This window comes from Spermophilus citellus (assembly GCF_964194105.1).
Source record: "Spermophilus citellus genome assembly, chromosome: 10".
In the NCBI taxonomy this organism is placed as follows: Eukaryota; Metazoa; Chordata; class Mammalia; order Rodentia; family Sciuridae; genus Spermophilus; species Spermophilus citellus.
In genome coordinates this window covers 129,502,823-129,760,349 of record NC_138197.1, presented here as the reverse complement: position 1 = coordinate 129,760,349, position 257,527 = coordinate 129,502,823, and the positions used below count along the sequence as shown (strand labels likewise).

General features: G+C 39.2%; 5 protein-coding genes and 2 pseudogenes across 15 annotated transcripts; 4 read left to right on the top strand and 3 right to left on the bottom strand.

Annotated features, from left to right (window-relative positions):
- Nucleotides 1-54,280: 54,280 nt before the first annotated feature.
- Nucleotides 54,281-71,692, bottom strand: RBX1 (ring-box 1; the record flags this gene model as incomplete). 5 transcript variants are annotated; one of them, XM_081310762.1, is made up of 5 exons in its annotated part: nt 71,560-71,692; nt 69,593-69,671; nt 62,541-62,611; nt 59,244-59,329; nt 54,281-54,469 (listed from the first exon to the last, which is right to left on the bottom strand). In XM_081310762.1, exons 1-5 carry the CDS (start codon nt 71,635-71,637, stop codon nt 54,457-54,459), a joined length of 327 nt encoding a protein of 108 aa, XP_081166888.1. In that variant the 5' UTR covers nt 71,638-71,692. The 5 variants fall into 5 exon arrangements, with proteins under 5 accessions (XP_081166888.1, XP_081166887.1, XP_081166891.1 ...); XM_081310761.1 differs by lacking the exon at nt 71,560-71,692 and adding an exon at nt 71,131-71,268; XM_081310765.1 differs by lacking the exon at nt 62,541-62,611.
- Nucleotides 71,693-99,456: 27,764 nt separating this feature from the next.
- XPNPEP3 (X-prolyl aminopeptidase 3) lies at nt 99,457-160,901 on the bottom strand. Of its 3 annotated transcripts, XM_081310515.1 has the most exons (11): nt 160,680-160,706; nt 148,169-148,285; nt 146,935-147,078; nt 137,519-137,926; nt 133,794-133,996; nt 121,292-121,354; nt 120,302-120,415; nt 118,551-118,636; nt 105,575-105,752; nt 103,825-103,945; nt 99,457-101,956 (listed from the first exon to the last, which is right to left on the bottom strand). In XM_081310515.1, exons 4-11 carry the CDS (start codon nt 137,868-137,870, stop codon nt 101,790-101,792), a joined length of 1,284 nt encoding a protein of 427 aa, XP_081166641.1. In that variant the 5' UTR covers nt 137,871-137,926; nt 146,935-147,078; nt 148,169-148,285; nt 160,680-160,706; the 3' UTR covers nt 99,457-101,789. The 3 variants fall into 3 exon arrangements, with proteins under 3 accessions (XP_081166641.1, XP_081166640.1, XP_081166642.1); XM_081310514.1 differs by lacking the exon at nt 146,935-147,078 and having other exon boundaries at nt 160,680-160,901; XM_081310516.1 differs by lacking the exons at nt 146,935-147,078; nt 160,680-160,706 and adding an exon at nt 148,924-149,011.
- Nucleotides 109,294-110,833, top strand: LOC308659046 (large ribosomal subunit protein eL42-like; annotated as a pseudogene). The gene is made up of 2 exons: nt 109,294-109,394; nt 110,506-110,833. The product of its transcript is annotated as a large ribosomal subunit protein eL42-like (transcript).
- DNAJB7 (DnaJ heat shock protein family (Hsp40) member B7) lies at nt 154,674-155,672 on the top strand (the record flags this gene model as incomplete). Its single annotated transcript, XM_081311926.1, has 1 exon — nt 154,674-155,672. The coding sequence occupies exon 1, from the start codon at nt 154,743-154,745 to the stop codon at nt 155,670-155,672; it is 930 nt and encodes a 309-aa protein (XP_081168052.1). The 5' UTR covers nt 154,674-154,742.
- A 23-nt stretch (nt 160,902-160,924) lies between the features above and the next one.
- Nucleotides 160,925-193,234, top strand: ST13 (ST13 Hsp70 interacting protein). The gene is made up of 12 exons (XM_081310517.1): nt 160,925-161,458; nt 167,717-167,774; nt 170,475-170,550; nt 174,079-174,149; nt 179,737-179,803; nt 182,355-182,439; nt 182,620-182,730; nt 184,371-184,473; nt 186,066-186,182; nt 190,157-190,205; nt 191,604-191,737; nt 192,196-193,234. Exons 1-12 carry the CDS (start codon nt 161,349-161,351, stop codon nt 192,322-192,324), a joined length of 1,110 nt encoding a protein of 369 aa, XP_081166643.1. The 5' UTR covers nt 160,925-161,348; the 3' UTR covers nt 192,325-193,234.
- LOC308658061 (E3 ubiquitin-protein ligase RNF138-like) lies at nt 188,108-190,144 on the bottom strand (annotated as a pseudogene). The gene is made up of 2 exons: nt 189,025-190,144; nt 188,108-188,658 (listed from the first exon to the last, which is right to left on the bottom strand). The product of its transcript is annotated as an E3 ubiquitin-protein ligase RNF138-like (transcript).
- A 4,973-nt stretch (nt 193,235-198,207) lies between the features above and the next one.
- Nucleotides 198,208-252,831, top strand: SLC25A17 (solute carrier family 25 member 17). 3 transcript variants are annotated; one of them, XM_081310523.1, is made up of 10 exons: nt 198,613-198,760; nt 202,364-202,452; nt 226,308-226,368; nt 228,700-228,766; nt 231,380-231,531; nt 243,432-243,548; nt 245,283-245,428; nt 245,512-245,607; nt 248,347-248,429; nt 252,207-252,831. In XM_081310523.1, the coding sequence occupies exons 3-10, from the start codon at nt 226,323-226,325 to the stop codon at nt 252,352-252,354; spliced, it is 855 nt and encodes a 284-aa protein (XP_081166649.1). In that variant the 5' UTR covers nt 198,613-198,760; nt 202,364-202,452; nt 226,308-226,322; the 3' UTR covers nt 252,355-252,831. The 3 variants fall into 3 exon arrangements, with proteins under 3 accessions (XP_081166650.1, XP_081166648.1, XP_081166649.1); XM_081310522.1 differs by lacking the exon at nt 202,364-202,452 and having other exon boundaries at nt 198,316-198,760; XM_081310524.1 differs by lacking the exons at nt 202,364-202,452; nt 243,432-243,548 and having other exon boundaries at nt 198,208-198,760.
- The last annotated feature ends 4,696 nt before the right edge of the window (nt 252,832-257,527 follow it).

Genomic DNA, 257,527 nt, shown 5'->3' with positions numbered 1-257,527 from the left:
CACCACATACAAACAAAGATGTTGTGTCCTCCGAAAACTAAAGATAAATAGTAAAAAAAAAATTACCTTTACCATATACTACCTTTGAAAGTGTGATAGTAAAATTGCAGAGGGCACTATTATGTATTTTTATGTATGTAGAAGCTTGCAATTTTGTTTTTTCTTAAAAGTTTGTTTTATAAAAATGTTATTTTCATATGCTTTTCTAAGTAATTTGTGTGTGTGTGTGTGTGTGTTTACTAGGGATTAAACCCAGTGCTTTGCATGTGCCAGACAAGTGCCCTACCTCTGAGCTACATCCCCATTTCAAGACAGGGCCTCTCTAAGTTGCAAAGTCTGGCCTCAAATTTGCCATCTTTCTGTCTCTGTTGTGCACTATCACACTTGCTTTAAAATTCTTTTACACAATGCCAGGTGAGAAAGAGAAAAACATAAACATAAAGTTATGCACTAAATATGACTTCAATTATACTAAAAACTAAAATAAGGCTGGGGATATGGCTCAATGATAAAGAGCTTGCCTAGCAATATACACAAGGCCCTGGGTTCAATCCTTAGTACCACACAAAAAAATAAATAAATAAATAAAAATAAAAAGACAGTTTTAAACATAGAAAAGTGGATTAAAAAAACAAAACTTGAGAAATGAATTACAGTAGATGGGGTAGAGAGAGAAGATGGGAGGGGAGGGGAGGGGGAATAGTAGGGGATAGGAGAGGTAGCAGAATACAACAATTACTAATAGGGCATTATGTAAAATTGTGGATGTGTAACCGACGTGATTCTGCAATCTGCATTTGGGGTAAAATTGGGGGTTCATAACCCACTTCAATAATAGTTTTTAAGGAAGGAAATCACAACAGCTACTACATGCTCTGATTTGAGGCCAAAATATTTAGGGAAAATTTTCTGGGTCTGAGCACACACCCATAATTCCAGAGACTTGGGAGGCTGAGGTTGGAGGATTGCAAGTTCGAAGCCAGCTTCAGTAATTTAGCAAGCCCCTCAGAAGCTTAGTGAGACCCTGTCTCAAAGTAAAAAGGGCTGGGGATATAGCTCAGTGGCAAAATGCCCCAGGGTTCAATCTCCAGTACTCCTTCCGCAAAAAAAAAAAAAAAAAGAAAGAAAGAAAGAAAAACTTCTGGAATCCACTGTGTATACTGACTTGTCCTTGTTTCAAAGTACATCCCTCTGGGAATAGTCAGTAGGACTTTAATTGATGCCCTTCGCACATTTGCAGCCAATGTCAGATTGTCTACCTTATAGAACAGAGCAGAATGAATGTCAGGTGTGGCAAGGACAGACTGATAGAAGCATCCCATGTTAGAAGTTCAGGTTCATTGGATCCATAAACAGACCTCAAAATTATAATTGTGGGACAACATAAACCAGCAGCACACACACACAAAAAAAATCATGTTACTGATTATGATTACAGGTGATTCCCTACTCCCTTGTTGTAGAGGCTTTTCTTGTAGAGTGTACAGATGCGAAGAGCTATGGAAGAGATGAAATGTCCCACAGTACAAAGGAAACAAGGACTAGGTTTATAGCTCAATGGTTAAGCATTTGCTTATCGTGTGTGAAGCACTGGGTTCTATCCCCAGAACTGCAAACAAAACCAGAGGGAAGATGGAAAGACAAAGACCTTCCATGTTCTTGACTAGGCAGCATTAATGTAGTTAAAATGACCATGCTACCAAAAGCAATATACACATTCAGTGCAATACCCATCAAAATACCAATAACATTCTTCACAGAACTAGAAAAAAATAGTCCTAAAATTCATTTGGAGTAAAAGACCCAAGTAGCCAAAGCAATTCTAAATAAGAAAAGTGATGCAGGAGGCATCCTATTACCTGATTTCAAATTATACTACAGAGCTATAGTAGCAAAAACAGGCAGGACGACCAAAGGAATAGAATAGAAGACACAGAGACAAACCCACATACTTAGAGCCATCTGATGCTTGATAAACTTGCCAAAAATATGTGTTGGAGAAAAGATAGTCTTTAACAAATGGTGCTGGGAAAACTGGTTATCCATATGTAGAAGAATGAAACTAGACTCCTATCTCTCACCCAGCACGAAAGTCATGTCAAAATGGATCAAAGATAGGAATTAGACTAGAAACCTTGCAACTGCTAGAAGAAAAAAATAGGGTCAACACTCCATCATATAGGTGCAGGCACCAACTTCCTTAACAAGACCCCTGATGCTCAAGAAATAAAACCAAAAATCAATAAGTGGGATGCCATCAAACTAAAAATTTCTGCACAGAAAAGGAAATGATTAAGAGAGTAAAGAAAATGCCTACAGAATGGGGAAAAAAATTTTTTTCAGCTACTTCTCTGACAGGGGATTGATATCCAGAATATATAAATAACTCAAAAAACTCAATGTCAGAAAACAAAAATACAAACAGCCCAATCAATAAATAGGCAAAAGAATTAGACATTTCTCAAAATAAGAAATACTAATGGCCAAAAAATACATGAAAAAAGGTTCAGGGGCTGGGTTTGTGGCTCAGTGGTAGAGCACTCACCTAGCATGCACGAGGCACTGGGTTCGATCCTCAGTACCACATAAGTGTAAAATAAAGATATTGTGTCCACCTAAAGCTAAAAAATAAACATTAAAAAAAAAAGTTCAGCCTCTTGAGCAATCAGGGAAATGCAAATCAAAACTACCCTAAGATCTCATTTCACTCCAGTAAGAATGGCAATTCTCAAGAACACAAATAATAATAAATGCTGGTGAGAATGTGGGAAAAGGGTATATTCCTACATTGTTGGTAGGACTACAAATTAGTACAATCACTCTGGAAAACAGAGTGAAGAGTCCTCAAAAAACTAGGAATGGAACCACCATATGACCCAGCTATTCCAGTACTTGGTGTTTATCCAAAAGAACTAAAATCATCATGTCACAGTGATATAGTCGCTTCAGTGTGTATAGCAGTACAATTCACAATAGCCAAATTATGGAATCAGTCCAGATGCCCATCAAGAGATAAATGGATCAAGAAATGTGGTATATATACAAAATGGAGTTTTACTCAGCCATAAAGAAGAATGAAATAAGGGCATTTACTAGTAAATAGATAGAAATGGAGAAAATCATGCTAAATAAAATTAGCCAGACAGAAAATTAAGGGTTAAATGTTTCCTCTCATACGTGGAAGTGAGAACAAAACAAAGAAAAGAAGATGGTTGAGGGGCTGGGGTTGTAGTTCAGTTGGTAGAGCTTGCCTAGCACATGTGAGGCACTGGGTTCAATCCTCAGCACCACATAAAATAAAATAAAGATATTGTGTCCATCTACTATGAAAATATATTTTAAAAAAGAAGGTGGTTGGGGAGGGGATCTGATATTGTAAAGATACAGGATATCATAAAGATACAGGAGAGATCAGTGGAGTAGAAGAAGATTGAGAGGGAGAGAGGAAGGAAGAGAAAGGGGAAGATAAATGGAATGAATTTAACATAATCATGTTATACTCACATATTAAGGTACCAAAGGGAATTTCACCTTTGTGTATATGTAGAACGAAGAAAGTCTAATAAAAGTAGAGGAGGGAGAATAGGGGGAGGGAGAAGGGAGGAAAAGTGGGGAGGGATGGGGCTTGAAAGCAAATTCCATGCATGATTCCATGTGTGAATTTTTTTCAAAAGGAACCCAATTACAATGTATAATTATGACATTCTAATAAAAAATTAAAAACAGAGGGAATAAGAATTCTGAGATGAAGGCCACACCCAGTGGGTGGGGCACGCCTGTGATCCCAGTGTCCCAGGAGGCTGAGGCAGGAGGATCACAAATTCAAGGTCAGTCTCTGCAACTTAAAATTAAAAATAGAAAGGGTTGGGGGTATAGCTCAGTGCTAGAGCAACCCTGGATTCAGTTCCCAAGATTCGGGGAAAAAAGAGAGAGAAAGAGAGAGTGGGAATTCACCTAGTCATTGTGACACAGCAAGCCCACAGGGGCATATGTTCTTTTTTAAAACCAAGGGTGCTTAGCCACTGAGTTACATCCCCAGCCCTTTTTTTTAATTTATTTTTATTTTTTTTAGTTATTGATGGACCTTTATTCATTTATTTGTTTACATGTGGTGCTGAGAATTGAACCCAGTGCCTCACATGCTAGGCAAGCGTGCTACCACTGAGCCATAACCCAAGCCCTTATTTTTTATTTTTAGACAGAGGCTCACTAAGTTGCTGAGGGCCTTGCTATGTTGCTGAGGCTGGCCTTAAATTTGCAATCCTCCTGCCTCACTCTTCCAAATTGCTAGGATTACAGGTGTGCATCACTGCACCCAGCAGGGCATACGTTCTTGATCCTAGTGTAGGAAGGGTCCAGCCCAGGGTTGGGGATGTGGCTCAATGACAGAGAGCTTGCCTAGCATGTCCGAGGCCATGGGTTCAATTCCCAGTAGTGCAAAATTAATAGAGAAAGAAGAAGGTCCCAGCTCTTGCCTACACTCTTTGATGGGCTCCGCACACTCTTGAGTTGACCCACCCAGGTAGCAGGAATCCTTCCAGTAACAAGGTGTGACTTCTTTGCTGCCTTGGCAAATGGATGCCCAGAACCCCACTTCCTCTTTTTTTTAATTAATTTTTTTTTAAAGAGAGAGATTGAGTGAGAGAGAGAGAGAGAGAGAGAGAGAGAGAGAGAGAGAGTTTTAATATTTATTCTTTTTAGTTCTCGGCGGACACAACATCTTTGCCTATATGTGGTGCTGAGGATCGAACCCGGGCCGCACGAATGCCAGGCGAGCGTGCTACCGCTTGAGCCACATCCCCAGCCCCTAATTAATTAATTTTTTTTAAAATTTATTTTTAAAAAAAATTTAGATGTTGATGGACCTTTATTTTGTTCATTTATTGATATGAAGTGCGGAGAACCAAACCCAGGGCCTTACACATGTTAGGCAAGTGCTCTACCCTTGAGCCACAACCCCAGCCCCACTTCCTCATTTTGAGGACCACCTAGCTCCATCTCATGAGCTCTCCTTAAACACCCAGGGCTTCTCTCTACTAGAGAAACCCTGAACAGGTTGTAGGTTTCAGCTTTCTCTCTGTTGTGGTTCTGAGGTTTTATCACTAACAAATTTGGTTTCCAAGGCAACTGTGCAGCAGTTTAGTCTCATGATACCCATCCACCTAGGCTGGCTTCAATGGCAGGAGTTTGGGGGATGTATTTAGTGTCTCTGTAAATCCTATACCATTGAAGCTCCTCCCCCTAAAAAAGCACATAGAAATAGCCATTCGGTGGCTGTGTAGACTTGTGCTTTCTTTCTCTTCTTTGCTGCCTATCAGACAAATGTAGACCATCAGAGGAAAGACCCAGAGCAGGAGGAGTGGTGGGTATGGTGTATCTTCAGAGTCAGCAGTGACAGTGCTGTGGAGTGATCTCTCTTAGCTTTCTGTCTAAACCCATCCCTTGCCAATGCCATTGGCCCAGGTCCACAACTCGGGTGAAAGAGCTAGACACAAGGCTGTGCTTGTAGGAACAGGTCAACATAGCCTCTCACTTCAACATTTTTGGTGGTGGTCAAATCACTTCTCTTCAGAGACCTCTAGGGATAGAGAGCTCATTCCCTTCCCGCAGGCCATCTATCTCATTGGTAAACACGCTTCCTTCTAATAAATTCAGCTCTGACTGCAAAGCCCCAGCTCTACCCTTTAGACCCTACCTAACCTGTTCGCTAAATCCACAACACGGTCCTTCACTTGCCTGAGGCCTGGGTTCCCCCAAGGCCTTGCTGTGAAAGACGGACTTATAAGCATGGCTCTTCACCGCCCTTGGGATGGGTTATTTTATTTTATTTTAGGTGTCAACTTGATGAATTAAGGAACACCTGGGGGGCTGGGGATGTGGCTCAAGCGGTAGCCTGACATGCGTGCGGCCCGGGTTCGATCTTCAGCACCACATACCAACAAAGATGTTGTGTCCACTGAAAACTAAAAAATAAATATTAACAACAACAAAAAAGGCAGAAGTGGTAAAGTTTAAAAAAAAAAAAAGGAACACCTAGGGAAATGACAAAGCATTATCACTGGGTGTGTCTTGGAGAGTGTTTTGGAGAGTGGCCTGGAAGTTGGAGGACTAAGTGGGACGATCTGCCCTTTGTGTGGGCAGAGGCCATCCAATCAGCTGGGGGCCACATAGAACCAAAAAAGCAGAGAAAAGGCAAATTTCCTCTCTCTCCTGGAGCTGGAGCAAGGTCCCTCCCCTTCCTGCCTTTGGACGTCAGAACTCCAGGCTCTGTGGCCTTGGCTCCAGGACTTCCAATGCACCCCCCTCACACTGGCTTCTCAAGGGCCTGGCCTCAGACTGGGAATCGTACAATTGGCTTCCTGGTTCTGAGGCCTTTGGACTTGGACTGAGCCATACAAGTGGCATCCCAGGATCTCCAGCTTACAGACAGCCCATTGGGGGACTTCTTGGCCTCCGTAATCGCTGAAGTCAGTTTCCCTAATAAATCTCCTCTCAAATATCCATATCTAATATCCTATTGGGTCTGTCTCTCTGAAGAACCCTAATTTAGCTCCCAAGATGCTGACAGACTAGAGGGGGAGCCAGCTGACAGATATGTATAGAAACCTACAAGTCAATGAGGGAAGATCAGAGGTCAGAGAGACACTGAGACTTGTGGACACACAATGGCATCTGACAAGCACTGTGTACCAGGAGCTGTGCTTGGTACTGGGAAGGCACTGAAGAAAGAAGGTGTTGTTAGCAGTGTTGGGCGGGAGAAAGACCAGAACCTGAAAACCCCTGGCTTTGCAAAACTAATATAGTTTTGTTGTTGTTGTTGTTGTTTTTGCTATGCTGGGGATTAAACTCAGGTTCACTTTACCACTAAACTACATCCCCAGTCCTGTTTATTTATTTATTTTTATTTTTTAGTTGTAGATGAACATAATATCTTTATCTTATTTATTTTTTTGTGGTAGTGAGGATCAAACCCAGTGCTAGGCAAGTGCTCTACCACAGAGCCACAACCCCATCTCATCAGATCTTTTTATATTTTGTTTTGAGAAAGGGTCTCACTGGGTTACTAAGACTAGCTTCAAACTTGGGATCCTCCTGAGTAGAGCTGGCATTGTGAGCATGAGCCACCATGCCTGGCTTGGTCTACTTTTCAACACTGAAAACTTAGGAGATTTCACATTAAAACTTGGACTTGTGGGCTGGGGTTGTGGCTCAGTGGTAGAGCATATGTGAGGCACTGGGTTCAATTCTCAGCACCACATATAAATAAATAAATGTCTAACAACAACTAATAAAATATTAAAAACAAACAAACAAACAAAAACCCTGAACTACTGAAAAATTGGAAGATCATGAAACACTGGGCCTACAACTCCTCCAGGTGACCTTGTCTTTGTGCTGAGTAGCAGTAGTTCCCTCCAGACAGCCACATTCTCCTCTTTTAGCATCAGCCTCTTACATGTTTTGTGCCTGGCCTTTACAGGCACCTAGGTAAACACTTAAGTTGAACCTGTTCCTTCAGTACTCATTACACTTATTTAGAAAGCTTTTAACTTAGTGATTCTCAACTTAAAGGATTATATTAGGGAGTTTTCAATAAAGATATTGTCTTAGGGAGTTTTCAAACTGCTCATCAAGGCTAGGGATGTAGCTTAGTGGTAGACACTTGCCTCTCATGCTCAAGGCTCTGGGTTTGGTTCCTAGAACCACAGAAGCAAACAAACTCATCCTGTGCATTGGAAGAATTCTTAAACAAATCCATTTTTCTGTCCTTTCTCCCCATCCTCTATCCACTAACAATGAAAAATCCTTGCCAGAAGCCCAAACCTCACCCCTGTCACTTTGTTAGCACTGAAGTGTGAAACTTCCGCCCACAAAGTTTCCCTGATCTTGCAGGGAAACCTGTAGACACTTACTCTCATCTCACACAACAGCAGTCTCGCCCCCTCTTCTCTAATCATCACTAGAGTTTGTAACTAAGCAACCCAGCATCCATGGGGTAGCAACCTCTCACCAATTCATTCATCCCTGGAATAGACATTGACTGAGCTGCTCCCACGCCTGGGACAAGCAAGCACTCAAAAAAGATTTGTTGAATGAATGAAGGAAAGACAGGAGGAAGGAAGATACAAGGATGAATGAGGCCCTTAAGGAGGACAGGGGAAAAACAGACTTACAAAAAAAAAAAAAAAAAAAAAAAAAAAAGTTGTGGTGGTGCATGCTTTTAGTCCCAGCAGTTCAGAAGTCTGAGGCAGGAAGATTGCAAATTCAAGGTCAGTTTGGCAATTTAGCAAGGTCCTAAGCAACTTAGTGAGATCCTTTCCAAAATAAAAACTAAAAAGAACTGGGGATGTAGCTCAGGGTCCCTACTCCTAGATTCAATCCCTAGTACCAAAGTAAATTTTTAAAAAAGGAGAGGGGTGTTGTAACACAGGCCACAGAGATGTACATTTGCATATGTAAATTCTTTTTTTTTTGCATATGTAAATTCTAAAATGAAAGTTCTTTAGTTTATGAAACCCAATCAGGCAAAGGAGAGGGGATTAGATCAGTTAGATCTTGAGGTGGGGAGCAAGAGTGTGTTACCCCATGAAGAAGGAACAGGAGACCAAGCAACATCACAGGAAAAGGCCCTGAGATATGGAAATGCAAGGTAGGTCTGAGCAACGGGGAAGTTCAATATCAACAGAGCAGAGGCAAATACCTAGATTTCTAAAATCTATATCCATGAGATCCAAGCCAGTCCCAGTGAGGTCAGCAAGATCAGAGTTCTCTTGAGATGGCAGGCAGTCCACCTCCCTCTGAGGCCTCCTTTGAGCACAGAGCCTGACTGCCCTGGTCAATTGAATGTTTGCTGAATAAAGCAGAAGATGCGACAGTGACAGGAGGGAAAGGAAACTGTTGTTAACAGGAGCTGTCCACATGCCAGGCATGTCCAAGAGACAGGAAGTGCCTCTAGGATGGGAGAATAAAGGCCACCAGCCCTAGGATGGAAGAATAAAGGCAAGAGGCTGGGGTGACAGGACCTAGGAGCCTGGAGGAATGGCCCCATGGACTTCCTCAGAGGTAGGGTGCTGGAGAATGTTCTACCTCTCTCTTGCCCTTGCAGCTCTCCCTACCCCAGGGCTTCCTACTGCACACAGCAGACTCGTCCTGACGGGCTTTCTCTGGCCACAGGAACATGCTCAGCCTGGATGTGGCTATAAGAAAGTCCCAGGCTACGGGCTGGGGATGTGGCTCAAGCAGTAGCGCGCTCGCCTGGCATGCGTGCAGCCCGGGTTCGATCCTCAGGCCCGGGTTCGATCAAGGTTCGATCCTCAGTACCACATACAAGCAAAGATGTTGTGTCTGCCGAAAAATAAATATTAAAAAAGAAAGTCCCAGGAGGTTAACGATCCCCAGGAACAGACTTCAAATAATGAGAGGTTAGTGGATCAATTTCAAGTTTCCTTATTCCTAGAGTAGAGCAAGTCTGAAGATGGCTGGACACAGCCCGCTAGGTAGAGGCTGAGCTGGGGTCCTAGCTGCCCACAATGGGAACCCCTGGTAAATGGGTCCATCTATCAACCATGCCCTGCGCAGCAGCTTCCTGACCTTTCCTGTCCCTCTGTGCCACTCCTCCACTCCTCTATCAGTGCTTCTTGCAATCATCTTCTAAATAAGCCACCTACTCTCAAACCTTGCCTGAAGAGCTGCACTTAATGGGACTTCAGACAGGGTGTCACCGGAGTGGTTCCATCATTGCCAGCCAGATGGCAAGAAGGACCCTGTTACTGATGACCCTGTGACTAGGGCAGGTGCAACCCCCAGCAGGTTGAACCAGCACAGTTACTGAGACTTTCACCTATGGGAGACTGGGATGTAAAGATGCGGGCAGAATTCAGGTAGAAGGTGCACTGGGATGGGCAGCAACGCTCGCACTTGACACATCTAAGGATAATGTTAAGACCTGGGGAGCTGTTTGGCTGTTGTTATTTTTCATTTATTTAACTGCCATAAAACCAGGGGCCAGGTTGGGGATATAGCAGAGTTGGTAGAGTGCTTGCCTCACATGCACAAGACCCTGGTTTAATCCCCAGCACCAAAAAAAAAAAAAAAAAAAAAAAAAAGATCACAGGCCTAACTGGGCAGGAGCATGCCTATAATCCCAGCAACTTGAGGTTGGCAAGTTTGAAGCCAACCTCAGCAATTTAGCAAGACCTTCTCTCAAAATAAAAAATAAAAAATAAACTGGGGAGGCGGGCGCTGGGGTTGTGGCTCAGTGGTAGAGCCCTGGCCTAACACGTGCAAGGCACTGGGTTCAATCTTCAGCACCACATAAAAAGTAAATAAATAAAATAAAGTTATTGTGTCCAACCACAACTAAAAAAAAAAAAAAAAAAAAAAGGCAGGGTCAAACATGGTGGCACATGCCTATAATCCCAGTGACTTGGAAGGCTGAGGCAGGAGAATCAGGAGTTCCAAGCCAGCCTCAGCAATGGTGAGGCACTAAGCAACTCAGTAAGACCCTGTCTCTAAGTAAAATACAAAATAGGCTGGGGATGTGGCTCAGCGGTTCAGTGTCCTTGAGTTCAATCCCTGGTACAAAAAAAAAAAAAAATGCTGAATTTTCATGTCTCCTCTGCTAGGGACTAAAGAGGGAAGGATTGAGGTCCTGGGACTTGGCTATGATATTTGAATAGTTGCAGCTAAGAACCTAGATGCCCAGACCCACTTTAATCAGATGGGACATCAGAACTGGTCTCTCCTCTTCACTAGGAGAAAGCCCGCCCCCATCACCTGGAAATGTCATACTTGCCCTCCTAGAGATCTGTTCTTTCCTGTCCTCAAGACCAAAAATGAGGGTCAGCGCTTAGCAAAAGAGTCTCAGAACTTGGCTAGCATGTTCCAGCAGGAATAAAGAGAACATACCTTAATCTTGAGAGGAACAGACCAGGGAGAATGAATTAGAGGGCTGGAAAGGAGAAATTTATTGATCTGGAGGAACCCTCTCATGATTCAGGATCTGATATCCTGGAAAGGACTCTTGGAGTCAGGTCTTCTAGTACTATCTGGAATGGGCCTTTCGAGCTTGGAAACAATGCTATCCTATAGCAAATAAGGCAGAGAAGTGGCACTTGCCTTGATAGTACAGTGAAAGGGGTCAAAGAGCTGAGAGAGGTGAGTATGTTAGAATGGGTTGATTATGTCAAACCAGAGGACTTGCCAGTTGAGCACAACCTCTGAAGATACTGTCTACCACAGCAACGCATAATACAGCAGTGAAGTTCAACATTGTTGAGAAATTCAATTTAGTGGCAGTCTGCTTGGGGCAAGGGGATACATAAAAGAGGTAGGGATGGGGGTATAGCTCAGTAGTAGAGTGTTTGTTCAGCAGGTGCAAGGCCTTGGAATCCATCCCCAGTACAGAGGGAGAGGAAAGAGATGCAGCTACACACCTAGGCTACCTTGTACAAATGAGGATAAGACTGAAATAGCTGAGGCCAGGTGCTAGCACTTAATCCTCAGAGGCAATGTGGACACAATTACTAAAAAGGGGAACAAAACTGGAATAGCAATCAAGTGGCCTTTAACAGAGATCTGTGACAACAGCCTCAACAGATGGTTGATGTCAGCCATTAATTAGTAAATCTCAATCTCTCACCTCTTTGGCAGACATGGCTGGTTCTTATACGTAAAGCCTACCAAATGAAGGGGAGACCAGGTGACCTTGAAGAACCTGCAATATTATAGCCAGTACATGCAATAGAGGTTGCATAACTTCTCCAAAGGGACATTTAGTCATTTACCAAAGTAACTGGACACTACTAGCTGGGTGTGGCGGTACATGCCTATAATCCCAGTGACTTGGGAGGCTAAGGCAGGAGGATCACAACTTTGAGGCCAGCCTCAGCAAGATAGCAAGACCCTATCTCAAAAAAAAAAAAAAAATATATATATATATATATATATATATATAAAGAACTGAGAATATGGCTCAGAATCAGGGTAGAGCACCCCTGGATTCTATCACCAGTACCAGTCTCCCACAAAAAAACCAAAACAACAACAACAAAAACCCACAGACTGAGTAACTGACACTTTAGATAGAGGAATACCCAGTTCTTTTGAGGGCTCTTTAATGCAGGTCTGAGTGACACCAAGACAACAACAACCAAATGCCATACAGACCCCTTGTTGGAATGGGACACATGAAAGCTGGTGATCAATGAAAATGAACCATGGTCCTCTGGTCATTCTCTCTCTCTCTCTCTTAAAAAAAAGAATTATTGTGGTTATCTGTCAAAATACATTCTGCTGTCATGTATGACTAAAAAAAAAAAAAATAAATCATATGGTAAAAAAAAAAAAAAGAATTATTGAGGTTAGAAAGGCCAAGTAGAAGTAGAAGTCTCTGAAACTGTTTGAGCCCGTTGTTTGTCTAACATGGTTAATCAGAAGAAATCATGCACCAGATGGAATGGTAGAGAATAGGACTCTATTCGGTATGCTGGCATACCTCTAGCAAAAGTTGATTGGATTACAGTAGATGACAGTGGGCTGTCCAGTTTAACCAAGTGGTAGCCCTAATCACAGATGGAGTATCTTTACCATGACAGAACCCAACCTCTGCCAATGCAGTTTTTTCAGTGACTACCAGGAAGGAGGATTGAAGTCTGTGATGGACAGCAGACTGTGCTCATAGTCCTACCCCAGTGATAATTCTCCTGCTTTCTATACCAATATAGTCCTAAGGTCAGGAGCAGTGATCCTGAGGCAAGAGGATCACTTGGGCCCAGGAGTTTGAGACCAGCCTGGGCAACAAATGAGACCCTCAACTAAAAGGAGAAAAGAAAAGAAAAAGAAAGACAATAATGTAGTAGTCCTCAAGAACCTTGATTATGGCTGGGGATATGGCTCAGTGATAGAATACTTGCCAGGTGGGCAGAAGGCCCTGTATTCAAATTCCCAGCACAAAACAACAAAACTTTAATCAGCTTGACACACTGATCCTACCATAAAGCATATCACTTTGAAGCTACTAGTCTAACAGAATGTTAAAATTATCCTCTAGAGCCTGGTGCAGTGGCACACATCTGTAATCCCAGCGGCTTGGGAGGTGGAAGCATGAGGATCACGAGTTCAAAACTAACCTCAGCAATTTGGTGAAGCGCTAAGTAACTCAGTGAGACCCTATCTCTAATAAAATACAAAATAGGGCTGGGGATGTGGCTCAGTGGTTGAGGGTCCCCGAGTTCAATCCCTGGTACCAAAAAAAAAAAAAAAAAAAAAAAAAAAAGAAAGAAAGAAAGAAAAGAAAAAGAAAAAAATCTCTAGAATTCACAGAGGAGCCTGGCATGGTGGCACATGTCTATAATCCCAGCTACTTGGGAGGCTGAGGCAGGACGATTACAAGTTTGAGGCCAGCCTCAGCAATTTAGCAAGACCTGGTCTCAAAAAATAAATAAATAAATAAAATAACAAGGGCTGGCTGGGGATCAGGGGTTAAGTATTCTCAGTACCAAAAAAGTCAGAAATCAATTTGTTTTTAGATGCAGTGACAGTAGGTATAGTAAAAAAAAAAAAACTATCTAAAAAAGTTCTTAAGGCTTAAAAAGACTGAATCCTAATCTCATTTAAAAAAAAATACTACTGACTTAAATAGAAGGAATTCTGCCAGTCTCTGTGGCTTATGACAGTAATCCCATCAATTCAGGAGACAAAGGCAGGAGGATCACAAGTTTGAAGACAGCTTCAGCAATTTATTTTTTAATAAATATTATTGCATATTTTTATATCTTTATTTTATTTATTTATTTTTATGTGGCGATTGCTAGTCAAACACTCTACCTCTGAGCCACAACCATACTCCCAAGCTTAGCAATTTAGCAAAACCCTGTCTCAAAAAAAAAAAAAAAAAAAAGGAAAGTGGCTTAATGGTAAAGCACCCCTGGGTTGAATTCCTAGTACCAAAAGGAAAAAAAATTGACTTAAATAGATTGAATTCTGAATTTATTAAAAAAAAAAAAAAAAAAAAACAGGCACACTGGACATGGTGGTGCACTCCTATAATCCCAGCAATTTGGGAGACTAAGGCAGAAGGATCATAAATTCAAGACCAGCCTCAGCAACTTAGTGAGGCCCTGTCTGAAAAATAAAAAATAAAAAGTACTGGGGAGGTAGCTCAATAGTAATGCACTAAATACATAAATACTCAAGACAGGCAAAGATAAAACAAGATGGGTTGTATGATTGATCCCCAGCAAGTTGATTCCCCCGCCCCTCCCCACCCCCAGTACTGAGGATTGAACCCAGCTCTAACATTGAGCCACATTCCCAGAACTTTTTGGTTACTTATTTATTTATTTTTCCTGGGATTTAACCCAGAGGTGCTCAATTACTGAGCTATATACCTAGCCTTTTTATTTTTATTTTGAGACAGGGTCTTGCAAAGTTGCTTAGGGCCTTGCTAAATTGCTGAGGCTGGTCTTGAACTTGCGATCCTCCTGCCGCAGGGTCCAGAGTTGCTGGGATTGCAGGCAAGTGCCACCATGCCCACTTTTTACTTTGAGACAGGGTCTCACTTAGTTACCCAGGCTGGCCTCAAACTTGCTATCCTCCTCATTATAAGTGTGTGCCACTGAGCCCACCTTGTTTCTGTTCTGTTTTTTGAGGGTATATTGACCTCATGCTCTCTTCACCCTTATTTCTCTTTCTCGTCATATCAAAATTTCTTCAAAAATGGATCACTCCTTCACCCCTACTCTCAGCTCTGTTTTTGTTTTCAGCTGTTACCCCTTTGAAATTGCTTTTTCCAGGGTTACCCAAGGGTGTCCACGTTACTAAATCCAATGATCACTATTTTGTCCTCCTCCTCCTTGACCTCTCAAGGGCATACAAGGTCAGTCCTTTCTTTCTTGGAACACTTTCTTCCCTTGGCTTCTGGGACACCACAATAGCCTAGTTTCCCTTTAATTCCAGTGGCTACCTACCACCTATACCAATTCCAGTCCCAAAATATTAGATACACTACATCTTTCAGCTCCTGGATTTGTATCTTGTATCTCTAGCACTGCTGTCTTCTGAGTACTAAGTAAACAAAGTAACAAAGCCAAAAGAAGAAAGAATCAAGGTTCTTGACTATTAATAAGACTGAATTTTAATCTCTTAGAGATACATGCTGAGTGAGGTCCACAATTGAACTTGAATGAATTCTGAAATTTGCTTTAAAAATACCAGGCCCCAAAGGAAAAACGAAGGTGGTCGGAGAAAGACAAAATGAAATAAAATAACCAGCAAGGCAAAGATGAGACAAGATTGGCTATAGGCTGATAATGACCAAAGGTGGGTCATGAGTGTGGGCTCCTCATCTGACTAGTTGCCCACCTGAGTGGCACCTGACGTGGCACTAGTGCCCACTCAGCTGTAACCTGGCCAAAACCTATTTTGATTCTCCCGTTCTTTCTGCGTTCCCCATCCCACCTCCTACTAATGAATCAACTAGTGTCACCAACACCTCTGTGCTCATCCTGCTCAAGCACTTACATGGCCACCTGATGTCCCGTAAAGCATTGCGTGGCAAACAGAGATCACTTAAGTCTTTCTCCACTCCTTCCTCTGATTTTTATGTACTTTTTCTCCTCCCCCACTCTTACCGTGTCTTTATCTCCGCTCCTTAACATTTTTATCTACCAAGCTTTAAAAAAAAAAGTTTTGTAAACAATGAGTCTTTCATCAAAACAGCGATTGTTGGGGGCATAAGCTGAAATATGACATGAAGTCAGGGATTTGTTTCACAATAATAGGGAGGGGCAGGGGGAGGGGAAGGGACAAAACCAGATTGTCTGGAGTTGTTCGTTTTAGTGATGCACAGCTGGGGGCTCATTTTGGGCATCGTGACTTTTCGCTCATGTTCAAAATTCCCCATAACAAAATTCAACAGAAAGCCCGAGGTTGATAACTCTTGTGTAACTGGCTTCATGGACAGGAATTCTTTATATCGGGCTCTAAGGGTGCTCTGCGGTCTGCAACAGTGACAATGTAGTGAGGGCTTACTGTTCTTAACAAATGCAAGTTCAGCCCTGACGTCTTAAAATTCCTGAGCCCCGCAGGGCAGGGACCGAGTGCCTCTCCGGCTGCGCACACGTCGGCAGCTAGCGCGCGCGCAGCGGGGACCCGCCCAAGGCCTGCGCCCAGGACACCTTTGTGGATGCGGCGAGAACGCAGCTCGGGGAGCCCGGCTCCGCCCCTCGCCCGCCCTGCACGTGCAGCCCCGGGGCTCCGCGGCGTGTCCTCCCCGCCCCCACCGCGGGCACGTGACCCGCCGCCCTGGGGCCCCAGCTAGACTGTGGCCGCGGAGTACGCGGCGATCCAGGAAGATTCTGGGGCGACGTCCACACTGAGCCCTCGGGCTGGGCTGGGCTGAACTGGGTGGGCCGCTGGGCAGGGGGCATCTGGACTTAAGACTGTAACAAAGGTTCAGAGCCGAGCACGGAGAGACTAGGCTCTCCCGGACCCCTGGGCTGGCCCCTATTCGGCGACCCGGGAGCGCCCAAGGCTGGCTGGAGAGGGCCGGGTCCCAGGTACCTGGGTGTGGCCGGGCCAAGCCAGCCCTGGCCGTCCGATTTTTCTCCTGTGCGGAAGTGGCCGGGCGCGCGAGCTGTGGGGTCTGCAATCCCGGAGCCCTGCGCCACCGCGCCCCGCACGCGGCTTCCTTTGTGTCTGCCACTTTGGGGTGAACGAAACCCGCTTGGGTTTGATTTTCCCCTTCCAGTCCACTTTTCGTGTTCAGGCTCCCTCCCCTGCCACTCCCGCCCCTGTGGATGTCTGTTCCCTTCCGACCCAGGCACAAGCAATGCAGGCGCCCATAAAGTCCCAAGAAAAGACTTTTTTATTTCAAAACCAACGCGTCCCAAGCCGGGCTGCGGCAGCGTCCCTTTTACGCGCCGCCTCCAGAAATGGCGCCGGTGTCCCGACTCCGGCCAGGGCAGGATCCGGAGACAGGTGTGACTGTCGGGGTCGGGTAGAACGCAAAGGGGGCAGAGGTGTGTGCAGGCTGAGTGGGGACGCCCGAGGATGCCGATACACCCCCTGCTGTCGGCATTTCAGAGCTGGATACTGAGAGAGAGGGCAGGGGCTCGGGCAGAGCCGTGGAGCGCGGTGTGCGGGGGATGATTGCTGCTCCCGAGCCCCTCAGGAGGCCCGCGGGATGGGGTAGGACGATTGAGTCATTCCTTGCAGCCAACCTCAGACTGATGAACTTCCCCCACTGCCACCCTCATCCCTAGCCCCGTTGTACTGGACATAGGGGCACAGGGACAGAGTATACACAACAGCGCTAACGCACGATCTGTGTGACCTCAGCAAGTCGCTTCTCTAAGCCTGGGTTTGCTGGTCTGTTTGATAGGAGTGGCAGTTTTAAATAAAGCCTGTTGTTTGGCACCTGCCAGGCTCAGCAAGGAAGACCCGGGTCCCCGGGGCCTGCTTGTTCCTGAGAGGAGTGCATACACAAACCTAGCAAATATGCCAAACTACACATCCACTCGGGACAAACCCAGTCACCCCGTTTTTATTCCAAATATTCTGAGGCTGCTGGCACCAGGCCTGCGCTGGGCGGAGGCTGCCGAGATGAAGGCAACAAGCTTGGCCTGGAGAAGCCAATAAAAGAGCTGACTCTTTCCCTGGAGCACGTCAGCCAGTGGGTCCTGGAACATGCCAGAAGCCAATCTGCCCAGGGCCCTGTTGGATCCCAGGCCCTTCCTGTGTCAGGGTCCATGATCTTTGAGCACTGCTTTGTACTTGAAGAATTTGCTCTTTTTTGGGTGGTGGTGGTGGTGGTGGTGGTGGTAGTGTGTGTGGTTCTGGAGATGGAACTCAGGGTCCTGCACCTGCTAGGCAAGAGCTCTACCACTGAAGTACATCCTCAGCCCTCAAACTTCTTTTTTCTTGATGGTACTGGAGATGGAACCCAGGAGTGCTCTACCACTGAGCTACAACCCCAGCTTTTTTTTTTTTTTAATATTTTTTAGTTGTAGGTGGACACAATATCTTTATTTTATTTATTTATTTTTATGTGGTGCTGAGGATTGAGCCAGTGCCTCACGTGTGGGAGACAAGTGCCCTACCACTGCCCTAACTCCAGTACCCCACCCTGCTCTTTTTTTATTTTTTATATTTTTTTAATATTTATTTATTCTTTTAGTTTTCGGCGGACACAACATCTTTGTTGGCATGTGGTGCTGAGGATCGAACCCGGGCCGCACGCATGCCAGGCGAGCGCGCTACCGCTTGAGCCACATCCCCAGTCCTCTTTTTTATTTTTTAATTTCACGACAGGGTTTAGCTACAAACTTGTGATCTTCCTGCCTCAGCCTCTCTGGTAGCTGGGATTACAGACATGTGCTCCTGTGCCCAGCCCCTAATGTGTCTTTAAAAGGCCTGGTCATTCAGTGCTCCTCCCAATTGATGGTGAGATCTTCAGCATGGACTGTAGGAAACCAGAACAGACCCTTCAGAAGATCCTCTCTTCTTAGCACATCTGGGTTATAGGAGCTCCCAATTTTCTAAATTTCTGCAGTGCTCTGTACTGGTACCCTCAGCAGCCCTCGTCAGTTTTGACACTATGTAAGGCTTCAAGAGTCCCATCCAAAGGTTGTCCCAGCTGCATGGAAGGCACAGGATGTTTGGTAAAGTGAATACTGAGTGAAGGAAGGGTGCTTACTTGTCTCTTCCTCAGCACTCCCTCAGAGCCATGAGAGTTAGCCTGTCCCATACCACTTAGCAGCTGTGCTCCACCAGCTACTATGCCAGGGGCTTGATCCATGCTCTTAGGAAGCCAGGTAAGAGGGCAGAGACTGGTTACTAGAGAAGTTAAGCCAAGCTCAAGTTGACCCTGGCACTGATACATCCACAGACAATGGGCTTCCCACTCTGCCCAGCTGGTTATACAAAACCCCAATGGTAGCTAGGTGGCCTGGTATCCCCAGTGCTTCCACACAGGGGCAAGGGCTGTCATTCTAGATTCTTAAAGGACCATTAGCTCAGCCAGAGTCTAGTTTCTACAGATTCCATTCCTAAAAGTCCCTCAGATCCCTCTAGGTCTCTCTATTGGTCCCCAGATCACCATATAGAGTCCCTTGCTGACAGCTACTTCTCTCTCTTTAATCCATCCCTCCCCTGATTCTTCCCACAAACACCAATTCCATTCTTAAAACTCTGGCAGAGGGCTGGGGTTGTGGTTCAGCTCTAGAGCACTTGCCTAGCACGTCCAAAGCCCTGGATTCAATCCTCAGCACCACATAAAAATAAATAAAGGTATTGTGTCCAACTACAACTAAAAAACAATATTATAAAAAAAAAAAGTCTGGCAGAGGGACTTGGGGCCTGGCTCAGTGCAGAATGTTTGCATGGCATGCTTGAAGCCCTGAGTTTGATCCCCAGCATCACAAAACAAAAACAAATTCTGGCAAGGATTGGTGCAGGTCTATAATCTCAATGACTAAGGAGGATCAAAAGATCGAAGCTAGCCTCAGCAACTTAGTAAGACCCTGTCTCAAAATTTAAAAAAGTAAAAAGAACTGGAGATGTAGCTGTGGTAAAGTGCCTCTGGATTCAATCCCTGGTACTACCCCATCCCCCCCAAAACCCACCACCATCTAAGTCCTACCTCCAATCCCCTCCCACTGGGCTTGTTCTTCTCTCCCACTCACCACACCCTGACTAGCCCAGACCTACTTTAATTTTCACCTGAACACTTTAATAACTTCCCCACTATTCTCACACTGTGTTCATTTGCTCAGCAAGTATTTCTTCAATCTGTGGCTATTAGCTGGAGGCCATGCCAGGACCTGGGAATCAGCATGGAACCAAACAGAGCCCACTTCTGCCTCTTGCTTCCCTTGGTCTAGCAGGAAGTGCACAATGAATGGGCAATTGGCAAAACCCAGGAATGCCAGGTATAAAGATATGGGAAGTCTAGGGGTCTTCTGAAAAGCCAAGAAGGGAGCCTGGCACTGTGGAGCATTCCTGTGATCCCAGTGACTCTGAAACCTAAGGCAGAGGATCACAATTTTGAGGCCAGCTTCAACAACTTAGTGAGACCTTGTCTCGAAATAAAAAATAAAAAGGGCTAGGGATGCAGCTCAGTGGGAAAGCACCCCTGGGTTCAATCCCTAGTATCAAAAAGAAAACAAATACCCAGAAGGGTGAAAGTGAGCTGGGGGAGGGAGACATGGGAAGGACAGGTGTGAGAAAATGGAGGAGGGCTGGGTGGTGTACCACAGGAGCCCTGAGGCAGTGAGTGAAGGACTCCTGCAGTCAACAGAGAATTTGTCCAAGTTCTAACCTGGCTCTGCCACCCTGGGGCTGGCCACAAAAGCCCTGTGACCCCACAGCACACTCTGGCCTTGGTCTCTTTGTAAAAAGGGAGAATGGGATGAAATAGTGTTTTAAGCTTGTGAACAATTTTATTTTATTTTATTTTTTAAAGAGAGAGTGAGAGAGGAGAGAGAATTTTCAATATTTATTTTTTAGTTCTCGGCAGACACAACATCTTTGTTGGTATGTGGTGCTGAGGATCGAACCTGGGTCGCACGCATACCAGGCGAGCGTGCTACCGCTTGAGCCACATCCCCAGCCCCTTGTGAACAATTTTAAACCTGAGAGAAAGGAAGGTCAGATTCACATTGCAGAGAGTGTTCTCAGGCTGGAGAAAGCCGGCCCTGGGCCTTCCTCACTTCCTTGCCCAGTCCTTCTCAGGGCACCTGAGGCTACCGTACAGGTCCCCACTCCTCCCTCATTGACTCAAAAAGTAAACTGGAAGTTTTTTTGTTTTTTAATTGGTGGCATTTGGGATTGAGCCCAGGACCTCACACATATTAAGCAAGTATTCTACCACTGAACCACATCCCCACCCCTCCCCAGTCTTTTTTTTTTTTAATGTTATTTATTTGTTATACTTTTATTTTATTTATTTTTAATTTATTTTTTATTTGTAGATGGACATAATATCTTTATTTTATTTATTTATTTTCATGTGGTGCTGAGGATCAAACCCAGAGCGCTCTACTGCTGAGCCACAACCCCAGTCCCTACACCTTTATTTTATTATTTTATTTTTATGTGGTGCTGAAGATTGAACCCAGTGCCTTACACATGCTGGGAAAGTGCTCTACCACTGAGCTACAACCGCAGCCCCACTCCCCAGTCTTTTGTAAATTTTTATTTTGAGACAAGGTCTTGCTGGGTCACCCAGGCTGGCCTTGAACTTGCCATGTTCCTGCCTCAGTCTCCCAGATAGCTGAGATTACACATGTGCACCACAGTGCCTGTCTGGAAATTATATTTGTTTGTTTTTTTAAATATTTTTAGTTACAGATGGACATGATATCTTTATTTTACTTGTTTACTTTTTATATGGTGCTGAGGCTTGAACTCAGTGCTTCACACGAACTAGGCAAGTGCTCTACCACTGAGCCCCAGCCCTAGCCCCTGGAAGATTATTATATATTGGAGGACTGGGGGTATAGCTCAGTGGTAGAGTACTTGCCTAGCATGTACTCTGGATTCAACTCCCAGGGGGGAATATGCATATATACATATATCACACATGTACATATGTATGAGTAATTTTAAAATGTCAAGTCAATAAAACAACTAAGGATGATTTTAACATATTAGGGAATTGATCAAAAAAAATCCTGTTCCTATATCCTGTTCCGAATATTTTATAACCATGGTGAAAATTGATGAAGTACATCTATATATAGCAACCAGAAGTGATCTCAAAACATAACATTAGAAGATGGTTTCAAGCTGGCCTGTGGAGCATGAACCTATACTTTAAAGGCCTCAATTGTTGTTACTGTTGTTGTGTTGGTACTGGGGATTGTACCCAGGGGTATTTAACTACTGAGACACATCCCAAGCCCTTTTTTATATTTTATTTAGAGACAGGGTCTCACTGAGTTGCTAAATGCCTCACCAAGCTGGCTTTGAACTCACAAGATCCTCCTGCCTCAGCCTCTCGAGTTGCTGGGATTACAGGTGTGCACCACCTTGCCTGGCACAGGTAGTTGTGAGGATTAAATGAGGTGGCTTCCCCACCTCCCAGATACTGGGGATTAAATACAGGGTACTTTACCACTGAGCTACATCTCCAGAACTTTTTATTATTATTATTATTTGAGACAGGGTCTCTCTAAGTTGCTGAGGCTAACCTTGAATTTGGGATCCTCCTGCCTCAGTCTCCCAAATCACTGGGATTTACATGCATATCCCTCTATGCCTGGCCTGGTTAAATAAACCTTAAGGATTAAATTAAAATCCTTAAATCGTTCAGAACAAAGGCCATCACATACTAGTTAGACTTGATTAAGTGTTAGGCATTAGTACCGTTATTTATTTATATATATGTTGTAGTTAGACACAATACTTTTATTTTATTTATTTATTAATATATTTATTTTTTTAGATCTAGGTGGACACTTTATATTTTATTTTATTTTACTTTATATGGTACTGAGGATCGAACCCAGTGCCTCACACATGCTAGGCAAGTGTTCTACCGCTGAGCCACAACCCCAGCCCCAATTAGTACTGTTCTTACACCAAGTAATTTTATTATGATTCACACTCTTAACAGTGTGTTAAGATATTGTAAACAAGATATTATTGCAAGAAGCTATAATTATAAATTCATGATAAATGCAAAAAAAGAAAAATTTACCTGAAGGACCCAGTTGGGAATCAGTAAGCAAAAAGTGGGTTTTGAACTCTAGTGGCCTCCCACCCAGGCCACCGTCACTCAGTAAGCAGCAACTAGGGAACTCAGGACTCAGTGCTGGAGGAAGAAAGGTTATTAAAGAAATTGATGTTGGGTGGAATCTCAGCTTCTCCAGAAAGAGTTGATTGAATCTTCTTCCATATCTCATTATATCTAGGTTCTTAACAACCTTCAGTGGCAAAATCTCCAGTGGTTCCTTGACCTGGACTTGAGGACCAAATTTGATCCCATCATTTCCAGCAAAATCTGGCCCCACATCCCTCCCAGGGCTCCCTTTTCTGGCCTTTGGTTTCCTTTTCCTACTTGAGGCTGGCACAGGAATATACCGTTAGTAGCCAAGTGTGGTAGTGTACAACTATAATCCCAGGGACTCAGGAGGAACTTGGCAAGAGCTGCCCCCCTCTCCAAAAAAAAAATGGAATATCCCAATATGCCTTTATCCCTGAAAGCCTGTCCTCAGCCATGCTGCCTCCTCCCACCTCCTTACAGCTAACCTCCTTCTCTTGAAGCACCTCTCCTGTTCCCTCCTAGCACTCACCCTGTGTGCAATGAGACATTCTCCCTGCATCCCTGGTGACTGCAAAGTGGTTGATTTTGTTTGTCACTCCCTTGCACCTTTGGAACCTGGCACCCAGGGAGATACTGGACAGATATTGGTTAAAGGCCCAAGGCGTTTCCATGTCCCCAGCCATGCATGGCCACCCATAGTCCCCTGGGAGTGACTTGTTTCCTAAAGGATTTCATCTCATCCTGACACCTACCCCCAATTCACCTCACTAACACACAAATAACCTTCACTCTGAGTCTAGAAGTCACCTCTTCTAAGAAGACTTCCTGAACACAGGTCTAGGTTTTCACACCATAATTATCCCTCTCCAGTTGTTATACTTGCTTCTCTTGGAGTTTAGACTCCAATGGAAGGAGATAGAAAATTAAAAACAAATAGGTTAAAAAAAAAAAAGTATAGTGCAGTAGAGGGAAAAGGTGGCAGGTTTTTTGGTTTTTTTTTTTTTTTTTTTTAATGGTGCAAGGGATTGAAACCAGGGCCTTGTGCATGCAAGGCAAGCACTCTACCAACTGAGCTATGTCCCCGGCCTAAGGTGGCAGTTTTTAGATGACATTTAACACATGAGGGAGGAGAGGACCATCTGGGGGACAAGCAGACTAGGGCCAACATGAATGGAACTGGTGACTTAGGGTCAGGGAGGGAGGAGGAGGTTTCAGGATGTGTTGGTCCTAAAGTCATCCTGAGGATTTATGCTTTTACTCTAAGTGAAGGTGGGAGACTGTAGGTTTTAGGCTTGGGAAGGACAGGAGCTGATGTAAAGAAGACAGCTGGGCATGGTGGCATATGCCTATAAACCCTGTGGCTCTGGAAGCTGAGGCAGGAGGATCGCAAGTTCAGGCCAGCCTCAGCAATTTAGCGAGGCTCTAAGCAACTAAGACTCTGTCTCAAAATAAAAAACAAAAACAAAACATAAAAAGGACTGGGGGTGTAGCACAGTGTCAAAATGCCCCTGGTTTCAATCCCCAGTACCAAAAAGAAAAAGAAAAAAAAAAAAGAAGTGAGCTAGCCAGTATTCAGTGGCTCTGCAATGGGGTGGCACTCAGGGCTCCAGGGCACCCCTGATGGAAACAGATTTGCATTGTAGAAAGGTCCTTCCCACCAGCACATGGATGGACCGAAATGCTTTTTGTCTGACCTATTTAATGTGTTCTGGCCAAGATTTAATAAATAGCTAGGCATAGTGGCATATGCCTGTAATTCCAGCTACTCCAGGGGCTGAGGCAGAAGGATAGCAAATTCAAAGCCAGTTTCAGCAACCTGGTGAGATCCTGTCTCAATATAAAACAATAAAAATGGCTGTGGCTAGGAGCTGGGATGTAGCTCAGTGGTAGAACTTGCCTAGCATGCCATCAGGCCTGGGTTCAACCCCTGGTACCGCAGAAGAAGAAGAAGAAAAAAAAGATTCATTAAATTTAAATGAACAACAGCAACAAGTTCCACTTCTACTTTCTTCTTCTGTTTCACTTTCCCTGCTTATCTTCCTTTTTTTTTTTTTCATTTATTTGTTAGTTTTCGGCGGACACAACATCTTTGTATGTAGTGCTAAGGATCAAACCTGGGCCGCACCCATGCCAGGTGAGCGCGCTACTGCTTGAGCCACATCCCCAGCCCCCCCCCCTTTTTTAAAGAAATATTTATCAAAAGCCTATAAATCTAGCAGTGATACTAGATTATAACCCATAGAATAAAATTTCTACAAATCTGTAGTGATATGAATGAATAACTGAATAAATAAATGGGGGGGGGATACCTCTTTCTTACAGAAGAATTCCAATTAACAAATGCAAAAGGAATGAGGGAATAGCAACTTACCATTAGATCATCACAATAATTGTGGGCAAAGCGAGGTGTGGTGTTACCTGCTAATCATCCCAACTAGCTGGGAGGCTGAGACAGGAGGATCACAAGTTCAACACCAACCTCAGCAACTTGGTGAGACCCTGTCTCAAAATAAAAAAATACAAAAGGGCTGAGGAAAGAAGATCAGTGGTAGAGCACCCCTGGGTTTAATCTTCGGTACTGAAAAGAAAAAAAAAATAAAAGAAGTGAAACTTTAGATCACCAGAAGAAGACAGACATCGGTGTCCAATAGTCCTGATACAATGAGAAGAGAGGGCTATGCTTTTTCCTCTTCTAAAGGCATAACCTTGATCTAATCACAAGAAAACAGGAGACAAACCCAAAGTGAAGGACATTCTACAAAATGCCTGGCCAGTATCTTTCAAAAATGTCAAGGTCATGAAAGATAAAGAAAGACCAAGAACTGTTACAGTGTGGGCTCCTGGACTGGGTCCTAGAACAGGGGGGGAAAAATAGTCGGGGACATAAAGGGAGCAATTGGTGGTACTGGAAAAAGCCTAGAGTTTAGTTAATAGAATTGTGTCAATGTGAGTTTCTTGGTTTAATAACTGTAATTGGGTTATGTAAGATATTAACCTTAGAGGAAGCTGAGCAAGAAGCTATCCGGGAACTTTCAGTGCTATTTTTGCAACTTTTCTGTAATTCTAAAATTATTTCAAAATAAAAAGTGAAACAATTTTAAAAGCCAATTATACCCCAAGCACCCAGCTGTGATCTCTACATACCATCTCCCTCTGCAAAGAACTAGGCTTCTTTGTAGCTCAGTGGTAGAGCTACAAGGTAGGTTCCAGATCTGGGGAAAAACACAAGTCTGGAACCATTGGAAAAATCAAATTCTAAAGAAGCTGTCAAAGACACATAGGGCAAGCCAGGTGTGGGAACACACCTGTAATCCAAGCTTAAAGGAGACTGCGGCAGATCAAAGCCAATCTCAGCAATTTAGGGAGGCTAAGCAATTTAGCAAGATCCTGTCTCAAAATAAAAAAAATAAGGGCTGGGGATGTGGCTCAAGCGGCAGCGCGCTCGCCTCGAATGCGTGCGGCCCGGGTTCGATTCTCAGCACCACATACCAACAAAAAGATGTTGTGTCCGCCGAGAACTAAAAAATAAATATTAAGAAAAAAAAATTCTCTCTCTCTCTTTCTCTCTCTCCCTCTCACTCTCTCTTTAAAAAAAAAAAAAAATAAAAAATAAAAATGTGGGGGGTGGGGTGCTGGGTTTGTGGCTCAGTGGTAGAGCCTTGCCTAGCACGTGCAAGGCCCTGGGTTTGAACCTCACAATCAAAATCCTCACATAAAAATAAATTTAAAAAAATAAAGGTATTGTGTCCAACTACAACTAAAAAATAAATATTTTTTAAAAATGTGGCTCAGTGGATAAGTGCCTCTGCGTTCAATTCCTGGTACAAAAAAAAAAAAAAAAAAAAAGACACATAGGTGTATCCAAAGGATTACTAGCCACATTGATGATGATTTTCTTTCTTTTTTTTTTTTTTTTTAAAGAGAGAGTGAGAGAGGAGAGAGAGAGAGAGAATTTTTTTAATATTTATTTTTTAGTTCTCGGCAGACACAACATCTTCGTTGGTATGTGGTGCTGAGGATCGAACCCGGGCCGCACGCATGCCAGGCGAGCGCGCTACCGCTTGAGCCACATCCCCAGCCCCTGATGATGATTTTCACAGGCCAGAAGGAAGATTATTTGAACAATAGCAGGAATAAGAGCTGTAGTAAACAAAAGTACCTCAAATATTTAAATCCTCGAGTTTACCTTCATACTAAAAATGATGATGATGATGATGATGATGATGATGATGATAATAAAAAGATTACCATTGGTGGGTGCTGGGAAGCCAACTCATTCTTCTGAAGACTAGTAAATACTGGGAAGAAGTGAAGCATTTACCATGCCTGTCCTTCCTTTATGATTTGTCCCTCAGAAGAATCAAATAGGGGATGAGGGGAATTTTCTCTTCATGAAACTATTCCAGCTCCTCATAGAAGAGTCATGAGGAGAAGCCTAACTCCTCAGCACTGGGACCTAAGCACTGAACACACATGGCTGCCAACTTCACACCAAGGACAACAACTGGGTGTTTCTTGCCCCCTAATTGAAAACACACATCTCCTGTCAATTAGTCTTATCAAACACTGTCGTGTGATCAAGATTTTGATTAAGCTATCAGTTTACAGGAAATTCAAAGGACAGAGAGCTTGTTAAATTATACTGTAGGAATGCAGTCATCAAAACGCTGTGGGATGGGATAAAACAAAACATGTGTTGAGATGGAGGGGGAAAATAGAGATAAAAGAGAACTAAATGGCACCTCAGTTAATTGCACAGTGCACTCTTATTTTTTTATTTGTGCTGGGGGCTGAACTTAGGGCCACAGGCATACTAAGCAGGCACTCTGCCACTGATTACACCCCCAAACCAATGTGGTCCTGTTTTTTATCAAGCTTAAAAAAAAATTAGACTGGGGATCTCAGTGGTAAAAGCCCAGGTCTTGGGTTCCATTCTCATTCTAGGTGGGATGGAGATGGGGGTCTGCAACAGGGAAACCTGTAATATCATTTATGAGACCTTGGGAATTTGAATAGTGCTGGGCCATTTGGTTGTTACAATAGTATGTGGTGGAGTTCGTTCTTTCGTTCTCTTTCTCTCCTCTCTCTCTCTCTCTCTCTCTCTTTCGGTTATGTAGTTTTCTTTTGTACTGAGTTACATCCTCTGCCTTTTAATTTTTTTAAATTTTTTTTTTATTTTTCAGTTTTTGGCGGATACAACATCTTTGTTTGTATGTGGTGCTGAGGATCGAACCCGGGCCGCATGCATGCCAGGCAGGCGAGCACGCTACCACTTGAGCCACATCCCCAGCCCCATCCTCTGCCTTTTTGTTTTTTTCTTTCTTTCCCCAGCCCTTTTTATTTTATTTTTTAAATTTATTGTTATTTGCTTGTTTGTGGTACTGGGAAGTGAATCCAGGGGCGTTTTACCACTGAGCCACATCTGCAGCCCTTTTTAATTTTTATTTAGAGACAGGGTCTCACTAAGTTGCTAAGGCTGCCCTCGAACTGCTATCCTTCTGCCTCAGCCTCCGGAGTCACTGGGCTTGTAGGCCAGTGCCATGTGCCCAGCTGCACAATTTTTAATCTTACTTAATTTTGGTGTTTTATTGAAATGCTGGGGAATGAACCCAGGCCTTTGGTCATGCTGGGCAAGGGCTCTGACACTGAGCTACATCCCCACTCCTGGGTGCACCCCTCAACACCCCGCCCCTGCCACTGCGCTGGGGATCACGTCTGAACTTCGACTTGCCCAAAGCCACACCAGCTAGTACATGGCAGAGAAAGGATTTGAACCCTGGTCTATGTGCTTGACCCAGGAACTCCAGCTCTTTCCTCTGCGCTCCGTGGCCCCGGGAGCTGTATTTAACGTGGTGCGCTCCTCCATTCTTTTCTTCATTCAGAAAATAGCTCCCAATCCTCCGCCACCCTCCCCCTGGACACGCCAAGCCCAGTTCTGCTTACATTACTGCCTACAGAACAGCGCTGGGTGGTTAACAAAAAATAGGAGCTCCCAGGCAGCTCCCAGCGGTTGGCTTCGGGAGGCGTGGAAGACGGGGTGAAGGGAGGTGAAAGGCTCGGGGCAGCGCGGAGCAGGCCGAGTCGGCCGGGGCGGCAGGAGGGCCGGCGGCCGGAGGACCCAGGGGGACCTTGGGCGGCCCCGCGGCGGCGCTGCGCTCAGCCCCAGGAGGGCGCCCGGGCCGGCGTCTCCCCCGTTTGGCAGCGGGGATTGCTGCAGCGCCCCTCGCCCACACTTCCTCCTGACCTTCCCGGCCCTGGCCTCGCCGGGGTGGTTGGCCGGCTTGGCCGCGCTGCGCCCAACCCGCGGCTTCCTTCCTCCAGGCCGGTTTACCTGGTGCGCAGGATGGTGCAGGGTGTGCACCTGCCGCCTCCCTCCCTCCCTCTCTCCGCCGGGAAGTCAGGGGTTACCTTGGGGGGCTGGGTCTGCCGTGATCGGGGAGCAGCGGGTCAGAGCACAGGGACTCGGGCCTGCGGGTGTTCCGGAGGAGCTGGCGGCAAGGAGCCGCCCCCTCCCCCGTGTTGACTTTGCAAAGCCCCCAGAGGCCCCTGTTGCCCAGGCCGCCATACCTGAGCTCTTCCAGGGCAAGGCCCGTGATCCCTTCATTTGTGGGTCACCAGTAAGCAGTGCAGGGCTTCGCATTTTGAGGGGGAGGGGTTAGGTACAGGATGGTGAAAGATTTTTCTGCATGAAGAAATGAAAGAGCCGGGCACTGTGGGGCACGACTGTAATTCCAGCGCCTCAGGAGGCTGAGGCAGGAGGATCGCGAGTTCGGAGCCAGCCTCAGCAAAAGCGAGGTACTAAGTAACTCAGTGAGACCCTGTCTCTAAATAAAATAGAAAATAGAGCTGGGAATGTGGCTCAGTGGTCGAGCGCCCCTGAATTCAATATCCATATCCGGTACCCCCCACCAAAAAAAAAAAAAAAAAAAAGAAAGAAATTATGAGTGCACCATGTTAAATACAGTACCAGTGGTCACCGAACAAAGGAGAAAGGAGCTGGAGTTCCAAAGTCAAGCAGATAGACCTGGGTTCAAATCCTTTCCTGCCATTTACTAGCTGTGTGTCTTTGGGCAAGTCATCTAAGACTCAGGTTCCTCAACTGTAAAAAATGAAAGCAGTCCAGCTGGGTGCCCCCCACCCCCTGCCTGTAATCCCAGCGTTTTAGGAGGCCAAGGCAGGAGGTTCCCAAGTCTGAGTCTAGTTTGGGCAATTTAGGGAAACACTGTCTCAAAATAAAAATAAAAAGAGCTGGGGGTGGTAGAGCGTTTGGGGGTTCAAACCCCAGTACTGAAAAAAATATTATCTACCTTGTTTATAAGGAATGTTTGTAGAATATGTGGCAGGCACATATTAAGCTTAATAAATGGTCACTATTATTATTATTAATATTACTAATTTAACAAATATGTGTCAAGCATCTGCTTAAGTGCAGGGTACTTTTCCAGGCACTGGGGCCAGATCAGTGAACCAAACACTAAGATCCCTTCCTCTTGGGGTTACATTCAGTCAGGAGAGAGGGACAATAAACACTGCCAAAGAGCAAATGGAGTATTATGTTGGGAGGTGACAAATGCCTTGGGGGAAAAAAGGTAGAGTGGGGGAGGGTGAGAAATGAAGGGGGATGGTCATTTAATTCTTTTTAGTTTATTTTGTGGTACTGGGGAATGAACCTAGGGTGCTCTTCCATTGAGCTACACCCCCAGCCTTTTTGCTTTTTATCTGGAGACAAGGTCTGGCTGAATTGCCAAGACTGGCTTCTGGTTTGAGATCCTCTTGCCTCCAGGATTACAGCCTTTTGCCACTGTGCCCAGCTCTGATTTACCAGCTGCCAGTTTGAGCCTAGACTGTTCCCGGGAGGAGAGAGGCAGGGAGAAACCAGTGTTGTGGCAGTGGCGGAGGCAGGTCATTGTTCCAGAGAGAAGGTAAGGGTAGAGCCAGCCTTTCTCCTGAGGGGTTGGATATAGAGTGTGAGAGAACCTGCCAAGGCCAGCTGCAGGGCTTGCCACCCACTGAGATGGGCCAGGCTGCAAATGAAACAGGTCTGGGAGCAGAAAGGGAGAATCAGGAGCTCAATTTTGAATGTACTAAGTTTTGTTTGTTTGTTGTTGTTGTTCTGTGCTAGGGATTGGGATCCAGGGCCTCAAGCGTGCAGAGTACAAGCTGTACTACTGAGCTGCACCCCCAGCCAGATGTCTTAAGATTTTAGGTATCAGGGGCTGGAGATGTGGCTCAAGCGGTAGCGGGCTCGCCTGGCATGTGTGCGGCCCGGGTTCGATCCTCAGCACCACATACCAACAAAGATGTTGTGTCCACCGAGAACTAAAATAAATAAATAAATATTAAAAATTCTCTCTCTCTCCCTCCCTCCCTTCCCCCTCCCCTCTCACTCTTTCTTAAAAAAAAAAAAAAAGATTTTAGGTATCAGACATGCTTGTGAAGATATCTGACAGGCAGTAGTAGTTTGGGAATCAGGCTGTGGATGTACATTTGGGATTTGGGATTAGCACTGTTACAACTATTTTTCCTCCACTCTTGCACTTGATTCTCACACCAGCTAATAAGTAAGGCAGGGCAAGGATCAATCCCTAGCTTGGTGGAATCTATGCAGGTGTATACCCAAAAGAATTGAAAAGAGGTATTCACAAAAATACTTGCACATGAATGCTCACAGCAGCACTGTTCACAGCGGCCAGAGATGGAAACAACCCAAATGCCCATCACCCAAAGAATGGATATATGATCTAGTCAAAAAATGATGTATTATTCAACCATAAAGAACAATGAAAGACTGATGCATGCTACAAGATGGACCAACTTCAGAAACATGTTAAATGAAGAAAAGGAGTCACGAAAGATCACATATTGTATGATCTCATTTCTTTCTTTGTTTTTATTATTTTCTTCTGTAGGATTCCATTCATGTAAAATGTCTAGAATAAGTAAGTCCATAGAAGCAAAAGCAGGGGTTTCAGGGAAGAAAAATGGAGAATAATTGCCAAATGGGTCAGGGTAGGCTGTGAATATATAAATGGTGCAGAACTGCATTGGGGGTGCTTTACCACTGAGCTATACCCCTATCCCCCCCCCTCTTTTTTTTAAAGAGAGAGAGAGAATGAACCTTTTTTTTTTTTTTTGTAGATGGACACAACACAATGCCTTTAGTTTTATGTGGTGCTGAGAATCGAACCAGGGTCCTGCCCGTCCTAGGCGAGTGCTCTACTGCTGAGCCACAATTCCAGCTCCCTCCAATCCCTTTTTATATTTTGAGAGAAAGTCTTGAAAAGTTGCTGAGGCTGGGCTTGAACTTGGAATCCTCCTGCCTCGGCTTTCCAAGTCTCTCGGATTACAGGCATGTGCCACAGCACCTGGGTGAATCGTAGACTTTAAAATAGTTAACTTTATGTTGTATGAATTTTACCTCAATTTGAAAGAAAGGAAGGAACGGAGGGAGGAAGGAAGGAAGGGAAGGGGAAGCAAAAAGGAAGAAGAAATGGAGGAAGGAAGGAAGAAAAAGAAAGAAGACAACCTCTAGAAAGAAACTTGCCAGGCTCCTAGGTCCCAGCACTGTGCAGCTCCTGCTGCTGTTCTCCAAGAACCCATCAGTCTGGGGACTGTGACCACAATTGAGAGGTTCTTCAGCTATGGGAGAAGAGTAGCCCAGGGAAGCAGAGGGACCTGTCCCCTGTGATGTCAGTGTAGGGCAACTGGATTTCTCAAACCCAAAACCAGGAAATCTGGTCCGACAAGGATGGGATTCACAGCCGAAATCAGCCCTGTGACTGGGGGTTGCTGGCGTCAGAGAACCTGCACTTCCTGGTCTGTTCTGGTTGGGAAGGAAGGAGCCCCAGAGCTTCCACATTTAACTCTTCAGGGCCCAGGGTTCCAAGATCAGGGAGTTTTAGTCACCACCTAGGAGGAAATGGAAGCTCCAAGAAGATAGAGATCTTCTCCCAAGTCACAGAGGCAGTCAGTGGCTGAGCTGGGATTAGAAGGGAACTGACCTTTACACAGCACCAACTTCATATCCAGGGGCCTCGTCCTGCAAACAGTGAGTCAGAAGCTCCGTTCTACAACTGAGATTCAGAGAGGTTTTGTGACTGGCCAACTCTGCACAGCTCTGAAAGGCAGGGCAGGTGGCTGACCGAGATCCACCTGACCCCCAAGTCTGCAGTTCCTCCCGGCCCGTCTCTCCAGCGCTTGGTACTGTGGAGTGTTCAAAAGTCATTCCATGAAAGAATGAATGGCTGAGTCACACGCTCCTCTTTTCCTTCTGCCACACCTCTATCCTGATACACCCGCTTCAAGGTCAGCAAACATTCTGGGGCTCCCATGCGGAGCCCCAGACAAAAACAGTGGACTCTTCTTTTGCTACTAGTGAAGACTCTTCTGTCCAAGTTGGCAAGAGTTAACACAAAGCCCCGAAGAGCACTGACCCCCTTTGTTTGCCGCACCCTGTCACCTTCACCACAGATCTAGGTTTTTACAAAGGTTTTTTTTTTTTTTTTTTTTTTTAATTTTGAGACAGGGTCTCACTAAGTTGCAGAGGTTGGTCTGGAATTTGGCAATCTCCCTGCTTCAGCCTTGCTGGGATTACAGCGTGCTCCACCCTACCGGGCTCAGATCCATGTTTTTTTTTTTTTTTTTTTTTTTTTTTTTTTTAAGAGAGAGAGAGAGTGTGTGTTTTAATATTTATTTTTCAGTTTTTGGCAGACACAACATCTTTGTTTGTATGTGATGCTGAGGATGGAACCTGGGCGGCACGCTTGCCAGGCGAGCCCGCTACCCCTTGAGCCACATCCCCAGCCCTCAGATCCATGCTTTTAAAAACCAATGTCTTACAGCTAGGTGTGGTGGCACATGTCTGTAATCCGGGCTACTTGGGAGTCTGAGGCAGAAGCATCTCAAGTTTGAGACCAGCCTGAGCAAGACCCTGTCTCAAAATAAAAATAAAAAGGGCTGGGGGGATGTGGATCAGTGGTAGAACATCCCTGGGTTCAGTCCCCAGTGCCAAACAAATAAACAAACAAAACTCAGCATTCTTCTGGGGGTCACCACTTTCCAGCCACTCCTTGTTCCTTGGACCCCTGCAGCCAACACCGCACCCCCCCTTCTTCCGAGTTATTCTCTCCCTTCTCTCCTTCCTTCCTTCCTTCCTTTCTTTCCTTTCCTTTTTTTTTTTTTTTTTTTCTTTTTTGGTCCTGGAAACTGAATCCAGGGTTACTCTACCACTGAGCCACATCCCCAGCCTTTTTTATTTTTTGAGACAGGACCTCCCGATGTTGCATAGGGTCTCACTAAGTTGCTGAGGCTGGCCTCAAACTTATGATCCTCCTGCTTCAGCCTCCTGAGTTACTGGAATTGCAAGAATACACCCCAATGCCCCACTCAGATCATTCTCTTTCACTATCATTAAAAGATCTGTCCCTTTGAAGTTTTTACCTCCCAGCTACACTTATTCACTGACAACCTTAGACAAGCCTCCCTTTCTATTTCCCTCTCCTTCCCCAGTTCCTACCTGTGTTCTGTGTCTTTGCTGTCCATGTGAGGCCCATACTACAACCCCCCTGTCTGCTCAGCTCCCCGACATCCTTCTCCCTCCATCCCCACCATCCTTGCAGGGCCAACTCTTGGACTTTAGCATCTTATGCCCAAGTTAGAGGACTCTGGCCTGTCAGACCTTGGGTAGCCTTTCCTCTCACTGTGGCCTTCTCCTTTATCAATGTGTTGTTCACACTTCCTGCTTCCTATTTCTCTCTCTCTCTCTCTCTCTCTCTCTCTCTCTCTCTCTCCCCGTTAGGTTCTGAGCCCAGAGGCACATCCCAGCCCTTTTTATTCTTTCTTTATTTTTTAGCTGTAGATGGACATAATACCTTTATTTATTCGTTTTTATGTGGTGCTGAGGACCAAACCCAGTGCCTCACGCTGAGCTACAACCCCAGTCCCTTATTCTTTATTTTGAGACAGGGCTTTGTTAAATTGCCTAAGCTGGCCTTCAACTTGCAATCCTCCTATCTCAGCCTCCAGAGGTGCTGGGGAAATAGCTCAGTTGTTAGAGTGCTTGCCTTGCATGCACAAGGCCCTGGGTTCAAGCTGCAGGAAAAAAAAAAAAAGAAAAAAGAAAAAAGAAAACTTCAGAGGACTTGGGATTACAGGTGTGCACCACCAAGCCCCTCTGAGTATTGCTTTGCACTGTTACAAAGTCAAAATTTGTAATTTGAACCAGGGTAAGTGGAGAACTGTACTTGACACTCCTCATCTTCCCAGACTCAGGGGGCAAGAGTTCTTATGGGGAGGAGAGGAAGCATTCATCAGCGAGGGCGTGGTCACCTGTGATCCTCCACAATGATGGCTCCCTGATCCTCTGACATCTCCTTTTACACCCAGAAGCTGGAAGCTTTTGGAGAGCAGCTCTATGTCATCTGCCCCAGGTACCTCCCTGATGGCACCCACCTGTCAGGCGAGAGGCTTCCATTTTCCATCTGGGCCCAGTTCTCCCCCTGCACACCCACCCACCCCCTCACCCCACCCTCTGCCCTTGATCCTATATCCTAAATTCCTCCATTGACTCCTGGGTGTTTCTCAGGCTTCTTCTTCTTCTTTTTTTTTTTTAAGAGAGAGTGAGAGAGGGGAGAGAGAGAGAGAGAGAGAGAGAGAGAGAGAGAGAGAGAGAGAGAGAGAGAGAGAGAGAGAGAGAGAATTTTTAATATTTATTTTTTAGTTCTCGGCAGACACAACATCTTTGTTGGTATGTGGTACTGAGGATCGAACCCAGGCTGCACGCATGCGCATGCGAGGAGAGAGCGCTACCGCTTGAGCCACATCCCCAGCCCTCTCAGGCTTCTTTAGTCTCTTGTCTTTCCTGATTTCTTGCTAAGAATAAAACAAGAATCCTCATATCTACCTCCCTCCTTCAAACTGATAATCTTTTCTAACAAATAGTCTAGTTCCCCACCCTCCCAAGCCAAAGCACTTCCCCCATTTTTTTTTTTTTTTTTTTTTTGGCAGTGCTGGGGATGGAACCCAGGGCCTCCCACATGCTAGGCAAGTGTTCTACCACTCTACCACTGAACTACACTTTTTTTTTTTTTGTACTGGGGATTGAAACCCAGGGCAACTTAACCACTGAGCTGTATCCCCAGCCCTTTTTCTCTCTTAGAGACAGGGTTTTGCTAAACTGCTTAGGGCCTTGCTAGGTTGCTGATGCTTGTTTTGAATTTGCAATCCTGTTGTCTCAGCCCTCTGAGCCTCTGTGATCACAGGCGTGCAGCCCCACACATGGCTTGAACTACACTTCTAGCCCACAACAATCTTATTGCTGAAGTCATTGGTTTATTCCACTTTTCTGCAGCAGATGACTTCCTGTAAACTTGCCCTGTGGAAGGCGACATGATGGAGGGGTCTGTAGGAACTCATGGCATCCAGTTTGGGGAGAGCCAGAGGGGGCTCCTTGAAGGAGGTGACACTGGGGCAGAATCTGAATGCATAAGTAGAACTTGGTCACGCAGAGAAGGGGATCAAGGACATTTTTTAAAAGTGGAAGGAGCTTGGTTGGCATGGTGGTGCATACCTGTAATCCCATCTGCTCAGGAGGCTGAGGCAGAAGGACTGCCAGCTGAACACTGGTGTGGGTAACAGAGGCTGTTCCTGAATTCAAACTGGAGGGACAAGAATAATCATTGAGAAAAGGAAATATGGTACCTTAAGGAAGAGGGTTGGGTATGGATGTTTTCAAGAAAGAAGGAAAAGTGAAAAGTCCTCTGGGAAATAAAGAGCAAGGAATATCTGTCCTGAGAGTGGATGCCCCACAAGAGCAGAGGACAGTACCCCGCAGGAAGAATGTGGCTCTGGACAGACCAGCCAGAACCTCCTGGGCCACAGAAAGAATTTTGCTCTTGATTCTCAGTGCAAGAAGCAGCCTTTGAGGACAGGACAAGATCAGTTTGTCTGGCTGTGGAGGTGGACACTGGCAGTCCCAGCTACTAGGGAGGCTGAAGTGGAAGGAGGATCCTGTGAGTCCAGGAGTTCAAGGTCAACTTGGGTGACATGGCTAGACTCCATCTTTTGAAAAACCAAAACCAAAAGAGAAGAAAGCCATGAACAAAGTAAAATGAGAATAGATAAAGGTATTTGCACATCTGCAATGGAAAGAAGTACATGTAAGCAAAGTAGATTCTTGCCAGGCACAGTGGTACATATCTACAATACCAGTGACCTCTGAGGCTGAGCCAGGAGGATCACAAGTTCAAGGTCAGCCTCAGCAACTTAGTGAGGCCCTGACAACTTAGTGAGATACTTTCTCTAAAGAAAAAATAAGAGAGGGAGAGGGAGGGGGAGAGGGAGGGGGAAAGGGAGAAGGAGGGAGAGAGAGGGAAGTGGAGTGGGAGAGGGAGGTAGGTGGAGAGGGAGAGGGAGGGGGAGAGGGAGGGGGAAAGGGAGGGGGAAAGGGAGGGGTAGAGGGAGAGGGAAGGGGAGAGAGGGAGGGGGAGAGGGGAGGGGGAGAGGGAAGGGAGAGGGAGGGGGAGAGAGGGAGGGGGAGAGAGGGAGGTGTAGATAGAGAAAGCTCAAGCCTAGGGAGTGGGGGTGTCTGTGTCCTCTCTTGGATGACTAAACAAAAGGGTCTCTAAGGTCTGCAAGGCAGCTGTTAAGAACAGGGTCTGGGGGTGGGGGGGCTGGGGATGTGGCTCAAGTGGTAGCGCGCTCACCTGGCATGCACGGGGCGCTGGGATCGATCCTCAGCACCACATAAAAATAAAATAAAGATGTTGTGTCCACTGAAAACTAAAAAATAAATATTGAAAAAAAAAAAAAAAAAGAACAGGGGCTCTGGCCTGCCTTGGTGGCACAGGCCTTCATCCCAGCTACTGCACAGGCTGAGTTAGGCAGGAAGATCTGAAGTCCAAGGCCAGGGCTGGGGTTGTAGCTCAGCGACAGCACTCGCCCAGGTTCGATCCTCAGCACCACGTAAAAATAAATAAATAAAATAATATAAAGGCATGTGTCCACCTACAACAACAATAACAAAAAAGCCCAATGGCCAGCCTGGGCCACTGAGCAAGATCCTGTCTGGGGAGAAACACATAAGGACACAGAGATGCGAAGCAGAGGCTGCAGGCTCAAGTTGGGCTGCAACCCAGGGCTCTGCGGAGGCTCCAGGGAGGACAGACCTGCTTGCTGCCATCAAAGGGGTCTGGCCGGGTGACCTGAAGCCTAGTTTACAGACCTCTCCAGGGAGTCTCAGCTGCTCAGGCTGGGCCTTCTGCTCCTAGCTCTGGCCATGACCCTAGGGCTATCAGTACCTGCATCAAGGTCTTTTGCATTTCTTTGTGTTGGAGCAGCCCTGGGGACCTGCTGGCGAGGGACTTCCTGCTAGGCATGCCCCTCCCCACCTGCAAGCATATCCCTGAGCCCCAGGCCTCAAATAAATAAATAAATAAGACTGGGAATGAAGCTCAGTGGTAAGGCATCCCCAGGTTCAATCCCCAGCACCAAACCAATCAACCAACCAACCAGTTTCAATCAAAAAAGATTCCAGCAGAATGGATTGGAGAGGGTAGTCACAGGGAGAGGATGGTGCCCTAGACCTGGGGAGAAGATGGAGAGATGCATGGGTTGGACAGGTGGAGCTTGGTGAGAAGTCTGATAGGAGGATAAGGAAGAAGATGGAAAAAGACTTGCTTGAACAATAGATGGACAGACGTGGTGCCATTGGTGCCATTTACGTGATGGTGAAGGTTGTAAGGTTAGAGGCTGGGCAGGAAGGACTAACACCTAAATAGAGGAACAGAAGGGAAACTTGAGATTTTGCGTTACAGAGGGCAAGGCAGCCACCCAAACCAAGTTTCTAGCACGAGATGGGCTAAAAGAAAAAATATGAGAACCTGTGCCTTTCACCTTGGTGATTCCAGTTCTCTCTCTCTCTCTCTCTCTCTCTCTCTCTCTCTCTCTCTCTCCAGGAGCAAGGTGAAGAGCACACTTGTTCCAAAAGAGACTCAAGTGGTTCATTTTCTCCTTCCTCCCTCCCTCCTTTTCTTTCTGATGTGGGGAATGGCACCCAAGGCCTCATGCATGCGAAGCACACTTTCCAAGCCACAGTCCAGCACCAAATCTCTAACGATTCCTGTAGGTAAATGTTAAGATTGGATGTGAGTGTCCCCCCCAAAGCTCATGTGACAATACAGGAATGTTCAGAGACGAAAAATCTGTTCATGAAAACTATAACCTAGTCAGTGGATTAATCCATTTGATGGATTAATACTTTGAATAGATTATGGGTGGGTACTATAGGCAGGTGGGAGGGGCAGGAGGAAGTATTTTGGGGATTATATTTTGTCCCTGACTTCTGGCTATCTTTTTTTTCTGCTTGCCAGCTGCCATGAACTGAGCAGCTTTCCTCCTCCATGCCCTTCTGCCATGAAGTTCTGCCTCACTGCAAGCCAAGCCCAGAGTGATGGAGTCAGTGGGCCATGCACTAGACCTCTTCAATCACAAGCCAAAATAAAATTTTCCTCCTCTGAGTTGTTCTCAACAGATATTTTGATCACAGGGAAGAGCTAACTAACATGTAACTTTTAAATTTGTTTTCCGGTACCAGGGATTGAAACCAGGGATGCATTATCACTGAGCTTCTCCCCCAGCAGTTCCCAGGAAAATTTAAGGGAATGGACAGAAAAATCCTCCCTTGGATGTTTTTCTTTCATGACTATTTTCTAAATCTCTTTGTCTCTGCTATGACTTACCTTCATTAGAGTTTCATGAAAGGTGGCATTTGATGTGGCACAGGAGGTATAGGTCTACTTACTGTAGATTTAGTATAAATCTGAGTCGTGGTATTCCACCATTCAGGAACCAATGGTGTTGAAAGTCTGTGGGCAGCGGCTTTTCCAGTGTGAGAACTCAATATGTGCAGATTTTCTTCCTTGTGAAAGTTATTAAGTGGAAATAACATGAGATTTGGAGCCAGGAGAACTTGTTCAAGTCCAAGCTTGCCTTTAACTAACTGTGTGCCCTTAGGCAAGTTTCTTAAATGCTGTGAGCTCCAACAGCTCCCTTTGCAAAGGGGGATTATTATTATTTCTGCCTATGAGTAATCTGGGAATCTCAGGGTCCTGCCACACTACCTCCCAATTGAAGAAGTGTCAGAAATGAATAAGTGCTTATGCTTTACTCCTCAGACTGTGGATCTTGGGAGGATCAGGGCTGTGACAAGGTCAGCTATCTCTGGAGGCCAGTGCCCTGGGAGCTGCGCTGGTGTGAACAGGGCAGGTGACTCAACTGGTCACCCAGTTTCTCTCACAGACACTTTAAATACAAGACTTACGTAGAGACTCAGGCAGCAGTGACACAGAAACCCTGAAATAAACACAGAAGAAAGCCAAAAGTAGAAGTCTCTGCAGTAGGAGTTTTGTGCATGCGGGAATCAGGAAGTAGCAAGAAGGGCAGAGAGGTAGTTGGTAATGGTGGTTGCAGAAGCCTCTGGCACCTTGCAACACACCCCCTCATCTTCTTATCCACCTGTAGGTTCAGAAAGTGGTTCCCTGGACATAGCCGCTCTGCCTTCGGGTAACTCATCTTGGCTTCTTTGTCCTGGGGTTTTTCCTGGAGCTGTGGAAACTTTTTTGGTCCTTTGTGCAGGGTGAATCAGAAGGGCCAGGGATTTAAACTCCAGCCTGTAGGAGTCAGTGAATTGGTAACTGGCTTCCCCTTCCTGAGGAGCAGTAGCATGCTATGCTAGGCACATCCCTCAGGCGGCCTCAGTATGGCTGAGCCCCAGGTGCCCACAGAAGTGACCACCTTGCTGGCCTTCCTGGTTTCCCTGTCTCCCCCACCCCGCCTTGTCACCGTGCATCTTGAGATCTCCTTCAAAATAAGCTACTGGCTAGGGGTGGAGTTCAGTGGTAGAGGCTGTGCTTAGCATGTGAGAGGCTCTGGGTTCCATCCCCAGCAACAAAATAAGTCACCAAATTATTATCTTAGGCCCTTCTTTGGTAGACTCAGAACTCAGTATCGCCAGAAGAAGAGAAGCAGAAATGGAAATCTGCTTTGGGAGCTGAGAAGCAATGGACCTGTCTGCAGGGACCTGCAGAAGTCCTGTGGCCTCCTGAAAGACATCTTGGGTGAACTGTGCAGACAGGGAAGCTTCCTGTCAGCCAGACTGCCCAGCAGGCCCGAGGGACCCAGTTAGTCACTGGTCCTTTCATCTAAGCAGCCTTCTCCTAAGGATAACCGCATTTTGTTAAGCACCTACTGTGTGTCCAGTGACTTGCCAGGCACTTCGTGTCCATCTCACTCTCTAAACAATTTGCAAGAGAAGGTGATAATCTTTTTTTTTTTTTAATTTTAATTTTATTTTTTTAGTTTTAGGTGGACACAATATCTTTACTTTACATTTATGTGGTGCTGAGGGCTGAACCCAGTGCCTCACGCATGCTAGGCGAGCGCTTTACCACTGAACCACAACCCCAACCCTGATAATATTTATTTTTAGAAAAGAAAACAATGGCTGGGCCTGGTGGCACACACCTGTAATACTAGCTACTGGAAGCTCAGGCAGGAGAATTACAAGTTTGAGGCCAGCCTGGGCAACGTAGGAAGACCCTGTCTCAAAATAAGAGGTTTGGGAGATGGTCTGGGGTTGTAGTTCAGTGGTACAGTGGTAGAGCCCTTTTCTAGTATGTGTGACACTCTGGATTTGATCCTCAGCACCACAAAAGTATTGTGTCCACCTACAACTTAAAAAAAAAAAAAAAGGAAGGATAAGGGTCTGCGGGTGGGGGCTTGATCCCTAGTGTTACAAAACCAAAAAACCCCAAGTAGATACTGGCATCAAGACAGACCTGTAGATCAATAACCCTGTGGAAAATAGCTTGGTAATTCCTCAAAAAGATAAATATAGCTGGGTGTGGTGGCATTTGCTTGTAATCTCAACCATTTGGGAGGCTGAGGCAAGAGAATCACAAGTTCAAAGGCAACCTCAGCAACTTAGCAAGACCCTGTCTCAAAATAAAAAAGACTGGGGATGTTGCTCAGTGACTAGGCATCCCTGGGTTCAAATCCAAGTATTTAAAAGAAAGGAAAGGGCTGGGGATGTGGCTCAAGCAGTAGCGCGCTCGCCTGGCATGCGTGCGGCCCGGGTTCGATCCTCAGCACCACATACAAACAAAGATGTTGTGTCCCCCGAGAACTAAAAAATAAATATTATAAAAACTCTGTCTTTCTCTCTCTTAAAAAAAAAAAAACCTACAATTCTCCTGCCTCAGCCTTATCAGTCACTGGGATTACAGGTGTCTGCCACCCTGGCTTAAAAAAAAAAAAGAAAACATTTTGCTGAGTGAAATAAATCAGACACAAAAAAGGACAACTATTGTATGATTCCACTTGCGTGAGGCACCTAGAACAGATAAATTTGTAGAGACAGAAGTAGAGTGGAGGTTATCAAAGGTTGCAGGGAGGGGGAAAGGGAGTTATTGTTTAATGGGTACAGAGTTTCAGGTGATGAAAAAGTTCTGGAAATAGTGATTGATGGTTAAATATTTTGAATGTACTTAATATCATTGAATTGTATAGTAAGGTGGTTTAAATGGCTAATTTTTTGTTTTAAAAATTTGACCATGATTTCTACAACTTGAATTTTGTTTGTTTTGATACTGATGACTGAACCCAGGGGTGCTTTAGCCATATCCCCAGCCCTTTTTATTTTTTTATTTTATTTTACTTTTTAGTTGTTGATGGACCTTTATTTTATTCACTTATTTGTATGTGGTGCTGAGAATCGAACCCAGTGCCTCACACATGTGAGGCAAGAGCTCTACCATTGAGCCACAACCCCAGCCCCCTTTTTATTTTTTAATTTTGAGACAGAGTCTCACTAAGTTGCTTAGGGCCTTGCTAAGTTACTGAGGCTGGTCTTGAACTTGCAATCTGCTGAGAACCATAGCCAAGTAGGACACATGGCATTTTGATTTGAAAGGTGACCCTGCTCAGGGATTAGGGCAGCTCCAGGTTTAGGGTGGATCCTGCTGGAATAGGGTGGCTCCAGGATTAGGGCGTATCCTGCTTAACCTCAGGTGCCCACTCCTTTAGAGTTCCCATTGAGTTCTCTAAGGGTTCTGAGAGTATTTGGTACGCAGAGCCCAGTGGAGGGAGTGTATTTTCCCAGAATATTGTGGAGAGTGTCGTGAGAGTTCGGGAATAAAGAGTTGCTGTTTGAACCTACAAGGCTTTGGTGGTGGCTCAGTTATTTTGTGCCCAGCCAGACTGCGGCATTTGGGGGCCCGTGCGGGGAACGTCTGAAGCTTGGAGGTAAGTGAAATTGCTCGCCCCTGAGGGAAGGCGAGAGAATGGGTGACCATTTCAAAAAACAATGTGTTCTTGTTTTGATTTATTTTGTTTTTGTTTCAAGCTGCCTATCCCTAGAACTTTCTCAGGCAAACTGGGAAAAATGGTTGGCTCAAGGTTTGAAGTTTCTCAGGCCCTGAGGAAGAGAAAATTGATACAACGATTTTTTATTCTGTTTTTGTTTCATTCAGTTTTGGTTTTGTTTTGTGTTATCTTATTGGGTTGCGTTATCTTTATATTAGATTAGAAATTAGTAAAAAACAAACTGAAAGAGTGTTAAGTAAATTGTTAGAGGTCCAGATTATGGTAGAAAACATGTTAGATCAAGCAAAAGAGAAGGTCTCTCCAGCTAGTCAGATAGAGGAAGAAAATTTAAAGGAAAAAAGCTTAGAGGAGAAACAGGAGGCTGCTACTAACTCTGTTCTATCACCAGAGGGTGTAATTCAACTAACAGCTCCACCTATAGAAACAGCTGAGTGGCCCGCAACCCCCGTGGTTGATAGATGGAATCCTGAGACAGGATCTCAAAGATTAGCATGCCCTGTACTCAAGTAGGCAGGATGTCAACGAATTCACCGTGCTTTAGATTTCAGAACAGTGAAGCAATTAAAGGAGGCTGTAACAACCTATGGTCCACAAGCACCCTTCACTGTAAGCATGGTCGAATCTATTACCAACTTGGACATGACGCCAGCAGATTGGGCTAACGTGTAAATCTGTGCTAAATGGAGGACAATATTTGTTATGGAAGGTTGCCAATGAGGAATTTTGCACGGAGACAGCTAGGCGAAATGCAGCAGCCGGTTACCCTCAAAGAAATCTAGATATGTTATTAGGAAAAGGACTGTATGAGGGTTAACGGCAACAAATTGAATATGATCCTGCTATATATGCACAAATTGCTGCAGACGCAGTTAGAGCATGGAAGACTTTACAAGGACATGGAGATTTACAAGGCCAGTTATCTAAAATAATACAAAGAGCTAATGAACCTTACGCTGAATTTGTAGATAGGCTTATTCAAACAGCTGCCAGAATTTTTGGGGATACATAACAAGCAATGCCATTAATAAAACAACTGGCTTATGACCAAGCAAATTGTTACTGCAGAGAAGTCATTAGACCATGGAGACATGAAGATTTAAACACATATATTAAATTATGTAGAGACATTAATGAACAAGGACAAGTCTTGGCAGCTGCAGTACAACAGGCTTTAGATGCCAGGCCAAAAACATGCTACAATTGTGAACAAACAGGACATTTTAAAAGGAATTACCCCATAGGAAAAGGGTTTAACAAAACTAGGTATCAAAGGAATAGAATACTGGGTATTTGCCCATGATGCCGTAGAGGGAGACATTGGGCTAATGAATGCTGTACTCAAACCACCATAGAGGGCACTCCCTTATCAAAAAACGGACAAGGACCAGGTATTTACCCACGATATCGTGGAGAAAGGCATCAGGCTCCAGTGCCAAAAAACGGACTGGGAGGCCCAATGCTCCGGGACCCACAACCACAAATATACAGGGCAGTGGAGGAACCCAGCAACACCATCAGGGTAGTGCCCAGGACACATTGTCCATTAAATCCCTCATCAGACAAACCAGAGGGAGTGCAGGGTTGGACATCTGCGCCTCCGCCAGAGCAGTACTAACTCCAGAGATGGGAGTTCTAATCATTCCCACAAGAGTAAAAGGACCTCTTCCCCAAGGAACAGTAGGCTTATTATTGGGACGTAGTTCTTCTACACTAAAAGGACTTATGATAAGTCCTGGGGTAATTGATCCCAATTATGAAGGTGAAATAAAAATTATAGCTAGTTCTCCAAGAGGTATATCAGTAATTTCACCAGGAAATAGAATAGCACAGCTGTCTCAGCCTTCCAAGTCTCTGGGATTACTGACATGCACCACCATGCACAGCCATAATTTCTAAAACTTACACATATTAAAAAAAAAACAGTAACAAATATGGGAGATTCAAAACATTGGGAACAACACAATGTTCTTCAATGGGTGAGTGGGTGAGTTGTGGTACATTCATATCATGGAATAAAATGGAACCAACTATTGGTATATGGCAACTTAAATTAGTCACAAAGGCATGATGTTGAATGAAAAAAGCCAGTCTCAAAAGGTGACATACTATCATTCTATATATAATGTTCTCAAACAGGGAAAACTATGGGAATAGAAAACAGACTAGTTGGTGAGGGGGTTTTTATGGGTGATGGAACTGCTCTGATTATGGTGGTGAACATGCATAGAACTAATTTTTTTTTTTTTATTGGTACTGGGGACTGAACACAGGGGTGCTTAACCACTGTGTCACATCCCCAGCCCTTTTTGAGACAGGGCCTCATTAAATTGCTTAGGGCCTCACTAAGTTGCAGACGCTCATCTCAAACTTTGGATCCTCCTGCCTCAGTATCCCAAGTTGTTGGGATTACAAGGCATGCATCACTGTGACTGGCCATAAAACTATTTTTTTAAAAGTCAAGTTTGCTGAGAGCCATTGCCAAGTAGGAATGACGCATCGAAATTTCCTTGCCAGCGTACCCCATGTTGCTTAGAGGAAGGAAATGGACTTGCCTTGGACATTTGCTATGACATTGCATGTATGTTTGAGAAAGGTGACCCTGCTCAAGGACCAGGGTGGATCCGGGTTTAGGGAGGATCCTACTGGATTAGGGCGGATCAGGTTTTAGGGAGTATCCCGTCCTTGGGTTTAGGGCGGTTCCAGGTTTAAGGTGTACCCTGCAGGGAATAGGGCGTATCCTGCTGATTAGAGCCTGGTGGAGTATGTGGATTTTGCCCAGAACGTGTATTTTTCCCCAGAACGTGTTTGTAGAGGGCCGGTGTAGGTTTGGGAATAAAGAATTGCTGTTTGAATCTACAAAGCTGTGAGTGGCTCGTGATTTTGTGCCCAGCCAGACTGCGGCACAAGTTAATTGAATAATAATTTAAAATAAAAAATAGGGCTGGATGTATAGCTCAGTTGGTAGAGTGCTTGCCTCTCATGCGGAAGGCCCTGGGTTCAATCCCTAGCACAAATAAATAAATAAATAAATAGGGGAGGGCTGGGGATTTCGCTCAGTGGCAGAGCACTTGCCTAGTATGCATGAGGCCCTGGGTTCAATGCTTAGCCCTGAAAAATAAAATAAATGTGAGATTCAGAGGAAGTGATCAGTCCAGGGTCACACAGCTCTTCTGCGGCAGGGCTGGAACTTGGACCTAGGTCCATCTACTTCCCAGGCTGCCTGGTTTCCCCAGCATGCTGCCCCTTAGGTGGATGGTGTGGGGATCAAATGAGATAATGGCAGGAAAGTCCTTTGTAAATAGTTCCGGGCTATACAAATGTCAGGCTTCCTTATTAATCAGAAATCTGGCTGCTTCCCCAGCCCCCAATTTAATGAAGAGACTTATTATTATTGACTTGGACACTCAACCTTGACCTTCAGTATATTAAGAACTGATATCCTAAAACACAAAACAAAGCAAACAAGCAAAGAACAACAATGGGTGGCATCTTTACTCCTTGCTTATAAAACTTCATGTCTTTCAAGAAAAAAAGAAGCTGAAAAAAAAAAAGACTGGTGACAGCTTAAAATAAGAAGATTGTAGACTCTGGGGTATAGACTTAGGGGTGGTGGAGGGCGCGGTGAGCAGGACTCTTCAGGGAGACTAAGGGATGGGGAGAGGTAGGTGCGGGGTGCGTGCCTGTAATCCCAGGGGTTTGGGAGATTGAAGCAGGAGGATCACAAGTTCAAAGCCAGCTGCAGTAAATTAGCAAGGCCCTAAGCAACTTAGCAAGATACTGTCTGTAAATAAAATATAAAAAGGGCTGGGGATGTGGCTGGTTAATGCCTAGAATGTCCTAGGCCTGGAGGGGCAAGGGTGTGGGGTGTCAACCTTGGGCCTAGGGATTTGGATACCAGCTTTGGACGGAGGCAAACGTTGATTCAAATCCTGCTTCTGCCCTTTCCTCTAGGGGGAACTGAGGTCACCTAAGCACTCTGAGTCTCAGTTTCCTAACTTGTAACATGGGGAAAATAACAAGACCAACCTCTATTTTGTGAAGGTTATGTAGAGAGTGAAATTCCCATCTAGGAATAGCACTGACAGTCAATGAACAATAAATCATGACAATAATAACAATAAAATAGAATAAACGACCAAGCTCTTGGACCCATATATAAAAGATAACACACACATGGTTCCAAAGTGACCCACAACTGTTACAAGGATCAGGAAAAATACAGTCACTTGAGGCTTAACTGATGCTAAGCATTAAGAAATGCATTGTCTGGCACTTCTGAAGCTGGGCAAACATCATGGAGTGAACTTACACAAACCTACACAGAATTGCCTCCTTCTCACCTGGGCTGTACAGAGCAGCCTCTGGCTCCTAGACCACAAATCTGTGCAGCATTGTGGAGCACTGAGTACAGCAACAGTAGAGAACACAGCAGTCCATTCAATACTACATTCAAATGAATACTGAATATGGGCAATTGTAACATGATGATCACATATTTACATATTTAAATATATCTAAACATGGGAAAGTTACAATAAAAATGCTGTATGAAAGATAAACAATACTTCGTACCAGCATTGTCACCAACATGCCAGCAAAGCATTTCACTATGGTATCACCATGACTCTGCCTTCATTAGGGGATAGGAATTTTTCAGCTCCATTTTTATTATTATTTGCAGTACAGGGACTTTACCCAAGGCCTTGCATGTGCTAGGCAAGCACTCTTCCAATGAGTACTTTTTAATTTTTTGTAAAATATTAAAAGAATTTCCTGGGTAACTAGAGTTATGGGCATGCGTCATTATGACTGGCTCCACTTTATTTTTTATCCTATTTTTTGGTGCTGGGCATTTAACCACTAAGTTACATCCCCAGACTTTTTAAATATTTTATTTAGAGCCTTACTAATTTGTTGAGGCAGGCTTTGAACTTGCAATCCTCCTACCTCGGCCTCGCAAGTTATTATAGGCTTGGAATTATAGGCTTGCACCATTAAGTCTGGCTAGAAAATTAATTATTAAGGCACCTGAAAAAATTTCAATTAAAGTCTGCAAGTATAAGATATGATAGGTCCCTCTTATGTAATGGATAGTTTCTTGTTTCAGAATCCAAATGTAGACAGAATTAGTTTGAAGAGTTGCTTTTCTGAGGTTCTTTATGATATAGTAAAGTGGAAGAAAAGAGATGCTGGGCTGGGTTTGTGGCTCAGTGGTAGGCCGCTTGCCTGGATGCGTGAGGCACTGGGTTTGATCCTCAGCACCGCATATAAACAAATAAATCAAATAAAGGTTCATCAATAACTAAAAAAAAATATTAAAAACAACAAAACAAAACAAAGAGATGCTTTGGTGAAAGGAACCAAGTTTCCAGATTTCCTCAGAGCCTGGGTTCTGAGGAAATACACCCTCACACTGGGGGAGATTTTGAAAATTTCAGAGAAAAGAGGAAGTTTTGGTGATGAAGCCCCTCAAAGGGAGGCAGGTTCTCAGTCTTCATTTGGGGGTTGGAGTACCGCAGAGGAGCGGGGTGAGGGAGTTCAAAGTACATGGATCAAAAGATATTCTTGGAAGGAGCACAGAGGGAAGGATCAGTCTAGTTGGAGCTAAGTGTAGCTTTAGGCCAGGGAGGCAAGGGAGGTGGCACATGGATCAGCAGAACAGTGAGCTGAGGGGCAGCTGCAGGTCACAGGAGATTGCTAACTGTGAGTTCCCTGGGGCAAGTGGCTCACCAAAAGATACTCTAGTAGTTGGTTGAAAATTGGTCTACATAGGAAGGAGATAAGGGGTATGTATGAATCAGAGTTCTCTAGAGAGAATCAATAGGTAATAGACTGAATGTCACAACCCATTTTATCACTTGCTATTGGCCTTGAATGCTGCAGGTGACTGTCTCTGATAAACAGAGGTGGAGTTTCCTACATTGCTCTGGCTACAAGGAAGTTGGAAATTAGGGAGGATTAGTTACAAAAGGGGAAATGAATTCTGCTGTCATTAAGGTGGGGAGTTTCCCAGCCGATCGTAAGGGGCATCAAATCAGATTAAGATTTATATTGGGGGCTGGGGATGTGGCTCAAGCGGTATCGCGCTCGCCTGGCATGCGTGCGGCCCGGGTTCGATCCTCAGCACCACATACAGACAAAGATGTTGTGTCCGCTCAAAACTAAAATAAATATTAAAGTTCTCTCTCTCTCTCCCTCTTTCTCACTCTCTCTCACTCTTTCTTTAAAAAAAAAAAAAAAGATTTATATTGGAACTGGGCGTGGTGGTGCTCGCCTGTGATCCAAGGGAGTTGGGAGGCTGAGGCAGGAGGATCAAAAGTTTGAGGTTGGCCTCAGCAAATTAACAAGGCTCTCAGCAGCTTAGTAAGACCCTCTCTTAAAATGAAAAAAAAAAAAAAAAAAAAAAAGACTGGGGGTGTTGTTCAGTAGTTAAACACCCCTGGTTTTAATCTCTCACACCAAAAAAAAAAGAAAAAGAAAGAAAAAGATTCATATTGGGTTGTAACCAGGAGTCTAATGACAGTGTAACCAGTCAGAGGAAACTGCAGTCATTTTGGAGGAAACAAAGTGGGCAGCATTGAGAAAGGAGGTGCCAAAGCGAGAGTACATGGCAGAACAGAAAGAGAAAACAATGACTCATTAGACGCAAAGGAAAGGAGAGTATCCAGAAATGCTTCCTGAGTCCCTTTTGGTTTCAGGAATTAGATAAATGGCAATGCCACTAACCCTGTTAGGTAATCTGGGAAAGGTGAGTTTTGGGAACATGATGGGTCATTTTTGGACGTGCTCTGTTGGAAGTGTCTGAGAGACTCTGGCTGTTGATAGGCCACACATGCATTTGGATGCCAATTTCCTACACATGGTAACTCACAGGGGTAGCCTAACAGGCTCTCCAGGAAAAGGTCTGGTTTGCACACTTCTGTTTTCTTTTCTTTCTTTTTTTTTTTTTTAAGAGAGAGAGAGAGAGAGAGAGAGAGAGAGAATTTTAATATTTAATTTTTAGTTATTGGCGGACACAACATCTTTGTTTTGTATGTGGTGCTGAGGATTGAACCCGGGCCGCACGCATGCCAGGCGAGCGCGAAACCACTTGAGCCACATCCCTAGCCCCCCTTTTGTTTTCTTTTTAATTTTTTTTTGGTGGTACTGCGGATTGAACCCAGGGTACTTTACCACTGAGCTACATCCTGACCCTTTTTATTTTTTATTTCGAGACAGAGTCTCACTAAGTTGCCCAGCTGACCTCGAACTTGTGATCCTCCCACCTCAGCCTCTTGAGTTGCTGGGATCACAGGCAGGTGCCACTGTGTTCGGCTAGTGTTTTCTGACTTCCATGGTGTAAATGCACTCACTCTGGCCAATCTCAAGCTATCAACATAAGGATACTAACAGGGGATTTCCTAAGATCAGCTCTTAGGAGCCCATCTGAAGGTCCAGGATGCCCTGTGACTATGGGGGAGGATGGGATCTCCCAGGTGGAGTATAACCTCTGACCAGAGAGCAGTATCTTCAGGAGATGGGAGAAGAGTTCCACAGGGACAACTGTCAGAAGGAAAACCAAGAAGACAGGGCTTCATGATCAAGCTCAGTTGGGGTCGCATCAACCTCTGTAGAATTAACTTCCATTTTCCATTCATTTATCATCTTAGCAGTCCCTGCTGCTAGACTTGGCCTACTCAAGAGCAGACACTTTGTCTAACTCAGCTCTCTGTTTCTGTGGCATAGCACACAGTAGGTGCTCAGTAAATAACTCCAGTAATGATGTTTAGATCAAGATTCAAAGAACTTAACAAACTAAATTTAAGTCATAAAGTCTGCAGCTGGCAAGAGGAAATTTCATAGAGATAAACGACATGGAGATTTATTTGGCTGCAACTAAATCCTATCATAATGATTAGTGCGGTGTAGTTCACAGGTCAGCAGAAGGAGCATCCTCTGAGTAGAGAACAGGAATGTAGAATGTACCTTCTCAGGTCTCAGGTCTATCCCAGATCAACTCAGAATGTGCCTCTTTTTTTTTTTTTTTTCCCCGGTACCAGGGATTTAACTCAGAGGCGCTTAACACTGAGACACATCCCTGGCCCACTTGATATTTTATTTTGAGACAGGGTTTTACTAAATTGCTGAGGCTGCTTTGAATTTAGGATCCTCCTGTCTCGGCCACCAGAGCTGCTAGGATTACAGGTGTGTGCCACTGCACCAGTTAGAATATACCTCTTAAAAATTCCTAACTTGACATTCTTGCTCACTGAAAGTTTGAGAGTGGTCTCTAGATCCCCTGTGGAAGGGCAGCATTTGGTCTGAAGAGGTAGTAACCTCCACCCTCCTCCACCACACAGCATCTTCAGAGGGCACTGGCCAACTGGAGGACATTTAAGGAAGGACAACAAAAATGATAAAAGGTCAGAAATCACAGCATGTGAGGACTTGTTGAAGGACTCAGATGCTTCAGCTTGGAGAAGACTGGGAGTCGGGAAAGTGACATGTTAACTGTCCTCAAATATTTGAAGGGCTTGCCCAGGGAAGGAAGATTTATGTTCACAAGTTTCAGGAGGCAACATAAGAATAACTGGATATATAAGTTAGGAGCAGACATTTTGGCTCAATGCAAGAAATTTTCTTACCAGGGTTTAATAGACGCTTCTTGTTTTGTCTGCCCCACACCATTCTGGTTCTTCTGAGAACTGTTACCTTCTGTTCCAACTATGAGGCAGTCGCTATATTTCTGTATGAACCTACCAATTAGATCAGGAATGGGCACCTGTCCCACAGGGATTTTTGGAATCAGAACTTGCAGTTAGCTTCTCTCCTGTGGGAGGTGACAGAGGAAGTGGCAGCATCTAGAGATTTCCTGTTGTGTATGAAGCTCATCTCTGCTGGAGCAGAAGTGAGAATCCCAGCCATGTGGATTCCCTGATTCCCTTAGATTCAGCTGTATCTCAGGTCCTTTCTTCTACTGCATTACATAACCCACCTGCCCTCTAAGAAATTTCCCTTTTGCCTAAGCAGAAGCTGGACTTCTGTAATCTGCAACCAAGAATCCTGATGAACACCCAAGCAGAACTCTCCAGATGTCACCCATTGTGAAAAGTAAAGCATTTGTTAAGAAAGTATTTATGCAGTTTGAATGCCCACTGGAAAGAGCTTAAAGGAAGGAAGGGATTTCTGTAGAGGGTGGTGGCCCAAAAAATGATAGCCGCAGTGGCAGGTGTTTCCAATGTCACCAGGAACAATGTGGCAGTTAAGTGGGAAAGACAGGTTTGATTCACATTAGACATTGAAATTCTTAATTATTTTTTGGTACTGGGGATTTAAACCAGGGGCACTTTAACACCCCCCCTTTTTTTTGAGACAGGGTTTCACTAAGTTGCTGAGGCTAGCCTTGAACTTGCAATACTCCTATCTCAGCCTCCTAAATCACTGGGATTAGAACTGTGTGTGCTATGGCACCTGGCTGAAGTTCTTAAATATTAAGCTAGAGGTTCTTATAATTTCTAGTCTCAGAACCCCTTTTATGATCCTAAAAATTGAAAACTCCAAAGAGTTTTGTCTGTTTTTTGATGCTAGGAATGGAACCCAGGACCTCACACATGCTAGGCAAGCACTTTACCACTGAAATATTCCCCAGCACCCACTAAGTGGTGGTTTTTTTTGTGTGTGGTACTGCAGATCAAATTCAGATTGAACTCAACCACTGAGCTACATCCCCAGCCCTCTTTTGGCTCTTATTTTGAGACAGGGTTCTCACCAAGTTGCTCAGGCTGGTCTCGAAGATTTGTGATCCTCCTACCTAAGCCTCTTGTATTACTGAGTGTGCTACCACACCTGGCAAAATGGAGGAATTTAAAAAATAATTTAAAAAGTACAGAAACATCACATATTAACATAAATACTTTTATTAAAACCATTTTTAAAACAAAACAAAAAGAGAGTAGTGAGTAGCAAGCACTGTTTCACATTTTTACCAATCTCATTTATGTCTGACTTAATAGAAGACAATTGGATACTCAAGTTGGCTTGGTCACTCGATACATTGCTTTGGTTGAAGTAAATAAAGAAAAAGTGGTTTCAGCTGAACTTGCAGGTGGAGAGAGAACCTCATAAACCCCTGAAAGGGATTCAGAAACTGCCGGGAACCCTCAGGCCATACAAAAACCACTGCAACAAACTCCACTACTTCTCACTTGAAGTCTATATAGCCATTTACTTAGTATTAGAACAGGCAAATCCTTCCATAACCAAGACATTTGAATAAATTGCAAAGGGGTGGTGATGAAGGAAACCTGAACTCTGGTTAATTCAATATAAAATGACATCAGTTTTTCTCTTTTATAGTGCCTGGGATGGAACCCAGGACCCTCTCCATATCACTGAGCTACACACCTAGCCTCAGAATGTTTTAAAGATAAGTTCTTGTTCTGTTGCCCAGGGTGGGCTTGAACACCTGGGCTCAAGTAATCCTCCTGTCTCTGCTTCCCAAGTAGCTGGCATTATAGGTGCATGCCACTGTATCTGAACAAACATTTTTAGCTGAAGATTGGATTAGGGCCTTACATATGCTAGGCAAGCACCTTACTACTGAGCCTCAATTAAAGTCTGACAAGTTTTTAACTTGAGTTCAAAATTTCTATTAGTAAAGTTTATACATTACAAACTTTTAAAGCTTACTTTTCCGAGCTAAGAGAAAGTAACATTACATACAATCAGAGTTAACATTTGTACAGTAGTTTTACATCATACAAGGCCTCTTACTATGCCCACATGATGTCATTTAGTCCTTAGAAGCCCACATTAGAGGAAAACTCAGAGCAGAATCACTCGCCCGAGATTGCCAACAGGAACAAGCTATGGAGCCAGACCCAGTAGAGTTCGATGACTGCAAGTCCCATGTTCTTCCCTTATTCAGCTGCCACTGCTGTCACACAGGAGGAACACAGAGCTGACCAGTCTTCGGGTGACAGTGATCCACACTGCCCCTTGCTAGGCCAGATTCCTTGTGATCAAGTGATGCACTCTAGGGCGTCTCTGCTCTAGCACTATGAACAAATACTTCACAGTAAAGTGCTTTCTAGTTTGGGTAGAGGGGAACTTTCGCTTATGTCCATTTTTTTCACACACACAAGAGACAGCATCCATTCTAGAATTCAACTGGACTTTATTTGACATACAATACAATATGGTTGCAGGAAGCAAACTGAAAAGACAAAGGAGAAAAGACACAGTTCTATCTATTTTATAATTAAGTAACAGGAGGGCAAGTCACTAAATGAACAACAAAAACAGTTAAGCTTGATGGAAGAATTCTTTTTCTAGTGTCCATACCTGAAAGACAAAGTAAATCACTTCTTTAATCTCATGGTAATTTCCTAAGACTATAAAACCTCTTTAAACATATGAGTGAAAGCCTCACAGTTAGAACTTCGGAAAGAAGTGTCCACAACTGTGCTCCAAGACCAAGCAATGAAGCTGACCTCTGCTCATCCTTCATAGCTTCTCCCCTACAACCCTCCTGGTGACAGCGTTCCTGAGGTACCACAGCTGCCCGTTATCAGCAGATGCTGGGCAGTATTAGGGAGGTGAGAAGGAAAAGCTGCTGCTGGTGGCTGTGAAAGGGAACTCCATCTGTTCACCCTCATCAGTGGCTCAGAAATGGTTTGAGAGCTGCCCGTCTCCCCTGGCCATGGCAGCCTATTTTCACCTCAATTCTAGTGTTCAGGAAGTTTGGTAAAGCAAATAATGAGGATAGCAACTGAACAGACTTCAATTTCAAAATCTATCATCAGCTCTAATTATACCTCTGATTCCACTTAGCACTACACAAAGAGAACTGTGGGGAAACAAGGCATGAATTTCAGGGGGGTTCAAATTTCCCCAGAAGCCCAAATTTGACCCTAACAAGATTATAAAATAAACAAGGCCAGGAAATTTTTTTCTACATATACATTTCTGAAACACAAGATCCTTCATTATTATCTTTCTCATTTTTTTTTTTTTTTAAATGGTACTGGGGAGCTGGGGCTGTAGCTCAGTGGTAGAATGCTTGCCTAGCACGGGTGAGACACTAGGTTCAATCCTCAGCACCACATAAAAAGTAAATAAATAAAATAAAGTTATACTTCTAGATTGTTTCTACAGCCCATCAACATTCACTGAAACCTGAGAGGAATTTGATAAAAAAAAAAAAAAAGGCAGTTTAAGATGATATTCAAGTGGACTGCTTATGAGAAGAACTTAAAAGAAATCTGAGGGGCTGGGGATGTGGTTCAAGCGGTAGTGCGCTTGCCTGGCGTGCGTGCATGCGGCCCGGGTTCGATCCTCAGCACCACATACAAAGATGTTGTGTCAGCTGAAAACTGAAAAATAAATATTAAAAATTCACTCTCTCTCTCTTCTAAAAAAAAGAAAGAAAGAAAGAAAGAAAGAAAGAAAGAAAGAAAGAAAGAAAGAAAGAAAGAAAGAAATCTGACAGTCCTGGATGATGGAAGCTGAGATCCTAAGTTCTAGTACCCTTGTTCTATCCATATGACAAATAATTTTAACCAGAGACAAACTGCCTCAAAAGAACCAACACAGCAGGGATCAGTGAAAAAAGGCTCCTGGGTTCATCCCCAGTACCCGCTCCCCGCTTCCACCAAAAAGAAAAAGGAAGAATTTGTTCCACTTGAATCTGTTTTCCCAATGAACTGATAACCAACACCTGGGAAAATTACCAGTTAGGTAAAATGGCAGTGTCGAAACCCAGCCCAAGCAATTCATCACGTTCCTTAATTCTTCTTCTTCTTCTTTTTTTTTTTTTTAATAACTTTATTTTTTAACGTGGTGCTGAGGATCAAACCCAGTGCCTCATATGATGGGAAGTGCTCTACCCCTGAGCCACAACCCCAGCCCACATTCCTTAATTCTTGGCTAGCCGCCCTAGGTTCATATAATGGGTAGCACAAACCCTGTCTAAAATGGAGCCTTGGGTCTGCTCTAAGGCAGAGCCAATTACAAAGTCCCTTGAAAACTTAGAAAAGTTCTTCCACCTGGTCATGTATTACTGTCACAGACATTTTTGTGTCTTACACTACTTGTATTTACGTTACTTTGCATATAGTCTGAGGTAGACAGTGAATATTTGGTAAGTTTCTCAAAAAACGACCAAGCATTTGATACTTCTCATGTTCTTTACCAAAATAAATTATTGAGGGCTGGGGCTGAAGCTCAGTGGCAGAATGCTTGCCTAGCATGTGTGAGGCACTGGGTTCGATCCTTAGCACCATAAAAAAATATGTAAATAAAATAAAGGCATGCTGTCTATCTATAACTATAACTATATATATTTAATTATTGAATCTGGGGCTGGGGTTGTGGTTCAGTGGTAGTGTGTGTCATCTGGCATGTGTGAGACACTGGGTTTGATCCTCAGCACCACATAAAAATAAATAAATAAATAAATAATAAAAACTATTGAATCTAAAAGCAAAACAACTATACTAATAAACAATTCCCAAACATTTTATGAACTAAATAACCCAATATTTCTGTTTTTAAAATTGAATAACACCTTATTTATTTATTTATTTTTTATTTTTAGGTGGACACAATATCTTTATTTTTTTATTTTTATGTGGTGCTGAGAATCGAACCCAGTGCCTCACGCATGCTAGGCGAGCATGCTACCACTTGAGCCACATCTCCAGCCCCTGAATAATATCTTATTTATGACTTATTTTTAGCAACGAGGCACAACAGTACATGTCTGTAATCCCATTTACTTGGGAAGCTGAGGCAGAAGGATGGTAAGTATGAGGCCAGACTGAGCAACTTACACCCTGTCTCAAAATAAAATAAAAAGGGCTGGGAATGTAGCTCAATAGTAAAGCATCCCTGGGTTCAATTTCCAGTGCCATAAAGAACTTTTTTTTTTTCCTTTAGTCCTGGGGAGTGAACTCAGGGGCACTCAACCACTGAGCCATATCCCTAGCCCTGTTTTGTATTTTTATTTAGAGATAGGGTTTCAATGAGTTCTTATTGCCTCGCAGTTGCTGAGGCTGGGTTTGAACTCGCCATCCTCCTGTCTCTGCCTCCCAAGCCTGGGATTATAGGCGTGTGCCACCATGCCTGGCCAAAGAACTCTTATTTACATGAAATTCCCCTTTCCATAAATAAATGACAATGAAAATGACCAATAATTCGACAGATAAACAACGGGCAAGATACATAAATACATACACATACACCCTCTCCCAGGCAGTTCAAAAAACTGTTTGAAACACTAAAAAAATAAATAAATAAATAAATAAATAAATAAATAAATAAATAGTTATTGTAGTTGGCCACAATACCTTTATTTACTTATTTATTTTTATATTGTGCTGAGTATTGAACCCAGGGCCTCGCATGTGCTAGGCGAGCACTCTACTGCTGAGCCACAATCCCAGCCCCCATGTTGAAAATTTTTAAAAATATAAGTTAAATCCTAATTTTCACCTGTCAAGAGTGGCTAAGATGGAAAAGTTTGATAATAGAGCACTGGCAGGAAACCAAGAATGTGACATTCTGCTTCACTGTCAGGAGGGAGTATAAATGAGTACCTATTCTTGGGAAAGGAAAAACTGACACTATTTATCAAAAGTAAAAATTTACATATTCCTCACCCAGAAATTTCTCTTTAGGAATTACTGCTACATATATACCTGGACATGCCAAAGGAGATTCATGTATAATGATGTTCATCCCTACACATTGCTTTTAACAGTGAAAACTGGAAACCCAAATGTCAATCAGCAGTGACTGATTTTAAAAAATGATGGCACATCTACATAAAGAAAGAAGGCAATTTGTTATAAATATCTTCAAAATATAAAAAATGAAAAAAAAATAGTGAATCACTGAATAGGAGGGTTAAATTTATGTTAAGAAAAAGAAATACCTATATATATGTAACTACATGTACGGAGATAGAAAAAGCTACTAAGCAGCTGTTTTGGTTTTTTTAAAGAGAGAGAGAGAGAGAGAGAGAGAGAGAGAGAGAGAGAAAGAGAATTTTAATATTTATTTATTTTTTTTAGTTTTCGGCGGACACAACATTTTTGTTTGTATGTGGTGCTGAGGATTGAACCTGGGCCGCACCCATGCCGGGTGAGCACGCTACCGCTTGAGCCACATCTCCGGCCCCTAAGCAGCTGTTGATGGTGGTTACTCATAAGGTATGTGGTGGGAGATTCATTTTTGTTGACTATCCTTTCAATCACTTGAATTATTAAAAGTTTACCATGCCATGCTTTATTTATAAAATACAAATTTAATCAAAGGGCTGGGCATAGTGTTGCATGCCTATAATGCCAGCTACTCAGGAGGCTGAAGCAGTTCAATATGGGCAACTGAGCAAGACCCTGTCTTGCATTTGTCTAGCTTTTTTGAGGTCCTAGGTTAAATCCCAAAAATATTAAAAAAGCACCTCTAAATATTAAAAAAAAAAAAGCAAGATAGCCACAAAAGCTTTACTAGAATTAATCATATAAGCTAAACCAATAGGAATGTGATTTTAGAAATTCAGCTGGGTACAGTGACTTGGGAGGCTGAGGAAGGAGGACTTTATAAGTTGCTAGGGATGGCTTTTGAACCTAAAGTAAGCAATCTAGTGAGACCCTGTCTCAAAAAATAAAAAAGGGCTGGCAATGTTGCTCAGTGGTAAAGTGCCCCTGGATTCAATCCCTGGTACCAATAAACAAACAAATAAATAAAAGCTTGCATATTCCCATATTACCTACTGTATTATTATTATTATTTTATTATTTTTTGAGACAGACAGGGTCTCACTAAGTTACCCAGGCTGTCCTCAAACTTGCAGTCTTCCTTCCTGCCTCGGCCTCCTGAGTTACTGTCACAGACACTAGAAGGTGGAGAAACCCCAGGTTGCAGACTTTTAATGTTGGCTAATCCTCTGTGCATTTTCCACATAGGCGAGTTCTTGCTTAGTTAACTAAAAGTTAGTTTAAAAAAACAAGCCATGTTCCATGTCTCCACCGTCTTCCAGCCTGAGGTGAGTCAGAAAGTAGGCCTAACTATAAAGCCCAGGTTTATAATGATGCTAACGGCCAGAGATACCTACTTTTGGAATTCCCACTCTCTGTTGTCCAATGGGCACACCTGCCGTGTTTTGAGCCAGCGAGAGATGCAGTGGAAGTGAAAAGCATGCTGAAAGAAAAAATGTATTTTATTAAAAATAACTCTGTGCAAGCTTCACCATCTACTGACAACACCTCTCACTAGACAGTGCAGCAATACATACCATGGGTTGGAGAACAAGAGCAGAAAACGATGGGCAAAAGTTCCAGAAAGGATCATATCCTTGTACAAGGATATTTCCAACAAAAACATTTCTTAGAAATGCCATTATTACTGAAGAAATTATTTAGGGAGCACAGATTATATTCTAGCAGTGAGCTCTCTCCCCTTTAAGGAATATGGAACGTATTAGGGGATGCTTCTACTTTCCTTGAGAAATGACCTGAGCACACACAGATTTCCAACTTCCCCAATCTTGGTCACCAGTCACCAGTCTCCTCTCACCCTTGAAGAATGAGGATCAGGGAGTAAAGCCTACTCCTCTCCATCTATAGGGAGTGCACTGCCACTGCTACCCACCCAGGACTAAAACAGGCACCTCCCCAAACCCAACTCAACTCTAATCAAAGGAACTTTAATACTGATATTACAAGAGCTCGGCACTCAATAAGGCTTTAATGAGGATTTTTGTTGTAAAAAGGAAAATTGCGGTTTAAAAAAAGTACTCTGAAGGACAAACTGTATACAAGCAGCTCAAAGGGCATCAACAGGCTATTTTCATGACTAAGACAGAAAGTATAAAGGCAAGTGTCCCAAGAACACTGGTAATGGATAGGAGCTAGGAATTGGCTTCAATTTGGGAAAGGAGAATCTGTGTGTAGCCTTTTGGTGTGAGTTGATGACATGCAGATGCTAGTTAAAACTGCAATGGACACTTTTCTTCCTCCTGCCTCATTCATATGAGAACATCAAGAGGAGCAGCAAGGGTTCCTCCTCATTTAATCTGTAATTGCTGGGCTGCAGTGGGGCACAGGAGAGGAATACAGAGACACCCCAACAAAACCACCAAAGCTTTTGTAGGCTTGGTTTAATAACAGCTTCGAAATCTGATGTCTCCCAGAATAGTCATGGAACCTAAGAAACTTAGAATATAGATTATTGTCTTGTGAATTATCTTTTGGCAACAAAACTCTAATTCAGTAATTAAGAATGGGCTCCATAGCTAGCACACTGTGGATTCTCGTTGTTCTATTTTTACAGAATGACAGCCTTCTGGAAGATCCCACTCCTGCAGATTCTCATACAACTCAATGTGAAAAAGGAAACAGGCAGATTCTCCAAGAGGCAGAAAGTGGAGACATTTTTCTCAACCCCAGGTGCTGGGAAAAGGCTCATGCAAGCACATGCAAGATACCCACCTCCATCTCCCACTTTCCCTAAGCACTCTGCCAAAGTACAGGATCCTTTACCCAAGCCCATGAGATGACATCAAGTGCTCAAGGGCAAGTAGGGGCTGCAAATGAGACTTCAGGGCAGGTGACAACATCCCTGAGCATTTTTTGGTCCCAACTTTCTTCCCGTTAGTAATCTAAGACGTACTAATGGGTGTATTTAGCAAACAAGGTACAATCCACAGAGGATTCTTGACAGTACTCCACAGTTTACAGATATTGACATATATTACCTCATTTGAGCCTCACAGCAACTCTGGCAAGCAGGCATGACAGATATTATTATCTTAACTTTACAGACAGGAAACTGAAACCCAGTCAAGTTAAGTGACTTGCCTAATTCATGGAGCTGGTCTGTAGAAGATTCAGAATCAGCACTCAAGACTGGCTTCTACACCCTATGCTAGTTCTCCTTTATGGCAGGATCTCTAAGAGACCCTTTCCTTAACAAAACTTGAGAGGAAATCCACCCCTTTTCATTCCACACAAAGGAACATGATTCTTAATATATGCCTGAATGTTACAGAGAGCAAAGAGCCCAATATATTTTCTTTACCTCCACAAACGATGAAAGTCATCCTTTGGCCAATACTAACCACTGTGAAACTGGCCAAAGGGTCCTGACATAGATTGAAGAAAGTGCACCACAGGCATGGGTAGAGAAGGCATTTCAAACCCACACAAAAGCACTAGGAGCTACCACGTGACCACTAAACTCCAAATTTCTATTTATTTAGATTTTTTAACACATGTTTATGCTGACTATGTGCCCAAAGTTCGAAATACTTTTTAACATTAAACCACTTAATCCTGATTACAGTTCTATGTTGCCTGCTATCCGCCCCATTTTACATGAGGGAACCAGGAGTAGAGATGTTAAATACCTTGGCTTCAAGTCACTTAGTAAATAAGACAAAGACAGGGATTGGTAGTCTGACTCCACAATCTGTGACTCCTTGTGTCATGCTGGAGTTGTGGGTCCTTTGTCCCCTTGGCATAGGAGGCCTGGACAGGACAGTTTCAACTACTGTGATTAGGACTGTATGGTTCTAAGGATGAATTTTTAACATTTGCTAGAAAGAACACATTTGATGTTTGTTACCTTCACAGCTGTCACACCCTGAAGGCCACACACTTAGTTCAGCCATGCTACACAAAACATTTCTGGCATGAGCCATATTTTTCTTTTCTTTTTCTGTTTTAAAATTCCTTTCTATTTTCTTTTTGGGCACTAGGGATTGAACCCAGGGGTGCGTAACAACTGAATCACATTCTCAGTCCTTTTTATAAAAATTTTTATTTTGAGCACGGTCTTGATAAATTGCTGAGGCTAGCCTCAAACTCATGATTCTCCTCCCTTAGCCTCCCAAGTCACTGAAATTACAGGTGTGTGCCACCACATCTAGTTCTTTTATTTCTTCTTGATGAGCCATATTTAAAAAAAAACCCTGAGTACAGTTACATTTAAAACACACACACACACACACACACACATACATACACACACACTTAAAAACTCAATTTATCCACCGATCTTAGTTCCACAGACACTTGACCTTAAAAAAAAGGGTCTGTTCAGAAGGTAAACAGACCATTCCCAAGACCAGGCAATAGTCTTTGTCTCCCAAAGACAAACCCTCACAATACTGCAAACAAAACTAGGTGTATTTCATAATTAAGACAAACTAGTATTTCTTTGCAATAACTAATTATGTTTATCCTGTTACAGGTGAACAGTATGAGGATTTAAAATCTTTTGTACTATTTGTATACCTTTTGGGAGAAAGGTTGGCTAGTCATTTTTTTCCTAGTTATTTTCAAGACTGGCAAAGCAGGAAAAGTGGCAATATGTTTACAAGCCATGCTGATAGGTAAAGACGTTTCCTTACGTTACAGACTCCCCATGCAACGGTACACTCTTCGGAAGTAGCAGATGCCTGGTTAGCTTGACACTCTATGCCTGTGGGAACAAAAGCAATAGCATCATTGGACCTGAGAGCAGCAACCTTTCAGCCTGGAGCAGCCAAGCAATCCTCAAGTGGTTAATTAGCCATAATTGTTTTTTTTTTTAAATAAATGTGAAAAAGGACGAAGAACATGGAAAACAGAAATGAGTTTAGCAGCAAGATTTCTTAATTCTTGCTTAAAAAATGTGTTAACAAATAGGAAAAATGTGTTTAAAATCTGAGCATAACCTGAATTGCTAAAATGTGAATGATTCCTCCTAATTTGGTAAATTTAGTTAAGTCACCTCATGACTCTTGTTATTCTCAGGGCTGGTGTCTTTTCCCTATTCCTGCAAAATGCTTCCCCTTGGGTCCTTACAGCACCTATGCCTTACAGCCCAAAGTCCTAGATGGGTAACACTCCAATCCCTAAAGGGATCAGGAAGGAACCTGTGAACTGGGCAGAAGCAAAGTAAAAGGTGGAGGGGTGAAGAGGTCCTTGTGCACTTTTGTGTACAAGGATCAACTCAAAATTATTCAAAACATTATCAAGCAAACTTGTTAAAGCTGATAGTTAGATTTGAGGCCCACCACTGTGTGATACTAGCTGCCTGTGAGGCAATTTTGTCTAGGAAGTCACACAAGTAGCTACAAATGTACGCAAATATTGATTTTATAAAGAAGGAAAAGAAGAGAATTTAAAGAGGATAAAAATCTGAGATTGAGAACTGATGAGTAAAGCTCTACTGGGGATAAATATTCAAAGAATAAGGTTTGTTAATATAGAATTAGCTTTTTCTGAAGATGATAACCAAAAGGAGTTTTCCTTCTGAAGAATAAAAAGCTTTAGGGAAGACTATAACTATTTAATAGGGTATAATTACTTCAAAGTGTCATAGAGAAAATGGCAAAACTGTAAAAAAATAATATTGAAATGTTAATGGGTACCTAGGGGAAGAGATATCATGTAATAAAGGCTCCCCCCACCATTCTTCAAAATTACAAAAAGCAAAGGATCTGAAATCACAGAACTTGCTTTTGCCATTCAGATTCACACTACAGAATAACTTGGTTTGTCATCTGAAAAGAGTAGAGAGACTCTAGGGTCTGTGAAGTAAATTCAAGAATTTATTGGGGAAGGAGGGGAAGTAGGGAGGAAGCACTGAGGAGTGATACTGACCAAATGATATTGTTATATTGTGTGCATTTATTTCTATGTAACAACAAATCCCTATAATACAAATAACTATAATGCAATTAAAAAAAAAAAAAAAGAAGGCTGGGGTTGTGGCTCAGTGGTAGAGCGCTCGCCTAGCATGCACAAGGCACTGGATTCGATCCTTAGCACCACATATATGTAAAATAAAGATATTGTGTCCACCTAAAACTTAAGAATAAATATTAAAAAGAAAAGAAAAAAAAACAACTTATTGGGGCATGCTTGCTTCAGCAGCACATATATTAAAGTTGGAATGATATGGAGAATAACAGCATAGCCTCTATGCAAGAATGACAGTGAATTTGTGAAGCATTCCATATTTTTAAATTCACACACAAAAAAATTTATTGGAGCTGTGAATACACTATGATATTTAAAAGGAGAGAGAATAAAATCTGATGTCAATTTGGATCCTATAACATGAGGACTACATATTGTGAAACTAGCAAAGTAAAATTCACAGTAAAAACCAAACGGTATCAAGGTACAATCATCTACATAAGTTTTAAGACTATCTGGCTGTGGCCATGACACCAGTCACCTCAGGAATTCCTCAAGCCCCCTACGTGATACAGCCTGTTCCCTCCTCTGCCTCCTCTGTCGCTCTCTATCCTTCAGGCTCCAGTTTAAATCCCTACTTCTTGACTGAAGCTTCTTCTAACCCCCCACACTGAGTCATTTTCTTTTCCTTCAAATACTCTAAATACTTATTTTTTATAACATTTATCAAAAGGCATTTTGAGTTAGGCACACTGTGCCTGCCCATAATTCCAACAACTTAAGAGGCTAAGGTAGGTGGATCACAAGTTTGAGGCCAGCCTGTGGCAACTTAGCAAGACTCTTGTCTTAAAATAGGAAAAAAAAAAAAAAAAGGGCAGGGGATGTAGTTCAGAGGTAGAACCCTCTGGAGATCAATCCCTGGCACCACCAGAAACAAATAAAAAATTGTTTTCAGATTTTTGGTGCAAGAGAGAGAAGACCAGGGCTGAGTCAAGTTAGTTTATAAACAGGGGCAGGAACTGTTCACTGTCAACACAGAGCAGACAAACAACTGCATACAGCTCTGATAAGGCAGAACTTATTTTATGTGATTTATAAAGGCTGGGAACTTTTAAACTCTGATACAAGAATGGTACCACCAAAGAACTGCTAAGGAAGCAATGAGCTTCTTTTCAAGAGTGGACAGATTTCACACCTCCAATGATAGATTCAGTTTTACAAAGATGGCTCGGTCTTATAGGAAAAGGTTGGGTTCAAGATGAAGGTACCCTCTTAACTTGGAATAAGATTCACTGTACATCCTACTGACATGTATAACTAAAAGGAACAAATGAAAATATTTACAAAAAGAAAGATTCACAGATAATGGAGAAAATAACAACTTGCAGAGTATGTATTTCAGCAACTATTTAAAACAACCAAGATATGGGACAATGTAAAATAAATTCAAAGCTATAGGAATGCTTGTAGTAGCAATGCAGACTCAATAAGTCTTCAGACCAAGAATATTTTGTAGGAGAGTCTGACTGGGGTACAGCCACAATATTTCTTTATTTATTTACAGTTATGTATATAATTATTCTTTTAATGCCAGAGCAGATTTATTGGAAAATGGCCATTGCTAAATTAAAAGTTCTGTTTTCCAGGCTGTGACTATAGCTCTACGATAGAATGTAAGGTCCTGGGTTCAGTCCCCGAACTTGTTTTCATCTTTAACAAAAAGTCTTTTTATAAAAATCATAAATCCAATAATTATTTAAAGTTGTAGCACCAGAATTCCCTTCAGTGTCAGTATTAAAGGGGTACATTTCTTAAGAGTAAAGACGTGATCTCAGTTATTATTTTGACCTAGTGCCTGGCAAAATGCCAGGATATATTCATTCAAATGAAAAAGGACATGATTTAAAGTGAAAATACATTCATTATATTTTGTTATGAAGAATTCAATATTCTACTTCACTGGGCATTTAAAATATGAGACAAAACAGGTACCTGAGAGTCTACAATGATACCACAAGCATTCAAGTTTTAAGAAAAGATAACATTTAGATGGTATTTATCTTTCATGGTCTTCCCAAGAAGTGTGTTCTCTTGCATCCAGAGAGGTACACAATGACTTAAATATTAAGGTTGGGGGTAAAAATCTATATAAAATCATTAACTATTTTCAGATGAGAATCCCAAGAAAGTAAAATTTCTCTGGGTGCAACGTGAAAATGCAAGGCATAGAAACTGGCAAGCCCATAATCAAAAACCCCACCCAAACACATTTAAAACCATGTTTTTTTCTGTGATGGGTTCCTTCCATCTACATTAAACACAATGGTTGTGGCTGATATGCTTTGACTGCAGTGTGAAAAGGAAAACGGGGTCAAAACTCAAAGCAGCCAAGGGGCTGGGGACGTGGCTCAAGCGGGAGCGTGCTTGCCTGGCATGCGTGCGGCCCGGGTTCGATCCTCAGCACCACATACAAACAAAGATGTTGTGTCCGCTGAGAACTAAAAAATAAATAAATAAGAATCTCTCTCTAAAAAAAAAAAAAAAAAAAAAACTCAAAGCAGCCAAGAGAAGTCAACTACTGGCACATGCCATGATTGCTAATACAAAATATTCAATTCATGCTTGCTTCTAAGCTGCAATGATCAAAACATTCTGCCATTTTGATTTTGTAATTTACCTAGCAAACATTTAGTGAGAACTTACTAGGTACCGGACACCATGCTAGATATACAATACTACATAACATGGACATGATAGAGAATACCTAATTAAATCATTAATATGAAAGCAAGCTACAGGACATCTTGGGATTGTTTAATTGAACTGCCACAGCCTGTATGCTTTATGTAAGTATGGTTAGGAAAATATCTAAAATATCTTTGAGGTCAGGCACAGTGGCACACACATGCCTGTAAACCCAGCAACTTCACTGGAGGAGGCAGAATTACAAATTCAAAGCAAGATCTGGCAATTTAGCAAGACCTTGTCTCAAAATATAAATGACTGGGGACCGGAGATGTAGCTTAGTGGTAGAGTACCACTGGGTTCAATATCCAGTACCCTTACCAAGCAAAATGAAAGTTAGTTCAAGGTAAAATCCAAAAATCAACTATGGGTTATAGTCTTACATGGTCCAATAATGTAAGCATTAGCTACATATGGCTTTTGAACAACTGAAATGTGGCTAGTCTGAATTGAGATGTGCTGTTAAGTATAAAATACACACTAAATCACTAAGACATAGTACAAAAAAATGTAAAGAATGCATTAACCAGGGCTGGGGTTGTGGTTTAGCGGTAGAGCGCTCACCTGGGACATGTGAGGCACTGGGTCGATCCTCAGCACCACATAAAAATAAATAAATCAAATAAAGGTATTGTGTTCACCTACAATCAAAAATATATTTAAAAAAAAAAAGGATGCATTACCCAGTCCTGTATCATATTTTTAAACACTGAATACAGGTTGAAAATATTGTTTATTACAGGTTAAATAAGATACAATATTAAAATCAATCTTACCTGTTTGTTATTAATGTGGGTAACAAAAATATTTAAAATTCTGATCGTGCTCATATTTGTGGCTAACACTCGATTCTGCTGTGTCAGACAGTAGCAGGGAGAAGAGGTGCAGAATGTTTCAGGCAGAAGGAGTAAGAAATATTAAGGGTCCTAAAAAAAGGCATGGCAGGGCTGGGGTTGTGGCTCAGTAACAGAGCGCTCACCTAGCATGTGAGAGGCTGGGTTTGATCCTCAGCGCCACATACATACAAATAAATAAATAAATAAAATAAAGATTTTTGTTTAAGTTGAGTCCAACTACAACTTAAACAAAAAAAAAAAAAAAAAAAAAAAAAAAAAAATTAAGGAAAAAAATGAATGGCAGCCAGGCACAGTGGTGCATGACTGTAATTTCAGCTCAGGAGGCTGAGGCAGGAGGATCCCAAGTTCAAAGCCAGCCTCAGCAATTCAGCAAGATCCTGCTCAAAATAAAAAAAGTAGGCTGGGGAGGTGGCTCACCAGTTAAGCACCTCTGGGTTATCCCCAGTACCAGAAAAAGAAAAAAAAAAGTGCAGCACTTCAGGAATGGAAAGAGGACCCAAGAAATTACTGGTGAGCAGGAAGTGGGTCGAGATGAAGCTGGAAAAGTATAAGAGTGATTTAAAAAAAAAAAAAAGTGCCTATAATTCTAATTCTATAAGCTTAAAGTTTCTTTGCCCTATTTCTGATCTCAATAAGAAACCATTTTAGTACCCAGAAGAAAAAGTAACATCAATTGTTTCTCATATGACCAGTATTATTCTTCCTTTTTTTTTTTTTGGTACTAGGGATTGAACCCAGAAACACCTAACCACTGAACCACATCCCCAGCCCTTTTTAATATTTTATTTAGAGACAGGGTCTCACTGAGTTTCTTAGGGCTTCATTAAGTTGCTGAGGTTGGTTTTGAACTCAAAATCTTTCTTCCTTAGCCTCCCGAGTTACTGGGATTACAGGCATGCAACACCATGCCCAGCATTCTTGCCCCATCACTACAGTCTATCAACAACTATAATCAGATCTAAGTGTTGACTTATTTGTAAAACAAAATATGTGGAGATTTAAATGAAATTTCTTTACCTCAATTAATTATCTAGTTAGATGTTGGCAATGATGAAATTTTTACTATATTTGGATATAACACTAAAAATCCTTACTCCTTGGACTTCTTTTTTTGTAGTACTGGAGACTGACCCCAGGATCACCTACACTCTAGGCAAGTGCTCTACCTCTAAGCTATACCCTAGTCCTTTTTATTTTTTTGAGACAGGGTCTCACTAAGTTGAGTCTGGCCTCACTGCAGTCCTCCTGCCTCAGCTTCCTGAGTCACTGGGATCACAGGCATGCACCACCATCCCTGGCTAGACCTTTCTTCATACAATTGTCACTGAGTATGTGAGGTGAATTGGTTGCAGGACTGCCCTGCCCCAACCAATCCTATAGATATCAAAATATGAGGATGTGCAAGTCCCTTATATAAAATGGTGTAGTATTTGCATCCAATCTCTGCAATCCTCCCACAAACTTTAAGTACTCTAGATTACTTATAACCTAACAGAATTAAATACTATGTAAATGGTTGTCATAATGTATTGCTTAGGAAATAATAACAAGGAAAAGATTTGTATATGTTTGTAAGAAATGCAGTTTCTGGGCTGGGGATGTGGCTCAGTGGTAGAGCAATTGCCTCACAGGTGAGGCACTGGGTTTGAGCCTCATACTCCTGGGCTCAAGTCATCCATCCGCCTTGGCAGATTGAGTAGTTGGGACTACAGGTGCATGCCGATACACCCAGTCAGATGCAATATTTAAAATAACACACTTGCAATCTGTGGTTGTTTGAACCTGTAAACACAGAACCTGAAGAAGGGCCAACTATAAATATAGTCCAACAAAAACTAGCTCAGAATATTTTAGCTTAAAGTTTATTTTCTTCCATCCACATTTGAGTAAAAGATGGGCAATATATAGGAAGAAACACAGTGCCTCTGTGTCCACAATTCATTCTAAATGTGTCCTTGGCATCTTCAGATTCAGTAACTTATTCTGAGAGCTGGGTATGCATCTAGGATGTCATGAAAAACTACTTTATTTTGATCACACCAATAGACTAGATGCAGAAACCCCAAGTGCTTTATGGTTTATATCTCCTTGTGAAAAAGAAAATTGGTCACATCAGGATAGCCACAATCTCTGTAACCGTCTCAACTTCCTCCCATCCTTCTCCAATTACTTACAAAGATCCATAATGTGGTTCCTGCAGATGGCACAGTTATCAACCACAATATCCCAGGCCCAGAGGGCTACTGCATTCCACTGCAAAGAGAAAAAGGGGGAACAATGCACTCTCCTTGTAATGTAACACACATGCTCCTTAGGATTTCATGCTGCAGCTGAAATCATAGGAACAGGGACCACAAAACAAAGGCATTTTTGGATATTACTCTTCTTTTATTATATCAGAGGACAACAGTAGGCTACCTATATGCTTTCCCATTCTTTAATAGATTGAGCATATGAACATAGAAATTAAAGAGTATTGTTTTAATTTTCCCTACAGTTTAAAATAATTTGGCTGCATCAATGTAAGCAAATTAAGTTTAATGAGAACAAACTTAAATTACTGTACAGGCTTCCCTGGCAGTTACAGAAGCTCAAAATCTGCACAAACACTGACAGTTCAAGGCAGCTTTGGAAGTATGAGCAGGGAGTGAAAGCTCAGAACACAATGAACTAAGATGATGATTGGATCATAAGTGGGTAATCGTGGGATAAGCTGGATAACCAGTTACCCAGTGTCAATACACAGAACAAGGTCATCACTTAAATCTTAGGAGATTACTTATTAACAATTGGTAGAATTTACTAGATTTTGTCTAGTTCTTATCAAATAAACGATGTCCTTAGCTTTTGGAAGTTCAGCCTTTTTAGTTAATTCCAGTAAGAGTTTATCAAAAATGTATTTAAATAGTACAACTCTCTCGCCTCTGCGATTATATATACTCCCAAACTCCCCTTTCTCTACTAATTTGGTGCCACTTCCCAAACCTCCATCTCTTTCAAACCCAACTCTTATGGTCTAGAAACTTCTTCAGCATTTTTCACACCATAGCTTCAACTCAGAAGAAAAACCCTACTTCTATTATTCTTCAATATGGCTGCTGGCTGCAGTGACCACAATGAGATGCCAAAAAGAAAAAGATAAAAAAAAATTAAAAAACCCAAATGCCGGGGGTGGGGGGTGAGGTGGGGTGGAGAGGAGATATTGTCTTGTGCTTAGCTAGATGCTACACGAATATATCTTCCCTCCTTCAGGATCTTCATTTTGACAGATTTATTGACTTCACCTTAGGCGGGAATCGACACTTTTCTCCCAAACTCTTGGCAATATACTAAAAGGGGATCTCATGCAAAAAGACACATTCCACATTTTTCCTTTCCCACTCTTACCAGGTTACTTGCGACTAGTACTCAACCCTCCTTAAATGCCACAAGAAACGGGCTCGCATTTTCCATTGACCAATTACCACCACGATTTAAATTTTTTTTGTTGTTGCTGTTAGAAGGGGATCTGGCTGAACATGCCTGAGAACCACAGGACTGGGGCGACTCTGTAACACCCGGCAGACGTCTCAGAAAAGCCAAGCTTTTAACTCGGTGGGGCAAGGGCCGGAGAGGGAGCTAATGGAGGCCTCCCTTCGGCGAGAACCAAGTCGGGGTTCCTTAGAGTCAGAGAAACCCCAAGCTCCAAGAAGGGGCGGGGCAGGGGGATCACCGGGTGGGCTCCTCCAGTGCGTGGTATCTCAGCTTCCAGGCTTTCGCTGCACTGCCCCATCCTCCACCCGCCGCAGTCGCCCCGGCTCCCCATTCCACCCACCCCACCCTGCCCTTCCCCCACCCTCAGCCTCTCCAGTGACAGCTCAGGCGCTTGGCTCCCGCAGCCAGCTCGCAACCCCGCGCATCTCAATAAGCACCTCCGTGATTGGCCCCTCCGCCTCCCAGCGAAACCAACACTATACAGAACAGTGGGCCGCCGTCCTGCCGATCAACTCTAAGGCCCGCCCCCCGGCTTCCTTTCATGGGACCCGGTCCCAGGAACGCCCTGAAATGAAGCCTTTTCCTTCGCGCCTCGGTTATCCCCGGGCCTGCCAGCCAGATCCGCGCCTCTCTAGCTTCCCTGAGGAAGGCACTGGCGAGACCCAACCTTTTTCACTTCAAAGCGCTTCTTGCCCGCGCCGCTGTTGGTGCCGCTCGGGGTATCCACATCCATCGCTGCCGCCATTTTGGAAACACACGGTCCTTCGCCCGGCCACTGCGCCTGCGCAGCGGCGCACGCCGCGTTCCCCCTCCCCCCCCGCTTGGGCACCTCCTCCCATACCCCTCCCCTCACTTTCGCGCGACGGGGCGGGGCACGTGGTCACGCCCCTTAAAGGCGCTGGCGCGGGATCCCCCCTCACGTCGGCTGGGGAGGAGGCGGTGGCCTGAGTGGCCGGGGCGGGGCCGGGCGGAGCTGGGAGACGTGAGCTAGCTGGGTGGAAACGTTCGGTCGGACCCGCGCTAGTCGTCCTCCCTTGGGAAGCTCGCGGCCGTACTCTCGGCTGGGGCGGCGCCTGTTTCTTCGGCCTCGGCCGGGAGCCGGGACCAGCCGTGCTGCTCGTGAGGCCCAATCGGTGGAAAGGGCAAGATGGGCCCGACTCGCCTTCCGTACGCCCTGGCCCGCTCCCGAGCCTGCCCCGAGGTGCAGTTACCGCGGAGGCCTGAGGCAGGGGCTTGCCAGGGCCCAGGCACCGTCGGGTTTCCTGATTCAGGTTCAGGAAATGATTCGGCGGTGAGGAAGGATACCTCCGAGTGCCCTCCCCAAGGCCGAACTGAGCGGCCCTGCCTTCACCTTCCTACCAGAAATGGAGGAGGCTTAGCAGCCTGGGAGATGCCAGCTCCCGCCAGCCCATAGTATCAGTTGGTCCCAAATGGCCTTTGGTAAGGTACCCAAGTTCAATTTAATGTATTTGAGTACACATCCCTATTCTTTCATTGGTCATGTGTAGAGCGTCCTTCCTCCCTAATTTTTGTCCTGTTTCCACTTCTTGCACTATAGTCAAAGTGGGCCATCTTTAGTTGACGAACTTGAATTTCGTTGAGGCTGACACGTATTCTTACTGTGTGTTCCCAACTGGCCAAAGCACCTGTGTACTTTATATCAACTTTTCCTATGTCTAGACCAAGCCTTCCTTTTACATCTCTAACCTTGCAGAGGATGACGCCACTATTTCATTCTTAAGTTTCATATAATTCTACTTGAAATTAGACTCATCTCTTCATTTTTTATATGACGCTCAGAATGGAACCCAGTGGCTCATGCGTGCTAGGCAAGCGCTCTACTGCTGAGCCACAACCCCAGCCCCTTACATATTCTCTTAAAAGACAATTGGAGAGTAATGGAGTGTTCTTAGTCATAAACAAGAACACCATCACAACTTTGGAAAGAAAAATTCTGTGAGTCAGGCGCGGTGGTGAGCGTCTGTAATCCGGTATGACTCAGGAGGCTGAGGCAGGAGAATGTCAAGTTCAAAGCCAGGCTCAGCAATTTAGGGACTACCTCAGCTAGTTAGCAAGACCCTGTCTCAAAATAAAAAAGGGGAGCCGGCACAGTGTTGCACGCCTATAATCCCAGCGGCTGGGGAGGCTGAGGCAGGAGGATTGCAAGTTAAAAGCCAGCCTCAGCAAAAATGAAATGCTAAAGCAACTCATTGAGATGCTGTCTCTAAATAAAATGCAAAATGGGGCCGGGGACGTGGCCGAGTGGCTGAGTGCCCCCTGAGTTCAATCCCCAGTACTCAAATAAATAAATAAAAAGGGGCTGGGGGCTGGGGGTGTGGCTCAATGGTAGAGCACTTGCCTAGCATGCGTGAGGCACTGGGTTCGATTCTCAGCACCACATATATGAATAAAATAAAGGTCCATTAACATCTAAAGATGTTTTTTTAAAAAGGGGGGCTGGGGATGTGGCTCAGTGGGTAAGTGCCCCTGAGTTCAATCTTTGGTATCAAAAATAAGTAAATAAATAATAAATAAAATAAATGTGAGAACTCAAAATTTATAGGAACCCTACAAAATTTTCTTAACCCAAATTTTAATAATTCCATGTTAAGGCTGCGAATATAGCTCAATTGGTAGAGTGCTTGTCTTGCATGCACAAAGCCCTGGGTTCAGTCTCTAGCAGCGTGCACACATCCCCCCCCCACACACACACACACAGCCCATGTTAAAACTGTCACTAATTTATTGTGTGCCTACGGACCCCTACAGGGGTACTAGAAACCCATAGTAAACTTAAGTGTTGAAGACATACTATCTATCATTCTTGAATTGAGTATGTACCACGACCTATTTTAAAACAGGAAAGCCACAGTGATGAAAAGTCAAACTCCTACTGGAGAAATAATATATAAGCCATCAAATAAATACATCAGGAAGTCTAAAGTATTGATAAATGCTATGAAAAAATTAAACTAGATAATGAGATTGGGGAAGCAGGCAGCAACATTGATCTGGATGATTAGGTAAGGTCTCTATGAAGAGTGACATTTAAGCTGAAGTCCTTACAATGGCCTAGCTGGCCCTGGGGGATGTACAGACATGTCTTGATTAACATGGATACATTCTGAAAAAGGCATTATTAGACAATTTTGTTGTTGGGTTAACATAGAGTGTACTTAACACAAACCTAGATCATACATTCTATTATGTAGATGCCTAGGATAAATTGTAGATGCCTAGGATAGATCGTAGATGCCTAGGATGGATCGTATAGCCTGTTGCTCCTAGGTTGCAAACTTGTACATCATGTTACTGTAATGAATACTGTAGGCAACTATAACACAATAGTTTTTGTATATCTAAACAGAAAAGGTACTGTAAAAATGCAACATAAAAGCACTGGGGATCTAACTCAGAGGTAGAGCACTTGCCTTACACACACAAGGCCCTGGGTTCAATCCCCAGCACCAGGCATAAAAGATGAAACATGGGGGGTGTGGCTCAAGCGGTAGTGCGCTCGCCTGGCATGCGTGCTGCCTGGGTTCGATCCTCAGCACCACATATAGATGTTGTGTCTGCCGAAAACTAAAAAAAAAAAAAAAAAAAAAAAAAAATATATATATATATATATATATATATATATATATATATAAATTCTCTCTCTTTAAAAAAAAAGATGAAACATGGCATCTTTGTATAGGACACTTACTATAAAAGGAGTTTGTAGGACTGGAAGTTGCTCTAGCTTAATGAAAGATTTCTTGTATTTCCCACTGGAAAATGAAGTGTTATACAATTCCATGAGACAAATGTCTTGCTGCTGATGGGAAAAAAAAAAAAAAAAGATTACAGACAGTATCCATCAATCAAAAATTTTCTAAACTGGCTAATCTTTCAGCCAGAATAATTCATGACAGGTGCAGAAAGAGAACTTTCTTGTTAATCATGAAGGCTCCGTTGGATCTTTCTGCATTTTTTACCATCCAAGTAAACCTCCCTTTAGCTCTGGTGTTGAAAGCCACACATGCTGAGATTGTGTGCGTCAGATATCCTGAGCAGGAGCCAGTTTATCATATTCAAGAACTGGCTTGATGCAACATTCTACAATACTGTTTTTTTTTTAAGGTTATTCTTAACTTCTCTGTTGTCTTTAATAGTTTCTTCATCGGTTCTTTGCAGGTCTAGATCATCTACATTCATAACCTCTTTTGGAGCCAGTTGAATGTTTTGCTATAAATGACTTCCCCCCACCCAATTCTGGGGATTGAACCAGAACTTTGCACATGCTAGGCAAGCATTCTACTATTGAGCTACATCTCCAGCCTCTCCTCCTCTTTTTAAGGCAGGGTCTTGATGAATTGTGGAGGCTAACCTCAAAGTTGCCATCCACTGCCTCAGCCTCCTCTCCTACCGGGCCAAATGACCTTGTCTTTTGACCATTCTAATTGAGCAGTGATATCATATTTAATTTTTCCTTCAGGACCCACTTGAATGGTCAGTGCATTTGATACTTTTTTTTTCCCATTCCATAATCAGTAATCTCTTGAAAAACTCCCTCCATCTCCAAAATCTGCTAACAGTATCTGACCTTTGCTGTACCCATAGTGGGGAGGTTCTCTTCAGGAAAAGACCAATGAGGACTGCCGTGATCTCTGAGATCTTGCTTTTCCTTCAGGCTCAGGTTGGTCCTGAGAAGGCTGAGTAGGTGCAGGTAAAAAGCTGCTGAGTACCATCTTCTTCCACTTTCTCCAGCACCAACCTGTGTTTTCAAACTTTTTAAGTAGCTTATTGAGTCTGCAAAACTTCAACTAATGCCTTTTCCATGAATTTTCTTGCAGGAGGATGTTCTTATTTTTCCTTCTGCAGTTCTTCAACTTGTCTTTTCATCTGCTATGCATTTGCTTGGCAATAGTTGGTCTCATTATCATCTCATAGGACCACTATCACCAACCAAAATATCATTGTTTTGTAGCACATGACTACCTTCTAAAATATTTTATCATTATTTGTTTGTTTACTAGGATTATTGTTTTTTTGTATGTCCTCATCATTATTGAGGAATTTTTATTTTTTTGGTTTATCAATAACAAAAATTCCTGGGACAGTGCCTGGTATATTGCATGTGCCTAGTATGTGTTGAATGAATAAATTTGTAGTTTACTGAGTCAGGGGAGAATTGAAAGAGGTAGGAGTGACACAGGTCAATGCCAGGTCAGGTAGAATTTCATTACAGATCTTCTGGGAAGGAATTGGAAGATTTAAAGTAGGGCACTAACATTTATATAATTTTATTTAAGTTTTAAAAGTTCTTCAGCAGGGCTGGGGTTGTGGCTCAGTGGCAGATATTTGTAAAATATCTACAGAACCTGCTGTGTTTCTATTACAGCATGCTGACCTAGATAAAAAGGCATCTGACTTAAAAATTTTAAGTATTTACTTGCAAAATACTCCTTTCATCATTGAATGTATGGTATTAGTAGCAGTCAGACAACAGCCCACTAATGATAATTCCAATGAATTTTAGGAAATGGGGAGTACAGGGTATTTTGAGGCAGAAAGCAAGTTTGAGGATCAGAGGAAGTCGTTTTAGAGGAAATGGTTTAGGACTGAAGAATGAGCCAATGAGACAAACAAAAATGGGGACAGTGGTATGCTGGTAAGTGTTTCAAAACCAGCTCTTTTTGGTGTTGTTTTTTGAGATAAGGTCTTGCTAGGTTGCCCAGGCTGGTCTTGAACTTGAAATCCTCCTGCCTCAGCCTCCTGAGTAGCTGGGATTACAGGCATCAAAAACAACTCCTAAAACAAGTTCTGATTTGTAACTCTAACAGCCAGCATGTAAAATTACTGAAAATTTAAAAATCGCTCTTTTGAGCTGGTGCAGGCTGGCACTCATGCTCTCCATCACACACACACACACACACAGAGGATTGTGGAAAAAGGTGGCATTCCACTGTGCATGCTCTAGAGGGAACACCATGCAGAAGTGACTAGATGCTGGAGAGAGCATAGTGCACTCTTAAAGAAATCTGGAATGGGGCTGGGGATGTGGCTCAAGCGGTAGCGCTCTCGCCTGGCATGAGTGTGGCCCGGTTCGATCCTCAGCACCACATACAAACAAAGATGTTGTGTCTGCCGAAAACTGAAAAGTCAATATTAAAAAAAGTTTTAAAAAAAAGGTCCATCAACAACTAAAAAATATTAAAAAAAAAAAAAAGAAGAAATCTGGAAAGGCTGGAGTATAAAAGAGAATGACAGTCTGGGGTTGTGGCTCAGCCGTAGAGCGCTCACCTAGCACGTACAAGGCCCTGGGTTCTATCCTTAGCACCACAAAAAAAAAAATAAATAAATAAAGGTATTATGTCCAACTACAACTAAAATATAAATATTTTTAAAAAATTTAAAAAGAAAATGACAATGTAAATTTGCAACGATGTATATGAGTCAATTGTTAGCATTTTTCTTCATATTTAATGATTTCATCTTGGTGGCTTGAAATAAGTCACAATTGTAGGATTTACATCAGAGAAATCAGCAAATGTTACACATTAAGGTTCCCCTACTTCCCAATGTTGGTTGTTAATTATGTATCACCACCATCACTACAGTACCTTATCATGGTAAAGCCCAGGCTGCAGAAGACCTTTTAATGAAGCATAATTTGGTGTTTATCCTTAGTGAATGGTGCCATTGGAGGTTTTAACCAAGTGAATCACATGCTCAGATATGCCTTTTTAAAATTGTTACCAAGGGGGCTGGGGATGTGGCTCAAGCGGTAGCGCACTCGCCTGGCATGCGTGCGGCCCGGGTTCGATCCTCAGCACCACATGCAAACAAAGATGTTGTGTCCGCCAAGAATTAAAAAATAAATATTAAAAATTCTCTCTCTCTCTCTCTCCTCTCTCACTCTCTCTTAAAAAAAATAAAAAATAAATAAAATTGCTACCAAGAACTTCAACTTCTGGGAGGATAGAACAGATGTACTTGTCCCCATTCCTCTTAGTATAATTAAAACTCCCTGAACAAGATTTATTAAAAGTATAGGAAGATTTTTAAAGTTGAAGAGAAGGCAGGGTAGCTAGGGTCTTCAGGACATGAGGGATGACAAGGTAATTAGTTTTCTTTTAACCTGATATATCTCAGACTTGGAGCTAAAGAAGACTTGGCAACTCTAAATGCCAATGGGTGCAGACAAGAAAAGAAAAAAAAAATCCTCAACAAAAGCCTGCTCTCTTTAGCCAAAGGACCAGGAAAGGTCAGCTTAGCAAAGAGAAAACCTTTAGACAATAACTGCTCTACTCCATCCAAACAATACAGGAGAGAGGGGAAAAATAAAAGAGCCCCACCTCCAGTCATCCCAGCAAAAACTGGGTGGAAGGTGGGGAGTGTCGCCTAGTATGGTGAAGCACTGGATTCAATCCTCAGCACCACATTCAAATAAATAAATGAAATAAAGGTACTGTGTCCATCTACAACTAAAAAATACTAAAAAACAAACACATGTCCTGACACCACCCATCATGGTGTATGAGAAGGCTAGTAAGGGAACTGAAACTTTCATTTCTTACATCTGAGAATGAACTTTCCTACCCTCCTGATGTAAGTGGGGACCATAAGGGTCTGGACTTTCAGCCTTGCCCAGCAGTAGAGATGCCCATTCCCCTCTCTGCTGGGGTGGTGTCACAGAAAGCCTAATGAAGAGTAAGGACTTTTGCCATCACCCAGTGTTAATGAGATCTCCCCCTCTGGAGTGTCATGTGGAGAAATGGAACTTCTACCTTGCTCACTATTAAGGAGGAACACCTCTCCACCCTCGGGTATTAAGGGGGGACTTAATGGGAGTACCTGTACTTCTTCTCCCTCTACCAAACAGTAGTGAGGTAGAATCTCCATTCTCCCCTGCCAGAGCAGTGAGTGTCAAAGAAAGCCAATTAAAACAGCAGGTTTAAATAAGATCCAGAATCTTATTACAATATAAAGATATTCAATTTTCATTGAAAATCAATTTAGCAACTGTTAGATTACAAACTAAAAAAGTCAATCAATACATGTCAGCACTGATATAGCAGAGATGTTAGAATTACTTGACAAATATTTTAAAATAACCATGATAAATATATCTCAATGAACAATTACACACTTTAGAAACAAAAAGAAAGCATTCAGCAAAGCAATAAAAGATATAAATAAGATTCAAATGGAAGTTTTAGAACTGAAAAATGCGATGACTAAAATATTAGTGAACAGGCTTAACAGCAGACTAGATATAACAGAATTAAAAAAAAAATCACTGAACTGGAAGATAAAACAATGGAAATATCCAATCTGGGGCTGGCGGTTTAGCTCAGTGGCAGAGAGCTAGCAATGTGTGAGGCCCCGGATCCCAGCACCACAGGAAGGAGCTACCCGATATGATCAAGAGAGAGCCTTGAGGACTTGTAGGACTATCCCAAAATATCTAATATTTGTCTCATCAAATTTGAGAAGGAGAGAACAAAGAAGGCTTGGCTGAAAAGGTAGTTGTTAAAAAATGCCTGAATATTCACCAGATTTGACAAGAAACATAAACCTAAAGATTCAAGGAGCTGAGCAAACTCAAGAATATCCATGCAAAGATACATCATAAACCTCTGAAAACCAAGGACAAGACATTTTGAAAGCAGCCAGAGGAAAGGATACTTCACACATGAGGAAAAAATCATTTGAATGGTAGGAGATTTCTCATCAGAAACAAAGCAAGCCAGAAAGAAGTGTCAAAATGCTTATCAGTGCAAAATCAATCAATCAATCCAATAAAATTGCTAATCTAGAATTTAACACCCAGTGAAAAGCAGGAATGGAGTGGCAGTCAAGATGGTCTCAGCTGGGCGTGGTGCCACACACTTGTAATCCCAGCAGCTGGAGAGGCTGAGCCAGGAGGATCATGAATTCAAAGCTAAACTTGGAAACTTAAAGCAACTCAGTGAGACCCTGTCTCTAAATAAAATATAAAAAAGGGCTGGGGATGTGGCTTACTGGTTGCACATCACTGGGTTCAATTTTTTTTTTCTGACCTGAGAGGATTCTTTTTATTAGGACTGCACTGCACTGGTACAAAAACAAACAAACAATAAAAGATGGTCTTAGATAGGGGCTGGGGATGTGCGGCCCGGGTTCGATCTTCAGCACCACATACAAACAAAGATGTTGTGTCTGCCGAAAACTAAAAAATAAATATTAAAAAAAATTCTCTCTCTCTCTTTAAAAAAAAAAGAGCAAACACTTAAAAAGCTATTCAAAGAAATGTACTTGAAAAAAACTACAGATAAATATAAATAGAATTCTAAAAAAAAAAAACAAACTGTCAAATAACCCATAGGAGGATAGGAAAACAAACAGAAAATCAACAACAAAGAGAACAAATATAAAACAAAAAAAATAAACTAGCAGACTTAAGCCCTAACAGATCACTGATTACCTTAAATGTTAATGGTCTAATCCAGGTATAGTGCTGCATACCTGTAATCCCAGTTATTCAGGAGGCAGGAGGATCACAAATTTGAGACCAGTCTGGACAACTTAGCAAGACCCTGTCTCAAAATAAAATTTAAAAAAAGCGCTGGGGTTGTAGCTCAGTGGTTCAGCACTTGCCTATCCATGTTTGTGGTTGGAAACTTCAATGCCTATCTCTCAACAATAGACTGTGCAACTAGACAGAAAATGAAGAATGTAGAACTCAACAATACCCTCAACTCAACAGGTTGTGATCAACACTCAGAGAACACTCCATCTAACAACAGCAGCATACACATTATATTTCAAGTGCCATGGAATATATGCCAAGATGAACCATATCCTGAGCCACAGAAAAAAAATCTTAACAAATTTAAAAGAATTGAAATTATACAGTGTGTTCTCTAACAACAGTGGAATCAAACCAGAAGTCTATAACAGAAAGATAACAGGAAATTCTCCAAACATTTGGAAACTAAATAACACATTTCTAAGTAATCCATGTGTCAAAGATGAAGTCTTAAGGGAAACTTTTTTTAAATAAATGAACTGAATGAAAATGAAAACACAACATATTAAAATAGGCAGGATCCTGCTAAAGCAGTGCTGAGAAATTTGTATCACTGAATGTACACACTAGAAAAAGGAAAAAAGACAATTTAGTTCCCATATTAAGGACGTAGAAAAGGGGCTGGGGATGTAGCTGAGTGGTATAGTGCTAGCCTGACATGCAGGAGGTCTTGGGTTTGGTCCCTAGCAATGCAAACAAACAATCTAGAAAAAAGCTGGACTTGGTAGTATGTACTTATAGTCCCACTCCTAGGGGAAGCTGAGGAAGAAGGATCACTTGAGCCCATGAGTTCAAGACCAACCAATAACATAGACTCCATCTCTAAATAAATAAATAAATTGAATTAATACTTTTAAAATTACTTAGAAAAAAAAGAACAAATAAATCCAAATTAAGTAGAATGAAAGAGATAAGAGTGAAACTCAAGTCAGGCATGGTGGCATATTCCTGTAATCCCAGTGATTCGAAGGCTGAAGCAGGAGGATTCCAAATTCCAGGCCAGCCTCAGCAATTTAGGGAGATCTTCAGCAACTTAATGAAACCCTGTCTTGAAATTAAAAAAAAAAAAAAGGGACTGAGGTGTATGGGATGAAGCCTAATGGTAAAGCTAGATTCAGTCTTTTTTTTTTTTTTTTAAAGAGAGAGAGGGAGAGAGAGAGAGAGAGAGAGAGAGAGAATTTTTTTTTTTTTAATATTTATTTTTTAGTTCTCGGCGGACACAACATCTTTGTTGGTATGTGGTGCTGAGGATCGAACCCGGGCCGCACGCATGCCAGGCGAGCGCGCTACCGCTTGAGCCACAACCCCAGCCCCTAGATTCAGTCTTTAGAAAAAGAACAACAACAACAAAAACTAAAACAGGGAAGAAAATCAAACAAAGATTTTTGGGAAAGATCAATAAAATTAATAAATTTCTAGAAAGACTGAAAAAAAGAGAGAAGACAGTAATTACCAATATCTGAAATGAAACAGAGGATCATTACATACACTATAGATCTAAATAGTCAAAAAGCACAAATTATCACAACTCACCTGAGATGAAATGAATAATTGAAATAGCCCCATAACTATTAAGGAAATTGAATTTGTAATTTTAAAACTTCCAAAAAAGAAGTCTCCAGATTGGGATGATTTCACTAGAGGATTCTAGTAAATGAGTAAGAAGAACTAATACAATTTTACACATTTTCTTCTAGGAAAAAGGAGAGTACTTTCTAATTAATTTTACAAACTAGTTTCACCTTGATAACAAAACCAGAAAAAGACAGCATAAAGCTGGAAAAACTACAGTGTGTGGGGTGGTGCTCACCTGCAATCCCTGCCACTCAGGAGGCTGAAGCAGGAGGATGGCAAGTTTGAAGCAGCCTGGGCAGTTTAGTGACACCCTGTCTCAAAGAAAAAGGATTGGAATGTAGTTTTTAAGTGGGAAAGTGCCCCTGGGTTCATGCCCTGCTTCCCCATAAAGGAAAACTACAGACCAATAACTCTTGTGAATATAGACACAAAAATCTTTAGGAAAATATTAAAAAAAAATAAATTTAGCAATATATAAAAATAGTTATTCACTGTGACCATGCAGAGTTTATTCCATGGATAGGAGGCTGGCTTAATGGTTTAAAATCAATGGATGTTGCCATATTAACAGGCTCAAGAAATGTCACATGATCAATAGGTGCAGACAAAATATTTGACAAAATTCAACATCCATTCATGATAAAAATTCTCAGAAAAATAGGAATAGGTGGGGAATTTCTCCAACTAGATAAAGAGCATCTACAAATCAGGCATAGTGGTGCATGCCTGTAATCCCAGCGACTCGGGATTACAAATTCAAAGCCAGCCTCAGCACTAAGTAAGGCTCTAAACAATTTAGTGAAACCCTGACTCAAAATAAAAAAATTAAAAGGACTGAGGATAAAAAAATAAAAAAGTGCCAGGTGCAGTGGTACATGCCTGTAATCCCAGTGGCTTGGGAGGCTGAGGTAGGAGGATCATAAGTTCAAAGCCAGTCTCAGCAATTTAGCAAGGCACTTAGCACTGTCTCTAATAAAATATTTTTTAAAAGGGCTGGGGATTGGCTCAGTGGTTATGCATCCCTGAGTTCAATCCCTAGTACCAAAAAAAAAAAAAAAAAAAAAAAAAAAAAAAAAATTAAAAAAAAATAAAAAATAAAAATAGAAAGTGGCTCAGGGGGTGGGGGCTGTAGCTTAGTGGTAGAGCACTTGCCTAGCATGGGTGAGGCACTGGGTTGAATTCTTAGCACAGCATAAAAATAAACAAATAAAATAAAAGTATGCTGTCCATCTACAACTACAAAACAAACAAACAAACAACCCCCCCCAAAAAAAAACAAAAAAACAAAAAAAGGTGGCTCAGTGGTAAAGGGCCTCTGGGTTCAATCCCTAGTATCTCCTCAAAAAAATCTACAGAAATATGGGGTTGGAGTTGTGGCTCAGTGGCATAGCGCTTGTCTAGCATATTTGAGGCACTGAGTTCAATTCTCAGCACTGCATATAAATAAGTGAATAAAATAAAGGTCCATCAACATCTAAAACAAAATTTCTTTTTAATTTACAAAAATACCCTAATATGGGGCTGGGGTTGTGGCTCAGTGGTAGAGCGCTCACTTAGCACGTGTGAGGCCCTGGGTTCTCAGCACCACATAAAAATAAATAAATAAAACAAAGGTATTGTGAAAAAGAAAACACCTTAATATTGTACTTAATGGAATAAAAAAATATATAGCACTGGAACATGGGGGACAAACCATATCGAAATCATAGCACATACCTTCTATGAAAATTAACTCAACATGAACCATGAACTTAAATATAAAATGTAAAACTAAAACTTTTAGAATTGGGGAAAAAAATCACAAGACCCTATATTAAGAAGATGAAAAGATAGCTGTAGAGTGAAAGTATTTACAAAACAAACCTCTGACAAAACACTAATATCTAGACTAGAGGTAGGAACTCTAAATGCAAGTCAAAAAACAATCCAGTTAGAAAATGGCAAAAGAGATGAAGCAATATTTCATTGAAGAGCATCTACATATGGCCAATGAGAACATGAAGAGGCGTTCAGTATCATTAGCCATTAGAGAAATTAAAATTTACATCACAATGAGGTATTGACACACACCTATCAGAATGGCCAAAATAAAAATTGTGATAAACCCAAATTCTTGCAAAAATGTGAAGAAACCCCATAACTCACATATTGCAGGTAGGGACACAAAATTATAGAGTTTCTGGAAAACAGTTTGGCAGGGTTTTTGAGGTAGTGGGGATTGAAAACAGGGGCATTTTACTATTGAGCTGCATCCCCAGACTTTTTCATTTTTTAATTTTAGTCCTTGTTAAATTTCCCAGGCTGGTCTGGAACTTGTGATTCTCCTGCCTCAGCCTCCTGAGTAGCTGGGATTACAGACAGATGCATGACAGTATTTTTTTTTTTTTTTAAATATGGAACGCTTCACGAATTTGCGTGTCATCCTTTCGCAGGGGCCATGCTAATCTTCTCTGTATCGTTCCAATTTTAGTATATGTGCTGCCGAAGCGAGCACTGCATGACAGTATTTTTGAAAAGATTAAATAAATAGGACTGAGGTTATAGCTCAGCGGTAGAGCGCTTGCCTAGCACATGTGAGGTACTGAGTTTGATCCTCAGCACCACATAAAAATATTTAAATAAAACAAAGATATTGTGTTCATTTACCACTAAAAAAAATCTAAATAAATAAATAAATAAAAGTAAACCTGCAACTCACTCCCATACAACCCAGTCATTGCATCCCTGGGCATTTATTTCTGAGAAATGAAGGCTTCTCTTCACCTATACCTGAATGTTTATAGCAACTTTATTCAAAATGTCCCCAAATTGGAAACAGTCCAGACAGATATTCTTCAGTGGGTGAATGGCTAACCTCTGTTACATCCACACCACTCAGCAATCAAAAGGAGTGAACTATTGGTAGGTAACAACTGGGTGAATCTCTAGAGAAATCATGCAGAATGAAAAGAAGCCATCTACAAGGTCATATAGTGTGTGATTCTATTTACTTACCATTCTCAAAATGACACAATTATAGAGAAAGGATTAGTTCTTGCCAGGAGTGAAGGAGGAGGTAGAGGTGGGAGAGAAGTGGATGTGGCTATAAAAGAGCAGCACGAGGGCTCCTTGTCTTGATGGAAATGTTCAGGATCTTTACCACATGTCAATATCCTGATTGTGATATTGTACCAGATTTTGCAAGATATCAGCAGTGGAGAAAACTGAATAAAGGGTGCACAGGATGGATCTCTTTGTATTATTTCTTAAGAATTGCACATAGAGGAGATGGGTGAGGTGGCACATGCCTGTAATCCCAGTGGCCCGGGAGGCTTGAGGAAAGGAGGATCGTGAGTTCAAACCCAGCCTCAGCAACTTAATGAGGTGCTAGGCAACTCAGTGAGACCCTGTCTCTAAATAAAATACAAAAAATGGCTGGGAATGTGACTCAGTGGTCAAGTTCCCCTGAGTTCAATCCCTAGGACCCCCCACCCAAAGAAGTAAATAAAAATAAATAAAAAATAAAAATAATTGCCTGTAGAATTTACAACTATTTCAAAATAATAAGATTAAGGAAAAGAAAGTATTAGGTATGTTTTGGCATGATTTCATGCTTCATCCTGAGAACTTGGCTTTGTCTTCAAGGAGAGCACACTCTAGTGAGCAGCTGGACACGCATCTGCATTGTTTAACATCATGTTTGTTGTTCTTATCTTTCCAGAGTTCTCCTGCTTTGTTTTGGTGGAAGTGTTACCTCCTGTTCCCCTTTCTTCCCCTTTCTACCTCCATTCCAAATGGTCAATATCCTGATTGTGATATTGTACTAGATTTTATATTGCGATATACGTTTCAGGACCCATTGTGAAATGAAAATGAAGAGCCCTGTGTTCAAAAACTATTGAGAATTTCAAGACAGTGACAACAGAGTTTTAAACCACCTGCTGAGTGTGAGGTCCTGTGTAACTGTCACATGCTAGATTCTAGTAGGGCTGCCAAGGCCATCTCACTTCCTTTGGCAGGAGATGGTCCTGGTTACTTCTGTCAGAATCCTTCCAGGGAAGTCATATATCATGTAGCAAGAAAAGTGAGAACCCTGTTCTTTCTTCCTGGGATGAGTTGTGGTATTGAACAAATAAGTAACTGTGCTGTGCGGTAGGGATACAATGGAGAGCAAGACACATGTCCATCATCCTGGAGTTCATCGAGTTTATATTCTACAAGTAAAGGCAGACAACAGTAATGAATTACAAATTGGATTAAAGGCAAAACGAAAGAAGCATATGCAGATTGTGAGCAAAAATAACCAGGGTAATCAGGTATGTGCGATTCCTACTCTATGGATGAGGAAACAAGGTAAAAAATCTTATGTAACTTGTTTTAAGGTTAGAAAGTTGGTGAGCCATGCCTATAATCCCAGTGACTTGGGAGGCTGCCGCAGGAAGATCGAAAGTTCAAGGTCAGTTTTAGCAATTTAGAGAGGCCCTGTCTCAAAAAACAAACAAACAAACAAATAAAAAAGGTCTGGAGATGTAGCTCAGTGGTAAAACACTCCTGGGTTAAGTTCTCAGTTAAAAAAAAAAAAAAAAAAAAAAAGATTAGAGAGTTGGTAAATAGCCATGGAGAGATTCTGAGCTATGGCTAATATAAAGGCTTTTCCAAGCATTTTGCACCCTGACAATTTGAATAATTGATGAAAAAAAATTTTTGCGGGGGAGGGTACTGGGGATTGAACCCTGGGGGTATTTTATCACTGAGCCACATCCTCAGCCCTTTTTATTCTTTAGAGACAGGGTCTTGCTCAGTTGACCAGGCTGGTTGGGCCTCCTGCCTCAGCCTCCTGAGTCACTGGGATTAAAGGTGTACACCAAGTGCCTAGCTTGATTACTTATAAAATGTTAAGTACTTACTTGCATAAGCATGGGAAGCAGTTGAGTACAATAGAGTTGTTATGTTCAGGGTCTGAGTAACAGTCAAATTAAAATCCTGATTTGGGGGGCTGGGATTGTGGCTCAGTGGTAGAGCGCTTGCCTAGCATGTGTGAGGCCTGGGGTTCGATCCTCAGCACCACATAAAAATAAAATAAAGATATTGTGTTCAATTATAACTAAAAAATAAATATTAAATATCCTGATTTGGGTACATTATTTACTTCTATAAGCCTTGGTTTCCTCACTTTATAAAAAGAGGATTGCAAAGAATAGTTGCTACAAGGATTAAATGAGATAATGCTAACACACCACACACAAAGTGCTCAGTGTTAGCTTAATACATCATAGTTTTAAGTCTGAGGAACTGAATTCTGTCCACTTACTGAATGGAACTTGGCAAATCATAACCTCTATTTTTCTCACCTGTGTGAAAATGATCTCAACCTGCCTCACAGGGTCATCATAAGGATGAATGAGATAATAATGTACTTGGAAGTGCTATACTGTGCAAATGTGGCAGTTTGATTAAAACAAAACAAACAAATAAACAAAAACAACTCAGCTGGGTATGGTGACTCAAATCCCAGCTACTCAGGAGGATCGCAAGTTCCAGGCCAGCCTCAGCAACTTAAGGAAGCCTGGTCTCAAAAAATAAAAAAGGACCAGGGCTGGGGTGGGGGCTGTAGCTCTGTGGTAGAACACTTGCCTCGCAGGTGTGAGGCCCTGGATTTAATCCTCAGAACCACATAAAAATAAAGATATTAAAAAAAAGAAAGAAAGGACTGGGGATGGGGGCTGGGGATGTGGCTCAAGCGGCAGCGCGCTCGCCTGGCATGCGTGCGGCCCGGGTTCGATCCTCAGCACCACATACCAACAAAGATGTTGTGTCCGCCGAGAACTAAAAAATAAATATTAAAAATTCTCTCTCTCTCTCTCTCACTCTCTCTCCTCTCTCACTCTCTCTTTAAAAAAAAAAAAAAGGACTGGGGATGTAGCTCAGTGGTAGAGTACTTGCCTAGCATGTTTGAGGCCCTGGGTTCCACCTCTAGTAAACACACACAAAACAAACAAACAAAACAAAAACAAAAAAACCCCCAAAACTCATGTGGCCTCTTTTCTGACCAGTGATCCTGACTCCTGCCTGGAATTCAGCTCCTTCCTTCCTTCCTTTGTCTGGTTACTGTAACTTGGATTCTCCTCTATTCTGACACGATACTGTGTTGTCATTATGTACAGGCTGGATTCTCTAGTGACCAAGAGCTCTTTGAGGGCAGGATGGCTTCCTTTTCACTTTTGTAACCCTTCTGCTTGGCAGTCACACACAGGGAGTGTGCACCCTTCATGGGGTTCTTCACACGTAGGCCTGAGCTATTCTCATATCATGCACACCAAGTTCAATGGCAGACAGCTTCTTCTGTTGCCCAGCAGCACACATCAGTACAATAGCTGCCTCTCTCCATGCCAGTTATCTTCAGAGAATACAAAACCACTTTACTATTTAAAATTTATAGGATTCTAATTCTATGTTGACCCTTTGCATGATGTTCCCTTTTACATGGACATATTTATGTAGGGTACATTTTGGTATAAATGATTGTATTTTGTAGTCATGTTGTATTTTTGTGTGTCTTTTTTTAAAAAAATATATTTTGTTAGTTGTCAATGGATTTTATTTATTTATATGCAGTGCTGAGAATTGAACCCAGTGCCTCACACGTTAGGCAAGCGCTCTACCACTAAGCTACAGCCCAGCCTCATTGTGAGATTCTTGAAGCACAGAGAAGTTAACACTTCTTTATTATATTGAAAAAAGAGAGACAACCTTCAGGTCTTGGATGGTATCCTCACCATCCCTGAATGAATAGAACTGTCTTTTGTATATGGTTCTAAGAGTGCCCAGGGCTGCTCTTTTATTCAACTCTGTCCTCATCCTTTGCCCAGCTCATTCTGGTTGGGGGGGTGCTTCACTTGGGCAGTCACCTTTAGCTACACCAATAATATCAACCTAACTTCTGGAGCCCCTACCAACATTTTATTTTATGTATTAATTTTATTTTATGTATTATTGTTTACAACACTGGGGATTGAACCTAGAGACTCACTCATGGTAGGCAAGTGCTCTACCACTGAGCTACACCCTCAGCCCCCAACATTTTATTGTATGATTAAAATAGCTTAGGGATATTGGGCCCTGGGTGCACTCCTGCCTGTAATCTCAGTGACTGAGGAGGCTGAGGCAGGAGGATTGCAAGTTTGGGGACAGCCTCAGCATTTTAGTGAGGTCCTCAGCAACTTAACTGAGACCATGTCTCAAAATAAAAAATAAAAGGGCTGGGGATGTGACTCAGTGGTTAAGTGCCCCTGAATTCAATCCCTGGTATCAAAAACAAAACAAACCAAACAAATATATATATATTCGATATTGGGGATGGAACCCAGGGCCCTACACATGCTAGACAAGTGCTCTAACCACAGAGTTACATCCCCAGCGCTCCCCACTTTTTTTCGTACAGAGGACTGAATATAGGGATACTTGACCACCGAGTCACATCCTCAGCCTTATTTTTGTATTTTATTTTGATACAGGGTCTCACAGAGTTGCTTAGCGACTTGCTTTTGCTGAGGCTGGCTTTGAACTCATGATCCTCCAGCCCCCAAGCGGCTGGGATGACAGTCATGCACCACTGCGCCTGGCTCCCAACCCTTACATTTTATTTTGAGGCACAGTCTCCTAAGTTGACCTGGCTGGCCTGAAACGTCCATCTTCCTGCCTCAACCTCCCAAGTACCTGAGATCACTGGTGTGCACCACTGCCCAGCAGTTAATATATTATTATTATTTATAATTAATAAATTATATATAATTAATTATACTAATTCTTATGGCAAAAGAATCCCCTTTTTGCTGTAATTTGGGGTTTCCCTGGAATATGTTATCTGGTGTGGCTCAGCAGTAGAGTCCTTGCCTTATATATGGAGACCCTGGGTTTGATTCCCAGCACCAGGAAAAAAAAATAATTGAGGATTGTGTTTTCTTTTTCTTTTTTTTGAGGATTGTGTTTTCTTTAGAATTACTTATGTCATTAATCTTCTCTGTGTACATTTATAAACATAAGAAATGAAAATGCTCATCAATATTTTTTTCTTTGACCATGCTTGGGATCGAACTTGGATCTCATGCATGCTAAGGAGCACTTTCCTGCTGAGCGACATGGACAGTCTGAGCCACCTAGAAGACATATTTTGGTTGTGTTAGTTTATCAGGAAGGGTCTGGTTGTCCAAAATAATTTAGGTGAACATGATCAGTGAATGTATTGTTGTCCAAGGACCCGAATCAGATGTAAATGATTCCAGAACTAAGAGGAGGGAAAAGCTGGAGAAGGAACTCAACTAGGAACTTATTTAGTGTGACTTTTGAAAATGAACTTTACAACGTATTGAGTTGATTTGCAAAGTGATGTAAAACAATAAAATGGTAGAAATGCTGTTTTATTTTTATTATTTGTAATAACAGGGATTGACCCCAGAGGTGCTCACCACTGAGCTACATCCTCAGCTCTTTTTAGTTTCATTCTAAGACAAGGTCTCACTAACTAGCTCAGGCCCACCTGTAGCCTCAGCCTCTTGAGCCTTGAGATTATAGGTGTGCACCACCACACTTGGCTTATTTTTAGTTTTTTTTTCTAGTCAAAAACTCATTTATTTTTTTTCACTTTTTTTTTTTATTAGCTACACATGACATTACAATAATCTTGGCAATTCATACATTTGAATCAATTGGGGTATAATTTCTCCATTTTTCTGATTGTACAGATTGCAGAATCACAGTGGTCATACAGTCACCTATATACATACAGCAATCATAATGTCTATTCTATTCTGCTGCCCTTCCTATCCCCCCTCCCCATCACTTCTATCTAATCTAATGTGACACACTTTTTTTTCTTTTTCTCCTCACAGTATCATACATGTATTCTGTATAACAATGAGGGTCTCCTTCCATCTTCCATGCAACTCCCTTTCTCCAGAACTCCTTTTCCCTCCCACCTCTCTTCCCTATTTAGTGGTAATCATTCTCATTCTCTTCCTCCCTATCCCATTTTGAGTCACCCCCCCTTATATCAGAGAAGACATTCAGCATTTGTTTTTTAGGGATTGGCTAACTTCACTTAGCATAATCTGCTCTAATGCCATCCATTTCCCTGCAAATGCCATGATCTTGTTATTTTTTAGAGCTGAGTAATATTCCATTGTGTATAAATGCCACATTTTTATAATCCATTCATCTATTGAAGGGCATCTAGGTTGGTTCCACAATCTAGCTATTATGAATTGTGCTGCTATAAACATTGATGTGGCTGTGTCCCTGTAGTATGCTCTTTTTAGGTCTTTTGGGTATAGTCCGAGAAGGGGAATAGCTGGGTCAAATGGTGGTTCCATTCCCAGCTTTCCAAGGAATCTCCATACTGCTTTCCAAATTGGCTGTACCAATTTGCAATACCACCAGCAATTGTTGTTAGTTTTTGAAAGTTAAACTTTAGTTAGAATGATATCAAACGTTGCTATTTTCTTCTGAATCAGAAGATCTTCACATTCATACTCTGGTCTTGTACATTTAGGGAAAAAAGACTTGGATTTTGCTAGAACAGAGTTTACATATGTAACTTTCTTATTTGTGTGTTCATAAAACTACAAAACTTGGGAAGAAACTTAGTTTCTGTGATTTTAATCCTCACCAGCAGGCAGACCCTCTGTGGCATGACTTCATAGTTGACCTAGGCTCTTGGCCTTGAGAAATTCCGCTTCCTTCTTGGGTCTGGTAAACTTCCTGTTGTGGCTAATATTTAGGATGTCTCACCATTCCATCTGGCTGTTCTTTTAGCAATGGTGAAAAAATACCTGCTGTTACATTTTCTGTTTTAAAGGGTTTCTGTTTAGCTGGGCATGATGACATACGCTTGTAATCTTGGTGACTAGGAGGCTGAGGCAAGAGAATTGCAAGTTTGAGGCCAGCCTCAACAATTTACAGAGATCTTTCTCAAACTAAAAAAATAAATAGACTGTAGCTCGGTGGTAAAGTGCCTCAGGGTTCAATCCTCAGTACCAAAATGAAACAAAAAAATTTTAAAAAAATCAGTTCTGATGCAAGACTTCAGAGGTTAAGTATCATGAAAATGAATGCTTTTGGTTACCCTGGTTGAATTCAGAGTAGGAGTTATTAGTTTAGTTATGAGTACAAAAATTCACTCAAGAAACGTTACTACAAAATAGGGTAACGAGCCGGGTATAAACCTGTAATCCCAGCTAATCTTGGGAGGCTGAAGCAGGAGGATTACCAAAGTTGAGGCCAACTTGGACAACCTAGTGAAACTCTGTCTCAAAATAAAAAAAGTGCTAGGGATGTAGCTTTGTGGTAAAGCACCCCTGAGTTCAATCCTCAGTGGAGGGCAGGGCGGGGGTGAATGTAGTGGACTTGGAGACACCAAGAACTGAAATGCAGGGTCTCTCACATCCTAGGCAAGTGCTCTACCAGTGAGCCATATCCCCAGGCCTTCAAGCTGTGTATTTTGGAAAGTTGTGAAACTGGTAATTGGGAGAAGGAGGAGCATTAGTGAAGAGGCAAGATTGCAGGGGAGATTGAAAGAAGGGGTCAAGGGCACAGAGAGGAGCAAGGGCTGAGACAGAAGGAAACGTGTAGGTGGACCCCCAAGGGAGGTACAGGGGGCGGGGGAGTTTACCTCTGAGAGTTGATACTGGAAAGAGAGAGGAACATATTTAGTTAAGTTTGAGAAAGTAAAGGCACTGAAGTCTTGAAGAGAGTAGAAATGATTTGGAATAGATGGGGGAACCAATAGGCCGCTACAGACCTGTGTACAGACCTGACCACACCAACCAGCGGTGGGCTCTGAGGTGAGACACATATCATGGGTAAAGCGGGTGGACAGTCACTCTCTCTTGCCTCTGTTATGGTTTAGATATGAGGTCCCACAAAAGCTCATATAAGACAATGCAAGAATTTTCAGAGTGTTAACCTAATCAGTGGATTAATCCATTGACATGGATGACCTGGGCACTTTTTTTATTTTGAGACAGGGTTTCACTAGGTTGTCGAAGTTGGCCTCAGATTTGGTAATCCTCCTGCTTCAGCCTCCCAAGATTAGCTGGGATTGCAGGTTTATACCAGGCTATAGGCAGGTAGGGTCTAGCTGGAGGTGGCACTAGGGGTGAGCCTTTGAGGTTTATATTTTGTCTCTGTTTAGCAGAGCTGTTTCCTGTTGCCACATCCTGAGCTGCTTTCCTCTGGCATACCCTTCTTCCATGATATTCTGCCTCACCTGGGGGGAAGAGCTTTGGAGTGGGCCATCTATGGACTGAGAACTCTAAAATTGTTTTTGTCAGGTCTTTTAGTCACAGTATCAAAAAACAGCTGTTTAAAACAGCCTCCAGATGTGTGTAGTGGTACACACCTGTAATCCCAGCGAAGCAGGAGGCTGAGGCAGGAGGATTTCAAGTTGAGGCCCAATGGACAATGTCCCGGTCCTCAGCAAATTAGTGAGGCCTTAAGCAACTTAGTGAGAGGCTGTCTCAAAATAAAAATAAAAATAAATAAATAAAAAGAGCTAGGGATGTAACTCAGTGGTAAAGCACCACTGGGTTCAATCCCTGTACCAAAACAGAATAGAACAAATAAAGAAAAACCAACTGGCCTGTAACATTCTGACTCTGAGAGAGCACTTATTCCCCTGCCAGTTCCTGTTCTGCCCAACGGGATGGAATAGTTTCACACGTGGCCTTTTAGAGGTTTGGAGTCAGCGATCCTGCTTCTCCTACCTCTCTTTTCCATCCAAAATAGCCTGTTCTTCCAACCACGTTTTTATGATGCTATTTCCTGGTAACTCTCAGCTGGGCACATCTTTTTAAAGATGGACCCTTGCAAGGTCCTGGTTTTAATTCCCAGCCAACAAAGTCCCCCTAAAATGTACATACTTCAGATATAGAGTGACTATTGCAGGGAACTATGAGATTACTAACTCCTGTTATTTCATGATTGATTTTAGCATTTAATTTTTTTTTGGGGGGGGGGTTGGGGATTGAACCCAGGGCCTTGTGCATGCAAGGCAAGCACTCTACCAACTGAGCTATATCCTCAGCCCGCATTTCATTAAATTTCATCTTTTTTTTTTTTTAAAGAGAGAGTGAGAGAGGAGAGAGAGAGAGAGAGAGAGAGAGAGAGAGAGAGAGAGAGAGAGAGAATTTTTTAATATTTATTTTTTAGTTCTCGGCGGACACAACATCTTTGTTTGTATGTGGTGCTGAGGATCGAACCCGGGCCGCACGCATGCCAGGCGAGCGCGCTACCGCTTGAGCCACATCCCCAGCCCCTAAATTTCATCTTAATTAATTGAATACCATCAACTCCAATCTGCATTTAGCCCTTTTCTTCCTCTTGCCATATCCTAATATAGTTTTTAACTAAAAATTGTTGTATTATGTAGAATATATAGAACATGAAACTTACAATTTTAATCATTTTTAAGCATAAATACATTCACATCATTGTGCATCCATCACCATCATCCATATTCAGAACCTGTTATCTTCCCAAACCGAAACTCTACTCATCAGACAATAACTCCCCATTCTCCCCACTTGCTCCCCCAGCTGTTAGTGACCAGTTGTACTTTGTCTCTGTGAATTTGAATTTGACCACACTAGGGACCTCATACAAGGGGGATCATACACTATTTGTCTGACTTATTTTACTCAACGTATCTTCAAGATTTATTTATGTTGTCATGTTTCTTTTTCTTTTTTGAGACAGGGTCTTGCTATGTTGTTAGCCTTGAACTTAAGCTCTTCCTGACTCAGCCTTCTGAGTAGCTGGGATTACAAGTGGGTGCCATTGTACTTGGCAATATCCTTTTTTTTTTTTTTTTTAAAGAGATAGAGGGAGAGAGAGAATTTCAATATTTATTTTTCAGTTTTTGGTGTACACAACATCTTTGTTTGTATGTGGTGCTGAGGATTGAACCCAGGCCGCACGCATGCCAGGTGAGCACGCTACCGCTTGAGCCACATCCCCAGCCCCCCCCCCTTTTTTTTTAAAGAGAGAGAGAGAGAGAATTTTAATATTTATTTTTTAGTTTTTGGCGGATACAACATGTTTGTTGGTATGTGATGCTGAGGATTGAACCCGGGCCGCACGCATGCCACTTGAGCCACATCCCCAGCCCAGGCAATATCCTTTTTAAAGTTGAATAACACTCCATTGCATATATTTTGTCTATCTATTTATCCATCAATGGACATCTGATTTTTTTTTTTTTTTACACCTTTGGCTATTGTAAATAATGTTGCTGTGAAGAGATGTCTGAATATCTGTTTGAGTCTCTGCTTTCAATTCTTTTGGGTATATAACTATAATTGGAATTGCTAGATCACATGGTAACTAATTTTTTTGAAGAACAAACATTGTTATTTTCAGGCAGGCCTCTGCAATTGGACTCTGTGTCTAACTAATTTATGCAGTGTTAAATATTATAGCACATTGTTATCCCTAGTGTAAAGTAGAATCACATAAGTATAATGTATAGTTCACTACCCAGATGATAATCAATGTAGGAGTTGACCAAAGTTTGAGACTACAACCTCTGTAAATGCAAAGAAGCATTACTAGACACTGGGCAATGGAATCTTTAATAACATTTCAAGAGATGAATATTTTTATAGTTTTCCTTGATCTACTCTTTTAGGTTTCCAACTTCCAATTTTGATTCCTAGGAAAAGACAGTATTTAGTGGCCACTACCAGAACCACTGGGTCTTAAAAAACTGGTGGAAAACTGCATTAATATTTACATACTCACAGAAATTTTTATGTCCATGGTAAACTCTCAACAGCTTAATTCTAGACTGTATGATCCTAAATAAAATACCCTCAGTGTTAGGATTTGAAATCAGTGCTCTGGGAGATACCAATCCTCTTGTCTTTAGAAGAGCCAGAAGGACTCAATTTGGAGCAGCTAGAGTCACCAGGAGCCATGGATTTACTGAAACATGACAAGGAGGGGCAGCAACAGCAGAAGCAGGAGTTGAGTGCTCATCACAAATAAGGGAGCTCTGGGCTTGCTGGAGCAGGTGGTGTTCCAGAGACACAGGGCTGTTAGACATGGGGTGGGGTGGGGGGCTGGAAATTAGTGGGGGAGGGCTCCTTGCAGGTTCAGCTTCAGAGAGCTCAGATCTTTGCTTTACATATGCTGGGAACTTGTGACCTGTCAAGGAAGTGCTTCTTGGTAGAGTCTAGGTTATGAGCAGCTCCCCCAGCTGGTGGTCAAATAATTCATGTATATTATGGCTAAACTGCTTAGAAATATTTAAAGTAAAAGGGGTTAGCAGTCTATTTACATTATTGTAAATTTTGTGTTTCATTTTGTCAATGAAAGGAAAAGTTGGATTCTTTATACTTAAATTCAATTTTAAATTAAATTATTTTTAAAGGTTCAATTCCCATAAAGTATGCAATATCAACATTTCAAAAATTTATAATTTTGGAAAGCATCATACAAATTAAAAATTTTCTCTGAAATCTGTACATTTGCTGAGTGTGGTGATGCATATCTATAATCTCAGAGGCTGAGGAAGCTGAGGCAGGAGGATCACAAATTCAAAGCCAGCCTCACCAACTTAGTGAGACCCTAAGTAACTTAGCAAGATCTGTCTCAAAACAAAAAATAAGGAATGGGGATGTGGCTCAGTGGTTAAATACCACTGGGTTCAATCCCTGGTAACAACAACTAAAAGCACATTTTTTTTCTTACCAAAATTACATAAAGCATACATATAGTAGGGCACAGTGGCACACATCTGTAATCTCAATGACTTGAGAGGAGGAGGATCACAAGTTTGAGGATAGCCTTAGCAACTTAGTGAGACCCTATCTAAAATAAAAAGGGCTGGATATAGTTTAGTGGTACAGCACCCCTGGGTTCAATTCCACTACTGTGAAAAAACAAAACAAAGTATATATGTGTATGTATATGTATATAGAAACAAAAGTATATGTGTGTATATATGTATGTGTGCATGTGTGTATATGAATATTCAAAGTACATAAAAGATGGTTCCTAGAAATGGGAATGCAGCTCAGTGGTGGAATACCTGTCTAGTGCTCAAGGACCTGGGTTAAATTCCCAGCAATGCAAAACCTAGCAAATAAGTAAGTAAATAAACACAGATGGTTCCCAATGGAGAGGCAGCACATGATTCAGTGTATGGCTCACGGAGAAAGTTTGCTTTTTCACTATTTTGCAAGTTTATCCTACTTTCCCATAAAATCCAACCTTCCTAAAGTGCTTGTCTATGGCTATTGTTTATAGTCTTGTGGCCTTACAGGGCTGCCTGGAAAATTATGGGCCAGTGTTGCGGAGTTAACTTTCAAAAGGCTGGATCAAATCCAGTTTTCTTCCTCTATCTGCAACTTGTAAGAGCATCTCAAGTTTACTATCAAGATTTTGTGATGCCATTTAATGAATACTTTGTAAAAGAAAATATTTTGTAAAACAAAGTGTTCTCACATTTAAACATATAAACTCTAGATTATAAAATAACACACATACCCCAAACAATTCTATATTGTTTTATAGTATATATAAAAATGACAGTAACAAATGCTTTCCCCTTGTTGGGGAATGATAAATGTCATTTTCAATGAATAGAACCTTAAAAAGTAACAGCATTTTGTCCAAACTGAACTAATATAATTGCACAGAAGTCATACAAAGCATTAATACTAACAAAGACGGTATACCCAAGAGGCCTTGTGTCCAGTAGGGACTATGACCTGAACAGCAGAGATGATATTCCATGTTCCTCAGTGACACATAGGAAGAGACAAGATTAACCAGGCCGGTGTGGTTTGACTATGGAATTCTGCCACAATGTTAGAATGCGATGACCTTCACCTTTTTATGACTCCTAGAACATGAAAAATGCTTCAGCTTAAAGTAAGTTTTGGGGCTTAAAACTTATCCTTCCTGCTTAAGGTTTGGGTTATAGATCCAGCTTGAGGAAACTAAAATTTAAAAAAAAGTTAACCAGGGCCAGGGTTATAGCTCAGTGGTAGAGCACTTGCCAAGCATGCGTGAGGCACTGGGTTCGATCCTGGCAGCATATAAACAAAATAAAGGTACTGTGTCCATCTACAACTAAAAAAGTATTAAAAAAAAATAAAAACACTTTCCATATGGGGTCCTTTATAGTGCCACCATCTTAGGCCCTCATTCAATTTCTAACACACAAATAAGTAACACTGTCATACTAGCTGAAGGATGGCAGATGGGTTCCAACTTGAATAACAACACTTTTATGGGTGGGTTATCGAAACGTTGTTACACAGGACCCTGAGATCACTAGATCGATAGACTGGTGGGAGGGTTCTCTCAGTGTCACTGTGATCTGAGGGGCACAGGTGAGGGGAGAGGCAGCACCCGTGTTTCACAGCTACAGTCTCCTTATTAATAACAAATCTGAAGAGGGTGTGCATTATAAATATCTGGAAATACAGAGCAGCTAAATTTGTTTTAATGAGATACACTGACCTAGGTTCTATCCTCAGCACTGCAAAGAAAAGAAAGAAAGAAAGAAAGAAAAAACAAGAGAGAAAAAAAGGAGAGAAAAGACTATGAATGTTTTAGAAAGGGTGTATACATTTTAAGCCACCATCAAAGGCACACCTTCTGAATTTGGAGACTGACTAGAAGAGGTGCCTTTTTTTTTTTTTTTTTTTGGTACTGGGGATTGAACCCAGAGGCACTTAACCCCTGAGCCACATCCCAGACCTTTTTATTTTTATTTTGTGATAGGGTCTTGCTAAGTTACGGAAGCTGGTCTTGAACTTGTAATCTTCCTGTCTCAGCCTCACAAATTTCTGGGATTTTAGATATGTCAAGTGCGCCCAGCTTTATATACATTTTTTGAGACAGGGTCTAGTTAAATTGCTGGGGCTGGTCTCCAGCTTGTGATCTTCCTGCCTCAGCCTCTCAAATTACTGGGATTACAGGCGTGCTTCATCATGTCAAGGTAAGAAGTGAATTTGTAATTTGAGTATTCCTACTGTTGTGTCTCTAATTTTAAAACCTTCTAGTTTCCTGAGAAGAAGAGCAATCTCTGAAATAAATTCATAAAAGCATGTGACACTGCCTATCCAGATATGCTTCTTTCATTTAGATGGTATAATTGATGATACAACCACATATCTAAATGCAGGGGGAAAATTCCAGTGACAATATCTGGAGAAGGTTTTTTTCTTTTCATTTTAAAATTTTAAATAAAAGTTCTCAGTAGGAAAGCCTGGTAGTATATGTGAAATATTTGATTATTATACTTTTTTTTTTAAATATTTATTATTTTTTAGTTCTCGGCGGACACAACATCTTTGTTGGTATGTGGTGCTGAGGATCGAACCCGGGCCGCACGCATGCCAGGCGAGCGCGCTACCGCTTGAGCCACATCCCCAGCCCTGATTATTATACTTTTGACTGGAGAAAAAAATGGGGTATGTCTGTGGCATGGCTAAGAATGAATAAGATCTCTGCACTGTGAAAAATTACCTGTTCAACAAATCCTAATATATATTAGACAGCTATGAGATCTTCATTATGTTCTAATAGTCTGACTCAAACGCTTAGCTACTATGGTTAATCTGGTTAATTCAAAGGACAATGTACCTGGCGCAGGGACTATATGGTTAATTCAAAGGATGATGTACCTGGTGCAGGGACTATAGACACCAGTACTTCTGTAGAACTTTTCTGCGTGATGTCCAGGTGAAGACCACAGAAAACGAGTTACGGGAAGAAAAGGAAATTCTGTATTCCAGGATTTAAAAAGAATAAAGGAGGGTTGGGGCTGTAGCTCAGTGGCAGAGTGCTTGCATTCGTGAGGTACTGGGTTCGATCCTCAACACCACATAAAAATAAACAAATAAAATAAAGGCATTCTGTCCATCTGCAACTACAAAAAAAAAAAAAAAAAGAATAAAGTACAAAGGCTAGGTGAATGAAAAGCTAGAGTGGTTTTATGCCCCTCCCTTTCTGTTAGAAAGCAGCACAGACTGAGAATTGGAAGAAGGTGGGAGGGCAGGAATGGGGATATAGCCTCCATTGGTGCAGCCTCCATTCCCTTAGCCACTTAGCTAACATTAGCAGAGCCAGGCACTTGTGGATGAGAACTATCTGTCAGAGTGTGATCTCTATCACTTTTGTTGTAACATTATCTTTTTCTTTTGTCTGTTTTTGGCTCAGTACGTACTATGGGCAAACTTCTAGCACTAGATTACTAATCCCTTAGCCTTGAGCTTCCTTAACACAAATAGAAAAAAAAGAAAACCACAAACCCTTGAACCATTATGTTTTGTATATTGGGTTTAAAGGAGGTGAATGCACTGGTCCTTAGAAATTCCCTCAAACAGAAGCTTCTGAATAAACCATCTTTAGTAATTTAGCTCTGTTCATTCATAGACTGAGTTGTTGTATTGATTAAAATATTTAATCAGAGCTAGAGGAAATCACAGAATAGGAGAGTTATTTCTCTGAAACCTGAATGCCATTATTTTGACTTTAACAGGGTAAGTGGGGGATCTGCTTTTGGCCAGTGCAGTAATTTCAAGAGTGATTTATGAGGTCAGTGCATTACCTGGTGTGGTGGCCAGGTATGGTAGGATTTAAATGTAATCCCAGGTAGGCAAAGGCTGGGCCAGGAGGATTACAAGTTCTAAGCCAGCCTGGGTAACTGAGTAAGATCCTGTCTCAAAATTTAAAAGATGTGGGGATACAGCTCAGTGGTAGGTAGAGTGCTTGCCTAGTATATGTGAGGCGCTAGGTTCTAGTACTGGGAGGAGAGGTGGGAAGAAAAAGAAAAAACAAAGTAAATAAACTGTGAAGGAGCCAGGTACAGTGGCATGCCAGCAACTCTGGAGGCTGAGACGGCAGGATCACTTAAGCCCTAAAGTTTAAGACCAGCCTAGGTAAACAACTTATCTCAAAAACAATAACAATAACAACAACAACAACAACAAACTTATAAAGGAATCAGGGATGCCTGGGAAAGGAATCATCTTTAAATTGAAGAGAACAAATAGTTGGAGGTCTGGATCTGTAAGAGACATACATATTCTTTTCTTTCTGTTCCGTTTTCTTCCTTATGAAAAATCTAAACTTTCTAGGGCTCAGGCAATCAAATAGCAAGAAAGATTCAAAACTATTTTGTTCAATAGCTCATGTTGCTGAATCTGGACTGTGGCTGAATGGAAAAGATGCCAGTGACCCTGCAAGTTCATGTGGCTCCAGTACATAAGCAGAATATGGAATATGGAGGCAGGAGTTATGAAAGGTATGTGCTGGCCATCTAAAGTCACTGACAGGTAGTTCTCAGCACAGGCAAAGACCCTGGTGATTAGCTCAAAATACTGGCATCATATATCTTATGACATCAGTGAAAGTAAAGAAAAGAAAGGACCTAGAGAGAAGAGAATTTTCCCTATGTTTAAATGTGTTAATTGGAATGAAATGACATATATAACCAAGACCTCATTTTACGTTTAAAAATTAAACTTGTTTGGATCATTAATTCTACAGAATTAATGTTACTAAAGTCACAGTAAGAAATCATTCCAAAATTCACTTTTCCATTTTTCCATCTATTTAGAAAAGCCCATGTAATGATTACACACATCATATATAGCTGCTGCACTCCCAAATAAAACATGTGCATAAATATGCATGGAGACTCAGAATGCACAAATGCAGGGATGCCTGCACGCCTGTTTTGAACCTGAGATGCATCTGAGTTACAATGGGGGTCATGAGGTTCTGTTGCAGATCTGCTCAATGTCATTTATCTCTTTGGGACAATCTGCAGAAAGGATGAGAGGGGAGTCCCGAGTCACCACTATATCATCCTCGATTCGCACACCAAGACCTCGAAACTTCTCTGGAGCATCTCTGTCATCCTCTGGAATATAAATGCCTGAGAAGTAGAGAGAAGAGTGCATTGTTCAACATGGCAGTAACTGGGTGATCCTGGGCAAGTTAATATGAGTTATAATTCTTTATCTGTGTCTGTATCTTAAGCCTAACAGAGTTATAAGGATTAAATGAGACAACACATTTAACAGCGCCTGGCACATAATGATCAATAATATGGGATATAATCATTACTAGAATTATTATCATTACAGTCATCTTGTGTATTAGTCTACAGGCTCTACATGAAAATGTTGAGCATGATTCCCTCATAGTCTACTGGCTCACATAGGACACTAAAGTTAGTTACTTAACTTATGAATATGTCTATACATGCTGGGAACTAGCAGATTATATATGTACACTCCCTTTGCCTAATGCTCCTCTGGAAAAGGGCATGTGGCTAAAATAAAGATAAAATATATATTAAATGTGTTTAAATTGCACTTAAATATTTATTTAGTGATTATTAGCCTTAACAAGCAGAAACTGTTGAATAGTCATTAAAGTTTCCCCCCCCCCCAGGCACAGTGGTGCACGCCTGTAATCCCAGTGGCTCATGAGGCTGAGGCAGGAGGATTTTGAGTTCAAGGTCAGCTGCAGCAATTTATCGAGGCCCTAAGCAACTCAGCAAGATGCTGTCTCTAAATAAAATATGAAAAAGGGCTGGAGATGTGGCTCAGTGGTTAAACACCCCTGGGTCCAATCCCTGGTACAAAAAATAAAAAAATAAAAAGAGGATTAAAAAAATCTAAGGAAGAATCCACGTGCACCCATTTACTAACAAGATTATAGACTAGACTAAAGAGCATCTAAGACCAGAACAACAAACAACTGGGTTCAAAGGGTGGTATGAAATACATTTCCAAGCAATAATTTCTATAATTTAGAGGTTAAAACATTTAATCTAAAGTTATGATCTTCTTTTCACCATGAAAACAGTGTCTGTTTTTACAAATTAACTCTTGGGGGTCTAGGTATGGAGCTCAGTAATATAGTGTTTACTTAGCATGCAGGAGGCCCTAGATTTGATCCCCAGCACTATTTTTTTTTTAAGATAGAGTGAGAAAGGAGGGAGGGAGGGAGGGAGAGAGAGAGAGAGATAATTTTTTAATATTTATTTTTTAGTTCTCGGCGGACACAACATCTTTGTTTGTATGTGGTGCTGAGGATCGAACCCGGGCCGCACGCATGCCAGGCGAGTGCGCTACCGCTTGAGCCACATCCCCAGCCCCCCCAGCACTATTATTTACTTAAAATAAATAATTAACTAATTAATTTAAAAAATAAAAAAATTAACTCTTGGAACATTAATCTTCCACACCATTTCTCTTTTGCATTCTGTCTGACACCTGGTATCACTTCAATCAGGAAACCTATTTGACTGAAGCTTATAAGAAAGGAGTTGGAGACTAAGCAGTAGGATAATGCTGGATAGTTCACTGTAGCTTTCAGGGATGTTGCATTTGAACATGGAGAGTCTGTAGGTCTCTCTGCCTGCACTCACTGGGTTTTGGAAGTTTGAGCAGTCTACTACTAACAACTGAGAGAATAGCACAAATTGGCTCTGGCAAAGGCAGAATTAAAAACAGATTTATTTTTTAATATCTGCTTATAGGAAGCATTCACCATCTGTTGTTTATTGGAGAAGTAAAATTAAACAAATTATGTGAAAAAAAGGTAAAAGAAATTAAACGAATTGTGTGATGTTAAATAAGAAAGTTAAAGATAAATCTAAAATGAAGTCACCACTGCACTGGAGAGATCCACCCTGTCCCTCCTGTCCCCTCTTTTAATATAATTAATTATGTTGGTTCAGGTAAAAACAAACAATCACAGTATTATTTGTCCTGAAAGGACCGAGCTCCTCACCTGGTTCAATTGTGATCACCATACCCGGCTGCAGAGGTAGAGAACGGGGCATGTCTGGAGTATCATGGACATCCATCCCAAGGTAATGGCCTACATGGTGAGGGCAGTATTTTCGAGCAGACTAGAAGAGATAATAACCACAGTTTTCTTAGAGCAAGGACCTCTTAAGGGGCAAGTTGGGCATGTTTAAATCAGTGAGATTTGCATTAATACTTTCCCAATGGTTCTGCTACTTATGCCTAACCTGTCCTTGGGCTATTGCTTAAGAGGCCTGATAATGGGTCTGGGGAATGTAACTAACATGTGCCTAGCTTCTGCTTATATGCAATTCTGCCAATGACACTAAATCCACATTTCCATCTCACTAAAAATCTACTACACGCTTGCTGACTTGGGGAATCCCAGTAATGACTATGACAAATGAAAATCTCTTTCCTAGGTTAAGGGAAGATGACCATATTAGGATCCTTATCTTTTCAATACTCTCACATCTCTCTCAGGAAGCCTACTCTGGACACCCTAAGTAGGTTACAGCAACCTGTGGAGTAGGTATAATTATTAGGCATTCACTAGCTTGGATATTTCTATCAGTTAATTAAAGAAGTGTAAAGCCTAAGTAACAGAAAATTTATAGCTTCTTTTTTTAAATATTTTTTTTTAGTTGTAGTTGGACACACTATCTTTATTTTATTTATTTTTATGTGGTGCTGAGAATCGAACCCAGTCTCTCCCAGGTGCTAGGCAAGCGTTCTACTGCTGAACATAACCCAGCCCCAATAGTTTCTTTTCTTCTCTCTTTTGTAGTACTGGGGATTGAACCCAGAGCCTTGAGCATACTAGGCAAGCACTCTAACACTGAACTATATCCCTCGCCCTCTTTAAAAATTTTATTTTGAGACAGGGTCTAGTTAAGTTGCTGAGGCTAGCCTTGAACTTTCAATCCTCCTGCCTAAGCCTCCAGAGTGTCTGGGATTACAGGTGTGCACCAGTATACCTGGCTTTATAGCTTCTTTTCTATTTCTATTCTTTTCTGTTCTCTTCTTTGCTTCTGTTCGATTAGAGCAGCCTGAACTTAGAGATGAAAGATGCTTAATGGTCTATCTGGCTTGACCACTTAAAGCTGAGGTTTTACATTTTTAGACATCATTACATTTTGGGAGCAGATAAAATTTATTAAAGACAGGCTTTTGAACATAGTGTTAAAATCTCAACAATGTCACTCAAACAACAAACATTCTCTCCTCTGACCTTCAGAATCATCACAAAAGGATTGAGAGTTAACTTCTCTTCTTTTTAATGTCCTTTCCTACCCATTATGAACCAGACTTCATTTTGTTTTCTGAATATTGAGCTGGTCACACAGTAAGTCAAGAATCAGAATGTGCTGCCATCTTCTGGAAGATGTTAAGTACTGATTCCTTTTGTTTCAACCAATGTTAAAGCCAAATCCTTTCTACAGATAAAGAATACAAAGATCTTTTCTTTCTTTCTTTCTTTCTTTTTTGGTGGTAATGGGGATTGAACCCAGGGCCTCAAGTATGTTAGCACTCTTATTGAGCCACATTCTCAACCATTGAAAAGTTGAAACAGGGTTTCACTAAATCTCCCAGGCTGGTCTTGAACTTGCACAATCTGTTTGCCTCAGCCTCCTGAGTTAGTAGGATTATAAGTGTCTACTTAGCTTTATATAGGGTAAAATAGAGCAGCATGTTGGCATTCTTGAAAACTGGGGTCAAGAGAAGGGAAGTACCTTGAAAGCATTTTCTTTGCTATTCTTCATGATCCCCAACTCTTTAAGCTTCTGTCCTGTTAGCGTCAACATCATGCTGTAGATATTCTCCAAGCTTGTCCCAGGGGAGCAGAGGGACAGACAAGCCCTCTGGATCTCTAGAACAGCTTCATAGAGTTCTGCCTGAGCTGCGGTGAACCTATGAACAGGAAAGTAAAAGACCTTAAATTCAGAATAATCAGATATTGCAAGAACTTTGCTTCTGTTCGATTAGAGGAATTCTAGGCTGCTGTTGCTGAGGCATTGTTGATACTTGGTAACTACTGAAACACCATTACTAAGAGAACCCTGACCATACCCTAGGTGCTCAGTAGGAGAGTGACACTCCTTCAAGCTGGGGCAGCAACACAGCCTCTCCTTCAGATGGTTACTAGGTGCTTATTAATGAGCTGAGTAATATATGTATTCTCATATACTCTTGATGGGAGTGTAAATTAGTATAGTCAATTAAATCAAAGGCCTTAAAGAGGACTAGGGTTGTGGCTCAGCGGTAGAGCACTCACTCACATGTACAAGACCCTGGGTTCGATCCTCAGCACCACATAAAAATAATAAGTGAAATAAAGGTATTGTGTCCAACTACAACTACAAAATAAATATTAAAAAAAGGCCTTAAAAATAAATTGAACTTAAAAATAAATTGAAATCCTCCCATTTTTACCCCATATACAGATTGCAGAATCACATCGGTTACACATCCACGTTTTTACATATTGCCATACTAGTGACTGTTGTATTCTGCTGTCTTTCCTATCCTCTACTATCCCCCCTCCCCTCCCCTCCCATCTTCTCTCTCTACCCCATCTACTGTAATTCATTTCTCTCCCTTGATTTTTTTCCCTTTCCCCTCACATCCTCTTATATGTAATTTTTGTATAACAATGAGGGTCTCCTTCCATTTCCATGCAATTTCCCTTCTCTCTCCCTTTCCCTCCCATCTCTCGTCCCTGTTTAATGTTAATCTTTTTCTCATGCTCTTCCTCCCTGCTCTGTTTTTAGTTGCTCTCCTTATATCAAAGAAGACATTTGGCATTTGTTTTTTTGGGATTGGCTAGTTTCACTTAGCATAATCTGCTCTAATGCCATCCATTTCCCTGTAAATTCCACGATTTTGTCATTTTTTAGTGCTGAATAATACTCCATTGTGTATAAATGCCACATTTTTTTAATCCATTCATCTATTGAAGGGCATCTGGGTTGGTTCCACAGTCTAGCTATTGTGAATTGTGCTGCTATGAACATCGATGTAGCAGTATCCCTATAGTACGCTCTTTTAAGGTCTTCTGGGAATAGTCCTAGAAGGGCAATAGCTGGGTCAAATGGTGATTCCATTCCCAGCTTTCCCAGGAATCTCCATACTGCTTTCCAAATTGGCCGCACCAATTTGCAGTCCCACCATCAATGTACAAGTGTACCCTTTTCCCCACATCCTCGCCAGCACTTGTAGTTGTTTTGACTTCATAATGGCTGCCAATCTTACTGGAGTGAGATGGTATCTTAGGGTGGTTTTGATTTGCATTTCTCTGACTGCTAGAGATGGTGAGCATTTTTTCATGTACTTGTTGATTGATTGTATATCCTCCTCTGAGAAGTGTCTCTTCAGGTCCTTGGCCCATTTGTTGACTGGGTTATTTGTTATCTTATTGTCTAATTTTTTGAGTTCTTTGTATACTCTGGATATTAGGGCTCTATCTGAAGTGTGAGGAGTAAAAATTTGTTCCCAGGATGTAGGCTCCCTATTTACCTCTCTTATTGTTTCTCTTGCTGAGAAAAAACTTTTTAGTTTGAGTAAGTCCCATTTGTTGATTCTTGTTTTTAACTCTTGGGCTATGGGTGTCCTATTAAGGAATTTGGAGCCCGACCCAACAATATGTAGATCAGAGCCAACTTTTTCTTCTATCAGACGCAGAGTCTCTGATTTGATATCAAGCTCCTTGATCCATTTTTTTTCTTTTTTTATTGGTTGTCCAAAACATTACAAAGCTCTTGACATATCATATTTCATACATTAGATTCAAGTGGGTTATGAACTCCCATTTTTACCCCAAATGCAGATTGCAGAATCACGTCGGTTACACATCCACATTTTTACATGATGCCATATTAGTAACTGTTGTATTCTGCTACCTTTCCTATCCCCTACTATCCCCCCTCCCCTCCCCTCCCATCTTCTCTCTCTACCCCATCTACTGTAATTCATTTCTCTCCTTGTTTATTTTCCCATTCCCCTCACAACCTCTTTCCTTGATCCATTTTGAGTTAACTTTTATGCATGGTGAGAGAAAGGGATTCAGTTTAATTTTGTTGCATATGGATTTCCAGTTTTCCCAGCACCATTTGTTGAAGATGCTATCTTTCCTCCATTGCATGCTTTTAGCCCCTTTATCGAATATAAGATAGTTGTAATTTTGTGGATTGGTTTCTGTGTCCTCTATTCTGTACCATTGGTCCACCCGCCTGTTTTGGTACCAGTACCATGCTGTTTTTGTTACTATTGCTCTATAGTACAGTTTGAAATCTGGTATCGCTATACCTCCTGATTCACACTTCCTGCTTAGAATTGCTTTTGCTATTCTGGGTCTTTTATTTTTCCATATGAATTTCATGATTGCTTTATCTATTTCTACAAGAAATGCCGTTGTGATTTTGATTGGCATTGCATTGAACCTATAGAGAACTTTTGGTAATATCGCCATTTTGATGATGTTAGTTCTGCCTATCCATGAACAGGGTATATTTTTCCATCTTCTAAGATCTTCTTCTATTTCTCTCTTTAGGGTTCTGTAGTTTTCATTGTATAAATCTTTCACCTCATTTGTTAGGTTGATTCCCAAGTATTTTATTTTTTTTGAGGATATTGTGAACGGAGTGGTTGTCCTCATTTCCATTTCAGAAGTTTTGTCGCTGATATACAGAAATGCCTTTGATTTATGCGTGTTGATTTTATATCCTGCCACTTTGCTGAATTCATTTATTAGTTCTAGTAGTTTCTTTGTAGACCCTTTTGGGTCTTCTAGGTATAGAATCATGTCATCTGCAAATAGTGATAATTTAAGTTCTTCTTTTCCTATTTTTATGCCTTTAATTTCTTTTGTCTGTCTAATTGCTCTGGCTAGTATTTCAAGGACTAAATTAAATAGAAGTGGTGAGAGAGGGCATCCCTGTCTTGTTCCAGATTTTAGAGGGAATGCCTTCAACTTTTCTCCATTCAGAATGATGCTAGCCTGAGGCTTAGCATAGATAGCTTTTACAATGTTGAGGTAAGTTCCTGTTATCCCTAGTTTTTCTAGTGTTTTGAACATAAAGGGATGCTGTACTTTGTCGAATGCTTTTTCTGCGTCTATCGAGATGATCATATGGTTCTTATCTTTAAGTCTGTTGATGTGGTGAATAACGTTTATTGATTTCCGTATATTGAACCAGCCTTGCATCCCAGGGATGAATCCTACTTGATCATGGTGCACGATCTTTTTGATATGTTTTTGTATCCAAACTAAATAATTTTTTGAACCGTCCTTTTTTTGGAGACAGAATCTTATTTGCTATTTTGCTAAGGGTGGCCTTGAACTCCTGGTCTCAAGTGATTCTACTACCTTAGATTCTGAAGTAGCTGGGATTACTGGAATACAGAGTAGCTCCTGGTTAAAATTTACATACCCTGAAATGTACAATCTGAGATGATGATTTTGACAAATGAATATATCAATACTCATGAACGTGGGGACAATGAACTCCCAAATTCTGCTAAGTCTTCCTTCTACCTCTGTCTGAGAACCCACAGGTACCTCCACTGAGTAATTGCCTTGGTTGCTTCTATACCTAAACCAGACTTGAGTCCCAACACTCTCTGAAAGGTTAGGTACAAAGCGTGATCCACTGGAGCTGGGGCTATCGTGTGTGAGGCACTGAGTTCAATCCTTAGCACCACATAAAAATAAACAAATAAAATAAAGGAATTCTGTCCATCTATAACTACCAAAAAAAAAAAAAAAAGCAAAGTGTGATCTATGAGGAGATATATAATACTCTAAAAAGAACTGCATGAGTTTTTCAATATATACAGACAAAAATCTGGGACTATGTATGAGGATGGATATTTACAGTGTGGGATGATGGCAGAAGGAACACAGAATTGGATCAGGCTGAATTTATTGTTATGATTTCACTAAGCAAGAGATTCTGGATTCAGTGTTGTAGTTTAAGGGGGCAGAAAAGCTCTAACAGTTTGGATGGTTGGATGGAAAAAACATGGACCAAAGGGTAGCCTACAATAAACAAACTCAAATGCCAGACCTAGAGAAGGAATTCTGTCTCAAAACTGTATTGTAAATCCTGCCTGAATTTCTAGTCTGTCTGTCCTATAGGTTTTGGACTCAAGGCCACATCATCAACTCCTCTTTGAGTTTCTGGCCTGCTACCTGATCTACAAAATTCAGACATGCCAGACCCTCAACTGCATGAGTCTACCTACCTTTATATACATAAACACACATCTATGCACAGTCATGAGTGCCATTTGGTCAATGATCAACTATATATGTAAGAGTGGTCTCATAAGATGATAACAGAGCTGAAAATTCCCACTGCCTAGGTGCCATCACAGCCATCAAAATGCCAGTGGAATACATTTCTCATGTGTAGTGATTATAGAATAAACAAACCTACTGTGCTGCCAATTGTCTAAAAATATAGCACATACAATTATGTTCAGTATGTAATACTGACTAATGCTAATAAATGACTGTTACTGGTTTATGTATTTAACATATCATACATTTATTTATCATTATTTCATTTAAATGTTTAAATTTTATTTCTTTTTGGACTAGATATTGCTAATATTGACTAGAATAGTCTTGAACTGCTGGACTCAGGTGATCCTTATGCCTCAGCCCCAGCCTCCTGGTGAACATTCCTAAAACCTGTCAGACTTTCTATGACAAGTGTGGCAAATAGTAACTTCATAAAGTGACAGTACAAGAGGGGCAAGGATTCTCTATATGCACAGGGAAAGTGGCATTGTGACAGGAAACAGAGTGGCTGTGGGGGGGCAGACTAAGGTGATTTTTCAGGAAAAAGCCTAAAACTACAAAGATTGTACTGAGGCTTGAGTGTGTTGAGCCTAAAAGCAGATCTAAGAGAATGCTGGTTTTTAAGAGATGCAAGCATTTTGAACTGGGAGGAGATTAAAAGAGCAAGGACCAAGTGATCCAGTTCTAAGCTTCATTGTTTTATTATGAAGATAATAAAATGCTAAGGGGACTGGAGTTGTGGCTCAAGCGGTATCACGCTCGCCTGGCATGCGTGCGGCCCGGGTTTGATTCTCAGCACCACATACAAACAAAGATGTTGTGTCCACCGAAAAACTGAAAAATAAATATTGAAATTCTCTCTCTCTCTCTCTCTTTAAAAAAAATAAAATAAAATGCTAAGGTTAAATTCATTAAAAAAAAAAAAAGTTGACTGTAAGCCAGGCATTGTGGTGCACACCAATCCCCAGCTACTCAGAAGGCTGAGGCAGAGGATTGCAAGTTTGAGGCCAACCTGGGCAATTTAGTGAGACCCTGCCTCAAAATAAAATAAAAAAGCCTGGGGATGTAGCTCAGTGGTACAGCAACCCTGGGCTAAATCCCCAGTACTGCACACACACACACATACAAAGCTGAATGTAAACAGTCTGCTATGTTACAATGGCAGCAGCTCTACATGACCCATGTGACTGCATCTCTCAACTACATCAAAAGACCATATTGGCTGGGTGCAATGGTGCACGCCTGTAATCCTAGTGACTCAGGAGGCTGCGGCAGGAGGATTGCAAGTTCAAACCCAGATTCAGCAACTTAGCAAGGCCCTAAGCAACTCAGTGAGACTCTATCTCTAATAAAATAAAAAAGGGGGGCTGGGGATGTGGCTCAAGCGGTAGCGCGCTCGCCTGGCATGCGTGTGGCCCCGGGTTCGATCTCCAGCACCACATACAAAGATGTTGTGTGCGCCCAAAACTAAAAAATAAATATTAAAATTCTCTCTCTCTCTTAAAAAAAAAAAAAAAATATATATATATATATATATATAAATAAATAAGGGGCTGGGGATGTGACTCCATGTTTAAGGGCCCCTGCATTCAATCCCTGGTACCAAAACAACAACAACAATAACAACAACAACAACAACAAAACCCACATTGAGCTGGGAAAACTGAATATAGCCATACTTACAAGAATAAAACTAGATCCCTATTTGCTACTCTGCACAAAAGTCAACTCGAGGATCAAAGGCTTAGGCTTACGAATTAGATGAGAAACTTTGTAACTGCTAGAAAACACAGGGTCAAACATTGGAACATATAGACACAGGCACTGACTTTCTTAACAAGACCCCTAAAGATTAAGAAATAAAACCAAGAATCAGTAAGTAGGATGGCATTAAATCAAAAAGCTTCTGCAAAGGAAACGAGAATGAAGATAGAACCTGAAGAATGGGAGAAAATCTTTACCAATTATTTCTTGGACAGGTATTAATATCCAGAATATATAAAGAACTCAAAAAACCTAATGCCAAATAAAATAAAATCAATAAATGGGCAAAAGAACTAAATGAGTATTTCTTTCTTTATATATTTTATTAGTTGCTCATGACAATACAATGATCTTGACATATCATACATTTGATTCAAATGGGGTATGAATTCTCATTTTTCCACATGTACAGATTGCAGGATCACATTGGTTATACAGCCATGTATATACATACAGCAATACTAGTGTCTATTTTATTCTGCTGCTCTTCCTATCCCCCCCTCCAGTCCCCTCCCATCATATATTTATATTTTAGTTGTAGTTGGACACAACATCTTTACTTGTTTGTTTGTTTATTTATTTTTATGTTGTGCTGAGGATTGAACCCAGGGCCTTGCATGTGCTAGACAAGCACTCTGCCACTGAGCCACAACCCCTGCCCCTAAATGGGTATTTCTTTTTCTTTCTTTCTTTCTTTTTTTTTTTTTTAACATTTATTTTTTAGGTGTAGATGGACACAATGCCTTTATTTTTATGTGGTGCTGAGGATTGAACCCGGGTCCCGCCCGTGCTAGGCAAGTACTTTACCGCTGAGCCACAATCCCAGCCCCATGGGTATTTCTTTTTTTTTTTTTTTAATTTTTTTTTACAGGAAAGTGAACCCAAGGGTACTTAACCACTGAGCCACAACCTCAGCCCTATTTTTTTTTAAGAGAGAGAGAGAGAGAGAGAGAGAGAGAGAGAGAGAGAGAGAGAGAATTTTAATATTTATTTTTTAGTTTTTGGCGGACACAACATCTTTGTTTGTACGTGGTGCTGAGGATCGAACCCGGGCTGCACGCATGCCAGGTGAGCGCGCTACCACTTGAGCCACATCCCCAGCCCCCCATGGGTATTTCTTAAAAGAAGAAATACAAGTGGCCAATAAATATATGAAAGAATGTTCAACATCCTTAGCAATCAGGGTCATGCAACTCAGGAGGCTGAGGGAGAAGAATGGCAAGTTCCAGGCCACCCTCCTACACAACTTAGGGAGAACAGGTCTCAAGGTAAAAAAATGAAAAGGGCTGGCAATGTGGCTCAGTGGTTAAGCACACTGTTGGTGGGTCTATAAATGAGAACAGCCATTTAGATAGCAGTATGAAGAGTCCTCAAAAGACTAGGAATAGAACCACCTTAAAACCAAGCTTTCCCACTCCTTGGTATTAATCTAAAATGAAAATCAGCATATTATAGTGATATAGGCACATCAATGTTTATAGCAGCTCAATTCACAATAGGCAAGTTATAGAACCTACCCATGTGCCCATCAACAGACGAACAGATAAATAAAATGTGGTATATATGTACAATGGAGTTTTACTCAGCCATAAAGAATGAAATTATGGCAGTTGCTGGTAAATGGAAAACATCATGCTAAGTGAAATAAGCCAGACTCAGAAAGTCAAAGGTCAAATATTTTCTCTCGTATTTGGAAGCTAGAGTGAAATAAGGAGAGAAAACAACAATAACAACAACAACAACAACAAAAAAAAAAACAAGTAGAGGGAACATCATAAAAATAGAAGGGAAATTAGTGGAGTAGAGGAAGAAGTTTGAGGGGGAGAGAGGAGGAACAGGAAAAAGAAGGACCTACAGAAAGACACTGATCAAATTATGTGCATATATGAGTATACCACAGTGAATTCCACCTTTATGTACATCTATAAAACACTAATAAAAAATAACTAGAAGGAAGACCACTGTAGAAGAAGAAGGGGAATAGGGGCAGGGAGGAGGTGAGGTAAAGTGAAAATATAGGGATTAAAATGGAGCAAATTAGGGCTGGGGATGTGGCTCAAGCGGTAGCACGCTCGCCTGGTATGCGTGCGGCCCGGGTTCGATCCTCAGCACCACATACAAACAAAGATATTGTGTCCGCCGAGAACTAAAAAATAAATATTAAAAAATTCTCTCTCTCTCTCTCTCTCTCTCTCTCTCTCTCCTCTTTCACTCTCTCTTAAAAAAAAATGGAGCAAATTATATTCCATGCATGCATGAATATGTCAAAATGAACACTACTATGTGTAATTATAATGCACTAGTAAAAACATTAAAAAAAGGCTACAATGAATGATTGACCTATACCATCTAAATGTGTGAGTATACCCCATTATGTTCACACAATGATGAAATCACTTAAGGAAGCATTTCTCAGAATATATCCTCACTGTTAAGGGACATACAAGTATTTGTACATACATACACACATACCCACTGGGTCTGTTCTTCTGGAGAATCCTGACCCACAGATCCGTAAACCTACATTACACAAAACAATTTAACCTTCCCAGAAAACTTTCTTACTTCTTTCTCCTCCCTTCCCCCCTCTCTCCTTTTCATCGTATTGAGGATTGAATATAAGGGTGCTATACCACTGAGCCGTATCCCCAGTCCTTTTTGAAAATTTGAGACAGGGTCAATGCTGGACCTGGATTTTCGATCCTCCTGCTCAGCCTCTTGTGTAGCTGACAGGTGTATTCCCTGTTTCTATTTCTAATTAATACCCCTTCTTCCAGAGGCAAAGACTGTCTTGATAATTTCATTCATTCTGACCATTCTGTGTATCATATGATATGTACTCTTCTGTGTGCAATTTTCTTCTTTGAGCATAACGGCTATGTAATTTATCTAATCAGTAGAATATTTTTATGGTTGATCAGTATTTCATTATTTGAAACTGCATATTGTGTACCATAAGTTGCATATTTATTCTTCTGTTGATAGATATTTGTTTCCAGGTTTTGGCTATTGTAAATAAAGATGTTATAAACATTCTTATATGTGTCTTTGTGGACATGTTTTTGTTTCTCTGAGGTAAATACCTAGAAGTGGAATTACTAGGCCAAAGGGTCAGCATTTATTTAACTTCATAAGAAACTGCCAAGTTTTTCCCCCAAAGTGTAAACATTTTACACTACCACTACCAAAAGCAAGGTATCACAGTTTCAGTTGTATTGCTTTGTTGCCAATTGTTGGTATGGTTAGTCTTTACTTTTAGCCATTTTAGTAGTAATGTTATCTTAATGTGCACTTCTCCAATGACCAACACTGATGTTTAAATCATCTGTATATATTCCTTTGTCAAGTGTCTGTTTTAAATCTTCACTGAATGAAAATTATATCCTAGTTTTTATTTTTTTTTTCCTTTTTATTTTTTGGTACCAGGGATTGAACTCAGGGGCACTCAACCACTGAGCCACATCCCCAGCCCTATTTTGTATTACATTTAAAGACAGGTTCTCACTAAGTTGCTTAGCACCTTGCTTTTGCTGAGGCTGGCTTTGAACTCATGATCTTCCTGCTTCAGCCTCCTGAGCTCCTGGGATTTCAGGCTCGTGTCATTGTGCCTGGCATATCCTACTCTTTTGCTTGCCAATTATCTTTTTTTTTTTTTTTTAAATCAGACTTTTTATACCTTTATTTAATTAATTTATTTATTTATATGTGGTGCTGAGGATTGAACTCAGTGCCTCACACGTGCCAGGCAAGTGCTCTACCACTGAACCACAGCCCCAGGCCCTTGCCAATTTATCTTTTTTTTGGTACTAGGGATTGAATCCAGGGAAGCGTTACACTGAGCCACATCCCCAGCCTTTTTTTTTTTTTTTTTTAAAGAGAGAGTGAGAGAGGAGAGAGAGTGAGAGAGAGAGAGAGAATTTTTTTTAATATTTATTTTTTAGTTCTCGGCGGACACAACATCTTTGTTGGTATGTGGTGCTGAGGATCGAACCCGGGCCGCACGCATGCCAGGCGAGCGCGCTACCGCTTGAGCCACATCCCCAGCCCCCAGCCCCAGCCTTTTTAAAAATGTTTTCTTATTTTGAGACAGGGTCATGCTAAGTTCTTAGGGACTCACTAAGTTGCTCAGGTTGGTCTTAAATTTGCGATCCTCCTGCCTCAGCCTCCTAAGCCGCTGGGATTATGGGTGTATGAGAAGCACTCGGACTCACACATCATTTTTTTATTAATAATTTTTAGTTGTATTTGGACACAATACCTTTATTTTTATTTATTTATTTTTATGTGGTGCTGAGGATCAAACCCAGCGCCTTGCATGTGCTAGGTGAGCTCTCTACAGCTGAGCTACAACCTCAGCACCCCCCACATCTTTATATGTAGTAGTTTTATTAGTATTCTATGTGAAATACATTGTAATTTTTTTGTTTTTTTGCTGCTTCTTTGACCTATAGGTTATTTAGAATGCATTCGCTTATTTTCATCTATTTGGAGATTTAAAAATATTAGTGGCAGTTTGGGATGCTGAGGTGGGAGGATCTCAAGTTCAAAGTCAACGTCAGCAACTTAGCAAGTCCCTAAGCAACTTAGTTGTCAAAAAATAAAAAAGGGTCGAGAATGTAGCTCAGTGGTAAAGCACACCTGGGTTCAATCCTTGGTTAAAAAAAAATATATGAGTGTGTGTGTGTATGGGTGTGTATCTTTTTGTAACAATATTTTTGTTGATTTTTTTATATAAGTCTTCACCTTTTTGAAACCAAGACTGGTTTAAAGCTCTACAAATGGTCTTAGTGAATGCTCTTTTATGCCTATTTGAAAAGAATGTGTCATCTGCAGTTGTTAGACATATTATTTTACAAAAAAAAAATCTTCATATTTTGGTAACTTGTTTTATAAATTAATCAGAAAGATTTGTCAATACTTCCAACTATAATTGTGGGATTGTGTATTCTCCTTTTAGTCCTGTTAGTTTGCTTCATTTATTTATTTATTTTTTGGGGTACTGGGGATTGAACTCAGGGGCACTCAACCACTGAGCCACATTCCCAAGCCTATTTTGCATTTTATTTAGAGACAGGGTCTCACTGAGTTGCTTAGTGTCTCACCATTGCTGAGGCTGGCTTTGAACTCATGATCTTGCTATCTCAGCCTCCTGAGTAGATGGGATTACAGGCATGCATCCAGCTTGCTTCATGTAGTTTGAAGCTCTGTTTTAGCTACTTACACCTTCATAATAGTTATATCTCTCTGACATACTGACACTTTCATCATCATCAAAATGACCCTCTTTGTCTCCACTAATATTCCTTTGTCCTGAAATCTATTTTGTCTGTATTAATATAACCATTCTAGTTTTTTTTTTCTTTCCTTTTTTTGTTTTTGTTTTTTTTTTGGTACTGCAGATTGAACCCAGAAGACTGAACTATATATACCCAGCCCTTGTGATCCTCCTGCTTCAGCCTCCTGAGTCTCTGGGATTAGAGCTGTGCACCACTGCACTAAGCATGAGCATTCCAGTTATCTTAGGATTGATATTTGCATAGTATGTCTGTCTTGGATATTTTATTTTCAAAATTCGTGTCTTCCATGTTTGACAGTGCTTTTCTGTTAAACAGCATTGAGCCTGGCTATCATTACTACAGTTGGATTTATTTCTGTTATTTTGCTGTTTTTTTTTCCACTCATCTTTTTGTTTGCCTGCTTTTGTTTTTTCCTTCCCTGTCTTCTTTTGGGTCAAAACAAATTATTTTTAGAATGGGTTTTAATATTCTATCTTAATTCCCCCATTGACTTTTTAGCTATACCTATTTATAGTATTTTTTTTTGTGGTTGCTTTAGGGGTTATGTTCTCCTCAAGAGTGATTATTATTATTATTATTATTTTAGCTTGGATGGATTCAAATTATAAACTCTGCTTTCAGTGGGAAGCAACTAAAATTTCTGCTCAGTTTATTCAGCTTCTAGCTGCTGGTATTTTGCTCAATGTCCTGAGGCTTTCCCCCAACTCGGCCAAGGATTTCTGAATATTTTGTATGTAGAACACTCTGTTGTTCCTTCTTTTGAAGAACTTCCTCCCATATTTCTAAATACTCTGCCAGAATCTAAATCAATCATCTTAACCAATAAGGTTGTGGCTTTATGTTGCTAAAGCAATGTGGGTTGGGGAATCCTCAGGTAAAAAGCCTTAACCACTAAATTTATTCATTTATAATTTTCTTTCAAAGACATACTTGTATAGTTCCTGTTTGTGGAAGCTCTCTGGTGGTTTTAAGTAGCTGTCTTATTATTTTGTTCAGATTTCATTACTACTACTCTTGGGAGGTTAATACAACTAATCTATTCTACCATACCCTAAATACTACATTTGCAATCAGGGAAAAAAACCCAACAAACTAATTTTAAAAAACGCGCGCATGTGCGCGCCCGTATGTGTTAGCTAACACAGTATTTCTAGGCTTTTGAATCTGCTATATGATGAACAACAACAATAACAAAAAGTCTTAGAATACATCATGAGTTCTTCAAAGGCAGGTAACCTGACCTACAAAAGCCCTGCTTATTTCTTTAGTCATTTATTCCAAGTACATCTATAAACCAACTCATGCTAAGAAGCATCAGGAGATGTTACTTTGTAAAATCCCTACCTGCCATTGACAGGCCAGGTACGGGTGATGTCACTCACATAGCAGGAAAATTCACAACCTCCATCCAGAAGCACCATTTCCCCATCCTAGAATGCAGGAAGAAAAGTCAAAGGTGATCTCACAATTGTAAGCTCTTTTAACTAATCTAAAATATTCATTTTATTTTATTTTAAAAAGCATTGATTAGCCAGGTGTGGTGGCACATGCCTATGATCCCAACAGCTCAGGAGGCTGAGGCCCTGTCTCAAAATAAAAAGGGCTGGAGATTAGATAGAGGGGAGTGAAGGGAGGGGAGGGGGTATGGGAATAGGAAGGAGAGTAGACTCAAACAGACATCATTACCTTATGTACATATATGATTGCATGACTAATGTGATTCTACATCATGTACAATTAGAAAAATGAGAAATCATACTCTATTTATGTATGATATATCAAAGTGCATAAATGTATTTTATTGTCATATATAACTAATTAAAACAAATGAAAAAAAATTAAAAATATAAAAAAAGAGGGCCAGGGATGTGGTTCAGTGTTTAAGCACCCCTGGGTTCAATCACCAGTAACAACAACAAAAAGCACTGATTGATTGTACTGGGGACTGAACCTAAGGCCTTGAATATGCTTGGCAAGCACTCTACTGCTGAACTACGTCCACAGCCCTTTTTAATTTTAAGATAGTCTCACTAAGTTGACCAGTCTTGCCTTGAACTTGCTATCTGCCTGCCCTCAATTTCCCAAGTTGCTGGAATTATAGGCATGGACAATGCCTGGCGTAGCCAAAATTTTATATATATATATATATATATATATAAATTTGCACAGATCTTAAGCAAATGGAGTTAAAAGAGTTTTGTTGAATGCATAACAGATGTAAGCACACCCTTGTGCTCTTTCCCAGTCACCCCTATCAGAAACAACAACTTACCTGGTTTTTATCACCATAAATTAATTATGCTATTTCAGAACTTCTTATAAATGGAATCACAGACCTTATAATTTTTTTCTACCACTAAGCTACATCCCCAGCACTTTTTATTTAAAATCAGAGTCTCACTAACTTGTCCAGGCTGGCCTGGAACTTAAAATTCTCCTACCTTAGCCTTCCACAATAGCTGGCATTATAGGAATGTTCCAACACACCTTGCCAAGCAGTGGACTTAATAAAAGAATACATGATTCTTAACTTGTATGGTTATATGGGAAGAAAATCATAAAAGATGTGTTTCCTCACAGCCAATAAGGTTTTCTTAAAATTCTTCTGACTTCAAAATATGCTTGGCCCACTGCTGTCACCACATCATAAGGAGTGTAAAAAAATGAAATGAGCAGATGCTTTAGAATATAATACTTGGTTCTCTACTAATGGGTTGCTAAGTTTTTAAAAAATATTTTTTAGTTGTAGTTGGATATAATACCTTTGTTTTTATTTATTTATTTTTATGTGGTACTGAGGATCGAACCCAGGGCCATGCACATGCTAGGAGAGCGCTCTACCGCTGAGCCCCAGCCCCAGCCCCGAGTTGCTAAGTTTTTAAAAGTTTATTTTCCTTATCTATCATGCAGACATGTTAATAGCTGCTCCCATCTAACAAGGATAATTCAAGGACAAATGAGATAATGTCTGTAAAAATCATTTTTTAAACAATAAAAAGCCTTTTAAAAGGCAGTTGGTGGAAGTGGAAGGTTACTGCATTTTCTACTAGGCCATCTGGACCTCATGGGAGAAGCACAGGGGGCATTTTATGTACCTTGATGAGTTGATTATTCTTCACATAGTGCAAAGTGTTCGACCGATTACCACCAGCAACCACAGGTGGGTAGGCTAAGATGTCTGCACCACGAGCCCGGCATTCAAATTCAAACTGGAAAACAACATGGTAAGAATTGTGGATGATCTCTGTAGGTCTGCCCCAGCCCAAGGCTGTCTTCAGCAGCCTCTGCCTCCACACCTGCGCTTACTATATGAGGGTGATTACTGGGAATCTAACCAAACTTTTCATGCTTTTAGTCTTTGATTCTCACCCTGTGTACTATAATCTATTCTATACGTACCCTTTTATTCTCACCAATCCTGTTATTCAAACTTACTATTGAATCTATTCTTTTCTTCTGAGTGTTTTCTAAATTTCTCATGATTTTCAAATTAAGTCCAGAAGAGAACAGAGAAGACCTATGAAGAATATTGAGCCAGAGACCCATTGGATAAGGTTACTATTTGTTTATTCTTTTTTTTTTTTATTGGTTGTTCACAACATTACAAAGCTCTTGACTTCTTTATTCTTATTTAGCTAAACAACAAAATATGGCTTATATTTTTAACAACAGCTCTAAAACTACTAATTTCAACCTTTCAAATAGCTACCACTCTAAATGTTTTTGGTAAGTGAAAAAGGATCTGGGTGACTGGTAAATTCTGTCAATTTCACTACGCTCTGGGTGGAGATGTAGACTTGAGGTATCTATCTGCTACCACCCACATGCTACCTCAGATCCTTCTTCCTTCATGTTTACCAAAACAGTATTATTTTTCTCATCTTACACTGTTTTCCTTCATCTGTTCTGCTTTGCATTTTTCTTCTTTAATTGTAGCACTGCATTCATCTAATAAATTACCAACAACATTTAGAACCAAATCCTCCCCAAGGACATGCTATTACTCCCTGGAAAGCCTACTGAAAGTCATCTGTAAATCAATGACTTTCATTTCCAAGAGGACCTTCCCACCATCTGAGGCTCACCTTGGCATAAAGAAAGGCCTCCTCCACAGGGGCTTTACTGGCAAACATGGTTTCTATGAAAGCCTGCAAAGAGAAAGGATGATGAAAGGAAAACAGCCTTATTTAAACTATGCTGTTTCCTCATACATTCAAAATACTGGATTTCAAACAAAAGACACCTTTCCCCTTTGTTTTGTCAAAATGAGGTTGTGACTAAGTAGGCAGAATACAGATTTCTTGAAGAGAAAAATTACTGCTTTCAGAAATATTTGACTGATGACCATGGGGCACCCAACCTTCCCATTAGAATGCACACCACATGCTACAGTAAGCAACACAAAGACTGCTCAGGTTGAATGTGTCCTCTAAAATTTACAGTGAAAGTTAATCCCCAGTATGGTGAAATGAAGATGTTAGGGATGGGCTGGGCTCAGTGGTAGTTTCCCTAGCATGTGTGAGGCCCTGGGTACACCCCAGCATTTGGGGAAAAAAAAAGAAAAAGAAAAAGATGGGCTGGGGTTGTAGCTCAACGGTACAGTATTTGCCTAGCATGTGTGAGGCACTGGGTTTCATCCTCAGCACCACATAAAAATTAATAAATAAATACAAAGGTATTGTGTCCATCTACAATTTAAAAAAAGAAAGAAAGAAAGGTAGGTAGGTAGGTTAGGGTCTTTTGGGAAGTGATTAGAATCACAAGGACCATGCTCTCATAGATGGGATTAGCAGATTTATAAAAGGGTTTGAGAAAGGAAGTTAGGCCTCTTTTGCTTTCCTGCATTCCTCCTTTTTTGCCCTTTCTGTCCCTTCTACCATGTGAAGACACCTAGAGGGCACCATCTATGAAGAATGGGCCCAGAAAGTAGACTTGTTGTCACCTTGATCTTATACTTCCTAGTCTCCAGAACCATAAGGAAATAAACAGATATTTATCTGTTGCTTATAAATTAGCCAATCTCAGGCACCTTGTTATAGTAGCACAATGACTAAGACTGAAAACGTCTGTCATTTTTGTAACAAGAAGCTACAGCTCCAGTGTATGAAATTATAGATTGAATGGTCTAGTCTACAGCAAGGTTTCCCAATCTTAGGATTATTGACATTTGGAGCCAGATAATTCTTTGTGGTGGGCTGTCCCGTTCGATGTTGGATGGCAGCAGCATCCTACAATTATGATCATCAACACTGCCAAAATACACCCCCTCCCAAGAACCACTGGCCTGTAGTATAACTACATTTATTAATTCTTTGGGATAGCCACACTTTATTGTGTGTTTTATTTTTTTTTTTAATTTTTTTAAAGGATTCAAGGATCTCAATTTTTTTTGAGAGAGAGAGAGAGAGGGAATTTTTTTTTTAAAAGAGAGAGTGAGAGAGGAGAGAGAGTGAGAGAGAATTTTTAATATTTATTTTTTAGTTCTCGGCGGACACAACATCTTTGTTGGTATGTGGTGCTGAGGATCGAACCCGGGCCGCACGCATGCCAGGCGAGCGCGCTACCGCTTGAGCCACATCCCCAGCCCGAGAGGGAATTTTTTATTATTTATTTTTTAGTTTTTAATATTTATTTTTTAGTTTTTTAATATTTATTCTTTGTTTGTATGTGGTGCTGAGGATCAAACCCGGGCCGCACTCATGCCAGGCGAGCGTGCTACCGTTTGAGCCACATCCCCAGCCCCTATTGTGTATTTTCTATTTCAAGGATATACATTTATAATTTACCACTGTTCTTTTTTTTTTTTTTTTTCCAAAAAAGATATTCTTTTCTTTTTGCTGTGCTAGGACCAAATCCAGGGCCTCGAAAATGCTAGGCAAATGCTCTACCACTGAGGCACATCCTCTCACCACAAAAAGGATCTTGTTAAGATCTTCATGACCACTACTGTCATTATGGGTGGGCTGCAGATTTCTCTCAGTTTTCTAGCAGCCAATGTAAAAATGAAAACTGTGTCAGCTCTACAAGTTCCACTTTCTGCTGAATAAGAGCCAGTCAGTTTCCTAGGGATATGATCATATGATGTTATAAGAAGAAAGAAATTCCCTTAAGCTGTTAATACCCTGACCCAAGAATAAACACAATATTCACAGCAATGTTTTAAATAACATAACAAAAAGCAAGTGGAGGGAATATCTGAACAGCTGGCTCCCTCTCTGCTTTCCGATCTTTTCTCAATCATGTTTTCTCTGCAGAGAAGCCTTGACTGACTATCTTGTCTAAACTAGCTCCTTCCATCGCACTTTATCCTCTGCCCTTGCTTCCTTTTTCTTCACAGCATCTAATTCCAGATGACTATATATTATGTTTGTCTACTGTCTCTCCTCAACTGAATGTAGACTAATAGAGAACAGTGACATGTGGACAGGCTATTTTGCTCACCATTTTATTCTCAGAACCTAGAGTGGTGCCTAGCACAAAGTAGTTACTCAATAAATATCTGAGGAATAAATGAGCAATTACAACTAGTAAAAGGATACACATGCATACTTATATACAAATGTTGAGAGATAAACTGGTTAGCATTCTATTTTTAGCATAAGTACAAAAAAAGAAAAAAGTGATAGTACTAATGAGTTTATTTACTTGAAAGAGGGATTTTTCTTTTCACTGATTTAATTTAGAACTCTTATTTTAGTTTCATTTTATTTATTTAAATGCGGTGCTGAGAGTCGAACCCAGCGCTTCACACACGCCAGGCAAGTGCACTACTGCTGAGCCCCAGCCCCAGCCCCAGCCCCTAATTTTGAATTGTTATTGAATGGCACTGGGAATTTTTGAGATCATGGCTCTTTTACATTGCTGTTCAGACTAACCAAGATGGAAAAGCTCCTCTTCCTTCCTAGGTGGATGCCTGACCTCTTCTGTCATAAATGTGTCTACTAGGAGTCAATATCTTCTTCTTGTCATTAATGTTCCTACTAGGAGTCAATATCTTCTCAGATGATTCCAGATATATATAAGGCACATGGTTCAAATGCCACCTGTCCTTATTATGTGCTTGATATCCTTCCTGTAAAGATCAAGGGACAGACTTAATGATAAGTACTTCTTAGGGTTTTCTTGTCCTAATGTAGCCTATACTCCCAAATGATACTTGGCCCTCTTACTCTACTAGGTGCTACTTAAATATTTGTATTTTGCTTCTTGAAAAATGTAAAATGCGTTTTATTTTTTTGCCTTTTTCTCTGAACATGTCATAAACAGAACACATCATGAAAGAACATTGTACAGCTTATGGAGAAGGGAGAGTGGAAAGGAAAAGCATTTCAGTTAAAATTTCATAAATGTGGGCTGGGGTTGTGGCTCAGATGTAGAGCGCTTGCCTACCATGCATGAGGCACTGGGTTTGATCCTCAGCACCACATAAAAAGAAAATAAAGATATTGTGTCCACCTATAACTAAAAAATAAATACTAAAAAAACTTTATAAATGTTTTTAATGTAGGTGTGTTGTGATATGAGAGAAGGAAGGCTGTGACATTTGAAAAGGAGGGGAGGGCTGGGGTGTATCTCATTGGTAGAGCACTTGTCTAGCATGCGTGAGGCCCTGGGTTTGATCCCCAGAACCATATCAAGGAAAAAAAAAAAGGAAGGAAGGGAACTGCAGGTAGATAGAGAGATGGCAGAAGACTATGGCGCATCCCAGAGTTCACTGTGGCTAGAATGTTAAGCACACATGGAAGAATAAGACAAGATAAAGCTCAAAATGTAGACAGCAGGGACCAGATCATGAAAAGTCTTGCATGGGCATTTTGAACTTTAAACCCAGAAACAACAGGAAGCCAACTACCAAAGAACTTGAAGTAGGAAAGGGACAGAGTTGAAAAGATCACTTTGGCTAGGGTAGAGTTAGAATGAGGTATTCTACTGTGCTAGGCACTTTTCATTATTTCATTCTACTTTTCCACAACTCTAGAGACAGGCAATATTATCCTTATTATGGCCCCAGAAATTCAGGCTCAGCGAGGTTTAGTAACTTGGCCCAAATGACACAGGTTGGCATGTAAGTAAGCCCAGATCTGTCAAACGTTTTCCACTATAACATTCTGTCTCCCTAGGAGTGGATCTGGCAACTAATTAGATGCAAGGGTTACGGGAAAAAATTGTCTAGAATAACTTCCATATTTCTATCTAAAGTAACTGGGTAGATGTTAATATTATCAATAATAAAAAGAATATAGGCTGGGTATTTATATATATAGTGCTGAGAGCCAAGCCCAGTGCCTTACACACGTCAGGCAAGTGCACTACCACTGAGCCTCAGCCCCAGCCCCTAATTTTGAACTGTTTCTGAATAGCACATCTGTAATTCCAATGGCATGAGAGGCTGAGGCAAGAGGATCATGAGTTCAAAGCCAGACTCAGTAACTTAGTGAGGCCCTAAGCATTTAGTGAGACCCTGTCTCAAAATAAAATATAAAAGGGCTGGGGATGTGGCTTAGTGGTAGAGCACTATTGGGTTCAATCTGCAGTACCCCCAAATAAAGCATAATTATTCTTGTTTGGGGGTGGGGTATGCTGAGGATTGAACCTCAGCCCTTGTCCATGCTAGGCAAGCATTCTAACACCAAGCTATATCCCCTCCCCTTTTAAAAATTTTATTTTGAGACAGGGTCTTGCTAAAGTGTCTAGGCTAGCTGGTCTTGAAGTTGTAATCCTCCTACCTCAGCCTTTTTGAGTTGCTGGATTATATGTATATATCACTTCATCCAGGGCAGTATAATTATTTTAAAAATTTTTTAGATGTTGATGGACCTTTCTTTTATTCATTTATTTATATGTGGTGCTGAGGATTGAACCCAGTGCCTCACATATGCTAGGCAAGTGCTCTACCACTGAGCCACAACCCCAGCCCCTAGTATAATTATTCTTATGGAAATTATTTTGCCTAGATACCCCCACCCACCAAAAAAATCTTTTTTAAAGAAATGCCCAGGCTCAAACTTGTGACACTCTTGCTTCAGCCTCCCATGTCACTGGGATATAGGCATGTGCCACCACAGGCAAGAAATCAAAAAATCTTATAGAGGGCTGGGGATATAGATCAATAGTAGAGTGCTTACTTTTGCACATGAGAAGCACTTTAACATTTTAATAGAATTGAGAATGTTTAAGGAACATGTTGACTTGTAGCTGGAAGTTATTCATTAAGAAAAATAAGGTCAAATTCCATCTCCCTGGCTGATGTCACTGCTGGGCTGAAAAAGGGAATGCCACAAATTACATTATTTTACAACACTTACAACAGACTTTAATAACAGCATGGCCGGAGGCTGGGGTTGTGGCTCAGTGGTAGAGTGCTTGCCTAGCATGCCCAAGGCACTGGGTTTGATCTTCAGCACCACACAAATGTAAAATAAAGATATTGTGTCCACCTAAAAAAACCCCTAAAAAGTAAGTATTAAAAAAAAAAGGGGCTGGAATTGTGGCTCAGAGGTAGAGTACTCGCTTAGCATGGGCAGGACCCAGGTTCTATCCTCAGCACCACATAAAAAAAAATAAAGGCGTTGTGTTGTGTCCATAAACAACAACAACAACAACAACAAACAAACAAACAAACAAAAAACCCAGCATGGCCAGGGAAAGAAGTGTGGAGATACACTGTGGATTTATACCTGATTTTATACCTTATCCAAGACATCTGATCACTGGGCTGATGTCAATTTAATGAGGACCCTTACTATTATACCTCAGATTTGTTCTTAGCTTCCTTATTTTAAAAATCGATGACTTGATGGGGAAAATAAATCAATGATTCAAAGGAAGATACAAATGCATGCTTATCATTTATGTATTAGTAAGTAATCTTGCTGGTCTGGCTGTGGCTAGAGCACTCACTGGCACACAGTGGAAGGTTACTAACATGAGGGAAAACAAGAATGCTTAACTTTGGGAAGATTAAAGGCAGAAGACAGAAAAGCAGTCTTGTGCTACAGTTTTGCTAAAGTTCTTGCATGGCACTGATCCTGGTCAAGGCCTGAAACACACTGATTGGTACCAAGGATTGAACCCAGGGGCGCTTAACAACTGAGCAACATCACCAGTCCTTTATTATTTTTCAAAATTTTGACGGGGGTGGGGGGGCGCGGCTGAGGCTGTATGTAACTATACATAGAGTGCCTAGCACATGTGAGATATTGGGTTCAATCCTCAGTGTCACATAAATAAATAGGTCTAAAAATTGCTGACACTTCCAGAGCAGTTTGTATCAGCTTGTCAGTACTGATAACAGATAAATGCTTTGAACTTGGTCTTCATGAGCTCTCTGAAGAACTTTGCTATCATTCAAAGAGAAAAATACCTGTGAAACAAAAACCAAAACCCCCTGAGATCCCACTTTAGGGTCTATGGTTCTGAGGTGTTCTACTCACGCACTGATGGCTCCTGATCTGTGAAAGAAAATATTCTTCTTGGTCCTTACCTAGAAAGGAAAATAGGAGCCTGCACTTGGTATTCCTGGGCCCCTTACTGCAAAATTACCATTGACTGTAATACATTATCTTAACTTTAATGCTGTTGTTATATTACACTCTTTTCCTATAATAATTGTAAATCTGTAAGCTTTGTCAGTGAGTCTTTACCAACTGAGTGTTGTTTAATTACTACTATTAGTATAGTTATCTTTAGAAGTAGGAATGCTTAGAAGACACCTAACCCCATTATTTCTTACTGAATTAAAATTCATATTACATAAAATTAATCAATAAAAGTAAACAATTCAGTGACTTTTTAGTACATTTATGTTTTGCAACTACCATCTATTTCAAAACCTTTTCATTACCCCCCATCAAAATTGGAATATTTAATTCACACTCTATCATCCCAATCTCTAATATCCTCTGAGGTATCCTATGTATTTACTTGTTCTGGGTATTACATATAAATGGACCAATAGAATATGTGAGTGTTGTCTGTCTTCTTTCATTTCACATGTTTAGTTTTCAAGGTTCATGCACAATAGTGTTCCTTGGCTGAACAGCATTCTACTACACAAGACATAGTCTGTTTATTGGTGAGTATGTGGGTTGTCTGTGCACTTACTTCACTTTCTAACCAGTAAAGTACACTTTCTCTGCATCCTCAACAATACTTGGTGTTTTCTGCTTTCTTAATATAACAACCATTTTAGTGGGTGTGAAATGATTATCTCATTATGGTTTTATTTTCCTAATGGCTAATGATGTTGAACATTTTTTCATACGTTTACTGGTCATATGCTTATCTTCTTTAGAGAACTACCTATTTAAAAAATCAAGTTATTTGTCCCTGTGGATAACTGTAATATAAGTCTTTATATATTCTGGATACTAGACCTTTATCAGATAATGATCTGTAATATTTTCTCCCATTCTGTAGTTTTTTTCACTTTCTTGATATTGCCTTTTCATGTAAAAAATTTCACATTTTGGTGAAGTCCATTTCTTCTTTGTGGCCTTTGCTTTTGGAATTAAATCTAAGAATCCATTGGCAATCAAAAAGTCATGAAGACTTACTCTATGTTTTTTTTTTAATATATTTTTTTTTTAGTTGTAGTTGGACACATACCTTTATTTTACTTATTATTATTATTTTTTTATGTGGTGCTGAGGATCGAATCCAGGGCCTAGCATGTGCTAGGCGAGTGCTCTATCGCTGAGCCACAACCCCAGCTTCTTACTCTATGTTTTCTTCAACAAGTTTTTGTCTCTTAAGTTTAGGTAACTAACCAATTTTGAGTTAATTTTCATATATAATGAGAGGTAGAGATAAAAATTTTATTCTTTTTGGTGGCACACGCCTGTAATCCCAGTGGCCTGGGAGGCTGAGGCAGGAGGATCATGAATTCCGAGCCAGCCTCAGAAACTGGGAGGCGCTTAGCAAATCAGTAAGATCCTGTCTTCTAAATAAAAAATATCAAATAGGGTTGGGGATGTGGCTCAGTGGTGAGTGCCCCTGAGTTTCCCAGTACCCCCCAGCAAAAAAACTTTATTCTTTTGCATGTGGCTATCCAGTTGTCCCAGCACATATGGCTAAATAAATATGGCTAAAGTGTTATTTTGAAAAAAAAATTAGAGATGATAAAAAAAGAATTAGCCAGGCCATTCTTGGTTTGAAGTAGCACATGTTTTGAAACTTAAGACTCTAGAAAAGAGGATTTGGAGGGGAAAAGGAAACTGATGGAAGATCTGCTAAAATATTCAGTGGTGTGGTTACTGCTGTAAGCTATGGCTAAAAGGAAGCTCTGGATGATCCTTTACGCGTTCTCTGTTTGATCAACAGATGGCGATCTAACCAAAAGAAATCATTTTTGATGAGTCAGTTAATCTTATGACACTAACAACTAAAATAATTCAAGTGGCACACTAAAATTAGAGGATGAAAAAACCTTTGAGCAAGGGGTTGTTATTCAGTGAAGGATATATAACTTAAGCAAATAGCCCAATTGAGGGGCTGGAGGTATAGCTGAGAGATAGAGCATATGCTGAGCATATACAAGGCCCTGGGTTCAATCCCCCAGCAACAACAAAAATCTCTATCTCCTGTTTATTGTCACAGGACAGTTTACCATAGACCTGTCGTACCATAATAGGTCTAGGTAAGACAGGGAATCTAAACCTAATATGAATGGCATATTAACTACATTTTCTTATTTTATTTTACTTTCCAGCCCTTTCTACTTTTTTATTTTGAGACAGGATCTCACTTAGCTGTTTAGGGCCTCACTAAATTGCTGAGGCTGGTGTTGAATTTGCTAATTCTCCTGACATGGCCTACCAAAGCTGCTAGGATTACAGGAGTGGGCCACCACACCTAGCTTTTTTGCTATTCTTATTTCTCTGTTATCTGGGTCTTACTGACCTGGACAGACTGCTCTTCCCAGAGTTAGACATTTCCTACAGAGAAAAAACAACCTTGCCTAGAGCACATATCTGATATATAAACTGACCCCTAATCCATAACCCCAGACTCCTTTTATCAGGTTCCTGCAGTCTGGGACACTAACTGCTACTCTAAATCATCCGAGGGCCTGGCACAGGAAAGCTAGGGAACATACCTATAGTGATATGAAATGACTGAAAGAAAGGCCGCGACAGTTATGTGCTGAATAATAACATATACCGCTGGGGCACAATGAAGCTCAAATTACTAATATTGCTCTGGTTGCCAACAGCATAGTCCCATTTTCCTGTAGTTAACCAATCTATTCTCTTCTCATAAGAATGGACAGCTCAGCTCAGCAGTTGAACTAGAAAGTGTATTTCAGTGGGAAGAGTGTGGGTTAAAATTAATGATAAATTTGACTACTGTAGTAATCATTTCATTATTCATACTATGAAACCTGTCAGAAAATGGAGTTGCTTGTATCAGTTGTAACAAATAAATAAAACTGGATAATTATCACAAAACACTGCCAGAACCACAATCATGCACAAAGGCCATTGCAACTGTTACATAAGGAAACTGTTCAACTTTAGTCTGGCACTGCCCTTATTATGCATCCCTGTGGCCAAGGATTACTGTTTCAAAATATCTGATGTAATCTTATGCATTTTTTCCTTTAAAAACTTTCCCTTGGGCTGGGGATATGGCTCAAGCGGTAGCGCGCTCGCCTGGCATGCGTGCGGCCCGGGTTCGATCCTCAGCACCATATACCAACAAAGATGTTGTGTCTGCCGAGAACTAAAAAATAAATATTAAAAATTCTCTCTCTCTCCCCCTCTTTCTCTCTCTCTCCTCTCTCACTCTTAAAAAAAAAAAAACAAAAAAAACAAAACAAAAAAAAACTTTCCCTTGCCTCAACCTCTTTGAATACACTTATAGTTCAACTATGGCATGCACATTCCCAAAGCAATGAACTACTGTTCTCAAATAGATATCATTAATCTTCAGGGAATCTCTGTTATTGAGGTTGACAATATACACAAATCTTGTTGTTCATTTAAAATATGGAAAATAAAAATAAATGAAAAATTAATAATAAATGGAAGAAAGGTGAGATTGTTACTGCAGGGAAGGGAGAAAGTCAAGGTGTGTTTCAAAAGCTCAAGAGATGTTTCGGGTGCAAGAGATGCTAAATTCATGAGAGTAATATTTTCTCTTGGTTTTGACTCAGATGCTCCTTAGAGTAAAGGTCTCTTATAAAAGCTCTTCTCTGCAGAAAGCTCAAAGGAAGATGTGGACAACAGCCAACCTAACAAAAACACTTCTAAGAGTGTCATATTCTTTAAAATAGCAGAAGAGATAGGAGTATTTTCTATAAGCATATGGAACAATAAAAATGAGGCTTTGTCTTTTGTTTTGTTTTTTTGGTACCAGGGATTGAACCCAGGGGCACTTAAAAATTGAGACATATCCCCAGCCCCCTTTTTTTTTTATATTTTATTAGAGACATTGAGCTCTAATTGAGCTGCTGAGGCTGGATTTGAACTTACAATCCTCTTGCCTCAGCCTTCCCAAGTTGCTGAGATTACAGGCATGCACCATCATGCCTGGCTAGGCTTTGTCTTTTGATGCTGTTTTACAGAATGCATCTATTAGTAAGGACTCATGTTGGGAAGGACCTGTAAGACTATTAGAAAAACACTGTAAGTGTAAACAATGTAAATGAACGTTGTATAGCCATTAATTGTGATGATAAAGGTTTTAAAAACATACCAAAATGTGATGGTAGAAAGTTATCAACTACCCTGTCCCATTTGTCATAATATGAGTAAAAATTAGCTATCTGCTTTTGTTATTATGGGTGGCGGAACAATCGGGTCACTTGGCTTACTGACAAGAACTAGATATAACTTGATGTTTCTTTTTTTCAAAAGAGAGAGAGAGAGAGAGAGAGAGAGAGAGAGAGAGAGAGAGAATTTTAAAAATTATTTTATTTTTTAGTTTTCGGTGGACACAACATCTTTATTTGTATGTGGTGCTGAGGATCGATCCTGGGCCGCACACACGCCAAGTGAGTGCGCTACCGCTTGAGCCACATCTCCAGCCCCAACTTGATGTTTCTGACATTTCAAATTTCAAGGTGTATGATCATGGAAAGTGCTATGGTACATTTAAATCAATCTATCCATGTGTGATTATCATTCATATGACTCACGCCTAGGGGACTCCTAACAGCAACAACATGTCTGGTATTGCCTTATTCAAAGTAAGAAAGATTTAGTGGAATTAGGAACTGGGCTAGCAATAATTGGCTAGGTAGATTTGGGAGTTTTTGGTTTCTTTTTAGAAATGGTTATCATTATGTTGCCAAGCTGGTCTTGATCTCCTCGTCTCAAATAATCCTCTTGCTTCAGCCTCCCCAGTAGCTAGGACTACAGCTACTACACTCACTTTGGATATATTTTCTTCTTCTTCCTTTTTTTTTTTGGGGGGGGGGCGGGTACTGGGGGATTGAACCTAAGGGCACTCTGTTACTGAGCTACATCCCTATTTTGTATTTTATGTAGAGATAGGGTTCTCAATGAGTTCTTAGTACCTCACTTTTGCTGAGGCTGCCTTTGAATTTGTGATCCTCCTATCTTAGTCTCCAGAGCCACTGAGATTACAGGCGTGTGACACCATGCCCGGCTCAGATAAAATTTTTTTTTTAAATTTTTTTAGTTGTTGTTGATGGATCTTTATTTTCATTTATTTATATGCGGTGCTGAGAATTGAACCCAGTGCCTCACACATGATAGGCAAGTGCTCTACTACTGAGCTATATTCCCAGCCCTTAGATTTTCTTTTAATAAGGAAAATCACCCAGATGAAAAAGATCTTCTAACATAAACAAGGTGCCTTAAATCCATCTGATTCCAAGAGTAAGGACAATAGTGGCAAGCAGAGTGCTAACAAAATGTGCCTTACAATTAAAACATACACTAAGATACCATGCCCAAACCACCCTGGCAATAGGAGGAAGAGCAACTAACATTGATGAGTAAAAGATTCCCCTTCAACTATGGCATGCTTAGTTCCATTAAAAAGAAGGCAGATTTATGGCTGGGTATAATGGCACACACCTGCAATCCCAGTGATTGAAGTAGGAGGATTGCAAGTTTGAGGCTAGTCTGAGCAACGTAACAAGACACTGTTTCAAGATGAAAAATAAAAAGGGTTGGGGATATAGCTTAGCATTACAGCATTACGGTGCCCCTGGGCTCAATCCCCAGTACCACAAAGAGGAAAAAAAAAAAAAAAAGGCAGATTTGCTGCAAGGTATTGAGCAGGTCTCTAGATATGTTCACTAAACATACTGAAGTCAAAGCTAGATGTTCATCTGCCTATAATGTTAAGTATATAACCTGAAGGTGCCTAATGAACCCTAAGAATTTGTGATTTTTGTAACTCGGAAAGAACTTTTTCAAGTTGGGTCCAGTGAAGAATGCCTGAAATCCCAGCTACTCTGGAGGCTGAGGCAGAGGGATTAGAAGCTGAAGAGCAGCCTTGGCAACTTACCAAAACTCTATAAAATTATAAAGGTCTTGGGGATGTAGCTTAGTGATAGGGTGCCCCTAGGTTCAAACCCTGCTACCAAAAAAACCTTTTCAATAGGAACCATACCTGTGATGTCAGCTTCCCAGCAATCTGCATTCTCTCAATTTCTGCAGAAGATTTGATTAGCCGGAGGCGCTGTACCAGATGCTGAACTCCCCGAACCTTGTTCTTGCTCCTGGCTTTGGCCTCAGTCACACTCTGCATGTAGTCAGAGTGAAGCTGTGCATGAGAAGGCTTCATCCAGTCATACCAAATGATGTTCGACTCAGCTTAGAATGAGAAAAAAAAGAAATTCAAAAAATAAAATTAATAGGCCAGGCATGGTGGCACATGCCTGTAATCCCAGCAGCTTGGAAGGCTGAGGCAGGAGGATCATAAGTTCAAAGTCAGCCTCAACAAAAAGCAAGGTGCTGGGCTGGGGATGTGGCTCAAGCGGTAGCGCGCTCGCCTGGCATGCGTGCGGCCCGGGTTCGATTCTCAGCACCACATACAAAGATGTTGTGTCCACCAAAAACTAAAAATATTAAAAAAATTCTCTCTCTCTCTCTCTTTAAAAAAAAAAAAAAAAAAAAGCAAGGTGCTAAGCAACTCAGTGAGATCCTGTCTCTAAATAAAATGCAAAAAAAAGGGCTGGGGATGTGGCTCAGAGGTTGAGTGCCCAAGTTCAATACCTGGTACCAAAAACTAAAATTAAATAAAATAATATTAATAAGAGCTGGGGGATGGGGAGAGGTCAGAGAAGGAGCACATGCTTAGCACTTATGAGGCCTGAACCAAACAAAAAATAAAAAAGAAGAAATGCCATAAAAATGATAAATGGGGGCTGAGGTTGTGGGTCAGTGGTAGAGCACTTGCCTAGAATGTGTGAGGCACTGTGTTTGATTCTGAGCACCGCATATAAATAAAGACCATTGACAACTAAAAAAACATTAAAAAAGATATCTTTAAAAAAAATGATAGATGGGGAGTTGGGCCTGGGGCTCAGTGATAGAGTACTTGTCTAGCGTGTGTAAGGCACTGGGTTTGATCCTTAGCACCACATAAAATAAATAAAATAAAGGCATTCTGTCCATTTACAACTACAAAAAAAATTAAATACAGCTTTATCTTTATTACTAGTTGTTAAAGAACAATTATAACCATTGTTCTCTACCACCATTATTGATCCAGAGTACTGCTGAGTAACTGTACACAAAATAGATCAGAAGAAAGTGCTCAGATCATGATTGTATGTAAAAGCATCTCATCCCCTCACAAAATAATCTCAGTTCCACTGGAACAAGTTCTTCTCTCATTTTGGAGCAATTATTCCTTGTTATAACACTCTAGTTCAAAGGTGGGCATGATGGTGAATGCTTGTAATCCCAATGGCTTGGGAGGCTGAGACAGAAGAACCATGAGTTCAAAGCCAGCCTCAGCAAAAGTGGAATGCCAAGCAACTCATTGAGAACCCATCTCTAAATAAAATACAAAATAGGGCTGGGCTGTGGTTCAGTGGTCGAGTGCCCCTGAGTTCAATCGAAGGAAGGGAGGGAGGGAGGGAAGGAGGAAGGAAAGGAGGGAAAGAAAGGAAGGAAGGAAGAAAGGAAGGAAGGGAAAGAAAGAAAGAAAGAAAGAACTCTACTTCATAATATGTGTATCTCTCCTTTTCAACTTCTACCTATTCTTTTTGTAAATAATACTTTTAACTTCTTTGTGGGTACTGGGGATTGAACCTAGGGGCACTTTTCCACTGAGCTACATTCCTAGCCCATTTTTATTTTGAGACAGGGTCTTGCTAAATTGCTGAGGCTGGCCTTGAACTTGTGATTCTCCTGCCTCAGTCTCCTGAATTGCTGGAATTACAGGCATCACCAACATACCTGGCTAACAACTCTTTTAACTTTAGAGACCTATGGAAATAGTCTATATATACCTAAGATACATGATATGAAGGCTCATTATGAAAATGATTTGTACTTAACACCATATATATTTTATTTATTTATTTTTTCTGAGAATGGACTATGAATGGTATTCCTAACTATGTAAGTCTGAAGGGTCATATGTTTTATATGATGTTAAAGTACCTTGGGATAGAAGAGAGAAAGTGTACAGAAAACTTTGATTAGATATGCATTAGTGATACTACATCTTAATCATTTTAAAATAAAAATGGTTTTACACGTAGATTGTGGGAAATACCTTACTCATGATAGAAGGAAATTCATTGTGACTTGGATCGAACCCGGGCCGCACGCATGCCAGGCGAGCACGCTACCACTTGAGCCATATCCCCAGCCCTCATTGTGACTTTTAAAAAACAATCTATATCTATATGAAATCATAGCTCAACTTTTTTCAGGTTTTAAAACTTTTATATAAATATATGATTTCAGTGCCAGGAGTAGTGGTGTATGCCTGTTAACCCAGTTACCCAGGAGTCTGAGGCAGGAGGATCACAAGTTCAAGGCCAGCTTGGGCAACTTGGCAAGAGCCTATCTCAAAATAAAATTTAATAAAGAACTAGGGATATAGCTCAGTGGGAGAGCACTTCCATGAGGCCCTGGGTTCAATCCCTAGAACTACAGAAATGATTGTCAAAAACATTTCTGGAATTCTGTTTTAGAAAGTGACTTCAGAAATGATTTACAAGCAATGCCAGAAAATCAGATGCTTAATATATATAGGAAATATAAAGTCATTTCATGCCTTCGAAATCAGAATCTTCATTTAAACAAGATTCTCAGGAGATTCATATACACAATTTGAGGCCAGCCTGGGCAACTCAAAACCCCATCTCAAAATAAAATACACTTTAAAAGAGTTGGGGATGTAGCTCAGAATTAGAATGCTTCTAGATTCAATATCCCTTATTGAAAAAAATTCTACCAGAATGTAGAGAAACACAACTGTGCATATGAATCTCCTGAGAATCTTGTTAATATGAACATTCTGATTCAGAAGGCATGATGTCAGAACCTGAGACTTTACATTTCCAATATATACTATGCGTTTATAATTCTAATATTAGAGATGATTCTGATACAGGTGTTCAATGGTTAATTGGCTGGTCAGTGTTCTTTTTTTGGTGGGGGTTACTGGGGATCTAACTCAGGATCTTAAGATGTGAGGCAAAGTGTGCTGTCACGGAGCTATAGCCCTAGTTCCTGATAAATGTTCTTGAAAAGAGGTTCATGTTCACACTTCATTTTAATTAAAAAAAAAAAATTGAGGTGGGGGTTACTAGGGATTGAAACCAGAGGCACTCTACCACTGAACGATATCGCCAACCATTTTATTATTATTATTTTTTTTATTTTTGAGAAAGAGTCTCACCAAGTTGTTGAGGCTGGCCTCCTGAGTTGCTGGGATTACAGATGTGTAAGGATGCACCCAACCTACCTCTTCACTTTAAAAAAAAATTCTCTCTCTGGGTTTCAAAATAGGATGATTAACAGCATTTTTTTTTTTTTGGAGTTGTACACAATAACTTTATTTATTTATTTATTTTTATATGGTGCTGAGGATCAAACCCAGGGCCATGCATGTGCAAGGCGAGCGCTCTACCGCCGAGCCACAACCCCAGCCCCAATTAACAGCCTTTGTTAAAGAATGACCTAGTCAAGATTTAACAAATGGATGAAGTCTTTAAAGTAGCTCAGTTTTCTGGAGAACACTTATGTCTCCTTCACAGCACTAAGAGGAAATGCTGCTATGGTAATTATTTTAGAAAAGTTAAAACTCTGTAGGCAAGGAAGGGTCTTAATCCCAACCTGGCCTGTAACTTGACTTCTGCTCCCATTTGTTACCTTTCAGCTTTGGTACTAGATGTTGAAATTCTTCTAGTGTATAGGCTTCATCGACTCCAGTTAGAGCTATTGCTCCATCTGTGCCAGACCGAGGACCATCCCAAAGTTCTCGACTGGGGTCTCTCCGAGGCACAAAAAGCATGGCTTTATGTGATGGTAACTCCTTGTCAGACAGGCTCTGAAGGACCAGAATGCTATCAGGCTCTTGGAATCCACACAGGTACAGGAAATTGTTGTCTTGGTGGAAAGTGTAGGGAATGTCATTGCTCATGTAGTACGTAGGATTGGAGAGCACAACCACCGTCTGGTCTGTCCCACTTTGCTCCTGTGCTTCCGTGTAGATCAGAGACATCAGTTTGTGTCTACGAAGTGCATATTCCACCTGAGATAGTCCTGGTGTCACCTCCCCTAGAAATGACAAATGCAAGTGATACTTTGCATGTCTACAGTGCCAAAGTATTAAGGCAGTTTAATATTAGGTGAAGATACCCAAGTTCATTTCTTCTATTTGTGCTACATCCCCTCACAGCACACAGGGTATTAAGACGATAAGCCAGGTTGGGTTGGGATTGTGGTTCAGATGTAGATTGCACAATTAATTTTTTAACTTATCTATTTTTAAAGTTGATAGAATTATATATATTTTCTGTGTATACATATTTTAAATCATATGTACATTATGGAATGAAAAAAATCTAGTGAATTAACATACATATTACCTCACATAGTTATCAGTTTTTGAGGTAGAAACACTTTATATCCATTCTCAGCATTTTTCAACAACACAATATATTGTTAAACATAGTCACCATATTGTTAATTTTAGAACATTTCATCAATCCAAAAAGAAACCTCATGTCCAAGAGCAGTTACTCCCCATTTTTTCCCAAAGCCTTCCACTAATTGGCAACCGCTAATTTATTTTTGTATTGGGATTTGCCTTTTTGCAGAGATTTCATTTATAGGTCACTGCACAATATATGATCTTTGATGACTCAGCCAACTTTATTCTAATAATTTCTCCAGTTATTCTACAACTAATTCCTTCTTTTCTCTTAAAGAAGTCCAATCTATTCTTCCCTTGTTTACAATGTGTTACCTTTCTGAAATTTTATCCCTCCATACTAATTCCCTCTAAGATCTTGGCTTAAAACATTTGTAAGCTTGTTTTTAGATTGTTCTCATTAAAATGCTTTCTTGATCAACCCAGATCATGTTGATTTAACCCTTTGAGTTATTTTTTTAAAAAGGTAACTATTTTAAATTTATATAATATACACATTTATATATATAAATTTATAATTTATATACTTATATACAAATTATATATATAAACATCTCTAGACATGTATCCTATAATTAAGTAAAAATGTAATCATATCTTATCCTTTGAGGTATTTTAAAAGGCAATTATTTCTCTCTATATATGTATCTATATATATTTCCCATAGTTATGCATAAATATAATCACATCTTACTGAAATCTTTCATTAAATATCTTTCTCCTTTCCTTCATTGGCTCCTTCTTCCCTATACTACATCAGCACCCCACCCATATCTGTAAACTAATATGTATCCTTCCTTACTTTTCTCAATACTCACATAATTATGAATACACAATGTTTTTTTAATCACTATTGTTTGACAAAAATGCAATATTGTACACTCTTTTCTGTATCTTGCTTTTCTAATATAACACCATATCAATGGAAATCCTTCCCTCTGAGTCATCTGGTATAGCTTCAATCCATCTGATCTGCTTGATGTCTCCAAAACATTTTAGAATAGCACAACTTTTAGAGCAAGCTCTATACTGGTAGGAATTCATATTGTTCTTAGTTTTCTGCTGCTATAATAAACTTCTTTGTAATTATATCTTGGTAATTTCATGACTTATGTTCCTATGGGATAGTCCCAGCAGAGAAATTGCTGGATCAAAGACCTTTGAATTTTCTTAGAAATCCAGTTTAGCACATGCAACTCAGTTGTTTATGATTACTTTGGAACTGTCCAGTTCTTTTACCTATGTAAAACAGCAAATGTGATCAAATTCTGTAGTATACGTTTAATAAAAATAATTTTAATTTTCTAGACTGTATAAAAGAAAAAAGTTTACATAGTTATTATTGAAGTTGACAAGAAACAGAAGAGATAACTGAGGGCCTTACAGGCCAGTCTGAACTAGGCAAATACAGAGGGCTGGAAAGGAACTCATATCAAAAAAATTTTTTAAGACCGAGCTGGCTAGGAGTTCTCTAGGACTTTCAGGTAGAATACTGAACTTTGTACTAGAGCTGAAGAATATCTTAAGTCTCTGATAACTATTCATGTTAAGCCTGCTACTATTACCCAACATTGAAAATTTCCTACTTTACTCAAGCAGTGAGTACTTTTTTATAAAAGCAGAGTCTGACTATAACTGTGGATTATTTGACCTTTTCTTTTTTGCTATTTCACTTTCTTCTTTTCCTAAAATTTGCTTTAAGAAAAAAAAAATCAATTCATTTTGTGTCTAAAAAAAATTCAGTGGTAGAGCATGTGCTTTTAGCATGTGTACGGCCCTGGGTTCATCCCCCAACAAAAGAATTCTGATCAGAAAGAAATTAATAATTTTAATAATTTCATTAAATTATTATCTCATTTTCATTAACAACAGAGTATACATTAACAGATATCAAGAAGTAATTTCTGAAAAATAAATAATTATTTTGAAACCAAAGTAGGATTGGAAAACAATCTTTCACACCATTTAAAGCATTCCTTTAGGGTTGGGGATGTGGCTCAAGTGGTAGCGCGCTCGCCTGGCATGCGTGCGGGCCCTGGTTCGATCCTCAGCACCACATACAAACAAAGATGTTGTGTCCGCCAATAACTAAAAAATAAATATAAAAAATTCTCTCTCTCTCTCTCTCTTTAAAATAAAATAAAATAAAATAAAGCATTCCTTTATTTGTCAAATCCAATTTCACACAAACGACTACATGAGAAATGTTGAAACCGCTGGCTATACTTTCCCAAGTCTACAAATTATCAACACCAGAGAGTGATCATTAACTAAATGTTTCCCAAGTTTCAAAATCTCCAAGTAATAAAGAACTCTGTGGCAACAGAAAAATTACCCAGGATAAAGATATCTTTTCTTTTCATTTGAAGGAGGTGGGGGGGAAAGGTGTGATAAAGCAATGAACTTTAAGCCCTAGAAGTCAACTTGACAGTTGCAGTGGCCTTTGATCACAGAACTAAGTATTATAGTCAATCTGACCTGAATTTCTTCTGATAAAGCTGTTTCTGAATAGACACTCTGGCACTCTGTCAAATTGTAAAGTATTAAGAAACAAAGTCATTATTTTGTCATGTGAAATCAATTATGGATGGGCAGGCTTTTCTAACAAGTTTATTTAACCAGTCAAAAGCCTGAATGTCATAAAACTGGACTTTTCAAGTAGCAAAGTCTCATAAGCAGTTCCAAGACTCTGCAGCCAAGAAGTAAAATTCTTCCAAGACATTCAGGACTTGGGGACTCTCAAGAGAGCAAGAAGAATGATTTTCATATTTTCTTGGCCAAACAGAAAACCCAGAGAGGAAAGTGAAATAAAGACTAAAAATGGATAGAAAGATGCAAGTTTCTACTACAATCTAGGTATGTATTTTAATTATTTCCTGAAACTAACTAGATTAGGAATTAATATGGTCTAATTCTAAAAAGAATTCTACTTAATACCAAGTAGTTACTACTGTAAACAAGTAGTTCATGAACTGATTTTACTACTATACAGTAGGAGAATGAGGAGAATGAAAAAGCTCGTGATTCCTTTATAAGGTAAAACAGATCTCTCTGAAAAAAATGAAATGACCAGATGATTTTTATTTAAAAATAAGTTGTACATGAACAGGATTCTTTTATTTTATTTATTTGTATGTGGTTCTGAGGCTTGAACCCAGTGCCTCACGGGTGCCAGGCAAGTGCTCCACTGCTGAGCTACATCCCTAGCCTTGAAATGAGCCAACTATAATATTTGAATTAGATTTTATTTGCATATGTTGAACAAAATAAGCCACATGAGGCACAACTGTATATTCACTTATAGGACATTAAGAACATACAAGGGCTGGGGATGTGGCTCATGCGGTAGCGCGCTTGCCTGGCATGCGTGCGGCCCGGGTTCGATCCTCAGCACCACATACCAACAAAGATGTTGTGTCCGCCGAGAACTAAAAAATAAATATTAAAAAAAAAATTCTCTCTCTCTCTTCTCTCTCACTCTCTCTTAAAAAAAAAAAAAAAGAACATACAAAATAGCTGGGTGCAATGGTGTTCATCTGTTAATCCCGGGTATTTGGGAGGCTAGGAAGGAGGATTGAAATCCAGCTTCAGCAACTTAGCGAGGCCCTGTCTCAAAATAAAAAATAAAACGAGCTGGAGATGTGGCTCAGGGTTAAGTGCCCCTGGGTTTATTCCATGGTATCAGAAAGAAAGAAAGAAAGAAAGAAAGAAAGAAAGAAAGAAAGAATAGGCAAAACAATGAAGCAATATAAACACTAGAGGAATGGTTGAAGATGGAAGTGGGATTGATTGCAGGGGGCATCAGGGAACTTTCTGGTATGATGGAAATGTTCTATATCTTAACTGAGTTTTAGGTTACACTGGTGTACACTTTTGTCAAAACTCTTTGAATTATACATTTCAGATCTGTGAAATTCACTACATGTAAACTTACCTTATTAAAAAAAGCATACCCCTTTCTAAAACTGAAATAACTTTTTACACTAAGTCTTCTCTCAGATGGATTTCTTCTTAAAATGAGAAGAGACTTAAAAAGTTCCCAGATTATCAGTACAGATGCTATGCACTATTTTGTAGTTAAAAGTGTTTACTCTGGGGTTGTGTCATTCAGTGGTAGAGTGCTTGCCTAGCATGCTTGAGGCCCTGGGTTCTATCCCCAGGGCTGAAAAAAAAGAGTATGGACTCTTTGAGTCAAGACTTTGCTAGTTAGAATCCTACCATAGCATAATACTGAGTTACTTGGGAATATCAAAGTTCTCCGTGCTCCAGTTTCTTGATCTGTAAAAAGGAGATAATAGTACCCGCTTAACAAAGTTGTCAGGAGGATTACATAAAGGCTTAGAATAGTAAGCACTATTTAAGTATTAGCTATCATTATTACCAAAAAATAATTTATATTTGAGAGACTGTCATCTTGGTAATCCCAAAGCCAGGCAGAACTTTGCAAGAGTAAAATTTTCATGGAAAACCACTATTCATCTCAACATTCCTATCTGTGTAGAAGGCCTGGAAAATCTTTGCCTTTCTCACGTAGAAGTGAGTCTCAAGTGACTATTCATGAATTTTTAAATTATCATTCAATTCTTTAGAAGGCTCTTGACTCATGCCTGGAGCTGATTCTTCTTAATCTTTGCCCCTAAATTTTTCTGAGTATTTATGAGAAACACATACAAAGGTAAAAGAGGGAAATGGGTCACTTATTAAACCAGCATTTAAACCACCTGAAAACATTATCTTTCAAGATTTTCTATTTTCTCCTGGTATTTAAAAAAAGGTAGAGAAATCCTCTATACTTCTGCTCTAGATGGCAGTGTATAGAATTTCTATACATTAGTTATCAGTATTATGGTACATTGAAATAGGTAGTCAACATGTATCAGACATACAAGTGAAAGGTATGTTTATTCATCTATAAACATATGTAAAGACATAGGTTCTTTATTCTTCATTAATTTATAACTCAAGCAATGAAGATAAGATGAAAACACATAATACAAATATATAGTATTTACAAAATTGACAATACAAATATATAGTATTTACAAAATTACAGTTACACCAGGGGTGAGAAAAAAATATTAAATTACATAAAGACAGGTAGACTTTATGGTGATTAGTAATACAAAAGTAGACCTTGAACTTAAATTTAAAAACTGCAAAACTTTTCATCAACTACTCTGCTTATCAGATGTGATCTATAAGAAGTATTTGGCGAGTATCCCATAGGCAACTGGTGTGCAGAGCAGCACACTAAGGAAGCTCTTCAAAACACATGTAGTTGGCGTGGTGGCACACGCCTATTAATTCCAGTGAGTTGGAAGGCCGAGGAAGGAGGATCACAATTTTGAGGCCAGGCTCCGCAACTTAGCAAAACTGAGTCTCATAAAAAAAGGAAAGAAAAAGAAAAGGAAAAAACACAGGTTGTAAGCCCCCCTTAGATTCTGATGCAGCAAATCTACAGTGTCCTGTAGTACATATTTCCTTTGACGAAGTTCCCTCAATGGTCTATGCAGATTTCTGCCACTTTTAATTTCTTTCATTCTTGGATATATATTTTAATATTTTATAAACAGTATCAAAATTTCACCACCACCAAAATAATGTCCTTCAACTTTTAGATATTATTAAAGCTGACCATGCTTATTAACAGCCCATTTTCTAAAAAGTGTACCCACTTTTCAAGGGAGAACTATAATTAAACTATCATTAAAAGATTGGTACTCAGCTAATTTTGAAACTTTCAAGAAAGATTATTTGGGAATTCTTATCTACAACTCACTCTGGAACCAATATTTATTTTATTTTATTTATTTATCTTTTGAGGTCCTGAGGGTCAAACCCAGACCAGAGTTCTAACTCCAGTACTCATCATTTTAATATGTAAGGATGTTTTGGTCAATGGTGGACTACATACTTATGAGGCTGGTCCCATAAGATTACATCACTTAGTGAAGTCCAGTAGTTTTAGTTTGTGTAAGCATATGCTATGATGTTTGCACAGTAATGAAACTGCCTAATGATGTGTTTCTTAAAAATTGGCCCTGATATTAAGAGACATATGACTATATTACATTTGACAAAAACGGCATCAGATCTGCCATTATATTTCATGACAGAGATAAAAAGATAAATGGAGAAAGGATTAAGTTGTTGCTGTACAGTTTAACTCTGATTACTTCCCAAAGAATCTGATCACTGCTATTATTGAGAGTAAAAAGTGTTTCTAGATATGTGATACAAGTCCCTCTGAGCAGAATCTTCTTAAAGCCAGTATTCCAAACTATTCCACATATTTAAAACTTAGTTTTGCCTCATAATATAAAAATGTTAGCTACATAGGTTTTTGAAAATAATGCTTCATTAGTCATCTTACAGATTCTTCTCATTCATTCCCTGATTAAGTTTCTGTTTCTCTGAGCTGAATGTTTGCTGCTCTGCTAATGACAACATTACACCCGTGGCAATGTCAGGGAACATAGAGTGTCTTATACAGATATATAAAAAGATTCACAGTTCATAATATGATATATCTCAAAATGACACTTGCCTCCTACATGAAACCATATATATATCTGGGAGGAAAATAAAGGGCATGATAGTGATAGGAGATTGACAGTCATTTTCAATCTCTAGATACATAGTCCTTAGCATTGTAGAAACAGTCTATAATGCTCAGACTTCTCTAAGTTCCGAAAAAATCACTATGGGAACCTGGGGGAGCCAGTGTGATTGTAGTTCCAGATAAAGCAGTAGCAACACAGCTATAGCAGAATTCCTTTACTTCTATGCCATCCTGCTGAATATTTTCCAAACCACCATTGCTTCAGGAATCTTGGGTAGGTATGGCAAAGAAAAATCTAAGGGAAATGGCTCCCAGAAATTCAGAGGAGCTAATCCAGGAATTTCACTGCTAAGAATTTAAGGAAATAATTGAGCAAAATACAAAGAGTGTATACCTATATTTACTTACACACACCACACACACATGTTCCTATATGAGTCTAGCCATTCACAAAATATACACCTGTAATCCCAGGGGAGGATGAGCCAGGAGGATTATAAATTCGAGGCCATCCTGGGCAATTTAAGTGAGACTGTCTCAAAATACAAGCCAAAAGCCAGGCCTGGTAATACATGCCTGTAATCCCAGTAACTTGGAAGGCTGAGGCAAGAAGACTGCAAATTCAAGGTCAGCCTAGGCAATTTAGCAAGACCCTGTCTCAAAATAAAAATAAAATAAAAAAGAAAACAATTAAAAAAAAAAAAAAAAAGGACTGGGGGCTGGGGATGTGGATCAGTGGTTGAGAGCTTGCCTAGCAGGCACAAGGCCCTGGGTTCAATCTCCAGCACTGAAAATAAAAAAAAAATATGCGTATCACTTATGGGATAATTGAAATAGCAATGTTTTCCAAAAGTTATAAGTACTACCATAATTATGCCAAATGTGAAACCTTTTGGAGCAAACTAAGTAATAGGTGACATTATTTTATATGCCAAACTGCCTCATTGACTTTAGTTGTTCAAGAGATTTTCAAAAATGTACCACATGCCTTTTAATTGTTCTTAAAAATTTACTTTCCATCCCATAATCATTTAAACACTTTACAACTTCATACGGAGGAAAAACAAGTGATCAACTTTGGATACTATTTTTTTCCTGCAAAATCTGTATACCTGATGGTTCCTTTAAAAATTAAAACATTGATAATTCTGTTTTAAAACTCTTATCTCCTCTATTCTTTTCCACTTTCTGGTTTAGTTGTTCTGCCTTGACTCTTAAATATTTAACAACAAAGGTGTATTCATGAGGATGAATCTTTTTTTCAACCTTTAAATTGCATCCTTACCAGAGATTTCTCGTTTCATTCTAGGTTCTTCCCCCAGCCCATTTAAATTTTGTGTATAGTTTGGAAAAGATTTAAGGACTGAAGCAGAATATCCTTGATGATAAAAAGGCATTCACATGGAAAACAAAACAAAACAAACTCCATTTACTTCTCTCTCTTCTCATTTATCCCAATGTCCAAAATCCTACATTCAGGAGTAAAATTAGGACAGGCATCTGTTTTCCCATATAGCAAAAATAATCATATTTATGTAAATGAACACATACATGTATATATTTATTTACATGAATTTAAAAAACGTGATTAGGCGGCACATGCATGTGATCCCAGTGGCTTGGGAGGCTGAGATAAGAGAATTGAGAGTTCAAAGCCAGCCTCAGCAACTGTGAGGCACTAAGCAACTCAGTGAGATCCTGTCTCTAAATAAACTACAAAATAGGGCTGGGGATGTGGCTCAGTGGTCGAGTGACCCTGAGTTCAATCCCTGGTACTAAAAATATATCAATCAATCAATCAATTAATCAATAACATGCTTAACACTCAGATAATGTATAGCAAAGCAGTCTAGACACAGAAACCAATATGTTGACAATTTGATTACCATGTTTTCAAGGCCTGGAAAATGCAGCTCACCAAATAAAATTATTTTACCACAAGAAATCAATACCCTTCAAAGCTGGTAAATCTCAATATCAATTGTACTTTTTTTTCCTTAAAAATGATTACAGGTAGGTTGATATGGTAGAGAAATACTTAAATACCAATCGGACTGCTAGTAAGCTTACCTTACAGCTTTGAAAAACTCTGATTTCTTGTGTTTCAGTGGTGAGCTGCATTTCCTGAGTCTCAGCCAATTTCCCAGCAGGAATTCCCGTCTGATGAAGAATCAGCAAAAGGAAGCCCTCACTGAGACATACTGGTATCATTCACTGAGTGGAGACAGTGAAAGAATAACGTGTTTCTAAAGGCAACTTATTTTATTAACATATATGCTTACATAGTAAATACAGCTTTAATTAACTCCTCAAGGTGGGAGAAACTTTTCTTGAAAAACTGACAAATGCTTTTTCTACAAAGCATTTGATGTTACTCTCCTGGGTTTTAATATGCCTACCTCTTTGTTTCATATTCATTCATCATAGCTGATCCCTTAAATGCTTTTTTAGAAAACAAAAAACATCTTTAGTTTTGAACACTCAATGATGCACCTTCTAGCAGCAATACTGGGATCTCATAGCAGAAAAACAATTAATGAAATAATTTATCAATTTTTTGCATCATCTTTATCAATTGAAATTGACTGCCTCTTCAAGTGATGACAAACAAATATGGAAATCTTTTTCACATATATAAAAATATTTGAAATGAACTTTAACACTTTTGAGAAAGATGTTTTTTAAAATGTCTCTTTGTGTGTGTTTGGTTCTGGGGATTGAACCTAAGGCCTCATACATGCTAAACAAACATTTTACCACTAAGCTTAGTCCCAGCTCTTTAAAATATCTTTTAACACAGTAGTTTACAAATAATCAATAGTCAGACAGAGTTATAAAAACTTTGACTTAGGAGGCTGGGGTAGGAGGATTCAAAGTTCAAGGTCAGTCTTGGCAACTTAGTGAAACCCTGTGTCAAAACAAAAAATAAAAAGGGTGGGAATGTAGCTCAATGGTGAAGTGTCCCGGTTGTTCCCTAGGACTAACAATATGAAAATAAAAACATCCTGAAATAATATTTTTCACTAGTTATTTTGAATTATGAGGTTTACTGTATTTATTGTTATGGAGTGACTGTTGATACAGTATCAGTAATTGCATGTAGCTATTTAAGTTTAAATTAGTTAAAAATAAAATAAAAACTAGTTTCTCAGTCATCCTAGCAATATTACCAATGTATATTTGCCTACCAGATATTTCACAGAACGGCACAGATCTAGAATACTTGTATCACTGCAAAAAATCTTAATATTCTAGAGAAAGCACCTAAATGAAGAGACAGCTTGTTATGGTTAAAAGGCCTTACCTGGTCGGAGGAGGTGTGGATGTGTGAAGGGGCTAGGCTGGCCTAAATATCGATTTGGAATTCTCCTCTCTGGCACAGGCTGGAGAGAGTATCTTCGCTGTAAACATGATATGCATCCTGAAGGAAGAATAGAGAGGATGAAGTAGAACAACAGATCTATACATCCTTTATGGTACTCATGCATTTATTTCCAACACTTTGGATGATTAGGAAATGCAAGTTAGCATTTCCTTCCTTCTCCCAATATTTAAATGGTTCTTCCCCATTGTGAGAGCCTGTGATGGGCTCTAGGAAAACAGAAATGAGGTCATCTCTACTCTCATCATATTGTCTGCTACAGTATAATGGAGACAGATATACATAGACACACATACATGTATGTAAAACAAAGGTAGGAACAAGGTGAAGGAAGGGAACAAACAAAAAACAAGAAAGGGGTTAGGAAGGAGTTCACATAGATAGCTTGAGGCTGTGTCCTAACATTTAGGAGAAGATAATTAACTTTTTTTTTTTTTAAATGAGAATGTGTGAATGCTAAGTATGAGTGATATCATATTTAATCTTGGAATATTACAGCCAGATAACATATGAAAATGCTTAATCATAGGATATAATAAATGTCAACATTATTATCACTAACTGAACAAAAGTTTATTGAGCACATGATTGGAACATATGCTGGAGAAGACTCAAGAATGACAAGGGTTCAACCCCCAGCACTACAAAAAAAAAAAAAAAAAATCAAGATTATTTACCTGGGTCTTCAAACAATCTAAGAATATTCAGCTAGAAGTAGACGTGAGACAAGGTGAGAAGAAACAGCACTATAATACTGCATGGTAAATGTAGAAGTAGATTCAAATGCAAGTTTTTTTTTCCCCCCCTTGGGTGGGTTCTGGAGACTGAACCCAGAGGCACTTAATCACTGAGCCACATCCCCAGCCCATTTTTTGATTTTTTTGAGACAGGGTTTCACTAAATCACGTAGGCTAGTCTAGAACTTGCAATTCTGCCTCAGGCTCCTCAGTTGCTGGGATTACAGGTGTGTACCACCCCACATGGCCATATGTTAGGTTTTTGAGAACACAAAGCTATCATAATGCCTAGAGTTGGGTGCAATGACAAAAGGCATGTGGTACTCTGAGGAACACAGGAAAACATACAAAAGGTATTTCTGCAGATATATTTCTGTGCACATGTGCTTGAATGTGAAAGGGCAGGAGGAGGGAAAGAGACACGTAAGAATGCACCAGGGCAACAGCACCCTACTCTACCAGAAGGTGAGGGCTGCTGGAGGGAGATGAAAAGATTAGGAAGGTAGGCCCAGGCCTTTAAAGGTATTGTATGGTAAATTAAGGAATTAGATTTTTAAGTTCCACATGAAGTACACATTATCATCATTATTTTATAAAAGAGGAATCTGATACAGAAGTAATTTGAACAAGGTCACACAGTACTGGGGAGCTAACATTCAAACCCAGGTTTACATAGTTCATAATCTTTGCACTCTTCCCTCTGTGCAACAGTTCAGGAGATCTTCTGTTTTAATCTCAACAACGCAATCAGTACTGAACAATATCCTTGGAGCATAAAATCAGTACATAGGCAGAACATGATTAAGTATGGATCAAGTGAAAGATTTCTGTAGGAGTTATGAAGTATGAATGATGTTATATGTATTTGAGAGAGAGTTAGAAGTCTTAAATGTTCACCCAGATTAAATTTATTGAAGATTGTTGAGAAAAATAATAACTTGTTGGATGATAAAAGAAAATGGTGCCTGGATTGAGGAAACAGTCTCCTCACTGATCTGCCTGTCTTGGTCTTGCCTCTTCAATTCATCCTCCATAGGTCATGCTATTTCCAAAATGATCTTTCCAGTCCTTTGCTTCAGGCTGGGGTTATAGCTTAGCAGTAGAACACTTGTCTGTAGTTCTTTGCAAGTCTTGGCCAGGCAAGTCATATGTAAATTCTAGGAGCTGTCTTTAAACAGAGTAAGCTTTCTAACAGTATAGCCTCTACTAACTGTATAAGCTTAAAATTTTCTACCTTTCAGAAAAAGCTTCAAAATCCTTAACTTAGCATCTTTCACAGTCTGGATACTAGGCCAGACTAATTCTCAAAAACATTACTGAAGTCACACTAGGCTACATGAAGATGCCCAGCAAATCATTTTGTATCATAACAGCATTTGCCTTCAAAAAATATAGTTGTCTTGGTCTAAAATGAATTTTGCCTGCTTTTTTTGACTATATAACTTCAAAAATTCAGATCAAACATCATTTAGGTAGGAAGCCTTCTCTTACATTCCCAATCCTACTGCTACAGATGCAGATGCTGTCCTGCGATGCTTATATATGCTTATTTCAACTGTAATGCCTGCCACTTAGCACATAATTCCTAGTTTGCTAGTCTACTCTAAATTTTTGAAAGGCACTTATTATTCAACTTTGTTTTTCCATGACTGGATTTGCAATAGATATATTTTGAAGGTTAAAAAGCCTATCAGGGGAGCTGGGGTTGTGGCTCAGTGGTAGAGTGCTCACCTAGCACGTGCGAGGCCCTGGGTTCGATCCTCAGCACCACATAAAAATAAACAAATAAAAATATAGGTATCGTGTCCAACTACAACTAAAAAAATAAATATTAAAAAAAAAAGCCTATCAGGGACTGGGGATATAGCTCAGTTGGTAGAGTGCTTGCCTCACATGCACCAAGGCCCTGGGTTCAATCCCCAGCACCCCCCTCCCCAAAACACACACACAAAAAGCCAATCAGGGGCTGGGGATGTGGCTCAAGTGGTAGCGCGCTGGCCTGGCATGCGTGCGGCCCGGGTTCGATCCTCAGCACCACATACCAACAAAGATGTTGTGTCCGCCGAGAACTAAAAAAATAAATATTAAAAAAAAAAAAAAGCCAATCAGTCTTCTGATTAGATGCAGAGAGTAAAGACAGAAGACGATGATTCCTAGATTTGTGGCCTGAACAGTAGGTGAATAGTGCACCATTAAATGAAACAGGAAAGACTTTAGGTACTTATTGGATATCACAATAGAAAAGTCAAATAGAAAGTCTTTATTTCAGAAGGAAGAGTGACAGGCTAGATAATAATTAAATGAAGGTATTAGAAGCACATAGGTGATATCTAAGCCCTGGGACTAGATACCACTTAGGGAGACTGAGTAAAGGCTAGATCTATAAAATTTTAAGTGTGAAAAGCACAGAAGAAAATAAGAAAATAGAAGACTATGGTATTTAGGAAATCTAAAGAAACAAAGGTATTTTAAAAAAGGAGGAAGGAATCAACTGTGGCCAAGTGCTTCAGAATATGAGAAAGCCAAAAGGACAACCACTGGACTCTGTAACATGAAATTCCCTCGAGAAACTGACAAGCACATTTTTAGCAGAGTATAGATGGAAACCAGATTGGAGTGTGCCAAGAATGTAAGAAAGCACAGATTCCAAGAAAACAATTTTGAGAAGATTTCTGGGACCGAATCAGAGAAAATGGCACAACAGCTGGGAGCGGAGAGGGCCCCAGCCAAGGGGGATGACTAAAGCAGCAAGTCCTGTTTCAATTGTTCAATTTCCTAACTTTTCTCCTTACATTTTTACGCTCTACTAAAACTAGTTTTCTCAAAATATGAGTTTTTGGGTATCGGGCATTGAGACACATTCCCAGCCCTATTTTTGTATTTTATTTACAGTCAGGGTTTCACCAAGTTGCTTAGCATCTCACTTTTGCTGAGGCTGGCTTTTAACTCCTAATCCTCCTGCCTCAGCCTCCCAAACTGCTGGGATTATAGGTGTATACCACTGTGCTCAGCTAAGTATTCATAAGAGCAGAATTTTCCATTTTCTTTCTATTTAGGATGGGGAGGGTTACTGTGGATTGAATCCAGGGGTACTTTATGTTTTAAAAATCTCAAACTTTTGGGGCTGGGGTTGTGGCTCAGCAGTAGAGTGCTCGCCTAGCACATGTGAGGCCCTGGGTTCGATCCTCAGCACCACATAAAAATAAATAAAGGTACTGTGTCCAACTACAACTAATAAAAAATATTAAAAATAAAATAAAGGTTCAATCCCCAGCATCAATCAATCAATCAATCAATAAAGGTCATCGTGTCCATCTACAACTAAAATAAGCAAACAAACAAAAACCTCAAACTTTTGATCCTCCTATCTCAGCCTTTCAAGATGCTGGTATTATAGGTATCTGTCACTACATCAGGTAGAATTTTCAATTTCCTAACTTTTCTCCTTACCAATGGTTCTCAATTTATGTTTGTGGATGTCTAAAACCTAAACTTTTGGTCCAAGAAATGTAGTAGAAGCTGGGTGTGGTGGTACATGCCAGCAATCTGGGAGGCTGAGGCAAGAGGATTGCAAGTTCAAAGCCAGCCTCAGCAATTTAGTGAGGCCCTCAGCAACTTAGGGAGAACCTGTCTCAAAAAATAAAAAAAGAGCTGAGGATATGGCTCAGTAGTAGAGCACCCCTGTGTTCAACCCTTGGTACCAAAAAAAAGAAAAAAAAGAAAAGCAGTAGAGTGGAAACATCAGCATTTGGAAATTATGTTCAGAAAGTTTAAACATTTTCATTAATCAATTATGTATCTTTAGGCAAATTACTTTATCCCTCAGAATCTTGGCTTATGGGCACAAAAATGTTTATTTTGCTGAAATGCTATGTCAGTTAAATGAGAAACCACATGTAAATTATTTGGATCAGTATGATAAGAGGGTGCTCAAATGATGCTCAATATTGCTATTGTTTTCAAAGGTAGGCAAATATAATCATGCATATGTTACACATAAACACATGTAAGCACATATACTGGAGAGAATTCCAATTACTTGGGTTTTAAACATTTCACAATGCCTCTTGACAACTAGCATGTAAAAACCAAAATAAATGTAAAGCAAAAATTACTCAGACCTGGCAAACAGCTTAGAAAGACTGTCTAGAAATATACTACATTTTTATATTTCATTAGAGAATTGTTTAACTGAACTGGTTTTAAGTGTAACGGAAATTAAAACAGACAAAAATAGAGAAGGAAAAACAGATTGCTATGGAGAATTTTCTAGGACAATAAAATGAGCAAGGAATAGAATTTTTTTTTTAAAATTCAGTTGTAGTTTGTTGATAATTTAAATTATCCCAAAAGAAAATCAACTTTGGTCTAAATAACTGGGCTTTCTAATTCAGTTTTCCCAATTGCCATTTATTCTCTACATAGCAGCCACTGATCCATTTAAAAATAAGTCAGGGCTGGGGATGTAACTCAGTGATAGAGCCCTTGCCTAGCATGTGTGAGGCTCTGGGTTCAATCCCCAGTATAGTGGGGGCTGGGGGAGTAAATCAAACAATTAAGCCCAAATATCCACGCCCCATGAACTTCCAAGGTGTTTGAGATAGCTCCAAACTATAAAAAACCCAAAATGTTTGTTGGACTGATACTGTCTTTTAGTTCTATGCCCCCATCACATTGCCCTTTATTTCTTTGGAAGTTTACACCACATTATCTCATATTATGTTGTTTACTTATTATTTGTACTCTATTGTAAATACCATGAAAATTGGTACCTTTTGTTCAATACTGTTATCATCAATGGTTAATTTTTTTTTTTACCTGTACAAAGTAGGGATTCAAGTTATATTGAATACATAAACGAACAATTTCCAAAATCTTTAACTACATATTGAATAGTATTAAGCTTTTTTTGACAACAGGGATTGAACCCAGGGGACTTAACTAGTGAGTCACATCCCCAGCCCTTTTTGAGACAGGATCTCACTAAGTTGCTTCTGACCTCCCCTAAGTCGCTGAGGCTGGCTCTGAACTTCTGATTCTCCTGCCTCAGCCTCCCAGGTGGATCACAGACATGTGCCACCATGGTAAATTTAAGTGGGTAAAGATACCATCTCAAATGACCCACCATTGGGATGCAAAAATCTGGCATATTAAGCCACTTTCTCCAGAAAGCCTTCCCTGACATCCTAGTCTGGGACAGATGTTTCTTATTCAATTGTTTATCAGCCAATACTTCTTCTATCACTGCCTTTATTATATTGTTAAAAATTAAAATAAATGTGTCAACTACTTAAAATCTTTTTTCACATAGTTCATTAAGTGATTTCTTTCTAAACCAAAACATGGAGGAAACAGAAAGTAAGGCTCAGTAATCTGGAGGTCATATTACATAATGCTGTGGCCACTAGCAAAAGGATCTTTTAGTTTATGAGGCATTGTTTGGGGCCTTGGGGGGGGGGATACAGTAAAAACAGTGTAGAAGATTCAGGATGTTCTGGCGTGTCTCTGGTCTAGTTCCATTTGGAAGTTCCAGTCCCTACTTCTAACCTGGAATGACACCATAATGTAGCCCTCTCTGACATAAACTTATAACTCTGCTTTCCACATAATCAGACTTCTAATGTCTCCTAGCAGTGGCTCATGGTAATAGTATTTCCTTTAATGTAAAAATGTGCCTATTTGCAGTCACTGCCTCTACCACCAACAGAGCCTGAGCTTCGAGGAAAAGACAGTGCTCACTATCCAGTGTACTGTTAAACATGGTGGATTACTATGAAGTTCTAGGAGTACAGCGATATGCTTCACCTGAGGACATTAAAAAAGCTTATCGTAAAGTGGCACTTAAATGGCACCCTGATAAAAATCCGGAAAATAAAGAAGAAGCAGAGAGAAAATTCAAAGAAGTAGCTGAGGCATATGAGGTATTATCAAATGATGAAAAACGGGACATTTATGATAAATATGGCAAGGAAGGATTAAATGGTGGAGGTGGAAGTCATTTCGAGGATGAATACGAGTATAGCTTCATATTCCGTAAGCCAGATGATGTCTTTAAAGAAATTTTTAGGGAAAGGGACCCATTTTCATTTCACTTCTTTGAAGACTCACTTGAGGACCTTTTAAATAGTCCGAGAAGTTTCTATGAGAGCAGAGGAAGTGCAGGATCCTTTTTCTCTACCACCAGTGAACATCCAACCTTGGAGAGATTTTCTTTCTATGATACAGGATATACACCATATAATTCACTGGGGCATGAGGGCCTTCCTTCATTCTCTTCCCTGGCATTTGATGATAGTGGGATGTGCAACTATATATCTTTTACAACTTCAAGCAAGATTAATGGCAGAAACATTAGTATGAAGAAAATTATTGAGGATTATCAAGGAATAGAAGATATACAAGATGATGAGTTGAAATCCTTCTTTGTAAATGGTGTGGCAGATGAAGACAGCTTTGCAGCAGAATGCAGCTGCAGAAGACATTCATTTAACAGTTACTCACCTAATTTCTATAGCCCCAAATATGTACCTCAATATACTTTTGTGGACAATGATGAACAAGGTATACCTTGCATTACCAGCAACTGGGATCCCTCTATTTTCTCAGCAGAATTCAAAGAAGATGGTAAGAGGAAAAAAAAGAAGCACAAAGAAGTGCAGAAAAAGAAGTCAACCAAAAGGAATCTCTAAACTGACTTTAGACACATTATGTTCATATAACATTTGAACATGACTCTTTGTGTGTTTTGGTTAATTACAGAGTTTTATAGATAACATTTGTTTAATACTATCCAAGGTTATGTTTTTGACCTTTTAAGTAGGTTTATGAGCATTGGTCTATAGCTTGGGTTAGGTATGTCAGAAAAAGATGATCTTATGGTAACATGGGGATGTTAAAACTTTGGAAAACTGAAAATATTTATTTTTTTATTTTTGAGCTATTTGCGTATAGAATTTGTCCCCACTAGAGTTTATGACTTACTTCATTCCTTTTATCTGACTAAAACCACTATACAAACTTTTGAAATATGTATAGCATTAGTGGACAAAAATGTGTTAAGATACACAAGGTTCAGACTGTATACTTTTATCATGAAATGACTTTTTCCCAGTGGAGGCACAGCATTTTATACATGACTTAAAGATACTACAAATTAAAGTATAAAAATATTTTCTTTTGGGTTGAAATAGACTTATATTTGTACAAACATGTTCACAGCTGTAGTATTCAAAACAACCAAGAGGAGGAAGTAACCCAAATATCTACCAACAGATGAACGGATAAAACATGGTGTGTACACACAAATATTATTCAGCCTTAGAAAGAATGTATCATATGCTACAACATGGGTGAGTTTTCAGGACATTATGGTAAGTGAAATAAGCCAGTCACTCAAAGACAAATACTGTATGATTCACTTAGATAACATAGCTAAAGTAGTACAATTCAGAAAGTAGGACACTGGTTACTAGGGACTGGGAAGAAGGGGAAAAAGAGGAATTTATGTTCATGGAGCTTCAGATTTGCCATATGAAAATATTTTGAAGATGTTTCACAACAATGTGAATATACTAATATCATTAAACTGGATATTTTAAAATGGTTAATACAGTAAATCTTATATAACATGTGTTTTACCATAATTATTTTTTTCTTTTGGTATGGGGGACTGAACCCAGGGGCGGTCAACCATTAAGCAACATCCCCATTCTATTTTTAAAAGTTTGAGACAGGGTCTCACTAAGTTGCTGAAGCTGGCTTGAACTTGTGATCTGCCTGCCTCAGCCTCTTAAACCACTGGGATTACAGGCATGTACCAGAAAGGTAGGCCACAATTTTTTTAAAAAGCCAGTATTATCCAGATTTTTCAGAGGAATCTGGCTATATCATATGTGGCAACCTATCATTCATTCACTTCTATTTTCATCTGAAGTTTGTACACAGGATCAACAAACTCATTACTCTAAAATACTACCTATGTCCTTTTAAATTTAGGGTCATGTTGGGAGAAAACAGATGAGCTACAAATAACATTGGGTATCAAGCAAGTAGTCTGAAGTAAATATCTGCATATATTTATTTCTTTTAAAATGTGTTAACTTTGACTCAACAATATTCACTATTTGTAGCTTCCTGTAATGATTTCACTTTCAAAATAATATATTGTCTCTCAATTATTTTTTTCATTAGCACTTTTTGAGTACCTGTTTTTTGTCAGGTAGTATTATATAGGTTCTTGGGGTATAACAGTGAACAAACAACAAAAATCTTAGCTGTTACAGTTACAAACTAGAGATAAAAAAATAAATATTAAAATAATCTGGCTGGGTACAGTGGTGCACACCTGTAATCCCAGTGATTTGGAAGGCTGAGGCAGGAGGATCACAAGTTCAAAGCCAGCCTTAATAACCTTGTGGGGCCCTCAAAAACCTAGTGAGACCCTGTTTCAAAATAAGAAACAAAAAAGGCTGGGAATGTAGCTCAGTTTTAAAGCACCCCTAGGTTCAATCCTTGGTACCCAACGTCCGCCCCCCACCCAGGGCTTTTTTTTTTTTTTTTTGAGACAGGGTCTTCGTATGTTGCCCATGCTGGCCTCAAAGGATCCTCCTGTCTCAACCTCTCAAATATTTGGGAATATTAGCATATGCCATTGCATCCAAATCAGTTCTTTTTTTAGGTCTAAAAAAAATTTGGGATACACAGATTGTAATTTTAGCTAAAGCAGCCAGGGAAAGTGGTTAGATTCCACATGCCAAGGATACTGACTAGGGTATCTGGTGAAAGTAAATTCCAGGCAAAAGGAAATAGCAAGTGCCACATCCCTAAGGCAGCTGCATAAAATGCATTAGAGGAGACGATTGTGGCAAATTAAGACAGCAAATAGATGGAAGTTAGAAAGGCAGAAGGGTTGAAAGGAAGTCAGATTATGCGTGAACCGCTAGATCACAGTATGCACATTGCGTATCATACACAGGATTCCCTGGGGAATTTGAGAAAAAGAGTGACAAAACGTGATATATTTAAATAGGACTCCTCTGGCCGCTTTGGTTGAAAACAGACTCAAAGTAAGCATGGTAACCACACTATTGCCATAAGAAAATATAGTGGTTTGGTCCAGCGCAGTGGCAAAGAATTATAAAAATGTGGGATATTCAATAGGTAGGGTTAAACAGAATATGCTGACAATTTTGGGATATGACAGAAGAGGATGACAAGGGTTTTAGTACAACATAGCAAGAAGAAGGGAGTTGTCATTCACTGAGATAAGAGTGCAAGGTTTGGATACGCTACATTTAATATGCTTAAATTCAGTAAGCACTGAAAAGAATTTCCTGCATTGTAACTGTATTACAATTATTTGCCTAATCTGCCTCCCATGAAAGCAGCCACTTTTACATTCAGTGCTCATTGTTTGGTGCTCAATGTTTGCTGAATGAGTTATCTGCAAATAGGTTTTTAAAAATACTGTCTTTAATATTCTCAGTATTTCCTTTTCTCATGTCAGACTTAAAATGATATATTTTGAATGACTTAATCTTTTAAAATACAACAAATTTATGCATCACTAGTGTTTTATTGTCCTCAGATGACTGGATGGTGCTAATAGCATAGTTCATCTAATGAAATCTCTATTAGGTTTATTATCTGGGATTGGAGGTGTAGTTCAGTGGTAGAGCTAGTGTTTGGCAGGCATGAGGACCTCGGTTCAATCCCCCGCGTGCACACATACACAAGTGAAAAATACAATAAATTCAATTTAGGTTTGCATGACTTTCTTTTTTAGAGTATTGGGGATTGGACTAAATTGCTTAGGGCCTCACTAAGTTGCTGAGACTGGTTTTGAACTCATGCTCCTTTTGCCTCAGCCTCCTGACTAACTGGGATTACAGGTGTGAGCTACCATGCCAGGTATGAATGCATGACTTTCACAGATAAGCAAGTCTCCTACAGTATTCAACTTTCTGCACCCAAAGCCTTTCTAAGGAAGAACAACTACAGATACTCAAAGGTTTATTGATGAGTACCTCAGGCATGGAATTTTCAAATTCTAAAATGTAACAAAATTCCAGGGTAACATAGTATTTACAATTCATGACTATTTTCCTGAGTTTCCATGTCACTGGAGTCAAGACTCTATTATCACACTTAGCTATAGTGTTATCTGTAGCGTTGGTCAAGACTATTATCAGCTACAGTGTCATTTATTGTTTGTCTATCTCCCTTTGACCAGACTGAGCAATTCTAGGGAAGTGGCAATCCATCCACAATGACTAACTCAAAAAGTTAATGAGGGACTGGGGAAGTAGCTCAGCTGGTAGAGTGCTTGCCTGACATGTGTGAAGCCCTGGATTCAATCCCCTACATCCCAAGGAAAAAAAAGTTACTTATTGCATTATAATGCATTCTTCGTGGCTCACTTGATGAATAAAAAGTTCCAAAATTACCTAGATATACTGGTGCTATAACAAAAAGGACTAGATACAATACTATACAAGGTGCTTGATGTAAAATCCCTGACTTGTGAACCATTATCCTGTGTTTTCAGTTCCTTCTTGGACTTGAGAAGATTCAAGATCATTCACGTATCGAGTTAAAAACTTGCTTATTCTATGGAAGTAAACTGAAGGATAATGAATTAATTTTGTAAAGATCTTGGTATGTATAATGTATCTAGTTCTACCTCTATCAACTGGGTTTTACAAAGCTTCAAGAAAACCAAAGGTCACAAGCAAAGGATGGTTCCAGGTCAATCATAAGACTGGTTTCTATGATTAAGATTGATCAATTGTACAATCTATCTTTTCACCTCTTCCCACCAGCTTTCTGCATAAAGCTTTACTATTAGAACTGAAGAGTAATTCTGTGCACTGGATGGTGATTTGGTTTTTATAGGAAAGAGGTAAGTTGGTAATATTACATTCCATTTTCAATGAGTCCAAATATAACATCATAAATGCCAAAACATAGTTTTGATATCCAGCATCATATCATATCTGGTTCCCACACTGGTCCCCCAAACTGAAATATTTTCCAATGGCAGATCTGTCCGCAAAATAGATGATTCAGTTTTCACTTTTAAACTTTATGTTCATCAGATTAATGTTTCGCGATAGAGGACAACCGACAAAGAACAAGGTTCTCCTTGTTCCTGGGCTCCTTCATCTTGTCATTACAAACAAAATTTTCAGACATGACAAACAAAAATTACAAACCCCTGCAGCATTTCCAAATATCTTTGGAAATCTGAGAGAAACTGCTCAAAAGATTTGTTACCAAACATGTTTCTTGTCTATTCCGGAGCCAGCTCTGGAATCAACTCTTTTAAAACAGGATTTTTGGTTGACCTAACAGAAACAAGAACGACTTGATGTGAAAGACTTTGTCACCTAAGCGAGTGTGATGATAACTGACAAAACTTCTGAGTCCGAGTAACTTTGAAGACAGTCCCTCCGGGGGATGGCATATACTTTTTTCTCTGCAGTCATTTAAGCTTCCCAGAATACCTCAATGGTAGAGAGAACTGGGGGCCCACCCTTTCCAGGAGCAGCCGACAAAGAAGAAATCCGCGGAGGCACCCGCAGGAGAAGGATCCGCAGAGCCAGGGATCGCCTGAGACCAACTTAGATACCTCTGGGGCGCCTCAGGTTGATCCAAGAACAAGCCCTGGAGGGGACACCGTGGGAGAAGAGTCTAACCTGAGAGGCCGCGGGCGCTTGCTAAAGCAGGAACCAGCTTGGGAGTAGAGAGTAGCCAAAGCATAACTGCCAGTTCACACGTCAGGAAAAGAAAGGCAATCAGCCCGCGAAGGAGCCACCAGCACAGCCGCGTCGCCAGGAAACCGGACCAACCGCCCCTCCCCTTCCGGCTGGCGCCGCTCGCGGGCTTTCCTCTCGCGGCGGCGCAGAATGCTGACATCAACGCCCGCACCCGGCGTTCCGGCCGCGGGGCCCTTTTTCATTAGGGCTTCACGTCCACCTTCCCAGAGTGTCTGATTCCAGTGGTTCACTGGAAGGGCTGTTTCCAGCTCACTTCAAAGTGCCCAGGAAGAGGGCTGGACCCGTCCTGGGGAACTCCAATCAGAGAGAAGAAAACATTTGAGAATGTTGGCTAGAGAGGCAGGCAATAACGCGAACAGCCACATTTCTAGAAGGTTCTAGGCAGCGCGCAGGAGCACGGGTAGAGGGAGACGGACTGAGCGAGTCAAGGACCCAGGGTCACGAGGCCGTTAGGGGGAGGAGCCAGCGGCCGGGGAGGTTCTAGTCTGTTCGGCCTCGCGGCTTCCGCCCCCTTCTGCGCGGTCACGCTGAGCCAGCGCCCGGGCCTGGGAACGGGCCGCAGCCGCCTCCGCCTGCCTCTCCTCGACCATGGATCCCCGCAAAGTGAGCGAGCTTCGGGCCTTCGTGAAAATGTGTAAGCAGGATCCAAGCGTCCTGCACACCGAGGAGATGCGCTTCCTGAGAGAGTGGGTGGAGAGGTGAGACCCGCGCCCAGGGACCGTTGGGGGCGGCCTGGGCCGGAGCTGGCGCGGGGCGCGGGCTCGGGGCCCCTAGGTGGCTTCGCTCCCTGGCCGGGAAGGTAGGCCACCTGGAGTGGTTAATGGAGGGTCCGGAGCCTTGGGTAGTGCAGGAGCCGGGGCGTCAGGGGCAGAGCCGAGGTCGCCGCTGCCTAAAGCCCCACGGTGTGTGTTGGACAAGACGGACGCAGCCGATTGCAAGGACAGGGGTCCCGGAGACCTGAAGAGCAAGGGAGAGGGATGAGAATGAAGGCGTGCGGGGTGGGTCCCGGGTCCCCCCCCCCCCCCCCCCCGGCGTCCTGCTTAGGTCGCACTGACACATAAGAGCTCCTTTATTCGCTATCCTGTAAGATAATAACTTTTATAAGAGTCACTATATTGGATTTTCCTCACTTTTATCTTACAGCTATTCTAACTGCGTAGAACCAGTTATCTGGGAAATCACTTAAAATACCTCAGTTCATAGTGTTACTATCACTGCAGACACTTGGAGGAAAGTGATTTTTCAAGAACTAGTTCGTTTCCAGCATGTGGTCTTGGTTCTCTAGAACTGCACAGTATCTCCTCAGGCGCAAGGAATTAAGTAAACAGGCGCTTTGCCAACTGCTGGGAAACTGTATGAGTAGTGCCTACTTAGGAATACAAACGGATAGATAACAAAAATTAGTTGTAAGTTTAACTTTATAATAGAGATTATCAGTCTGTATGTTGGAGTACTACTTGAAACCTTCCCCCGGGAGATGATTGGGGGTGGATCGCCACTAGCGAGAGGCTTTGTGTTCAATCCTTCGGGAAAAAATACCACTAGTAGTGGGGAATTTAAAAGCGATAAACAGCCTTGGAGTGGCACGTGCCTGTAGTCTCAACTACAAAGGAGGCTGAGGCAGGAAGAGCACTTGAGCTCAGGAAGTGAAGGCCAGCCTGGCAGTGTAGCAAGACCACTTCTTTAAAAAGAAGAGAGAGAGATAAAACGCAGATTGCATTTCACTAGAATGAATAACTGAAAAGCACTGTGACTCCTCTAAGATCTAACTACCACAATATCATAAATGGTAATTTGTTCTAGTAATAATTTTATAAGGGAAAGTGAACTCATGATTATTAAACGCTTGGATGAGCATTTCTTTGAGCAAGCTTGTTCTAAGGGAGAAACTGTATGTTAAAAATCTATGATGGTTTAATTTTTTTCCTTTAAGAAGTTTTTCAGTCTTTTTTTGCCCCACCAGTTTTTGAGCACTGAAATTTTTACTCAGAACATTTAAAATTATTATAGTAACTTTGAAAAAAAACTATTGTTAACAACAAGAATCCTATTTTCCTAACTCCTCCTCAAAAACAAAACCAACTCAAATAAATGTGGGGAGTAGGAATTGAGGACTAAATTTTAATAGTTTTCTCTGTTGAATAACTGGTTCCAAAAACTTCACCTAAGATATTTCTGTACTTTTATTCTCTGATACTTAGTTGTTATAGGAAAGATCCTATAATTAATAAGTTATTCCTAAAATGCCAGGTAAAACAGATAAATCACAGGAAAAAAATAGCTGTATTAGAGAGTCCTAACTTAAGATCTGCAAAATATTTGCTCAATTTTACTGTTCCCCAAAATAATCATGCATTTTACTTACTTTAATATTTCTTATAGGTAATTCCAGTTTTTATTTTTTGATTCCATGTATATTTTTCTTGTGAAAGTCTAAATTGTGCATGTGAGTATGGGGTGAAGTATCCCCATGTGTAGAGGTCTTATTTTGAACTTAATCAGATTGGAATTTTTTTTTTTTTTTTAAGAGAGAGAGGAGGGAGAGAGAGAGAATTTTTTAATATTTATTTTTTAGTTCTTGGTGGACACAACATCTTTGTTGGTATGTGGTGCTCTGAGGATCGAACCAGGGCCGCGCGCATGCCAGGCGAGCGCGCTACCGCTTGAGCCACATCCCCAGCCCCAGATTGGAATTTTAACAGAAGTTTTTGCTATATTAAACTTTCATTTTTAATGGCTTTGAAAACTTCAATTGTGCTGGTATCATTTTTTTTCTTTGCACTTATATTAATATTTTAGCAGAGTAGATTGAATGTGGAGACTTCTAAATCCAGGAATATCAATTGTATGATTAGGATTCCTTGAGGTGAAACCATGTCATAGTTCTTCTCTCACAGGTGCCTAGGCAGAGGAGCTCAGTCTTAGAGATGTTGAAGAACATTTTATCTGCTATGATTGCTGTCAGTTTATGGCTTACAGTTTTATTACTTAGCTTAACAACCTTTTAAATTACACAAAGAGAATATATTAGAAATTTGCATTACACATATGAGAAAAATCTGAATAGTGATCAGTGGGGAATCCAGGAAGATTGTTCTTTCAGCAAATATATTGAGATATTTTCATTTTACTCTTGGTTGAGGGAGAAGTGTTATCTGACCTTGTTTCTCCCATTTAATAATTATTTTATATCTTGTGCTTTTATTAGTTTCTTTGATGGTAATTTAAGGGAGTGTCTTTGTATCCATCCCTACCCTGGCACAGAACATGGCACATGGCTCTTAGTAAACAAATATTTTAAAGAGTAGCAAACAGGGGCTGGGGTTGTGGCTCAGTTGTAGAGCACTCGCCTAGCAATTGTGAGGCCCTGGGTTCAATCCTCAGCACACATAAAAATAAATAAATAAAGGTATCATGTACAACTATATCTAAAAAATAAAATATTTGTTTTAAAAAGAGTTCCAAACAATGTACTTCTACCCTAAATGTAGAATTTAAAATATATAACACCAGTTTTTTTGTAGATCTGCATAAATGCCTATAGTATGAAGCAGATTAAAGTTTTTTTAAAAATATTTTTAGTTGTAGATAGACACAATATCTTTATTTGTTTAATTTTTTTTTTTTTAATGGTGCTGGGGATTGAACCCAGTGCCTCACATGTGCTGGGCAAGTACTCTACCACTGAGCCACAACCCCAGCCCAGATTGAAAGTTTTAATTCAGAAATTAAGAGAATTACGAGTGGTCTTGTGTGACCTTATGTAAAGAACGCCTTTGTACTAGCTCTACCTGATTGTGCAACATAAAATCCTATACTGGCAAAGTCCAAATGGCAATATTTTGTTGGAAACTAATTTGTTCTAAATCTTAGAAGCATTAATTGAACTCTTTGTAGCTGTAAATTCTGTTAAGAAATTAAAGCTTGGAATGTGAGAAACAAATCTAGTTTATGAATAAATTCTCTTGTGCTTAATTTTTTAAAATTTTTTGAACAATTTCAGGCTGAAAGAAAAACAGCAAAAACAATGCAAAGAACTATTTTTGCTGAATGATTTGAGAGTAAGCTTTCATGGTTATGCCCCTCAACACCATTGAATTTGTATTTCCAAGGACAGTTGAAAATGAAACCATCAAACTCGTGGAACTAAGATGGATACATTAATATTAACTAAATCTCAGAATTACAGTGTTAAACTTAGTTGTCATGTGTTTTATCTCCCTCATTGTGAAACAATTTTTTGGTCTTGCCTTGATTTTATGACCATGAACATTGGTCTTGAAGTTTGAAATATTATGAGTCAGTTATTCTGTAGAATTTTTCTCAATGTGGATTTGACTGATTTTTTTTTTTTTCCTAGAATTAGATTTAGCTTAATACATTTCTTGGCAGGAATATCACTTCCCAGAGTTACACTGTTGTGACTGTTTGAATGTCACCCTAAATCCATTCCTGACACTGCATTTTGAAACTTAGGAAAAACACAGCTTAAGAAGCCTGTGACTTCATTAAAATTTAACTGCAAAGAGCTAATGTTTGATTCCTGTGCTCTTTTGAAAAGTAGTTTTTCCTATAGAAAAGAATTTCGTGGGTTTTATATGCCTGCCTCTTATCAGTGAATCATTTTACTTTGCTGAATTACAAATTAGGATGTTTTGGGGGCTGTGGATGTGGCTCAAGCAGTAGCGCACTCGCCTGGCGTGTGTGCGGCCCAGGTTCGATCCTCAGCACCACATACAAAAAAAGATCTTGTGTCCACCGAAAAACTAAAAAATAAATAAAATTCTGTCTCTCTCTCTCTCTTTAAAAAAAAAAAAAGATGTTTTGGATCATATGATCACTTTATTTTTGTCATATATCCATTCCTTTATAAGGGAACTGAGAAATGTGACTAAATGGTTAAGCACCCCTGGGTGCAATTCTCAGTATCAAAAAAAGGCAGAAAATTATTTGCTGTTTTGGAGATTAAACTCAGAGTTGCACACATACAAGGCAAGTGCTCTACTAGCAAGCTGTGTGTCCGCCTTACTCTGACTTTTTTTTAATATATTTTTTTTAGTTGTATATGGACACAGTATCTTTATTATTTTTGTGTGGTGCTGAAGATCAAACCCAGTGCCTCATACATGCCAGGCAAGTGCTCTATCACTGAGCCACAACCCGAGCCCACTCTTTGACTTTTTAAATTTTGAGGCAAGGTCTTGTTAAATTGTGCAGACTGGCCTTGAATGAGTGATCCTCCTGTCTCAGCCTTCCATGTAGCTGGGATTATGGGCATGTGCCATCACACCTGATTTGAAGGCTAAAATTAATTTTAAGAGTGTACAGCAGCCAAGTGTTGTACAAGATGTAGAACAGCTAGCATGCTTTCCCTTTTCTGTTTTTGTTTTTTGGTACTGAGGTTTAAACCCAGGGGTGCTCTGCCACTGAGGTGTACGCTTAGCTTAGCCATTTTATTTGTTTGTTTGTTTGTTTGTTTATTTCTTTTTTGAGTAGGGTCTCACTAAATTGTACAGGCTGGCCTCAAATTTACAATCCTTCTGCCTCAGTGTCTTGAGTAGCTGGTATTACAGATGTGTGCCACTGTGTTCAGTATTATCATTTTCATTTCTCATCAGCAGTGTATAAGAATTCCACCTGTTTGAGGGCTTTATGAGATGGCATAAACATATAATTCCAGCATCTCAAGAAACTTGAGACAGGAGGATCATAAATTCAAGGTTAGTCTTGGCAATTTAGCAAGAGCCCATCTCAAAATAAAAAAAAAAAAGCAATGGGAATCTAGCTCAGTGATATTGCACTCCCGGTTTAAATCCCTGTTACCAAAAATAAAATAGAAAACTGATATCCAATTAAATTGAACTTACACCTATCCTGTGTCCACAAATTCCATTCAACTGAAATTAATGTAAATGCAGAACTACAATCTAGTTAGAGTTAACACTTTAGTAGGTGCCTTTCTGTTTTCCAAGTTAATGAATTCTTGTTTTACATAGAAGCTAATAGCTTTTTTTTTTTTTAATTGAACCTGGTTTGTTTTTGACCCTAAATCCAAATATTATTGTAGTCACTGGGCTGTTGACATGTAACCCGTGTGCTCTAGGTCTACACCAAATGGAGCATATAACATTCTTTGTTCTTTTTTCTTTGTTTTTGTTGTGCACATGTAATTCGTAGTGTTGCTTTGGATTCATTGAAGAAGGATTTGCAAGGCCTAGAGGAAGTCTTAATGGGTGAAGTTTAGAAGCAATGAGGAGAAAAGGTGTAATGTGAGGAACATGTGAATGTATATAAGAATGATCCTTGTAGGACTCAGGTGAAACAAACATTTTGAATAATTATTACTACATAATTATCTCGTAAGCTGCCTGTTTGAATTGAAATAAGTTTTGAGTTCATATATACCTACTGAATTCTAAGCTAACAATTTGTATGAATGATTTTGTCATTGCATGTTGAGCTCTCTTTTTGGTTGGGGGGGGGGTTATTAAGGGACACTCAAACCACTGAGCCACTCCCCTAGCCCTATTTTGTATTTTATTTAGAGACAGCGTCTCCCTGAGTTGCTTAGCACCTCGCCATTGCTGAGGCTGACTTTGAACTCATGATCTTCCTGCCTCAGTCTCCTGAACTACTAGGATTATAGGCATGCACCAACTTGCCTGGCTTGACTGCTCTTTTAATTTTCCTCTGGGAGTAGACACAGAGAAGTTGTATAGTTATCTTTATTTAGATTTATGGAGAACAGGGAAAGGGCTTCATTAGCCAGTATACTAAAAATGAAATTTTAAACTGAAAAAAACTTGATCATAATAATACCAAAGCATTTAAATTAAATGAAAAACTTAAGTTTTGAAGGGGTTAGTCATCTAAACATCTCTTAGGCGTAAACATGTTGCTTACCTTAGTGAAATTTAATTTTCTAAACAAATATCTTTTTTCTCATCTTCTTCAAGCATGGGGGGTAAAGTACCACCTGCTACTCATAAACCTAAATCAGAAGAAAATACCAAGGTAAGTTTTAATTTTATTCATGCGTTTAGTGGTAAAATGTAAAATTTCTTAATATTTTTTTTAACTACTGCTCTCAAATTACCATTCCCAATTTTCCCCAAGGTCACTTGGAAATAAGATCTTTTAAATATTTGTTTGTCTTTATGAAACTTGCTTTTAGACCAAATTTCAGGAAGCTGATTTAAAACTGAGAATTTGAGATTGAATAATTCACTTGATTTTAAAATAAATGTTATCCATTTGTTGTATGCATGGCCTATAAGCAGTAAGCTCTGTGATGGTATGCATGGACAAGGATCCCAAATCAGTATTTTTTTTTTTTAAGAGAGAGAATTTTTAAATATTTATTTTTAGTTTTTCGGTGGACACATCTTTTTTTTTTTTTTTTTTTTTTTTTAATGTGGTACTGAGGATCGAACCTGGGTCCCACCCGTGCTAGGCCGGCGCTCTACCGATGAGCCACAATCCCAACAACCCCCCCCCCCCCAAATCAGTATTTTAAAATTTTTTTCTGCTCTATTACCTGAGGGATGTTACTGATGTTGTATGTTAGAAATGAGGGGCGTAAATGTACTCTGCAGGGTTTTTGTTTGTTTGTATACAGGATTGAACTCCAGACACTCACCACTGAGCCACATTCCCTACCTCTCTTTTGGTTTTATTTAGAGACAGGGTCTCTCGGAGTTGCTTAGTGCCTTGCTTTTGCTGAGGCTGGCTTAATTCCTGATCATCCTGCCCTCAGCCTCCCCAGCTGCCGGGATTACAGGCATGCTGCACTGCATCACGCCTCTGTGGTATTTTTAAGGATGTTCTCTTCAGGGTTGGGGTTGTGGTTCAGAGGTAGAACGTGCGCCTAGCATGCGTGAGGCACTGGGTTCGCTCATCAGCATCACATAAAGTAAAATTGTGTCCACCTATAACTGAAAATATTGTTGTTGTTTTTTTTTTAAAGAATGTTCTCATCCATATTTTTCTTTTCTCCCATTTTGTGTCTTCATGTCTGAAAGTTGTTTTTTTCCCCCAAGTTTTCTGATTAGTCATCTTGTTTGTTTGTGGGTTTTTTTTTTTTTTTGTTTTGTTTTGTTTTCTTTTTTTTTTTGTATCATGGATTGAACCCAGGGGGGCAATTAGCCTTTGAGCCATATCCTCAGCCCTTTTTTAAAAATCTTTTTATTTTGAAATACGATCTCACTAAGTTTCTTAGGGGCTTGCCAAGTTGCTGAGGCTGGCTTGAACTTGTGATCCTCCTGCCTCAGCCTTCCAAGCTGCTTTGCTTATAGGCATGTGACCCCATGCCTGGCCTTGATTAGCTATCTTAAATTAAATTGCTGTTTTATGTAGAACCATTAATATGGTTTTATTTGTTTAAATGTAGAAATAGAAGTTGTGAACTTCTCATGAACTTCTGATGATATGTAATGAGAAAGGTTAAGCAAAAGCTCAAAAAGTAGTTACTCTTTTAGATGTCCTTTTACTGGTTTGATATTTTCTGAGCCCTTGATACTTTGCATTTGATAAAAAAAATATGGAAACTATTATATTTATCCTATGTGTCTGTTAACTTTTTAAAATCAGTCTAATTTAGACTTGTGACTGGTCTTTCAGTGTATGCTAACTAATGTATTTAGCAGATTTTCGTGTTTGGTAGGGACTCAACAAATATTTTGTATTATGGGGGGATTTCGATTTTAAAAGGTAGGAGCCTAAAGAGTTAAATAATTCTGACATCTAATACAGATGTATAGATAGTTATGGTGGGCTGATCATGATGTATTCTCTTAAGATACATAGCATTATTATTATTATTTTTTTTTTTAAAGAGAGAGTGAGAGAGAGAGAATTTTTAATATTTATTTATTTTTTAGTTCTCGGCGGACACAACATCTTTGTTGGTATGTGGTGCTGAGGATCGAACCCGGGCCGCACGCATGCCAGGCGAGCGCGCTACCGCTTGAGCCACATCCCCAGCCCCCAAGATACATAGCATTATTAAAGGGAAAAGGCAAAGTGCAGAGTTATCTCATACACATAAAATATATTTTTTCTGTGATGTATAAGAAACCACACTGGTTATCTACTGAATGGAATAGAAATTTGGTTTCCAACTTGAATACGTTTAAATTCTTTGAATTTTAATTGTTTATTATAGTTCCATAGACCCTTATTTGCAATTCCAAAATTGAAAAACCATTGAAAAGTAAAAGTTACAGTAAAGTTGGTAGTAAAATATTATCTGAATGGACTGTTCATAAGTCTTATTTTGTTTTGGAGGCAGGTTCTTGATAGTTTGTCTGGGCTGACCTCAAAAAGGACAAACACAAATCCAAAGCAAAGTTACCAAAATTAAACAAAGGAACTTAATAACTAAAATATAATATATGGTGGACAATGTACATGTTAATTTTTTATAAGTTGAGCTGGGGATGTGGTTCAAGTGGTAGCACACTCGCCTGGCATGCATGTGGCCCGGGTTCGATCCTCAGCACCACATACCAACAAGGATGTTGTGTCCGCCGAGAACTAAAAAATAAATATTAAAAATTCTCTCTCTCTCCTCTCTCCTCTCTCACTCTCTCTTTAAAAAAAAAATCTCTCTCAACACAGTGTCCCTGAAATTTTTTTTATTAGTTGACTGCTATGTATTATATATATGGTGTGTTATTAAATACTTATGGCACTGTTTTCGTTCCCTTTGCCTAGGAAGAAAAAACAGATAGCAAGAAGTCAGAAGAAAACATTAAGAGAGATGAGCCATCAAGTGAGGAAAGTGATCTAGGTGAGGAGACAGTTTGTATTTGATGATCTTATGATGCTGGGTCAGTTTTTATTGGAGTGACAAAATCAGCACTAATAGAAATTGTTGTTAATGAGCTACAAATGAAATGCTAGAGTGTTTTTTTGTTTGTTTGTTTTGTTTTTATACTGGGAATTGAACCCAAAAGTGCTTAATTGCTGAGCCACATCTGCAGCCCTTTTAAAAAATATTTCATTTAGAGACAGGGTCTTGCTGAGTTGCTAAGTGCCTTGTTAAGTTGCTGTGACCGGCTTTGAGCTTGAGTTCCCCTGCTTCAGCCTTCTGAGCTGCTGGGATTACTGGTTGTGCCACTGCACCTGGCCCTAAAAGTTTTCTAGTAGCCATATTTTGAAAAAGAAAAGAAAAAGGATTAATTGTTGAAATATAATTTTACTTAAATCAATGATATATTGGTTAGAATAATAACACCTAGCTGAGCATTATACCTTGGGAGGCCAAGGCAGGAAGGATTGCAAGTTCAAAGACATCCTGGGAAATTCAGCAAGAACCTGTGTCAAAATAAAATGTAAAAAGGGCTGGGGATGTAGCTCAATGGTAGAGTGCTCCTGGGTTCAGTCCCCAGGATTGTCCATTTAAAAGAAGAAGAAGAAATTAACAACTATGTAGTGATGTAAAAAAGTTTTTAAGGGCTGGGGTTGTGGCTTAGCGGTAAAGCACTCGTCTCGCACATGTGAGGCCCTGGTTCGATCTTCGGCACCACATAAAAATAAATAAGTGAAATAAAGATATTGTGTCCAACTACAACTAAAAAAATAAATATTAAAAAAATTAAAAAAAAGTTTTAATTATTTTCCTCACTAGATCTTCAAAGTCAGATTCAAAGTTTATTTTACATATGTAGCATCTCTCAATTCAGATGTTGCATTTTCATTAAATAATTCAGACTTCTGACATTTGTACTTGAAATGTATTCAACATATTTTAAAATATTTTATTTGTATTCAACATATTTTAAAATATTTCTATTAGCTGAATTCAGTAACAAAAATATTTTTCATTAGTACTTTCCATGTTGATAAAATTGGTTCATATTTAGAAGAATTAATATTTATGCCATGAATGTGGTTTTTGGTTTTGTTTTCAAGGCCACAGGAAAAAAAAATTTGGAGGTTTTGAGACTATAAATATATTCCAGTTATTAATTGGGCAGTCTTTTGTCACAGAATGAATCTAAAAGCTAAAGAAAAATACTTGGGAGTTTTTCAACTTTTGAAAATCAGTTGATATTCAATATTATTAGAAAGGTATTCTTAAGTGCAATTTGGTGGCTTAATTGAAAGTCTTTCATTTTTTATAAAGTGTCTTTTTTACTTTTTCTCAATTTTGATAACTATAATTAAATTTTACTGATTCTCCCCCAAAAGCATTTTATATGCACAAATCAAACTTTTTGTAGTTCGACAATCTCAGTTTATGTTAAAATGGATTAAACATTTTTGTTGTTGTACCATTCTCAAAGTCTCTAACCTTTTCAGTTAGAAGTTGACCAAGTTCTCTTTTTAAAAAAATATTGTTTTAGTTGTCAGTAGACCTTTTATTTATTATACATGGTGCCTTACTAAGTGCCTTGCTAAGACTTGCTGAGATGGCTTTGAACTTGTGTTCCTCCTGTTTCGACCTCCTGAGTGCTCTACGACTGAGCCACAACCCCGGCCCAATAAGTTGACTAAATTCTTGAGTGTAATGTACAACATGGTGACTATAGTTAATATGCTGTGTGCTTAAAATTTCTTGAGATAAGATCTCAAGTGTTATCACCAAAAAACTGAAAAGTAAATACGTGAGATGATGGATAGGTTAATTAACTTAATGAGAGGAATTGTTTTATGATACATAGAAGTATACTTTCATTAAAACACAACGTTGGCAGCTGGGGATGTAGCAGTGGTAGAGCATGTGCGCCTATCAATCCCTGGACACCCCCCCCCCCAACAAAGCATTGTCAACCTTAATACAGTGTTAATTGTCAGTCACCCCTCAGTTTTTCCCCAGCCCTTTATATATTTTATTTTGAGATGGGTTCTTACTAAGTTGCTCAGGGCCTTACTAAGTTGCAGAGGCTGGACTCGAACTTGTGATCTTCCTGCCTCAGCCTCCCAAATTATAGGGGTGTGCAACCACTTTGTAATTTTAAAATGTTTTGTATGTAAGTTTTTTTGCTCTGTTGGTATAAGTGGAAATTGTCCTTCCACCCAAAATTTGTATCATGCCTCTTTTCATTCTTTCCTGTTTTGGTTATAATACTAGCCATAGGACTTGATTTTTGAATCAGTAGTATGTCTATTTTAAAATTGAAATTTGTCCTCACTATATTTTAGTATATAGTAAGTATGTTAAAATTACATAGTATTTCATATTTTACGTTACTATACATTATTATATTACTATATTACTTCATATTTTATTTTTTGGTACTAGAGATTGAAGCCAGGAATGCTATACAACTGAGTTACATTTCCAGTCCTTTTTAATTTTTTATTTTGAGATAGTCTTGCTAAATTGCTTAGGTCCTCGATAAATTGCTAATGGCCAGTCAGGAATTTGCGATTCTCCTGTCTCAGCTTCCCGAGTTGCTGGAGTTACAGGTGTGTGTCACCATGCCTGGCTTGAACTAACATTTTAGTAGATCATTGTGTAGAAAAAAATTTATTTGATCTGCATTGCTTTAACACTGAGTCATTATTGTATTTATGTATAATACTAGAAACTATGGACATGCTAACATTCCCACTACAATCCAATTATAATTATCCATTATGATGCAACAGTTGAAGTGGTAAGTCTTCCTAAAACAATAAAATTATACTTAACAGGTATTACAATTAAAATATTCAAATTAGTTATGCTGGCCTGTCACGTTCCTCACAACTAAAACACTCAGGGTCACTCCAGGGGAACTGGGCTGCACGAAATAACCACACAAGAGACAGAGATACCTTTTTCTTTGAGGTCCTGTGACAAGGGGCCAAAGAAAGAGCAAGCAAGTGGGTGCTGAACCCTTTTATTAAGGAGAAGCCATTCAAATGAGGCAAAGAGTCAGTAGCAAGTTGACTGACATCTAGAAAGCCCACACCCAAAAGCAGAGCAAGAGAAGGGGACACACTCAGGGCGTTTCCATGGAACATTGGATCCCAGACAGGACAAAGTGGTAATATTACAAAAGAACCCATGAGTGTAGCTCAATCCATGGGGAGACATGCCTACGTCTGAAGACACACCCTCAAACTTCCTGGACTGTGACAATGTCCAGGTCACTCTGAGATGTAGTGACCTGTCAAAGCCTCTTCTCTCCAGGATGGAAGGCATGAACAATTCAGAGTGGCTCCCCACACAGGCCAAAACTGAACACAAATATGAATAAAAACTGAATATACAAATACTCAACTCAGTTATGCTGGTCATAGTCCATCCATTTTTAATACTTCTGTGAGGGTAGTGGATCTGCTTTGTACAATGCAAGCCTTAATGTTCTTTTCTCATCTTTGGCAGAAATTGATAATGAAGGTGTAATTGAACCAGACACTGATGCTCCTCAAGAAATGGGAGATGAAAATGCGGAGGTAAGTTCACTGTTTCATTCTCTGTTTATTATAAGGAATATAAAGTTTCCCACTGTTGGAATTATTTTACAACATGACTTCCAGAAAAGCACATATTAAATCTTTGGCTTGGGGCTGGGGTTGTGGCTCAGTGGTAGAGTGCTTACCTGGCACATGTGAGGCACTGTGTTGGATCCTTAGTACCATATAAAACTAAGTAAATGAAATGAATATATTATGCCCATCTACAACCTCCAAAAACTATTTTTAAAAATAAGGCATTTAGTTAAGCATTTTATTTTATTACATAAAAACTTGATTTGTGGGCTGGGGATGTGGCTCAAGCGGTAGCGCGCTCGCCTGGCATGCGTGTGGCCCGGGTTCGATCCTCAGCACCACATATTAAAAAAAAGGTGTTGTGTCTGCCGAAAAGCTAAAAAATTAAAAAAAAAAAACTTGATTTGTGAAAATCTCCTGTTATTTTGTTTGGTCTTTAAGTTTGCATCTGGTTTGATTGCTCTATAAAGTTAGTAACATTCACTATATACTTAAAAAAAGAATTGTGTCTTAGTGGGATATCTAAAGCCACACAGTTTTCCAAAATGGTTTTGTCACAGGGAATCCTCAAAGATTGAGAGATTTGATTCCTGAGCCTTGAAAAAATTTTAGATTTTACAGTGATTAGTGGTATTCCAAAGAGTTCTGGCACATATGTTATAGGTTATATGCAGTAGGGCAGAAATTAGGAAAAACTGGCCAGGCAGGTGGCGCATACCTACAATTCCAGCAGCCCGAGGCTAAGGCAAAAGGATCGTGAATTCAAAGATAGCTTCAGCAAAAGTGAGGTATTAAGTGACTCAATGAGATTCTGTCTCTAAATAAATAGAAAATAGGGCTGAGGATGCGGCTTAGTGGTAAGTGCCCCTGAGTTCAATCCCAGGTACCAAAAAAGAACTACTACAACAAAAAATGAATTAGGAAAATCTGTAAAATCTTCTTGGTGGTGTTAGACCAAGACGCAAGAAAAGAGCTCTGACTCCAATTAAAATCAAATTAAAGCAAGCTTATTATTTCGACTGGCCGGGCTGCCTCTCCCACCCAAAACGCGGGAACAAGACAGCAGCCTCAGCTTTCCTGCAGCCCAGCTTTATAGCCCAGAAAGTTACACAAAGGGGGGTTACGGATAACAGAACTCTTGAGGTGCATGACACTAATGCTAGTTTACATTTTTGATGGCCCCAACATCAGAATTTATGAAGGTCATTAGAGTCTCAGGGTCGTTACTGGCCAGGGAAGGCCAAGATTTGTGAGGTGTCACTAAAGTTTCAGCGAGGGCTGCTAGCTATCTAGTCAGAGAGCCAGGCATGGGTGCGTTCAAGGCACGGGCAGGCATTCCAAGCAGGTTCAGAATTTGCAGTAATTTATAGTAAAGTTGAAATTATCTTTTCATGGCTTTGTGGCGAGATGGCTCCCAATTTTGAGAAAAGATCAGGTTGGGTCTATCAGTGGCTGATGGGGGGAAATGCTTAGAAGCACTCGAACATAGTAATAGCAACTTTTAAAATATTGGTCTGTCCTCAACACTTAATATTGTCAGATTTGATCTTTGCCAGACTTGTCACGTGAACTAATATGTCCTTGTTTTTAATTTGCATTTTCCTGATTTCTTAACAAGGTTGAGCGTTATAATGTCTTTCAGTTATTTATAAATTCTGTTCAGACCCTTACCCAGTTTTTCAACTAGGTTGTTTCTCTTTTGCTTTTACTGATCTATAGTTTACCTGTCAGTGTCATTATTGAAGAATTCCTTTTCTCTCTGATGCAAAAATAATATTGTTTCCATATGTGTTTGGGTTGGTGGTCTTTTGTTGTATTTGCCTAATTTTTTCTATGTACTAATGCCTCATTGTCTTTAACATATAAACCTTGTCACTTGGTAGGACAAGGACCTCTAAAACTTGAGTATTTGGGCTGGTTTTGGTCCTTTGTTTTTCTGTATAAATTTCAGAATCAGATTGTGAAATCTCTCTTCTTCCAAATTAAGCTTCTCCCACTAGAAATGTATTAATTCTAAATCCAGTTAGGGAGAGAACATACCTCCCCTCTTGAGATTAATTTTTAATTCTTTTTTAAAATGTCTTTCAGTAACCTGTAACATTTTCCCTGTCTTATGCATGTTTGTCAAGAATAGATGCAAGTACTTTTTGTTATCATTTGTAAAAGAAATCCTTAAAAATTGTATGATCTGTTTATTGATTGGATTATTTCACTTCAGTGTGTATGTTTCTAGTAACTTCTTGTCTGTTCTATTTGGGATTCATTGGGCATCTTAAATTTTAAGGTTGTTAATGTTCTTAAGCACTGGAACATCTCAAGTATTTCTTCAAAATATTGAGTTCTCCATATTCTCTCTTCTCCCTTATTCTGCAACCTGATTAGATATATGGGAGGTTTTTTTCACTATTAAGCTTTAGCTTTTTATTCTGTACTGAATTATGTGTATTTTTCTAGTCCATTGATGTTCCGTTGATGTTTTAATTTTAATTGTGGAAGCACATACATGTAATCCCACTTACCTGGGAGGCTGACACAGGAACATCACAAGTTTGAGGGCAGCCTTTGCATTTTAGCAAAACCCTGTCTCAAAATTTTAAAAAAGGTTTAGGGATTTTTTTCAGAGATAAAGTGCCCCTGGGTTTAGTCCCCAATATGTGTGGGGGGAGTTGGGGGCAGGGGCCATTTTGATACTTTACTTTGATTCTTTTTAAAGTCTACTTGGTTTTTCTAAGTCTTGCTTTTTACCCATTTTCAGAAATTGATTTTATTAAATACATTAAGTTCTTTAGAACTTTTGTTGGTCTTACTCTCATTTTTTTCTGGCTCTTGCTCATTGACGTGTCTTGTTTACTTGTGCTGTATGTGTATGTTTTATTTTGACCATGAGTTCTTTGCTTCATTGGGTCTCGCCTTTGGAAAAATTTTGAGGCCTCTGTAGAAGGTATGTTCCTCCAAATGGGAGTATATTTGCTTACATCAAAGCCCTGGACTCGGCACTACCAAACTTGTTTGTATGTTTTTAACTATACAGGTAATGGTGGAATTCCAAATAAGAGTCCAGCTCTTGTTTTTCACTACTCAGGAGAGGTTCTTTTTCCCCTCTTTTTTTTCTACTTGAATGTTCCTTTGTGTGGGACAGGTTTTTGTTGTTTTTTTTTTTTTTTTTTTTTTTTTTCTGTTATGCTTACCTGTGTAGGTCTTTGGAGTCCGAGATTTATTTTGGGCATTGTCTGGTCAGATGACATACATTCTCTTCATCTGAATCTACATACTTTGTGTCTGGTGTACTGTATTACTTTCAGAAACAATGTTGTAATGTATCAGGATTGACACCTGCTACAAGGGTGAAAAACAGATTGAGCACTTGGGTTCATCACTGTAGTCCAGCCTTCATTTAATTTTGTTACATTCTTAGGACAAAGCTTGGTTGATTTTAAAAGAGTTTTTCAGGATATTGTAATTACCATATTGCCAGAAACAGAGTGCTAATGATTTTTCTGAAATTACTCAGGCATAGTTGGGTGTAGTAGCACATCCTTGTAATCCCAGTGACATGGGGAGGCTGAAGCACCTGCTTGAACCTGCAAATTCAAGTCTGTCTTATGCAACTTCGTGAGACCATGTCTCAAAATAATAAAAAGGGCTCAGTGGTAAAGTGCCCTGTGTTCAATCCCTAGTACTACAAAAATAAGATAAAATTACTCTGGATTTGTGTAGTATTATTTCTGAGGAGTTTATTATATTTTTTCTTTCTTTCTTTTTTTTGGGGGGGTGGGGTGGGGGTACTAAGGATTAAACCCAGGGCCTTGTGCATGCTAGATAAATGCTCTATCGCTGAGCCATATCCTCAGCCCAACAACTTTTTTTTTTTTTTTTTTTTTGAGAAAGAGAGAATTTTTTTCATATTTATTTTTCAGTTTTCGGCGGACACAACATCTTTGTTTTATTTTATGTAGTGCTGAGGATTGAACCCAGGGCCTCGCACATGGTAGGCCGGTGCTCTGCCGCTGAGCTGTTCTTTAATAGAATTTTATTTTTTCCTCTTTTGTGCTCTTATAAACTATGTGTCCTAGGTTTAGTTTCTGTTGTGATTATTATCTTGTTTATTACAATTTTTTTTTTTTTTTTGACTGAACTGGCTATGAAATTCAGGGCCTCACTCATAACAGTCAGGCACTGTACCACTGAACCACATCCCCAGCCCCATTATCTTGTTCTATAACATTTTATAAATGACTTTTGCTGGTGTGGAGGAACTCTGACTTTTGTTTGTTTTTAAATATTGCTCTTGTACCTGACAACTGTTGAATTGTCTTACTATATCTAATAACTTGTCAGTGCCTTTGGATTTTCTAGATAAGTATAAAGAATAAAGACAGCTACATTCCTTTTTTCTTAAACCTATCAAATCATTTTCTTAATCAATTAGCTAGCACCTCCAGGCACTATTTTCTACAGTGGTGGGGATAAAGTAGATGTGATTAAAGGAACTATTTCTGAATGTGTCTTTAAGATAGTCTTATTTACTGAAAAATTTTTTTTTTAACTTTTGTACTGTCATATTTTTATGGCAATAAATGAGACATGAGGGTTCAAGCTTAAAGGGAACTAGTTATCTGTGAGGAGATAGGACTTCGTATTTTTGTGTAGTTTTCTTAGTATTTTTGTGAAGGTGATGGTAAAGCTAGGGCAGAACAATCATGCTTTGTTCAGGATGGAGCAAAGCAAAGGTCATGTCTAGAGCATAGTGTGGAAAGTGAAGTTTGTTTAGTGAAAAGGCTTGCAGTACACGGTGACACACACCTGTAATCCTAGCAATTCGGGGGGTTGAGGGAGAATTGCAAGTTGAAAACGAGGCCCTAAGCAACCTAGCCAAGACTCTGTCTCAAAACAAAAACAGGCTGGGGATGTGGCTCAGGTGTTAAGTACCTCTGGGTTCAATCTCCAGGTTTCCCACTTCCACTCTCCCCCACAAAAGGTTAAAAGCTCATGGTTTGGTCACCTGTGTGTCACTGTGACCAAAATAGCTGACAAGAACAACTTAGAGGAAGGAATTTATTTGAGACTCACAGTTTTAGAGGTCTTAGTCCACAGACAGCAGGTTGAGACAGAACATTATGTCTGAAGGGCATGGTGGAGGACAGCTTCACACAGCCAGGAAGGGTTAGGAAGGAGTGGCAGGGAGAAAGGGACCCCCTTCCATGGCATATAATCACAGAATCACAGAACCACTTCCTGTAGTCATGCCTCACTTGCTTTCAGTCACTACTTAGTCCTTTTAATCTAGGACAGGTTTATTAGGTTACAACTCTCACAAGTCAGGCATTTTACTTTCGAATGTCCTTCATTAACACAGGAGCCTTTGAGGAACACCTCATTTACAAATGATAATACTCATTCTTGATAATTTCTTACTAATCACTTATTGTGATTAATCTCGAGAATGAACGAAAATGTGGTTTGTAACATCCTTAATTTCAAGAAAGTCCAAAAATTTTTTGCTGCCTCCTTTTGCTTTCCTTACTACTAAGATAATGTTCAATTTCCTCAGATAACCGAGGAGATGATGGATCAAGCAAATGAAAAAAAAGGGGCTGCCATTGAAGCCCTGAATGATGGTAAGTATGATTTTTTTTTTTTTTTCCTCCTTGCTACTGCAGTGACAATTAAATAGTGGAAAAGTTGAAGGGAACTTACATTTGTTATCATGCTGGTAGATGCTGGAATCACTCAGTGTCAGAGATGATGCTTGGGAGCATGACAGATCCTGATTGTACTCAATAGCCTCTGCTTTTTGAGGGTATCATGGTGTTTCTTTTATGAGAAGCTTTAAAAAGAGGAAAGAACCCTTGTCACTGCTCACACCCCCACCAAAAGTAGTGGTAACCCTTAGAATTATTTTATATAATAGCACCCTTGATAGATGGTCATAGGTATATAACTCTCATCTTTCCCTGCACATTTGAAAAAAATCCTATCAAAATGGAAGAGGGTTGATAGTATTTAGTGTAAGGCGTAATGGGTTATAATTTAATAATTGCATAAATGTGTTTTGTGGGTTCCCCCCATATATACTGCTGATTGAACCCAGTAAAATTCAGTGTTTTACGACTGAGCTACATCTTCAGCCTTATTTTTATTTATTTATTGTTACGTGGTGCTGAGGATCTAACCCTGTGCCTCACACATGCTGGATGAGTGCTCTTCCACTGAGCCACAACCCCAGCCCTTATATTTTTCTTTTGAGACAGAGTCTAAGTTGCTTAGGGTATGTCTAGAGTGCTGAGACTGGCCTCGAACCTGAGATCCTCCTATTTCAGCCTTCTGAGTTTTGGGGACTACAGGTGTGTATCACTGTTCCTGGCTACTATCAGTAATATGTTACACAAACCTGTTTGTATGATAGAGTGTCACAAGGTTGTATTAAATAGATGCTGTCACAATGCTGGTATGCATTTGGACTTCAAAGATTTAGAATTAGTACAATTTTGTTTATATTTTAGAATGAGTTCAGTATTGTTCCAAGTTGCAGATATATTCAGGTTTTTTATTTATTATTGTTTTTGTTTTGGGAGCAGGATAATCTTATCACCTTTTTAGTGTAGATCCCTGTAACAAATTTATACAAGCTTATACAGCAACTGCGTTTAGTTTGCCCACCTGAAATGTTTTCTTTTCTTTTCTTTTTTTTTTAGAGAGAGAGAAAGAATTTTTTAATATTTATTTTTTAGTTTTTCGGTGGACACAACATCTTTGTTTGTATGTGGTGCTGAGGATCGAACCCAGGCCGCACGCATACCAGGCGAGCGCGCTACCACTTGAGCCTCTTTATTGCTTTCTGTTCACTGCCCCAAGATTATATAAGAACTACTTTTTATTGTATTGCTCTTCTGCTTGTTACTTGTGACTTTTTTATGTACATATTAAAGATTTGTCATATCCTATCAGTGTGCTAGAGTCAGACTCCATATTTTACCTTTCCATCTTTTTTTTTTAAATTTGTCTCAGTAGTATTTAACAATTAAAATGAAGCACTGCCTCTAATAAGTCATGTTTTTATTTTTATTTCCAAGCTCCCTGTTTATGTATTTATAAGTTTGACCCAGTTCTTACTTTAGATTTTGTGCAGTTTTATAGTGTATTCTAAATGATGAAACACTAGCATTCTCAATGAAACATCGTATTCATACCTCACAATGGCAAAGATACTTTGATTTCAAGAGGCAGGAATGTAGTGAGAAACTGTACTATACACCAGAATCCCTTGGTTTGAATCCAGGTCTGGTACTTAACAGTGACTGCTTTCCTACCACATCATCATCTTTGAATAGTTACAACAAATTTATTGGTCTGCAAAGAATTCTTACATAGCCCTTTCCAGAAAGTTTATCAAGTCCTGAGCCTGATGAGCCTTTTATTTATTTATTTGTTTGGGATTTGGAATAGATTTGGAGTTGGAATAGGAAGTAAGAGCTAACTTTTGAACACAGTAGATCTGAGTTGTGTATTAGATATTCAGTTGTAATACCTTTTGTGATATATGTAGTAATTAATAATTAATGTAATTAAATGTTTTCTGATATTTTTATGAGTTCTATTAAAGTCGTTTACATGTTCACTAACTGTATAAATATTATTCTCAGTGAATTGTGATATTTGTTTTAAAATTGTTTGTCTTGCCTCCCCAAGAAGTATTAGACTTTGTGCAAAGAACTGTTCTAATTCTGTGGTATATTTTTATTTGTTGAATAATTTCATTTAAGAGAAATCACATAAGAGATAAAGAAGCTAACTATGAATATGGGATCTAGTGAATAAATTTAAAATGAAGAATATGGCATCCTGTTCTTTGTTGGAGAGATCTTATATATCCCCAAATTGCCTGTATTGGGTGAGCTGCCACAGAGGAATGGTAAAAAATTTGCTTTGAAGAGCCAGTTTTTTATTATATTTTGTGGATCTGGGGTTTGAACGCAGGGCTTCATGGGAAGTACCCCTTCCTTTTTTTTTTTTTTTTTTTTTTTTTTTAATTTTTATGTGCTGCTGAGGATTGAACCCAGTGCCTCATACTTGGGAGGCTATCCCTCTACCATTGAGCTATAGCCTCAACTAGTCTTTTTAAAAAAACTTTTATCTTCTGAACATTTCTCAACTTTTATTTTACTTTAGGTGAACTACAGAAAGCCATTGACTTGTTCACAGATGCTATCAAGCTAAATCCTCGCTTGGCCATTCTGTATGCCAAGAGAGCCAGGTGAGAACTCGAAATAGAAAAGCACCCCTTGTTGCATAATTTCTTCTCCTAGAATAGAATAGAAACATTGAATAGAATTTCTTCTATTCAATGTTTGAATAGAATTGCTGCCTTAGTAATCCCAAGCAGTCTTTATTATTTAAAATGAATTTTTTTTTAATACCACTCTTATTTTTTTAGTGTCTTCATCAAATTACAGAAGCCAAATGCTGCCATTCGAGACTGTGACAGAGCCATTGAAATAAATCCTGATTCAGCTCAGCCTTACAAGTGGCGAGGGAAAGCCCACAGGTAAATAGTATTATTAATTATATTTTATGTTTTGAGGTGGTTTGTTTCAAAAAAAGTTTAAAGGCTTTAATTTCAAAGTAATAATGAGCTCAATATGAAGAATTGAGAATATAATAAAGAACATATGCAAAATAAAAAATTCTTTCACTTCTTCCATTCAAAGAAAGCTACTGTTAACAATTATTGACCACACATGTGTTATATGTTAGGACGTTTTTCTCAAAATTAATTCCAGGAAAAGAGTGATCTTTCTGTCCTTTATACTTTTTTTTTTTTTTTTTTTTTCAGGCTTTATAATTCATTTTGGTAGAATTGTTTAAGGCAGTAGTATTCATTGCTCTGGTGTGTCATTAACTGTCATTTCACAGAATGTTACTAGGAACTCATGAAAAAATTGATGAAATTTTGTTTTTGCTGATATTGTCCCTTAAAATTTAACAGTTATTGTTTTCCTTTGCCTTTTATTTTGTATTTTTGACATTTTTCTTCTACACTGAATTTCTTGGTCCCTAATAATACCTTTATTGGTGTAATTCTACAATTTAAGTAAAATTGTTTCATAATTACACCTTAAAAACAATATACCCTGTAAGTAAAGTTTGAAGGTATTTTTTGTTCTCATCCTTAGAATATATCCCACTTAAAATATATAATATGGTATTTAGTTACTTTAATTCATTTTTTTCTGTTTGTGTTGTCAGTATACAGTTAGCTTATTTCTGTTTATAATCAGGTTTAGAGTTTGCTTTATTTCTTTTCTGGTTGATTGATTTGTAGTGCCACAGACTATACCAAGGGTTTAGTCATATGTAGGCAAGCACTTTACCACTGAGCAACATCCCCAACCTTTTTTTATAAAATTAGTGTCATTTTTTAATCTTATTCTGAGACAGGGTCTTGCTCACTTGCCTTGAACTTGTGGTCCTCCTGCCACAGTTCCCAAGAGTTGGGATCATAGGTGTGCACTGTTGTACCTGCCTTTGTTTTATTTGAGTCTGTAAAATATTTACATGTTCAAAGAGTCAAAACTGAGAGTTAGCTGGATGTAGTGTTGTATTCCTTAATCCCACCAACTTGGGAGGTTAAAGCAGGAGGATCACAAGTTTGAGGCCAGTCTGCGCAATTTAATGAGACTCTGTCTCAATAAAAAGAGCTGGGGACATCACTCAGTGGTATATCACTCCTGGGTTAAATCTAAAACAAACAAACACAACCACATCTGAGTTAAAAGATATACCCAGGCAACTCTTATTTCCATTGCTAACCTTTACAACCCCATTCTTATCTACCCCTACCAACCTTTAGTTCCTACTCTTTTTTAAGCAGACATTCATGTTTTGTCCTTTTATTTCACCTAGAAAGTAACATGCAAGTAAGTATAAATCATGTTAATCCTTTTTTGATGTGCTGAAAGTTCCTGTTGTACATACTTTTTAAAATGTCTTATGACTCTGAATTAAGAAATTAATTTTTTATTTAAATTTTAAACATTGTTTTAATAGAGCAACTTTACAATTACCATAGAAGAACTTGAAACTCTTTGTTAATCAAACTCTTTTCCTATAAGGAAGACAGATGCTGTGCTACCTAGAGTGACTATGTATAAAAGGCTCTTTGTAATGAGTTTAAACTTATTTCAGACTTTTGGGCCACTGGGAAGAAGCAGCCCATGATCTTGCTCTTGCCTGTAAACTGGATTATGATGATGATGCTAGTGCAATGCTGAAAGAAGTTCAACCACGGGTATGGTAAAGTAGAAAAAGGGAAAGTTACTACTATAAGACTCTATGGCTTTAGGACTTAGGCCAGGGAGCCATAATTTATCTGAAAAATAGATGCAGAGAAACATTTGGAAGTTATAATCATTGAAGTTTGTGCTTAACTCTGAAATCTCATTAGGTTTTAATTCTTTTCATTTCTCATTATGTATTAGAATATGTTCTATTAACATGTTTGTAAGACCAGTGGAATTAAAGCCAGAAAATCAGAAGTGGAAAGAAGCAAGTTTACAATGAGGCAAGAAATAGAAAACCCGGTATATGTGGGATCTGGGATCACATCTGGTCTGTCCTAATAATCACAGGTGTATACAGCCACTTTTGACAAAGCATGAGGGCTTTCTTGATGTGAGGAATTTCCAAAATCTAAAACATTCTGTTTACATTTATTGTATTTAAAATTGTTAGTTAAATTTAATGCACTTTATATGGTAGATCTATCAGCTTTATAAGAAAGTACACTTCTAAGAATTTATTTCCAAAGATTTTAAGATAATAGAGGTTTTATTGAATTTAACTTATCTAGAACCAAACTTCATTTGATCCCCACCCTATCCCAATAACATGGCTTAGCCGAGTCGTGATGAAAGATATTGTAGAACCCACGTTTTCTGGTGGCAGTGTGGCTCAGGGCTAGAGTACTTGCCTAGTATGCCTGGCCCTCAGTTCAGTCATCAGCCCTGCCAAAAACTTCTAGCTATAGAACACATATTTGCTGCTGTGCGTGGTGGTGCATACCTATAATCTCAGTGGCTTGGGAGACTGAGAGAATCACCAGTTCAAAGCCAGCCTCAGCAATGGCAAGGTGCTAAGCAACTCAGTGAGACCCTGTCTCTAAATAAAATACAATATAGGGCTGGGAATGTTGTTCAGTGGTCGAATGTCCCTCAGTTCAGTGTCCAGTAACCCCCCCCCCCCCCAAAAGAAAAAAAAAAGTTCACCCATGGGTATTTGCTTTCTTAGTCCCAAAAGCAATTTGATGAGACTAAAGAGGTTTTTTTTTTTTCCTTTTTTGTGGTGTTGGGGATCAAATCCAGGGCCTAATTAAGCATATACTCTAACTGCTGAGTTATAGCCCTGGCCCCAAGACTAAATGTTTCTGGCCCCCTCCTCATTTTATAAATGACACAACTGTGACCAACTCCTGTTTTGTGAGTTTCCAGTGTCTGCTTTCTCATGACAAACATCATTAATAATTTTCCTACTGAACTGAGCTGTAACTGAATTCTTAACACTGTGTACCTGGTAGAAACTAATAAGCAAGAACTGTTCTGACCTTTGAAACTTATTTGTTGTCCTTGATCATACTCAGTTAATTGTTTGAGATTATTACATTTTTCTCTATCCGTACATCCCAGACTTCATTGTGTCTTGTGCATTTGCGTTTGGTCTTGTTAATGCCTGAATTTGTGTTAGGTCATTTCCTATAAGATAAATGTCATTTTTATGAACTACCTATTGAATTAAACAACTCTCCACAAAGAAAAGTAACTTAAAAGCTGTGTTGCCCTTAGCCAAAATTTGGAGCACACTTTACCTATGGTTTCTGATTTCTAGGCCCAGAAAATTGCTGAACATCGGAGAAAATATGAGCGAAAACGTGAAGAGCGAGAGATCAAAGAAAGAATAGAAAGAGTTAAGAAGGCTCGAGAAGAACATGAGAGAGCCCAGAGGGTAAATTTTTTTTTTAGTTAAGCCTGAGTGGAACATACTGTAGATCATAGTTTTGAGATATTATTCCAACTCCTAGCCAATTTATTTAATGCTGGCTGAAGTTCTATAGAGTGTTTATTACTTTAAAAGGAGTCTCCTTTCATTGTTTCCAATGTGTGGGGATATTTTTAGTCTTTAAAATTTTTAAGTTAGCTTATATTTAACCAAAGTGTGTTCTTTTTATCTTTTTCTAAAGTCAAAAATTTTAGGCTGGGGGTGTAGCTCTAGCTCAGTGGTAGATCATTTGTCTACCATGCACTGGGCCCTGAGTTCTATCCCTAGCACTCCTTGCAAAACTCCCCACCCCCAATTTTTTTAAGTCAGAAATTTTTCATAATCAAATGATTAAAATTTGGCGATATTTTTTGTTTGGTTTGTTTGAACAGGATTTGCCCTTTTTTCTTTTTTCTTATGAAAAAGCTTATGTGTAAAACACACAAGACTATTAATATTTAACTCATTCACAAAACTTCAAAATACAATTTCATCAAGATGATCTCTACCAACAATTTTCCTTTAAAGAAGTCTGCAAATTTCAGAATGGTTTAAGTTGACATACACTGTACATGTTAAACTTTGAAAGAAACTACTAAAGTTTTTGCTTTAAACTGGAAAAAAACTATGGTCGAAAGTGTCTTTAAAAAGAACTCTTCATCCTGCTGTTCCTAAAATTACATTCATGTTAACTGAAGAAAAAATTTTAAAGCATACAGTAAACATTACTCTTAGAATAACTGAAGAAAGGCATTAAGATGTATGGCTTTCTGTGTGATTGTTATTATTATCTATAAATAAAGTCATTGCTGTTTGACTGAAAAAGGTTTTTACAAAACTTCACTTCCAAATTAACATTTTTATTAAATCAAGTTTTAAAAAATGTTCACTGTAGAAGAGTCAACAAGGGTTTTAAGAAAACCAGAATATACCTTTTTATTCAATATATGTATATATTAGCAGCAAACTACTTCTGAGATTTTGATCTTTTAGTAATTTTAAAGAAAGCATAAACATTGTGTATTAGTATGGAATGTCAGCGAATTCACTTTAACCTTTTTTTCTGTGATTTGGCCCTTCTACAAAGTACTTTATGATTCCCAATATTAAAGAAAAACTTAGTTTTGACTATAAAGTAGCGAAATTGTGGCTGGTAAAATCTATTTTCACTACCATCATAGTCACATGCATTATTTTTGAGAATAACAAATGAGCATCATATAAATAGGGTAATTGTGTGTAAACTCAATTTTTAAGGTGTAATAGCAACCAACTTATATCATTTAGCATTTGACTGTTACTTTTTTAAAATTTTGGTGATACAAGTTTCATCTCAGCTAATGAGAAACACTGGCTATTGAAAGTTCTGTGGCAAAACAACTGTTATTCAGATTGGTATTTCAGCTTACAAAATGATCAAACAAGATTGAATTACCAATTGCCCCCAAAGAAATAAATTTTTTTCTCGATATTTCCTTCTAATAGCAAAAAGGCAATGTCTTTGCAATGAACTTTTACTTTTTAAGAGTTAACATTATTAAAGAAATCTAACTAGTCTCCAAAAATACTAAATGTTATATAAATACAATTTTCTTATAGTTGAATACTTCAGCTATAATCTGTGTTTAAAAAATTTCCTTTGGATTCTTCCATTTAGCACTTCAAGTTTTCATTCTGCAACTCTGACAACTGGCTCAGATTTGTTACGTTTATGTCCAGTCACGCCTTTCAGATTTTGCTGTTGTATGATACCTGGGTACAGTAAATACGAAAAACTGCACCAAATTTCAAAAGCAACAGAATAATAATGAAAAATTCAAAAGTGTGTAATATTAAAAAAGATCCTTTTCACTACATTACTGAGATATAATCCTTTTTATGCTTTTAAAGTAATGTCATAACTTTCATTTTTTAACTTGTCAAGAAGATGAAGTTTTTAGGTGGCCCAACTTTTATTTTTCAATTAAAAAATTAAAACAATAGACTGAATTACTTTTATTAATATACACATCAAGTTACTGAAACGGTGACTTCATGTAGTTTTCCTCTTAAAGATGGCACTTGCAGGTACAAAGATGTAGAGTTGTCTACAGGCTTCAGATGTTTACTTGAAAAGATTCTTCCAACAGCATTTTAATATTGGGTTTCCTCATCTAGCTGAAGATTCACAAATTCTCCATAATCAAACTGATGTCTTTGATTTAGATGACTAATGAAATTTCTAGTAATCTGGCTAGGATCTCCCCAAGGAAGAGACACACAAATGTCACAGGAACTATCTGAAATAGATGATTACTGTTACAGTGATCAAGTAAACGCTATCTAGTAAAATTTGACCCTTGACACAAGGGACACTTAAAGGTGGGATGCCCAGAACTTGTATTCTCTTGGTAAGTTTCTGTGTTATCAGATGTGGATGTTTCACCCCTATTACTATTCCCTACTGAATCTTGAAATATCTGAAAGTTTGGAATGATGGAAGAAACACCATATTCATCCTGATACTTCCAAGATTTATAGTGATGTCTCATATGATAGAATTTAATCTGTTTTGCACAGCATCTACAGCTACCAGAAAACTTCCTCATGATATTTTCAAGATCTAAGACCCATTCTGTACATGCTTTTTCTCTTCTAGTCACATTTCCACGACACAGGGGAAATGTATTCCACTTTCTCTCATTGCAGTCAGGAAACATTTTCTACAGAAACTCCACTCTTGTAGTAACCGAGTAATAATGAACGGAAGGGTAGCACAAAGGGAAACTTCCACTTCAATATCTGGAAATCCTGTCAGTTATGTTCTGACAGGCCACAGTGCGCATGGGCGTTTTTAGCACCTCCTGACAGACTGGGCAGTAGAAATCTTCTGTGTAGGCCGTGGCCGCGGACAGCTCCTCATCCATCTCCTCAGCCATCTCCTCGGCCATGTCGGGGCAGAGGAACAAGGCGATGGCGGTCCGAAGCCCAACTCCCTGCGCAGACCCGCTTGTTTCTTATTTTATGATTCATCCTGGTTCAACATTGAATTCATAATTGGGCAGAGCCTGGGGTGTTTATTTAGGTTATAGAGTCATAGAAAATTTAGAAAAAAGAAAAATAACTTACCCACAATATTGTTGAGCTTTTCTGTAGATTTCTCCTAGTTTTTTGGGGCCGGGGGATGGTTTTTTCTGTAGCTTTGAATTGGTTCTATCATTTGTCACTTCTGATATTGTTGAATGAAAAGGACATAAAGCTATATAGTATAATTATATAATATTACATCCTAATTTTTTTGTCATTTAATTTAAAGATAATGCTTGATTATTTTTTTTTAGTCTCATAGAACATAATCTTTAGAAGTAATTTTCATACATTTATATGTCTTATTTTTTACCTGGGTATAAGGGAGATTTTATATATCTTTTCATTTTGTCTTAAAAAAATGGCAGATCTATAAACATATTTGTAGTGTTTATCTAATTTTGTAGAGAGAATATGGAGAATTTGAAACTGGAAAATAATTGTTGCAGCAGTCTTAGTAATCTAGTCAAAGGCTTTCATTTTGGAGTTAAAACATTTAAGAATTTGCAATTTTTATAAGCAATTGCCTTTCTTGATTTGTTTTTCAGAGAAATAAAATATTCTATTTGAAATCATTAAAATAATGATCAACTTGCCTTGTAGATACAAGGCCCTGGGTTCAATGCCCAGTTCCACAGAATAATAATATGATGATGATGCTGAATGAGAATTGTGTTAGAAAATTTGTTTTCAAAGAGGGATAGAGTGTACCATTTAATTTAGTATTGCCTTTTACATTTATCATTTTTAAAAAATCTGCTAATGGCTTATTTTGTAATTTTTTTGTGAGAAATTTACATGGATTAGTAATGTTGGCAGACTATGTACTTTTCCTCCCTCCTGTGATATAATTTATGTATTTTTTCTTTTTAAAGGAGGAAGAAGCCAGACGACAAGCAGGAGCTCAGTTTGGCTCTTTTCCAGGTACATTTGGAGAAAAACTGAAACTGTTAATACTATAAACAATTAAAATATGTTCTATTTGGAGGGCTCGTGTGTGTAGAATGAGATTGACTTACATGCTAAATATATTTATTTTTATGTTAGAAATAGAGTATTTTTTCCTCAGAATTTGAGTAGTATATTTTTTTTAAATGACTAGCTTATATTGGATTTTGAGTGTTACACTTTTATTAATTAATTATGATGCAATTTAAATATTTTTAAATTGCCATAATGGAATTTTTGTTCTGTTATACAGTAAAACTCATGAGGATATGTAAAACACTATATTGTTGAGCTTTACAACTTACCAAGACCATGTCTGAAAATAAAATAACGGGTTGGGGTGGTCAGTCCCGGGTACTGTCATAAAAATAACAAAACATTCTTATTTTTCTGGCAAATTTTTTATAAGAAACAAGGCAATGTTTTGAATGATAACAAAGGACCGAAAGGCAGATAAAAGAGTGAGAAAATTATGCTCATAAAATGATTATCAAATACTTCCTGAATTGAAGCAGTTAGACCAGGTGGATACTTGGAAATTTTTTTTCTTTTAAAGCTATTTAATGTTAACTAGTTTTATTTTATAAAAGCTTTATAAAGTCTATTTACATTACTTTGCCACTGGCTAAAACTTAGTTATTTGGTTCAAAACTAGAAAATAAAAAGGTGGTGTGCTCAACAAATTTTAAAAACACAAAATTGAGTTTTAGCTCATAACTGTCATATACCTTCGTTTTTTAGAAAATGACCAAAGTTGAGGAAAAAAAGGAAAATGACCACTGATGTGTACTATTACAAGATATAATTTTCTGTTTGTGTGCATTTTATTTTCTAAATTGGAGAAGACTTTTATTTTTTTTTATGGGTATGAGCTAAGTTTTCAAAGCCTTGGAGTCCCCAGGCATGGTGGCACACATCTGTAATCCCAGTGACCGAGGCCGAGGCAGGAGGATGACAATTTGAGAGAGCTGAGTCTCAAAATAAAAATGAAAAGATGCTGGTGAAGTAGCCCAATGATAAGGAACCCTTGGTTTAAACTGGTGACTTACCACTGAGCTACATCCTCAATCTTTCTAATTTTTTTAGACAGAATATCAGATAAATTGCTTGCTGGCCTCAAACATGGTGATCTTTCAGCCTCATTATCTGGAGTTGCTGGGATGACAGGTGTATGCCACCACTCCTGACTTCAGCTTTAATTATAAAAGAAAAGTAGAAATTGCACTTTGTGTCTTGTTCAGATTAGACTGTTGACACTGCATTATGCTTAGGTGGTATCCTTAGTTTTTTGTGTGTTATTTTCAATTGAAAGTTTTTAAAGACTTGTTGGGAGTATAGATGATGTCTGTATGATTATTTGCTTTATTTTTACAGGTGGCTTTCCTGGAGGAATGCCTGGTAATTTTCCTGGAGGAATGCCTGGAATGGGAGGGGGCATGCCTGGAATGGCAGGAATGCCTGGGCTCAATGAAATTCTTAGTGATCCGGAGGTTCTTGCAGCCATGCAGGTAAGACTTATTAAGAGGAAATTTGGACTTTAATTATTGAGGCATTTCTACATAATTCTGCGAAGTGATAAGGTCACTTAACCATTTTGCATTTATATTAGTTATCCAATAGCTAATTTTGTAGTTGGGACATTTGTAATGAGTAGGTTTTTAAGAATTGGTTATAGGACATACTCTGTAGTAGTTGGCAATTAGTAACATGTTATCTTTTTTTTCTTCCTTAAAGTTGTGTGTGCTTTATTTTATTATTCAACTCAAGCAACACAGTTAGGCTTGACTTTTAGGTGCACATTAATAATATTTATATTTCACGGAGTGTCTAATCCACAATTAATTTGACCATAGCAGAATTACAGGTCTAAATAAAGAGATGGGGTTCAGGATCCTAAAGTTGTTGATAAATTGGAACACTTCTTTAATACTCAATAAATAAATAAACAAAACCCTTTTTTTTATAGGATCCAGAAGTTATGGTGGCCTTCCAGGATGTGGCCCAGAACCCAGCAAATATGTCAAAGTATCAAAGCAACCCAAAGGTTATGAATCTCATCAGTAAATTGTCAGCCAAATTTGGAGGTCAAGCGTAATGCCCACCTGACAAAACCCTTACTGAAGGAAAAGCAACCTAGATCACTTAATGGCTGTCGCAATAATACAAACCAGTGTACCTCTGACCTCATCAGGAGAGCTGGGGTGCTTTGAAGATAATCCCTACCCCTCTGCAGCAAATCCAGTTGAAGCATTTTACAATGATTTGCCATTAGGGTGTTCATTCAGATAATGTTTTCCTACTAGGAATCACAAACTTAAAACACTTTTTAAACCTTAAAAATATTTAAAACTCAAGGGGGTGTTATTTCCTACATTTTTAATTACTAATCATTTTGGATTTTTTCTTTGATATTGGGCAAAGCAGATACTAAGTATGGAAAATACATAGCTGTAATGTGAGTGAAATAAAGACTTACTAGTGGGAAGTAAATAAATCTCATTTACATAGATAAAAGTTTCAGTTGAATATATGGTTACTGAGACTGAGGCATTTTGATTTGTCATTTAAAAATATTTTTTAAATGATTAATTTCGATAAAACTATTGGGACCACCAGTATTTCACTCTAACTTGGGTAGGGACTGGAAGTACTTGGTAAGGCAGCAGCAGTCTTACTATTTTATATGACATGTGCCCTTATGCAGGTTGCATTTAAATCTTAACACTGTGTTGAAGAGGTGATTTTTTTTTTTTTTTTTTTTTTTTTTTTTTTTTTTGTTATGCTGCAGTGGAGTTGGATTACTTAGCTCTGCTTTTGTTCAATATATCAAATAAATGTTTCATATTATTTCCACCATGGGGAAATAAGGGAGTAGTTTTCTTTTTATATTCTATGTTTAAAATTTACCTTTTCTCATCAGAAAATGACCAACTATGTCTGCTTTCTGCTTCTTGTATTTCCCTCCTTCTTGAACTAAAGATAATCTTTTCTCACTAGCATCATCACTGCTATCATATCATAATTGTGCAAAGCATATTTAATGCTGGGGTTAATTTAATATGTAATACATATCCTAGCTGTGGAATAATACCCATAAGAGCTGTAGTTCTTTCTTAGCCATGAGATTGCTTATTTAAATGTTATTAGACTTCCACTCTGGCAAAATCTTGTGATGTCAAAAACATTGGAAGGAAGGATTCCTTTTAGTGTTTGGTGTTCTATTTAGGAAGTACCTATTGATCTTTGATTTTGAAGAGTATATGGTTTGAGTTATTGGTAACCATACAAGGAATTAACTGCTTGATCTAACATGAATTATAAAATAGATGAGAGCCTGGTTATTCATTATGGAGTTCTTGGCACCATGAAGATTCATTATTGTATTCAGCTCTTCCTTAAATACTGCAACCATACCCCCACCTCTTTTTCCCTTTTGTCCCTGCAAAAATAAAGGAAATGATAAATTCCTTGGAGTACATTTATAAAGTAGTACATTTCTAATATATTTATACAGGTTCTAACCCTTTACTGTACATGAGTAAACAGAACTGCATCTGTTACAAAAATGAGAAAAAGTCGTATGCTAATGGAGCATGCTTTTAAAACCCTTGGAAAAAAACACCATTTATACTTGGATTTGGGCTTGCTGGTGTTTTTTGTTGTTGTTGTTCATGTATGTTCTCAAAATCTCATGTGTGCTGTGCTTATCTCAAGAAGAACAGTTTCTTCTTGGATTCCTGATTTGATTGACTTAATTATACATGACCTAACTATACTCGAATATTACGAATATAAATGGGTAAAAGTAAATTACTCTTCTGAAAATGTGTCCTGTGCTTTTAGACTTTAAGTTCCATAAATACAACAGATAGTCTTCATTTTCTTAAGAGACCCAGTATCATTTCTAAAAACGAGAAATGTTTTTTTTTCTGCTAATGATGCTGTATGAAGGAAAAGAAAGTTTTCTGCTTAAAAATATATAGTTATTGGATATTTCTAGCTATGTTAAAAATAAAATATGTTTCAAACTGGATATTGACTCCCCAGTACCTTTTGTGAGCACATCTTTTATTTCTGTTGGTCATTGAAGTTATTTACTGGGCCTAATAAGGTATAGGTCATTAAATGCTACTAACAAAAACTTTTAAAATTTTACCAAAGTTGTGCAGAGGTGTACATACTTTCTGGTGGCTGCCCAGATCAGATCTGCAGCTTTGTATCTGGCAGGTAGCTTCTGTTTGTAGTCTAATAGGATTTCCTTGGTGATCATCTAACACCCTGAGGCAATAGGGAGAGGTGGTCAGAGAAACTTACACTGAGATGCTGGAGTTAATATAAGGAATTAGCATCATGTTTCTTCTCGTATCATTGATTGTGCATTTTTTGTTTGTTTAGGCCATAATTAACTGTTCAGAAAGATGGTACATACACAGTCCATAGCTGTGTGGTTGTGTGGCCAACAACAAAAAATTACAGAAGATATGGAAAAGATTTGGTGCCAACTTTCCTTTTGCCACACTGAGAAACACTAGCTTAGGGTAAAACAGAAGCAGTATCCATTTTAGAATTTGCTAACATCTAAAATTAATCCATGTGAATTGTAATCCATTTGCACATATTGGCTCAGCTCTGATACTGCACATACTATTTTGTAGAAGGAAAGCACTTAATTGCCCAGGATAATACCCGTGCTTGCTTGTGGAGTTGGGATTCTCAAATACCCAGTCTTCAGAGGTGTTCCTTTTAGATTCTCTACTTTGTTGACCCAATGTACAAAGTTAATTTTGTAATATATGTTTTTTAGTTGATGATGGACCTTTATTTTTATTTTATTTATATGCGGTGATTCAACCAAGTGCCTTATACAAGCTAGGCAAGTGCTTTTCCACTGATCCACAACCTCAGCTGTGCAGTTAATCATTCATATATATATGTGTGTGTGTGTGTGTGTGTGTGTGTGAATTATATAACACATAATTATATTTAGTTATAAATGGACATAACACCTTTATTTTGTTCATTGATTTGTATTTGGTGCTGAGGATTGAACCCAGTGCCTCACGTGTGCTAGGCTAGTGGCTCTACCACTGAGCCACAACCCTAGCGCCCAAATTCCTAATTGTTCATTATCTCAAGAAATCGCAAACCAAGCCAGGCATGGTGGTACATAACCTATATTCCCAGTAACCATATGCTGAAGCAGGAGGAGCTCAAGTTGATGGCCGGCCTCAGCAACTTTGCTAAAGCCTGTCAGTGGTAGAGGGCCTCTAGGTTCAATCCTAGTACCTGACATACAGAAAGAATGAACTTTGTTAAAAGAATATCACACTTCATATGTACTGATGTGTACATCCAATAGGACATTTTCCCAGTAGTAAGTGATCCTGGTATATTAAGTGCTTAGTTCACTCATGACTGGCTCAAAAATAAATTTTAAAAACTAGTAATTCCAAGAAGTTAATTGTGTGCCAGTATTTACAACTAATATAGTGAACTTAATAGAGCTTGTGCTTGGGGAGGGAAGTATTCTAAATAGCCAGGTGCAGTGGTGCAGGCCTATAATTCTTACTCCTCTGGAAGCTGAAATGAGTCTTCAGATTTGAGGCCAGCCTGAGCAACTTAGCAGAATACTGTCTCAATAAAAAGCTGGAAAAGTAAGTTTTGTAATCCCTAGTACCAGCCACAAAAAATAAATAAGCAGTAAATAACAGGTAATGAACAATAGCTATAAACTTCAAGAATAAGGACAATCAATACAGCAGAAGTTTTTGGGCAATTATTCAATGAGACCCCTGTACAATGCTAGTGGAAGCAAATATTTATGATTTTTCTGTTAGATAGTTGAACAAAAATTCTTGACATTTAGTGGTTTATTGCCTTTAAAATTATGATTTTAAGTATTAGCCAAAAAAGGAAGGTGGTAAATAGAGTCAATATAACCATGCTGATGAGGCTGGGCATCTGATAAATAGTTAATTCATGTTACTAGAGTATTTGCAGTTTTCAGTGTAAGTAGCCTGACCACAGGCCAATGTAGAAGCAACATAAGAAGTGGCTTTATCTCTTCTGATGGTATAGGTGTAAACAGGAAGAGTTCAGGTTTTTAACACCCAGTATAAGTAGTGTCAAGGGGTTTGATGTTTATTTAACTTGGTTATCTTAAAAAAAAGAATAGTATTATTTTTGTAACTCAGCCATCTTTTGAAAATATTCTGGATACTAACAATGCTCAGAATAAGGAAGGAAATTTTTTTAACAATCAGAAACAACTTCAGAGAAAATTCTGTTTAATTGGTAGAGCAATGGAATTCCATTTTTTTCCTCTTCTTTCAGGGTCAGGATTGAACTCAGGGTCACTGGAACCCCAGTGTGCTGGAACCTGTGCTGTGTATGATGAACGTGTGCACCTGGCCCTGAGAGCTCAGCACATGGACACATTTGGTCAAGGAAAAAACTTTCAGTATATGCTGCCCCGCCTCAGATTCCTTTTCTGCCTCATTCTCCTGAGCACTCATCACAGTCGTTTTTGTTTTTTGGAGATTGAACTCAGGGACACTCAACCACTGAGCCACATCCCCAGCCCTATATTATATTTTTATTTAGAGTCAGAGTCTCAGTGAGTTGATTAGCGTCTTGCTTTCTGCTGAGGCTGGCTTTGAACTCACAATCCTCCTGCCTCAGCTTCCAGAGTCTGGGATTTCTGTTTGTTGTGTATTCTGATTATATGACAATGATTCTGATTTGAGCTCCCCACCACCGCCCTTTTTGTTTTTTAGATGGAAACTTGCTAGGTTACTTAGGCTGGTTTTGAAAACTCAGTCCTTCCACCTCAGCTCCCTTACATGGGATTGTAAGTGTGTGCCATCACTCTTGGTTTGACAAATGATATTGAACTTTATTATTTATTTTGTACAGGCACTGAGCTACACCCTCAGCCCTTTTTTGTATTTTATTTAGAGACAGGGTCTTGCTGAGTTGCTTAGGACCTCACTGAGTTGCTGAGACTGGCTTTGAACTTGGAATTCTCCTGTCTCAGCCTGCCTCAAAAAGGACTGGGGATACAGTTCAGAGGTAGAGAACCCCTCGATTCAATCCCCAGTATGGCAATAAGAATACATTATATGTTTCGATTCTGGTTTCTACATTTCAGTATCTAAATTATGTATTTTGACTTTCAGACCATCTTTATGTCATGACCCAGTGGAGTGATAGGACTATTCCTGAAAGTCATTCCAGGGCAGGTCATCTAGCAGTAACTTAATTCTATACAACAGATTAAAGCCAACCAAGCCCTTTGCTTGTGGCTACTGTAACACCTCATGATTAAATTTGGCAAAAACATGACCACCTTAATATTTTCAGGGCTTCTCCTGGGGATTAATATGGTAATGGGCATAAAGCACTGGTCTGGACTATAGTAAGCACTCATGAACTGTGACCGAGGGCATTAGAGAAGTAAATATATATGCTGGTATTGAGCTTTACATAGAGACAGGTGACAATGATAAAGAAGGTAAAGCAGTTGCCTTCCTGAAACTTTTAACCTTATGACTAAGGTTAAAGGTTGAATGTTTATTTCATCCCATGTTGTTAATATCATTTTCTAACATGGAAACCAACATTTTCTGTATTTTATAAGATATGTCCACATAAATTAGCTTTTGTAATACAAGTTGGATTGGTATTAAAATTGTCATTTCTCAAAGGAGGAAACCACAAAGTGAAATGACTTTCATAGTTGCCATTTAGTATGAGGCTCCCACCTGCAACTGGTAATTTGGGTCTTCTGAAGCTAAAATTGTTTTCCCCTCCCCAGGGATTTTCAGAAGGGAAAATCTTGCCTAATCAACATCTGTTTCCTCTTGGTCGAAAAAGTGACCTTCAAAATTGAAGAGACAGGCTGGTGTGTTGCTCAGTGGTAGAACACCTGTCTAGCACGCACCAGGTCCTGGGTTCAATCCCCAGCGCCAAAAGGAGTTATGTTGCAGAGAAGGGAAGACTGGAGTCCAACCGAGTCCCCTCATCTGTTGTCACCAACATGTCTTTTGGAGGTGAGTAGGGAAAAGAGGCCATTGGAATTTCTGAGGTTCCCCAATGTTGTGGCTGTAGGCTGAGGCGCGATTGGCTAGGTCCCGGAATGCGAGAGAACTCCTGGTCAGACCCAAGTGCCTGGGCACTGAGACTACTGGTATCCACCAGCTTGGTGCTTTGAGCCCCGGCGCCCACGAGTACCGCGCTGCCCCGCCCCGCGCGAGCCCAGCGGCCAATCAACGTTCGGGGGCGTTCTCAGACCTGTTTTTTCCCGCCCCGGGAGGTTGCTCTCACGGGCGACTGAAGGCTCCCAGCGACCCGGAAGTGATTCTGAGAAGGTGGACTTTGCGACGCCCACGCCCCCAGTCCCCGGCACTCCTTTCCTAACTCCGCGGACTGCGGTGTCTGAGGGGAAAGTGTAGCTAGGTCTACCTGAAGCCGCACCAATGTCCTCGGTGCTGTCCTACGAAAGCCTGGTGCACGCCGTGGCCGGAGCCGTGGTGAGGCGGGGTTTCCGCGCCCAGGCCGCAGCGGGGTGGCTGACTTCCCGGGACCGTTCCCAGGAGGAGGCTGGGGGGATGGGAAGAGAGGGAGCTCGGGTGGGTTTGTCTTGCCTGTGGGACGGAGAGGAACGGGTCACAGGCGGCGAGTTAGTTGCAGGGAGAAGTTGGGGTGAGGGCCGGCGCTCACCCGGCCTCGGTCCCTGGGACACGACGTGGAGAAACGACAGCGTGGCCGCACGAGCCTGGAGGGGGTCCGGAGGAAGGCGGTGCCGTGTTCTTTGCGCGTCATCCCCCTGCTGCACCCCCCCCCCCCCGTGGGCCAATCGAGAACCTGGGTGTGGAACTGGGTTACTTGGTCCTCAGCTTATCTGCAGCCTGTCTTCACACACTTGACGAGCTGCGGTACCTGGTAGGGGGTCTCTGACCGGCATTATGGACAGGAAAAGGTGGGTCTTTAAAAACGGGATCCACCACAAGTGTGGTTACTGCGAGGCAGGCGCTTGGCTCCTGGACCTGTGGATGTCTAGGTCCATTCGACACCCGTCCCTTTTCTTTGAAACTTTCCATTCTAGACTTGAATACGTTTCTCTTCTGATTCTTCCTCTGAAGTTCAAGACTGGCCTTGAACTCCTTCCCCTTTCTCTTATCCTTCACTAGTTGTCACCACACACTATTAGAACACCTATGATTTCAGGGAACATCACTGAATCCTTTCCTTTTAGTCCTCAAAATGTTCACTCATAGCTCGTGTTCTGTGTAGACTAATCTGAGTTGAACGCCAACTCCATATTTGTTAGCTAAGTGACCTGTGAACCTTACTTTTCTTCTGTGTGTGTGTATTTGGCTGGGGATTGAAACCTGGGCCTCACGCATCTCGTGGGTGGTAAAGCAAGTGCATTACCACTAGCCCTTTCTATTTTGTTTTGAGACAAGTTCTTGAACCTGATGATCCTCCTGTGTCACCTTCCCAGGTAGCTGGGATTACACCTGTGCACTACCATGCCAGGCACACTTTCTTGATCTGAAAGTGGGAGAAATGATAACTAGTTCACAGAGTTGTTTTGAGAATTAGGTGACACAGTATTTCATTAAAGTGTCTTATTCTGGATTCTTTGGATTCAACCAGAAGAGCCATGGAAGCATGCTTGACATGCTTCTGCATGGAGTCCTGTGTCTGGTACGGAGGGAATAAAAATGCAAATAGATTTCAGAGGACCAAATTATGTGACTTCAAGTGGGAGAGCTGCTGTTGAACCTGTAATTTACATTTTAAACATGATCACTCTGGCTGCTCTGTTGAGAGAGTCTAAGGGAGTGAGTTACAATTATTAGGCAAGAGATATTGGTGGCATGGACTAGGATGGTAACAGTGGAGAGGGTGAGAAGTAATCATTAACTAGGAATATGTTTATAAGATAACCAGAATGAAACTCAGTTGACTCCAAGAATTTTGGCTTTAAGCATCTGGAAGGATGATGTTCCTGTTTATTGAGATGGCAAAAGCTGTAAAGGAACAGGTTTGGAGGAATAGATAAGCATTATTTTAATTTTGGGTTAATTAAGTTTGAAATACCTATCTAAAATTTATTTTTTGTTTATTCATTTATTGTCTTGACTCTCCCACTGGAACACACACTTCATCTTCATAATGAAAGGGACTTAGTTCTACACTGTATTCCTAGCACCTAGAAAGCAGTAAAGGAACAAGTTTGGGGGAATAGAAATTAAATGATTAACTCACCCAGGAGTGAGTGTAGAATAAGAGAAAAATCTCAATGACTAAGCCATGAAGCAGACAAACATGAAGAGGTTGGGGAAATATGACTGCACCGGCAAAGGAGACTTAAGGAAATGCCAGAACAGTGAGAGGAAAACTGACAGTGCCGTGGTCTGAAAGGCTTATGAAGAGTGAGGAAGAAAGGTTTATGCAAACTAGGTCAGACACTGCTGATGGGTCAAGTAAGGCAAGGACTGAGAATTAACTATTGGATTTATTGTGATAAATTCAGTGGTTAATTGAGAAGACCAACTTCAGTGGAGTTGTGGGCTGAATAGTTGGAGTACAACTCGGAGAGAAAGGGAAAATGGGTAATGCTTGTTTTCTTTTCCCTTTCTCATTTAGTGCCATTCATTCAACAGTTTTATTGAATGCATTCCATGTGTGGTGCGCTGTTCTAGGTGCTAGGAATACAGTGTAGAACTAAGTCCCTTTCATTATGAAGATGAAGTGTGTGTTCCAGTGGGAGAGTCAAGACAATAAATGAATAAACAAAAAATAAAATAAATTTTAGATAGTAAGTGCTATAAAACAAATAGGGTTGGCAAACCTTTTTTTATAAGTAGGCAAATATTGTAGGCATTGTGTATGGTGTATATTGTCTCTGTCATAGCTACTCATTGCCATGGTAGTGTGAAAGCATCCATAGACAATAAGTAAATGAATGGGTAGAGCTGTGTTCCCATAAAACCCTTTTTGCAAAATCAGGCAGTGGATTGGATTTGGCCTACAGACCATAGTTTTCTGAGCCTTGCTATAGGGCATGACTAAAGAGAGACATATCTCTATTTAATCCTGAAGGGCATTTTTATTTCTCATTGCTTATTTTTCTCTTGTTAAAGTACTTGAAATTATTCTCTCTGAATTGGCTGTGTTACCTAATATACATACTTTCATAATAATAATTTTTTCTCTTGCTCCCTCTCAAGAAAGTACTGTTCCTAGTACATATCTGAGTGAAAAATTGCTTTAGATTTTTCTTTATTTCTTTGAAATGTCATGCTGAAAACTTATTATGAGACTTTTAGAAAACTTCTGTATTAAAGTTAAAATCATACAACATGAACCCTATTTTCATCTGGCTGTTACAAAAGGTAAAATATCACCACGAAAATGTAACTAGAGCTAATGGAAAAAAAGCATTGTTTTTAATGATATAGTATCATGATGATGGCTGATGTTTGTTTAAATCTCCTAAGCATAATGCTCAACCAAGGCTTGGAGATGATCATGGAAGATTAGTTTAGCAGAGCTGGTTAAAAGCACTTGAGTGCCTTTCTTGAGCTAGTCAGCCTGGGTTAGAATCCTGTCTGTGCCTCTCACTAAGTTGTCTTGGTATAAACTCCTGGGCTGCCTGGAATAATTGCTTCTACCCAAAGGGTTGTTGGATCACTGTTTAAGATGTTGATTTACAACTTTGGCATTGACTTTTCAGGCTTATTTGTTAAGTTCCTTCCAAGTAGTATACTTTTTTACTATGAAGTATGTGCTATTATACAAATGTACAATATGGTAGGGGAGAGGGGTGCTGTGCTGGGGATCAAATCCAGGGTCTGGCACATACTGAGTAACTATTCTACCACAGAGTTATGCTCCCAGCATCAGTATACACACGTATTTTAAAAATCAAAATAAATTCTGGTTTTGAGTGTTTTGTGGCACTCCTTTGGAATTTGCAGATAATCTTGAATATCCCAGAGCAAGAATCATATTGTTACAGGAAAATGCCCTATCTTCAGTAGATGTCTTATGTGATGCAATCAGTTGGTGCTTACCATGGAGCCATATCCCAGCCCTTCTTTTATTTTTTTATTTTGAAACAGGGTCTTGCTAAATTGCAATTGAAGTTGCTGAAGCTGACTTTGAACTCATAATCCTCCTACCTCAGCCTCCCAAGCCACCAGGATTACAGGTGTGCACCATCATACCCAGCTGTAAACCTTCTTCTTTTTTTTAAATATTTATTTTTTAGTTGTAGTTGGGCACGATATCTTTATTTATTTTTATGTGGTGCTGAGGATCAAACCCAGTGCCTCACGCATGCTAGGCGAGCGCGCTACACTTGAGCCCCATCCCCAGCCCTTGAATTTTATAAGAGTCTTTATTCAATTACATGCAATTCTTTTAAAATATAAATTATGCCATTCATGATGGTATATGCCTGTAATCCCAGCTACTCGAAAGGCTGAGATAGGAGGATCACAAGTTCAAGGCCAGCCTTGGCAATTTAGCAAGACCCTATCTCGAAATAAAAAATATAAAGGCCCTGGGTTTAATCCTCAGTACCTCAAATAAATTAATTAATTAAAATACACACACATACACACACACACAGATTACAAAGTCAGGCGTTTTGCCACACACCTGTAGTTCCAGCTGTTCTGGAGGCTGAGGCAGGATGGTTGCTTGAGCCCAGGAGTTCAAGGTCAGCTATTCTGGAGGCTGAGGCAGGATGGTTGCTTGAGCCCAGGAGTTCAAGGTCTATGGATGCTTTCACACTACCATGGCAATGAGTAGCTATGACAGAGACAATATACACCATACACAATGCCTACAATATTTGCCTACTTATAAAAAAAGGTTTGCCAACCCTATTTGTTTTATAGCACTTACTATCTAAAATTTATTTTATTTTTTGTTTATTCATTTATTGTCTTGACTCTCCCACTAAGTCTAAGCAATAGCAAGACTGATCCACTCTCAAAAAATAAGTAAATAGATAGATAGATAAAACAAACAATCAAATAAGATACCAAGAAGATTTAAGTAAGACAGGGGGCTGGGATTGTGACACAGTGGTAGTTTTGCTCACCTAACACATGTGAGCACCACATAAAAAAAATAAATAAAATAAAGGTATTATGTCCATCTACTTAAATTCTTAAAAAAAAAAAATACAGACAAAAGAAGTTCCCTGAAAATTACTAATTAATCATAGCATTACAACTCCAGTCTGTTTTAATGTTTAAACTACCCTAGGTAATTCCAACAAATAGCACTTTTCTAATTCTAGATTAAGAAAATCTCTTTTACTTGCAAATGTACATTTCTACAGATAAAATCTTTCAAAGAAAATCTAATGAGAACCGAAAACATAAACTTACAATATAATTACACTTGAATTTTTGAGAATTTTTTACATATTAGGCCACTGATTGCTATGCAAAGGAGTCTGGGTTGAAGTTGATCAGATATAGTGTCAAAATGTGGCTGTATCTTCCTCATTCCCTATTCTTTATGTTTATATACAGATAAAAATTTATGAATAGATCTCTTGTTTATGTATTGGCATAGAGTTTCGTATCCCGAGTTGTTTGGTGTTTGTTCTGGATTTTAAAGTATATTCCATGTGTATCAATTAGTGTTCTCTTGTTACAAGCTGGAGATAACACAGACTTAAACAAAAATGAGACTTATTGCAAGGCTCTTTGGGAGCTCCCTAAATCAGTGGGGAGGCTTAAGAACTTGGAATAGAAAAGAACCAACTAGTTTCAGGAAGATTTCTGAAATAATCTCTGATTCTAACAGGCTCCAAAAAGATTTCTGAAACTCCTTGGAGATTCTCCATTGGATACCACTGCTGCAGGTGATGGCATCTGTCCCTGTTCCTTCTGCCCATACAACATTCTGCTCAAAATTCAAGATTCTGGGACAGTCTATTAGCAGTGCTTAGGGTTATGTGCCCAACCCTTGAGCTGTAATTCTCCAAAAGAAAACCAGTATGTCATGTCCTTAGGAAAAGAATGATGCTGTGTGACCAGAACATCTGATATTTACTATATCATGTCATTAAAAAGTCTTCAAATGTCGGGGCTGGGGTTGTGGCTCAGCAGTAGAGCACTTGCCTAACACGGGCAGAGTGCTAGGTTCGATCCTCAGCACCACATAAAAATAAAATAAAAGGTATTGTGTACAATTAAAACAAAAAAGTCTTCAAATGTCATTTTAAATATATTTTAATATCTCATGGGTATTTCATTGTTTTTTTATGTGCATTTGCATACTTGCAGCTTGTCACTGGTAAACATTTTGTGTGATGTCAGTGTGGCCTCCCACACCCCCTTATGAACAAACTTTAAGAGTGGTCAATAAAATGTCTTCTCTGATTTCATTTGTTGAGTCATAAATTAGAGATGAAAACCTGTATTTTTCAGCTTTGAAGAGGTAGCTCAGTTGCTAGAGTGCTTGCCTAGTATTTGCAGGGCCCTGGTTCCATCTCCAGTACCACAAACACACACACAATGTGCTATTTTTAATTCAGTTAATTTGGATTCTAATCTGTAACATGCCAATAGTCTACCAGGGAGCCAGGCATGATGGCACATGTCTATAATCCCAGAGGTTTGGGAGACTGAGGCAGGAGGATTGCAGATTCAAGGCCAGCCTCAGCAACTTAGTGAAAATAAAAAGTAAAAAGAGCTGAGGATGTTGCTCAGTGGTTAAGTGCCTGTGGCTTCAATCCTTAGTACAAAAAAAAAAAAAAAAAAGAGTGGGGGCTGGGGGTGTAATTAGAAACAATTTTTATTGTTTTTACTTTCTATTCCTGGATTACTGTTCCCTCCTCCCATTTAGGCTTTCAATAGTTGTGATAGAATCATTACATAGTTTTTAGTCTTTAGTATTTTATTGCTTTACATTACCCACCATCCATAACATTGATTTCTTAAAAACCTTTTTAGTGCTTGGCGGGCAGTGTAGCTCAGTGGTAGAATGCTTGCCTGGCATGCCCCAGATCTTGAGTTCCATTCCTAGCACCACAAAAGCACAAAACTTTTTAGAGAGAGAGAGAGAGAATTTTAATATCTATTTTTTATTTGTCGGTAGACACAACATCTTTGTTTGTATGTGGTGCTGAGGATTGAACCCGTGCGGCATGCATGCCAGGCGAGCACGCTACTGCTTGAGCCACATGCCCAGCCCAAAAACTTTTTTTTCTTTCTTTCTTTTTTGTAACCAGGGCCATTTCAATTTAGTTCTTTTAAGTTAAATGTTCTTACATATTCATTATTGGAATTCCTTTTCTAACTTTATTTTGCTTCTTTTTATGCCTGAGTCAGAAAAAGAATAAATGAAATTATCTTATATCATAATACATACAGTATTCAGTAAATTTAGTTTTTTTGTTTGTTTTTGTTTTTAAGAAACAAATGTGTGGTAGCTGAAAGGGAGTTTTGGCATGAAATTTTAACTATCTTAGATAATTTATATTTTCTTTCTGAACTTCAGTTTATCAAGCTATAAAACAGGACAGTAATGCTCCAACTACTTGGTTGTCATGAGAAGTTACTTCCTAGAATATTATAGTAAAATTATAAATATTCATTCCTGATTTAGGTTTGTTTTTACAAATGAAGTATTTGTGCCCATTTTTAATTCAGTAGTGGTATTAGTATGTGTAAGGCCCTTGGTTTGATCTCCAGCACCAAAGAAACAAAGAAAGTCAATGAAACTGAAATGTTCTTTTCTCATATGGTTAACTCTACCCATTCTCTTCCTTCATAGCAGATGATCTACATCTTTTAGTCTCTAGATACATAGAGGCTACTCAGGATGAACTTTCTCACTTTTTCATTTTTTCTAATTACAGAATCAACTGCAGTTGTACCCATAGTTCAAAACAGACTTATCTAGTCACTGTTCCTCTGATCTTGGTCTTCCCTTTCATGTCACCCTCAGTTATCTCCAGGATTTTGCTCTATTATTTCATCTCCTTCCAATAGCTTTAACCTTTGCTCAGTTTTATCCTATTAGAAAACTATACCAATCTGGTCCAGAGACTGCCTTCTTCAGCCACTGCTTATTCCCCTTCCCTTTATGCCAAGATTATTTCAAAAAAAAATTCTGTATTTTCTTCCTCTCTTCTACATCATATGACCACTGAAACTATTCTTCCAGAGACATCCCTAACTTTCTAATGGTTCATCTATTTATTGTTTTGTATTCTCATTTGATTAGACTTCTTCATAGTATTTTACACCTGCCTGAAGAGCAGTTGTTCTTTATTTTTTACTAAATAACCATTGTACTTTTGGAAGGAAGTTTAGAAATCATTACTAATTTTAGGTACCTAAAATTAACTTTGTGTCCTAGTACAAGAAGATACTAAGACATTTAAGGACCAAAATTTGTGGGAATGCCTACTGTATGCCTGATATGATGCTAGTTGTTTTCCATAAATTTAGTTACAACTTCTAGTGACTTTGGCAGGTGTTGGTTCTGAATGTGCAAATGAGGAAATTGAAACATGGAGATCTGAAAGTTACTTTTTTTTTTTTTTTTTAGTTGTAGATGGACACAATCCCTTTATTTTATTTACTTATATGTGGTGCTGAGGATGGAACCCAGTGCCTCACACATGTCAGGCAAGTGCTCCACTACTGAGCTATAACTCCATCACTGAGCTACAGCTCCACCCCTGCAAGTTACTTCTTTTTTAAAAATATATATATTTTTTAAAGATAGATACGATATCTTTATTTTTATGTGGTGCTGAGGATCAAACCCAGTGCCTCATTTGTGCGAGGCAAGGGCTCTATCACTGAGCTATAACCCCAGCTTCTGAAAGTTACTTCTTATATATATTGTAGCTTATATATACACCTTATTTTATAGCTTAGACTTAAATTCAAACATTCATACTCTTTCCATTAAATACTCAGGTATGTGTCTAATTAGGCCTGTCTTTTTTCTTTGGTTGGAGATTAAACCCAGTGCCTTGTGTGTGCTTTGTACCAGTAAGCTATACTTTCAGCCCTCCATTAGGTTTTTTGTTTGACTTATATATCTGTCTATATATGTTAGATGAACTAGAATGATTGTTATATCAGAGAAAAGACCTATATTAATTCTGATTAGGTGGATAACTTGTGTTTCAATATGAAAGCCATAATAAATGGCTTTCAGTCTTTAGAATTTTATTAGCTCAATATCTATCACAAAAAACTAATCTTAGTTGTTTTCTTTCTAAATTAGTGTTTCTGTCCAATAATGCCATGTACTTCATCAAGAGATACTGCCCACTGATTTTAACGGTGCTGCTGTAACATGATCATCTTTGGACTCCTCTGGATATTGACTTTGGAACTAGCATTGCCTTTTTACAATTTTTCATTCTTATAAGATGGATTAGCATTTTGGAAATGATCAAATTTGGTGACTTGGTTGATAATGCCAACAAAACATCATTGTTCTGTTCTTAAAAAGCATGATGATATGTTTCTACATTTTTATGTGTGTCTCTGTCTGTTCCTATAAAGTTGCACATGCTTGGGGGCCAAGTCTTGACCAGGTTAACTCCTTGTGATTTGTGTTGGCCAAATTAAGAAGTATGCTTTGGACTTTTGGTGCCCTTTTACAGGAAAGACAAAGCCCTCAAAATGAATAAACCATCTGTGTATGTAACCTGAAATGTACATGATGATACATTCTTAAGGAATACAAGTGCTGACTATGGAATTGTTTATAAAAGAGCCAAAAATCCTCAGGTATTTAGGCTGAAAATAATTTCTGTGACTTTTACTTTCCTGTTTTACTCCAGCTATGTTCTCTCTCTTAGGTTGCTATCTCATGTTGCCACCTACTAAAGGTTTTTTTTGTTGTTGTTGTTTTTTCTTTTTTCCTATCATACATTCATTGTTTGAGGTGCCTGTTATATAATAAGGAAGGAAAACTTTTTAACAACTGAATAGAGTACAAATGGTATAATACACTTTTCTGTACAGGACACATGATACTTTTTGAACTCAGATGAGAAAGCGGCTAATTCATTATCATTTCAAATTCACTGTATCTGAGATGGATCCAGTAATTTTCTAAAGCTAGGAACCTTGTTGGACTTTGTTATTTCTATAAATGGTATCCTCACTCCTGTATTTCTCCCTTCTTCCTTATAGTCTATAATAAATCATCAAATCTTATTGGTTTTCCCTTTTACAGATCTTCTAATGGATATGTTTTCTCCATTTTTCTAGTCATTATTCAAACTCATTCAGAGCCCTATTATTTCAAATCAGATGTACTTTGCTAAAGAATTGTTTGTATTTTGTTCAGATTGTTCAGGTTAAAAGCTCTTGAGGTTACTTAGATGTCCCTCTGAGAGGTCTTTGGTCTCTTTTTATCAGATACGTGTATACAAAGGACCTAAACTTCCCTCCCTGATTTTATCATTTTCCAAATTTTCATATCCAAGGTGAAATGGTAGCTTTTATTTTATGTTGATTTTGATTTGGTTTTATTTAGGACTGTTTGTTACTCTGCTAAATTTTTTACATTTTTTTCAGAGGCAGAGAGATTAAGTTAGAAACATGGTTTTTTTTGCTCATTCATTAAATATCTGGGAAACCTACAAGAGTAGTGTTAGATCCTCTGAGGTATTAGATTCAAAATGTGAATGTGTCACCATCCTACCCATATAAAATTTTCTATAAAATAACAAACTAGAATAAACAGCAAAGAAATAAACAAATTCACAAGTAATTTAAATATTTATTAGCTAAAACTAAGTTTATTGTTTATAATAGGATTTCTGCTTCTAATTAAGATGCTAATCAAACCTAAGAATTTCCCTTTATCATAATTATTTTTAAAAACCATATAAAATAATAAAAAAGCAATAGCATCTTAATAAGATGACAGGGATGTAGGGGACTCTGAGACTATGGGCAGGTACAGCAGCTTTTGCCCTGTAGGAATTATTTTACCATTTATTATTAAAATAATTACCAATTATTATTTTACCATTTATTATTAAAATAATTACCAATTATTATTAAAATAATTCCTACAGGGCAAAAGCTGCTGTACCTGCCCATAGTCTCAGAGTCCCCTACATCCCTGTCATCTTATTAAGATGCTATTGCTTTTTTATTATTTTATATGGTTTTTAAAAACATGAGGTTTAGATTTGTACCTAAACATTAGTTTTAGATTTGTACCTTCTAGAGGAAAGAAGAGAAAGTGACTGGTCTGTCCAAGGTAAGAAGTCTGGTAGGGAACTTTTCAATTAATTTGGAATCCCAAAGGAAAATGCTGTAAAAGAGAAGGAGGTGGGGCTGGGAGTGTGGCTCAGTGGTAGAACACTTGCCTAGCATGTGTGAAGCACTGAGTTCGATCCTCAGCACCGCATAAAAATGAATAAAATAAAATAAAGGTGATTGTATCCATGTATATTTTTTTTTTAAAAAAAGTGAGTGGGAAATAATCTTGCTCCTTTCCAAGGAAATCACCTCTGACATTTTGAAATCACAAACCTTCCCTCAAGTTGTAGCCCAAATTCTCACTACATAAATAATTTGAAAAACTAATTAAGCAAATAATTTAACTTAGAGTGATTCCATATTAATGGTGCCTCAGAGTTCTTAGTAGAAGGCAATACAGTTCCTCCAGAAATACATATCTTTTTTTAAAAAAAAATATTTTTTAGCTGTAGGTGTACAGAATACCTTTATTTTATTATTTAATGTGGTGCTGATGATCAAACCCAGTGCCCCAGGCATACTAGGCAAGCGCTATGTCACTGAGCTACAGCCCCAGCCCCAAATACATATCTTTAAGAGCTCCGATAGATGTCCAAAAAATACAGTTCTAAGGGAAATGAGCAACTCAGTCCAAACCTAACTAAACTCAGTAAAATATCGTGTTATGACTGAAAACAGTAGATAGCAGCAGCAGTACTGCATGGAATCAGAAAATGGAATCAATAACTTATGCATTGATATCATGGGAATACTGAACACTGAATTAAACAAAAATCATACCTGTGTTAGAAGGATGGAAAGAGAAAACAGAATGTGGTATTAGAGAGCTGAATTCTCATTCCCTGTAATAGAATATAAATAATGTCTAAAACTGGATCAAAAGATATCAATATATTATTTAATTATAAGTGTAAATTCTGAAGTGAACAGCTTAAAAGAACTAAATTCCCTCCGTGGAGGAAGATTGGGTAGAATGGAGCAAGGTGGGTCAAAAATTATATTTTATCATTTATATTACATGAATTTTTAAACTATATGCATTTGCTTTGCTCAAGTAAAGATTCAAACATTTACGTAGCTGTGCATTTATGATAACTGTTGAAGCTGAGGGACAGATTCAGATTTAAGCAAAGGTTTATCAGCATATTAGACACAGTTAAAGGTAGAATTAATGAATTAAAAGACTGGCATTTGATTCTCAAATGCAGTGATTGTAGTCAGAAAACCATGGGACTGGGGCTGTAGCTCAGTGATAGAGCACTTGCTTAACATGGTGAAGCCCTAGGTACTGTCCTCAGCACTGCATAAAAATAAATAAATAAAATAAAGGTATTGTGTCCATTTACAACTTAAAAAAAAAAGGAAAGAAAGAAAACCATGGAATGTTCTTTTCATGTTACTGAGAGAAAATAACTTTCTATCTAGAATGTGTTATCTAATGCAAATCTTTAAAACTTAGGTGAAATAGAGGCATTTAAGACCATCAAAACCAGTTTGCCACTAGGAAGAAATTCTAAAGAAAGGTTGAATATCCCTCATCCATAAAATCTGAAATGTTCCAGAATCTAAAACTTTTTGAGTACCAGCATGTCATCACAAATGGAAGACTGCACACCTAACCTCATGTGATGGGTCACAGTTGAAACAAAGGTTCACTAACAATATTGTATAAAGTTACCTTCAGGCTGCATATGTAAAGTATATAGATGAATTTCATGTTTAGAATTGCCTCTCATCTCAAGATATCTCATTTTGTATATGCAGATATTTAGAAATCTGAAACACTTCTGATTTCAACACTTCTGATTTCTTTGGAAAGGTGATACTATTCTTCCCCTAGAAGGAAAGTGATCCCATATGGAAGATAGGAAACAGAAGAAGGAATTAAGAGTCTAGAAAGTAGTAAATATTGTAAATATGTGGCTGTTTCCTGGGCAAACATAAACTATAAAAATATTGTTTGTGGTCATTAAAAAGTAAAGAGGGCTGGGGAAGTAGTTTAGTGATGGAGCACTTGCCTAGCATGCACAAGGCCCTGGGTTCCATCCCCAGCACAGCAAAAAAGAAAATCAAAAAGTTAGAATTAGGGGCTGGGGATGTGGCTCAAGTGGTATCGCGCTCGCCTGGCATGTGTGCGGCCCGGGTTCGATCCTCAGCACCACATACAAACAACGATGTTGTGTCCGCCGAGAACTAAAAAATAAATATTAAAAAAAATTCTCTCTCTCTCTCTCTCTCTCTCACTCTCTCTTTAAAAAAAAAAAAGTTAGAATTAAAATACATGGCAATAGTAGCATGAAGTTGGAAGGGAGTAAATAGTATTAAGTTTGTGTCATTTGGGATGAGGGCAAATATACTGAATATTTTTAATTGGTAAGTTTATTTATTAATAAACTATGTTTATTTCAGAGGTAAAAATTAATAAGGAAAAAACCTTCTAATAAAGTAAGAAAGTAGGAAAGAGTCCGCCAAAAACTAAAAAATAAATATTCTCTCTCTCTCTCTCTCTATCTTTAAAAATAAAAGAGGAAAGAATAGAAAAAGAACCATAGGCGATGTATGACAAATAACACAAATTAAGATGACAGCTGTAATTTCAAACAAATGTTAATGAACTAAGTACTTCCTGCAAAAGAGAATATATTAGAACCACCATTTGACCCTGCTATTGCCCTTCTCGGACTATTCCCTGAAGACCTTAAAAGAGCATGCTACAGGGATACTGCCACATTGATGTTCATAGCAGCACAATTCGCAATAGCTAGACTGGAACCAACCCAGATGCCCTTCAATAGATGAATGGATAAAAAAAAATGTGGCATCTATACACAATGGAGTACTATGCAGCAATAAAAAATGACAAAATCATAGAATTTGCAGGGAAATGGATGGCACTAGAGCAGATTATGCTTAGTGAAGCTAGCCAATCCCTAAAAAACAAATACCAAATGTCTTCTTTGATATAATGAGAGCAACTATGAACAGAGCAGGGAGGAAGAGCAGGAAGAAAAGATTAACATTAAACAGAGACATGAGATGGGAGGGAAAGGGAGAGAAAAGGGAGACCCTCATTGCTATACAAAATTACATATAAGAGGTTGTGAGGGGAATGGGAAAATAAACAAGGAGAGAAATGAATTACAGTAGATGGGGTAGAGAGAGAAGAGGGGAGGGGAGGGGAGGGGGGAGAGTAGGGGATAGGAAAGGTAGCAGAATACAACAATTACTAATAGGGCGTTATGTAAAATTGTGGATGTGTAACCGACGTGATTCTGCAATCTGCATTTGGGGTAAAATTGGGGGTTCATAACCCACTTCAGTCTAATGTATGAAATATGATATGTCAAGAGCTTTGTAATGTTGTGAACAACCAATAAAAAATAAATAAATAAATAAAGAGAATATATTAGTCTGACTTTTGAAATGGGAAACTGCTATTTACAAAAGACATCTAAAAGATAAGAATACAGGGCTGGGGATGTGGCTTAGCAGTAGAGCACTTTCCTAGCATGTATACAGGCCTGGGTTCAATCCCCAGTACCAGGGGGGGAAAAGTGTTAAAAGATAAGGATACAGAAGTTATAAGTGTCAGAAAAGGCATACTATGCTGATAAAACTTATATTTTATAGTAGTGTTATTATTGCAGATAAAGAAGATGACATAGAGAGTGAGTCTCAGTACATTAGGAAAATAAACCAATTTAAAATTTATATCCATCTGATAACAGACTCAAAATATCTAAAGCAAGAATTAATAAAACGTGAGAAATATACCAACCCATCATCAAAGTAGAAGATTTAATATGGCTTTTTCAATAATCCATGGAACAGTGTAGGGAAGGGAACCAACAAGAAAATAGAGGACTGAATAATGCATGTAACAAATTTGACCTTATGGAGCATAGTATACTGTTTCCATAATTTTTTATTATTTTTTAATACCTTTGTTTTATTTCTATATGGTGCTATGAGGATCGAACCCATGGCCTCTCATGTGCTAGGCAAGCGCTCTACTGCTGAGCCACAATCCCAGCCCCTGATTCCATAATTTGTCTATTATAAATTACGCTGCTATGAATATTGATATGGCTGTATTGCCATAGTCTGCTGAGTTTATTTCTTTTTAGTTTATTTCAGTGGGATAACTGGCTAATACAGTGGTTCCATTCTTAGTTTTTGGAGGAATTTCCATACTGCTTTCCAAGGTGATTGTACTAATCTGCAGTCCTACCACAGTATACTACTGTACCTTTCCCTAAATCCTTGTCAGTATTATATTATTGTGTTTTTGGTTTTGGTGCTTTTTGTTTTGTTTTTGTTTGAGTTTTTTGTTTTGTTGTTATTTGTTTGTTTCTGTTTTTTTGGTACCAGAGATTGAACCCGGGGCACTTAACCACTGAGCCACATCCCAAGTCTGTTTTATTTATTTTTTTATCTTGATACAGGGTCTTGCTAAGTTTCTTAAGCCCTCATCAAGTTGCTGAGGCTGGCTTTGAACTCACGATCCTCCTGTCTCAGCCTCCCAAATTGCTGGGATTATAGGCATGTGCCACTGTGCCCAGCTATTACTGTGTTCTTGATAATTGCCATTCTGACTGGAGTGAAAGGAAATCTTAGTATTGTTTTGATTTGTATTTCCCTGTTAACTAGAGATGCTGAACATGTTTTAATATATTTCTTGGCCATTTGTGTTTCTTCTTTTGAGAAACGTCTGTTTAGTTCTTTTGCATATGTATTGATCAATTTGTGAGGTTTTTTGATGTTAAGTTTTTTTGAGTTCTTTGTATGTTTTTGATATTAATCCCCTGTCAGAGGAGCAACTGTCAAATATTTTATCATTCTGTAGGCTCTCCATGCTCTTAATCATTTCCTTAGCTGTGTAAAAGCTTTTTAACTTCATCACATCTCATTTAGTGATTCTTGGTTTTATTTCTTGAGGTTTAAGGGTCTAGTTAAGGAAGTCAGTAGCTGCATCTATATGATAGAATGTTGACCCTCTGTTTTCTTTTAACAGGTGTAAGGTTTCTGGTTAAATTCCTATGTCTTTGATCCATTTTGATTTGACTTTTGTGCAGAGTGAAAGATGGGAATCTAATTTCATTCTTTTTCATATGGGTTTATTTTATTTTAGTTGTAGATGGACACAATAGCTTTATTTATTTATTTTTATGTGTACTGAAGATCAAACCCAGTGCCTCACATGTGCTAGGTAAGTGTTCTACCACTAAGCTATAACCTTAGCTCTGGATATCCAGTTTTTCCAGGACCATTTGTTAAAAAGGCTGTCTTTTCCCCAACATTTATTTCTGTTACATTTGTCAAGTATCAGGTGGCTATAAATATATGGGTTTCCCTCTGTGTTTTCTATTTTATTCCATTGGTCTTCATGTCTATTTTGATGCTAATACTATGCTGTTTTTGTTGCTATAGCTCTGTACTATAATTTGAAGTTGGGTATTGTGATGCCTCCTGCATCGCTTTTCTTGCTCAGGATTTTTTTTGGGGGGTGGTGGTGGGCTATTCTGGTTCTCTTATTTTTTCAAATGAATTTAAAGATTTTTTTCTAGTTCTGTTGAGGAATGTTATTGTTATTTTGATGGAGGTTGCATTGAATATGTATATTGCTTTTGGTAGTATGGGGCATTTTGACAATATTAATTCTGCCTTTCCAAGAACGTGGGAGGTTTTCTGGTCTTCCAAGTTCGTTTCAATTTCTTTCTTCAGTGTTTTCCAAAGTCATTTCAATTTCTTTCTTCAGTATTCTATAACTTTCATTATAGAGATCTTTTCTTGCTATAGTTAGATTGATTCTCAAGTTTGGTTTTTTGTTTGTGTGCTTTTGTTTTTGTTTTTAGGTTATTGTGAAAGGGATAGCTTTCCTCATTTCTTTCTCAGCAGAATTGCTATTGAAGTATAGGAAAGCTGTTGACTTATGAGTGTTGATCTTGTATATCTTGTATCCTGCTACTTTGCTAATTCACTTATCAGCTCTAGAAGTCTTCTGGTGGAATTTTTTTTTTTTAAAGAATTTTTTTTAGTATTTATTTTTTTTTTTAGTTCTCGGCGGACACAACATCTTTGTTGGTATGTGGTGCTGAGGATCGAACCCGGGCCGCACGCATGTCAGGCGAGCGCGCTACCGCTTGAGCCACATCCCCAGCCCTTTTTTTTTTTTTTTTTTTTTTTTGCATCTTTTAGATATAAGACCATATCATCAGCAATTCTTTTTTTTTTTTTTTTTTTAATACTGGGGTCTAGCTATATTGCTTAGGTTGACCTTGAACTCCTGGGCTCAACTGATCCTCCTACCTCATCTTTCCAGGTAGCTGGGTCTAGGTCACATGCTGCTATATTTGCTGGAAACACGCTTCTAAATAATATATGTGTTAGAGAAGAAATCATAATGGAAATAAGAAAATATTTAGGACTGAATAATACCATAGATAGAGCCTTTTTAGGCTCTAGAGGTAAGCAAAGGTAAAGTCAGAGGCTTTTGCTAAGTATATTAAGGTCCATTCTGGTGATCAGCTGAGGAAAGGAAGGAAAGAAACTTGAAGGATTGAACCCAGGGCCTGGTGCCTGCTAGGCAAGTACTCTAACACTGAGCTACAATCTCAACCCTTTTAAAATTTTATGTGAGAGAGCATTTAGCCAAGTTGCCCAGGCTGGCTTTAAAATTGGGATTTTCCTGCCTCAGCCTTCTGAGTAGCTAGGATTACAGGTGTATATCACCATGTCTGGCCTGTGATTGTACTCTTAAATCGATTTACTCTCTATACTCTAACCATAGTAGCCTTTGAATTTCCAGAATGTTAACTCAGTTCCACTCTCACACTTGTTTCATCTTTTAGCATCCTATTAGATGTTCTTATCAATTACCTAGTCTTTCTGTTCTACTATGGTTGTTCAGTTCATTTCTGATACTACCTACCTAAAGTTAACCTCAGCTTCTGGTGCTGAATATGCTAACTTTGAGTTGATGACAGTAGAATGGAAAACAAATGAAGAGAGAGAAGATACAGGCAAGGCTTTTTTTTTTTTTTTTTTTTTAAGTTCTGACCAGAGTGTCAGCATGACTTTCCGAACAAAGGGAGGGGGCTGAGTTTGAGGAATGAAAATTGCCTTAAGATTTCTTTTTTGTGTGTGTGGTTCTGGGGATTGAGCCCAGGGGTACTTTGCCACTGAGCTGCATCTGCAGCCCTTTTTTGTTCTTTTGATACAGGATCTCCCTATGTTGCTGAGGCTAGCCTCAAATCTGTGATCCTCCTGCCTCACCTTCTCAAGTTGCTCTGATTACAGGTACATTAATACCTGGCTTAGGTACATTTTAAAGGTGTGTCATTCCCCCCCACCACCCCTATGAGAGCAGCAAACTTATCATCCTGGAGCCACATAAGTTTTTAATATCAGGCCACATTCTGTATAAGCATTTCTGTCTTGTGGTAGGTTTGAATTGCTATAACTGTTAAAGAGAACACATAGGTGGGAAATGAGAGAGAACACAAATCATGGCAAGTATCATGTTCAGGAGTCTGGGAATTTGCCATTCTCATGGCAAATTCAAAGTTTTTTCCTTTGTGTTGTTTGTCTTGGGAATGTCATGGTAAGAGCATCGTGGTCTCAGAAGGTAATAAGGTAGTTTAAGGGGTTAGGTAAGGCACACACCAAGTTTTTAATTCCTAACAAGCTATAAGTTAAGATGGGAGAGCAGAGGAAAAAAAATTATTCTATCCTTTAACGGATGTCAGGCCATTGAATTAAGGTCCAGAAGTACATTTATCTCTATGGTGGTCTCTGTCTCAATTCCACAAGTTAAGGGCCTAGTCCCACAAGACTCCCCAGTCCAGGAGCCAGTTACAAGTCCTGGGTCTCCCTTACTTCTTACTTAAAACTTTTGAATCAGGGGTTTCCATAACCCCCTCCTTGTGTTTGATAATTTGCTGGGATGGCTCATAAAAGACAGGAAAGTACTTTATTTATATTAACCAGTTGATAAGGATACGGATGAATAGCCAGATGAAGAGATACATAGATTAAGGTCCCAAAGTGTCCTCAGAATGGGAGCTTCTGTCCCTTGAAGTTAGGAATGTTTTACCATCCTGAAATCCAAAACTTTTTTTGGTATCGGGATTGAACCAGGGGCACATTACCATTGAGCTACATCCCCGCCCTTTAAGGGTCTCCAAGTTGCTTATGGCCAGCCTCAGCTTCCATCCTGCCTCAGCCTCTAGATCATTAGGATAATAGGCATACACTACCACACCCAGCTCTCTAAACCATTTTTAAGTATATTTTTATTCTAAATTGACAGTTAGTAATTGTACATATTTGTGGATACAGTGTGACATTTCAGTACATGTATATAATGTGTAATAACCAGATAAGGATCTTTGGCAAATTTTTTATCTCAGACATTCATCATTTGTGTCTCCAAATCCTTTTTTTGTTTTTATTTTATTTTTTGATATCAGGATTGAACCCAGGGGTGCTTTACCACTGAGCCATATCCCCGATCCTTTTTGATTTTCAGACAGGTCTCACTAAGTTGCCTAGGGTCTTGTTAAATTGCTGAAGCTGGCTTTGAACTCTAGATCCTACTGCCTTGGCCTCCCAAGCTGCTGGAATTATAGGCGGGCACCACCTGGCCGCATATAGGCATCTTTGGTTAAATTATTGGCCATTGGTGATTAATCAATCCTTGGCTCCTCTTCCCTCCTGGAGGTTGTGGAGTAGAACTGAAAGTTCCAACCCTCTTATCATGCCTTAGTGGTGACCAAGCTCAAGCTATCTAGGGGACCGCAGGCATCTGGTTAGCATATGAAAAGAAACTTAACACTTTGAAGATTCCAAGGAACTTAGATTTCCTTGTGTCTGGACCAAGGAACTAAGATGTGATATTTTTCTTTTCTTTAAGGTAAGTGCTCTACTACTGAGCCACATCCCCAGACCCTTGAGACTTTATTTATTATTTATAATACCTTGAGGTATTATATTTGTTATAATAACCAGTATTATAACAAAACATGCCCCCTCAGGAAAATTAATAAGGGTTTTAACAAGGACCTCTGTGGGGGGAACTTAGGATAAAGACCAAATATATAGTTACTATATCACATTATCACACCTTCATTTGAAAAACTCTTATAATAAGGGCTGGAGTTGTGGCTCAGTGGTAAACGCTTGCTGGCATGTGTGAGGCCCTGGGTTTGATCCTCAATACCACATATAAGTAAATTGATTAAATAAAGGTCTATCGAAAACTAAAAAAAGTTTTGGAAAAAAAAAACCTAATAAATAATTGTCTCTAAGGTATTAATTAAAGGCTGTATTTATTCTTCTTATAAGTTATGTGCCTTTTAAAGAATTTTTCTGGAGAAGACATTGGACAACTCAGGTAGTATGATGTCAACAGCTGTTTTATGTCACACTGATATAGTAAGATAAGATGAAAGGTGTATTAGCAGTGATTGCTAAAAAAAAAACTAATAATTTTTTAAAGATAATGAAGTTTGTTAGTAATGATTTTTGTGTTTAATGGTATGTTTTCAGACTATTTGGTCAGAGGACACTTTTATATTCTTAAATTGCACACTCTAAAGAGCTTTTGTTTATGTGGCTATAACAATATTTATTAGATATTAAAGCTGAAATCATTGAAATATTTATTCATTAAAAATATTAAGCCTATTACATATTAACATATATTATATTTTTTAAACTATATTTTCCAAAAAATATTGAGAAAAGTGGCCTCATGTTATAGTTGCAAACATTGGACTTAATAGAAGATAGCTGAATCTTTTCATCTGGTTCTGTATTCAGTCTCTCATACAACACACATTGTTGTAACCTCTTGAAAATTTCATCTTATGGTAAGAGAATGAAAAAGAAAGGCGAATAGTTCTTCTTTCCTAATAATTCTTTTTTTTTCTTTTTTAGTATCAGGGATTGAACCCATAGGTGTTTATTCACTGAGCAACATCTTCATCCCTTGATATATTTTATTTGGAGACAGGGTCTTGCTGAGTTGCTGAGGCTGGCTTTGAACTTGCCATCCTTCTGCCTCATCCTCCTTAGCTGCTGGTATTACAAGCGTGCGCAACCGTGCCTGGCCAAAATAATTCTTTTTTTTTTTTTTTTTTTTTTTTTTAAGAGAGAGTGATAGAGGGGAGAGAGGGAGAGAGAGAGAGAGAGAGAGAGAATTTTTAATATTTATTTTTTAGTTCTTGGCGGACACAACATCTTTGTTGGTATGTGGTGGTGAGGATCGAACCCGGGTCGCACGCATGCCAGGCGAGCGCGCTACCGCTTGAGCCACATCCCCAGCCCCCAAAATAATTCTTTTTTTTTTTTTTTTTGAGAGAGGGAGAGAGAGAGAGAGAGAGAGAGAGAGAGAGAGAGAGAGAGAATTTTCAATATTTATTTTCTAGTTCTCGGCAGACACAACATCCTTGTTGGTATGTGGTGCTGAGGATCGAACCCGGGCCGCACGCATGCCAGGCGAGCGCGCTACCGCTTGAGCCACTTCCCCAGCCCCCAAAAAATAATTCTTAATAAAAATAATTTTGATGCTGCAGAGTCCTGGAAAGGTCTTGGGGACATTCAGGGATCTCCTGAATATACTTTGAGAACATATAATATTAATATATCATATTAATATATTAATATTAATTTAAAATAATATTAATTAGTTAAATAATTATTATTATATTATTAATATATAATACTTTTGAGAATCCCTGGGATATATCAGTTCTCTTGTTCTGGTGTCTTTTTAAAAAATACTTACTTTTTGGGATAGGAATACATGGAGCACTTGCTTTAGAATATATGAGGCCCTGTGTTCAACCCCAGTATTGCCTTCTGCCCCCGAAAATTTTTTTGAAAATGTGTTATACATAACAAAATATTATTTGGTTTTAAAGAAGAATGAAATCTTGTACTTTTCAGGAAAATGTATGGAACTGTTGATCATTATGTTAACCAAAATAAACCAGACTTAGACGTGTATCTCATGTTTTTGCTCATGTGAAATGTAGTGGGGTGGAAAGTGGGTATGAAGTAGAAGGGGGGCCATTAGGGAAGCAAAAGGGAACTGGAGGAAGGGAAGAATAAGAGTGTAATAGGATGTTTATAATCAAAGTATTTTGTGTACATGTGTGAAATTATCACAATGAAACATTATTTTGTACAATTAATATGTGCCAATAATTCTAATTAAAAAAAAACTCCCACCATGATAATTAGTCTATTTCACCTTTCAGTTTGGTCCATCCTTGTTTTATGTCTTTTTGTGCTGTTATTTGGTATATACAATTTTCTTTTTCTTTCTTTTTTTTTTTTAAAGAGAGAATTTTTTTAATATGTATTTTTTAGTTTTCGGTGGACACAACATCTTTATTTTATTTTATTTTTTATGTGGTGCTGAGGAGCGAACCCACCGCCCCGCGCATGCCAGGCGAGCGCTTTACCGCTTGAGCCACATCCCCAGCCCTGGTATATACAATTTTCTACAAATTAAATCTTTTTTTGATGCAAGAAGAGATTTTGCTTTTCTCCCATTTTAAAACTAAAACAAACACATGCTTTTTTTGTTAAAAAAATTATATAGAGATGCACTGCATAGGAAATGGATGTAATTACTACTAGGGGGTTATTTCTATTTTGTTTTCCCGGGTTTGTGTGTGTGTGTGTGTGTGTGTGTGTGTGTGTGTGTGTGTGTGTTTATTTTGTATACTTTTATGAGTGGAAGAGAAAAGTGAAGTTAAAATTCATAAGTCTCTTGGTTGAAGAAAGGTTGAGAACTGGAGTAGGACTAGAAGTACTAGAACTAGGTAGGAGTCAAGGAGAGCTTGGTTCTAACCCTGACTCCACCACTCTGGCTTTGGGCTGCCCACTACATGCCAGCCCTACTCTGCTCATTTCCCCCTGAAGGGACTCCACTGGTCCAAGTGCCAGTGCTGTGTTGCAATTAACTTATTCTCTCAATACAAACTGGTTAAATGTACAAGGAGGAGACAGAATGTTATAATTAAAGATATTTTTGGTAAATAGAAGGGTGTTTAGAAATTATAATTATTGTCAGCAATAGAACTCCCACTCACATGGTTCAAATTCTGTGGGACTTAAAATTAAAAATTTATTTTACACCTCTCTGGCACAAGTGTTGAACATTGTGGTTATTATCTTAGACTTTTGTGCCTTCTAATTTTGTATGAGTGCTAACAGTCCTCAGGGGAAAAAACATTGAGTATTTATGTTAAGAGGAATTTAATTCAAATTCTGAAAAATCATGTGCTTATACAGCTTGGCATAAAACTCACATATGTATTAAATATTTTGCTTCAGGTAACAGCTGCTTATAAAAAGACATCTTTGTGTTTGCTTGGCTAAGAGACAAATATAACAATTCTCTGATGTACAGATGCCCGTGTTTTAAAATTACTTTTAGGATTTGGAGTACATTTTGATAGATAGTCAAAATTGCTTATTTGAAGGGGTATATTTTCATACATTTCATTATTAACAAGTTCAGGACATACACTACACTGGACTATATGTTTTGTCTTCAGAGTAGTCCACAAAAAAATTTTTCATTATTATTATTTCTCCTCCTCCTCCTCCTCCTCCTCCTCCTCCTCCTCCTTCTCCTCCTTCTTCTCCTTCTCCTCCTCCTCCTTCTCCTTCCTCTTCTTCTCCTCCTCCTCCTCCTCCTCCTCCTCCTCCTCCTCCTCCTCCTCCCAGGGCCTTGTGCATGTGAGAAAGACACACACTACCAGCTGAGCTATATCCCCAGCCCTGTCTTTGGTAATTTTTTTTTCAAGGTTTACAGAAATTTTTTTTTTAATTTTATTCTAATTTGTTTTATATGATAGCAGAATGCATTACAAAATTCATATTACACATATAGAGCATAATTTTTCATATCGGTTGTATACAAAGTATATTCATACCATTTGTGTCTTTATACATGTACTTAGGGTAATGATGTCCATCTTATTCCACCATTTTTTCTACCCCTGTACCCGCTTCCTTCCCCTCCCACCCATTTGCCCTATTTAGAGTTCGTCTGATCTTCCCATGCTCCCCCTCCCAAACCCACAATGAATCAGCCTCCTTTTATCAGCATTTAGTTTTTTGGGATTAGCTAACTTCACCTAGCATTATATTCTCCATCTCCATTCATTTACCTGCAAATGCCATGATTTTTTCTCTTTTATTGCTGAGTAATATTCCATTGTGTATGTATACCACATTTTCTTTTTCCATTCATCTACTGAAGGGCATTTAGGTTGGTTCCACAGTTTAGCTATTGTGAATTGTGCTACAAATCAAAACTACTCTAAGATTTCATCTCACTCCAGTCAGAATGGCAGCTATAAGTGTTGTTAATGATGTGGGGAAAAGGCACAGTCACACATTGCTGATGGGACTGCAAATTGGTGCAGCCCCTATGGAAAGCAGTATGGAGATTCCTTGGAAAATTGGAGATGGAACTACCATTTGACTCAGCTATCCCATTCCTTGGTGTATACCCAAAGGACTTAAAATAGCATACTACAGGGACACAGCCCCATCAATGTTGTTTTTTTTTTTTTAAAGAGAGAGTGAGAGAGGGGAGAGAGAGAGAGAGAGAATTTTTAATATTTATTTTTTAGTTCTCGGTGGACACAACATCTTTGTTGGTATGTGGTGCTGAGGATCGAACCCGGGCCGCACGCATACCAGGCGAGCGCACTACCGCTTGAGCCACATCCCCAGCCCGCCCCATCAATGTTTATAGCAGCACAATTCACAGTAGCTAAACTGTGGAACCAACCTAGATGCCCAACTTTGGTAATTTTTAAAGTTTCACTTGCAGTAATGGTTAAGAGGGGCCTCAAACTTGCAAACCTTTTATCTCAGCCTCCTGAGCCTCTGAGATTACAGAAATGAGTCACCATGCCCAGTTTATTTCATTTTAAAGTTGGCAGAGAAGAGAAATGGAAGTGGCCAAATTATTTAAAAAGCTCTTTGTAGGCCTGGAGATGTCCTATCCAGGCAGTGTACTGCATAATTATGCAGTACGATGCGACCAGGCATTCATCACACAGCTTTAAGAAATACTATAAGGTTTCTCTGACTTCTGAGCCCCATTTTTCTTGAAAATTGCTTGTAAAGTGAGCAAAGATGCAGGAATCATGGATTTATAAATTTGAGGGGCGGTCTATGTGGGCCATTGTTTCCTAAGACATTGAGTATCATCCAGTTATTACTAGAAAAAGACATTTATTTTGAAGTCATCAAAAAAGCATAAATAACTAAAAGTACAGTGAGTTAAATAAATGTTTAATTGAGAATCTATGATGTGCCAATATACAGAACGAATATTCTCACAACATAGAAGAGTTGTTAGATTTAACTGTAATATTAAGTGCTATAAGAGAGAATCTAGGGAGCTGAACAACCTTGTAGCCTGATGGGAAAGAGGAGGTAACATTTTATCTGAGTTTCATAGAATACTAATGTAATAATAATAATATTATAATGTTTTCTCTTGTCAAGCAAGATGGCCTATTTTTTTTGGTGGGGGGTGTACTAGGGATTGAACCCCAGGGTTCTTAATCACTGAGCCACATCTCCAACCCTTTGTCTATTTCATTTAGAGACAGTGTCTCACTGAGTTGCTTAAGGCCTCACTAAATTGCTGAGGCTGGCCTTGAATTCTTGATATCCTGCCTCGGCCTTCTGAGCTGCTGGGATTACAGACGTGCTCCACTGCACCTGGCCAAACTGACCTATTCGTCCAGCAAATTTTCACACTTATCTTTAAAGTTCACACAGTTTCTAGTTGCTATGATTAAAATATTACATGTAAATATTGTTAGATCACTGACCTAAAACTTGATTTTTTTTAGTTACATTTTATTTATTCATTTTAGGTGGACACATTATTTTGTTTTTATGTGGTGCTGAGGATTGAACCTAGTGCCTCGTGCATGCTAGGCGAGCACTCTACCACTGAACCACAACCCCGGCCCCCTAAAACTTGATTTTATGCTTGAGACTATACACCAGTGGGCTTGCATCTGGGTTGAAAACCAGAAATTGAACTGGAAGATTCATGTGTATAATTTCATCCCTAAATAGGTGCTTCTGATTTTTGTCTGTTTTAATGTCTTATGAATGGAAAGGTGGATAATTTGGGTTATTGCATTACCTTGGGCAAATTTATATATTGTATTTTATTTAAAATACCAACAAAGGGCTGGGGATGTGGTTCAAGCAGTAGCGCGCTCGCCTGGCATGCGTGCGGCCCGGGTTCGATCCTCAGCACCACATACCAACAAAGATGTTGTGTCTGCCGAGAACTAAAAAATAAATATTAAAAATTCTCTCTCTCTCTCTCTCTCTCTCTCTCTCTCTCTCTCTCTAAAAAAATAAAATACCAACAAAGAAAAAACTGTTTTGGGGTCTGTCCTTCCTTCCTTTCTTTCTTTTTTCAGTACTAGGAATTGAACCCAGGGCTTCGTGCATGTAAGACTCTACCACTGAGCAATACTTCCAGCTCTTTTTATTTTGAGACAGGATTTCACTAAATTGCCCAGAACGACCTCACACTTGGAATCCTCCTGCCTTAGCTTCCTGAGTAGTTAAGGTTACAGGTGTATACCACAGAACCCAGCTCAAAACTCTAAAGGATAGTATGATTCTTACATGCCTTTTTACTTTATGGTGAATATATTGATTAAGCACAGAAAATAGAAGTGTGTATCTATTTAACTACTGAATATTTCAGCTTTGGAGGGCATAAGAGAGTGCTCATGGTATCAGCAACTAATCTACAAAAGATTTAAAATTCATTTACCACTTACTACATTTTCTTTTTAAGTATCAGAGAGATAAATGAGATCTTGTCTGGAAAATTAAATTATATTGTTTAAGCACAAAACAGTAGAAATTTAAAATTATCTAAATTTTAATTTAGATAATCCAAATGGATTAAAATATTATGTGTTCAGCCAGGCATCGTGGTGCAAAACTGTAATCCCAGCAGCTCAGAAGGCTGAGACAGAAGGATCATAAGTTCAAAGCCAGCCTCAGCAAAAGCAAGGTGCTAAGCAACTCAGTGAGACCTTATCTCTAAATAAAATACAAAATTGAGCTGGGGATATGGCTCAGTGATTGAGTGCTCCTGAGTTCAATCCCCAGTACCAAAAAAAAAAAAAATTATGTGTTCACTGAAAATTTGGTTTGAGCAATTTGTAATAATGAGCTTTTGTTCATTTAAAAGTTGTGGCTGCCGGGGGTGGTGGAACACAACTGTAATCCCAGCAACTCAGAAAACTGAGGCAGAAGATCAAAAGTTCAAAGCCAGCTTCAGCAATTTAGCAAGGCCCTAAGCAACTTAGTGAGACCTGTCTGAAAATAAAAAAATAAAAAGGGCTGGGAATGTGTCTCAGTGGTTAAGCACCCCTGGGTTCAATCCATGGTTCCTAAATAAATAAATAAAGTGAAAATAAAAGTTGTTGCTCCTGGTGTGGTGCATTCCTGTAATTCTAGCTGCTTGGGAGGCTGAGGCAGAAAGATCACAAGTTTGAGGCCAGCTGGGGTAACTTCATGAGACCCTGTCTCAATAAAATTTGAAAACCTCTGGGGATATAGCTCAGAGATGACCACCTGCCTAGCCTAGAAACGTCCTGGGTTCAATCCCCAGTACTGGGCAAAAAAAAAAAAAAAAAAGAAAGAAAGAAATTTTGGCTCATTGTGTTTGTGATACTGTAATAGCTAAAACCTCTTTCAAACTTTTCAGGGAAGTGTGACTGCAATGACAGTGTTTTTTCCCTTGGACACAGCTAGACTTCGTCTTCAGGGTGAGTGTTAATTATATTTCTGTTCATTTGATATTAGGAAGCAAACATTTCTTTAGAATTCTTTATTAAGGTAAGGAGATTCTGTTTTTGTAGAAATCCCACAGAAGTCTGCTTTCACTGACTTTACTGGTCATCATTGTTGTTTCCTAATTAGCAGAAGATCATATATAGATGAGTCATAGCCTTAGCCATTTTCTAATCTGAGAGAACCTAAATGGGCTTGCATAATTTTGAATCATTACGATTCTTTCTAGTAAGCCATATAACTTTTTGGGGGGATGCTGGGGATGGAACCTTACACATGCTGGGCAAATGTAACACCCCCAGTACCATCTGACTTTTCAAAGGAAACAAAATGGAGAGTCAATTTAGAGTTTTTGTATAGGCATTAATTTTTTGTAATTCAAAAGGCAAGATAAATAAAATGGTATATAGTACACAGAAAACTCACTCTTGTCTGTCTTTACCCCGTTTCTTCTTTATTATAGTCAACATTGATTTTGTGTTGTTTCTTTGGAATCAGCAATGCTAGAAAAAATTTCTCAATTTGAATGTTCTTCAGAATGTAAGAGGGAGCACTGCTTGTCATAGTGACCACCTGTAGTCCCCACTACTTGGGAGGCTGAGGCAAGAGAATGGCTTGAGTCAGGAGTTCAGAGGCCAGCTTGGGCAGTACAGCAAGATCCCAGCGACTCTGGAGGCTGAGGCAGGAAGATGACAAATTTGAGGCCAGCCTCAGCAATTTAGCAAGACCTGGTCTCAAAATAAAAAAGGAGTTAGGGATGTGGCTCAGTGGTAAAGCACCTCTGGATTCAATCCTCAGTACCCAAAAAGAAAAAGAAAGGAAGGAAGGAAAGGAGGGAGGGAGGGAGGAGAAGGAAGGAGGGGGAAGGAAAAGGGAATAAGAATGTTTAGGATTTGGAGTCCACTGTAGAGTAGCAGTGAACCTTGAGACTGAGTAATAGTAGCCTTTCCTAGTTTTCTGAATAGCCCTGAAGATTTTCTTTATGGAATAATATATAATCCTAATTTTCTCCCTAACTTACACAAAAAGTACACCTTACATACTATTTTGTATCTTGAATTTTAAACTTAACAGTATGTTTTAAAGACTTTTCAGATCTGCACTTAAGGAACTTCTTAATCCTTAGAGCTATAGAGCATTCCATAGCATGGATGCACCATAGCCTGTTTACCCTTCCCCTACTGTGGATACTTGGGTGCTTATTACAAATATGATGTAAGAATAGAGATGTTCATATGCCAGTTTGTTTCTGTCAGTTTTGTGGAATAAATTCCCAGACATGGAATTATTGGATCAAAGGGTAAATGAGTTTGTAATATTGATAGTTACTGTCAGATTACCTTCATTAGGGATTTTCTAATTTGCTATTTCATGAGCCATACTGGTACATACAGGCCTGTGAGTACCATCTCGTTTTCACAATTCTTAGGAAATTAGTTAATTACCATATATATTTATGTTCTCCATTTGTTTTTTAAGTATGGGTAGGAAATTTATTTATTTTTTTTTTAAAGAAAGAGAGGAGAGGGGGGATAGAGAGAGAGAGAGAGAGAGAGAGAGAGAGAGAGAGAGAGAGAGAGAGAATTTATTTATTTATTTTAGTTTTTTTCGGCGGACACAACATCTCTGTTTGTACGTGGTGCTGAGGATCGAACCCGGGCCGCACGCATGCCAGGCGAGCGCGCTACCGCTTGAGCCACATCCCCAGCCCATGGGTAGGAAATTTGAAGTCAATTGAAGGGAGTTTTGTTTTCAGTGAGAATGGCAGGAAAAACAGAGCTTTTTTCTTAAGAGTTTTTAAAATTTCTTTGTTTTTAAGATTAGGAAGCAAAGTAGCACAAGCCTGAAACTTTGGAAACTTGAGTTTTAATTCTGACTTTGCTTTTGTGTCTGTAGCCTCTTTTGTAAAAGGAAGATAATAATTTATTTCCTCTGTGTTTTATAAAGTGTTAGGGTTAAAAAATAAGAATATGTATATTACTTTTAAAAACCAAGAGCTCTATAAAATATGAGATAAATTCCTGCTCTTTTTTTTAAGTTTTTATTTAGAAATAAATAAAATCTTTGAAAATCTTCACTTTGGAAACTAGGAATTGAACTAAAAATACTTTATGAATAATGGATGAAATTCAAGGAATCTATAGTTGGGGATTTAGCACAGGGATACCACAGAAGGATCTGAGAAACTAGGGAACTCAAAAAGGATCAGATGAAAGACTACTCAGTGAAATGGCATTTTTAGTGAAACTTGCTAATTCTGGAGATAATATTCTCAAAATTTACCTGTATATTCTCTGGTCTTGTAGTTGATGAGAAAAGAAAGTCAAAAACTACACACATGGTGCTCCTGGAAATCATTAAAGAAGAAGGCCTGTGAGTACCATCTCATTTTCACAACTTTGTTAAACAAAGCAACTTGTCAGGAGATTGTGCCTCCAATACACATAAATTCTCCATTCTCATAGCCCTCATGAAAGGTTTTATGAATTTGTAATTGCCTGTCTTATAAGTGTGCTGCTTTCAGTTCCTTAAAGATCAGTAGTTAGCCATTTTATTCTTTTTTTTTTTTTTAAACCATTGTTGTTGCTGTTGTTTTTAATGTGGGATGGGGATTGAACCCAGGACCTCATGCATGCTAGGCAAGTGCTTTACCACTGAGCCATCTTGCCAGTCCCAGCTGTTTGATTCTTGATCATGGAGTCTTCCAGGAAACCAGTGCTTTGTTTAATAATAAACCAAAGATAATAATTGTTTAGTTCATTTCTATTGGACTCACTCAGGTAGATTGAACACTTATTTTTTTAAGTTTTTATTTAGAAATAATTTTAAAATTAGGAAACTAAAAGGCAGCAGAATACAACAGACACTAGTATGGCAATATGTAAATCAATGGAAGTGTAACTGATGTGATTCTGCAATCTGTATACGGGGTAAAAATGGGAGTTCATAACCCACTTGAATCAAAATGTGAAATATGATATGTCAAGAACTATGTAATGTTTTGAACAACCAACAATAAAAATAAATAAATAAATAAATAAAAAATAAAATAAAATTACAAAACTAAAATTGATTCAAAGAACACCAGTATATGCTTTACCCAGATTCAACTGTTGTTAATCTTTTTTCCCATTGTTTTACCATCTGTGCCCATACTCTTCTTCCTCCCTCTTGTTTTTATTGTACACACATACACATACCACACAAATTTTTTCAGATTTGAGAATAAATTACAAACATTATTATAAAGGCATAAATTGGCATGAACATACTTTATATACAGAGATATGAAAAATTGTGCTCTATATGTGTAATAAGAATTGTAATGCATTCCACTGCTGTCGTGTATTTAAAAAATAATAGTCAATAAAAGATAAAGAATAAATAAATAAATTCAAATTTTAAAAAAAACAAGTTACAAACATCAAAGACTTTTAACCCTTATGACATTGACACTTTCAAAGAATACAGTTCCCAGGCTGGGATTGTGGCTCAGCAGTCGAGCGTTCTCTTAGCATGGGTGGGACCCTGGTTCGATTCTCAGCACCACATAAAAATAAAGGCATTGTGTGTGTCCATCTACAAAAAAGATTCATATTAAAAAAAAAAAAAGAATACAGTTCCCCCATACACACACACACACACACACACACACAAAAGTGGGCATGATGGTATATGCCTGTAATCCAGTGATTTGGGAGGCCAAGGCAGGATTGTAAATTCAAGGCCAGCTTCAGAAATTTACCAAGACCCTCAGCAGTTTAGGAAGATCTTGTGTCAAAAAAACAAAAACAAAAACAAAAAAACAGGGGTAAAGCATCCCTGGGTTCTATTCCTAGTACCAAAAAATTTAAAAAAATAAATAATAATAATAATAATAATAGAATGTTTCTTATTTCAGGTTTGCCTCATATCTCTTCAGTGATTAGATTGAGGTTATATACTCTTGGTCAGAATAATGAGCAAATAGGTGACTGGGTCCAGTGGCATGGACCTGAGGTCCCAGCTACCCTGGAGGCTGAGGCAGGAGGCTGAGGTAGCAGGATTACTTGAAGCCAGGAATTCAGGGCCAGCCTGAACAGCAAGGCAAAAATTCATCTCTTTAAAAAACAAACAAATGGAATGTGTAGTTGGTATAGTGTCTTTCTCAGGATATCACATCTGGAGTCATATATTATCTACCTGCTCCATTGGTTATTTATGATTTTTTACATTTGATTTAGGCATTGTATGATTGTTTATTTCCTCTCTTGCAAATATAAGCAGTTTATGAGGAGATATTTAAGACAAATGCAAATATCCTGTTCTTTGCCAAAATTTCTACCTTGAATTTACCATGAATTTAAAATGATGATTTTCTAACTTCAATATTGCTTCTGTATTTATTCATCTTGGTGTTCTACTGTATTCTGTTGTTCTACTGCTTGCCCCTCCTCCCACTTTTATTAAGTAATTAATTATTAGTATGGGCCCATAAATTCCTACTTTTTCAGTGGTTTACAGTTGATTACTTTATTACTTCAGGGCTCAAATTGTCTCCGATTTGGCCAGTTGGAGCCCCTTCAGTCTGGTTCCCTTGTCTTTATGACATGCCCTCATCATTTGTGTGTACTTAATTTCTGTAATTATTTAATTTTAAATGTTATTGCCCATAATAAAATGTTAATGATGCTATGTCAACTAATAGACATGGTAAAATTGTCTCTAATTTTACATACTAATGTTACTAAGGACAATTGAAGGAGGAAATCAGTAGCTCAGACATTGTCTTAGTGGTGTTTCTTTGGTATTATTAATGCTAGAAAGAATTTCTTGATTTGGACATCCTTCAGAATATAAAATATGTATGTGATTTGGAGTCCTTTATAATGTGAAGTAAACCTTGAGACTGTGTGAGTGACAATCAGACTTTGCTAGGACTTCTCAGGCAGTTTCTGATGGCTTTTTTCCATGACCTTTACTCTGCCTATTGTATTTTTCCCTCAGCCTTGCACCATATCGAGGGTGGTTTCCAGTTATTTCCAGTCTCTGCTGCTCCAATTTTGTCTATTTCTACACTTTTAATAGTCTCAAAGCAGTCTGGGTCAAAGGTCAACATTCTACCACTGGAAAAGATCTGGTAGTTGGATTTGTTGCAGGTAACGGGGTTTTCTGGGTATAAAATGTTTTTGTGTTTTAATATTTATCTTGTGGTTCATATGTCCTCTGAAGAGATTATTGTAGCACAAAGTAATGCTACAAAGAGTATAGTCAGTTTGCTGATGTGTTTTTTTTTTTTTTTTAGAGAGAGAGACAGAGAGAGAGAAAAAAAATTTATTAATATTTATTTTTTAGTTCTCGGCGGACACATCTTTGTTTGTATGTGGTGCTGAGGATCGAACCTGGGCCGCACGCATGCCAGACGAGCTCGCTACCACTTGGGCCACATCCCCAGCCCCTGCTGATGTGTTTTTTTTTTTTACTTTTTTTAGTTGTAGATGGACACAATATCTTTATTTTATCTACTTATTTATTTTTTTTGGTGTGGTGCTAAACCCAGTGCCTCAGGCCTGTGAGGCAAGTGCCCTATCACGAGCCACAACACCAGTCCCACCTGATATATTTTTTTAATGTGGTAGAAAACCACATAGCATAAAATTTATCTTCTTAACCATTTAAGTAAGTTCATAGTTGTTAAATGTATTCATATTATTGTGAAACATATCTCTAGAACTTTTTTGTCTTACAGACCTGATTTCACATCCCTTCTCCCCACCCCCTCCCCCAGCCCCTTGTAACCATCATTCTATTTTTTCTCTTTAAGAATTGATTATTTTAGGTACCTCATGTAAGTGGACTCAATACAGTAATGGTCTTTTTATTTAACTTTGTATAAGGTCTTCAACATTCATCCAAGTTATAACATGTGACATTTCTTTTTTTTTTTTTAGCTGAATAATATCCCATTGTGTATATGTATATATATCACGTTTTGTTTATCCATTCATCTGTTGATGGATACTTGGGTTGCTTCCACCTCTTGCTATTGTTTATAGTAATGCTATGAACGTGGGTGTGCAGGTATCTCTTTTGGCTATATACCCAGAAATGGGATTGCTGAATTTTGTGTAGTTCTATGTTTACCTTTGGAGGGAACCTTCATACTGTTTTCCACAGCAGTTGTACTATTTGTATTCCCAACAACAGTAGTTCAGAAGTTCTAATGTCTCTACATTCTCACCAACACTGTTATTTTCTGTTCTCTCATAGTAATCATCCTAATAGGTATAAAATGATAACTCGTTGTGGTTTTGATTTGCCTTTTTCTGATATTGAACATTTCATGAACTTTTTGCAGAAATATCTCTTCAAGTCCTCTGCCCTTCTCCTCTACCCCCAGTACTAGGACTTGAACAGAGGGTCACATGAATACTACACAAATGCCCTACCACTGAGCTATACCTCCAACCATTTTTTGGTTTTAATTTTATATTGAAACAGGGTCCTGCTAAATTGCCCAGGCAGGGCCTTGAACTTGCAGTCCTTCTGCCTCAGCCTCTGAAGTAGCCAGGATTGCAGTTTTGCATCCCCATGTTTGGCTCCTTTGCCCATTTTTTAATTAGGTTATTGATTTTTTGTTCTTGAGTTGTAGAAGTCCTTTTTGTGATATAATAACATATATGTAGACCTTGTCCTTGGTGTTTGGCACAGCTCCTAAAACCGTTGGCATTTCCTGAGTGGTAGTATCTTTTGTTATTTCTAATGAGCCCCTTTCAACAATACCCTAGTTTATGCTAATAAGAGGACTATTAATGGGTCCCTAGATAGCTTCAGGATGGGTGCTGCTAGCCAGAGGAACCAACCATGTGATTCAAGGGGAGGGGAAAAGGAATGCAGTTGTGACCAATGGGCCAATACTAGTATGCCCATGTTTTTTTATTTTTGTTCACTGAGTTCTGTGCTTACCAAAAGTGAATTTTATCTTTTCCCAAGCCCATTTCTGCTAGTGGTATCTATTGCTGTGGTGAAGCATTATGGTATAGGTGTCCTCCCATGCTAACTACCAATTCCTTCTTGGTGCCAAGCCATTTAGTAGGAACTCCATTCCTTCACAGCGAGTAAGGTTCACTACAATCCTGAAAAAGATGTACATATTTACAAAGCACAGAAAAGAAACCCAAGGAAGGACTTATAGTTGGCTGTTCTTTATAAGAATATTGTCATTCTATAGTTTTGTCATTTTTTAATGCAGAGTAATACTCCATTTGGAGGGAAATGGATGGCATTAGAGCAGATTATGGTAAGTGAAGCTAGCCAATCCCTAAAAAACAAATGCCAAATGTCTTCTTTGATATAAGGAGAGTAACTAAGAACAGAGTAGGGAAGAAGAGCATGAGAAGATGACTAACATTAAACAGGGATGAGAGGTGGGAGGGAAAGGGAGAGAGAAGGGAAATTGCTTGGTAATGGAAGGAGACCCTCAGGGTTATACAAAATTACATACAAGAGGAAGTGAGGGGAAAGGGAAAAATAATACAAGGGGGAGAAATGAATTACAGTAGAGGGGGTAGAGAGAGAAGAGGGGAGGGGAGGGGGGATAGTAGAGGATAGGAAAGGCAGCAGAATACAACAGACATGAGTATGTCAATATGTAAATCAGTGGAAGTGTAACTGATGTGATTCTGCAATCTGTATACGGGGTAAAAATGGGAGTTCATAACCCACTTGAAGCAAAGTGTGAAATATGATATATCAAGAACTATGTAATGTTTTGAACAACCAATAAAAAAAATTAAAAAAAAAGAATATTGTCATTGAGTGTATCAGTAGACTTGAGAATCTAACCATAGTTAATGAAATGGCTTCTGTCTAAACAAAGGTGTCAAAGGACAAAGCACATGAGCAGTTTTAAAACAAAGTAGTGTAGTGCTTTGTTCCATTGCTGTGATTTTTGTCCTGTTTTACTCTGCAATTCTATTAACATTAAAGGAATGTGTGAGATTTTCATTTATGCTGTTTCTGTCTCCTGGGCTGCTCCCTCTTGGTGAGCAGTGATCTCTGACATTATGAAGGGCTGACATAAAGGTATCTTAAAATCAGCAAACTTGTTTTGGTGTGGTTAAATCAGCAACTTATTTTAAATACATTCAGATACATAATGTTTATCCTATTTTCTTAGGATTCTGAGGTTTAACATACATTCTCTGAGCTATTGTTGCTGTTGAAATCTTTTGCCCATTTAGGTTCTAAGCACTTTTTTGGTTGTTTGAAATTAGATTGTGAATTTTCTGGGGTCTCATGTCCTGATTTTTAGCTTAATTTCAAGTCTAGGTGTATAAACAAAGGAATATGCAAAAATAAAATCTTATTTACTTTTTGAAAGCACCTGAAGTCTTAGAAGATTTGGAGAAGTTGTCTTATCCAAATCGAAAGCTATGTCTCCCCTTCAGCTTTGCCATCTTCATGCTTTTGTTTATTTATTTCCTAGGCTTTCCCTGTGCCCTTATAATACATAGGATGAGAGTTAAAAAAAAAAAAAAGTTTTAGATCTCATCCATCTACGAGAGGATAGCTCCCCAAGTGTAAACTTCTATGTTATGCCTGCAATTACTCATTGAATGTCAGTATTCCCTAGAAGGTTGCACACTTCTGGAGGGCCAGAAATGTTTCTACTTCTTTCATCATTGCTTCCCCAGTATCTAATATATCACAACCAAATAGTGAAAAAGATACATTCCATTTAGAGGATATTAACTTTTGGATTATATGGTTGCTACATTGTTTTACGATTATCTTTGAAAGGCTTTTTGGTTGAAGTCACCATATATGAACTTTTCTTTTTACAACATAAGAACTTAAAGACTATAGTTTAAACAAATTTAGACCACAAGACTATTTGTAATCTCAATGTGTTATTTGGCACTAGAGATAAATTCATTTTTCAAAATACTATCAACAAGACCTCATTCTTTTTTAAGTATTTTTTTATGGTAAATGGATACAATACCTTTATTTTATTTTCTTCTTTTTATGTGGTGTTGAGGATCAAACCCAGTGCCTCACATATTCTAGGCAAGCATTCTACCAACTGAGCTACAGCCCCAGCCCTCATTTTTAACCTTTTAATAAATATTTTGGAAATGAAAAATACCAATGAGGGGCTGGGATTGTGGCTCAGTGGTAGAGCACTTGCATGAGGCACTGGGTTTGATCCCTGGCACCACATTAAAATAAAAACAAACAAAATAAAGGTATTGTTTCCATCTACAACTAAAAGGAAAAGAAAAATACCAATGAATACAATAGTGTCTTCATATATTTAAATGTTTTAATTTAATACTAATAATTGGTTAGTTAATTAAATAGACTTACTTCCAGGCATTGTGGCACATGCCTGTAATCCCAGCAGTTTGGGAGGCTGAGGCAGGAGAATCAAAAGTTCAAAGCTAGCCTCAGGAATTTAGTGAGGGAGGCCTTCCCTAAACAAATTAGTGAGAATGTTTCAAAATAAAAAAATAAAACAGGCTGGGGATGTGGCTTGTGGTAAACACCCCAGGGCTCAATCCTCAGACTAAAATAATAATATAATAATAAAACAAACTTCCTTAAGCTTATTTCAAATTTTCAAATTACTGACTCCTACTCATGCTTTTATTCTCAGTTGCTTCTTCTTCAGGAATTCTTCCCTGTTTCTCATATCCACTACCTGCTGGTGTCATTGTGCTACCATAGTATAGTTCTTAGTTCTTAGTGGACAAGAGTCTACTCTACTGGATAATAATGAATCTGCACATTCTTCTTAATCTTCTGCTAGACAGTGAGCTTCTTAAAGTCAGAGGTTGCATCATTTGTTATCTCCACAGTGTCCTAGCACACTGCCTGGTACCTAGAAAGTGCTGATTCAAACTAAAGGACTGCTCCTTATATAGTCTTTCCCGTTTTACTACATGGCAACACTATTCTCGTTGACCTGAATTTATCCTCTTTCTCTGTCACTGTACCTCCAATTGTGAGCAAATCCTTTTACTTCTCTTTATGTGGTATCCAGAATTTAAATATAGTAGTCCTCCTGATCCTTGGAAGGTATGTTCCAAGGTCCCCAGTGGATGCCTACAACTGCAAGCAGTACCCAGATGTGTACTTACTGTGTTTTTTCCTATACATACATACCTGTGGTGAAGTTTAATTTATAGATTAACCAATTAACAATAATAATTAATGATAAAATAGAGCAATTTTAATGTTTTATAATAAAACTTATTTAAACCTTATAAATTGTTTATCCATGGCATTTTCCATTTAATATTTTCAGGCCACACTTGACCTCAAGTATGAAAACTGAAAAATCTGAAACTAAGGATGGGACTAGGGGAGGACTACTGTACTTCACTACCGTCTAGGTCCTAAACAACATTAAATCTTGCTGGATTGGGGCTGGGGTTGTAGCTCAGTAGTAGAGCACTCACCTCGCACATGAGAGACCCTGGGTTAGATCCTCAGCACCACATAAAAAGAAATAAACAAAATAAAGGTATTGTGTCCATGTATAACTATAAAAATATTTTTTAAAAAAATCTTGCTGGATATCTTCAGAGCATGATGTTGCTTCCTCCTTTGCCCGCTTCTGGCAGTATCTAGCAGAGCAGCCATTGTGGTCATATTAGAGACCATTGTGGTCATATAAGGAGCAGTCCTTTAGTTTGAATCAGCACTTTCTAGTATGTATGGGATCATATTCTGCATCTGTGTATCCTGTGTTCTTCTCCATGAACTCTTCTCCCTCCTTTTGCCTGTGTACCTGCTGTTTCCTCTGCTGGTGACTGTACAGTTAACCCTTTCACTTCCTTTAAGATTTTTCCCTAAATGACCCAACTACTTAAAATGGTACTCTTTATTTTCCTCAATACTCTCTCCTCCTTCTTTGCTTAAATTTTGTCTTTAACCCTTCTAATATATTACATATTTTGCTTATTTATCTTATTTATTGTCTTTATTACACCATTATATTGTAAATTTTGTGAAAACAGAGATTTTTTTTTTTTAATTCTCAGCACCAGGCTCAGCACACTGGTTTCTGTAATTTTTTTTTTAAGTTATAGACAGACACAATACCTTTATTTTATTTATTTGTTTATTTGTTTTCTGTGTGGTGCTGAGGATCGAAACCAGTACCTCACACATGCAAGACAAATGCTCTACCAACTGAGCTACAACCCCATCCCCAATTTTTTAAATTGATATTTATACTGATTTATGAGGTATAGATTTATAATTTGATACATGTATATAATGTATTATAATCAAGTCAAGGTATTATCCTCAAATATTATCATTTCTATTGGGAACCTTCAAACTCTTATCCTTTAGTTATTTTGAAATATATAGTGAATTATATAAACTTTAGTTACCCTACTATGCTATAGGACTTTAGAACTAATTCCCATATCTAACTGCTTTGATACCTGTTTTTGCCCTCTCCTTCTTTCCCCTTCCTAACTTTTAGTGACTTCTGTTTTATAATCTAATTCTATGTGATCCATGTTTTCAGCTTCCTCAAAATGAGAACATGCAATAAATTGTCTTTCTGTTTTTGGCTTATTTCACTTAGCATATTGTCCTCCAGTTCTATCCATATTACCACAAATGACAATATTTCATCTATACATTCCATTGTGTATATATATCAAATTGTGTTCATCTGTTCAACTGTCATAGCACATCTTGACTGATTTCACATTTTGGTTATTGTGAATAATGCCGCATTAAATATGGGTGTTCAAGTATCCCTTTGAGAGAGCAATTTCATTTACTTTGGATATATACTCAGTAGTGAGATTGCTGGATCATAATGGTAATTCTCTTTTGTGTGTGTGTGATACTGGGGATTGAACCCAGGGGTGCTTTTACCACTGAACTATATTCGAAGTGCTTTTTTGTTTTTTATTTTGGGACAGGGACTTGCTAAGTTGCTGAGGCTGGCCTTGAACTTGTGATCCTCCTGTCTTAGCCTCCCAAGTTGCTGGGATCACAAGTATGTACCATCCTGCCATTTTCATTTTTTTTTTTTTTTTTGAGGAAACTCCATAGTGTTTTCCATAATGGCTATACTAATTTATATTCCCACCAACATTGTGTATAAAAGTTCCCCTTTCTCTGCATCCTCACCGGCTTTGTTATTTTGGGTCTTTTTTTCTTTTTTTGTTTATTTTTTTTAACTAAAACATAAAAATTGTACATAGTATGGAGTAAGGTTATGTTTCTGTCTTTTATAATAGCCATTGTAACAGGTGAGATGATTCCTCATTTGTGGTTTTTATTTGCATTTCCCTGATGATAAGTCATACTTTATGTATTTGTGGAACAGATATTAATATCAGTAGAAATAAGCCTCAATAACTAATCCAGTCATTTGATAGTTGGATTAAATTGGTGGTTCTCAACTAAGGCTAATTTTGACCCACAGGGAACATACAGCAATGTCTGAAGGCATTTTGGGTTGTCCCATTGAGGATGCTGCTTGCATCTAGTTAGTAGAGACCAAAGGTACTGCTAAACACCATACTCAATAACAAAGAATCTTCTAGCCCAAAATGTCAGTATTATCACAGGTAAGAGATCCTGGATTAAAAAATTTTACAATACTTTAAATTCTGAGATTCTCTAATTAGAGGTCCTCTCTGAGGGTAGAAAATTCCTTGGAAATTATGAGTTTTAAACTTCTCTGCATAACATATTTTTATATCTTAATAACTACACATTCATTCTTACCATAATTACAACAGCTTTTTCTCTTCTTCCTGTGAGCTTCATACTATCACTGTAGAAATGAGTTTCATTATCTCCAAGGAGAACTAGGAATAGTATTATTGTTATTCAAATTATGCTTGAAACTTAGAAATGTATTATTATTTATTACAATTCTGTGCAAACTTTTTTTAAAAGCCCATAAGCACTTTGGGGAAGAATTTGGAAATAGAACCTCACAGATAACTTAAATGAAGAAGATAATTGCCATTTTTTTGAAATTGGAATTTTTAACCACTAGCTCTTTCTGAATGCCAATGGCATTGTTATTATTGTGATAATTCAAAACGCATTTCCTGCCTTCAGGCCTTAAATCTGACAAGTCAGGTTTATTCTTGTAGATCAAGTTATATTCTTTCCTGGGGTGTCAAATGGTTAATTTGTGGCTTTGACTTTTGTTCAGTAACCATCACACATATTTTCCAGCACTGAATACTGAATCAGGATACTTTATTTTCATTTTCTCTCCCTAAGAAAGGGGTCTCACTACAGATAAAACAATTTGTTTTCAAGATTTCAGAAGTAAATACCTGTGTTCTAATTATTCCTTGTGTAGGGATGAAGGGAAGGCTTCTTTTTTACCCTACAAAGGTAAAATGAAGACAGTAGATTTACAGGAGAAAAGGCTTAGGGGAAATCTGAGGAGAGTGATAACCCAGTAACTCAATGAGCTTTAGATGCCCATATACCCTCAAATTGGGCACCCTGATATGACAATTATCTTAAACTAGAGGCCCTTGGAAACCAGCAGATGCTGGAAAAGGTTTCATTCTGATGTGTCCTTATCTGCCTAAAGATCAAACTCACCAAAAAGAAAAATGCTTGCCTCTTCTCAGAGGAGAAGGGTATTTTTGAGGGCTAGGAAGTATATTAGGGAGAATGAATGGACTTAGAGACCAAACAGTGTTTTGTAAATGGCTCTCTTTAAAAGTTGAGTGGAACTAGAAAACAGACAATAAATAGCTTGTGACAAAGTCTGTCTAGGTATAGTAACATTCATCCTCACTTTCAGCTAATGAAACCTCAGGGAGAAGAGGAGACGCAATTATTTTTCTTTTTGGTGGGTTTGGTCTTTAGGCAGATAAGGACACATCAGAATGAAGCCTTTTCCAGCATCTGCTGGTATCCAAGGGCCTCTAATTTAAGATAATTGTCATAACAGGGTGCCCAATTTGAGGGTGATAGTCCCTGGACTTCTTCACCTGAATCAGTGAGTAGTTTTAGTGTATTCATTACCATTCTTCCTCTTCTTAATTTTGGTTCTGTTTTATTGAAAATGGTTTTATTTTTTAAAAAAATAGAATCATAGACATTCAAATTAGAAGAAAAATAATCTACTTCCCTTAGGTAAGTGAAGTTCTTTTTGGCATTCCCTTCTGGGAGCCGATTGGAACTGGCAAGAGTTTTTATATAGCTCACAAATAAGCAGCTTGCTTTATCCTTCCAGCCTGTCATGTATTATTAAGTGCTAGAATTAGTAGTCATAAATAGTTTATGGCTTATTTCTCCTCTGTGGAATGTTGTCATTTGCTTGATTATATAAGTTGCAAATTTTACTAAAATTTTGGATCCTCAAGTATTTTGAGTATCTTCCCAGAATTCATAAAATTGTAGTGGTTAAAAAGCATCTCTCCACCTGTTTTGACTTAGAGGATGAAAAAAGTACTTGAACTTCTCAGACAAAAAGCTTTGACATACAAAATGTTTTTGTAGAGACTTTATACGCTCTCATGCAGTGCACTTTGTGCTTGAGGTTTTCCTTAGAGCCCTTTCAGTCTTGCAACTGTGTTAATGATGGGGACATGAAAGCAGAATATTAAAACTAGTTAAATCTTAATCTTGGCTGCACTGTTTTGTTTTTAGTTATGGATGGATATAATACCTTTATTTATTTATTTAGTTAGTTAGTTATTATGTGCTGTTGAGAATTGAACCTAGTGCCTCACATATAATACTAAGCCAATGTTTTAAGGAAATTTTGAATCCTAAAGAATTTGTTTAATGGTCATCATATTTTATTTGTTTTGAAAGGCATGCATGTTATTTCTTTCTATAATATTCATTGTGAGCTCTAGTTGTGACCTCTCCTCTCTTCCTTTTGTCTCTCTTTCTCTTCTTCCATTGCTGGGGATTGAACCCAAGGCTTTACACATGCTAGGCAAGTGTTTTACCCCTGAGTAATATCCCTGGCACTTACCTTTAATTAAAAAAAAAAAAAAGAAAGAAAAAAAATTGCAGTAGACTGCTCAGTAGCATTTTCCAGCCTGATTTTTCTAGCTTGTTTGTCTCTGTCAAGTGAAGTATATGTTGCATTGAATAGGAATCGATTCTAAACTCCAGGCGATAGGCATGTATTGATACCCTTCTATCTTGACCTCTGGGATGCTGGTGCTAAGACCAGCAAGAACCCTTTTAGTAAGGTTTATTCAGATTATGATCAGTGTCCAAAGTGACAACATATGAATATATTAAATCTTAACTAAAAATAACTTCTTGGTGTTATGTGAATCTAAAAAAAAAATAACAAATATAACTTATGAAATTATTTGTTCATGTCTTTTTTTTTAAAGAGAGAGAGAGAGAGAGAGAATTTTAATATTTATTTATTTATTTATTTTAGTTCTTGGTGGACACAACATCTTTGTTTGTATGTAGTGCCAGGCGAGCGTGCTACCGCTTGAGCCACATCTCCAGCCCTGTTCATGTCTTTTGAGAAATATGTTCTCTTCATGCTCCTAAGAGATAGGTAGAAAAATATCTTACTTTTATAACTGTCTTCAAAAAATATTAAATTTGAATCTCTTGGCCATTTCACCAGATTAATTCTTGGCAAAACTGTGTCTTCTTCACCATATATTTTTAGATTCCTTAAATCAAGGCATTCCTTCTTGGGCTGGGGATGTGGCTTAGTCAGTGGCAGAGTGCTTGTCTGGCACATGTGAGGCAATGTGTTCGATCCTTAGCACCACATAAAAAAAATAAACAAATAAAATAAAGTCATGCTCTCCATATGCAACTACCAAAAAAAAATTTTTTTTAAAAAGTGTTCTTCTTCAATTGGTTTAAATGACTTTTTATAAAAGAAACTATCTCTTCTTTAGGATTGTGCTTCTTAGTTCTTTAGAATTTAACTAGAGCCACTATGTGCAGAGTTTGTACCTTGGTTAACATATTAATAAAATATATTTCATGTGTCAGGCACTTTGTTACAATTTTGTATGGTATTTTTCCTTAATCATTTCAGGACTGATGAGGAACATTTTAATATCTCAAGATGGTCTTAAGTTGGGACCATGTGTTTTCAAAAAAGAAGCACCTGGCTCATTGTATTGTTCTACTCTGAGGCAGCCTTGGGGTGCCAAGGTCCATCTTTATGCTTGTAAGAATCATGATGCTTGTGAAACTATTTCGGGTGTTTTGTGACACTTTATAACTGCTGCTTGCCTGCCTGTCCTAATTCTCTAAGGGGTGAGAACTCTACTGTGAGCTTCTAGTCCCTGCTGCAGCACTTTGAGAAGTCACCACTTTCTCCTACCTGTTAACTATTGTGCCAGATCCATACTCACTTTAAGCCATGTGAGCTACTTATGTGAGAGTTGTCAGTTCTGCTTTCTCTGATATTGTCAGGAATGAGCATGTTTTTCAATGATCCACTTCTTTCTCTCTTAAGCTGTTATTTAGAAATTTTATTTAAAACTAGATCAAGGACTAAGGCTGTAACTCAGTAGTAGAGCGCTTGCTTAGCATGCGTGAGGCACTGGACTCAATCCTCAGCACCACATAAAAGTAAACAAATAAAATAAAGGCATTCTGTTCATCTACAACTAATTAAAAAAAAACTAGATCAAAATTACTACCTTGTTCTTGGTTTTGTTTCCTTTTCTTTTTGTGGTGCTTGGAATTGAACTTGGGGCCTTGCTGATGCTAGAGAAGTGTTCTACCATTGAGTTATATGCTCAGCCCCAAAGTACTACTTCAGTGTTATAAAAATGGAAAATGATTGCTTCTCTACAAGTAAGGAAACTCACTACTATCTTCATATGAAAAGGTACTGCTGCCAACCATTTTGCTACCAGCAAGGCTTCCAGATTGCTTCTAATAGTAGTGGCATGCATTGTACCCTGGCACAAAGACACTCCTTATGTGACATCAGAGAGGCAGGATATAAATGGAATAATGGTATATAGCTTTAAGATAGCAAAGCTTAGTGGGTTACATTTTACTTTCCCTTTTTCTCGGCCTCTTTCTTTTTAAGGAGTGGTGAATGTGTTGCTAACAACTCCTCTCTGGGTGGTAAACACCAGGCTGAAGCTGCAAGGGGCCAAATTTCGGAATGAAGACATTGTACCAACCAACTACAAAGGCATTATCGGTAAGTGTTCCTTAGCTGTGTTCCTATTCAAGGGTTTGTCTCTCTCTTTGTATCCGTAATATGTTGCCACAATAAGTCTATATAACAGACAATCTCAAGTCCCAGCCATTACTAGTAAGCATTTGTTAGCTCATGTGTGTGTGAGTTGACAGGAATTTGACTCCAGATGAGAGTCTTAGCTTTACATGTCTCCCCTTTTCCTAGGACTAGCCTTGAGCAAATTCTTCTCATGGCAATGGCAAAAATGCAAGAGGACAAACCCAGAGACAGGGGCATATTTTAAGCCTCTGTTTGCCTCTTACGTGCATAATAGCCAAAAAATATATGGCCAAGCTCAAGCCCAAGACATGTGATAGACTTCTCTAAGTCTACCACTCCCAAGGAGTATACATAGGAGGTAATTTTAAAACAAATCAAAGGGACTGGGTGGATATAGCTCAGTCCGTAGAGTGCTTGCCTGAGGACTTGCCTGATTCCCATGCATGAGGCCCTGGGTTCAATCCCCAGCCCCACAAAAACAAAACAAAACAAAAACAAACAGGACTTTGTACCACTGAGCTACACCCCTAAAACAAATAAATTTGTATTGTCCTTTTTTTATCTAGTGTCTTTGAATGAAGATACTAGATTGATTTCTGATGTCTTTGAGCTTCTGTTCTTTAATTGTACCACCATTGCCAGGTTCTTCTTTCTCATATCTCTCTCTTTGTATCAAGATCAATAGTGGTGGTGGTGGTAGTAGTAGTAGTGGTTTTCTTTTTCTTCTCTTCCCCCTCCTCCCCCTCCTCCCCTTCCTCCCCTTCCTCCCTCTCTCCCTCTTTCTCCTGCTCATCTCCCTTTTTCTTCTATTTGTTTGTTTATTTTGTTGGTACTGAGGATTAAACTCAGGGGTGCTTTGCCATGAGTTTTGTTTTTGTTTTTTGAGACCATTCTAAGTTGCCCAGCCTGTCCTTGAACTTGGGATCCTCCTGTGTGAGCCTCCCAAGTTGCTGGGATTGTAGCATGCACTTGGCAAGAACAGTAGTTTTCTTATGAGTCAAATCTTTTGTAATGGACTCCAGGAAAAGATTTTATTATTTTTAATACTGAAACTGTTTTAAAACATAGATTATTAGTTCACAAATCTGTATAATACAGAGTTTTTTAGTGTTGGTGAAAATTTGACATTCTAACCCCAAATTGTCAGGAACAACAGTTTGGTCACTAAGCACCTTGGTGGCTCTGTGTCTGATTATTATCAAAAAGTAGTTAACCAGTGAACTTGCACCTAAAATGTGATTATAAGAAAGAACTCTTCGGGCTGGGGTTGTGGCTCAGTGGTAGAGTACTTGCCTAGCATGTGTGAGGCACTGAGTTCAATCCTCACTACTACATAAAAATAAATAAATAAAATAAAGGTGTTCATCTACAACTAAAACATTTTTTAAAAAAGAGAAGGAGGGGCTGGGGATGTGGCTCAAGCGGTAGCGCGCTCGCCTGGCATGCATGCAGCCCGGGTTCAATCCTCAGCACCACATACCAACAAAGATGTTGTGTCCGCCGAGAACTAAAAAATAAATATTAAAAATTCTCTCTCTCCCTCTCTCCTCTCTCACTCTCTCTTTAAAAAAAAAAAGAGAGAGAAGGAACTCTTAATAGAACCAGAATGATTTGTGTTCCGAGTTTATTTGAACAGTATCTTCTTTAGTTAGAGCATTGTCATCATGCTTTTCAAAAGCCTGATATCTTGTCTAGATGCTTTTCACCAGATAATTCGAGATGAAGGAATCTTGGCTTTATGGAATGGCACGTTTCCCTCCTTGCTGTTGGTCTTCAATCCCGCCATCCAATTTATGTTTTATGAAGGTTTAAAACGGCAGCTTTTAAAGAAACGGATGAAGGTAATTCCTGATTTTGAAAGCAGCCAAATAACCTCTAACATCCTTTTGTTGTTTGGATTGATGTGGTTTGTTTTGCTTTCTAGCTTTCTTCTTTGGATGTGTTCATTATTGGTGCAATAGCCAAAGCGATTGCCACCACAGCCACCTATCCCATGCAGACGATACAGTCAATTCTGAGGGTGAGTGCTAGGGTTCTCCCTGCGTTGAGTCAAACAGTGTCCATGAAGCCTCTTTAATTAAAGCATTGTTAATAAAGCAATAATGCAGTCAGTTGGTATGACAGAGTATTCCCCATCAATTTTCCATTTGTTTGTTCTGCTAACCAGGTAGACTGTCATTTGGCTTCCTGTTTGGTTTAGAATGAAGTTTATTTTTACAATTTTTTAGATAACAAGGTATCTCAGAAAATCCATATGTGGGAAAAGATTCTTCATAGGCCTTAGGAAAGTTTGCTTCCTTCTCATTCAAGTTGATTTGCCTGGTACTCTACATATTATTCATTACAAAATCAGAGGTTAATTCCCTTAGTTCTTTCAGGAGGAATTGATGATTTGCTTTTCTGGGGCACTTTCAATTTCAGTTTTTTCTTACATTCAGTTATTTATCCATTCAAATGTTTATTAAGCACTCAGTTTGTGTGAGGAGTTGGGTATACAGTGGTGACTAAAATGGTCATAATTTCTGCCCTCATGGAGCTAGTGGAAGAGAGACTAAATAGGTAAACAAGTGAAATAAGCAGACAATTATGAATTTTTTATAGTTATTGAGGAAGTAAACGGCACGTGCAACTTGGTGGAGAGGGCATAGTGAGGATCATCTTATGTAGCTCAAATGGAGATGGTCTTCTCTGAGGAGGCATATTTTTTTTTAAATCAAGATGAAAGGGCGGCTGGGGATATAGCTCAGTTGGTAGAGTGCTTGCCTTGCATGCACAAGGCCCTGGGTTCCATCCCCAGCACCAAAAAAAAAAAAAAAAAAAAAAAAAAAGATAAAAGAAGGGGCTAGGAATATAGTTCAGTTAGTAGAGTGCTTGCCTTCCATGCAGATAAAGACCCAGCCATGCAAGGAGCAGAGGAAAGTAAATTCCAGGAATAGGGATTGTAGTGTTCTCTTAGCTTGGTACATTTAAGGAACTGAAAGGAGGCTTCCATGACTGGAGAGTAGTTAGCCCAGGGTGAGACTGGAAAAGCAGCAGGGAAGCTGGAGGTGAAGTGTAAGGAAAAGAATGTTATTCTCAGCACAGTGGGTTAAGCTGAGTGGTAATGTGACCTGATGTTCAATTCCTAAAGATAGCTTTGGCTATCATGTAGGGAATTGAGAAGGTAGGGAGGCCATTTCAGTAATCCAGGTGAGAGAGAATGGTGGCCCAAATGGGGTGGTGGCTGCAGTAGAGACAAGAGATTATGTTATAGGGCTGGGTCCTTCTATGAAACTGAGCCAGCACAAAGACACATCTTCAAACCCCAATTCATTAGACAAGATCAGAAAGATTTTAGACATGTTGCCCAGAGTAATACACATGAGTTTATTAAAGGTATAGGAAAAAGGAAAGTGGAACATGCTCAAGAGAGAGAGTGGATATTCTCAGAGAGGAGAGGAATGGGGCTGGCTCCTCTCCTGCCTTCCAGTTTTATCCATCAGGCTTTCAAATCCTCATTGCCATGACAACTCTAAGCCACTTTGGCCCATGCTTACCGGCTCTAATCAGAACCTGTTCTTACAGATTTTGTGGTTAGGAAGAATTATCCTTATCTCCCTGAGTTCTGGGATCTGGTCTGTGTAAGGATCACAAAACTCACCCGCTTCTGGGTAACTTGTGTTCTTATTGGCATTTGGGGGCCTAAATTTCTCCTGCAGATAACAGTTTGCTGAGGAATGTACCATGTCCCGTAGACTTAAGTCAGGCAGAGCTGCAGGTAAATTGCTTTTTAAAAGTAAAAGCATGTGGGGGTCAGCATTGTGGGCCCAATATAAAGAATTATTCCCTTTACCTTATGTTCCCACATTCATGTCTGTCTATCCCCTATCAATAGGATGTGAACAGATTCAAGATCTCTTGTGGGGGGCTGGGGATATAACTCAGTTGGTAGAGTGCTTGCCTTGCATGCACAAGGCCCTGGGTTCAATCCCCAGCACCACACACACACACACACAAAAGATCTCTTGTGGGGCTGCAGTTGTAGTTCAGTGGTTCAGCTCTTGCATAAGACCCTGGGTTTAGTCTACCAAAAAAAAAAAAAAAAAGATCTATTTGCAGAGAACATTCAAAGGACTTATTGCTAGATAAAATGAAGGTGATAGAGACTATTTCATAGATAAAATGAAGGTGGTAGAGACTATTTCAATTGAAAGTATTTTTGCTAATGATTATTTTAAAACTGGTACTTAATAGAATTTAGTAGCATTCACACAAATACATTTTAACATTTTTATAATATAACAATGTGAAGAGTATAGACTTGCAGAGGCTGTAGTTGGTTAATGTTTATCAGAACTTCTTAAAGAACTGGGAGTTAATGAACCATACCATTAATATCTAAATCATCATCTTGGGCATGTTTTTTTTTTTTTTTTTTTTCCCTCTCTGGAGGTAGAATCTTCCCCATAATTCTCTAAAAGTGAAAACTCTTAGGACTGGGGCGTCTGGTTTAGTGGTGCATGTTTAGCTGGGTTCTATTCCCAGCACCAACAAAATTATGCTTGCTTTATTGAAAAATATTTCATTTTTATTTATTTCATCAAAATATTTTACTCATTTATTAAAAAATAGAGGATTGCTGAAATCTCTGGTACTAATTGGATATTTTTATTATTGTATATAAGACATTACTCCAGCATAGTTTCCTTTCTAGGTAGAAGTTTAGATAAAGGACGTAGTAATAAATAGTAATTATTTATCTTTGTTTTTCCTTCCTCAGTTTGGTCGTCATAGACTAAATCCAGAAAACAGAACCCTGGGAAGCCTACGGAATGTTCTCTATCTTCTTCACCAACGAGTCAAGTGAGCTTTATAGATGCTTTACATTCTGTCCCTCCTTTCTGCAGCCATTTCTGCCAGAGAGTTGTTGGATTTTCTTCTCTTACCCTTCTGCTGTGGCAGTGGCAGGCTCAGGCATTGTGTACTGTGCTCAGACATTTCTCAGTTTTAGAAACTTAGTGTAATTTGACATCATTTTTGGAGTTAAAAACATACAGAACTCCATTAGAAAAGGAACCCTCCAGGATTGGAGGTGAGGCTTAGTGGTATAGTATGTTCCCAGCATGCATGAGGGCTTGGGTTCAATCTCTAGCACCAAAAACAAAGAAATAAAGAAAAGGAACCCTGTAATCTAACATAGAGATCATTCTGCCTGAGTGCTGCTCCCATCAGTGGATATCCCATGACCTCTGTTAGGAATATTACTCTGCTTATAGAGCAGCAATAGTCCCATGAAGAGTAGTGACAATGATGAAGGTGATGAAGCTAAGAATAGCTAACATTTTGAAGTGTTTGCCTCATGACTGACATTGAGCTAGATGCTCTATCATGGATAATCTCACCTACTCCTAACAAAAACTCTGTGAGGTAGAAATAGTCATTTCTGTTTCCTTTGAAGAAATTGATACTTAAGGAAGTCAAATCAGGGACCTCCTTTGAAGCAAAAGCTGCTCTAACTTTATTCTTGTTGCTCAACATAAAATGCTTTGAAAATAAATTTGTTACAAAAATAGAATATGCATAACATAAACAATAAAATCAAAGACAAAAGAATTGATACAAAGTGAAAAATAAATTTCATACCAAATGTGGGGAAGCATGTGGAGCATGCTGAACTTTCCTATGTTACTGATGGGAAAGTAGTATGGTCCAAATACTTTGAAAAATATTTTAGCTTTTTTTTTTTAATTAAGTATACCTACCATAGGACCCAGCCAATTCCATTTCAAGACACTTACCCAAGAGCAATGAAAGCACATGTGCTTGTGTCTACTTGAACACAAATAAAGACTCACACACAAATGTTAATAGCTTTATTTGTAAGCTGTAATGTCTGTCACTAGGTGAAAAATATACCCATGCTGTACTATATTCAAACAGTAGGAAACTACTTAGAAATTAAAAAAAAGAAGGAATTGTTGATTAATTAAACAATATGGAAGAATCCCATAATAATTTTGCTGAGTGAAAGAAGTTAGGCAAAAAATAATTCATACTAAATTATTCTACTTTTATAAAATTGTAGAAAATACTAACCTATGGTGCCCACTGTTTTGAATGTTTGATGGTGTTTATGGATTTATACATAAACCAAAACTCATTAAATTGAAGTCAGGTATACTTTGGTAAAAGTTGTAAGTACGTAGAGAGATATATAGATAGATAGATATAGTTATAGACATAGATAGATACACACACACACACACACACACACACACACATATACATACATATATACATATATATATAATCCCTGTTTTCCCTCTCACCTTATCCCTTTTCCAAGAGGAAGACACTGTTAACATTGGTGTATACATTTCAGAATATTTTTAAGGCATATATTTGCAGCTTGCCTTTTTGTAAACTTTATATCATCATAAACATCTCTTCACATTGGTATCTGTGGACTTACTTTTTGTAGTAACTGTCTAGTTTCCTATTACATAATATACCATGATTTATTTGCCAGTACACTTATTGATGGATATTTAAGTTGTTTCCAGGCTTTTTCCTTTACAAACATTGTTGAATGAACAGCCATAAGTTTACGTTTGTACACCTGAGTGAGTATAATTGTAGAGAAAATTTCTTTATATGAAATTACCTGATTAAGGAATTTGAACATACAAAATTTTGACATTTTATTATTTTGAATTTTGAAATTTAGACAGTGTCAAGTCCTCCCTAAAATGATACCGAGTTCTATTTCTACCACATTGTGAGAGTTAAGAAAGTTGTAGTTATATTAGAGTATTATAAAAAAGTGGTAACAAATGAAAGTCTATGAGGGGCTGGGGACGTGGCTCAAGCGGTAGCACGCTCGTCTGGCATGCGTGCGGCCCGGGTTCGATCCTCAGCACCACATACTAACAAAAGATGTTGTGTCCACTGAAAACTAAAAAATAAATATTAAAAAAAAAAAAGTCTATGAGACTATATAGTTTAAAATCCAGTGTGTTTTCACATTTATCTTACTTGGTTCTCACTCAACCTTATAGATGTGGAAGGTGATTATATTCCTGTTTTGCAGATCAGAAAACAGATTTAGAGAAAGAAAGTGACTTGTCCAACACCAAACAGATGCAGAGCCAGATGTTCAAATTCAAGCTCAATAAACAATTAGGAATAATTGAATAAATGAAGAGCTTTCATTCTGTTCATTAGAATGTTCTGCACTGAGAAGAGTACCTCTACCATCCAGTAGACATGCCAGTGGCTGCATGTAACTGTTGAGTGTGTGAGATATTCCCAGTGCAACTGAGATACTGCATTTTTAATTTTTAAAAAATTTAAGTGCCATATATGGCTAGTGGCTACTACAACAGATAATGCAGTACACCATGCCAGGCCTCTCTAACCTTTTATGTGGTTAAGAATCCCCAGAGGGCTCGATCCTCAACACCACATACAAACAAAGATGTTGTGTCCGCCAAAAACTGAAAAATAAATATTAAAAAATTCTCTCTCTCTCTCTCTCTCTTTAAAAAAAAAAAAAAGAATCCCCAGAGGTGCTTGTTAAAATGCAGATTCATGCCTCCCCTCTGGGGATTGGTGATCTATGTACCTAAACAAACCCTGGCTTTTCTGACATGGTGGATTTCATCTTGAGAGGCACGGAAATGGAATTTCTTGGGTTTATTGGAGTAACATAATTCAAGTTAGTCAGTAAACCAGGATTTCGTGGGCCAGGTCTGTTTCTACACAGCAAATAAAGAAAATATAGTAATAGGTTCTGAGTGGAGCACTTGATTAATTTTTGTTTCTTGATCTGCATTTTATATACAGCCCTGGAGTAACTGATGAACTAGCATATGACATTAATTCACTCTCAACAAATAGCTTTGGAGAGATCACTTGCTCTGATTTCCTGGTTCTGGCATTTTTCTCTGAGTGATTTTTAAGGGCTGGTCCCCAGACTGGCATCATCATCCTCATCACCTGGGAGTTTTTTAGAAATGCAACCTCTTGAGTCTCATCCCAAACTTAATGAATCAGAAACTCTGGGAATGGACCCAGCAATCTGATTTAACCAGCCCTTCAAGTGATTCAGATGCTTACTAAATTTGAGAACCACTGAACTAAAGGATGAAATGTATGGGAAGTCTAAGAACCAGATAGCTTTTGATTTCTCTTTCTTTAGTTCTATTGATGCTAAATGATCTAAGCCAATTGGCAGCTTTCCTACCACTTAGGACTGTTAAGTTGAAATAACAGAGTTGGGAGACTGTTAAATTTAAAAGTTTTTAGGTCTCAGATTTTGGTACTAAGATGTTTTTAGGAGATTTCAGGATCTCTCTCCGTTTAGTGGGATAGTGCCAGCATTCTGATAATGAATGATAACTATAAAGACCAACTATTAATAGCTCATGAATATTCAACTTTATCAGTCCCCAAATGCCTTTAAAGCTAAGAAGTACTTTGACAATGGAAGTCTGGGGTTAAAATCTAAAGACTCCATTGCTTGTTTTGATTCTAAGGGAAAAAAAACTTTCAAAGTAGCTGTCAGGGTAGCTTGTTTCTCTGATACAGGAGTTGACTTTGACGGAGAAAACCTGTTTGTTCCAATCTCTTTCCTTTTAGGCGCTTTGGAATAATGGGACTCTACAAAGGCCTTGAAGCCAAACTGCTACAGACTGTCCTCACGGCTGCTCTCATGTTCCTTGTTTATGAGAAACTGACAGCTGCTACCTTCACCATTATGGGGCTGAAGAGTGTTCGCAAGCACTGAGATGCTGCGCAAAGGAAAGTGCAGAGATGCTACCCTTCCAAGTGACAAGAAGTGATTCTCCTTTCTTCTCCTTTCGCTCTGGCATCTGGAACTACAAAGGTTTTTCATTGACTGTGAAAGCATCAAAGGGCACCCTTGAAGTATAACCAGCCGGATCTATTGCCAACTTGATTTTTATAATGACTGGTTGGATTTGGGGGTGGAAGTTGAATTAATATCAAAAGAAAACATTATCGAAAACCTAAAAACATGGGCTGGGGATGTGGCTCAAGCGGTAGCGCGCTCGCCTGGCATGCGTGCGGCCCGGGTTCGATCCTCAGCACCACATACCAACAAAGATGTTGTGTCCGCCGAGAACTAAAAAATAAAAATATTAAAAATTCTCTCTCTCTCTCTCTCTCTCTCTCTCTCTCTCTCTCTCCCCCCCCCTCACTCTCTCTTTTAAAAAAAAAAAGAAAAGAAAACCCAAAAACAAAAGTTGGGGTGTTTGTTGGGTTTCTTAAGGAAAATGGACTATTATTCTCATATGTAATCTTTCCCATCCAAAGTTAAATATACCAGATGTTGTCTTTTCCTGAACTCTCTCCTAGGTTCTAGGACAAATTCAATGACATGTAATTTTCTTCAGATGCTTTTATAAGTCTTAATCTTGATATTTCCTTACCAAAAATATTATGGCTGTTCCAAGGGCGTGACTTTATTTTTGTTGGGCTTTTCCCCCCCCTGCTTAAGGAGAGTTACATGAGCTATTTATTTTGTGGGGAAATGAACATTGTTAATCCCAAATGGTTCTCTCTTACAGACTATTTGTAAACATCACTTATTAATTAGTGTTTGACATACTTTTTTAAAGTATTTATTTTGAATCAACTTTCATTAAAGTTTTATGTCCATTCATATAAGCCCCAATCAGTCAAGCCCTAATAAATTGTCAGCACAGAAAGATGTTGTTGGCAGTTGCTCTTTATTAAGATTTTACATTGGATGTGCAGCCTGTAGTAAAAAATCACAAAAAAAGGAGGGGGAGCAAATACCTTGTGTAGTCAACAGAATATTCTCTCCTTTTATAGACTCTGGGTGAAGTCTGTATATTTTGAGAAACATCCGATGAGGTTATTTTTATTTGGAAAAGTCCCTTGGAGACTTCCTGTTCAAACTGTGATCCATCAAACAGGAGCATTCTAGCTGAGAGCTTATTGGATTTACAGCTCAGCTTTCTGAACCCCTTTCTACAGTTGAATGGGGATCCAGTGATCCATATTTACATCAAAGTTCCAGAAACATTAGGGCCCCGGCCCAGCAGAAGATGGGTTTGGTTTCAATTATAGAAACCAAGATAAAGATTTTTCTCCAAGAAAGCTGGATTAATGTATGAAGACAACTTCTGAACAGTCTATGAGTCTCAGGTCATCATTTGCTTTCCCTTCAGAGCGTGTAGCTAGTAGATTTAGACATCTCAAGCAAGAAGGAAATTTTCTTGACATTGGTAGAATAACTCTTTGGATTCCTACAACATAGTTTTTGTCCTTGTAACAAAATGATAGGTGTTTTATCATAAGTTTATGATTCAGTCAGAGGGAGTAATAGTGATGTGTCAGTGGACCTCAGTGTTTAGATCAGGTTTTTCTTTTTTTTTTTTTAGAGACAGAATTTTTTTTAATATTTATTTTTTAGTTTTCGGCGGACACAACATCTTTCTTTGTATGTGGTGCTGAGGATCGAACCCGGGCCGCACGCATGCCAGGCGAGTGCGCTACTGCTTGAGCCACATCCCCAGCCCCTAGATCAGTTTTGAGAGTGAAAATTTCTCTTGTTTTCCCTCCTTGATCCCTGTGGTAATTTCAAAATATTTGATTATTAGACTAGTACTAATTGAAACAGCATAGTACTGTTCTAGAAAACAAGAATTAGAAGGAACTAGACTGAATATTTGTTCTCTATTTAAGCCAAAGAATTGAAGACAAAGTTAGCCCCATCACTAATTTTAATTTTACTTAAAGGTTTGTGAGTGTCTATGGGGGGTCTTAGGTAGAAGCACAAAACTATTATTTTGTCTTCTATGCAGTAGGAGAGTGATTATTCTCTTCACTTTGAAACTTTTTGAGCTCAGAGTATTATGGATTTGTATGTTAGAGTAACTTAGAACCCAAAATATATAGCTATATTAGATGTTCCTGATGTGAGAATGTACTTGATGTTTTCCTTTTTTCTGAATTTATGAGAGAGCAATTTAATATTGAGATTTTGTGTTCCTGTGGAAGCTTATAGAATCACTAGTTCAAACTAGGCAAACTAGGTAATAGCTACCTAGTTTTGTAACCTTTGATTAATAATAACTTGATTGAGAAAATTAAAGAACTCTAAAGTTCATACTAGGAAAATGGAGTTTTTTGGGTTTGGGTGTTTTTGTTTTTGTTTTTCCCTCCTTTGACAGTTTCTCTAGAATATAGAGGATTAATACCTTAGGGATTACATTAATGTTGCTGCAGTAGAAAATTTAATTTCTGTAAGTATTTAATCTCTGTTTGAAGTGGACACTGTAATACTTCTGCCCTTTACTATTTTACAATTAACTTTGAAATATAAAAATAGGATTTACCATAGGAAGAATATAAGCAGTGAGAGTTAGAAATCTTGGGTTTTATTCCCAGTTTTATCACTGAATGGAAAATGATGTCATCTTTCCTGTGCTTCAGTTTTGAAAAGTGGAAATAATAATATTCACTACCCACTTCAGAGGGTACGTGGAGCTAATTATGTCAGCTACATCCCTTTGCAATCATTGGAGTTGGGGAAGATCTGAGTGAAGCTTGGCAGTGCTCAGATTTATACAGCAATTTCCTTTCACAAAGCTTCTACATTTTCCTTGTTTTATAATCCCAGTATCTCTGTGAGATAGGTAGGGACAAGTAGCAGTATCCCCATTTAATTAACAAGGAATTGAGACTGGCTTGTTGAGTCTGGTATAAGATTAAGAGTTTGGGTTCTGAAATTAGACCTCATTCAAACTTTGGCTTTATTCCTTACCAGCTCTGGGAACAAAGCCATTCATGAACTATTAGAAGAGTCATTTTCCTTAACTGTAGAATAGAGATCATGATAAAACTAGCTCATGGGGTGATTTGAAGGATTAAATGAGGTCACGCACATAAATTACTTAGCACAGTGCTTGCCACATGAGAAGAGCTAGATAAATATTAGCAGTGGCTATTATTATTGTTATTGATTAGGAATACAGCTATTTGAGTAGATGTAACTAGTCAAGTGAAAGACACTCTAGATTTTGAGCCAGACCTGGTTGCCAGTTTTCCTTCTTTCAATTCATAGACTTGTTGCCACAGATAAATCATTTAACCTTTGTGAGCCTCTGTCTCTTCCACTATCAAACAGAAATGATTACTTTTCAGGTTAGGAATGTAGCTCAGTCATAGAGCACTTGCCTACCATGTGGGAGGTCCTGGGTTCTATCCTCAGCACCACACAAAAAAGATTACTTCTTAGGGCTGTTCTGAGGATTAAAGAGGGTGGGGGGAAGCATCTGGCACAATATTTGACATATATATGCTTAATAAATGCTGTTTGAACCAAGAAAACCACTGTTTGACTGTGGGGCAGCTTTTCCTCTTTCCATTGGTTTTAATTGTGAATATTTTTTTTTTTCTGGGAGGCTTTTGGTTTTATCTTCTCAAGAAAGAAGCCAAGTGCTATTTCAGCAGCACAAGTACTAAAATTGGGATGGTACAAAGAAAACTAGCACAGCCCCTGTACAAGTGTGACACACAGATTCATCAAGTGTTCCATGTTTTTGATTCTGGGTTTTTGTTTTGTTTTTTGGACTGGAAAGAATAATGAGTGTAAAATGTTTATTTTAAGTAAATGGTAAAAGGCCAAAGAAAGTGATGATGAGAGAAGCTAAGTCCAGTAATTTTATATTTTATTCAATTTTTAAATTAAATCCTCCCGAAACTTATGTTAAACCTGAGTTACCTCTTTAAAAGCCCCCTGTTCCTGCTGATGGGCAGAATCATAGCCTTCAGGACAGAAGTCTGCTAACAAAGCAATAAACCTTTTTCCTTTTTCTAAAAAAAAATCAGTAAACATGAATTGATTCAATAGCAGAAAGTCAATCACTGGCCAAGCTAGTGACTCACCTTGGCTTTTTGAAAAGCTCAGAACAGTGACCTTGAGGCCAAATACCACACATCTAAGGAGAGCCTGGTGGGGAAATTACTTATCTGGCAGTACTGAATGTCACCAGTATACCACATACATAGGAAGGCTCATTTGTAGGATATTTATATATGCAATAAATGTGCCTGATTGAGACTTTACGGGCTTTTTACCACTGTGTAAATGAAAGGACCCTGGGTTAGTGCTGATCTTTGTGGGGCATACTGGTAGCCCCTGAAAAGTATGTTCAGTAGAACTTAATAGGCAAGAAAAAAAGGTTTTCTGTGGCATGGGTGAGAGAAGAAAATTATCATTTAAAGACAGAGTGCAAAGGAAATTAGGAGTTGTGAGAGTCCGAAGGAGAGACAAGGCACCAGTGCCTGACACAGCACTCAATGAGGAGATGTTCAAAAACTGACAGGTACACACAGGGCAGTGAACTGTAGAACCCATCAATGGAGTCCAATCTGTACAGACGTTAATGGGAAGAAGTACTTTGAAATTAATTGTATTGCCCAAAAATAGGTAATGGAACTTCCATGAGTTCAATGCCAGTTGTAGTTGATCTGCACACATCTTAATATCCTTGTAATAATTCCAAACTCATGGGGTTCATTCCCACTAGCAGATGAGGTATCCAAGGTTTAAAGAGCAACATATGGACAGTCATGAATAGAAATCAGGAGTCAGAATTAAGCTGACTTTAAAACTTTCTGCACTGCCACTCTACATCCTTCAGGTTCCTTAAAACCATCAAAGTCAGTGTGTAGCTCCCCTTTGCATCCTAGGTGGGTATATGATTGATGACACGCAGTTCTTTCTGTTAAGAACTATTAGTACTCCATTATGATACCACATGGCTCCAGGGAAGCCTGTGGCCTCTGTCCAAAGGTGACTCCTTGAATCCGTGCCATTTCGTGCCTTACTCATTACCTTTGTTTATGCTTTCTGGTCCAACAGGAATCTCTTCCTATTACTAGTGAATTCCTGCTCAGATCAGGCA

Coding starts and splice junctions, on each gene's coding strand:
- XPNPEP3 (XM_081310514.1), bottom strand. CDS start 160,899: ATGTCAGCATTCTGCGCCGCCGCGAGAGGAAAGCCCGCGAGCGGCGCC. Junction 148,286..160,679: donor AAGCGCCCGCGGCCTCTCAG/GTTAGACTCTTC, acceptor TTCTTCCTTCAG/GATGCATATCATGTTTACAG. Junction 101,957..103,824: donor GGTGATCACAATTGAACCAG/GTGAGGAGCTCG, acceptor TCTACTTCTCAG/GCATTTATATTCCAGAGGAT.
- SLC25A17 (XM_081310522.1), top strand. CDS start 198,707: ATGTCCTCGGTGCTGTCCTACGAAAGCCTGGTGCACGCCGTGGCCGGA. Junction 226,369..228,699: donor AGCTAGACTTCGTCTTCAGG/GTGAGTGTTAAT, acceptor CTGGTCTTGTAG/TTGATGAGAAAAGAAAGTCA. Junction 231,532..243,431: donor GGTAGTTGGATTTGTTGCAG/GTAACGGGGTTT, acceptor TTTCTTTTTAAG/GAGTGGTGAATGTGTTGCTA.
- ST13 (XM_081310517.1), top strand. CDS start 161,349: ATGGATCCCCGCAAAGTGAGCGAGCTTCGGGCCTTCGTGAAAATGTGT. Junction 170,551..174,078: donor AAGTGAGGAAAGTGATCTAG/GTGAGGAGACAG, acceptor CATCTTTGGCAG/AAATTGATAATGAAGGTGTA. Junction 179,804..182,354: donor CATTGAAGCCCTGAATGATG/GTAAGTATGATT, acceptor ATTTTACTTTAG/GTGAACTACAGAAAGCCATT.